The 285,883-nt window shown below is 44.2% G+C and overlaps 4 protein-coding genes across 8 annotated transcripts; 2 read left to right on the forward strand and 2 right to left on the reverse strand.

The window, feature by feature from the left end:
• Positions 1-529: 529 nt before the first annotated feature.
• On the forward strand, positions 530-58,874 carry mical3a (microtubule associated monooxygenase, calponin and LIM domain containing 3a). Of its 3 annotated transcripts, XM_068602782.1 has the most exons (46): positions 530-705; positions 15,542-15,928; positions 16,630-16,837; positions 16,983-17,099; positions 17,228-17,329; positions 18,084-18,239; positions 18,655-18,755; positions 20,009-20,266; positions 20,427-20,542; positions 20,939-21,065; positions 21,166-21,259; positions 21,983-22,130; positions 24,282-24,478; positions 24,642-24,760; positions 24,853-24,915; positions 25,070-25,243; positions 26,173-26,274; positions 28,528-28,638; positions 29,180-29,242; positions 29,438-29,545; positions 29,720-29,824; positions 29,982-30,095; positions 30,821-30,919; positions 32,093-32,200; positions 32,612-32,798; positions 33,295-33,389; positions 33,565-33,664; positions 36,262-36,457; positions 37,085-37,359; positions 37,681-37,773; positions 38,454-38,615; positions 39,142-39,204; positions 40,405-40,479; positions 40,613-40,726; positions 40,819-40,898; positions 40,982-43,079; positions 43,193-43,287; positions 44,944-44,994; positions 45,784-45,891; positions 48,084-48,177; positions 49,155-49,205; positions 50,234-50,284; positions 53,279-53,344; positions 55,749-55,848; positions 56,509-56,582; positions 56,708-58,874. In XM_068602782.1, the coding sequence occupies exons 2-46, from the start codon at positions 15,650-15,652 to the stop codon at positions 56,890-56,892; spliced, it is 7,482 nt and encodes a 2,493-aa protein (XP_068458883.1). In that variant the 5' UTR covers positions 530-705; positions 15,542-15,649; the 3' UTR covers positions 56,893-58,874. The 3 variants fall into 3 exon arrangements, with proteins under 3 accessions (XP_068458883.1, XP_068458881.1, XP_068458882.1); XM_068602780.1 differs by lacking the exons at positions 29,180-29,242; positions 29,438-29,545; positions 29,720-29,824; ... (3 more) ...; positions 39,142-39,204; positions 53,279-53,344; XM_068602781.1 differs by lacking the exons at positions 29,180-29,242; positions 29,438-29,545; positions 29,720-29,824; ... (4 more) ...; positions 44,944-44,994; positions 53,279-53,344.
• A 451-nt stretch (positions 58,875-59,325) lies between these two features.
• On the forward strand, positions 59,326-70,531 carry ttc38 (tetratricopeptide repeat domain 38). The gene is made up of 14 exons (XM_068602699.1): positions 59,326-59,429; positions 59,816-59,893; positions 60,042-60,123; positions 62,945-63,116; positions 64,467-64,640; positions 65,623-65,698; positions 66,021-66,140; positions 66,320-66,379; positions 66,608-66,646; positions 67,089-67,170; positions 67,656-67,821; positions 68,923-69,082; positions 69,582-69,655; positions 70,023-70,531. Exons 1-14 carry the CDS (start codon positions 59,400-59,402, stop codon positions 70,108-70,110), a joined length of 1,401 nt encoding a protein of 466 aa, XP_068458800.1. The 5' UTR covers positions 59,326-59,399; the 3' UTR covers positions 70,111-70,531.
• tspan33b (tetraspanin 33b) lies at positions 68,297-86,464 on the reverse strand. The gene is made up of 8 exons (XM_068602700.1): positions 86,357-86,464; positions 82,531-82,588; positions 81,856-81,983; positions 81,606-81,680; positions 76,776-76,871; positions 76,241-76,369; positions 72,046-72,207; positions 68,297-70,660 (listed from the first exon to the last, which is right to left on the reverse strand). Exons 1-8 carry the CDS (start codon positions 86,450-86,452, stop codon positions 70,592-70,594), a joined length of 813 nt encoding a protein of 270 aa, XP_068458801.1. The 5' UTR covers positions 86,453-86,464; the 3' UTR covers positions 68,297-70,591.
• Positions 86,465-92,944: 6,480 nt separating this feature from the next.
• Positions 92,945-238,492, reverse strand: tspan9a (tetraspanin 9a). 3 transcript variants are annotated; one of them, XM_068602805.1, is made up of 10 exons: positions 238,209-238,492; positions 221,425-221,486; positions 195,994-196,055; positions 153,539-153,618; positions 109,519-109,710; positions 106,622-106,696; positions 99,365-99,466; positions 98,899-99,030; positions 97,721-97,804; positions 92,945-94,362 (listed from the first exon to the last, which is right to left on the reverse strand). In XM_068602805.1, exons 4-10 carry the CDS (start codon positions 153,599-153,601, stop codon positions 94,291-94,293), a joined length of 720 nt encoding a protein of 239 aa, XP_068458906.1. In that variant the 5' UTR covers positions 153,602-153,618; positions 195,994-196,055; positions 221,425-221,486; positions 238,209-238,492; the 3' UTR covers positions 92,945-94,290. The 3 variants fall into 3 exon arrangements, with proteins under 3 accessions (XP_068458906.1, XP_068458905.1, XP_068458904.1); XM_068602804.1 differs by lacking the exons at positions 195,994-196,055; positions 221,425-221,486; positions 238,209-238,492 and adding an exon at positions 154,143-154,672 and having other exon boundaries at positions 153,539-154,018; XM_068602803.1 differs by lacking the exons at positions 195,994-196,055; positions 221,425-221,486; positions 238,209-238,492 and having other exon boundaries at positions 153,539-154,672.
• Between the last annotated feature and the right edge of the window lie 47,391 nt (positions 238,493-285,883).

A 285,883-nucleotide genomic window follows, 5' to 3' on the forward strand; every position in this document is an offset into this window, starting at 1 on the left:
GTTGACACTAACCTGTCTAAATGAGTCATGTCAAGTCGAGTCAGTCATAATTTAGGCTGCACTATCACATACAAGGCATCAGGGAACACCGGACAATAAAGGAGAATACAATACAAATCTATGCAATTCGGCTATCATGTAAAATGCCGCCCGCCTTTCTTTGTTGTATAAACCAGTTTTAATATTTCTGACACCATGTGAAGGCAGCCGTTCTGCTGCGTCACGTTGGAAGAGACCAATCGGATTAAACTGAGTTAAAACACGCGGGCTCATTCAAATGAGTAGTGGGGGTTTTAAACCTTGAATGATCACACAAATCCAGACATATTCTAACATAACAGTGAAAATTTAGTAAAGTACGAGGTGGTAAATGCATTATTCTGCTTTCGGATGATTTTCAAATACATAAATGAGATTGTGATGTTTCGATAAAGTGTTGTTATTTATAGACCTCCTGGCTCCCCCCCTACCTTGCCGCGGTTATGGTTTCGCCCGATCCCTCTCTGTCAGTTTCAAGTCGCGCCTTCTCCTCTGCTGTGTGGCTCCTTGCTCCGGCCTCAGCGAGCATTACCTACTTAAACAATAAACCGCTACTGTGGATTTTTTTTTTTTTTTTCCACGGGGGATATATCAGGATGCGACACACGGACATGGATTGATTCCCGCCATGTACGAGTGAAAAAAACAAACACACTGGATTGAGAGGTAAGAGGAGACCTCGTTCCTCCCGATCGCTTGACTAAGGCGTTTGGTAACGTTACCGGGGCTCCGCGGACTGCACCTCGGCGTGTTTGGGAATGTCACGGTCTGCTGGTTTCAGTGGAGCAACTCACGATTTTACCTACGCGGTCATGTAATGAATCTGACTGGGAGAAGAAAAAAAAAATCTGCACTGTACATGCACGATGCTGAAATGGTGCATCAGAGGACATCTGCCAACTAATTCAGTTGAGCTATCCGTCTGTCCCACAGTGGAAGAGACAGCCTGTGGAATGTGTTGCATGGTGGCAATATTTACCCCTCTGTCATATTGGAATATCCTCATCTCGGACACAATTGTGTGGTTTGTTGCCCCTCGGAGTGTGTCTTAATCTCGTGGACAAATAACAGACGGGTATTATTGAAGTTAAAATATTGATATGCTTATGAAGGGTACTTTGGGGAAAATGTATTTTTTTAAACGGCACAGTTATAATTACACTGAAGTACATGTGCTAATTAAAATGTCCTCGGCTTGACTCTCACGAGAGACTATACCTGTTGTTATGTTAGTGTTTTTCTCTTTTTGCAACCCCATATATGCCTTTTTAGAATCATATTTTACACACACACACATGTTGCATAATAGAAGAGAACAACACAAGTCGCTTCAAGGTTGTGTTAAAAGTACAATAGATGTCTGCATCTAATAGAGGCAATGCATCTAATAGAGGCAATGTAGCAAATTTTTCAGATGTGTAGCAGCTTATTTTCCTACTCTGATCAAAGTCTCACACTGAAAAGGAAGGAGGAACAAGGCCAGCTGTGATGATGTTGCCGTTCAAATGGAGGAGCGATGTGGTTTTGATGCACCTGATTTTTGACCGGAGGCCTTTTGTGTTCTACTCTAGACGTTTGGCATCATAATATACATTAAGTTAATATTTGATGCGTTTGTTTTTTTGTGGCCAGTCTGTTGTGTGACCGCTTACTGACACTGACAACAGCAATAGATGTGATTCCAGCTGACCCAGAATGGACCTCACGTTGACACTCATCCACAAGAGACGGCCTGTGGCTTAGCGGAGCGGTAAGGTCCCTGACCTGGCAGGACAGAGACCCTTATCTTGTCTCAGCCGAGTGACGGAGCATTTGTTGTATTGATTGATGATATTGACTGTCATCGTATTTCACCCACCCCCTCCTTTGGGCATCTTCTCTCTTAGGTCACAGGGTGTTGCAGTTCAGGCAGATGCTAATTGGGATGTGCGCCCCTGCTGTTAAGCCACATGTGTTTTCATAACTCACTGTTTACCTCTTAAGAGATCAGGATGTGGAGCGGAGAAGGAGGCGGATGTGTGCCTGGAGGAGGCTGTGGTCACTGTTGTCAACTCGGATGTGAGGACAGTTGTCTGTCAATCAAATGTGCAGTTCAGTAAACTTTGTTTAGACTTGCCTTTTTAAACTTTGAAATATTTGAAAATGCAGCAGTTCTTCATGCTGCAATTTAATGAAGAGTCAAGTCTCCTTCTGTATTAGTCTGAGTTCAGTGATGCCCAATCCATGCTATTTCTCCCTGTTCCTCTTTTTTTTTGGAGACAGAACACCATTAAAAAGCCATTTTCTTGTCACAAAGTGGTCTCTGCACTGAAACTGCTCCGCATGAAATAAACAAGGCCAGTTTGACTTAAGAGCGCAATTTATTTAGTTTGAGTACCTCCAAAGCCGTCCACCGGGTCTGCGGAAGGTGGACATGGAGAGGTACAAGTGAAGCTGAGTCACTCTGATCCCTGGCTGACTGTCTCTCAGAGGGAGACATAGTGAGTTCCTGTCCAGCGCTGACCCCCCATGACCCTGCAAAGTGCCACAGGTTTGGAAACTCACAGCGAGATGAAAGGACAGAAGGAAGGAAGGAAGTTCTCTGGAGGCAGCTCCTGCAGCGTCGAGAGCTGCTGGATGTACCCCGACTGTCAGGTCTGGCCTCGAGGTCTGTTGCTGTGGTTGACTCATCACAAGCCCGCTGATGTCAAGCCGACATGCATATTGTAGTCTGCAGCCAGCGAGGGCCTTAAAAGGAGCCCACTGGATGCTGACGGCGCGGTGTTAACCGTTTCAGGGTTGTGTTCCGCAGCGAGCGCTTGCCGTAAGGAAGCCAGCGTGATGGAGGACAAATTCCATGTTCCTCCCTCCAACTGTGTCATTTACTGAACAAGGTCACGCAACGATTAGCGTGTCGGTTTGGAGCGTTGAGTCAGACACGCGTCATAAAACCAAACAGCCTGCGAAAAGCCATTAAGATACTATTTAAGGTTAGTGGGTTACTGTTTTCAGGAGCAACTCTGAATCCATCCCATTTTCTGAACGCAGCTTATATTAAGGAATTGGTTTCGGTCACCTTTTCCCTTCCCTTTCTACACAACCTTTAAAAAAAAAATTAAAAAAAATCTTTTTAGCTTGGCTTTATGCAGATCACATTTGGAGGACTAACGGCAAAGCCACTGGCTGATGTTGTGCGTCTGACTTACATTTGCTTCTGGTGATTTCTCACAGCTCCGGATTAAGGGCTTCCTTTCTTCTCGTACCTTGCAGGTCAGGCATAGGCCAGCGAGACTGTACGTGCACTCTGCCAGTCTGCTGACCCTCAACCTAACATTCCCCTGTATGTGTGTGTGTGTGGGGCTGTGAGAAGGACTAACCATTTTCAAAATGCAGGTATGCGGAGGACTTACGTTAAAGTTATTGATTCAAGTTTAGCGATGTCAAACAGCTGTTCCTGTGCGGCTGTCAAACTGTGTTGCGGGAAGACACAGCTCATGAGTTGTGACTCATGAGTTGCGTCCTGTACGTGCTGTGCTATCTGTCATGTCTCGCATCATTCCAACTTAATGCTCTGGTGGACAAACACTTATCCAGATTATTGCAGGTTAATGGTCTTGTTCAATGGAACTGGTCTTGACTCATGCATTCCAGTGGTGACACACTTCTTCTAGCAGGGTGCCACCTTCTGAAAGCTGCTGCTTGCAGTGAAGAAGTATCACTTAGCTCTGCAGGTGTTTTAGAGCTCATTGTTTGCTAAACTCTACACTACCTGCCCTGCTACCTGGAAGGTGTTTTAACAGCTAAATAACATACCCGTGAGCGTTTTTCTCTGGTCCTCATTCTAACGTTTATCACACCAAACTCGTGTGCAACTGAACCGGTTGTGACTTTGTTACTTAAACACGAAACCTTTTACTTGATGGATCCACTTGAAAGTAATATCTCAAAATATCTTCGCCTTGCCAAACGGGGCCATTGACAAAGACCGTGTGTGTCTCAAATATAACCTTTGGTCACGTGACTTTGTCATATTTGTATTAGCCATGTTTGTGTGTGCTGACTGCTGACAATCACGCCTGGTGTGGCCTGAATAGCTTTTGTTGTGATCATATGTTTCTTGGATATAAGTCAACATATGATGTTGACGAGGACCAAAACAACAGATTAGTTGACTAACAGCCCCAATGAATACACTGCGTCTCTGTACTCCAGTAGGCAACAGAGAGAGATAAACCCCACAGGTGATACCGAGCATCAGCTGGTGTAGCCTGATAGATTCACTCTCACTAGTCGAGTCTTCTGACACAAAGTTATTTTCTGAAACCTTCGTAGCAGCTTGTCCTTTTTCATCGGGCCTCAAGGAAGCATGTAACAGTTGCTCAGCCTATAGCTGCAAACCTTCGTCTCATGTCGGGCCCTTTCACTCCAGTAAACTGTCCATCCCTCTCGAGACCACATCATATTTCACATTCACTCTGTGTGTGTGTGTGTGTGTGTGTGGGTGTGGGTGGAGGAGTCCCGGGGCCTTGTTATCTGCCTATCTGGACAAGAGATGGATTCTTCTCTGGCAGGCCTGATGGGGAGAAACAAGCCCACTAAAGGCTCTTACCCAGAAGAAAGCAAGTCTTTTCTTTCCTCGGAGTGGGGCTGGGTCTCTGTGTGCGGATGCCAGCGTCGACCACGGCTACTCTTTTACCCCCGGGACTGAAAACAACCGGTGAATCGGAGTCTTGCCCCTGTAATATTAGTATGGCTGGTAACTGGAGGGCTTGTGTTTGTGCCCCCATGAGGCCATACCTGCTTAATTATACAGATAGATGCTTGTCTTACACCCGCTTCGGCCAGCAGCTGTCTGCACTACAAACACAACGGGAGTTTTGGCAATGTAGTTAAAGGAACAGTTCAATATTTTTTTTTAAAGGGACAGTTCAATATTTTGGGAAATGCGCTGACCCAAAGCTCAGGTATCAGTATCGGTATCGGGCCAGCTTGTCTGGCTCTGTCCAAACTTAAAAAGATACACCTCCAGAGTTAATTTATTCACACTGTGTGAATGGTGTTGGTTTAACCTGAAACCAGAAATGGTTTCATGACAAACTACATTTCATCTGCCCGGTGCGCGTGCCATGTCTCCCTCAGGTGAGGAGGTTGCCAGACATGTTGCGTGCTTTGGCCTCTTTACAGGCGCAGTTGTGCCAAACCCAACGGCTGCATGTCTTCATAATGCACGGTGCCCCTGAAATCACATGTAGGCGTTATGTTTGCATTTGTGTTAAACTATTCCGTTAAATTACGGTTACTTAAACTATTGGTTGGTCTGTGCTTGTGCTTGAACTATTTTCCAGTTGTTGTTACAGTATCCATAGAGTGGTTTTTGAATAGGAAATCAAAAACCTACAAAGTGATACACGTGATGTTGTTATGGCCAATAGATTGCTAAATGGAGGCGAGGTAGGCGTGCACTTAAGAACATCGTTGCAGATTCAAGGTAATAAAATAAAACATTCAGTGTTACATTTTTTTTTTAAAAAGGAGAAAGAAATGTCATCAATTACCCTCCACTTTGTATAGGATTTCCTGGAGGCATTTATTCAAGCTTAAGGCTTCTCACAGTGGAATGAATTCTCTGTGGCTCCATGGTGTCTCTCCACCTCATTTCTAGTTCATCCACCCCCTCCCCTCACTCTGTTTATTTATTGAAAAGCAATTCATAGCCGAGCGCTCGTCATCCGGTGTTTTTAAATGTAATCTGCGCTGCAGCCGATTTGCTTCTTGTAATATGCGAGTCAGGGATTAAAGTGTAAAGGAATCTGTTTCCGTGCTCTCTTCTGTAAAGCTATCGGCATCATGCTCCACGGCGCTGTGTGGGTGTTCAGTTACCTTCCGACTGGATCAGCCTGCCGGTCTGCGCAGTCCGCACAGGAAGGCCGACTTCCCTGTGGGTGCTGGGTGTGCTGAACTATTTAGTGGCACTGGCATGGTGGGTGGCGGAGGTGTGTGTGTGGGGGGGGGGGGGGGGGGTGGATTGTGCGTTTGATGTGCATACGTGTGCAGTCTGCACTCTGGGACACAATTCCAGCTTTTCCTGGTGGGTCTGACTTATCGATGGGGAAATAAACGTCTATAAAAGACACACTGTGCAACTAAACGGTGGCGCTAAGAGTCGGACGCAGCAGTAATGTAGCCGTGTGCACTCGCTCGCTGAGCCTCATACCAACGAGGATAGCTGATATTTGTGTACCTGCGCTCCACAGTCCTCAGTTTACGGTCAACCTATTGGGTATCCTGCTCTTCACTGGAGTTGATTCAGTGAGAATACAACCTCCTTCTTGACTGCAACTGGAGCCCTCTGGGTTGCCCGCTCCCTGCGGCTGCTTTGCTGCACTCCGACAGGCTGTCGCAAGTCCAAAGCTGAGCATGTTTGAGTCCTTTTTTAGAAAGCCCAGGGCCTCTGCAGGTCTAAATCGTGGCGGCGTTGGCGGCAATGGGGGTGAGACGTTGTTGATTCAGAGAGCGCTGCCGGTAGCTCATGCCGCCAATTCCCGCATGTGTATCGATCGCCTCACATCCTGCGGCTTGTTTGCCATCTGAACTGCTCGCAGCTGCCACTCCCACGCGCTGAGATTAGAGAAATTTAAGTGTGGATGTGATGGGATTATGGCCTGTGCTGGCTGTGTGTGTGTCGCGGTGTCGCTGTCCCCGTCAAGGCGGCGCGTGGCAGCCAGCGGTTTCTCTGGATCTTGCCAGATGACATTGCTCATGAAGTTATTTCCAAACGAGCCATCTTTCCAGTTGTGTCTGGAAAGATGGAGCCTCAGGTCGTTGAACACTGGAGGCCCCGCCCACATGGTCGACTGCTGCTGGGTCGGCGCTGTCTGGTATGTTCCAGTGTACAATCTGCCTCGCATGCAGTGACGGGAGATCATTAGGAGTCTCAATTGCATTGTTTTGCTTTTGTGGTTCTTTATTTTTTAAAGCACCTTTCATCTGACTTTCATCTGACTGCCTGTATTAGTTCATAAACCAGTCATGGTGCAGTATTATAGGAAATAGAGGGTGCAGTACATTGTGAAATATGGAGAATTTCTGTGCGTCTGAGTCGGCGAATCGCGATCAAACGCGAGGCCAGTGAAGATTCACATCTTTATAATGTGTTTTTCTTCAGTAAACTATGTTATTTCTTCTCTTCCACTGCTTATTTGGATTAACGTTTGACATCCAAATACCACAGCTTTTTCCTGCTCTTCCTATGTTGTCAACCAGTCACACCTTAAGTGTTTTGTAAATCCCACAGCTGTAAATATCCATTTCTAAAATAGAAAATGAGACGTATGCTCACTTAACCCCTGTCGCTTCTCTTATGTTATTTCTTTGACAATTTTTCTCTTTCTGACATCTCCTCCATATCACAACTAGTTCAGCCTCTCAGTTCAGTCAACCCTGGCAAATAACCACAGTGTCAGTGGCCGGGTTCATTTCTCAATCTTCCTCTGCCTGTTGTTACGTCCAGCAGCCGTCCTCACAGACTGGGCTGAGCCTCTTGGAGGTTTAACTATTAGCTTTGTAATTAATACGAGGAAGAAAGGAGCGCTACGGAGTGTTACTGTAGTTTCCCATGGTCTGCCAGTATGAGAAACATACCGTTGGTTCAGCCTTTTGTGTTTTACATGTGTGATCTAGTTATGAGGCCTTCCACGGTTAGTTTTCTACATGTCGGCCCGGCTGTTTATACTCCTGTCCATCACCCTTCACCTCTGAACACACAGAGAGACAAAAGAATGACATGTTTTGGTTCGCCAGGAAAAAAAAGAAGTCGGTCTCTGATTGACGTGAGGGGTATTGTTAAATGTCCCGCAGGCCTAGTTTTTATCCAACCTTTGATTATTTTGCTCTTCGTCTTTTGATTCTCCTCTTCTTCTCTCCTGCGTGCCTCCATTCCACAGCGGTCATGACTAAGCCTTGGAGACTAGTCTGTGTTGACCGTGTTTGCCTCCATGTTTCAGGTTACACTCGCTGGTTCACAGGGAAAGATGGATCTGAGTCGGAGTAGAGGAAAACATGCTCTCGTGAAAGATCATTACCTCGCGCAAAATAACTGAATGCTCAATAATCCGACATTTCAAACTCAATTCTCAACGATCTCCCGTAACTATTCTGGGACGGCGGACTCTCCGTTCCTTCCCGCTGCCCCTGAACGCAACAGATGTAAAACACGTGTGTCTTGTTTACGTTTCTAAACTAAATACTAGTGTTCACGAACAGATAAGAAAGACTTTTGTCTTTCTTATCTGTTTGTGAATAAGCGCCGCTTGTTACGTCACATGACTCAGAACATGCTGACAGCTGTGTTTCTCCTGAAGGTGCTGGCACACGCCCAATTTCATTTGCTTTCTGGTTGGTTCTCTTTGCGGCGCTTGAAAAGGCGACCCTCCAGTTGACTCTTCTTTTACTGATATTGAATTAACAAAAGGTAATGGATGTAAATGCATGTGTGTTTTTGTATTATTGTCCGGAATCACTACAAATACGCAGTGTTTTTAAAATAGCAGGTAGTCGCAGTGAGAAAACAACAGAATCAAGAAGAATCAACAATTGTTTTATAATTGCACTGCAGCTTCTCTGAATTGTGACGTAATCGTGAGCAGCCGAGGGATTCCCACCCCGAGATGCGGGTACTTGAGTAACACATCCTGGACATGGCTCCATCCCTCTCCATACACACTCTGAAGGGAAATATGCAAATCAAGAACAGATAACCAAATGTTTAAATCCACAAGGATTTAAAAAAAAAAAAAGTTTTTACAAGCAGTGCTATTGATGGCTGTGCTTTCCAGTGTTTCTTCTTCTTGTGGTGCTGTGTGTCTACGACTGCATAGCTGTGGTGTTCGCTCCACTCTTCCTCTGCAAGGCGGGATGAGGGCCATTCGATTTGGGATCGGAGAGGCTCCCCAAATCAAGTAGCTCCGGCAAGTTCTGGCAGGCATCCCTAATCGATGTTTGACACCCGAAAGCAAGCAATCTGGGCACAGGCTCAGACTCTGAAGCTGTTACCAATATGAATATCATAGGAAAGACCCTTTGTCGCCAGTAAATATTCCCCTGAGTCGTCTCAGACGGCGATTGGGTGTTAATCTTTTTTATTGGCTGTGCTATTTTGAGCTTTGAGACCAATCGATTAGAAATACTCTGTCATGGTTGGATTGGGTCTGATATCGGCTACAGAAACGCGGGGCTCAGATTCAGTTAAGCTTTTGCTCTGAACCTTTTTTTTTTTGCGCAGAGTTGAGGGTTGCTGTGGCAGCACAACTGGGCGGACTGGGAACCTGCAGCAACCTCTGGGTCTCCCGTGTTATTGACGGGTCCCGACAACGGCGTCATGTTCATCGCCTTTATAAACTTTACGCCTTTTCACAGTGTGTTTTCACACAAAGGGAACTAAACCCGCTCGTGTCACACCTGAAAGGTGTATTGCTTTTGAGGGTGTGGTACTTTTCTTGGTAGATGAAGAGTGCATCAAATATGCGCCGCATTTGTTGATTGCCCCAACTGCATGAAGAGGATGCTTTCGACAGGAAGCGCACACAATCAGTCTGTCGGGAAAGAGGGAAGATGAACACGTAGCGGGCATGAGGCTGCATGCACACGTCGTCCTCTCAAAGCCCACAACCAGCCCTGATGAGTTTGACTGAGTGTTAAAGTGTCAGCGTGTGTAGAGATTTAAGGAACGACAACACGGAGTTTATACGTTTATCGACTCAGTGACTGATCGTTTGCTGGAGTCGGTGAAAAATATGCTTCGGTCGCGGAAGCGAGGAAGGAAATGGAGCCAGACGTTTACACACGGCCTCCTCCAGAAGAAAGTGGTGTTTCACTCAACACATGTTTGTGTTTTAAAAAAAAATTTGACTTGTTTTAGATGTGAGCAGGCACAGTGTCGGTCCTCCTGGAGGCTGATCCTGTACATGAACAGCAGAACACAGTGAAGTGGTTTGCAGAGGGGCGTAATGAATACATCTGGACAGTAACGCAGCTAGTCATTCACCTTGTTGACTTAAGCTTCATGTGTGTAATCTGTCGGTTGACACGCAGGGATAATGTTTGGAGTGACGATCCATCATTACTGTTATTTCAGGTAATTATATTTCCGCCAGTTTGGATCTTCCGGTTGAGACAAACGCGCTTTCTCCACGTCTGTTTATAGACTTGAATATGGATAATACCTCTCTGACTTTTTGACCCGGGGGCGCTTCTCCTGTTTACAGCGACGGACACGCAGACGCGGTAACGGTGAGCATCCCTGACAAAGATTTGCTCCTTTTTGAAATATGAATAAAAGGATACGCTTGATGCTTTTAAGTGTGTGGGAAAACATCCCAATTCTATCAATGGACTTGTTTTTGTGCATCTCACACACACGCACTCTCAACACTTTGATGAGGAAATTGTAGTCGGAGGCTGACTGTGACTGTCACTAAAGTACCAAATCAATGTGGGACTATGGGATTACTGCATATGGTTCCGTCTTTAAATAGTATTTGGGTTACCCACATGTTCATAACACACCGTTTGCTCTACTGGAGTTTCAATATTTCAGAATATACATCGTATGAGTACAAAAGGATGTAAAGCATGATGCCAGACAGCTGGCGAAAAAAATAAATGTTGGGACAAAGAAGCAGGTGTAGTGAGAACGCTGAAAGAGGGATTATAGAATAAATAGATGAAGATGATGAGACTTGGTTTGTTGTTACCACTCAATGACTGAACACCTCGTACATCAGTGTGCATGTTTATCTAGCTGATGAGTGTATTTCCTGAAATGGAGAGCTTTTCTTTAAAAATGACCCCGGCATTTATCATTTTTATTTGTTCTTTACTTCCATAAAGAAGGTTGCGAACTTGTTGGTCTCTCAGCCTGCAGGCAGCCCGCGAATAGACCACACCTGCTGCTGCATTTCTCTGTCATTAACATTATAGTCAAAGCATAAGGTATCCGATGGCGTCCCCAGTGACTTATCACAATGAGTACAAAAGGGATGTGAAGGTGATGATTAACTGTGAGGAATAAAGACTCTTGAGGTGAACAGGAAGCCATAAACAGAGACATCAAACACTCCGTTATTACAGGGCCTGAGACGTGGGGAATAAGGTGACGTCTGCGACAAGTTTGACAGAGAAATGTTCAGCGTGTACGTCGTCCATTATCGTGGAGACTGCTCAGGGAGGAAGATCTCTCTCTCTCTTTCTCTCTCTCTCCTGCTCTCTGCTGTATCTGCTGATGGAGGAGGAGGAGGAGGCGTGTCGGGATATCACGTTCATCTCCACGGTGTCCAATCTCCGTCTCCGTCAGTGAGCTGGAGACAGACGGAGGACAAAACACTATTTCAGGACGCGCGCTGACACAAATACGAGCTTACAGTCATCCCGGTTATTTGGTGCCGCTGCGGCGGTTAAGCAATTCAGTTAACTTGTTTCTCTCGAAGCTTCTGTGTTGCATTTTAATTCATTTTTTTTACTGACCATGTCTGCAGAAAGAGAGCGCCACACCAAACACGTCTGATTGTCTTTGGTCTTGTGTTTGTGTTGATAGAGAAAGTTGCATGTGTTTGAACAACATATCATTGTCAATTCTCTCAGTCCGTGCCTTAAAGCCTGGATTAAAAATACAAAATCACATACAGGCAAAATTAACCAAAAATGAATAATGTGGCATCCCGGATTATTTCCTCCCCCAAATAGTGACCAAACTTGCAAAAAAACAACAAAGCAAAACTGCAACTGTACATTTGGAATAATATTAATTAACTTTTTTTTTTTTAAATCCAGGCTTTAAAATAAATTCTTATTTCTTGTCTCTTTGGCAGCCACATCACTCACTCTGTGTAAAAGCAGTGCTGTCAAACGTGTAGCCTAGTGGCCTAATCTCGGCTCTATTTTTAGATTAGAGGATGACGTAATATTCCCAGTAAAAAGCAAATGCTTGGTCTGTGTGTGTGTGCACATTTCTGTGGTGGTGGGGGGAGGAATGCTGTGTGTAAAGCTTTGCATGCATGAGTGTAAATTCTTGTGTGAATCCCGCGACTGCGAGAAATCCTGCAGCTCATCCTGATGTCAGGAGATTTTGAGTGCGTGCTGAGCCAAAGCTGCTTTGATTTTTCTTTTTTTATCATCCACTTAAAATGGTTTTGTTGGAATTTTAGTATTGTAGAAACCCATATTTTTTTTATCTATCTATCTATCTATCTATCTATCTATCTATCTATCTATCTATCTATCTATCTATCTATCTATCTATCTATCTATCTATCTATCTATCTATCTATCTATCTATCTATCTATCTCTCTATATATATCTATATCTATCTATCTCTCTATATATATCTATATCTATCTATCTCTCTATATCTATCTATATCTATCTATATCTATCTATATCTATCTATATATATCTATATCTATCTATATCTATATATCTCTATTTATATATATCTCTATCTATCTCCCCCGTCCACTTACTTGACCCTGTTAATGTCATGTTGCTGCCGGCCAGTAGCATCACCGGACAACGTGCTAATCCGTCATCGCTCTCCGCCTACCGGAGACACATGGTGCAACATTTACTGTTGAGTGAGCATGTGGGTCTCTGCAGGAGGCTGCTATCATTCAAATTATAGGCCAGGTTTATTGTTGACATTAACCTGGGTCAGGGTGCAGCATGTTACAGCAGACCTGCCTGAGCGACGCCATCAAAGAGCTGCTCAATGTTTACTGTGAGCTTTCTCAGGTGTGCGTCATAAAGGCATTATACAGGCTCCTCTCATCTCCCCTGCTCGGCTTTTGACGCATTGGGTCTTTAACGGTGTAATGAGAAAGTCCACAGAGGGAATCACTTAGGCCCCGTGCTGTGGATAGAAGCATAGCGAGAGACTGACTCGCAAAAAAAGATGTAATTCCCCCGTGAAGTGAATTATTGCCCCTCTGAGTCCTCCCAGGTTGCTGTTTTGTTTGATCCGTCTTCTTTTTTCGTCGAGGGCTCCACCAGGTTTTCCGAGTTTGAGACGACCTGCTTCTTCTCTGCCCCATAAAACGGCCCCGATGCCGACGATGAACTGCGATCTGCTTGCTTGCCTTCTGTCAGCAAGTTCAAAACCACCAGCCGGGGGTCAGAGAGCTGAGTGTAAGAATTCCGAGCAGGCGTTTCAGACTTGTTTCGTCAGGCTTTTTATGGTTGATGAGATTACAATTTACACGGCTACGGAGTAGGGAAATACAGTGGCCTGTTGCGCAGACAATGACCTTGAAACTGTCTTCTTTTGTTCGTACGCAGCGTTTTATGACAGACGGCCCCCCCCCCAGCGCTCGCAGCACTGTAAAGAAACCACAAGCCTGACTGAATCCCTGCAGCACCTCGAGTCCTTGTGGAGATAAACAGAGGCAGGCTGGAGGTGTCTGACGACTGTTTAAGGGACGTTTATGTATTTGCTGCATATTTGCACACAGTCATTACTATTGACTTGCGACTCTAGGGCCATATTGAGTCATTTGTAATGAACACTGGCTGTTTCGATTGATCCCTGTTATGTTTAGTGGTCACAGTGGATGCCCTCTGATCTTGACCGTCAAACAGAGGGGACCAGTGTTAAGAAGTATTTTGCGTATAAGCTACTAAAATGATACTCTGCACACACGCGCAACCACAGGCCCCGGTCTGCTGCAGGTGCAGACGGACCGTCCAGCATAGGAAATGATGTTGCAGGAGGTTGTCTAGAGGCTTGTGTGTGTGTGAGGCCCCTTTCCATTTGTGCTGGCACTGCAGCCCCCGGCCCCCGAACCGGGCCGACCGAGGCAGAGCCGACCCGAGGGCCCACTGTTTCCACCGCGGTGAGGAGTTGGCAGTGTGTGAAAGGGAGGCCAGCTGACCTCTGTGCCGGCCTCCCTGTCCTCATGTGTTGCCACTGGGACTGGGACTACTTTGGGCTTCATGAAGCGGCTCAACATCCTGGACAGTGGCGTAATGAAAAAAGCTCAAGGTTTTCCAGAGAAAGTGGCGCACGGTGTCAAAGTCAAAGTCAAAGTCAGCGTCATTGTCAATTCCTCAGCATGTGCCAAACGTACAGAGGAGTTTAAAACTCGTTTTCTCTCCTGTCCAGCATATGAAGTGCATACAGCTTAATACATTCATACAATTATGAATACAATCTGTGTTCCTCTGGATTTGAGTAACTTGAGTCCTGTCCTGAATGTTTCACCTCGCCTTTGACGATGTCTGACATTCATCTTTACTGGAAATTAAAATGCTAACTTTTTTGGGGAGGAAAAAGTTTCCTTCCATGCAAATAGTGAGATGAGAAGATTAATCATCACTCTACTGTAAATGTGACGCGAGAGCTAGCACTTAGCTTACCTTAGTACTGTAAAGAACGGAAGATTCTCCAAAGTTTAACAAACTTCTGCTCACTAGCGCCTCACAAATTAACACGTTATATCTTGTTTGAGTAATCTGGACAAGCACTGAGATAATATCACGTTTATTAGTGAGCTCAAGTGGTGCAGGGAGGCGGAGTACTTGTTTTTATTCTTTCAGGTGAGCTAACGGTCTGAATATTATGATGTGAGAACGTGAACCAAAAACCTTTTAGGATATGTTGAAGGGAAAGCTCAAACAAGTAAAGCCAGTTTCAGTCGTGTTGCCCTCGGGAGACCAGAACCACTACTGGGCTTGAAATGTTCTCATCAAATCGATCAAGCTCATTAACGCGGTTGTCCTCGACAGGGTTTTGCAGCATCCCTGTCATCCTCTTCTCATCATTATTGTTTTTTCTTTCATACTCGCCACTGATGTCGAGTAACGCTGACCCTTTTTTTTTTCAAAGGCCGCTCATGCCGCTAAGCAGTCGGCGCTTCAGGCTGAACCGCAGACTCCAAACAACATGAATGATCTTGCCCCGCCCCCCCTCTCCCCGCGGGTTGGAAATGCACACACAAAACAATACAACACATAACATTTTACTGCTTGCAAGTCATACGCAGTTAAACAAACGGCAAACGTTCCCACAGGAAGCTGAACGGATTCTTGAAACCTTGTTCTATTGCCAAATGTTTTTTCTTCGAATGTCTAGGCTTTTCTTTGTTTCATACTGTTTTGGGATGAACCGGCTATTTCCTTTGTCTGGAGCCTGTCTGGAGTGATTTGTGCCACCCCGAGTGTTTCCTGTTTGGCTTTCTGTGAGTTCGGTGCCCTTCCCCGTGTCCGGCAGCCTCATTCCTCGACAGATAAAAGGTTGTCTGAGGTTGTGTCGCGGCCGAAGAATGACAGCGAGACCATCAGCGATCTGGTCTTCATCCTCAATTGCTGCTTTCACAGCTTGTCCGACCAGCCGTCATACAGACGGTTGTCTGGTCGGATAATTTCAGGGCGCGTTTCATTAAGCGGGGGCCAAAAGTGCTCGTCAATCTCGATATTGTAAGTCCCCTTTTCTGCTTCATCTTCTGTGATTCGCTGAGTTTTAATCCTCTCCCTCAGAATGAAGATGCCTGAGGCTGGGAGTTAGAGCCCTCCACCAGAGAGAGCTTTTCCAGGGCCGAGGGCTGGACCCAGAAGGACCCTCACGGCCCCGTGTGAGTCTGGAATATGGGGGATGGAGGCGTCGGTGCAGCTGGAGGAGATGGGGTGAACAAGGCCCATGTCCTGTTCGACAAGTTCGTCCAGGGGACCACGTGTAAGGGCACGCTCAAGGCCTTCCAGGAGCTGTGCGACCACCTGGAGGTCAAGCCCTGCGAGTACAGGGTCTTCTACCACAAGCTCAAGTCCAAACTCAACTACTGGAAGGCCAAGGCGCTCTGGGCAAAGTTGGACAAGCGGGCCTGCCAGAAGGAGTACAAGAAGGGCCGAGTCTGTGCCAACTCAAAGGTACGCTTTGATCTTTCCCCGCTGGGTGGTTCATTCAGGGGCGACGCGGCTTAACTTCATTGAGAGCTAAAATGTGATCCTCGATGTTCAGGAATCTTGTAATTTGATGCTGATATTAATGTGTGTGTGTGTGTGTGTGTGTGTGTGTGTGTGTGCGTGTGCGCGCGCGCTTTATGTGGCCATTTATAAGGACACTGCAGGGACTCTTTTTTTAATTTCTGTTGAAAAGACGGTTCACTTCAGTTCAGTCTGGGGAATTTGATTCGTCGCCAGCTCTGGTTTCCAGTGTATACAACCCCAAAATAGTGGTCGGGGCTGATAAACCGGTTGTTATTTTGGTTGAAAAGACTAGTGCAGCTTTGAACTGTTCCTTGCAGATAGATTCTTGTCTTCTCTTAATTTATCTTAACGGTCAACTGCCTTTTTTATAGCCTTTTGTTCTCATCATGTTGCATCCTATTATCGAGTGGCTTACAACGCGTGTGCTCAAACTTTAAAAAAAAGAGAAAGGGTTCGAAGTGCAACACTCCCAAATACAGTGAAAGACTAAAAGCTAGTTAGTTATATATCTTTTTTTTTTGAAGAAGAAGAAGTGAGATCGCAGTGCTCGCCTTGTGTGGCCTGTGGCGAAAGCTGTGCAGTGACTTTTTCATGAGTATGGTCCAAATCTCTCTGATGCATCCGCCCCTCTCTGTATTCAGTGTCTGATCATCGGTGCGGGGCCATGCGGCCTACGGACAGCTATCGAGCTGGGCTTCCTCGGGGCCAAGGTGGTGCTGCTGGAGAAGAGGGACGCCTTCTCGCGGAACAATGTGCTGCACCTCTGGCCCTTCACCATCCAGGACCTCAGGGGCCTCGGCGCCAAGAAGTTTTACGGAAAGTTCTGCGCTGGTGCCATCGACCATATCAGTGAGTGCACCACGCGTGTTTTGCTCTTTTCTTTCGACATAATTTGCTCGTCGGACAAGATGTGATGAGGTTTTGGACGAGAAGACGCATTCGTGGGTTCTGCAGTTCATTCACGTTTCCTTTCCTCCTCCGCGCCGTGTTGCAGGTATTCGTCAGCTTCAGTTGATTCTCCTCAAAGTGGCTCTCCTGCTGGGCATTGAGATCCATGTCAACGTAGAGTTCAAGGGTCTTATTGAGCCTCCAGAAGATCAAGAGACTGAAAGTGAGTGAGTCAAAAAGACAAGTGGAGGGAAACGAGTGGAAACGGCACATGGGTTTTCGCCTCGGAGGCTCCGCGCTGGCCGCGGCGATGCATTTCTGTCAGGTTACACATGCTGTGTGTTTTCTCAGGGATAGGCTGGAGGGCTGAGGTCCACCCCAGGACACACCCTGTCAACGAGCTGGAGTTTGATGTCATCATCGGGGCAGATGGAAAGAGAAACACGTTACCAGGCAAGTCCTCGTGTGCTGACGGGGAGGAAGGCCCGAGCCAGGCTGTTTGTTTTCCTAAACCAAACAAGACGAAGCGCAAGCGGCATTATTTGTTTGTTTTTTCCGAAACCTACTCGGAGGGTCACTCCGAATGATTATGATGTCACTTGTGTCCAGCTGTGGTCGGGTGGCTGACCTCACTCCATTCCTCATGTATGAATGAACATTTGTACACATCTGTGTGTGTGTGTGTGTGTGTGTGTGTGTGTGTGTCTGTGTGTTTGTTTGTTTTCGCCTGGCTGCTCCGTCCAAAGAGTATTTCTGACGGCTTTCCCAGCAGAGCAGAATAGGAATTGTTGAATTGGCTGTCTGTTTCCTCTGAGTGTTGAGGCCTTACACACAGAGATAGACACACATGTGGCAAAGAGAGAGAGACACACACACACACACACACGCGCACACACACAGCCCTGTGGAGTAGAGTACCATGACCCCTCTCTGTACTACTGACTGCTGCATCAGTGAAGTGAAGCAGCACGCTCCCTCTGGGATCACCGTGCACTGCGCTCGCACAGGACATAAAACCACACAAAAAACTGTTGACGTTGTCATGATGCAGCACATCTGATTGCATTCACAGTGTTCATTTGAGTACGTCGTACGTCGGGGGTCTCAAAAAGCGAACGGGAGCACTCGGGTGTGGACCCGGAGTTCAGGTCCCGCGAATCCTGACGTTACCGACTGCTTCATCATCCTCTTTGTAACCTCCTCCCAGGGTTTCGGCGGAAGGAGTTCAGGGGAAAACTGGCCATCGCCATCACCGCTAACTTCATCAACAGGAACACGTCGGCGGAGGCCAAGGTGGAGGAGATCAGCGGGGTGGCCTTCATCTTCAACCAGAAGTTTTTTCAAGACCTCAGAGAGGCGACAGGTCTGTCACAGCTCTGTTCTACGGCATCGATTCAGGGACTTTGTGTTTGTTTTCTTCGGGTAACTACAAGACAAAACCCCCTCAGGATACAGCAGAACAGTCATTTGTTTCAATTTTCAGATCGCAAACTCTGGAATCCCTTTTTTTCTTTCGGAGAATGAAAGTAAACGGGTGAAATAATCTGTCCTTGGATCCCAGTTCTGTATTTGTCAGCTCCTCCAATTAAAATAACGTTAGCTCTGATGCCAAGCCTGCCACAGTTTACCGCTGACACGACAATGTCCCGGGGGCCTTGGTTATGTGCTCCGAGTCGGGTAATTGCTGCTCTAATGACGACATGACAGCCAGCGACGGCATTAAGGAAAACGATTGTTTGTGATGTAACACTGCGTCTTTCTCCATGGGTCTTTTCTAGGTGTTGACCTGGAAAACATCGTCTACTACAAGGATGACACGCACTACTTTGTGATGACTGCCAAAAAACAGAGCCTGCTGGAGAAAGGAGTCATTCTGCATGTGAGTGATCAAAGTCCAGGTCTCGGCACGACGCGATCCGCATGCCCTGGAGACCATTGTTGAATCTCATTCCGTGTCTCTGTACTCGACATGAAGCCCGAATGCCCGCACAGGCTGACAAAATCAGAAGTCTGTCCCTGTGTTTTCTCGTTTTGTCTCCCAAGCTTTCATTCTCCCAGCCTTTTATTTTCCTTCTGTCTTTGCCTGGTATCAGCCTAATGGTCTAATCGAGCCAACAGTGTTCGGGCACAAACTGCCAACTCAAGCACACTGAGTGTGTGTGTGTGTGTGTGTGTGTGTGTGTGTGTGTGTGTGTGTGTGTCCTCACTGTAAGCAGTAGTTTCCTTTCCCTGTCCACATTCCACAGGAAACAGGAAAGACCTTTTTTTTTTGTACGTCTTAATGTACAAACATAACTGAAGGTGTGCTCTGTCTGCGTGGCGGCTTTTTTTTTGGGATTCTAAATTGCCCACAAAGTCTCTTAGATTAGCGTTTTTGCTGCCACAGTCATCGTTTCTTCTCCGGATAATTTTGAGACGTGCGTGCAAGTCGGTGTGTGTGTGTGTGTGTGTTTTCATGCTGAGGTGATGACATTAATGAGGTTTTGGTACACACAAGTCTGAGCCCGCAGGGGGATTTAGAGTATGGAGGCACGTGTTAATGAAATGTCATAATTGACTGCTGTAGTAACTTCTGGAAGTTCCCTTTTTGATAGAAAGTCCTAGACGGATCCTTTTTATAGCTATGAAGTTGACTCTGTCCTGCCCCTTGGAAAAGGATAGCGGAAGGGCGGAAGAGATGGCAGAGGGCCGGCAGATCCACACAGTTCAAGGCAGCGAGTCAGAAAACAACTCTTATTCATATCTTCCACTACCCTGCCCTTCCCCTCACCCCTCACCACCGCCGCCGCCACCACCGCCGGCCCGGCATTGGACAACCGGGGAGCTTGAAGGTGGAAGAATGTGCCTCTGACGCCCTCTGTGAAAACATGTCACTTTGAAAGAATGCGGTGATTTGATGCTACATGTTGGAGAGACTCGTGAACTGCTCGGGTTTTATTCCTCTGCAAGTGCTTCGTAGCACAGAGGAGTCTTCAACGCGTTCCTTTTTTGTTTACGGTGTAAACTGTAAACTTTTTGTCCCGTGTAATGACACTTTGCCGGCATTAGCTTGAAGCCGGCTGTGCAAGTTGTAACTCTGTCATTCCACTTCTCCACTTCTTCTAATGGACGCCCGTCTCGTCTCCGCTGCAGGACTATGCCGACACGGAGCTGCTGCTGTCCAGGTCCAACGTGGACCAGGCCGCCCTGCTGTCTTACGCCTCCGAGGCCGCGGATTTCTCCACCAACCACCAGCTGCCCACACTGGACTTCGCCATCAACCACTACGGCCAGCCCGACGTAGCCATGTTCGACTTCACCTGCATGTACGCCTCGGAGAACGCCGCCATGGTACGCCAACGCAACGGCCACCAGCTGATGGTGGCGCTCGTGGGGGACAGCCTGTTGGAGGTGAGAGAGAGAGAAAGAAAGAGAGAGAGAGACTGTGTTACTGTGCTCCACTTGAGGAGCTCAAATGCTTCACCCCCCGTTTTTTTGTTTTCATAAATCCTTGATTCTTCTGTGGCCATATTTGGATGTTGAATGTGGCGTTTGCTGCTGTTGTCTCCAGCCCTTCTGGCCCATGGGCACTGGCATCGCCCGCGGTTTCCTGGCAGCCATGGACTCGGGCTGGATGGTGAGGAGCTGGGCTCAGGGCAAAACCGCTCTTGAGGTTCTAGCTGAGAGGTGAGGGTGTGGAAACACTGAAACACAGGGACTGACCCCTCTCTCGTCCACACACACACACACACACACACACACACACACACACTACATGCATACATGTGCTCTCTGTTCAAACACACCCTTTTATCTTTAAGTGCTTCACTAGGAAATGTGCCTGTATGTGATTTCAAGCACCAGTCCCACTCTGGCTCGTGCTAATGGGATAAGAGGTTCACATGAGGACTGAATGGAATGTGACTCCCCAGTTCTGCAATAACGCTCTCTGCTCTTTGGTAGCAATGCTAATGAGTTTTCATAATTTATTCCCAGAGTATCTCCTTATGTTTTCCTCCCATCAATAAGACTCTGCTTATATAGCACATGGGAATATATTCAAAGTTTTCCTCTGTGCTTTAGGGAGAGTATATACCGCCTACTGCCCCAAACCACGACAGAAAACATCAGTAAGAACTTCAGTCATTACAGCGTGGACCCCACCACGCGCTACCCCAACATCAGCCTTAACTTCCTCAAGCCTAGCCAGGTGAGTGTGACGGGCCGACGGATCACCGCCGCCATCTGTTACATGCAGGAAGCACACGTGTTGTTCGAGTAATACAGCAATGACTGTGCGTGTGTTGCAGGTGAGGCACCTCTGCGACACAGGCGAGGCCAGAGAAATGCGCATTGAAATCGAGAATGTGATCAACTCGTCGACACCGAAGTTGGCCAGGAATGGTTTGTGTCTTTTTTTTTTTTTATTCCTCAAAAGGAGACTCTACAATGTTTAGGCCGTGGGAAAACACATTATTTGATCAGTGTGGGATTTTGCTGCAATCACTGTTGCTGAAATGTAATATTTAACTATTTCCACTCTAGACAATTGCCTGCTTGACAAGCAGTTGCGAGGTAACGCAAAGTCCAAATGCATGGTGTTGCTTTTCAGGGATTCCTAATAGTTTTAACAGTTGGAAAGTCTATCTGCTATACATGAGTAATGTACAATGAATAGTGGAATGATGGAACTTTGCGGATGGACTGATTGCAGCCTCTTAATTTATTGTACTAACTCGGTCATTGATACCTTCCCTCTAGCTCCCTGGTTTCATTCAGCGGTTTTATTTAATGTCCGTTCCAGCTGTTTTTAAGGTTTCCTGTGGGTTCCGCATCCTCTCCTAACCTCTCATTTGCATCCTTTCCTTCCTTTTTAAAACTCTCACACAGTTCATAATGCTTCCTCATTGGCTGGTTAAAACTAGTACTAACATGGATGATGATGCCATGGATGACAAAACTTAATGACACTATGCTCAGCCTTCCCTGACCAAGGCCATGAGATTGCCCAGCAAGAGTGTCGTGCTGCCCAGAAACTGTTTATATTTCTTGCTCTGTTTATTCCAGATTGAGTTCAACCTGCCGCTTCGCCATCAAGCCTTTCATGTTGTCTCTCTGCCCCACCAGAATCCATAGCTCGATCCAGTAAGCTGCTGAACTGGTGCCAGAGACAAACGGAGGGTTACAGGAATGTTAATGTGACCGACCTTACGATGTCTTGGAAGAGCGGTCTGGCCCTGTGCGCCCTCATTGACCGATACCGACCGGACCTCATGTGAGTATCGAAAAGAAATGCATGCTAGGGACGGGCTTGTACTGGCTCAAATAGCTGCGTCAGGTAGCAGTGACGCTGGGGCCAATATATTCAGCTCAATACTATGTTTGTACACTATGTGCATTATATATTGGAATTAAAATTCCTGGTTTCAGTTTTTGACCGATTTTGTTGCAGCAATAATGCGTTTAACACTTGAATTGTAGTTAATGTTAATTTCTAAATTACAATAGATTATTTTACTAATAAATAGTGATAGTAATTCACCACATTTACATCTGAATATTTGTTATATTTTACAAAGTGATACAACAAGGTTGAGGTCAAGCCTGATGTTGCACAGGTTAGATCTCTGCATCCTGATGCAGAACGCGCATCGCCAGGAGCCCACGTTAATTCAGACGGCAGATTTCGTTTCGCAGGAAAACATTTGCAAACTCTGCCCAGCGTGTCCCTTCACGGACAGAGAGAGAAAGGGTTAAAACTCTCTTGTCGTGCCTGTAACGACGGACCTGCTGTGTTTTATGTAAATTTTGTTGGTTTTCAAATAATGTTTATTGTCTAGTTGGGACCTTTTTGTATTGAGTCATACATCAATGTAAATGAGTCGACGGCTACCAGGCGTAATGACCCTTAAGGGAGCCCTCCTCATGTCCAGGTTTACACACACACACACACACACACACACACACACACACACACACACACACACACAGTCACACACACACAGTCACACAGTCTCCAGCCGCATTGCCTAATGTAGTTTGTTACCCTCTGGAGGCAAAGTGGCGATTAGCATCATAAGCTATAAGTATCTGTGTCCTGCCTGACCTTTACCAAGTAGCGCAGCGGTTGTGCTCTGCTGCGCTTGATAGGCCAGTTTATGGGAGGAGGGGAGAGCGATGATGAGCGGCGCTGCCTTTGGGGATGCTCCGTTCACATGCACTCGTGTACAAGAAGGGCAGTGATCGTGTGGAGAGTTCTCTCTGTGTGCCTTATGTGATGTTCTAATGCTAATGCCTTTCCAATGGGCTGCATGGGCGGTCGAGATGTATTGACGGCCCCTCCTTAGTGGTGTCGTTTAGCTGCAGTACGATGACATTCACGGTAATGCTTTCCACAACATGCATAGTACAGAAATGCTTCTTCATTAGTGTTAAATGCTCAATGTCAGCTCACATCCGCTCTATCTGGAGCTGCTGTTCAGTTGTGGTTGGAAAATATCGACTAGCTCCCGCTTTTTAGCTGCCTCGTCACAAAATGAGACGGATATTTGATCGTCCTTCATTGATTCGATGTGCGAGATGATCACGAATGATCAGCTGATCAGAAGTAGTTTTTTCGTTTCAAATCACACATTGCATCAGAGATCATATTTAGACTGTATTAAATAACTTAAAAAGCCTCAGTAATCAATACCTTTTAGATTAACAATCAATTGACGATGTGATGGGGTCGCTCATAGTGGACTCCACCCTCTCTCTCTCATAGCGTTGTTTCCAGCCACAACCGTTTTTTTTTTTTTTTTAGAGAAACAACTCTAAACCCCCATAAGCTAGCAGACGGATAATAATTTGGCAGTAAGCTGGTGAACATAGTGTAGCGTTTAGCAGCTAAAGATCCAGATGTTTCTCCGTATGAGGTGTTGGAGAGCACAACAGAGCAAGTGATTATTGGACTTACACTCCAGGAACATGACTTCAAATGAATACTGAATGATTGTGTAGCTCTGTACTTGTTGGATTTGTAAATAAGCAGCTATTTGCCATATCAATTTGGTGACACCATGTCAACATTGTGTTTACAGCTTGTTTCTGTTGCCCCCAAGTGGCGAAAGAAAATCCCACTTTAGTGCACCTAAAGTACACCTGAATGTCTGATGTAATGCTCTTATGGGGGTTAATTAAATCTAATTGCCTCCCAATGATGATACACAATGGGGGTCCTGTTTCAATATTCAAATCAATGGAGAATACTAATTCAAAGCCAAATGTTTTTCATTCACAGGAGCAGCAGAGGTTTAGGGTTATTGAGACGAGTGCTTGTGTGCTTATGATTATCTTTGTCTGTCGGTCCATTATCTTGGCCCTGCACTGCACCCATACGGCCCTGTGTCATGCTCTGTGTCATTCCCTCTTCCTTCTCCCTCAGTGACTTTACTTCCCTGGATGAGCGAGACCAGGAGAAGAACAACCAGTTGGGCTTCGACGTGGCAGAGAGGGAGTTTGGCATCTCACCCTGCATGACGGGCAAGGAGATGTCTTCTGTGATCGAGCCAGACAAACTCTCCATGGTCATGTACCTCAGCCAGTTCTACGAGATGTTTAAGGACACAGTGCCACCCGGAGGTGAGAGTGAGTGATGCAGCCGCTGCTTCTGTAATCTGGTGTTGGGAGGTTGTCTGTACACAGTGCTACAGATGCTCTGAGAACACAACTACCCTTCATACCGAGAGGATTTAAACAGCTGTTGTTAATTTTCTAACGTTGTTCTATTATTATTTCTGTACAGATAAACACAATTTGAGTCCTGAGGAGAAGGCAGCGCTGATATCCAGCACCAAGTCCCCCATCTCCTTCCTCAGCAAGCTTGGTCAGAGCATAGCAATATCCAGGAAACGAAATCCAAAGGTCGGTGTTTTGTCCGTTGCTTTTAAATGTGGCTCTTGATAACCTCATTGTTGTAGTAGGAGTGGAAATAACTCATGACTTGTCATCAACAGGACAAAAAGGAGAAGGATGTGGACGGTTTGGGGAAGAGGAGGAAAACCAGCCAGTCTGAAGATGTGAGTAGTTCTGACAGCGAAGCGTCTCAGATGTTGAGTTTGGGATTATTGTTTTGAGGAGCCTATCCTACCGGAACAGACTAATTAATCCCTCCAGACTGACGGCAACCGGCAAACAGCTTTTTTAAAAAACAGTTTTTCCACTTTCCCGCAGGAGGAGGTATCCAGAACCGGTCGTGACGACCGGCCGTCGGCCCCAGCTGTCCTGACGGAGAGAAAAATGGACTCCTGCGCTGTGGGGAACCACAACAAAGTCAAAGTCATGGCCACCCAGCTGATCGCCAAGTTTGAGGAGAACGCTCCACAGGCTACGGGACTCAAACGGCAGGTATGAAGGGAGTCACGCGGTTCATTTTGGTGCAATTGGGATGGAAAAACAGGCTTTCCACTCGGGCAAGTTCTGGACTTCGTTGGAGTTACGATCTTTTTTTTTTTTTACAAACTCATTGTGGTTTGTTTTCCCCTTCATTGAATGTTTGACGAACATGTAGATTTGGATGCTGCGTGACAGGGCCTCTGGTCTGTCTGGACGAGCTGTAGGCCACTGTATTAATGAGCCGAGGCCCAGAATGCTAATACTGCTCAGGCTGGGTATTGTTCCCGCGTCATGTAGGCGGCCTCGTGGTGCCGGCCGGGTTCGGAGGCCTTGGAGGTGAATCGGTTCGCAGAGCTTTGGTTCGCTTGCCACGGAGTGTGGGAGGGAGCAGTGGGCCGATGGGAACACTAAACAGTACTGTTAAGGGGGAAAGACAACTCCCAACTGTTGCTGTTGGAGAAAATGTCTCGTTATTATGCGTCTCGGAATAGCTGCTTCTGATTTAAAGTCAATGAAAATAGTTGATTATATAATCGTGTTGAGACAGAACATAACTTGATGGGAAGTCAAAGGATTTCTAAAGGCTGAATACAGAACAATTGTTTGGCTAAAGGTACTTCATGCACCTATTTGTGTTTTTCCAGCTGGTGTCTGCATGATATTTCCTTTTAGATATCTGAAAGTGCTATTATAAATTCTACACAACTCTTAGCACAGTCTTCTTATGCCTATGACTCTGTCATTTCCTCATTGGTTTTGAACAAATGATTTTCCAAGCCTCATTGACTCCATCCTTCCATGATTCACTTCCTTCTTTCTGTTTTTCTCTCTCCTCGTTTCCACCTCTCATCATGAACTATGTCATGTTGCCTCCTTGCACGGTTATCCGGGCCCTCTCACTGGCCTCGCTCGCTGTCAATCACCTTTGTCTGACTACAAAGGGGGAATCTCTGCCCAATCTGGATCGCCTCTTCCCCCTTACCTCGCCCCAAACCCCTGTGAATGAGCCAGTGCGCCTGGCACCTGTCCCGGCATGGAGAAAGGTAAAGAGTGGGACCGCCCCGCCTCGTCCCCATAGACACTTACGGCTAGGCTGACCTTCTAACCATAAGTCCCTGTGGTGTGTCGTAGTGGGGAAAGCTGCTTTGTGCTGACCTGTACCAGTCTGAGCCTCACCCTCCCTGTAGACCATTTGCAGACCTGTTGTGTGAGATTCGGAGGAATTAACTCAGCGGCTTATTGTGTGGTTAACAAAACTGTGTGATTGCGTTAAACTTCTCATTCAAATCGCCGTGTGTGTGCTTGTGTGTGTTTGTGTGAGACACATAAGAGTGTGACACCTCCTTGGTCTCTCCTCTGCTTCTCCTGTCCTGGTTCAGAGACGCACACAGCAGCAGGAGCAGCTGAGCATTCGCTACAAAGAAATGATCAAGGGTCAGACACTGCCCAACAGAGGGGAGCAGGTATGGTTAGCTACGCTGGCCCGGTAGTCCTCCAACAACTTTCACGCCCCATTAAGTCCAGATAGTCATGTCTCTCCCCCCCCACCATACACACATACACACACACACACACACACACACACACACACTTATAGGTGGAAATGGATAGCCTCCACAAGCCAGACAACATCTCCACTGAGGGCTAAAAAAGCCCCGAGCAGATACAGATGGTCATACAACCGTATAAAGCATGTGTTTCCAATCTGAAATGAGAGTCTATTATTACTGTATTGAAACCACATTTTCAGACAAAAATATAACTGTAAAAATCATATAATGCGTGCTCGTAAAATGCTTACAGGGCGGGAATTGTTAGTTAGTTGTGATGGATAACACACAAAATATCTTAGAATGATATTGTATACATAAACATATGAAAGAGTTTTGGGGTTTAGGTATCCTTGAGCAGGACCAAAACTGTTAAAAAGGTTTTCTTTCTTAAAACAACATTGACAGAGCCAATTGATGTTATTTATTTGTAGACTGCATCGTTTCCATCCATGTTTGCACCCCTGGAGTTGTCTTCATTCCCACATGTTGCTGGTGCATTGACACTTTGCTTGGCACATTAAGGCCGCCTGTCAATCAGTGGAAAGGTAGGGACAAATAAGTAAACGTGAAGACTAACAGAACGAGTGGTCTCCTTATACGATGGGTATCATCCCCCTTTTTTTTGTTGCCCCGTTGGACACTTTTCTTTGACCTGAGAGCTCCAGTTTAAGGTTCATCACTATGCTTCTGCGTACTGAGGAAGTAGATACAATTAAACTTCCTATTTTGTTAGCTACCAACCCGACTCCTAGGTGTGTTTTAAAATATTCTGGCCTGATTATACTGACCCGGCGCTGCGTCCTCTCCTCCAGCCTCAGGAAAGACCAGCTGGCCTGCCGGGTTGTCGTCCTGCTTTACTGTTCTCTCATCCGAATACTCAGACTCAGCGCAGTGACGTGCCAGCAGCGGTTTCCCCTGCTGATGCTGAGAAAGTTGTCTTTTCTTTTTTTTTTGTCTCGTCACTAGATTAAGCATTCCCCTCACAGAGACGGATTTAAACTCCAAACTTCCCTCTTTTTAAAAGGATTTAATTCACGGCTGTTTTTAAATGTCCTCTCACTGCACAGCCAGTCTCAGCCAGCTGCAAAGGTAATTAACTTAAAGTATATCGTAAAGACTGGAAATAATCGTGATAATCCTAAACACTTAGTCTACAGAAACTATTTAGGATTTAGTTTTTTTTAAGCCACTCATATTCAATATTCATTTTTTTGTCTTCTTTAAATAAGTTTGTCAAGCCCTTGTTTTTAGAGTTTTCCTTCACCCTTTTTCAGTGATTAGATTTATGTTTTGGTACCAATATAAGAGACCTTGATATATTCCAAGTTTAATTACAGAGCTAGTGTATTATTTCCCCTTTTGACTATGGGCTGTATTCATACAGGGCAGGGCATTATTTTTTTTTTCGCTATATACACGTTGTGGGTGATCTGTTTTAGCGGTTGTGTGAATGGAAACGTGTGTACCGATGTGTCCGGCTAACGGTGCATGTAGTGTGAACCTAAGCAAGTGAAGTGGTGCCACACACTAATTCTATTAACCACATGGATAACAAACTGTGTGCTGATGCAAATTTCTGAAGCCATAATTTGACCTTTTTGTTTTTGCAAGGTTCTCAAAGCATCGCTATTCATTATCGGACTTCGAATGATGTGCTGCATATTTACTCTTGGCCGTGTCACTTTCATCATCATTCTATTCATTTTCTGCTGAACCTGCTGTCCCTGTCCCTCATCTCTCAAGGCCAGAGGTGGTGCCGACCAGCTGTCCAGCTCGGGCTCTCGGAGCTGCCCAAAGAAAACCATTCTGCTCCCTTCTTCCTCCTCCACTTCCTCGCTCTCTCTTCACTCAGAGGTGACACATGGTCTGCTGCATCTGTCCGTCTCTCTCTCTCTCTGTGTGTGTGTGTGTGTGTGTGTGTCAATCCCTTAACCCCCACCAACCTTTTTTTCCTTCTCTGAAAGCATCCTCTAATTGTGTCTGCTGTACCTCAGATTTGGCCTCTGCAGTATGCGGGTGTAAATAAAACACAACAAAAGCGCTGCATTTCTCCAAACGACTGCCTTGAGTGGTTATGGTCTTGTTTACTTCCCCTGACTCTCTCTGTGTGTGTGTGAGTGTGTGTGTGTGTGTGTGTGTGTGTGTGTGCGTGTGTGTGAGTGACATTATCAAGAGGAGCCGTTTTGTTTTCATGTGGAAGGGTATGCCGTTTGGGTGTGACAGCTTGTGAATAAATGTAAGACTTCGGGGAGCAATTTTAACTTATCGCCGGGCACTGTCAAGAGCCTGTGCATAACAAGCTGTTCTCCAACACAACAACCCCTTTTTGTGACTGTGTTTATGCTCGATGCGAACCCAAAGTGTTAATACAGCGCGTGTCATTTCTGCCTTCAAGCATTTGCGTAAAAGTCCGGAAGAAGAGGAGCTTGAATACTACGAGATGCCTCTAAAATACGGGGTAGAGTACTTGAGTGATTGCATGGATGCGCATTCAGCTTGTCACTGCTGTTGTTTGTGGTTGGATTTTCTTCATGAGAGATGGTTTAGTAGCTGTGAACAGACTGCTTTATGGAAGAAACCAGGCTTTTAACAGCACGAGCCCTTTAGCGACACCCGAATCATCGTCAAGTCTCAATAGAGCTTCCCTTGGCAGGAGCAGAAGCTGCCCCACCTGACAACACCCATTCACATACCTGGCATACAAGAGAGGGCTGACCGCCTGATCTCCAGGTTTAAAGGCAAACCCGAGAAGCCACCAAAGGTGAACGCCGTGCATGGACATTTCGGAGAACGTGGTTTCCAATATTCAGATTTCTTTTTATTGCTCACATTTCTTGGCCTGCACTGTATGTAAAGGGCATGCATGAAGGGTTCGCATGCACATCCTCCTGAGTCTTAATTCCCTTTTCGAACCATTCCCTTTTCCCCGCTGAAGCCGAAGAAAAAGCCGTCCCGTTTCTTTTTAGAGCAGTGGCACTTGTCACGGGACCCGACTGCGAGTCCTGGTTCCCCGCTGTCCTCTCCTGACTCTTCTAGAAAGGTTAGGATTTGGTGTCACTAAGTCACCCCTTTGTGGCTGTTTTTACTTTTGAGAACAACACCTGACTTTGAGGCTCTTGTTAAAGCTTGTTCAGTCCGTGTTTATCCTGAGTGTGACTTTTGGGCCTTTTGTGACTGAATCATTTATTTCTCTGCAGGAGCCAGCAAGGCCCCTCCTTTCCGATGATGAAATGCCTTTATATGTGCTTAGTATTCAGGAGAGGGCCGAGCTACTTGCCTCTCAGTTTGAGGGCAAGCCAGCCGGACCGCAGGTGACATTTCCCCATTAACACAGACATCTGATTTGATAATCTAATAATTATGCATCTTGATAAAGGAGCACACTAATTTTGCGAGACTTGTCCTGTTGGTCAACTTTACCTTTTCAAGACTAGACAAAGGGCAGCATGTAAATAACAATTCATATTAGCAGTAAAGTGCATGGAAAAAATATTTATGATGGATAAGATTTGTCACAAAACAATTAATGTTCCTCTGTTTTATGTAGTTACTGTATATAAACTAACAACTGTAGGGTTAATATGACATTTCATATGTAAATTGTATAAAAGGACAGTTTGTAAGACATACCAGAAAAACTAAGAAATAGAAATAGCCTAGCTGCCTTTTCTTACTCAGCAATTTATGCTAGCGCATTAGCATAGAACACGAGAGGGAATGACTCAACAGCTAACGGCAAAAATACATAAACTTTCATCTTTAAATTATGTTCAAGTGATTTTATTTGCCATTGGCAAAGATGCCCTAAAGTAATAGAACAACATTTCTTTAAAAGGCTGAACTCAGCAGCGTATGCTAGCGTGTTAGCGTGGAACCCCCGAGGGGATGGAGCTGACCAAAAGGCCGCTCTCCAAACACAATTTGGTTTGATAGTTTAATTTCAGAAAATGGTGTGAAACCGTTCGTATTGGGTTTCCTAATTGTTAAATTTCCATTTTGAAAACGACTCTCTTCTCTCTCTCCCTTTTTTGTGGAGCCCAAGAAAAAAAACTCCCGTTTTTTTACGGAACAATGGCACCTGGCCCGAGCCCGGTCTCCCCCTGGTTCTCCCCGCTCCACCCCCGACTTGAGACAGGTAGTGGTTTCCCCGGCCGGCAGGAATGCAGTGTGGTGACGCTAACTCACTGCACGCCGTCTTTCATCAAACTGCCTCGTCTCCATTAATTATTTGTGTTGCTTAATGTGACTTAAGCTCCCTTGAGACTTGAAAAGCCCGTCTGCTTGTTGTGAAATATTAGGAAACTCATTTGCAACCTGTTAATTGTTTTCTGTTGTCATGTCTTAGCATGTGGGTGAGTAATCAGTCCTTGTGACTATGACTATCTGGACAGATGTCAAAATATTCTCAGCTGGCACACCGCTTCAACTTAATTAGACTTCCCGCAGTTGTTTTGCCAAGGGAGTCTCTTGTAGTTGTTTTGGATTTGCAAGAGCAGCTTGGCTGCAAAAAAAAAAAAAAAAATCTCATCTAGTATAATTCCCATGTTGACAAACACAGTTCCAATTGTGGCAGGGTAACAACTTTGCAATGCAGTGGGACTGCAACGTGTGCTCCAATCCCATCCACAGAAATAGTTTGCATGGCTTAGGATTGCCTCGTACAAACTAAACCTCATTTCAATTCTTCCCCTATCGGGGATGAAGCATAGCTTCTTTTTTTTTTTTTTGGAGCTTTCATAGGTCGCATCTTAATCCTGGTATATATATTAATGCAGGATATAAACTATTGACACGTAATAACGAACCAGTTGAATAGTCCTCGCCAACATTTCAATTTTTTCATATTTATTGTTCGATTAATAATGCAACGGTGCTGTGTGTGCGTGTGATGAACGGATGGCAGCTTCACAGGGTCTTCATATATACATATTGATTTACTGAAGCACGCCTGCACTTAGTAGTGCCGTCGTCGTTTGAAATGCGGTAACGATCTCGCTCTTTTTCTGATGTCCCAAATCCAATGATGCTGTGTGATGGCACGTATACGCAGTGAGTCTTAGCTACAGGAGCTACGTTTGGTTTTGTGGTGAGGCGGGGCTGCTGCCGGCACATCGAAATGCTTGATCAATCAAGCATGAAAACGTTGCTTTGTCTTGTCTAAATGTCCTGTCACACACCATTGTTGTGTTTTAATGCTCTCCTCTTCTCACCGCCACCATCCCTCACGTTTATCTTCATCTTTCATCCACCATGTTCTAACGTCTGTCCACCTGTATTTCTTTTTTCCTCCCCTTAATGCTGTTAATAGCGCTATGTCAGGATGTACAAAGGCGCTGTTGGCTCATTGGCTGAGCAGATAGCCAATCAGCTTCAATCTCAGGAATATCCTAAGCCTTTACCTGAAAAGAAGGACTTGGTAAGCATGTTGGCCCAGTGGTAGGAGGCATGTGGCTTGTATAGATCGCGAGTGTCGAGCAGCGTGTTGTTTCAGACACTGACATGTCGTGAAGACGCTGAAGTGTTAGTTTTCCGTCACAGTTTAACATTAATCCACCTCCCTCTAGCTGGTGTGTGTGTGTGTGTTTTCTCCACAATTTACTACTGTTTGGGATACTGTTGTGGTTGTAGAGTTTCATAGTGATAAGAGATCCCGATTCCTTGTGACAAATAACCTGTGTTGTGCTCTTGTCCTTGGGTTATAAGTAGCTCAACACCCGGCGTATATCCGGCAGTGACCGGGCGGGTGATGTCCACAAAATCGTTGACGTTTTTTCCGCCTCCCCTCTCTTCTCACTCGTAACCTCATCACTGTGTTATCCTTCCGCAGGGCTCACTGAGAAAAGAGTTCCCCGCCAACATCGGGGGCAGCGACGTGTGCTTCTTCTGCCGCAAGCGTGTGTACGTGATGGAGAGGCTGAGCGCAGAGGGGAAGTTCTTCCATCGCAGCTGCTTCAAGTGTGAATACTGTAACACCACGCTGCGCCTGTCCTCCTACGCCTTCGATGTGGAGGACGGTAAGACTGCGGTTAAGATAACTTTTCTCCTTATCTTTGCCATTTTGTTCCTAATATTCATCGAAAAAAAACAACATTTGTTGTACAAACACGTCTGCCGGCAGAATAATAGATAGCTTCATAACATCTCAACTTGAAAGATGTGAGCTGACGTTGCATTCCACTACATTGACTCCAGTCTCACAGTTCTGGAGTCCTTTTTTCCCCTCTCGGGGAGGTGCTCACGGACAGGCAGCAGATTGTTTATTGAGAAAGAGAAGCTGTTTTTCCGAGTCAGCCGTGGGACTTAAACCCACTGACGCTCTGAGCTGACACAGAAGGGAAGATCTTTTTATTCAAAAATGACAAACGCGCTGTGTCGTTCTGCAGAAGAGATGAACCCTGTAGACTCTGTTCGGTGAAATGTGCAAAATGTGCAAAATGTGCATTGTACACGTTTATATTTGTATTGAATTTATTTGCTCATATGCTCTGTGTCTTCCTTTTTATCCTGCAGGGAAATTCTACTGCAAGCCCCACTTCTGCTACCGCCTGTCTGGCTATGCTCAGAGAAAGAGGCCCGCTCCCTCTCCGACTCCAATCACCGCTAAGGTACCCGTTTCCGTTTTTACCCGCCGGACTCCTGGTGGAAATCAGGATTCACTGGCGCAATGATGAAGAAATAAATTGTTTTGTTTGTCTCCCGAACGCTCTGGCGAAGTATAGGCTCACAGCAGCTAACGCGCCGGAGGCAGATTGAGAGACTGACGTCGTCTGTCTTTTGCAGGAGAACCAGGCGCCCCAAACCCCCACGGCGACCGTGGATGCCCCCGGGAGGGCGATGGCGACGGCGGCGGCAGCGCCCTCGGCCGAGCTCCAGCCTTCAGGTACCCCACTTTCCTCTCTTGCTGTGGCGGCTGCGCCCTACCGTCTGGTCAAGGGCGCGGGAGTCCGGCTGCGTGCCCTCCGCCGCACGCTCTCCTGGACCTGCCACCAGGTGGCGCACAACCCGCTAGACTCTCCCTTTCTGTGTACCTACTGCATCTACCTCTTCTGCTGTTTCACCATCAATGCCCTGCTCAACCTCCTCTAGCATGACTCTCTTGCCCCTCCTTTTCTTCCCTTCCTTCCATCCGTTGCCAACTAATGCCAGTGGGGTTGTATAGATTTAGCTCACTGTATTGACTCACTCAGCCTGCGGCCTGTTCATGTAAATTTTGTGATTCCTCGATTTGATTTCTCATTTGAAGATGCGTCATTCTTTCCGTCTCAGACATTTTCTGACTTGTGATTGGTCGAAGCAGTTAAGCACTTAAGCAGTCAAGCAGCCCAATGGCAGCGTATAATTTTTAGAATTGAATGGTGCATCTTAAATACATTTTCATTTTTCTTGGCTTGGTAATTAAAAAAAAAAAAAAAAAAGAGTTGGACAAAGTTCCGTCGGGTCGGCTTTCCAAGCAGCAATATTAGCGATTTGTTACTCTCTCTCTCTGCTGATTTTATGATCAGATGTGGCAGTAACGTGCCAGCTGTTTTACTCAAAACATCCGTTCACACTCACACATTGCAATACATTCCTGTAATCCAAGGTAATTACATCGACATGTTTTTTGCCTGCTGGTGTTTTAATGAAGAGCCAAGCTCGATTCTGTTGTGATTGTAACCTCTAGTGGCCTGTGACTGCTTCCTTTTAGCTCTACCTTCCTCCCGTGTGATCTGTTTCTTTTAGAGCCTGCTTTGTGATGTCTTTCTTTCTCTGTTTTGCACCTACAATATCCCTTTTTTTTTTTACTAAAACTCACCGTACTGTGATGAAGTGCCTGTATCAGTGCTTTAGTGAGCTTTACCTTTCCCCCTCCTATCAGAGCAGCTTAAAACTGAGAGCTTCTCCTAGTGCTTGAATTGGTGCCTGTGATTGGTTCTCTTGTGATTTCCACTCCTTCCTGGCTGCCCTGTCCTCCTGCATCCCTCGGCCTCTCACCCTCAACCTAAGACCTTCTTGAGTTTGCTTAATATAGTGCCTCTTAGCTACGTTAACTGGATTGCATATTATTGTTAAGTATAACCAAGAAAACTAGAAAGAGCTGAACAGAACAGGTTGGTACCAGAAGAATACTCGTATGCATTAAAATATGTGATGTGTAGGCCTGCTGCGTTGTGTGGCAAGTGTAGTATTATAAATATAAATTGTGTACTAATACTATATAAAGATGCAACATTCATTTTGAATGGTAACACGATTGAAGAATTACTTTCATTATTAACGATAGGCGTCATGGAATAACAGTGTTACGATAAGAAAGATGAGACTCATCATAAATCATGCCATAAGTTTATCCTCTAGACTACGTAGTAATATGCATTTAGCAACAATTATTTTCCAGTATTCCCAATATTCTACTAATTCCCTTAATAGGGTTAATGATATTTATTATTTTTTTATTTTTAAGCCAGATATTGAATATGTTGGAAAATATCTATATGTATAATATTAAATATATGAAAACAAAAGGTGCATAAAGCATTGGTAAGTCAGGTTTGGTTTTAGTGGTTTTAGTGGAAAGGTTACCCATAACAGTGAGATTAATAGAGAAGTTCTCTTCACAGCTGTTTTCCAGAATGCTGTCGGATTTGGAAGTAAAATAAATAAATAAATAAAATTGCAGCTGTTTGACCACATTCTGTGTGTTTACAGAATGACATGTGCTCCAGAGACAAATATCACACACATGTATTATCACACCTATCCTTTTTCAAGTGGGATTAACATGGGGTCAGAGCCCTTAATCTCTTTTGAAGTGGAGGGACCAAACGGTTAGTATAATGTGGAGGATACTTATTATGATCCATTTCATTCATAATAAGTGATATCCAAGTAAATTCAAAAGACAAATTTAGGCAAATGCAGTTTTAAGGTTTGCTTCTCAGGATGGGAAAAAGGCAAGGCATCGACAACTGTAGTATGAGAGAATAATTTTAGAATGTCAAACTTATGTGTGTTTGTTGATAATATTTGCTGTAGGAATATAATCTAATGCAATAAATTCAGTTCTAGATCTTCATTTGGTGTGTCCTTGTCAGTTTGTTCTTAAATACCAAGTTGCATTGGTTTAGTGGGAGTAAAGGGGGAAAAGTCATGTGTGTGAATATGCACTAGTTGCATTGTTGGCGGTGTGATGGATTTGATGCTACGAGGCCGTTATGTTCACATAGTCACAGCAGGTTTTTTTGTTTTTTTTTCACAAAAAGTATCCCAGTGGATCTGCGTGTGTCCAGTTCTTGTGCACTGACGGATACTTAGCTCCAACGTGGCCTTTTCAGTCAGCCCTGCTCGGCTGCTCGTCCCTCTACCGTTGCACCTGTATGATTCTCAGTTGCCTCTTTTGTGCTCTCTTCCCTCCGCCCCGCCTGGTGCCCCCCCCCCCGCCCTCCCCACACACGATGTCACCGTTTCACCTCCACCCTACGCTCGATCCGTCGACAGTACCGGTGGCCAACGGACTGCAGGAGCCCAGCCTCGCGAAACGTCTGCGGGGAACTCCAGAGCGCATCGAGCTGGAGAACTACCGCCTGTCCCTGCAGAGGGAGGAGGAGCTAGAGGAGGTGCCCGAGGAGACGCTGGCCGAACACAACCTCAGCAGTGTGCTGGACAAGGCCGCCGACGCCGACCAGGGCTCCAGGTGAGAGCACGAAAACCACAGAGTTGTGCACTTTTCTTACTTTTTATTTTGTTGAGATTTTCTAATTTGCACACATTTGTATAGTGATTTGTTGCAGCTGATCCTTTGATGGGTAGTTTTTCTATTCAAAGTCATTATTCCTGCATTTCCTTAAGTGAGCTGTCCAGTTGAGGGACACACTCACATTCAGTGACATAAATAACAAACCATTTTCACTATGAATTAATCTACTGATCATGTTATTAATCAATGTATTAATTATTATGTCTGTCGCATGTAAGTAATGAAGTATTAAGTGCCGAAATGAAAGAAATGAAAGTCACGTTGGGCTGTTTGTGATTTCTTTTAACTGACATTTTACAGGTTAAGAGTTTAATCAATCAATACAAATAAAAATCAATACTGAAATAATTCTTAGTTATGTCCCCGTAGTACTTTTTGGCTTAAGCGCCCAAAGAGTTGGCAGGTGAACTTTGCACAAATACAAATTGCTAAAGTCAGCCTGAAAGCAAAATACTATAAACAAGGAGCTGAAGTCCGTTCCTTCACTGACCCTGCAGTTCGTCTGTTCTTTCCCGCCCACTTGTTCTCACACTTTACCGGGATTCCTCCTCTGTTTTCTAACAGTAGCTCGGAGTCCGACATGGAGGAGGAGGACGAGCAGGAGGATCAGGATCTGGAGGAGGGCGAGCGGCAGCCGCTCAGCCCTTCCGACCTCGGCGGCGTTCCCTGGAGGGAGGCGGTGGAGATCCACGCCAAACTGAGAGGCGACGAGGACGAGGGGGGCGCGCCGGCCGACGCGGTCAGCAGAGACGGGGAGGTAGACGAAGACGATGAAGAGTATGAGGATGAAGATGAGGACGAAGAGGAGGAGGAGGATGATGATGATGAGTCGAGCGATGGTAAATTAGTTTTTTCACTCTTGGCGTGTGATTACAAGATGTGTTTTTTTTTTTTCTGTGAAGATTGTAAATGTAGTTTGTTGTCTTTGGTGTCTGTTAACACCTTGTCTGCACTTCAAAATCCCAAATCTGTTTCATGTGAAGTGTCAATGTCTCAAACATTCTTCTCCTCATCCGCTCTGATTTCCTCCTTTTCCGTCCCCTCCTCTTCATGACCCCCCCCCCATCCCTTTTGTCTACTGTGTTTGTGTGCGTGCATGAATGTGTGTATCTGTGTTTTGTTGTTGTTGTTGTTGGGCCTCTGTCTCCCCCTGCTGGCAGAGGGGGACTACTGCCCGTGGGATAAAGAGCTCCAGTCAGGCCTTTGGCTGGAGAAGCACCTCACAGATGAAGACGATGTTGGTACATTTAAAGGTAGCAGCAAAACGGCCTGTGGATGCGTTTGCGGTGTCTCTGAGCGTGAAATATAATCCTGGCTGGTTTGGGTTTCCTTTTTCAAGGATTTCTTCAATAAGTGTGTGGCTTTTACTTTTTGGTTGTCTTTGTTTTTCGCTTTGTTGTTCGCCGTTGTGTTTTAGCGGATATTTTGTGTCGACGGTGCGTTTTTCTTTCAAAGACTTGCTGTGAGCCATTTTAACCGGCCATTAACCTGTTTTACTACCCCAGTTTTTGTGTATGGCTTAAATACACTAATCTGGGAGAGTCCTGTGTTCCCCCTGAAGGCGCTGCAGCTATGTTTTGCCATTGAGTTGCAGAATTGTCGTTTACAACACGTGGATATTATTTTTTTTCCTTTTTAACCTTAAATCTACATTCATGTTTTTTATTTATTTGTTTGCAGTCTCGTGCATGCAGCCTCCCTCTACTTGGCCACCGATGATTTACTTTAGTGCCACTGAATTCTAACTGTCTCACTTCCTTTTCTCTTTCCTTTTTTTGTCATCTCTCTGTCATCTACTACTGCCTTTTTCGGCACTACCACCTCTATCTCTCTTTATCTGCCTTTCACTTCTTGGATCTCACACACACACACACACACACACACACACACACACACACACACACTCCACCGTATGCCGTCACCCTCCTTTTAGCCAGGAACCTACAGATCCAACAAGTCCTGCAGCCTGTGGATCCACAGGCCCTTCCAGGTTTGGTGAGAGCACGCCCGGACTCTGAGGGAGACCAGGAGGGCCAGCTGCTCTCAGCCTCCCAACTGTCCCAACCCTCTGAGCTCACGCAGCCCTCCTCCACAGGTAACCCGCCCAGAGGAGCCGGACGCCCGGCCATGTTTGGCCGGGCGTCAAACATGGTTCTTCGCCCGGCCTGCACTTCTTTGGCCGGGCGAAGAAGTGCAGGGCTCTAGGCCTCGCAGGGTTGCGGTTCAGGGCGTGTCATCTCACCGGTGTGGCTGCTGCTGTTCTGTTTCGTCCGTCCGTGTCTGCGACAGGAGGAGCCGCCTCCCCCGACTAACTTACCTGTTGTTCATAATCACCTCTGATTTTGTACATTTTTGTCACCTTTTTTTTTGTGTGTTTTTTTCTTTGGACTGTCTTATTTTGTGTTCAATCTTTTCATTTGTCGCTGGGAGTCACTGCGGTGAGCGTGATGTTTTAACCAGATCCCAGTGCTCCCCGTAACCCCCTTGTCAGTTCCCCTTTGATTTTGTTCCGCTTTGTTCTTTTGTGTTCTGCTATGTTCTTTCCCATGTGTCTAATTACTTTACTGTTATTTCCCTGCCATCTATCCCTCGTTGTTTCGTATCCTCTGGTTTGAACGTAGCCCCCGCCCACACATCCGTCCGACACGAGGCAGTGAGAGTCTGGTTGGAGTCCATGTCTGGAGGTAGCACAGATCTTATGAGGGATCACGGCATCCCGTCTTAGACTCGCTCTCTATCTGTCCGGCCTTTTTCCTGGAGCATGCAGAGAACACGCTCCGATGCCAGCAAACTCACAAAAGCTTGCATGCTGCAAGGCTGCCGCTCTCAAGAGTTCTGCACTCTGTGGGTCTCATTTCACTTCCCCCCACCCTCCCGTCCTGTAGCCATCCAACTTCCAACAATATGTATTTTCTCTTTACTCGCATGGCATTACTGTAATGAAATGTACTCCAGAGACAGATAAGCCATCAAGGCTTGAAAACACTTAACACCACAGTGTTTCTCACGCTGATGGGTAATGTGTGAAGTATTTCATGCCATTACTGTTCTCTATATTTTTTTGACTAACCCGTAAATGGCACTTGTACTCGCACAAAGTTTTGATATCGAGGCTTTTGAGGTATTATATCATTTTTTTGAATAGCTTTTCTGAATTTAATGAGAGTCCTCCACACATTTTTGGATTCATAGGCAGCGCTTGTGTTCCAGGTTAAAAGCTTAGTGACGATCTCATTGTGTTAAACACGAGATGTTCGTCCAGGATTTTGTCTACTGGGAGAGTTAATGTTGTAATATTATTCTAAAACTGAATAGATTGGTTTCACCTTTTGTTGGAAACACAGTCTCTCCCATCACATTTTGTTTAAATGAGGGATTATTGCTCTTCACTTAGCCAATGTCATTAACCTTTTGCTTTTGCTTGGTTTAAATGTCATCCATTTGCACATTTTGAGGATGGATCGCTGCATGCATCTCGTACTAATGCTGCTCCGAGCCAAAACCATTTATTTATTGACTGATTTATAGCATTTCATTTGTACGCAAAACTAATGTATGATTCTCTCGCCGGAGATCTTTCCTTCAAGCTGCCTTCAGAAAAAAAAACACAACAGCTTTTGGTTTCGAGGCCTTTTCATCTTTTTTTTTTTCTTTCAGTCTTTAATTCTTTCCTGTAACTCGGCTCCACTCTTGGAAACTGGTTTTGACAGATTTCTTTTTCCAAGCAATCTTTGAACTCTGGTGCTCTTCTTTTAAAGATTTTTGCCTAAAGGAAGAATTTTTTTCGAAAAGACGGTTAGGAAGCGGGAAAAGGTTCCTGCTGTGTTGTTGTCTGAAGAGAGTGTGCCACCTAGCTAAGTCTTTCCATTTCATTGTCACGTCAGAGCCCTGTGAGGGTGGAGATTTGGAAGCAGAAGCTGACGGTCCAGATATTGAGCCCGGCACGGAGATGGATCAGGGTGAGCGGTCACAATCCTCCGTTCAATCGCGTCCTTTTTGGTTCACAGAGAACTCTGCTCGATTATGATAAATGTCAAATACGAACAATATAAAGCTGTGTAACAATTGTATATGTCATCGTGTGAATTCTAGATGAAATCCCTTCGGATGCAGAAGCCGAGGCTCGTTTGCACCAGTCGGAGCCGGCTGAAGTGTGTCCCGAGGAGCACAGGGAACCAGAAAGTCTGAAAACGGCCTCCAGTATCGGTACACGTCCCTAATAATTCATCCAACTTCGTCACTCAGAAATAAGTTGTACATGAATGTAAAGAAGGCATTTTCGTGATTGTTCCGTTCAGAGCCGTCCGGTGTCGGCCCCGTGCAGAAAGACGATGTTGTTCTTTCCCCACTCAACGTATCTCCAGAGCCCCAACCACAGGTGAGATAGATCCACACCTCAAGTTGAAGGGATGTGACGTCAGTTTGGACTGAATCCTGAATCTCCTTCGTTTCTTTTTCCAGATAACGCCGCTGAAGTCTCCTGGCACGCGCTTCTTCCCAGAACCGTTCATACCCGAGGAAAGGAAGACTGAGGGGTCAACTCCTTCTCCTTCTTCAGCCGCCAGGAGTCCACTGTTCCCTCCACCTGCTCCAGTCCACGATCCGTCCTCTGTCCCTTCTCCTACACTTACTGCTGCTGCTGCTGCTGATGCTGCCGCCTCCCCCGTCACTGTCCCTGCCTCATCTCCCCTAAGTTCCCTCTCCAAATCACCCGTCAGCTCTCCAGCCATCGAGTCACCTGTCATATCACCTGTCGGATCACCCGTCAGATCCTCAGTCAAGTCATCTGCTGGCTCCCCAATCTGCTCTCAGCCCACCCCCCTACCAGAGACTTGCACACCTAAATCTCCTGTCTACCCGCACCGCTCTATTTGCCCTCTCACGGGCAACCCCCTCTCGCCCATCTGTGCGCAGCCGTTGCCGTGCCAGGAGCCCTCGTCGCCCCTCACCTCGGACTCTCCCGTCAGAAATCAGCCGATCCCCGGCGTCACTTCGACGCCCGTGCCCAAAGCGGACACGGGCACGCCCGAACCCTCCACGTCCATCGACTCCTCGACGGAGGAGACTCCGTCGAAAAAGACGGATATCATTGAGGAGTTTTGGTTGAAGAGTGCCGAGATCAGGAAGAGCCTCGGCCTGACTCCTTTGGACCGCAGCAGTAAAATCTTGGAGAAGAGTGTTGTCACTGCTCCGTCGCAGGACTCCACCCCCGTCAAGCCTCAGTCTCCAGACGTGCCGGAGGAACTGAAGCCCGCCTTTACCGGCCGAGCTGTCATTCGCAGACTCAACATCACTCTTGAAGGTCAGGTCATCACCCCGGTGGCTCCCGCGGAGACCAAGAGCAACGGCTCCGATCGGAGGGACCTCAGCAGCAGCTCTGGTTTGGGGCTCAATGGGAGCGCCGCCACGAGCCAGACTGCAAACAGCGACGGCTACAACACGTCCGACTCCATCATGCTCACGCCGCCCTCCAGCCCGCCGCCGCCTGTGCCTGCCAATCAGTCCCCAGCCGTGTTCAGGCAGCAGAGACATCAGGTGTCCTGGAGCAACGGAACAGATCGGCCTCCACCCGGCCGTGCCAAAGAGCCAACAAAAGCCAAGAGTCCCGTTCCCGCACCGAGGACCCAACTGAGCCCCGTGTCCGCACCCAAACCCGCGCCCAGGAAGGTCTCCCCTCCTCAGGCGGATCCGGAACCAGCTCCAGCGGTCGTCATGAGGGAGAAGAAGAAGCCCCGGCCGCAGGAGGCCAGGAAGTCGTTCGTGGAGACGGTGGAGGAGATTCCGTTCGCTGACGACGTGGAGGAGTCCTGCGACGAGCGGACGCCAGAAAGGAGCATGAACAGGTACTACACTCCGCCCGCCAGCAAGCCCAGCAGGGAGAGGCCTCCCCTGCATCTGGCTCTAGCGATGGAAAACGGCAAACCCAATATCCCTGGCCACCAAGCCCTCAAGAACCAGAGGGCAACTCAATTCTCCCCGGAGGCCAAGGAGATCGCAGAAGAGAGAATGAAGGCCAGAGAGAAGTCCGTTAAGAGCCCGGCTTTGAAAGACGCCATGGCCAAGCATATCAATAAAATGAAAGAGTCCGACATCGACAAGGGTGCCTTACCTAAAGTGGCCTGGAGTGTAACGCAAGATGTGGCTGCGAAAATGAAAAAGTCAGCCGGATCCCCAAAGACATCAGCCGTGAAAGCGCTGGAGTCGAAGAAGGCCGAGACTTTACCCGAGCGCTTCTTCAGCAGCAACAAGAGCCTGGACAGCTCCGTGGCTTCGTCAGACGGCTCCTCGGCGGGTAAGAGCAAGAAACGGAGTTCCCTCTTCTCGCCGCGCAAGAATAAGAAGGAGAAAAAAGCCAAGAACGACAGCAGCCGGCTCTCCGGCACGGACGAGACGCCGCCCAAACACAAGTCCCTGTGGAAGGCGGTCTTCTCGGGGTACAAGAAGGACAAAAAGAAGAAGGAAGATAAGTCTTGTCCGAGCACGCCGTCCTCCAGCTCCACCACTCAGGACTCTGGGAAGAAGAAAGGTTCGCCGCTCGGGAGATCATCAGATAAGAAAGGTGATCCAGAGCACTTTTTGAATGTGATACTTCTTTGTAGTTTTTCTCGAAAGAAAAGGAAATAAGATAAAAACTTCTTCTTTTTTTGTGTGTGGTGTTGTTGCTTGTTGCAGAATTGAAGTCGCGCAGGAACTTGAGCTTCTCTGAGGACTCGGACCTGTCCTGTGATGACGTTCTGGAGAGGTCCTCCCAGAAGTCAAAGGCAGATGTGAGTAATAACAGACGCGGTGAAACATGTCGCGGCGTCAGCGCCGGGCATCGGGACGCGCACAGCCTCGCCAAGCCAGCCTCAGTTCATTTTCGCGAGGACATTTCAGTCTGTAAAACATCTGCTGACAATCAGCGGAGACCAGCTGCTCAGAGCCAGTCAGCAGACTCCAGGCAGCGGCCTGAGTGAGGACGTGATTCACCACCGCCTCTCGACAATTCTGAGCAATTTGCTGAACGCTCTGGTTGTCGTTGTTGTAGATATCCGGACCTTAGTGACTGAAATGACAATGTGTGGCTTAGCGAGGATAGACGGCACATCTATTGCATCCTTTCCTGTTTGACTTTCTTTGAAAAGCGTTTTCTCTTTCAATGATCTCTTCCCCCTGCCAGCAGCTCTTGGACATCTTTGACCTGGTATCAGACATACAGAAGGAAGCGATTAAGGAGGAGAAACTGGAGAAGGAGAGAAGGAGGGAGTTAAAGGAGAGAAAGAGGGTGACTGAGAGTCATAATAAAAGAGAGCGGGAAAAAGAGGTTGATCGTGAAAAGGAGAAAGGCAATGAGGAGGTATTGTGCACAAAGCGGTTAAATGATTTAGAATTTCAGCTCAACATAATTTTGTGAGGAGGCAAATATGTATAGTTTGTTTTTAAATGTTAAGTACACAAAGCTTGCATCTGGCTTCAAAACAGACCTCAAATGAGTCTGCAGTACTTTACACATACCTTTTATTTGTTAAGTAGTGTTTAAACTCTTGCCCCCAGGTAATCTCAGAACAAAAGATGATATAAAACACAGCAGCTCAACAGGAAATGTTCACATCATCATTATAGCAAAATTACGAAACAAGGGAATTATTCAAAAGACTGGATTCATTCGATATGCAGATGGCATATTAGGACTATGCACAAAAAATCATTGCAGAATATCCACAATTATATCCTACGAGTTCTTTTATTTCAATCCATTTGCATGTATTATGTTCGACTGAAATTCAAAATGATTGTTTCCACTGCTGCTCTGTGTGTGTGTGTGTGTGTGTGTGTGTGTGTGTGAGTGTGTGCGTGCGTGTCTGGTGGTTTAGACGAGTATAGTCGAGTTAAGGGCCCGAGGCATGAATTCATCAACCATTCTAAACGCATAAAAAAAATTTAAAAAATCACATTTTTACTTTTCTTCATTTGTACTATCCATATGAAGAATTGACATTTAGTTATTTGTCAATAACGTTGATCAGAATTTGGACCTTTACACAGCTCCACTAACAGGGTGTCAATGCTGCATCATGCCTGCCAGGCCGGGTGTAATTCAGTCAGCGCCCACAGGAATCCAGTAGGCGAGTCTCTCGTGACTGTTGTGGTGTTCGTGGTTCATAGATCAGTGAGCGTATTAGATGTACTGTTGAGATATTATTGTCGACGGAAAACAACAGACCTGTCTTCCTGCTTTATGGTAAAAAATCGTTGGTGTTGGAATCTGAAAAATCAGTTTTCTTACAAAATGTTTTGTTTGTCATTAACATTGCCTGTTTTGATTGTACCAGCTAAATAATTCAATGTGTTTTGTTTGTTTTTAATTTGACCAATTTAACATAATCATTAACCCATTTTTAATCCTCATCGTTTCCTCCCTTTTTTGTTTTGTCTTCCCCAAGTCTGTTTATGTCCCTCACGCACTGGCGTTCAAGAGATCGTACGCCACAAAGGTAGTATTACATATGTTGCCGTTGATAACCCCGCCCTCCCCCGGCGCATGTGTCGGTTTCCTGTCGTAACGCCTCATGTGCATCTGGCCTATAACTAACCGTCCTCTCTGTATGCATGTGGCAGTCGGACCACTCGCTCACCGCTGGACATCCACTCTGTTAAAACACCGCTTTCCCAAAAAGCGCTCCCTTTTTTTTTCCTCCTGGTCGCAGTGGTACCTCTTTAATCTCTTGATATCAGGGGCTGTTCCTCTCCGACTGGTGTGATATTAACCTGCCTATCTGTCACTGCGCCGTCTGTTTTTACTCCAGTCTGGATGCAGGAATAACTTTTGACGGTTCCCTCCGATGCTGTCCTCTCTTTTCTCTCTATTCATGCCGTCTTTTTATGGCCTCACAAGTCAGCTACTGGCTTGTTCACGCACTGTATCGCCTATTATTCCAGAAGATTTCATAACGTGAACGATTAGAAGTGTGAAAGCTGCAGTGAAGCTGATGTAAATGTGCCACACTCGATTGTTATATGTTTCCATACCTTTTTTAAAATATGCAATTAGTAGGACTAGAAAAGCCTGTAGAGAATGTGTAGTGTGTAGATAGACACTGTGGAGCGAAGTATTAAAACGTTATTGTGCTAGTCCTCAAGATGTAATCAGAGTTTCCCCCTCCTCTCTTGTTCAGTGTTTCCTGAAGGGCCAGGGCCCCATGCGGCCAACTCCACATATCAGCAGCTTGTGAGCGAGACCTCTCTGACTCCATGTTTTTTGTTTTGCTTCATTGTTCCACCAGAAAACCTACACAGAGGAAGAGCTCAATGCCAAGCTGACACGGAAGGTCCAGAAAGCTGCTCGACGGCAAGCCAAGCAGGAGGAACTCAAGAGGCTGCACCGAGCCCAGGTAACCCCCCCCCCCCCCCCCCCCACACACACACACACTTTTGGGGACTTTTCCTCCGTCACCGCTGTGAGGTCGACCTCCGTCAGGGAAATGTCTCGGCACGTTATCGAAGGGATTGACGTCCGCGCTCTCCTCTGGATGAATACCACATTTGGTGATCCTCTAACTCAGTTGTTCTCAACCTTTTTTTCAGTGATGTAGCCCCATGTGAAATATGTTTTCAGCCAAGTGGCCCCTAACCAGCACAAAGCATTTTTGGTTGAGAAAAAGATGTAATACACAGCGCTGTGCCATCAGTGTCTGATTCAATACAGAATATATTCAATTCAGTTCATGATTTAACTGTGCTTTTGTTATTCGGTGCCGGCTAAAAAGACAAAGTGAAGATGGCCAACAGTAAACCTGAACGTTCACGTTGTCACTGCGAGGTGTGAGCGTGCTGACGGGAGCTCAGCGTCTCGCTGGCTGCGGGTCCTCTGATGCCATGTTGAAAGTAGGCTTGATGCAGTCTCCTGGGTCGGTTTACCCGTGGCGTTTGTGTGCCGACTAGCCCCCGTCCAACTGTTTCACCAAACCATTATTTATGTAATTTGTGTCAAACGATTTAAAACTGGGTTAAGTTAATGGACGTAGTTTTAGTGGCGTGCTGGGAATAGGCTGTAAAACGTTGTTGTTTTTTTCATGTGCCATATGGTCACACTTATGTGACTCAACCAGGGTTGGAAATTAACATTTTTTTTGTCCAACTGGCTCTGTGTCTGGTGGCTTTCCAAATCCAGCAGCCACTCAATAGATTACAAATGTTTCTTTGGCTGGTGGGTGATGCAGCCACTTGCGTGTTGTACCAGCATCTGGTTGGTGGCGGGTGCTCACTACCAACGCTGTCTTGGATTGTGGCCAAATTCATACTTTGGTGCGAAGGTTTCTCTACCATTGATGTTCAAACTCTGCAGTCAGGCTTCCAGTCCACTGACGCAGCACTAAGCTACAGCTGAAGTCTCTGCTCCCGGAGCTGTGGGTAGCTGGCCTAAATCCTGCTTCCTTTTAGTGGCTATTTGCAGAACGCCAAGCACGCGACCTGTTTAGCTCCCCTTGCAGCGTGGCACTGATAAAGTTCAGCACTGCCGGAGGAAGTTGGAGTCTGGGTGCGGAGAAATAACCTTTTCTATTAAGTTTCTCATTTTGTACATCTCTCATTCTGCACCCCCGTGTGTCACTTTTACCCGTCGAACCATTCAATCATTTATCAAGCCATGCTTGGTTGTAACGATGAATTATATTCAGTTTGGACATCTCCCGTTCTCCTCCGTACATCACTGTGCCCACATCGATCCACTCAATCATTTATCAAGTCAAATATGTTCACCTTAAATATCATTCACCAAGTCCCATGGACACGCAATGTAATTCTCTTTGTCACCGAAAGGGGCGTGGAGCTGGTTTTGAACTAGTTTGAACAATTTTTACACTCAAAGACATCATCTGTTGCCCACAGAGTTGTTCGTGTCAGATAACAGCCAAAAGCATTGAGTTCATGCAATAATTCACCATTTTAGTTCCTGAAGTATAATGGAAAAATTAAACATGAAAGATTCTCGATACAATGGCTGAGCTTCTACGTACGAAACGTAAATATGTCCTTAAGATTGAGACTGGTTCACCTTTTTCTCACAGCATTAGTAGCTTAGAAGTAGGTTTAAAACCTTTTTATAGGGCACGCCTTGAAATACTTTGTGAGGAAAATGACCATATGTGGCTACTTACACGTAAAGGGCTCCGTAGAAGTGGTGGTAGTGGACACGAGATCATCTGCATGCCCCTCCCGGACGTCCTAAGAGGCTGCATCCCCTCCATTTACTGCCAATTACGTGGTGTGGGCCAAATAAGTACGAACTATGAAATGTCAATCAATTCCTGGTCAAATCTGTGAAATATGTGCAACAGGCTGATGTGCTCGTAGACTCTAATTAGCCGTGCTTCTCGGTTTGTTTATTTTTAATGAGGGTAAAGCGCTGCATTAGTAAACTGTTAAAAGGTAGCCTCTGCAGCCGCCTCCCCGAGAAACTCGTGGCACACGTAACTAGTGGCAGACGTGTGGGTCAGATAACGCTGCCGTGCGAGCCAGATAACGCTGATTGTTTGCAATGTGCTGTGTGTCCACGCGTCTCATTCACGCTCTCTCGTTCGTTCAGATCATCCAGAGGCAGCTGGAGCAGGTGGAGGAGAAGCAGAGGCAGCTGGAGGAGAGGGGCGTCGCTGTGGAGAAGGCCTTGAGAGGAGAAGCAGGTAACTAACAAAGCATCACGGCCTACACCTGCTCTGCATGGGAGCGGCCTCCCCATAACTTCTGTAACGATTTGATGACCATGAAAAATGTTTTTTTATTGAAAATTACCTTTCCTTTTTAAACCTTCGTTAATTATTTTGAAGTCAATCCCATGCTGCGTGCTGTGCCAGCAGTGCTACTGCAGCTGGACACGTCACCTCCGTTTAGTGAGCCGAAGGGTGTCGTTTCATAACGCAAAGACCAATTTTCATATTAGGATTTTACAAGTGATTTACTGTATGTGTGGCAATTAAATCTTGTTTTTGTGTCAGCGCTGGCTCCGTGAGACCGTGTTTAACTTGGCACGATACGAGTTCAGCCTTTTCTAGAGCTCCAAAGGGAATAATAATAATATCGATGATGTAACCGAGAAACTGCATTAACTCAGAAAAGCTGTCCCTCCGCGATCATTTGATATCACAAGTCTGCGTTTACAATTTCTTCGGCCGCACTGAAGCAGATATTGCAGCACGTAGATTTGTGCGGAGCAGAAAGACATTTGTTTCTACAAAGTAATAAGCCTAAATTAGTCCGGACAAGGAACTATTGCAGACAATATATATCTGAGGTGAAGGATGCATTATGCATCAGAGGCTGCACAGTTCATGATTTGGTACAGTTTTCTAAGAGTACTGAATAGTGCTCAGGAGCAATAACATAATTTACTTTGTCAGTTTTGTATGCGAGAAAAGCACTAAGGTTTTCCTTTATAGCACCGACAGTGTATTCCATCCTAATTTACTTCATGATGATGTTATAAAAGCTTCCATCATGCAAATGCAGCGTGCAACATGAGCATTTCTTTAAATTCGGCCAATTTCCCCCCCCAAACCAATGGAAAAGTAAAGAGTTACAGCTCTTTACTTTTCCATCAGCTGTGTCTCAAGCCAATTGTTTGAGTCTGTTTTAACTTGTGTACTACTCTACTCTCTTAAAGGATTGTATAAAGGTACTTATACGTTACCCAAACAGCACAAAAGAAGATCAGGTATTAGATTTACTGTAGTTTCCTTCTTTTTTTTTTGAATTTATTTTTTCTTAATGACATGTGACACTGTTATGTAGGCTCCATCTGTGGTGACACACTGCAACATGTCTCCATCTCTGAACATGTTGGTCTTTGTCCGTTCATTACTTGTCCGCCATCGTCAGTCCGAGCTGCATGCGACCAGCAGAATGTGTGTCCCGGCATAGACTTGTGTTTGCTCATCCTGGATGTGTTTTTGTCTCGTTCGCCGCCTCTCAATGAGGAGAGTTTCTGTACTCTGGTCAAGACTCAGATCACGTTACATTTGATAAACAGAAATCAAAATATGAATTGGTTTTCAGGCTGACAACTTCTTGAGTACAATATTTTCTGCAAACCTTTGCTGTGGCTGATTGACTTGATACAGATGTTTTGTTAAGATCATATCTCTGACATGTTTTTTGTTTTACTTTGGTGAGTCACAGCGATCCAGAGTTGTTTGTGACTCTGTCTGTTGCACTCAAAGATCTCACTTAACAATCAGCTGCTCTTTCAGTCTGAAACCATTAGGTATTAAATCATTGAGTGATCGCAATTTAACATTTGTGCACACGGATTGGATCGCACATAACTGGAGAAACGGAAGCTTCTCTCGCTGTTTGCACTAACTGCAACTTTGTCAAATTTAAAATGCACACGATACCAAAATGATAATTTCCTCAACTCATTACAAGAGGCTTTGTGTGATGTTCAGCAGACTGAGCCAGTAAACAGCAACGCAGCACATCCATGTTGCAGCCTCTTATTATTTTTAAAAAAAAGAAAAGAAAAAGCCACATTTCATTATTGCTCAGCCTGTGGTGAGTACCGACGGACTCTCTTTGTTCTGAGTGTTGCTGTGTGTGTGCGCGCGTGTGCGTGAGTGTAAAAACTATTTGCAAGAACATGCATGACTTGCTGTTGACGGAGAATTTTGTGCGTGTGATTGTGTGCCCAGTTTGGGGCTGTGTAAAATAACTCCTATCTCTAATATATCCCTGTCATTGTAGACTATTGGGGAGATTCTAATTACAGTGAAATCCTGGACTTGCATCTGGGCGGTATGTATTTCAAATCTGTCGCTTTAAACTAACCTAATGGCTAACCTATCTGTCCTCTTACCCCTGTCCTCCTACTACTTGAGCTTCGTACCCCTCATATTTACCCTGATTGGCTGACTGGCAGGCTTTCAGCCTCATTGCAATACTCTGCGCCTATAACCCCCCCCCCCTCTCCTTCCTCCACACGCACTGACTTTACATCAAACAAAAGATCAAACACTTGGCCTCGTGCTGTCCTCCTAAAATATTCTTTGATCTCTATACACTCATAAATGATGAATAGGTAACTTGTATTTGTGACTCCTTAGCACGCAGACGTTCTAATGCAAGCCGCAGTGGAGACTCCGACATACTGCAGAGTCAGAAATCTACGCGGCAGCACGGACTGCTGTTGCATTCAAAGTCCAGCGGAGAAAAAGAAATAGGGCACGGGCGGATTTGCCTGCGAGATGTCATACCACATGCAGGCCATGCTCTTTAGAGATGACTACCTTTGCATATTCATTACATAGTGTGCCAGATTTCTTGTTCCATAGTTTGTTAACCACATTCATGCCGGACGTGTGCAATACAGTGTAAAAGTGCTGGGTCTTGATTTAACGCTTAAAGAGGCTGATATTCTATATTTTCTTATTGTCAGTAAATAAAAAGAAAAACAAGAATATAGTTGGTTTTTTCCCCCCCCCGAGCCGGTATATTGTGTGCAAATTCAAGCCGATACAGTTTCGGCTTCCGTGTCACAGAGCTCTATTGCCGCCCGAAAACCAAACGAATCAATGAGCCGCGCTGTTGCACAAGGTGATCATGTGCACTCGGCAATCAGTCGTTTATTTTGAGTCAATCGCGCACTCGCTTTGGTGCCGCCATATTCTAGACGAGAGCGTCAAACGTGTGTCATTCCGCAGCTGAGATTATTCCCCAACAGTTGCTCTGTTTACTCACGTTAAGAAGAACTGATTTCATTTGTTGGACCAAAAATATCAGCGATGAAGAAAAACACACGAGACAAAAGACACACACACACACACAGACTGTGAAATTAGTATTTTATAACCTGTCCCATACTAATCTGCTGGCATGGCTCTTATCTTCCCCTCAGAGATCAGTGCTGCTGAACTTCTGTCCTGTAGTGTCAGCAAATTTCTCCCTGACTTTCTCATACCTGCTCAGTTGTGTAACTCCCAGTGTGCGTGTGTGTGGTGCGTGCTAATAGGTCATATTCCAACCCTTGACCCTTAGTTTCTCTGGGCCAATAACGCCGTGTCTGGGAGAGATGTTTCGTGGTATCTGTCGTTTGTTTTTGCAGACTGTGGCCTTGTTTGAATATGAGTACAATGCATTTGTTTTCCTCCCCGTGTGACCAGCAAAGTCAGCAGGCTTTGTTTGTTGAGCAGTTATTCCGTTTCTGTGGAAGTGTCCCAGCAGGAGTGAGGAAAAAAAAAAGAAAGAAAGGTGCATTTCCACATATTTCAGCAAGGCCTGTGCTTCTCTGTTGGGTTTTGTGTTGCTGGCTGTTGTCACTAAACTGGACAGGAGATGGTGTGGAGCTCTGACACAAAGATGAGCAAATGTACACAAGAAGGAGTTTGACCAGGGTTCTAACGGGCTCGACGTTTCTGAGCTCAAATCCAAATATTTTGGCCGGTTGATCGAACGTAGTGACGACGAACAATTTACTATGTCTCTCACTTTGAGTCTTTGCAGCTGAAAACGGTGTGTTTGTGGTGCGCTGAGTGCGTTACCGAGGGAGGATACGTCTTTTGGGCTCTTTTCACTACTTAGTAGTACATCCTGGACTTCTTTCCTCGCCTCCTCTCCTCTCGCATCTCAAGTGGGAGGGACTGAGATGCAAGGGAAGGAGGCAAAGACGAGACAGAAGAAGAGACAAGAGGGTAGGAGTCGAGGCAACACGCGCTAAAACAAAATGAGACGTCCGTTCTTCCAAGCCGTCATTTTGAAGCAACGTCGATCGTTCACGTCGCGTGGCACGGCTGCTCATCGCTTTTAAGCGCCTCTTTTAGGCGTCAGAGGTGTCCTCGGAGGAACCACCTGTGCATCCTTGCTCCCCTCTACTAAAGACGCATTTTAGGATTCGAGACATCCTTCAAAATGATGCGCTGAGATTGCTTTCCGGGTCGCAGGCAAGAGCATGGAGGACAGAGGAAGCGAGGAGGCACGAAATAGAGAAATGAGAAGAGCAGTTCCACTTGCCTTGTTTCATCACGGGTTGGGGAATTGTAGACTTTTTGACTGCATAATGAATTTTGCTGTTTGGTGGTTGTATTTTAGCCTTGAAGGTGGCACCAAAACTAAAGCCAGGATCAAGATGCTTTTACTCTGAATCTGATATAACCTTTTGTTCCTTTACTTTAATGATTATACAATTACATATTTACTGAGAGCCACGTCAAAAAGCAATTCTCCGTGAGTGAGATGTGTATCTCCATCAGCAATGGCTTCAATGAATGGGATTGAATCATCTTGTGTATAAACACTGGCCACATGCCAAGGCTATTCCCCTTTCCTAATCGACACAGGGTGCTGTTGCAGATCACCTGAGGCACCAGAAAGCTTAAACGGGGAGATTCTTTATTTTTCTCTGTGCACCAAGTCTTCTGTCTCTTCTGTTTCCGTTTCCTATTATTACCCCTTTTTTTCATCCTCACACCACACAGATGATCTCTCCCACCTCCTCTCTGGAGGTGATTTGTCTTCTCTCCGGCACAGTGCGCCTACCCTCTTTTGATTTTCTCCTCAATTTTCTTTCTCCCTTATCACATCCCTCCTGCCTCCCCCTCCACCTACGCTCTGTGTACTCTTTTTCTCTCTCTGTAATATCTCTGCTCTCCCCCTTCCTGCATTCTCTCTCTCTCTCTCTCTCTCTCTCTCTCTCTCTCTCTCTCTCTCTCTCTCTCTCTCTCTCTCTCTCTCTCTCTCTCTCATCCATGCATCCATCTGCATCACTCCCTCGTGCCCCCCCCTGTGTTGTTGAAGTTGAGCCCTTTGTGGGGGTCCCACGCCGACGACCTCTCTCCTTCTGCCCCTGCTGTTCCCCAGAAGGTAACGTGACCCCGCCGCCTCCGCTGACGGTTGTGGCGGGTTACCATGGCGACCGAAAGGATCTCCAGAACTGGGCTGCCCTGTTGAGCCCGTCCCCCCCCCCCCCCCCCCCACCGTCATCCTCCCCGTCTCCCCGTCCCGACTTGACCTCGTTTGCATGTGTGTGTGTGTGATCAGGCTCAGTAGATTTCCCCAGAACCTTTCCAAAACTCAGTGAAGTATTGAGGCATTCATGATGAGGAAATTGATTTCAAACGTTGGAGGGGGGGGGGGGGGGGGGGAAATGTCATCACAATTTTGCTCACTGCGTCAGGATGTTTGCTGTCGACGTTTCTGGGCAGTTGGTTATTTTACACTTGTCACATTCCCCGAACTAAATATGAAGCAGGATGGAAACGATATCATTACAGTAGCAGCATCTCGAGTCCTGCAGCGTCGACGCTGGAGGCCTGAGCAGGTCACGTTCAGCGTCGGCTAATCTGAAATCTAAAATCCCCCCAAAAGTGTAATTAGGCAGTTATCATTGACACACAATGAAAGATCATCATCAACAGCAAAATGCCGTTTCAGTTCATTACTACTCGGTGAAGTTTCCACGTGTCAAAGATAAAGATGCACACATTATTGAGGGATTTGAGTGTTTGAAAGCCAAAGTGTCATTATTGTAACCGAGACGTCCCCGCAGGAGCGGGATGTGGAGCGGCCATTTGTATTCGAGCAACTCATTACAAGCCCTCCAGTTTCATACTGTTGTACGTTGTTGTTGTAAAACATTTAACCGTACACGCATCATGTCTCCGAATAATAGGAACAAAGATAATTTTCATGGAGGGGGAAATCGCGCTACTGCAGTGTCTAATCAACAGCAAACCAATCGTGATGCTGTATCCTCCTTTGTAGTATCCGTCCTTGCCGTTGTATAAAAGCTGTATCGTGTCATCTACTCGTAAAATGATAACATGATCAAAGGCCTGGCGGTGACACGGCGAGCTCGCGGGCGAGTTTGTGGTGCAAGGAGTGCGAAACCTGCCTGGTGTGATGATGTGTTATTAATATTAACGTCTGACACAAATCAAGTCCTTAAAAAAATGATGTCTCATCCTGTTTGTTCCAGCATCTAACACCCCGTGGCTACAACTTTGCCCGAGCTTCTAATCGTGTTTGTGTGCGATGTGGTGTTTTGTTCCTCTTTCATTGTCGTCTCCGCCTCGTACCGGACGGCCCCCCCTCCCCCTCTTTGTATTCGGAGCCTGGGGCTGAAGGGTGGTGATGGAGGAAGACGTTGAGGGAGCTCAACAGACAAAGAATAACATCCATTTGTAAAATAGGTTTGGGGAAACCCACATCATGCTGTATTCCTCTCCAGCGGGAGCCGCTCCTCTCCCGGTCTCTCCGCCCTCAAGACCACAGCCACGCGATTTACGCGTGTGCGTCGTTTTTCCTCTTCCTTTCTTTAAAGCCTCCTCTTCCCCAGCTAAGTGTGTCGCGCTGCGTCGAGGATTGCTTTCGGTGTTTCATTGAAACCGCTTGGTCCCCTCTGCCGCAGCCAGATAACCCCCCCTCTCCCTCATTCCCCCCCCCAAAAAAAGGATGCATCTCCCCAGCAGCGGGTCTCTCTGAGCACGCCACACAGGCCGGACCTCTCGGCGTACAGCTGTACAGTGCACAGCCGCTCTGCTCTCTGACTGATTGTGCCAATTCTGCAAACTGCGCCGTGCACGATGTCATAAGCACACGCATCACCCTGAGGCCCACTTGATGGAGTGTGAACTTCACTGTTTGGTCTCACTGATAAGTCATCCCATGAACACTTGATGTCCTATTTGTAATGTGTTGAGACGGCAGAATAATTCATGCCCTTTCCCCACACTCAAAGGATTTACATTTTGGCTGGTGGGTCAATATGTGGGCAGGGGAGGATGTATTGCTCTGAGGTCCCTGGGTTTACTTCTCTGTAATGTCCTAGCTTTGGTTGGTGTGTTTGCATTTTCTCCTACTACACACCCACACACTCAAAAACTCTTGTGAGGTCGTCGCTACGTCTGACACAAAGTCCAAACCGGGTGACAGAAAACTCTCAATCTTGCAAATACAGGTGTTGTCTATTTGTGCGTTGTGTGTGTGTGTGTGTGTGTGTGTGAGTTGCGTGTCTGTATGTATATTTACCAGAGTAGTAACCTGTCGCTCCACGCCATCTTCCGTGCGCCGTCCCTGCGTGTGGTGCGAGTGACCGCGCCGCTGTCGAGTCCATCCTCCCACCTCACCATCCCTCAGCGAGGACATCCTGGCTTGGCTGTCATTGCATCGCCTGCGTCGGTCCTTGTTTGTGTGACATTCGTGTCGTCTCCAAGCCATCTGGCGTTCTTACTCCCACTCTGTGCTTTCCCCCCCCCTCCCCCTCCAGGCATGGGCAAGAAGGACGATCCCAAGCTAATGCAAGAGTGGTTCAAGCTGGTGCAGGAGAAAAACGCCCTGGTCCGCTACGAGTCAGAACTCATGATATTGTGAGTACATTTCTCGACTGTCGGGATGGATGAACTAATGGATGCGCCGACTGGTCAAAGGGGCTGTTCAATGCAGGTCCGATGCTTAGCTGCATGTTCTTGGTTGCTGTTCCAGATAGTTTTTTTATGAGGATATTGCTAGAGTCTCACTGAGCTGTGAACACACTATTCATGTTAAGGGATCGCCAAAGTCATGAGCATTGATTCCCGCAAAGCATTGAACTAACCGATCAACGATAGAGGCATCTTTAAAAATGCAGTGCAAGGGATCAATTGCATGATGATGTTAACAATGGTAATTATAACCTCGAGCGAGACCATACAGAAGGAAATACTGACTGCCTAACTTTTGCAATTGTTACATCATGAATTTAAAAAAAAGTTGTAGCTCCGTGGAAGTCGTCATCATTTTTAAAAATAACTCGAAAAACAACTGCGTTGCTCTGACAAGTGATTAAATCAGCCAGCGGTATATCGTGAGCGGTTCCTAAAAGCTTTTAGATTATCTATTCATCTTTTTTAAAACAACGGGACAAGAAAGACCCCGCCAAGATAAACGAACGTGAAACCAGAAAGCATGAATGTCGAAAGCGATGATTCATCGGCGAAGTGTTTTACTCACTTTTAAAAAAAAAAAAAAAAATCTTTTCTGTCCCCAAGTGCCAGAGAGTTGGAGCTGGAGGACCGACAGAGCCGACTGCAGCAGGAGCTCAGGGAGCGGATGGCCGTGGAAGGTGAATGCGGCCGTGCTAGTTAGCTCGCGGGCCCCAGCCGCTTCACCTCGGACATATCACAACCTGTGCGATCGGCTCCCTCTCTTTTAACCCCTTGTCCTCCCTTCTCCCCCCCCCCCCATCAGACAACCTGAAGACGGAGAAGGAGCTCGGTCAAGAGAAGCAGATCCTGAATGAGATGCTGGAGGTGGTGGAGCAGCGCGATGCCCTGGTGGCCCTCCTGGATGAGCAGAGGCTTCGGGAGAAGGAGGAGGATAAGGATCTGGAGGGCGTGATGCTCTCCAAAGGCTTCAACCTCAACTGGGTTTGAGAGGAAGGAAAATCATCTGCTCATCAAGTCCCCGGGGGGAAGTTGACTTGATCTGCCTCACATGGTGATCAGACTGGTCTGCTGAACACCTGCAGCAGTGAATGTGTCAAAGATTCCCCCAAAACACACACACACACACACACACACACACACACACAAACACAGTAGGACTGTCTCTGGCAGTGAGGCAGTCCACAAGGTTTACATAAAGCAGTCTCAGTTAATCACTTTGCAGTTTTGCTTTCGCTCCCTGGAGAGGCGAGTACATTCACAGCTTTATCATCCCGGCCTTGAAGTGGATCCTCTCAAACGGAGTGGGGGAGCTTTTGGGAGAGTGTTGAAAGACTTGTTCCATCTTGTTATCTAAAGGGAAGAATGCAGTTTGGTCCTGCTGATGTAAAGGAATTGTAAAGAATTGTGTTGTGTTTTTTTGTGTGTGCATATTTGTGTAGAACAAGTCACATTGTTTGGCGGATGAGGGTCCTCTCTCTTTTCCAAAAAGGACTGCTACAGAGGTGTGTTTTAAACGCTGGAGTGATGTCTCCCGTCTCAATCTCAGATTGCCCCTTCAGTCCGACTGTGGGACGGTCATCCTCTGCTGAAGCTGCCTTTCTATCCAGTGACAGACTGACTCCTGCATCCTTCTAAAGGCTCCACAGAAGGCTCGTCTTTCCACGGATTGTTCACACTAAAAATCCATTAATTATGCCCATGTTTTTTTTTTTGTCATGTATTTATTACCTTTTTGTTCGCTTTTAACAGATCAACATTTTTTGTTTTGTTCTGCATTCACAGGAGAGTGCCCAGAATCTCATTATCCTGCACTTGTGCATGATTTAGATGCACCCATAAGCCATTGCATGTCAGGAATGAAGGCTGCAGGCACATCCAATACCTTTAGCCTTGTCTTTTATAGCCGGGACATAGACTCCAGACGTATGCTATATATATGAACACTGAAGCATTTCACATGACTCGATAATGACGGGCCTCTCCTTGACATGCTGTTCTCTGTACATCACGCTGACGGTTAATGTTCACCAATATTTGTCCACGGTCGAGATTGGATGTTTATGATTCTGACAATGGTGAACGGTAGCGGCGTGAATCAACCGTTTATTGGATTTCTCTTTGAAGGACCCGCGCGCGCTGGAGTTCTGCTACGTTTCCTACCGTGTGAGTCGACATCGGGATATCATTAATGGAGCTGATTTCACTGTAAATGGGAGATCAGCATCACTCGCGTTTTCTTAGTTTGTGCCACAGGACTGTCTCTGTTGGTAGATTTGCTGCAAAATCTGAGTACGCCACGAGGACTTGCACACCACACACCACTCATTATTATATGGCAGTGTTAACACGTTACCCTTGAACAAGATGCCTTTTTGATTTTCATGCTCTATAGTAAAGTTATATTTTATTTTTCTGAGTTGACTTGTTTTTTGAGGTAGTCACCTGTGCGTATCCCACTGGAACTCAAGTTTTTTTTTTTTTTTTCTTTTTTTACTTGTCTTTTATTTTTCAAATACTTTTATACAGCAAGTCCCCAAACAAACAAATAGATGCTTTTAAATGGGTCCGCTGAAGGAATGCAACGTGCTTTCTGAGCAACTGGCATCAAACAGGAACATTATGGTTCATCTGGTGGTTCGTCAAATCTAATAGCCTTTTTGACAACCGTTAAAATCCAGGTAGTCACAGTTTTACAGCACAGAAACACCAGAGGCTATATTTATGACTTATGTGAATAAAAACAAAGTGATATCATTCATTTTAAGGGTTGTTGCTTTAGATGACGTGTGACAGGTTTGACATGATTGTATTGATATTTATTAACATGTGTGCAACATGTATTATATGTAAAGAAAATGAATCCTAATTTTTAAACTGTTCTGTTGACTCATGACTTGTAATGTAAGTGCTTCATGTAGCTAAATGCATAGGGGTGTTGGATGTATGCTGAAAACGGCAATAAAACAATGCAGTTGTTCTTTTAAATGTTTTGGTCTACTCAAGTCTTACTTTCTGAAGTGTTATGGTCAGACTCAAATCTGTTTATTTCTTCAGCGAAAACGACACATAGCCAGTGAGTCAGTGTTTGAGACAATGTTTGTACATTTAGCAGTTGCCACTGTAGAAATTAGAAATTAGAAATAATACACGGCCAGACACACACTATAAAACACACTCATACAAGACAAAATTACAATTTAAAATGCATATATGCCTATAAATAGACAGCTGTACCATGTCTCCACAGCTGGGACTGGTAGTGTGCAGTACCAATCTTTATGTTTGATCAAACCAAGATGATTTCATTAACTCGACCGATAAATGTATAAATACGATTTCTTAAAACAGTTTCCTGCAGCCGCAAACATCCATGCCCTTATTTTGAAAAGGGGCGTCAAAATTGTCTTCCGGTCATATTGCTTATAATAACGTGAGGATCGAAGCTCCTTTAAGTATTCCTCGAAAGTCTGGACTGATTACATCCCAACTCCAAAATGATGGCATCAAGTTTCAGGGATTGCAAGGTCAGTAGCCGCTTTTTGGAGGAATTACGTCATCGCAAAAAGAGATAGCTGCGACATTCGCCAGCAAAGTAAACTCAAGCAAAACAACTTTGTGTGATACGTCGACGCAAACTCCGTTAGGTCGGTGAAGATGAATTGAAATGCATTGCGGTTCAGCCTGTTTTTGACGGCTGAATCATTCAAAAGCTGACCAGCTGTGCACATATTTCTCAGGCGGACTTTAAAGAGGAAGAGAAGAAGAAGAAAAAAAGTGCTCAGTAGCGATAATGGCCTGTACTGTGTGTGTGTGTGTGTGTGTGTGTGTGTGTGTGCATGAATACAAAACGTGCAGTGCTGGGTGTGTATACGGTATTTACAACAGCATTATTACGTTGTCCCCCTCACAGGCATGGAGTGCAGAGGGTCTTCCGTTGTCCACCAGCAGTAATGAGGCTTGCAAACTTTATGACGCCATCCTCACTCAGGTATCAAACATGCAGCGCACACACACACACACACACACACACACACACACACACACACACACACACACACACTTACGCACTGTTGTCTGCTGCGTGAGTGAAGCCTACATTCACAATGTACTGCATGTCAATTTTCTTTGGCTCCTAGTATGTGAAATGGCGGAATGATGAGACCATGGGAGGATTTGAAGGATGCATGTCTGCTATCCAGGCAGCGGACCCTAACTTTGGTAAAAGGATATGTTCTTGAACGTTATTTGCTCATTTCATTTAAGCTTTGGCATAAGATGGTGTTGTGGTTAAAACGATAGTCCCTTGCAGGCAAAAGTGTCCCGACCCCTCTTACTGTCCTGTGACTTAAATCTGACTGGAGGTCCCACAAAATACTCGATCAGATTGGCCCTTAGTGATTCCACCACGCACAGACCGAGACCAGAGACTGGACGAAGGCTTTCTTTACTCCACCTCAACTTTATTCATAACACCGGCGAGCTAGAAGACCTCTCAAGCCGCCAGAGCCAACGAACTAGTAAACCTCAAAAGGTTTAGTGATAAGCATATTTTTCGTGCACAGACTAAAGGTTCCTTCCTCCCTACATCTGGTCAGTTTCCTGTTGCACAACTTTATTTCCATCAACGAAGTGTTTTTTCTTGAATCTGGGCTGTGTTATGTAATATTTGGGAACATAACAATGTGATCCGGCCAAATCATGTCCTAACATCTCTTTCTTTGGCCTTCGTTACTTGGTTACGCCACAATAAGGCCATTCCTGTTCCTCGCTCAAGCGTTCCCATTCTCACCCTCTCTGGCTGCGTGTGTGTTCTCTCCCCTCAAGGTCCTAGTGTTTTGTATTCCTCCCAACGCAGTTAGTACTGACCGGATGTTTGGGTAAGAAAATACCCACCTATCCTGAAAATGCCGTTCCTTAATGGCCTGTTACAGCCTGGTTAGTTATATCTGAGTTAAACATTATATTCACTTAACCCAACCCTTTGTTTATACGGTGTACACCTTACCAGCCCTTAGTTTATACGGTTTATACCTTACCAACCCTTAGTTTATACGGTTTATACCTTACCAACCCTTAGTTTATGCCTTACCAACCCTTAGTTTATACGGTTTATACCTTACCAACCCTTAGTTTATGCCTTACCAACCCTTAGTTTATACGGTGTATACCTTACCAACCCTTAATTTATACGGTGTACACCTTACCAGCCCTTAGTTTATACGGTTTATACCTTACCAGCCCTTAGTTTATACGGTTTATACCTTACCAGCCCTTAGTTTATACGGTTTATACCTTACCAACCCTTAGTTTATACCTTACCAACCCTTAGTCTATGCCTTACCAACCCTTAGTTTATACCTTACCAACCCTTAGTCTATGCCTTACCAACCCTTAGTTTATACGGTGTATACCTTACCAACCCTTAATTTATACGGTGTACACCTTACCAACCCTTAGTTTATACGGTTTATACCTTACCAGCCCTTAGTTTATACGGTTTATACCTTACCAACCCTTAGTTTATACCTTACCAACCCTTAGTCTATGCCTTACCAACCCTTAGTTTATACGGTGTATACCTTACCAACCCTTAATTTATACGGTGTACACCTTACCAACCCTTAGTTTATACGGTTTATATCTTACCAACCCTTAGTTTATGCCTTACCAACCCTTAGTTTATGCCTTACCAATCCTTAGTTTATACGGTTTATACCTTACCAACCCTTAGTTTATGCCTTACCAACCCTTAGTTTATACGGTTTATACCTTACCAACCCTTAGTTTATGCCTTACCAACCCTTAGTTTATACAGTGTATACCTTACCAACCCTTAGTTTATACCTTCCCAACCCTTAGTTTATACGGTTTATACCTTACCAACCCTTAGTTTATACCTTCCCAACCCTTAGTTTATACGGTTTATACCTTCCCAACCCTTAGTTTATATGGTGTATACCTTATTCTTGCCACCATTTCCAGCTGCAGTACTGTGTGTACTGACTGTGACTTGAGATACTTTAAATAGACATTGACAAGGCCAGATCCTTAAAGTCCTAGCTCGAGTTCGAGGGAGCACCAATAAAGGTCTTCAAACATTGGACACAGCTTCCTGAGTAATAAATAGAACTGACTACAACCTGTAAACGGCAAATATTAGTTCAACTGAACAAGCACTTTTTCAAATAGACCTTTTAGATGTGTTATAAAGCACAAGTGCAACTAGTAACAATACAAACAACCCGCAATCAATGTCCAGTTGGACCAGTTCCATGACCCGTGAGTTTGCATGCCAGCTCTGTGGATTGACTCAGACAATGGAACGGAGGATAATCTATGTTATTAGTCAAGACCTTTGCCTTTCCTGCCATGACCAGTCAAAATGTCTGCTCCGCCTCTGTGATACGATGACGTCGTGGATATTTCGCAACGACTTCCACTGCTGTCATTTATTTAGCAGAAGTATTAAACCGTTGACCTTGAGAATTAGAGGTGTGACTCGTAATCGACTTTGCGGACGCTGCTGTTTATCTCCACGAGGTCAAGCTCTCGAGTGTTTTAAATTGTTGTTCATGCAATCTAATCAAGCTGTTGTTGTGCAGCTTCCAATATTAATGTTACCGTGAACTTTCATTCTGCTAGAAATGCAAACAAAACACGGAGTCAGACCTTTGAAATGTTGGCTATTTCATGGTTGCATAATGAAAACAAATTGATGTCATAAGGTTTAAGTTGAATAACAGTATTACCACGAATCAGAGTTAATACAACAGTTCTCTTTGGACTGAAAACAAAGCATTTCTCAAACAATATTTATAACTATTCATAACTTTCTAAGCACACACACACCTTTGCTGTCGTTGTTGTAGGATTGTCAAAATGACGGACAGGTAGCCTCATGTGATTCATGATTGGAGCATCCAGTTTGATCTTAAGTCTCGTCAAACATGAACACAATGTGCATGTTTCTCATGCGAACTGTTAATTTGCAGTATGAAAGTCCGGAAGGAAGGACCAATGGTATGTGTTTTCCCTGTAGTCATGGGCCATGTGATCAGTACGGGTCTGGAGCTGCTGTCTACAGGGAGCTCCCCGCGTCTGAACGAGGGCCTGGCGGGCGCCGTGAGGCGCATGGTGGAGCTGGCCAACAGCCAGGTGCTCGCTCCCCGAGAGAGGCTGCACGTCGCGGCGATGGAGCACTATTCACACGGGTAAGGTCCAGAGCCGGGCTTCCGCAGGAAGCGCCGTGCGAACCGAGGGTCACGCCGGGGCCGGCGGGCACGAAAGAGGATCTCAAGACCGTGACTGCTCTTTGAAGTTGTGATGGAGATCCCAACACGCATTATTGTTGTCTTTTAATGAAATGTTCAGCATTGTACCCACTCCATTGAAGTGCAGTAGTTGCAGTAGTATCGCCCTGTGATTGGTGAGTGGTATATCAATTAATTAAAACTACACATTCATCACTAATCATGAATTTAACAGCACATCTTCTTAAAATGTTTATCTTAAAATATCAGATTTTTCAAGACACGCCCATATTTGATGGGTAACCAAGCAATTTTATGTAATATCCGACAGTCAGCCCCTCAAATGGACCCACAATGCTGCTGGAACAAGTCAGGAACAAACCATTGATTGTTCGGGCTTATTCCTAAGAAAAATTTAACTAAATATACTCCAAACAAAATACTAATTGTATGTTCTTAAACTATACATCAAATAATATCCAGCCTGTACACAACAATCTGCTCCTGCCAACTGGCTGGGTGCTCCCTCTACGTGGGAGGTGCCCGACGGTTCTGCTGTCCTCGTCTATATATATATATATATATATATATATATATATATATATATATATATATATATATATATTTTTTCTCCATCTCTTGTGCAGTTCAGCTGGCTGTATGCACTTACTGAAAGTTGCTTTTTTCTAAAAACATAAATTGGAGTATATTTACATAGATATTCTACATCTCGCTTCTTTTTTATGGATTATCTTTCAAATGCCAGTATAATGATCTCGCAAAAGATACATTTTCACTGATTTGCCAGTGAAAATATCTTTTGAAGTGAGGGCTACAGGGCAGTCGGTCAACATCGGGTTCAAATTTAGAAAAAAATCTGTTTTGTTTATCATCCTGCCAGAGGGATTTTCCTGTGAAAGAATGAAGTCTTTTGAGACTACAAGAGTGTTTTTAAGTTCCTCTGTTTCTGTCCCCGTGTGATACCGTCACATGCTTCAGATACACAGCATTCATCTGTTTTATTGTGTGCCAAAGCATCTTATGTAAACTTTAGTCACACAGTGCAGCAAGTAATATTCAGATTCCATCTGCAGTGTCTTATTTCCCCACGGTATAAAGTATTATGAACTGTAATATTTAGAATTACATTTTTTATGTCTCAAAATTGTCTTTGAGGATACTTATGTTTCGCAAGGGCCTCTAATTCCCTCCGTTCAGCACAAAGTGCATTGACATCTGAGTGATTCTCATGGTACACCTCTTCCATTGTCCTCTGTCAATATCTCTAACAGTGACTCGCTTTTCTTGCAGACGTTTTACGAAGGCCTGCGAGGTATGGGAAGACATTCTGGTGGAGCACCCCACTGACCTGCTGGCTCTCAAGTTTTCTCATGATGGTTACTTCTACATTGGAGCCCAAGCCCACATTCGGGATTCTGTGGCCAGGGTGCTGCCCCACTGGAAAGCAGACATGCCTTTGTTCAGGTACAGAAGACAAACACCACATCACTTTATATGACTTCATAATCATGCAAAAACTCAATGTATTGGCCGGGTTTTATATGTAATGAGAGAGAAAGTGTGTGTGTGTGTGTGTGTGTATATATACATATACATATGTATGTATGTCCATTTAGGAGTGAATGGGCCTCCATAGACCTTAATGCATTATGAAAAATCACTAGTAGCACATACGATAATCATAATATATGTAGTGTGTAATACTGAACAATTTAAAAAAAATAATGGAGTTTATGCTATATAAAATAGCTGTTATATGCATGAATACAACAACTGTCAGAGGATTTGAAAGCACCTAACTACAAATTAGTCGCAGGTAAGAAAGACATCAAAAAAAGGGAGAAAACAAATGCATGCAAGAAAGTATGACGTGTTTGTGTGGATCATCACAGATTAAAGTGTCAGGTAGGCACGTGCAGACACAAATCGTTTAGATCCTAATGTACCAGTTTATTGCAGGGTGTGGCTGGTCAGCGAGTGGTTGTAAGCCAAGTGTTTTTTACTGATAAGCCAGCAAGTGTTTGAAGAAGAGGCTGCTGAGGCCTCAGAGGGTAATCTCTCGCACCGCGGGAAGCCTCGCTCTTCGCCCTGCAATCACCCATGTCCTTTATGGGTAAAACCTCCGAGCAAGTAAACGTTTGTTTTCTTCCACATCTTTCATTTGACGACACAAAGTCAAAGCACGTGCTGTATCTAGATGAGTCAGACCGAACAAGAGCCAATTCATATTTAAACATTTAAGGGTAACATTTGTGTCCCACAGCAATTATATCTTCAAGCGACGTCTTGTTTTACCGAGACAAATCCTTAATATACTGGGACAACATTCCCACAGCGACAATAAATGCCCATTTTGCGACATCGCAGTCGGCTATGAAGGCAGTCATCAGCATAATTAAACGTCAATCATGTTGACTTTTAAATTAAAAAGTGTTTGTTCCCTCAGCTATCTGAAAGGAATGTATTCCTTCGGTCTCATGGAGACCCGCGCCTACGACCAGGCTGAGAAAGTAGCCATGGAGGTGAGATTTTATTTTCCATTATGGTGCATTGTAAACATGCATAAGGGTCCAGGCTGTTTGTGCCGGCACTGCTCGTGTCACTTCAGCTCGGAAAGTAATTTTCTGCCGAACGCGAATAATAAGAAATGTGTAATGCATACAAAGTAGTCCTGGCATGACAGTCACTCTGGGAAAAAAAACAGATTAAAGAACATCGTAGTTGAAATGTACGATGGTAATTTAGACTTGAGCTTGCCATCATTTTTGATTTTGCTCTGGTTGTAAGAAATGCGGCATCATTTTTTTCTGCGTCTGCGTTGCTTCTCCTCTCTCTTTGGTGCAGGCCCTCGCTCTGGCGCCGGATGATACTTGGTCTGTTCACGCGATCGCCCATGTTTATGAGATGAAAGGAGAGGTGGACAAAGGCTTGAAATTCTTGGAAACCAGAGAGAAAGACTGGCAGGTAGACCGTGCGCTATTCCTTTTCCCAAGTGTGTGTTTTATTTATTTTTAAAGCAATAATTTCAGCTACCATGTACAAGCTGTGTACAAGCTGTGTACAGCTTGTACAACGAAATTCAATTACAAACTGAAATAGCCCACGGATGATTTTTTTTTTAAAGTTGTGTTGTTTATTGCCAGGTGTGTGACGTGCTGGCCAGCCATAACTATTGGCATTGGGCGCTCTACTTCATCGAGAAGGTAAATATTGTAATGAGCTTTCTCATCCGAGCGAATAGCTGGCAGTAAGCGTGTTCGCGGAGCTCGTATTTATGATATCCTTTCCCCTGGGTAATTTGAAGTCTGAAGTTGATTATACTGCAAGATTACTTTGTGTTTGCATCTGTGCCACACAATCTATCAACCCCACTTATCGCTCAAGTCTGGGGTTATTCACATTCACCTTCCTCACCTCTTCCTCCTCCACAGGGGCAATACGAAGCCGCTCTGCAAATATTCGATTCTCAGGTTGGTTTGCGTTTAACTTCAAACGGTTTAAAGCTTCAACGGTATATCGGCTCGAGTGCAGCCACACTGAGTCCTTTCAAGAGCCTTGCATGTACCAATGCACTCGGGAAATCCGACTAAAAGCAATGTGTTGTGCTTGTTGTGAGTCAAGGAGGCAAGTGTGCGCAAATGGAAGTTAAATCCATGTGATGACACATTGCACTGTCAAGTGCCAAAGCTAATTATTTGTTATTCCCTCTAAAAATAAAAAAAAGTATGAAAGCAACAGAAATGCTGACATAAAGTTAGATGAATGTTTAAAGTGCTCACATAAGGGGAATACCACGAGGCGTAAAAGTGTCTCTTTTAAAAATGCATTACTCTGGAAAATGTCCTTGTGTGGATGCAATTACACGTTACGTGTGTGTCCAAGGTGAATAAGTACGTGTTTGTCCTGCATTAGGTGTTCAGCCGTTGCAAAAAGACAGGATCTATGCTGGAAGCTGTGGATGCCAGTTCAATGCTCTGCAGACTGGAAATGGAGGGTAAGGTGACGTGGTGATTCACAATGTAACCGCTGTCTGCATTCAGCAAATTGGAAAGGTAGTTTCAATCTTACCGTTCACCGAAAGGAAACACGATATTTTGGACAAAGTGTCGGTAAAATTCTGGAAACGGTGTCACTTCTCCTGCTGATTGGCCTCATGAAGCTGTTGCAACATTTGCTAATGTGTTGCTTACTGGCTGAAGGACAACTGCAAGTCTAATTTGGGCTAAATTAAGACGTTACGGTCTTCAGCGATACTGCTAATGAGGTGAGATAATCTCAGTTATCATACCTCATTAATCTGAAACTAAAGGCGGCTGTGTTGGGAACGGCTGCAATTAGCAAATCGTCTCAGTCCATTCCAACTAAAACGGAGCCCGAATGACCCGGGGACATTTCAAAATGTGTCTCATGATAATGTGGCCTTTACGTAGCCTTCACGCAATATCCGTGCGTGTCTGTCTGTGTCGGCGCGTGTGTCAGGTGTGTGCGTGGGGGACCGCTGGCGAGAGCTCCTCCAGGTGACAAAGCCTCACAGCGACGATCACGTGACCATGTTTAACGACCTCCACTTCCTCATGACGTCGCTGGGAGCCAAGGACAGCGGGACGTCTCGGCGCTTGCTGGAGGGCCTCCAGGAATTGGCTAAGTAAGTTCCGCACCATTTCTTCTGTTCACTGCACACCTCGACACTCATCGTGCCTTACATAAGAGCCACACAGGCCTTACGTAAAACGGAGACAGAAAACAAGGCTGAGCGGAGGCTGAGCGGAGGCTGGCGAGGTGGAGAGCGCACGCGGTCGGGATACAGAGCTGCAGTCCGTCTCAGGGAGTCTTCCCTCGGTAGCAGATGCACCAGCAGCTGCTGCCTCTGTGGAATTGTGGTTACAATGTGTTCTGGCATCCCGAACACGGACGTCCTGTGCTCTCCATTTTGTCCGGCGTGCAGCCCGCAGAAAACGCAGCCACTTAAAACCAGTTCTTTAAATTAACCTCATTTTCAGCGTTATGTAATATCATGCAAGTCACAATAGATGGGGAGTGATGCACCTTTGGGGGGGGGGGGGGAGCAGCTCTTTAAAGTACATTTCTCAAGTAAGAAGCAGAAACGTCCTCTTCAAGACAGCTTTACTTTGAATGATCAGACAAGACATGAGGATGTTTGAGCTTTGCATTCATTTAATTCCATCACTGGCATGTTTACCGTGCCTTATTACCTTGGTTTGGAAGGAATGCAGGCACAGGTTAACATAATCCATATTTTTGCCATTTTGTAATTTCACATACTTCCTCTTACGAACAGAGGCGCTGACTTTCAGCATTAGCTAATCCAGTATCCAGCATTGGCTTAAACAGCATGGACTCTTTGGCCTCACTGTGAAGGGACGTCTTAAGACGAGTCATGCTTTAATACCTCCTGTCAGTCTGTACAAGAAATAAACCAGCCTGGAGTTTTTTCCCATAGATTTTGTGGATGTTAATGGGTTGTTTTTTTTTAAAGTAGAAGATTACACGAGTTGGTAAGAAACATTTACGGCTTTCATTTCATTAAACCCGAAGAGCTTCCTCATATAAAAATGCGAGGCGCCTCGTATGTATGAAATTACTTGTTTGGAAAGCAGTCCGTGAAAGTCTTTGAGGGGCTCCTGTTGGTTGACGATCTCTTAAAGTAAAAAAAGTTACACTTTATTTATTGTTTTCAAAACCACCCAACTGTACCAAGAAATGTCTTGTCGTCTTTTCCCCACAGAGAGCCAGGGGACAATCAACAGCATCAGCGTGCGGGGACTGTCGGTGTGTCAATGTGTCAGGCCATGATGGAGTACGACCAGGGCCACTACGACCGAAGCGTGGAGTTACTGTACCCTATACGCTACCGCGTGTTAGATATCGGTGGCAGTGATGCGCAGGTGAGGTCACCGGGCTCTCTGTGGTAAACTCCAAGCAAGCAAGCAAGAAAATAAAATGGACTCCAAACCAAACTGCGGGTCTCCGATGCACAGTTGAAACGCGTGAGGCCTCGAGGCTTCACTTTCTTTCCCCTTCGATGACATTGATCATACTGCATTGATATTTCTTGAAAAACAGAAACCCCTGTTGTTGTTGTTGTTGTTGTTGTTGAAATAGGCCAGAGGTGAAGAACACTCTGCATAAGAGCCCGAGCCTTTCGGTGCATGAACATGCTCCAGAGTGTGAGAATGTGGAGCACAGTGCACCGGCACATGAATAATGAATCTGTGATGGACGCTGATGGACTTTATGCATTTTATGTTCAATGTGTTCAGAGAACTATTCCCCAGGGTGCAACAGTGTACATACAATACAGTACAACAAAAAGGGGAGAAAGACTATAGACAGTGTTGGAGCGGGGTTATGTTTACTAATGGTTTTGTCCACTGTTGTTCTCAGAGAGATGTCTTCAATCAACTGCTTATTCATGCGACCATAAAATCGGAGAATAAGCACCATCAGAAACTGGGAAGGTAATGCACAACAGGGATTCCCGGCCAAACAGAACGCCCCAATCATCTCCCTTTTTTTAGTCGCCATCCATGTGTGTATGTGAAAGTCTGCTCAGGAAAAAAAAAGAAGAAGAAGAAAGCCCCTTGCACTATTTAAAGCGCTGGATTTCATCATGATAAGTATAGTTTCTGTTGGGGCCGTAGCGATCCACTCCAGTTTCCCTCAGTTGCCAGAACACAAGCTGTATGCTCCCATTACGCAACCCACATCCCCTTGTCTGTACATCATGTTCGGCTTTTATTATTGATCAGCTCGGCCTCTCGGCTTGTCTCTGTAAATCTGTGTTTAAAACTTTATCCTGTTCTGTGTTGTGCCGGATTCCTGCAGATGTCTTCTGATGGAGCGCGATGCCATGCGGCCGAACTCCCTCCTGACGGATCGCCTGATGAAGAGAGCGCTGGCTCTTCACAGCTAGACGGAGAGCTACACGTCAACGTCAACTTCGACGTCAGCGCCATAATCTGATGCGCTGGTGTTGGGGCTTTTCGGAGACCCCTTTACTAACCCACACTCTTTTCAATGTGCAGCTAGGTGCTCTTTTAGATGCAGACCTTTTATGTAATTTTAAGTGAACACATTTGTACCTCTAATCAAAATGGAGCAGTGCAACTGTAACATTTCAATGTAAATGCATTAGGAATAAAATCAATACAATAGCCACGCTCAAAATCAATAAATATACACTTTGAATTTAGCATGTGATGCCTTTGGGCAACAAATTAAAGTGCACTACGCTTTTATACCTAGAGGCAACAGCATGTTAAAATAAGAAATGTATTGGATGTCGCAGTGATACAGTAGCAATAAAAAAAGATGTCCTTGCACATGTCAGATGAGCCGAGCTGAGTACTGCAAGTTCTTTTCTTCCTGCCTCTTCCCCCCGCGGCGGCCCGCTCTCACAACACTGAGGTAATCTCATCTTGGATCTGAGAGATCAGGATCTGGGACAGCACGATGCCTGCGATCTAGAGGACAGTAGCAGCCACTTTAGATTGCACAACAGTTTCTCCGTGACTGTAGCCCTACAGTGTGCGCCGCGCGGCTCAAGGTCCTTCCTGCTCATTTGATACAAGGATGATACAGTGGCAAAAGGACATAGGACTGTTTGGATTGTGACATTTGAGTTTACTGTATAGTCATATTAAGTCATTACATACTGTTTCCACACATATCTCTTCTGATAGAGCTGATCACAAAGTGTTTTCCTCAAGCGAGAGCACACATTCAGGGGCAAACACATCTTTAAACGGGGCTCAATAATTAACGGTTTGATTTAAATGCAGTACTTTATGTTGACAAGTTCAGTAATAGTGTCGAGTTGAAATGTGCGAGACCATAAAGGGAACTTCATATTCAGATTTCCTGCACATCAAGGCAAAACTGGAATACTGGTGCAATTGTTTTGACAGGACTCATGGGTAATTCACATGCTTCCCTCTTAGCAGAATCTTTGGGGACCCAATCAGCCAGATATGAGAGCAAGACAGATCAGGCAAAAGATCCGGTAGCAAAGCCGCACACTGTGGTGGAATGCAGCGTGAGAGCAGCTGGATCCTTTTGATAGGTAAGCGCGCTAATTACTTAGAGGCAGCATTTGATAAGTGCTTATCTGATTTCATGGCCAATCAAACATGTTTGACTTGACTTATAAGCCGCGCTTCATGTTGTGTTCCAGGTGTGTTTTGCAGTGGTGCTCAGTGAGTAGGAGGCGCTAAATTGTATGTTATCGCGCGCAGACTTCTACCTCGGTCGCGCATTAACCTGAGGTTTCGGTCTAGAACAGTGCAATAAATGAATAATGTGCAGTTAAAAATTCATTGTCCCAGTGTGCCTAGTTATTGCTGTCTAGGTATAACCCTCCATTTCAAATCAGTTCTAGCTCAGTGGCCCCACATTAACCCTACACCCTGTTGGTTTCTTTTAGAATGAAAATTTCATTAGATTGTCTTTTTTTCTTCCCCCTCCTAACCGAGGACAGGCCTATTCAATGTGAGACTGTTTGTACTTGTGTGTGTGTGCATGTGTGTGTGTGTGTGTTCCTTAAATAAAGGTGCGGGGTCCTGATTGATGAAGTGTTGTCCCGACTACTTTTTTTAGCCCCGTCCAAATACACCGTGCAAGTCTGCCTTTGAGGGAGCAAAGCCCGTCAATATGTCGATTGCTCCACGCTCAACCCAGTGAGCCTCCAGTTGATGCCCATATTGACTTGTGTTTGTGTGTGTGTGCGTGTGTGAGCTTATTTAAGACGAGACTAGAATCATTTCTCAGCCGGAATTGTCAGAAATGGTAAATGGCTGTTGTCAATTAGGGTGCAGCCTGTATTAAGCAAAGTCACGTGTGGGGTTGTTACCTGAGGCAAGGCCAGGCCCAAGGCGAGCGCCCCCAACAGCAACAGATGAGACTCGATCCACAGCACTGCTTTGTCCACGCAGCCGACAGGGTAGATTGACTTGTTGGCCTCCAGGTGGCTCAAGGTTTGCACCCCAAAACCGCACATGGTGTTGATCACCGTCTGTGTGCCAGACGGACAAAGGCAAAGACGAAGACAGAAAACGGCAGAGTTTGAGAGATCGTCGTGCGTCTTCACTATTTCGGTCTTGTCTATTAAACCCCCGAAAACACTGTAGTATTCAGAAGAGACTCTCACGGGCTGATGTTCCCATCTCTTATGTTGTTTTGAATTGACATTGTATTTTCACTACTGTGACAGCCGAGGGAGAGATCTGCAAATGCCTGTTGACTGTGGAGAATAAAGACGGGGAAAGAAAACAGCAAGATCTCGATACGAGCATATCCATTTGATGTGACAAGAAAGACTAATCAGTCCCTGAAGTAAACCATGCAGTTGCAGGCTATGAACGGCAGGCTGCAGCACTGCAACAGCTCCTCTAGTGTTTAATTAATAGATTTTTCACCCATGTGGAAAAAAAGGCCGCTGCGATATCTTTTTTCATGTTGTATGATTTAAATTATTAGTATGATTGATCTACATGGACTTTTTTTACTGTCTTCACATAAAATACAAGGAATTGCTATCGGTGGCTTGTAAGCTGTCCTGCTGTGTGTCTGCATTAGTAAGCATTTTAAATGTGTCTTTGTGCGGGTGCAAATGAGTGTATTCATGCATTCATGAGAACAGTATTTACATATATACTGCTTGTGCTCCAGCATGCATCCTTATCTGCACAAATTTCATTTGGTATGCCAGTGCAGGCGCTGTGAGTGTTGCTTCTGTGCAGAAAAAAAGTGTCATTAAGACTCGACACTTTTGAAACGGATAAATTGTAACTGCCAATGCTTCAAAGGTTGGTCATGACACTGCTGCATAGATTGCATATCAGAAAGCATATCAATGCTCTATGTTTTAAAGGTGAGCATTACAAGTTGGTTAGCTTTAGCTTACCTTGATTATTAACTTCATTCAGATCTTTTGTTGTTTTGCTGCAAATAACCTCTTGGAGCTGGCTGGCTCTTAAACAGACACTCAAAGTCAAACTTCATCCTTGAAAGCTGCAGATTCTTCACAAGGAACAAAGTGTTTGGTCATTATCAGACCAGTTATGACAACAACCTTTTTGGAATAGTCTTCGATGACATTTTGGCAAAATGCTATTTTGATTTTATTCAACAAACCACACCATTACTTTTTCAAAATACTATACTGTGCGTTGTTTAAAATGACAATTTTTGACTTTCTTTCAAAATACGACACTATCACTTTTCAATGACTTTTTCCATTAAACAAAGAAGCTGTGTGGCTCCAAGACCAGAGTTGTTGTCTGTACAACTTATAAGTTGCCTTTATCTCAACATGTAAGGCATTTTTTATGAATGTACTAGCCATGTATAAATAGGATGACCCCAGTATTAATCCTACATAATAACATCGCTGACCACTTCTCTCTTCAACAGGAGAAACAACTCTCATTGGGCACTACACCAGACTTATTTGAATTTTTTGAACAAATCTGAGCTGTGGACAGTTATTCGGAGGTCTGTCACCAGGATACTAGGCTTTGCTTGTTAAAATGAATCTGCTCACAAGCTATTACTTCCCCTTCCCTTTGTCACACATGTCACGTGAGCAAATCTACATTTGCATCTTAACATCTCACACAAAGAAGTGACATTAGGAAAGCAACCTTAAACTGTTACTTTTCTTGTCTGTAAGTAGCAAAGGTCCAATCTCACAAATTGTGGTGCAATTTCAAAAAATTATCAAGCAGCTTTTGCGGCCGCTAAGCCTGCATCAGATGAGACAAAAAGAAAACTTGTAATTCTCAAAGCACCACCAAAGTGTGAAATGCACCCCTCACTGCAATGCCAAGCTAAAAAATAAACAAAATTGCTAGTGTGATAATTGCACATATTCAAATTAGGTAACAGAGACAGGATATATTTCATGCAGCCTTACTTTGCAAATGAGCCTCACTGCAAAAACAGTCCAACTGTTGTAATCTCCTATAATATCATGAGCGCAACATCATTTGGTAAAAAACGGTGTACAATTCATTGTTCTTCCAGCAGCCACATCTGTACTTTGTGAGTTTGCCCGTTTGTCATTGTTGACTCCTGCTATCATGGGAGAATTGTAAGAAAGACTGTTGCACTGACAGAACTGCCAAATTTCCCACCAATTTTGCTGAAACTATCGCCACCAATAAGGCTGTTTTTAGCGATACACATTTCAGTCATGGTCACATCTAACAGAGGCTCAAATAGCCCTGGGCATTAAATCCAGATGTGTAACACCCTGTATTAAGTAAGGGCCAGATCTTGGCTGTCTGGAGGCTTCCCATCTAGCCCGACATGACAAGCTGAGATGGCAGCCAAGTACACCTTAACTGTAGAAGATGAAAGACCCTTCAGCCGTTGGCTACGCAGGAAGCACAGAATAACACTGATATGTGGGAACCACGGCTGGTGCAGCTGCCATGAAACTGTATTGTCTGGATTGTGTGTCTCTGCAACATCCCTCGAGTGGCTGTGGTGATTTTTAATCGCCTCACTCAAGTCAAACGCGGCTTCATGGACACCAGGTTTAGCTCGACATCGAGAATCAGTGTTTTGGGAGGGAGACAAAGTGTTCTATTCCCAGTTCACCGGAAACCCTAAACTATGAAGATGATTTATCTGTAAGGTCCTGGCCTCATTTGAGGCTCCAGGCTCAAATGTAAGTTTCTGGCCCTGATGGCCTCCTGTGGGACTGGGCAGGGAGCTGGAGTTATTACATATTTTGACTTGCGAGTGTGGACACGTCCCTGCTGCACACAGAACTTTGGGTTCATTCTGTTCGATGCTGAAGCATGATGCCCAACAGTGAATATTGTTTGAAAGGGGTGTGACACTGGTTTAGTGTCTTCGTCACGCGGCTTTTGCTGGGACAAAGCTGAGCTTGTCCAGTAGTCTTTTCTGTTTTAATTAATAGAGGTTGGAGGCCTCTGAAGCCTGTGAGGCTCTCCTCTGGTGTCGTGGAGCGGCACAGGGGCGCCTATGAGAAGATGGGTTTGAGTCGGTCAGAGCCTAACGGCCTAAGAGGCTAACGGCATCGAGAGCGGGACTTGTATGTTATCGAATCAGACATTTGCGTGAGGTTTAGTCACAAATGCCTGGATTGTGGAGCGGGTCCTCTGAGAGGAGCTACTCACTACTCTAGTCAGGTCGTGTAATTGTGATCATATTGGTGAATTAAGCTCCGCCCAGCTTGGAGGACGTGGGAGGTTTGGGATCCAGCAAAGGAATTCGCAGTTTCTCGACAAACGTTTCGAGAAGATTCACGAGTTCCTGATGGTGTGGAACAGAGGTGCGTCCGGTATGTCCTCCACGTTGTCTCCTTCCTCATCCAACACCCCAGTACGCCACATGGAAGTACTGCAGTTCCCTGTGGTGGGCATACGGCAACTCCTCGTGCTCTCCCTTGTCTGAAGGCTTACAGTGAAAGCCAATGTGGGTCTCGCTGGCGACAACACGACAGCTCTCTTCTCTCCCGTAATATTTCAACCGCTTGTAGGCTTCGCAGGTGTACAAGAAGGAGAATAGGTCCTCAGCGTGACTCTGCACCACACAATGGCCGGAAGGTGTCCCCTTTGGTCCACAGTCAAAACAACGCATGCATTTTACCATAGCTAGCAAGCAATTGTCAACAAAGCTAATGTCAGCTGGCTTGATGTTAGCAAAGAGCTGAGCTGAATAAGCAGGAGGTACTATTCATACTCATTCACAGCCGAGCATAGCCAAATTCAGACTGGGTTGGGTGTTAAGGGCTATCGCTTTATTTAGTGGATGCTGCTGAGACATAGCATAACGTTAGTAGGATGAACTCGAGTTCAAAATAGAGTAACACTAAGCACAGAGCACCTTGCTTTCCAACTCTGAAAACTCAGCTAGAAAGAAAATTTAACTGTCATAAAACCTGATCCTAGTCAATTTTACGGCAGTGTTCAAAGTTTAAATTATTTTCATGTCAGCCGTTTTCCATGAAGCTTGTGGTTAGTAATGAGTTTGTCCACACATTGTATGTTGTGAGGCTACAGAAAAGCACACACCTCTCCAGGAACAGGGGTGCAGCAGGAGTACGGCACGGCACAGCGCTCGGAGCTGGGGTTCTCATGTGTACAATTAAAGTACAGGTTCCAAGACCAGTCTGTGTAGTTGTTCCACCCACAACACTTGAACTGAGTGGAAAAGAGATACAAAGAGAGTGAGAGCAGAGTACAGCAGGTTTATATTTAGAAGCATGGTCTTGCTGTGAACTGAACATCCTGCCAGTCTGGGCTTCTCCCGTGAGAGAGCCCAGACTCAGAAGTGTGCCAGTGTGCAGATGGAAGAGGATTATCACATGAGAAGACCCGCAGAGTACAAGAACTGTATGTAACATGTTGCCTCTCATGTGGAAATCCCTCACCAAGGAAAACATGTCAAACATAAGTCATATAGCACTGTGGTCTCTTGTTGTGGTTTCATGGTTAGGTGCTCATATTCAATAAACCGCGCGCTGTGATACATTTGAAGGCTTTTGTGATGTGGATAGCCATACAAACACAAGCCTCTAAGCTCTGGAAGTGTAATTGACCGGAGCACCTCTTTCTGGATGTAATCCATCAGGTTCTGCAGATCCAGGTCGTCCCTGTAGTGCACAATGGCTTTCTTCACGAACTTCCCCAAAGCATCCCGAGTCTAAGAGAGGGGACATGTGGGAGTTTACTCACAGAATAATAGCTGTAAAGGTATAACATGGAGTCCTTTTGTCGGTTCCTGTTTGTAAACACAGCATGCAAACTTCACCCCTCTTCTCCAGCTTTACCAGCGAGAGGAGGAAAGAGGGGAGCGCGATGGTGGAGGAGCAAAGCTGGAGAATGAATGAAGAGAGGGGTGGCAGTGGTGAGAGCAAAGCCATGCATCAGAACAATACAACTTTACTTTCTGATTGTTTCATGGCAGTTACTTTCCAAAGCACAAATAAATGCATTCATACCGACTCCCAAACCAGCAGGAGGATGCCCTATTTTTAATGAATGCAGCCGAAGGCACACTTGTTCCTGCTGTGGCCTGTCTGCTCTGCGTCGTTGTCTTTGTCTCTGCTCTACAGCAGAGACAGGGAAAACAAAGAAGCACATAGAAACATGCAGTGACAGGTGTTTGACAAAGTGGAGGTGTTTGACCTGTTAATGAGAATGGGCTGCGCACCCTGCTTATTGGCTGGGGGTTACACACCCATGGGGGATCAAAACGGTCTTTGCTGTCACCCAGAAATGTCGCTAACAGCTAAATAAGAAGAAAAGACTAAACACAGGCAGAGGGGAGGGTCTCTAGATACAGACAGCATGTGGGCAATAAGCCTCTGCATTGGTTTTCAGGAAGTTGTAGCATTATATACCTTTAATGTCAACATTGCTGTCTTCTCAAGACATTCAAATTGCCAGTAGTGAACAACTGTCTCTATAAGCAGGCTACTAAAGTGCTCAGAGAGCGGTGGACTTCTCAGGCTGCTCCCTTAATTACTTGGCTTCATCTGTGGAGGATTGCAAAGAGCCTTTCCGTGTCAGGGCCTGCGAACAGATGCTGTGGAACTCCTCACACAACTCAAAAAGGATCAAATCTTGGATGATTTCAAATCTTAGTTAAAACCGTTTCTTAAGAGGGATCAGGCGTATAATCAAGGTTAATCTGGTGGCTTTTGATATGATTTACTATGACCTTTATTGTTAATAGCATATACAGTATGTATGTTGCATTGCACTGCAAATATCTTTTTTCATTAAAGGCCACACACACATTTTACAAATGAGCTCTTAGGCTACAAACCCTATGATAATAGACCTCTTCATTGAATGTTCTATGTATCTGCCTGTGTAAAAATAAACATAAATGATAGGTTTATACAATGTGCGTTGTAGGAGCATCCTGTGGGATGCATCTCAACAATACGGCAGCAGAGCAGAAACTGCGAGTGCACTCTAATGACAATAACACAATTGTTCATGCTTTTGAGATCAATGTATACGATACATACCAAATACAGAGTGCACACAAACACAAACACACACACACGCACACAGGTCACAAGTTCTAGGCTATAGTAGATAATGGGTTGAATTTGCCCATTTGTTAGGAAATTGTCATCAGCTCCACTTGCGCTGAATAAACAAAGCCCAGATGAAATATAAATGAAATCCATTGATTTGTTTGAATATTCTGTAATGAGGATTTTAAACTAGATGCGGTTGAATCAGACAATAAAATAGTGTGTAACTGTAATTGGTTAGCTTTCATTACCCATGAGATCATTTTCATTTTATTTAGTTTTTATATTCTCACGTATAAGTGTTAGAAAATGTGTTAAATACAAATCTCCATCCTTTAGAAATCACAAAACAAGGAGGACCATGGTTATACAGACTTGAGTACAGATGTAATATATGCTAATAGGAGCATTGTATGCTAATGAGCCAGTGCACTTTAAAATTTCATTCAGCCTGAAATTAACTTCTGAAAGCAGTTCGCTGAAGGCTCCCTGAATTGTTCTTGTTATCGCTGACGTTAGAACAGAGTGATAAACACTGTGAGCTGTATTAAAATAGCCCAAAATCTTTATCATGAGGGAGTTTTATTAAATTGTGTTAGTATTTTCTCGTCGTTTCCCCACCCTCACCCTGCACTCCACTCTTTCTTTCTGCCTCGCCACCTGGTGCAGACTGCTTGTGGGCCTCGGTTCCCATCGTCACACCTCCCCATGTCATTAGTGGCAAAAGTCTCCTTCAAGGGATCTGTTGAAATGGAACATTTGGTTCCACTTTGAAGTGCCGAAGCGTTTGAATCATTTAGCGAGGAAGGGTGCTGCGAGGGTTGTTAAACTGCCCTGTTTAGCAGCAGGCAGTCCGAGCACTGACAGGGAACACAAGGGAGAGCAGAGGTATCATCAGACACCAGGCACCTCGGCACACATTGATGTCAGAGAGCGTTGCCACCGCTGGCTCTTGTGTTTTTATTCTCAGTGGAGCTCTAATGGGATGTTCCCGTAAAGGAGATAAGTTGATGCTAGAGAGGAGATGCTTCCCCTCCCTGTAACCACAGAATCAATCGGTCATATGCTCCGATAGATAAATGCATAAACATCTGCATTCATGCAGTCATTGAGTGGATTAGCTGTTCTCATACAGACACATGCATTTTTATTCAATGATCCAAACAAGGGGTTACAGCAATGATTATTGTTTTCTTAATGGGCAAAAAAAATAAATCCTTCACGCACAATTATATTTAGTCTTTGGACTGTCTTGAAACAATTTTTTTCTTGTTAAATTATGCATACAGTCATCCCTCGCTATCGTTCACCTTTCGCGACCTCGCTGTTTCGTGGATTTCTTTTGGGATTTTCTTTTTTTTCTTCCAGCTGCAGTATGATTGCGCATTGTGTTCGGCGTCCTGATTGGCTAAGGGAGAACCGCGCTAAGGGAATAGCTGAGGGACTGTACTGTACACCCTTGTCAATCAATCTCCTCCGTGCAGTGTCTCCTGTACAGTACAGAATACGTTGGGCTAAAAAGACTGCGGAGCGGCGCCAGGACAAAGAGACACGGTCATTTGTTAAAAAATGTTTGGGCTTATTTTTTTTGAATCCGCGAAAGTGTTAACTATGAGAGTGTTGAGATAAGAGAGAAATGTGAGAAAATGTTAATGCCTGTCTGAGAAAAGTGTATAAAAGTGTGTGGTTAAAACATGTAGAATAATTGTTAAAAAATAAAGCTGCTTACTTCGCGGATTTGCTCTATCGCGGGTTATTTTTAGAACGTATCCCCCGCAATAAACGAGGGACTAGTTCCTCTTGAGGCTCGAAAACTCATTCAGATGAATACAATATCGCCCTGTATGTCCCAATTCCATAATACATACTAATTACATGCTGTATGCACTATGTACAAATGTCTACAGTGTACTGTTTATGTGTACACAAATTTAACACACAACCATTTTACAGGTTAGGATGCAGTACAAAGACGTACGGCAGTCAGAACATTGCACTGTGCATACCAATCTTAATCTGCTGTATGTATTCAGAGCATTAATCTAGCGGCTCACGCATATGTTTTACGTAAAGATATAGTAATGTCCGAGCAGAGAATGACGTCCCTCTTCTCCTTGCTTTGTTGACCGAGCTGGGCCACCCGCCTTTATGTTAGTGCATGTTAGTATGTTATAATATTTCATCTGGGCTTTGTCCTGCGCAGAATCAACGGCAATCAGCTGAATGTTCCTAGAATTGACCAAAAAAATCCAACTAGTCTGTGTGAACTCTTTAACACTCGATTGTTGGCTGAGGCAATTGAAATGGTCCCAATATCGGATCACTTTTCTAGTTTATACACGCAACATGCTCGAGAGGTGTTTGGAATATGTCTACAGTACATTTGTGAGATTGAGACACACTGAGCCAGGTATAAGTTTCGGTGTCGTACCTGAGATCAGTTCTACGGAAATTTTCTTCACAAGATTCTGAGGCACCGAAAACCTCCAGGTCTTTCATAGAACTATAGTTACATCCGTAACCCTCGTTTTTTTTATTATCTCCGAGTCTGAACACAGTGCAGAATGCCTGCCTCATGCCTCTCATTTCACCGTGTTAAAATAAAGGGATCAGGGGAGAGAGAGCGCAGTGACCACGTACCACAGAAAAGCACCCCAAAGCCTGGACATTACATTAACACGTTGATTCAAAAATGAACGCATCCAAAAAGTCTGTAATGGGATAATCCCGAATACCAGAGAAAAACTATGTGCATGCACAGCTACAGCAAGTGCAGAAGGTCAACATGTTAATGATGTTGACAACGGACAGGATACAGGAGGTAGTAATTGTCGGCTACCATTCACCTGTTACATGGTCTAATCGTCTGTTTATGCTCCATGCCTCATCTTGAGTACACTGTTCTGGGTACAAACTGAAGGTCAAATCTCTATAAGGCTAAATTAATAAACATGAATTATACTTAAAGTATTTAGCAGTTAAGTCGATTAACGACAGTGCTTCCTGAGAGAATCAGGATGCGTTCCTCTCCTTTCTGGCAGCTTTCAAAACAAACCTGAAAGGAACTCAGGACTTATAGACGGCGATATAAACAAGGGCGTCTGGTGCCTATGTGTTTTTCTGTCTCCATATGCTGTGCGGCTCTGACATTGACAAGACATTTCCTCCCGGTGGGCTCAGTGGACGTTGTTAAGTTTAATACATTGTCAATTACAAATGCACAGAATGCCCAAAAGCTACAGAATACACTAAATCACTGGCGCTCAGGGCTATTCATGGTTGATAGCGGTGTCACTGCGGAAGAGAACTGGAGACCAGATGTGACCCGAGAGTGAATGTATATGTTAGAATACTAATCTAGTGCACGAGAGTCGTCAGACGTGTACCTGATCAGAGTAGAAGAAGCCCAGAAATGCTATGGCAAGCTGAGTGAGGAAGACCAATGTCAGGCTGAAGGAGAACTGGAGTAAGAAAAGACACGTATACATATTAAAACACAGTTTGACTAAGACAGAATCACGACTGTCAGGTTTGTTGTTACACATGATATGTAAGACTTGGCTTTGGATTAATTGTGATTAGAGCTGCCATATCGGAAGCAAAGCACAGCGCCAGTATTAGCAATGTGTCTATTACTGTCTTGAGGAGGCGAATGTTCTCTCGGAGGGCTCCGATGCAACCACAGAAAGTGATGAAGAACATGACCACCCCCACCACAATTAGGATGACAGCCGGATCGATCAGGAATGTGTCCCGCACCGTGTCTGGCAGAAAGACAGGAAAAGCCATGATTTAATAGTCTATTCGACTCACTGTTTCCACCTTTACTTATTTTCCTCCGTGCTTTTATTTCCATTTTTCAAACCATTATTTATTCTAACTAATTAATTCCCCTCCTTCCCTCCTATTTTGTTTTCCTGTCCTCCCTTTCTACAACGGCTGCCTTCATTCCTTTAAAAATATTAATGCTCTGTTGTGGATTATGAAAACATAATCAGGCGGGCGAGCCCAGGTAAATCCTTTTCTGTTGTCCATCCACTGCATATTGCAAATGAAATGCGAAAATAATGACACAGGGTAAAATGAGGATAAAGCTCAAATTTGACGACCCGCTAAACGTATCAAGCGATTGCATTGTGTGCAGGTGGCGCAACAGGTGTGCAGCTAAAAGAGGCCACCGTCTCACCACCGGCACAGCTCAAGAGGCTGCAATACGTACAAAAAGTGTTAGCTGAAACATAGGAAAGTAAACAAGAGTTTGAGAAGTGACCCGATGCACCTGCACATGTAGGAAGTGTGTCATGTATGTACCTGTAGCCTTCTGGACTTGAGCATACACGCCGATGGCAACAATCAACAAGGAGAAAACCTGGGAACAAGAGATGAATGTAAATAAAAAAGAGTAAAATGCTGCATTCACCGAACAACCAAACCTGGTCATTGGCGAGTTCTGACTGGTTAGACATTCGCTTATTATTATAAAAGATAGATCCACTCTCGTCGCTATAAGCCTATTTGGCTCTGTTCAAAGGTATGTATGAAAAAAGACTTGCCATCTCCTCTAAAAGCTCAATTTCTGTAATTTATTTTTTTCTTTGTTAACTTAAGCTAAAAGCTTTCTGGCTTTAATTCAAATATAACAGTAGAATCCATCTTCTCTCTGAAAAGCACGAGGGTTTAACTCAATTCCCTGAAACTCACTATTCCCTAAAAGTTTACAACTTCCATCTTTTTCTTAATTATCCACTAAAACATCTAGAAAAAGTAATTGATGTTTAATTCTCCTGGGTGTGTCCTTTAATTGGACGTGTGAAAACTTAAAAATAGTGTTTCCATTGAGCGGGCTTTGTTTTGAACAGACTTTATTTGCACTTCCGACCAGGACAGGTGTGATGAGATGAGCGACGATAAGCCTTTCCTCAGATGCTGAGTGTGCAGAGCTGCAGTCGTGGCAACGGCATCACTTTATGTCTTTACAATAAACAGACAGATGGAAGTCAGTAGGAGCGAACAAACAAAAAAAACAAACATATGGAGCTTGGCTTTAATCATCTGAATTTGGATGCCGTCAATGTGGACCATTAAAGTGGAGAAGTCGTTTTTCTGAGCAACCCAGTTCACCTTCAGAATAATAAGACTCTGCTTGAACCTCCCTGTGGAGCAGAACTGACTTTGACTGGTTGGCATCCATCCCCGCTTTACTGAGCAGTAATTTGACTAATGTAGGAGGACAATAGATTATTTATTTTCCATTCTTCGGTGTCTAAGAATTAGGTTGGTTTGGCTGCATCCAACAGAGGCACATAGTCAGAGTGGAAAGAGGTGAAAGAGGGTGAGAACGCGAGAGATGGTGTGCGTGTGAAGAGATCAGGCCGTCTGAGACCTGCTCTGTGCTCCTATAAAAAGATAGAGGAAAACATTTTTCAACTGCTATAAATATTATTTATGTCATTTTTTAATAGGCTTACATATTATTTGTACAACGCGTTTCATGAAGATGGATTCTGTTTGTATTTACACTTGGGAGGAACCACCTTTACGTCCTATGTTTGTGTTGGGACGCATTTTGTTGTGACAAGCTCCTGACGACATGTGCAGCGGTAGAGGTTTTTGTACTCAGCTAAAATATCTAGATTAAAGTGACAGCGAAGTGTTGGTTTCTCGAAGATTATATTGTTTTCCAAGTGGATCCCTTTGCCTCTCGCGGTGTGCAGCCCGCGAGTTTGACTATCAGGAAATACGCGACTCCGTAGTTCTTCGGTTACTGGTGGATTCAAGACGGTGGTGTTGACTGAGGTGCACAGACCAATAAATCCACCAGTAACCGAAGAACTAAGGTGTTGTGTATTTCCTGGAGCGAGTGATACAATTCAATAGCCAAAAGATCCCACTGCATACAATATTGAAGACAAAGGCATCCTTTTAATGAGGTCTCACAGTGACAGCACACAAGCACGGACGGCCTCGTGTTTGTTTGTGTGTGTGTGTGTGTCCAGTAAGTCATATAGTTGCTCGAAGGAATGTTGTATGGTTGCTGCAGACGTGAACTCATACAGACGCTACACAATAGAGAAAGACAAAGACGAGGTGGAGTTAAAGTCCTGTTGATTGCATTGTAAACATTGGTTTCCTCCATTATGTTCCTCACCTTGAGCACCAGTGTGCAGGGCATTCATCTCTAACCTCCAGACTCACACAGTCGCCTGATTACTGATTGTGTATGTGTCAGCGTCTGTGTTGGTACACAGGCTCTGAAAAAAATGGATTTGTTTTGTTTCAGATGTGAACAACCTGAATTGGGTCTCTGGAGGTCGTTAGGACCAATTGGACATGGCATATTCATTTTTTTGGGCTATGAAATAGGTGCAATTTTTATTTGGCAGCCTTTCACGTCCAGCAATTTCTGTTTATGGGCTCTGGGGAAGTAAATTCTTACCTTGAAATGGTTTGTTTTATCTCCCTCACATTGTTTGAAACAATAATCTGACTTGACAAGACAGTGGCAGACAAAACACAAGACATCGATGATGCACATTTTCTTTGGAATTGCAGTGTTTTCAAGTCTTTTGAAGGCACAGTTTGTTTGTGTGTCTGCTTTTGAAAGTATATTTCTGTTTTGTCGGAGTGTTTGCACCTGCAGCTCCGTTTGTTAGTTTGCCACTGTGTGTATTTACGTGAATACGGGTGACAGCGTGCATTACACACACACACACACACACACACACACACACACACACACACACACACACAATGAATGTATTCCAGCTCTGTTTTCAGGCTTTTCAAAAGGATGAATCAGGCTTCTCCTGGCGGATTGTGCGCGCAGGTGAAAGCCAGCTGAACTGAGTCGTGAGGACGCGGGGACAAAGACCTGATGGATTAGGGCTGCAGTGTTCACTTCTGAGCCCGTGTCGGATAAACAAAGTCAACGCGGGCCGGGCTGCGCGGCTGCAGTTACTGCTGATTGCTTCTAAACACAGGAAGAGTGCGATACAGTGTTTGGCCCTCGCTGTGTTTGTTCAGGATTGGATGAACAGGGATGTAATGGAGGTGGTGGGACTCCACCGTGTTGCAGGTGTGATCCGTGCACTAGTAGCAGTAATGTGGTCGGGAAGCGACAAAGTCAGAGAGAGTCTGAACTAAAGTGTGCGTCTGTTTGTGTAACAAGGACTTCTGTTGAGAGACAAAGGGCCGCATGGAAGGTTTAATGACTGCAGTAAAAACGTCTACGTGTCATTTCTCTTTTCCTAACAATCCCAGTTGTCTCCTGGCCTCTCAGTCACACTAACGACCAGCAGTGGAGCTTGTATAAGGATACGTATTGAGATGCTGTGTACCACATGTAACCTGATTAGGTTGGTTTGGCTGCATCTGTATTAGTTTTATGCTTCAGCCATTGATTGACTATTGATTATCTAAATGCAATAGAACACATTTTACATTTTTACTTGTTATCTGTAACTGTTAGCATTAAAAAACACTTTTATCAATGGTTATACATTCATTTTAGCTAACTGTTTATAGCCTAACTACTTGCTTGCTCATTACTACTTTACTTAAAGCAATAAATAAAAATTGTTTAGTTACTCCAAATTCTCTCAAGGTACAAGGGCCTCTGGTTGGAAATTGCAAATTGAAACTGCATGTGAAAGACAATATATATATATATATATATATATATATATATATATATATATATATATATATATATATATATGTATATTATGATATAGACTACCAGCAGACGTACACAGCTGCCAGATATTTTGTAGTTCAGTGTGAGTCAACGCTCAAATGATTTGAATAAACCACGCAATATTTGCCACAGTGATGTATGAGCAATCTGAGTGTCAGTGTTAAAATAGATAGCAGCAGGGTGGCTGGGTGCTCCTGCTGTTTGCAGCTACGGGTACTATCTGAATTATATTTGGCCATTTATTATTTAAAGGCTCTTTTTCTTTTGCATGTTTTAATTTGGCCTCCTTTTCTCGCAGATCAGATTGTTTAGGAAAGCTTCAGCTCCCTGATAGCTGGGGATTTGTATGCTCACAAATATTAACAATGTATGGAGTCCCGGGACACCATAACAGCTGTGTTTTTGTTAGTACTAATCCTTCAACAGAGCGACGCGACTCACCCAAAACAAGAAGCTGAAGAAGAAGAGAAAATATCTGATCCAGGGGTTGACGAAGGAGAACGTCTCGGCTCGGTTCAGATTCTGTTTCCTGTCCATGGTATGTTGGTGTTTTTACAGTCCCGACAGTGCTGGAGTGGATTCAACTTCAAAACAGTCCTCAGGCTGAGCCCCACCCCGCAGATACTCAGCAACCATGTGAGGAGGGGGTTGTTTGCCCGCTGTCGGGGTGTCAGGCTGGCTAAAAAAAGGGGGCATGGGGCTGTGACGCTGCCCTGCCATGCTATAGGGCTCAGAACTGTTTATGTAGACAGGAAGATCAGATTACACAAAATATATCTCTGGCTGACTGCAGCCGAATCGCTGAGGAGCTTTGGAGTATTGCTGCCTGCTGCTACACTGTGGACCTTCTTTCACAGATTATGGTGCCAGTCTTGCTTTCTCTGTTACTTCAAAGTTGTGATATACTGTGTAAAAGGCCTACAAGCACATTGCCCACTTGTTTCAATAGTACTGCTGATTTTGTCTAAAAGGCCGGTGTTCTAGTTTGGGAATGACAGCCTCAAAGACATCTGCTCTTCTGCAAAGACGAGAGCAGAATCACAGTTGACATCGGCTGGACAATAACATCGCATGTAGTTTAATGACATCGGGCAGTTTGTTCTGACGTTTCCGCTGCGATGTGTGCTCGAGAGGGAGTCTATTGAATTTCAGCCAGACATCACTCAAATGAATCAAGGGGCAACGATGTCAGGACACCAGTCTGTAATGAGATTTTGATGTCCAAACAAAAATGATAATCGACCGGCAACATGGATCATCTGGCGGAATGACGAGAGATTATCTGAGGACAGAGAACAGAAATAATGTATGAAGGAGTCACTACTGGCCCTCTTCTAAGTACAGCTCAAAATTTCACAAAAGTCCAAGCTGTCCTTGGAAATAGGAATACTGTCTGTGAATACTTAACCACAAGGTTTTTCCCAATCATTCATTACATTAGATGTCTCCTGTGGAGTGATGGAAGGACACAATGTCCCTCAGGTAGCTCAGAGCTACATGAAGTCATAATGACATTGATCTTTCTCTTTCAGACAGGATAACACTCCCACAGATGCTTAATTGGGTAAAGATTAGGATAAGATGCCCTTAGCTATGTTATATTTTGCTTTACCTTTTGTATAGTTTAACAGAATTGATCAACCTCTACATTTAGAGGTTTCTTGTTGTGAATGATACCGCTGTCCTGTATGTACATAAAAAACATGAAGCTACAATCCTGGTTGAAGTTCAGCATAATGACGAGATCTTGAGGTGAACGCAAAGCCAGTAATACGTCATATTGTGGTTTTACAGAGGTAACATAACAGCACAGAAACTTTTTTTGTGCGAACTAACCAAACAAAATACAACCTGTAAATTAGAGATGTTCAGAGGAGCAAGAAGGCAGATCCCGAAAATATCTTTGGGCAGAACCAGGCTAGCAATTTCCAGATTTTATGCTACGCTAACCGCTCACTAACTTTAACTTCATATTTACTGTAGTGTAAACACATTAAAGTGGTATCAATCTTTACATTTACCTCTCAGCAAGAAAGCAACCAAGCATATTTTGTTTGTTTGTATCTTAAGCTAAGCTAACCCTACCGACCGATAGCCGTAGCTTCATGTTTACCCTGTAGACACGGGGGTGGAATCACTCTTTTACACATCTTTTTCCAAAATAATCTTCATTTTTCACATTTATACAAAGATTGTAAAATTGTAGTGCAGACATGACATTCAATGAGATCTTTTCAGCTAGCTAAAGTTTTAAAGAAGAGAACAAACCTTTTGAGGCTATAGCCTACAGCCGCATCAGTCATGCTGGTTTTGCACGTGGAGTCACGTCACAGTTAAAAGCCTTGCTGCCGTGCAGTTAAAAAAGATATTAAGTTTACTCTGGGAAACAAAGACTGATTTAGAGCAGATAGCAGCGGAAACAACCTGCAGAAATGAGGTCCACAGCAGCTTAACAAGCTCAATAATGCAGTGTGGGGACAAACTAAACAGTCTCATTAAAATGAAAGCTTTCCCAATTCAGGTTAATGTAATGAGCTCTGCTCAGGATGAGGTTGAAAAAAATAGTGAAATGTTGTAATAACAGTTAGCGAAAAAAAGTATCCATGGTTGATTCTGTTTACTTTATTTCAGTACATGTTACTCATACAAAATAATCTGTACAAAGGCTAAAATAGGTCATATTTTTTGCATAGAAGGAACAGTGATGTAAAACAGAAAGCCAGAATGGAATGGCACAATAAACTCCACTATCACACACGGGCCTCATAACAATTAGGTTAAAAAAAAAAGGGATAGAGCTCCGTACAAAAATATTCTGCTGCTCACTCCATGCTGTAGAAACGAGAGACAAATTGGCGAGATCTCCCACTTTCATCATCTCCCTTTTGTTCTCGACAAAAAAAACAACCCTCTGCTCGACTGGCTGACTACCATTAGCCCGTCTCAGCGTCTTTAGGACAACAGTCCCTCAGGTTTTGTCATTCTTTTAAAAAAGAGGCCATTTTAAGGCGGCGATGCCACTCAGTTTTTATTCAATACACCATGGGATCTGCTGTGACATCGCTTCACTTTGCTGTTCAAGCCAAGTCCCGTCTTCCAACCCCCACCAAAATGCAGCATCAAACACGGTTTAAATGCCGCTTGAATAATTGACAGTGACATAAAAAGGGAATACATCAGGAGCATCGAGTCATTAAACATGAAAGGCAATGAGCGTACAGTATCGTGCGTTTTTGTGACACTCTTTCCTTTATTTAAAAAATAGTTGATTTAGAGAATAAAGAGAAGGTACTGCAGCACCTAGTAGATATATTCAGAGTGCTTTCACATGTAGCAGAAAACTCCACAGGACAAGGCTGGCAGGTATCAGATAGTGCCCCCCAGCAGAACACAACATCAAACACACCATTTCCAGAGCATACATTTCCACTGCTCACATATTCAGCTGTAGCACAGGAGACGGATTAGGAGGAGATTACAGAAATAATATGTCGGAGGTGGCAAAAAAAAAAAAAAAAAAAAAATAGCTTCTAGGTCTCAACATTTTTCACAGCAGACAAAACCCAATTACTGCATGTGCATCCTTCCTTTACCAGCACTGTGGCTTACTGGGAGTGCTTCCATGGATAAGAGGGAATACTTTATACTCCTTCCAATAAAAAAAAGATCATACGGAGAAATGTGTCTTACTACAAGATGCAAATAAAATATGAAAACCATACTGACAAAAACACAACTTTACATCAAATTGACACTGCTCCTGCGCTTCACAGAGGCAGAAAAACTATCAAACATGAGAGAATGAATAACACATGGCTGGAAGGTCTGTCTGTAAATGAGCACAAAAGATCATGGGTTGTTAGGCAATTCACAATGGCATTTAAACTGTCAATGTGTTTACAAGAGGTAAAGTATAACAGTAAGTTACATCAGTTGTAAAATGAGCATATTTACATCTGGGGCTAACGTACAGGACTGATATACTGTAGTGACATGAGCTCTGTGTTGTACAGTGTCATCTAATAGAGCATGCTCTATGAATACATAATGGGTCTTACACTGGCAGTTTTAAAAAGACATACTGCAGATTATGACAGCACGTCCTAATTTAATTTGACTAGGTCTTAATACAGAGAAGCACGGAGACAAGCGTGCAGTATGTCTTTTGTGTGCTTCACCCGATGCTATATATGTCAAATGTTCCCTCTCTTTCAATTCTGACTTAACTGCTTTAACTGCTTGTGGCCGTGGCAAGACAGAAAGGCGTTTTTGCAATTTGTGGAGGAACATCACAGAGACTAATCCTCTAAGAAACAAATGCTTAATGGTTTCATGTTCTAACAATGAGAGTCTATGAGCCTCTGTCATGAATGGAAAAAAAAATAAAAGCCATTTAAAACAGCCTACAACAAGGAAAACAACAGTATATCGTATAAAAACAAACATTAAAACAGCGACAACCAATGTACAAAAATAACCTCATTAATCTGCTTCTGTTAAAACGGCGTTCATCCCGGCATTCTGCAAACACGAAGGAACACTTTCTCTGACAAAACGATGAAATCTAGGTGACAGTGGCAGAGTCGAAGGGGAGTTCACGTGGAGGAGAACAAGTCAGAATGTCAGCAGCGTCAGATCAGTCGGGGGCAAAGAGTTTGCAAACTTGCTCTTTACGTACGACTTCAGTTTTGGAGCTAGACACTGGATTCGCTTTATTCCACTCCATTCTCCCGTTATCGGTGGCGTCCGTGAGTTTAAACACTTCTCCTCCCGATGCAAGAGGAAGCACCATGAAGAAAATATAGATTTTTTTTTTCTTTTTTTCTGAACCTGTCTGCAATTAGCTTTTACTCCAATAACCACTCCTCCCGGGTCCAGGATATACCTCACATCTGGTTCCAGGCGGCTTAAGAGCACAGCTGTATTTCCACAGTGTCAGCGCTGCCACTACTGTATATGTTCCGCTGGGTGTCTGCAGAGCCAGGCAGTAAATAAGAGATGTGTGGAGAGTTTGTGGTGGCAGCCAAGCGGAAGAGATGTGACCACTCGTGCCTGCGCTGTACATCAGCAGCTGTCATGTTCCCCCCGTGGACACAACAAGAAGAGTTGGAGCATATGGGGGCAGGCAGTGAATCACAGCCAGCAGGGTCGCTGCACATTACAGCCCAAATCTGCTGCTTTCTGAAGCACAGACCTCTTCCTAAAACAGCGTCTCTCAGATTAAGTCATTATCAAACCAATAAAAAAAAAAAAGAATTACTTCAGGTGATACTCGGAGGCATACCGGTCGACAAACTGGAGGAATGTCTAATGAGTCTTGGTGGGTAATGCTGGGTCACTTGTTAGTCCTTGTAGCTGCCATGCAGTGTATGAGTTTCAAGACTTCCTCCAAAGCAACAAACCCTCCTGTCAACAATTACCGTAGATACGATGTAGAGCACAGACCCTTTGGGTGGCAATGATTGTGGTACTCAAGCAAACCTGTCCTCTCTTGGTAATTCTAGTATATCACGACTTGGGTCTTATTCTGGTAGTTTGGCCATCATTCCTGTCAGTAATGGTACTGTGTAAGTTCTTTGCAGAAATCTGAAAATGTGGACTTTGAAAAGAAGTTGGATGGGGTAAGAAACATATGGGCTGGCCGATATGTTTTGCAAAGGTCATTGATGGGTGTTTCTTTTTGGTTGTCGAAGGAACAAATGAGCCAATGAGAGCAATGGGGACGTCTTCCTGTCCCAGAAAACCGTCTGTGTCCGAAATCACTTCTCAAACTATACAGTGCATTTTTCTTTTTTAGTCCCATAATATCAGTATCCGCATCCCGAGTGTGGAATTCATGCCCCATTCAATGCCCTCCAATTTCCCACAATGGATGGATCTAATCAGCCCAAGGTAATTGAAAACATCTGTGTGGCTGTGCAGGGCTTTTGTATCGGCATATGTCGGCCGCGGCGAAAGACGGCAACAGCTCCTCGCAACCGCGTTTGTGTGAAAATTACATTGTCACATCAGATAGGCAAGTCATCCCTCCATCCCAAACGGAGAACGGCTAATATGAACACAATGTCACGATGACTACTGAAATGGTGAAGCACCATGGCTAAAGGCCGTTCTCACAGGAGACATTGTGACTTCATAGAAGCAAAAGCACACCATAACAACGGCTCTGTTGTATTGTGCTCCAGCGAGCCAGCATGAGCAGCACCAGGGACCGGAGGTCAAAGCCGCTAAATGGAATTCAGCCCTCATTAATTTAAATGTTTACGTCTGTGCTATTTCTTATTGTGACAAAGTCAAAATGTCTTCTGTGAAAAGGGCCTATATTTCATCTGATTATCAGCCTATAGGAACACGAGCAGTCAGATAAACAACGTACAGGTTCGGAAACAACACACTCCCAGATTAGCCAAATCTATTTGGCGGGAAAACAAAGGCGAACAGTGAAATTATTCTTCAAACTGTCCTGTCCTGTTGAACACGTTTCCAGACGGACTTTCCGGGTTTACCTTTCTGTTTTCGAAATAAGATGCTCATGTGGTTAAACCTGTTTGATCGTCTGACTGCTTGTTTCTTGGCTTGTCGTTGAAATGTTGAGTTTACTGTCACAGATGATGACCAATCAAGGAGACGGCCTGAACTGAAATAATTCTTGAACCATAAACTGGTCTTTTACACCATCAATTATTACATAGTCAAAGCAACTTTGAAGCCTAAAGACACTCTGGAGGGTATTTTATTGAGTATTTTCAGTCTTAAGAAGGTTAGCAGCTACTCTTTTGGCGAATCAACAGTAAGCATGTCCTATAGGGGTTGTTGCCATACCTATCTGTCTCAGCTTTGATCCTCCTACACTCCCTCCACCCCCGTCCACTGTGTCTGTGAGAACAGGAAGCTTACATAACATCTCTGAAGTTGCAAACCAGAGTAACTGTGTGTGATGAGCAGGAATGTCGGCTATTGTTGGTACATATGGAAGCTCATTGCTTTCTGACATGTGGTAAAATAAGTTGGGGTGAAAAAACAAAAAGAACAAAAATGGAGAGAGGAAAGAGTTGACAGCTAGAGAGAGGAAGAGTGAGGAGGGCAGAGCAAATTGGTGGGATCTCGAGAATATAGACGAGACGGTCTCTCGGCGCTTCTGTTAACACAATTGATGGTAGCCAACATGTCTGCTCTGCTTTTCCCCCTCGTGCCCTTGCTTTGCAACGCGTTTATTTGTCGTTTTCCCCCTCTGCAGCTTGGACAATGTGATAAAACACACCCACCACTCACCTACACACACACACCCACACCCCGACACACCCACACACACACACACACACACACACACACACACACACACAAACACACACACAGGTCTGAGTCTGTATTCTCGAAGGGGGAACTAAATCACAGACTTCTCTTCACTTGACAGTCCTGGTGGAGCCCTAATAAAGAGCAATTTTACCCCATTTGTATTGTCTCATAGGGAATGGGAATACTGCTGAGTACAAAGTGTGTGCGTGTGTGTGTGTGTCTGCTGTGTGTTCACTAGATTTTGTGCATTAAAATGTATTGTTCAGAGAATACTGCAGAATTCGGTGCAAAATGACGTTCCTCCATCACGCTCGCTTTACCAAAACATCTATCTAGCCAAAAGAAAAAGAAAAGAAAGAATCATGTATTACATTAAACAGCTTTCCCACATGTCTGTATCCCTCCACAGCAGCGTCACGTCAAATCCATCTGGGAGCTCATTGCACTGATCTGTTCAAACACTTACATTTCACAGGAGCGTCGACGACATACAAAAAAAAAAAAGGAAAAAGAAGAGGACATTTGACATTTCAACGACAAAGGTAAATCAGTAAAGTAGAAAACTGCCATGCCATGTTGAAATGTTTTTTTCATTTACAAGTGAAAAGGGGGGCTTGACTTTAATCAACACGAGGGAAAAGAAACTCCACAAATGTTGGAGGGTATTATCAGTTGTTGATGTTCTCTTTGCCTTGGAGAAGGGTGTTTAGGCATTAGTAAAGTCTTCATTGTCTCAAAGTCTGTTCTTCCTTCCAGCAAACTGTTAGTCCAAGCAAGGAGAAAAAAAAGATAATAAAATAGAAATGTTCTCAAGCGGAGTGACAACCAATGGGATTTTCTTCCTTGCCAAAAGTAGGTGTCCCTTCTCTTCCAGTTTTGTTACTCTTTGGCAAAATGAATGGTGCGAGCAGATTGGAGCGGGGACGCAGCTGGAATCTGTACAGAAGGTCTGGGAAAAGGGAGTGAGGGGGGGGGGGGGCAAAGAAGGTTGTAAAGTGAAGGATGGAAGCTGTTTAAATCAGAGTCTCATCCCATCAGGCAGTGGGGCTCCTCTTCATTGGGTGCCTCCACCCCCAAGGCTAAGCGTCGTACTTCTTCCCTGTCCTATGGATGTGGTGGAACAGCGTCATGGAGAACGCCATGCCCAGGAGCTGCGGAGAAGCGGAGAAGGAGATGGTGAATTTGTATGTTCAGTGTATATAAGTATATATGTGTGTGGATAAGTGTGTCTCTGTGTGGTCTTTTTGATGTTGATGCCCGAGGCTGCAATGAGTTTCGATGCACTGTAAATCCTGTGGTGAAGTATAAGCACATTTTCGTTCTTTCCCCTTTTTCTCTGACGGTCTTCAAATGAGAGCTCTGGAATCTTTGTGATGGAAAAAAAAATGTAAAGCGTGCTCCAGCATTAAGTCAATAAAGTAAATTGAGATGCCACTGAATCAAAGTAGCCAGCTATCTCTTTGAAGTTTCCATTACCCCTGATACTTCTACATCAAACACAGTCACAAGGCTGATCCTAAAACCATTATCTGGCAAAGTTAGGACGGCAGAGAGACTGCAAAGTGTTGTATGGTGCATAGTCTTTAGTCAAAAGGCATTGAGGACTTCCTGCAAACAGACTCCACCGGGGATTCCTACGGACCTGATTAGCCTGGGAAAGCTTCCGATTCTCTTCCTTGAGTTGAAGTCAAAGCCTAATTTGTGGGGCTGCTTCAGAGAAAATGCTACCTTAAGCCGCTGCCAATCAAAACATGAAGTGCCATCAGAGGTAAACATCCAGCTAAGAGGGAGTTCAACCCAATGAAAAACCAACCCCATTGTGTACATGTGCCGCGTCTGTGCAGCTCTGTCGTTCTCGGAGCGTCTTTTTCTGTCTGATTCATTCAGTCTGAGTGAGACAGCATGACAGTCGCTGCTACAGGCTCTTCAAAGCTCCATCATCCTTCCATGCTTAAGAATTTAAAAATATGGCTGAGATTTCTGAAACCGTTGGCTGAAGTCATACATATCGGCTTTTGTCAAAGTCTGTCATCTGCTGCTGGTCTAAATCATTCACCTCCCCGGGCCTCTGCAGACTTGTAGGGCATCAGCTTTTCATGACGCTCACCTCCATGATATAACTTTCCTTCGACTCTGCTAGTCTCAACTGACTAGCAGAGTCGTACCTCTCAACAGACACAGTGTCTCGGGAGTGTGTGTGTGTGTATGCAGGGGGAGAGAGATCCAGTCAGTCGAGTCAATGGCAGAGCTTCATATTTCTCACTGATGCTTCTTGTTACTGAGAAGGATCATTTGTTTATTGGCAGTGTGCTATATTTGATATTCATTTGATTTCGTTTTCTTTAACTTATTTGTTATGTTCAAAGTAAATAAATAGGTAAGAAAATAAACAAAAGGTTTCTCACTGTCTTTTCATGTTAAACATGAATCCCGTCAGTTTATAACAAAATAAATGTTAAACCTGTGCGAGATGTATTGTTCATTAAGGTTTGAATGGTGCGTTTGCCGCTGCAAGGAATTGTGGGGCGGCATTATCTTCTTTCCTTTTGTAAAGGAAGTTTGAGTGTTTGCAATGCGAAAGGAACTAAACAAAAGAAGCACTGGAGCACGTTCTGAGCATTTAGAGCATTTGAACAGCTATCATTGCAGCCACTCCGACACTTCAGGGTCATTTCACTCAGTTAGGAATCTTCCAAAGTCAAAGGGCTGTTTTGACCGCAGCCGGTGTGCACACGTGTGTGTTTGCAGAAAAATGAACAGACAAGGAAGAGACAGCGTCAAACAGAGAGACGAGGGTCGGTGGGTGTGTACGAATGCATGTAAGAGGAGCGTGATCTTGTCATGAACACATTGTGATCTGAAGTTGCTGGATATTTACAGTAATGCTGACTTTCTCCCAGTGAGTGCTGTGAACTTTAACAGGAGCTCAAGCACCATGTTCCCCCAAGGACATTTGAAATGCAGGGAAACGTCCCTCAACACAGGGATTTCATAGCGAGGCCACCTTGCTCTGGCCGAACAATGGTTCATGAATAAGCAAGAGGGCATGTTAAAAGCACCAGAATGGAAAAGTAAAGAGCAGAGTGCAGGGCATGAACAGAAATGTTAAGTGTATTTCCATCCACCTGTTTCATCATTTTTCACTTTGTGCAGAATAAAAACAGGAGTGGAAAATAAATAAAAAAAACAGTCAGGAATATTTAAGCAGACTTTACGCATTAACCCCGAGGACATGGTGCATGAGACTTACAGCAAGCGTCCATGAAGCACATGAAACATCATTCATTTGTGCGTCAGGAAAAATGTAGCTAAGAATGCTAGGTATTGTGCTGCAGAACCTCGTTCTTTTGAATGAAATATTACGTTTTTAGGGTTGGAGAATCCCTCTTATGGTGTGTTCAAACAGACTTTTAGATAAAGTGTGCATGAAAAGATTTGCCCAAGGCAGTTCAAACTAAAATAAAGACCTGTTTGCTATCCCTCGATCAGGGATCATCCTAGTTCACATTGCTCTTGAAAGGTTAGCAGTCTATCACAGTGATCATGCCACATATAGACAAACGGGCCCCAGTTGGCTTTTTCTGATCCAAAACAGGACCTAAATATGTTTTAACTTGAGCGAAAACATCCCGCTTATCCCTGAGCTTTATGACTCTATTTCATAAATGTACAGAGACTGCAGGAAGAAGGAGAAGAACGGGAAGAAGATTACAGAAAAAAAGAGAGTTTCCGATGAATGCTGAAATCGGTCTGAGCTGTCACACAAACACAGCACAGATTCTGCACACACACACACACACACACACACACACACATTCGGTGCATTGTTAGCTAGCTAAAGTTAACGTCCGTATAGTTGGTACTTAGCTGGCTGCCTGCAGTGAATAACAACAAACTGCAAAGAAAAACCTCCAGCAGTCAAATTTATGCAAAGGCGAGGTAAAAGTACACTTTGCTTTCTTCAGTCTGCAGACACTTTTAGGACACTACCTCCAAGTAAGTGGGAAATGCACTGCAGTGACACTCAGCGTATGAAGAGGAAGAGATGTGAAGCAGATTTTAGGACAAAAAGAGAAACGGTATGGTAGCAGGAATATCTATCACCCTTCCCTTCTGTGCCTTTAATCTGAGACTTTATACATACTCTCCCATATTCAGTATATCTGCTGATGGCTCCTTATACGTGACTACAGCCTGTTTGGCTCAAAGCCAGATGGCTTTGATTCTTCCAGACAGGATCGGGGGCAGAAGACAGTGACTTCAATATTTCAAGATGTGTGGGTGCCCAGAACGCCTACTGAGCACAGTCCTCATAACTTCCTGAAGAGAAGACGGTGACACAGAGGCCATGGGATGCACACATTTTTTAAAACACGTAGCCAGACAGGCAGACGCAAAGAAATGCAGCTAGACACAAAGCAAAGAAGGAAGAAACGCGGGGAAAAACAAATGGGAGAGAAGCACAGAGTAATGGAGAATGAAAAAGCAATTTATCAATAAGCCTCCTACCTGCACTACCAAGATGACCATGCCTATGGTTCCCAGCATGTGCTTGTTGTCATCCATCCATTCCTCCACTTTCTCGAAGCAGCCCTAAAATGGAGCACAAGCTTGTAAAGACACCACTAAAGAAATGTGCATTTTCAATGTGTTAGGAATCAATGTCACTTCACTTGCTGCCTGCTTGGTCACGTAGAAAAAGGCAACCATTCTGTTCACGCTTTTCCACTAAAATGCATTACTTACATCTGGGTATATACTCTTGGATGAATGAACGATCAGGTGAGGTGTTAAAACAAGTGAATTGCCCATGAGTGGTGACTTTTACACGCAGACTTATGGGCCATATACACTGTGAAATATAATACCACCCGGGTTCATTCGAGGGTCACTCACTGGCAGGGGAGGTGGGGTGAAGGACTTAACGGTGGTTTCAGCTGCAAAGTGGCGCCCCATCTTGAGTGTGGGTGCTGACGCGGCATGTAAAACTAACTATATAGTGTGTGGCCGTCTCCTCTGGGCAGGATTACACGCAAGCTTTTACTGCTGCACTTTCCCAATGGGCCAGCTCAATGTCTGCCTATTCTCGTTTTGGCAATTCGATAACAGTTTATTACAGCATTTAATCCCCTACTTTGGACTCGCTAACAAACCCCATGCCAGACCAAATATAGCAGATTAGACTTGTAATGAAGGGAGACCGGTGAATGTTGTGCTTCAAGCCATTGGGAAAAAAAAAGGCTGTTGTTCAATGCACAATGGAAACAACTCCAGTGTGATCAGCAATAAGACGAAAACTAAAACTACTGAACAGATGGACCGAGGATCTACGGTTGTTCTGTCCTTTGTGAATGCACGAACTTTAAAGTGTCTATATGTATATTTGCCCAGGAAACGTGTGTCTCTGTGTCGTTGTTCTGTGTCTCTTAGTGGTCGTTTAGTGTCTCTTCTCAGTCAGTTTGAGTCGCTTTATAGTTAATTGACTTTCCAATGAGACATGTTTACGGTCACCTCAAACAGAGCCTCTGACCCACTGAGCCTCAGCAGACTAGTTCAGTTACGCCTCCACAGTTACCACAGTGCAAGAATAACACAACAAATAAACATGAATATATATATATATATATATATATATATATATATATATATATATATATATATATTGGCTGCTGCCAATGTGAACTCACCCTGTTCCAGAACATGTTCGTGGAGTTTTGCCCACAGTTCTGGTAATGTTCCTGGCAGCAGCGGTCAGGTACTACTTTCTCCTTCAGGGCCTCGTGCCAGTCGGTGTATGCTATCACACCGCAGCACTTCCACTGTGAATGTCACACACACACACACACACACCCACACACATACCAGACAAAAAATTAGATGATGCTTCCCGTTAGTCCAAGGAGACCTCAAACTAACCAGTATTGTAATTAGTCCCCTTGCTTTAAAGCAAGTGGAGTGAAGTGTGCTCAGCTGCTGGTTTGGACTTTAAAGTTGCATTAATGTACTGACTGCCAAGCCAGGAAACACATTAGCTGGAATATTTTAGTAAAACTTTGCATTCGTGCATTCACGGGTCACTTCTAGCGTTGCGAGTGAACGTTCGTGCAAATGGGTCTAATACGTGCTGTAATGCATGCTGGGAGGTCAGCCTACCTCGGCCTGGATGATGTTCCAGGCGTTTCGGAGGCCTATGTTGTTTTCTGAGTTGTAGAGCGCCAGCCCGTCCTTCAGGTCCTGCTTGGCGTTCTCACTCACCTGAAGACAAACCAAGAGGACACCGGCCTTAACGAGAGGACTTGGTTTGAAGCCGTCGGTTAAAGAACTGTAATATTAATTATAGTCTTTATATTGTAACAGAAGTGTTTATATGGGTGCATTGATTGTCTACGTCTTTTTCACACAGATTCACATGATAATTCATGTGATAAGTGACAGTGATGTGCTTTTCTAGTGTTTTTTTTTTTTTTCACGGATTGTGTATGATTGATCGTAGAGTCCTTTTCCTTGTGAACTGACTAATCATGATGAAAAGGGTACACAGACAGCTGACTGTTACTCAAATTTAAAGACAGAAAATACTTGTTGCTGCCAACATAAAAAACGATAGCAGCTCAGTTACAGGTCGCTTTTTTTTCTTCTTGTCATCTAAAAATAACTCTGTTACAGTCACTTGGACTGTAGCATGACGACTGCAGACGTGACACATGTCATGTGTCGCTTCGCTCTACACACTCATGGCCTTCAGCGGAGCCAGCAAATCATTTTCCTCTTGACTGAACCCTAATAATATGCTCAGGGTTGTGTCATGTCTGATGGAGATTAATATCTCATTGGATACGTTAATGAGATACAAAACCAGAAGTTCAGTTCTCCTGCCGTTTGCGTTGCCCGTGGGGATTTGCTAACTGCCAGGACAGATTGAGAGGCGCTGCAGATATGGGGTGATTATTACTGGGGGGAAAAATGTCACGCACTGCCAGAACCATGCACACATCCATCTATACAAGTCATATAGCAACAAAAATGAATGCACTTGCTTTAAAGGTTGAAGCTTAAGGCTTCAGTCTGTGCCTAGGAAGACATATATAAAAACTTCAGACAGAAGAGAAGCAGCATCATGGCTGTCACTGCCTGACACAACAAGCTGCTTTCAGCGATCCTTCAGTTTCTTTCGGCAGATGTTCCAGGTAGACATTATTTGGAAGCTGCTCAGAAAATCCCTCAGTAAAAAAAAAAAAAAAAAAGCATCCTTGTCTAGCCAAAGATGAATGCAATTGTTTACTCCTAATGTTTCTGCTTCTTCAAAGACAATCCTTAAAGAATTCAATTATCTCAGATAAATAAAGGTCTGGTGCTTTCTCTCTTCAGAAACATGCAGTGGAAGAGTTCTCAAAGAAATACAATCTTAATGTGACTAATTACCTGCGTAGCTCGGCACAGACCTGTATTCGGTTCACTGCACTGAACATAAGAGATAGACAAAAACTCCCTTTGAGCACAGAAAATTAGATCAAGCTGTAAATTAAGTGCTTCAGCAGTTTATTGGTGAGAGAAACAACCTGAAAACATCGTGAGCTCACAAGAAAACATTCCTGGATTAAACATAAAAGGCAAAAAAGTTTTTTTTCGTGAGTGATTCAAGTTTCTGTGGCAATCCAATGCTTTAGTTATAGTTAATCATGCAACACCCATTTAACACATCCATTAAAACCTTTGAAATAAGATTTGTATCATTTCAAATCTTGTTCTTCTCTCTCGCTCAGTGACTTTGCTGATGCAGATGAGCGTATCTGTGAAGTGCACCTCGGGCTGCAGGCCCCTGCAAAGCTGTCCTTGTGCAGGGAAATGAGATGAAGAGCAGCATCATCAATCTCTGCCTCGCACTTTGTTTCCATCCTTTATCTTTTCCTCTCCATCTCGGCTATATGTGATGCTGCTCGCTCATTACTGACTCCTCGCGCTAACACAGTCACTAGAGAGCATGGGGGGGGGGCTGCTACTGTAAAAATCCTCTTCTGAGTTACCAATAAGTCTTTGCATATCTTCTGTTTCATGTGTGTAAGTCTTTGCTACAGCCTGAAATGAAACTTAATGATCCAGATTTACCACTAACGAGAGGCAGACAAATGACTGCAGAACAAACGGCAAACGGGATTTGATCATGCAACTCTCCCTGCTAAAGGAGCGGATACAAACACAGTCTTTGTCGTATTAACCTACTTCTTCTGATGAGGAAGCCTAACGCCATGACTCAAGCTCATGTTACTCGCACTGGGAATTGTTCACAGAGAACGAAAAGCGTAACACCATCTAACTCCAGGTAACTTTTCCCTGAGAGGCGCCACAGGGCATATTGACACAGCTCTTACTTCTAAATGCATAGTGTGAGCCCGCTCAGCATACGGGCCAGCGGGTTGAACACACGAGGGTCACAGAGAGGGAAAAGCAGAGGGAGACATGCAGATCTAAATGTTGACAGGGGAATTGAAGGAATAGGCTTTCCATCCAAATTGGTGTGTGTTTTCGGTTATTTGTGCACAAAAGCGGAGAACAGGGAGTGGGTGGTGGATCGTCTGATAAACACCTGTCTGCCTGCTCGCGATGCTGTAATGATACAATACAGCCAGTTACTGCACTCACCGAATGGTAAGTTATTCAAATTATTCTTTTTTTTTTTTTGTTTCTTCTATGATTTAAACAACAAAATATTTTTTCAATTTTACCAAAATCTCCCGTATTTTTTTTTCGGGGGCTTTATCCCACAGAGACATTAATAATTCCTGTGCAAGAACTCCTTGCTGACAGAATGTGGACCCAGATCTGGTGACAGGTAAACACCTCGGGGACCAGGTCCACTGGGACTTGTGACATGCAGACATGGAGCAGCACTGCTTTCTCATTACCAGAGTGCACCGCCATGACTGAGCCCACTGCGCCCTGTTTAGAAAATGTCAAAAATCAGATTTTTTTTTTTGGTTGGTCATTCAATGTTGTATAATTCGCATTGTAAAAAAACCCCCAAAAAACCCAGACATTTTCCAGGTCCGAAATCCGAGCAAATTCTGCAAAAACAAGTGTCGCGATATGTTTATTTACCCCGGTGAGATTCGCTTGTATTTCTTTCTCATTAGCTTTGCCTCTGAGGACGACTTTTAAGTTCCTCACAAAACACCGGAAAGTATTGCTTGTTTACAGTAGGTGGTGTAATGGGCATATAGAAGAACAATTAATGCATTGTGTGAGTTTAATTCACTTTTACCCAACCGCTATTTATCACTTTGAGGGATTACAATCTTCAAACAATGTTTAATTCCCAATGAATCACAGTCCCTACAACGGACTATGCAGGAGGTTCAGTAAACATATTACCACTCTGAGACAGAAGCTAACTAAATGAAAACACTAGCCGCCTGTGAAATGAGACAAACGGTACATTCAGTATGTACAAATATAGCCAGATTAAGTTTCAGTAGTCAGCCACCTTCTGTGCACACTGACAGAGGAACAGAGCTTGGAGATGTGCATGAGACAAGGCATGGGTCTCAAGGGCAAACATATTCCTACCAACTCCTCAGAAAAAATATCTGGCTCCTAAACTGCTAAATTCTTCACTGTAATCACCAGCTATCCACTAACTTTGTTTGTGTGCCGTTTGGTGCTGGGTAGGTCGAGTGAAGTAGGTTTTTAGAGCTTTTTGGCTTAAAGCAGCTGCTTGCTGTGGCCAGGAAACATGTGCTGAGTGTTGAGAGGGAACCAGAACAGAAACATTGAAGGCGATGGATCCCCTGTGGGTTTGTCACAAGGCAACCGCTTTCAAACACATACACATGATCCATTGTTAAGACGAAACGTATTGATGATAAAATAACCACTTTAAACACTCCTACTTGCACATTTGCCCTCGTAAAACCAGGGCATATTCTTAACACGATATGACACAACATCCTCACTATTTTCACTCGTGGGAAATCACACGGTAACATCTTTTGGTATGAAAAAGTTTCACTAATTTGTATCATTACATTTAGGTCAAGTTATTTTGGTTATGGTTGAGGTCAGGCTCGATGACCATCAGTTAAAAACCGTGAAGAACCGAACCGAAAGAAAATAGAAAAACTATAAGTTGTAATTTTTCATTAAAGCAGACTTCAGAATCATGTCAACGGTAAAACTGGAAATGGACACCAACCCTGGTGGCCTTCACTGTAAAAGAGAGCACTCCTGACAGGCCACATTTCCACTTGGCAGGCCAATTTCTATTCTATGTTCTACAGGAATCACCTCCTCTCCTCCCTTTCATCTCTTCTCCAGTCATTAATACATGACTCACTCTGGGAAGCTTTTAACAGCTGCACCTCGAAACAAATTGTCACTTATTTGACTTTTTCTTAGAGTCAAAGAGAGCAGGTCTTTTTTGTTCTGTGGGATCACAGAGACTCTGTTGGCTTATCTTCTGGCAGCTGCACAACAGTATCTACAGAGTGTTTGCTAAAAACTGAAACACAAAAGTGACAGTCACATCCCATCTTCCACCATTACACTCGGCTCCACAGTCATTCTTGGGTCACGTGTATATTGTCAGGTCACACTGGCAGTAATTGCCACGTCCATTGACTCTCGGGGACCCCAGGAACTGAAGCTAACAATATTTCACTGTTGCTCAAATGACTCAACTTTGGACAAGTGCGTTAGCTAACTGCCCGGAAAGTGTAATAAATGATGTGGAGAGAAGCAGCATCGCAGCCAGAGGTCCCCAACAGCACATCATTAAAAAGGACACTTAATTCCCTGAGTTGCTCTGCACGCCTGCGCCGGCTAGCCTGAGGTTGTGGCACTCAACAGAGCGAGGGGAAGACCCCCACTACGTCTCTGTAATTGGTCTGGAAAAAGATAAAGCATGGCCAGGGATTGAACATAATTCTGCCTGTAAACTAATGCAACACATGAGTAGATGTGTGTGCCAGTTTTCTGGGTTGTTAGTTAGATAAATCATGGACGTGGCATAATCTTCTCTGCTCTCTGAACTAGTCTTTCATGTGATTAGCCTTCCATCTTCGTCCGTGACAGCATTGACTTTCTCCTAACTCTCCTTGCAAGACTTTACTGGAACGATTCGCTTTTGTCCTCTTTTGATTCTCCCTTTCATACTAGATGTATGTACTTCTACCTCCTTCCTCTATTGCCTCCCTAACACATTCCTCTCCCTCACACCATGAGATACCTCACCTCACATTTTCTCTCACATATGTCCACCTGCTTTTTCTACAAACCCACTTCCCTCCCGTGCATGTTCCCTTCACTCCCATGAGCATGCTGCTTTACGCCTCTGCTTGCCAGGTTCAGCTTTCTCATTTTGAGCTAGTTAACCTAAACTGGAGTTCGGCTCGGCGTGTTGGGTCGACGGAGGCACAATGAGGTCACATCGTTAAAGACGGATGGTTGTAATCTGGTTTGTGGCCCAGCCAGCCATCTGCTGTAGTCAGCTGGTTGCTAACTGCAGGCCCAGTCTTTCTTATACTATGGCCTCTACATGGCATTTAATCAGAGAGCTTAACACCACTGGGCTGTCGAGGGAAAGAGAAGGTACCTACACATAAGCCGTAGCTGGAGGCAAGACTGCTGGATTCAGGAAGAGGGGAGCGACATTCTCCATTAAGAAGAGAGAGCAGAACCTTTTCAAATGGATTAAACTGGTGGAAATGAAGAAATAAGGGCGAGACTAAATGAAAACAGCGTTCCTTCAGCATAACCAGTCACTATATGATAATTTCTTCCCTACATATCGTTGACAGCTTGTCACCCGGAAAGATCACAGTTTGTAGAGGCGTCACTCATGACTTAAAGATGACCTATTTGAAAGACTAAAATATCTGTTTGCAGGCCTCTGACGGTACACATTCAAAAGCTGCCAACTACTGTATGTCTTCCAGACTTGTTAATAAATGCCTTGTGATTAGAAGATCAAATAGGAGAAGTGAATTAGTGATTCCTCTGATCACAGCCTGTAGGAGAGGACGAGGAGAGGCTCACACGGCATACCAGATCTCACTGGAGAGAGACTCGTCAAGAGAAGAGAAAAAACAGAGCAATGTCTGATGGCCTTGTGTGATGGAAAGTGATTACCCTTCATCCGATCTGGACATTCTGAACATATAACGCAGTGTTAGCGCCCCACAATTTCCTCAAATGTGTAGGATGTCTTGGAGGACGTCTGAAAATGCCAGCTCCGGTGACATATGATTTGCTGTAATGACCTTGCTTTCCACTGACATTTGAAGACCAATAACGGGAAATATATTGGGTAGTGATTAGCATTATCGTGGTTTTACATCCCATTAGGGTCTAATGCATGATAAACACAAAAAATACGTGTGCAATCCACTGGTACGAGTGTGAATCAGACAGTTCTCCCCGACTAATGCCCTATCCCGCACTAATGCAGACCCATTTAATTTCACATTTAAGAAATCCTCAGCCCTGCTTGGTTATCTTTTCCAGACTTCACAGGTGATGGGAAGGCACTGATGGGAAGTCAAGAGTCTCTCTATTTAAACTCCACCAGAGGGATCAGAGTTTGGATTTTTTTTTTTTCTCCAAAAGTTAAGCTGGTAATATTTTGGAGATAAGGCAACAGACATATTTACTCCCGACAGGGTGTGCCTCCGAGACCTGATCCAAATCTAAGAATGGATTTGCTGCAAAATGAATTCATTTATCTGTCTAAGAGACTAAGTTTGCGCAATAACCTCAGAACAAAGAAGGAGAATTAGCCGACGCCCCGGGGGGCAGTGCGACTTTGAATTTATAAATAGACGGATCTATCAATGACGCGTCCTTGAAAGCAGACAGAAGTCTTCATTGCTTCCCCTGCGCAGTTGTCATGTTCGGGATGAAACTTTTGCGGTGCCATTTGATTAACCAGAGTATAATCTGGTCTGTTCATGGATGTCGGTAATCTCCAGAGCTTTACAGAGCATCATCTGTTGCCACCACACAGGCATTCACCTGACTTGAGCCCATGTTGGGGTCATGGGAAATGTGCCGGAGCCAATTACAGCGAGCCAACTGGTGGAGATTGGGCTGCATTTTGTGGCCTAACCTTTGACTGCCGAGACATTCAACCTCCTGCCTGAGAAACCGGACTCAAGACACCCGGAAGCAACTGTCGATAGACACGTTTATACCACTCACACTTTTAATTGCTTCATGTGCTTGCAAATACTTCAGTGTGTGCGTGCAGAACTTTTAGGACGTCGACTCTCCAAGGCGCGGCTGTCAAACTGTGACGTACGCCTGACAGCCGTCGCACTGCGTGGACACATACACGGACACGTCGTGGTGAAGTGGAACAATAGCAGACATTGGATTTAACATCGAAAACACAACATGAAAAAAGTCATACAAACTTACCTTATCTGAGTACACAAAGAACAGGATGAGCAATATCAGCTCCGCCAGGAGAATTATCAGCAGGACAATGAAGAACTGTCAGAAAGAGGGAAGAGAGCCTTGTTTTAACGATTGCTTTGGCAGCATTACTAATCTGCCTTGTCATGCTTTTAAAAAACATGTTGAAAATACAGCCGAGGCCTCTATTGCAGTCATTTGTGTCTCTGTGTGCAACAGAAGGTGAAAAAAAACCAGCGATTCCATGACTGTAGATGACATACATGACAGTTTTACAACATACATGTTTTACTATGCACTGCATCTGTGATTTGCAGTGCTTTTGATTCATGCTTTCAAATGCAATGTGTGAGATTCCTTCTGCCTATGCACACAAACATGATCAGTCAATTCAGGTTAACTACCTTCTTTGATGTTTTGTGAAATAAGCTTATTTGCTTTCGCCGGAAGACATATCTATAAATACACACACGTATGAAACTACAGTTATTAAGCCTGTCTCTGTCTGAATGGAACAAAATCGGGCTCCCAGCACCTCTAAAGCGCCCTAATTAATATGTTTTATCTTCCTGAACTTGGACAAAGCACAAAGTGTAAAAAGGACACTTAGTTTTATTGGGAGTCATTTGCAGGACTGCAGTCCTGCTGGCAGCCGTACTAACCTCCACAACAGGATCTTTGCCCAGAAAGAAATAGCCCACAAACAAATACGATATAACTTGTAAATTAGTGAGCTTCAGAGGTGCTGCTATACATATTTAGTTATGTTTGGACAAAAACAGTTTCCAACCGTTTCCTGTTTGCGCTAAGCTAATTAACCGACTGCTGGCGCTATTTTCATATTTCGTATGAGTGGGATCGATCTTCTATGGACGAGTCTCGGCGAGAAAGCAAAAAGGCCTATTTTGCAACATGTTGAATTATTCCTTCAAGGTTACAGTCAGTGATCTCAGCTTGTGGGCAGAATACACAGCAGCACCGATATCTCAATAATACAACAAAACTCCCAAACATTCAAATAAGATAAGGAAAGACAGAAAACAAGGAAGTGGGAGAGACAGAGGGAGGAGAAAATGAGCGTCTGAGAGCTGGAGGGCTTGTGGACGTGTAAGAGGAGGGAAAGAAGGCATAATACCTCCCTAGATTAATTTCCAACACAGCCTTGCGTCTCATCTACCATTCTCCTCTCCCTACTTGACTCTCCTACAGCTCAATATTTACCGAGCTCTTCTGCACAGCATGGGAGGAGGCAGGCAGACCTAGTTCTAGAAAACCCCATTAATTCCATACTCATTTGGGAGGAAGAAGGTAGGCTATTATTTGTGTCAAGGCCCAAATGAAATAGTAACGACAGTTTTCTGTTGGTTAAGTATCTGGGTTGCCAGTTTAGCGTGTCACTTTTGTGCTTTCACAGTTGGGTTGTCACATTTCACTGGTGCTGAAAGTTAAAGGGACGGCTCCTGTACACCAAATTGGTGGTGCTCTGACAATGGTGTGTGAGGAAGTGTGCGTATTCATATGCACACACGGCTTTGTGGGTGAGAGGGCTTGAAAGAGTTTCTGCCAGATATATCAGTGTAATCGCTCTCCGCTTTATCTATTAATTTAAAAAAAAAAAGAAAATTGTCTCAGTAAATATTTTTTGGCAGCAAAAAAGAGAGAATAAGAATTTACGGCAAAGGATGTCTGGGCTTTGAATATTTCTAATCCAGGGAGAGTTGTCCGCAGAGAAACTTCAGAGATGTGTCAAGGTAGACGCTCGGCTCTGTTTTGCTGCGGGAGATCTAAACCCACTCTGATGTTTCCACGTCCTGATCCCCCCCATCCCCCCTCATCCCCCCTGGGTGCGCCGAGCCGGACAGACACGCGGAGAAAAAACAACAACAGCTCCGAGCAGACGCCGCTGCACTAAACAGCATTATCATGGCTAAATATGAGACGCTGCCACACACTGATTACCTAATAAAACCAAATCTCCATTTGCCAGTCGCTCTTTTTTTTCTTCTCATTTCTCATTTCTCGTCCGTCCCCCGCCCTCCTCCTACCTGCACCCGGCTCTCTTCCTCTCTCTGCTTCACAGTAGTTAGGCAGGTGAAGGAAGCCATGTGGAACACTGAGGATTTGGTGGGGCTTTTGACTGATGCAAGAGCTTCAGGGGATTGAGCTGTTTGTGATGTTAAGTACCCAAAGCCGAAAAACTCCACTTCCCATTTAAAGTTCCTACACATGAAAGTTTTCTTTTCTTTTTTTGCGGCGGATCCACACAAATCATTCCATTGCGTTAACTTTGGTAATTAACTTTTTTTCTTTTTTTTTTAAAGATAAAACACTGCCAAGGAGCCTTTGTCATGAATAATAGAACATTCTCAATTATTGAGCACAAAAATATCAAGTGCTTTTAGTGCGCTGTGTGCGTAGAGCAATTCAACCATGCTTGGGACACAGCAGGCCTCTTGACTGACAGCTCTTTTTCGGGGATGTGACCAAAGCCACGGAGACGTCATGAACGCGTTTCTGTTAATTTGCAGAAGGGGAGACTCTTACTCCGCTCTAATTATCCTTTGAGAGCCCCTGAGGTTTTACACAATGCAGAATGAACTCCTCCTGTCAGCCGGCTCACCTCTGCCGAGGTTCTGACTGGAAGACAAACACAGATACACTGCTGAGTTCCCGCCGGCCTGTGACCAGCACGTGTGGGTGTACAAACAGCCACATATGCGGGAGCTCGTCGCCACATGGCGTTTCTGTCAATATTTCCATGGCTAACATGTGGGGGGATGTGAGAATATTCAACGGGGGAGGGGAGGGGGAGAGTGAGAGCAGAGTAGCAGTGTGTGAATTAACCCTGAGACAGTCTCGCCCATGTGCGGCTTTGCGTAGAGGCACTGTGTTGGACTCACGCTCAGAAGCAGGCACTTGTTCTCCTTGATGGCACCCAGGCAACCCAGAAAGCCCGTTACCATGACGATGGCGCCGATGGCGATGACCATGTTGGCAGCCGACAGCGAGGGGAACGAGGGCGAGAAGGTGGCGAAGCTGCCCTGCGACACGGAGAGCCAGATGCCCACGCCGAGCAGCCCGCAGCCGCATAACTGCAAAGGAAAGAGATGAGGCCACAAGGTGAGCAAAGCATGGACGTTGGTTTCCAGGCTCAGTTACAGCATATATGTACAACAAAACGTTCGTGTTGAGCTCTGCCACTGCCAGGATTTGCTCATGACATAGTGATAGACCTTCTTAACAAGCTGTAGATGAAGTGCTCAACTGCCGACACAGTCATCCATCACCAAACACTGCTCAACCTACAAGAGGGTTTTACACCAATTAAAACTGTGATAGACCAATAACAGCTCCGCGAGAGATTAGAGAAAAAAAAATTGGACTCGGGACGCGCTGATTTTGCATGTTTGAGCTGATTACATTCAATCCAGAACAAACAGAGCCGTAATTACTGCCACCCTCCGAAACGAACACTTCCAAGCCTTCCGAAACCGCCCGCAGGAGACTTGAACTTCACCTAGAGCGAGCAGTTCACTAATCCCCCTCGGTCCCATGCTGATGTGTGTGAGGTCTGCAATGTGAGTCCATTAATGCAAAGAAGTGTTTATGGGAGGCTTTGATTGCCCAAGTGTCCCATCTGCTGATGTGTTAGTCCATCTATCAGAGATAAGATGGACACGCAGCACGCCCACCACTCTGTGAAATATAGGCGCAGAGGTAAGTGGTGACATTTTTGCCTGCACCTAATAGAATGAAATACCCAAGGCAATATCGCCTTGAAAAAAAAAGAAAGAAAAGAAAACCCAAATGAGGGGAAAATATGGAACGGCGTTGTGATAAATCATTGGACTACAGCCCTTTTCTACCCCTCTATCCACACCGCTCCCTTCCTCCACTCTCCTCTTTGCACCGCTGCTCCAGAACCCTTTAATGCCTGTCAGCGATATGTGCAACAAACCTCCTGTAAACACACAGACACACACACGCAGGCACGCACTCGCACACACACACACACAAATCTTTACTTTCTCTTTCAAAACAAATTAAGGAATCCGCCACACGCAGCGTTACACCTCTGGATCTGACAACGTTTGACTGATAAATGGCACAGCTGACAACACATCTAAAAATGTGCCGCAGCTCCTTCACAACAAACACAAGCCTCCTGCGTCTGTTGATTGGCCGCAGCCTAACAAAAGTGACTTTAAGCCCATTACCAGTCCAACAAACTCCGACATGGCTCTCAGAGAGGTGAGGTGATGATGTGTAAAGAGACACTTTGGGGTTTTCAAGGCAAGCCTCCTGAGCTGGTGAGAGACGTCTCGGGTCTAATGAGTCGTCTAGGATCTGTGGATAAATAAACGGAGTTCCGGCAGCCCCCTCTCCTGTGTCCGATGAGTACAGTGTCACTGTCTTCGAGCGGTGAGGTTTTTGAAAGAGCAGAGAGAAGGAATGGGGCATAAATGGCGCAGGATTCATAAAAGCTCTATTTGAGAGTTGGCTGCGCTGCCGAGGGTTGGGATTTTGCGAAAGTTGAAGCTCCAACAAATAAAGTCTGAGTGCGGCTGTCAAGGTTGAAGGCGAGGGAGGCTGGAAACACAGCCCGCCCGGCAGACTGCGAGGGAAGGACATTCGTTTAGTCACATATAGATGACAGTAAAGTCGCATTGGATTTCGCACCCAGAAGGAACGAGTGGTCTCAGAAGGTGCTGGTAAGACTTTCAATCATCTATCATCTAAATAATTCAGAGGTCACTGTATTTGCTGGGAGGCCCCCGCTGGCCATTTATGCTCCCTTGATTAAAAAAAGGCGGATTGAAGGCGTCAAATAAAAAAGGCTCGTAAAGGTCACGTCCCTATGCAGAGCGGCTAAAATACGATATCACTGCTGACACTCCACAGACGGATAGATTATGGAGAGCGGGAGGAAGGGTTCGAGGACGCAGGGGAGGAATTTGTAAGAGGACAGATAGATAGAGTGGACTTAAAGCTCGCGAGGGGAACACAAGGAGCTTTAAGAGTCCAAGTGGGGAGGGTTACGGTGCCTTTACTTAATTGTGTTTAATGCCCAGGGAAGGAAGCTGTGTCGCTCTCTTAAGCGACCGTGAAACCACCCAGCCCCGGCACAATCTGTCTGATCTGAGCCGACCAGGCGTAATCTCTGCCCTGCTTCCACTACTACTACGACAACAACAACATGCGGCCTTTGGACCTTTGTGTCGGTGCCACAGAAAATACCTCGAGTATAAGCTCTGATCGCTTTGGTTACCTGACCTTGGCGCGTGCCTCTGAGATTGACCCGGAGGCTCTCCGCTGAGCTCCTTATCTACTTTTAATTGTGGTGCGGCCATGTTTTGATATCCCATCTGCGGGAGAAGGATGAAGAAATCCCCAAATAGCGGGAGAGCTTGTAAACAGTCACGGAGAAAGTTTTCTTTAAAGGCATCCATTGTTATTAAATCAATCGGAGCAGAGGATGCTGCAGGGTTATGATTCATATTTGGTTTGACGGAATAAATTGCCCCATTACCATATTTTCTAGGGGAAACCAAAAAGAAAGGTTTTGGCAATGATGTTCTCTAACTCGCTCTTGGTCTGAATGACGTGATGCAAGTCAATACACCGGCTGATGCAATCTACATTTCTAAATTCAAGGCTACACGTTGTACAAGTGCCACTTACCGTGACACTGTTTAAACATCCATGTCCCCGTAGTTGGGGTCTCTCTCTATGCCACTGACTTGAGGCAGCATAATGCCACACGCCAAATTAAATCAAATATGTGCAGCTCGCACGGTTGCTCTGAGATATTACTTCGCCTTCACACTTCATGTGTACGACTTTGCAGAGGGCAGACCCATCATCAAAAAAGTGAGGGCGACACACGAGGGCTTGCCAGGTCTCCTAATATTTACGTTTTAACAAGCTTCAGTGAGGGACAGTGAGTATTTTAGCCCTCCAGATTTTCAAACATTTTATTTTATGGTTTAGTAACACTGTCAAAACAACCTTTGTGATTTGCCCCGTTGACGGCCCTTTGGATCACTGCACAGAGACTTTTGGAGACTGACAAAAACACATCTTCCAGCTATGATAACAACAAATTAATTGCAGTCTGGAACACAAAAACCGGCCGCTCTTAACACCAAAATGAATTTGGAAAGTGAACAGGAAAAGTTAACTTCTGACTGGAGGGAGGGATGCTGGGCTGGTGAAATATTGTACTTCAAACAGTGATAATTTATCTAAAAAAAAAATCAAAGACAGGGTGAGAGCAGACAGCAGGAATAAGTGACCTTTTCATACGTGTTGGGCAGTATTTTGAAAGCACCGCCATGACAGGACAGAATGGAGTCTGGTTTCTAAATGTCATTTGTGGAAGAAGTGACAAAAAGAGCCCGGCAGTGAGGCGACGAGTACAGCAACATTCACTTTCGGGAAGAGGAAATTGGAGGACATGAGGTGCGAATCTCTCAAACTGGCCCCGCTGTTTGTGGCCCTATAACAAGTTCAGGTGTCCAAGAGCTGTGATAATAGCATGTGAATCAACTGGAAGGCAACGCTTCAAACAGGAAAGAGAGGTGAAAGGGGTCAACCCATAAGATGTGTGGAAGAGGGTTAGACGGTATTAAAGCCAGAAAGATTGGATGCGCACGTGAGACGCGTGGAAGACAAAGAGAGATCGAAGAAGAAAATAGAGGCTGACCTTTCATCCGAGTGGCTGGCGCAGAGAATTATCAGTCGCTGCAGTAACTGGCTCAGTGACACTGAACACAGGACCCCACTTCAATCTGCCCCAGGGAAAGGGGGTGTGAGAGCGGGCTGTCCAGTGTGTGTGTGTGTGTGTGTGTGGAGGCTGGATGATATTGACCCGTTAACAGGCCGAACCCTCAGAGAGGGCACAATCCTGTCATGGAGAATGACAGCTTTGGTCAAATTACCACTGTATTCGGGGGCTAAACTCTCCTGTGAATGAGTTTGTAAAGTTTGATTGAGTGAGTGGTATGTGTGTGTGTGTGTGTGTGTGTTTGTGAGTGCATTGAGGGCGTGTGTGTGTGTGTTGGAGCCTCTTACTTCAGTTGCCCTAAACATAAGCAGAAGAAGGCGTCTTTTACACAGACATAATAAGCCTCCATAGACATGTCGTGCTAACTAAAAACTAACCTTTTGTTGAAGTAATTAGAAAGCACTTCAATCAATAGAGCACAATAAACCATCAAATTGGTGAAAATGCCAACCTTACTGCACTGCTTTAGGACTGAGCCACTTTATCTCTTTACGATCCTCTCTGCCCTTTACGGCAACTCAATCTTTCTTTTTATTGGGAAAAAAAAAATCTTTTCTCTCCCGCGGCACACAGCAGCTTCTGCTTTAGCATCGATTTTGCACTGAAATGAAAACCTCAGATAAAGAACGATTTTTTTTATTTCTCACCATATGATCTCGCAAGCCTCTGATTCATGTTGCCATACAACTACGAAGTAGCCTGCCAACTACAGTATGGGAGGGAATCTGGATCACGGAACAACAAACATAACAAAGCAAATGTAAGCATGAAATAGGAAAGGGAGAAAAGCCTGACAGTAAACACACACTATTTGTATTTTCTACCCAGAAAGTGGAAAAAGGTCTTCTTTGAGCCTGCTGGGAAAGAAACATGGTTCATTTTGAGAATAAACTCTCAGATGTATTTGTGTGTACCTGTCAGTAAAGGATTTCCTCCTAATAAATAAGTACGTTCACTGTATTTATCCTCCATAAAGGCCACGCGATGCACAAGAACAAGATTATCTTTCACATTAACAGTCTTGGTTTTTACTTTGACTCACCTTGTCTGTTTTGCCAAACCTTCAGAAACTTTCTGGGTTTTTAGTCCTTTCATTGTTATTGGCCAATATAGTTTGTTCAATGAGGAACAAGGTAATTTAATTCCCTTTTCTCATTAAAGCTCAGCGTCAATACAAAGCAGCTGTGTGTGTGACGATAGCGGCGCACTAACACCTCATTGGAAGTTGTTTGTTGAATTAAAGTACAAAATGTGTATTATAATAATAGACAACATATATTCATTTCAACAAGCCACTTAACAGCAACAGACAATTTTCTCGCATACATTCAAACAGTCCAAAACATAACTAAGTACAGCACTTTCCTTTGTTGTGCACTAACTGCACCAGGGGAAGCAAACAGAAGCTGCGTTTCCATCCTTTTGTAACAAACTGAGCATTTAAATAGACAACAGAGAAGTGAATGCTGCAGTTGTGGTTTAAGTTTGATTTTATTTTTTACTTTTTAACTTTGGAATAACTTTTTAAGCCTCGGTAAAACATGTGTTTCAGAGGAGTACTGCTAATTTTTGCTTGAGTGAATGCATTCGGATAAGACACTTGGGACGAGTGGAGCTGCTTCAAAAAATAAATAAGAGAGAACAATAAGAGAACAAATCCTGAACAGGTAGTAAATTCTTCATTTCTCAGTGAAGCATGGCTACTCACAGTCAAATGAAACCCAAACCCTCGTGTGTTTCACTACATCTCTTGATGACGGTATAGACAAACTAAGCTGCAGGCGATATACAGTTTTACAGTAAAACTCCCCATCCCTGTCTCGCTGCTCTTCCTGAAGGCACCTCAGTCATCCTCTGTTGAATAGCGTATAGCGGATGTCAGTTGTATAACAAGTAAATTATTCACACAGTCTCTGATGGTGGCTGTGAGAAACAGTGCTTTCAGGCCTAGAATAAACACTATGAATTCAAAAGGCTGAGACAGATGCGGGGCATGAGATTAAAAAGCAATATTCTGCCTGGTTAAAGTTTCATTCACAGACCGGAGTCCCGGTGGAGTCACACAATGCGAGAGATTACCTAGAAAATCACACCGACGGGTCGACTGATAAAACAGCTTTCCATAAACGCACACAATTTCATTTGGAGACAATTGAGCTGTTACGGGGTCAATTACATCCATGTGTCAACCAGACGGCAACCTCTGGGTCTGAAACATGAATTATTTCTATTGGCCAGCAGGGGGAGACTTCTCTGGGTGCAAAAATAACTCGAGATGTAGAATTTTATGAGAGAATGACCCTACTTTTCCCTTGATTCATTACCTCATCAACATTGTCCATGTGAGTTTATGGTCTCAGTCATTACGTTCAACGTCTTCTTCAATACAGCACCTTCAGAGCAGAAGACGATGACGCAACGGTCCGTCTTACAACTTCAACCCCTTCACAGTTTTCAGTTTTTTGAAAGTTTATTGGGACATTTCAGTTACCTAAAAAAATATCCGGGCTCCAGCCTCTCGTGTCCCTTCTGGTTGAAATAATTCAAATAAAAAGAAGGTGACGATGCCGAACGTGAGGCTATACGCTGTAGTGCACACCCCAATAGGTGATGCAATAGTGACCACGTCCACTTCTATACTCTCTGAAGTATGATTCAATTGACTTCCAGGACTGAACCGGCAATCTAAAAAAAAGACAGACGAAAAGACTGGACTCGCTGACATGTTTCCATATAGGGGAATTCCCACAATCCATCATGTGCCTCTCGTCCAGAACGAAGCCATTCTGTGGCGGGCGCCTTAGCCGGGCACTTTGAAGAGGGACCCGAGATTACCCTGCTGAGGGTCTGGTATTCAGCGGTGCACCCATCAAGGATGCAGGGTTTGACATGCCTCCTTCCATCTCCCTATCGCTTTCTCCCGAGAAGAGCTGAAAGGCCCATTCACCGCAAAGTGACTAAATCAATTGCGCCAAGAAGGATTAAAGATAGACGAGCCTTTTTCTGCCTGTCCAGAGCCATCCCTGCCATCTGCGCTGACACGTCCCCGCAGTTTCACACCCGACAACAGCCTCTATCTACCCTTAAAGGACAACCCATGAAAAGAAGGAAAGCCGGGACAATGGCAGGAGAAACGCTATTAGACATCCCTGACTAATTCTGCTGTTAAATCTGTCCAACAAGACTCTTCAATCAGCCTGAGAAACCCAGAGGCACTTCAATTATGCATCGAGGACAAGAAGGAGAGCACGAGGAAAGGGAAAGTCCTCCCACGATAGGAGCTAGAGAGCAAGGAAGCGCTGCTTGCCACCGTTGGCCAGAGGCAGTGAGAGGGTGGATGGAGATGCTGAGATATGTGCGGGGAAATGGGGCCTGAGAGTTAAGTCAGAGTACAAAGCCCAGGGCCAAGTACAGGTCAACACTACCACAGGAGAGCCCAGCTGCTTTACTTCATGCTGCGGATGCGGCGTGGATGCAGCGATGACGACTGTCCCGTCTCGCCGTTATAGCATCTCTTCCCAGGCAGCTCACAGCTGAAGCTTAGAAATCCAACGCATTCAGTCCTTTAAGGAGATAAAGGACCATAAAAATCCCAATGATGTTCTAATGAGGACAACGAGATATAAATACATAAACTGAGCTGATTACAGAGGGAGACGCTCCTGCACAAGGCGCTAATTAAATGTGAATATCGTCGCTTGCTGTTGACATCAAATGTGCTTATGAAGATATCTTACGAGGCATTTGCATACAATAAAAAGTCAATGCGTTAAGAAGAATAAATATCTATTCATGAGAAGGCAGTGTCCTTTTTCGAGTGCCTGTTTTCCTCAACATAAACTGCCTCGCCTGTAGAAGCACACAAACATTTGGTCCGTATAAATATCTCACTCTGGTCTGCCAGTGCAGCCATGCCGAAAATCCTCAGAGGCAGGCAGGCGGTTGGACGCTCTCCCATTGCGTTTCACTAGTTGAAGGGCTTAATGAGAATGCTGGCTCAGCAGAGGTAGTGCATGGCCAGACTTGTGAATTAGACAGGTTGGACACTCAACCTGTTCCCTGCATAGCACCTGGAGCAGAGGAACTGAGGGCTCGAGGAAAAAGTAACCATGTGCCTTAAGTAAAAGAGAAAGCCGGCGTGTTGCACTCAGCACACTCCTCTGCTGCTTTTCACCCCTCGAAGTTTTAAAATGAGCCGGAGAATCAATGTCACCATGGAGGGCAAAGACTTGTGTGGGGTAATCTGTTCCAGAGCTGTTCGTATGCTTATACACCCACATCGGGCCACTGGAGTTCCCATCTTACAGAATAAGAACCGCCACTGGCAATATCAACAATTATAGTGGAATATTGTTGTGCTCACAGGCATAGAGACTTTGTGGGATGAACTGAGGTGACCTTGCCCGGCTATATTTGAGTCTGCCGGAAGAGCAAAAACATGTCGTTGCAAATGTATTTCAAGTGTGCGAAATTGCCACGGCAAAGAATTTGGTAAAAAAAAAAAACAGCCCTGGGATCTCTCCCTGGAAATGAGGGAAGCAATTGGGCAACAGAGGAGCATTGTTACAGTTTTATCTGCAGGGTCAGTCGGTCTGACTTTGTGCAAAAACAGACAGGCTGCAGGGTTCTCCGTGAGCTGCGAGGGGAGAAAGGTGATAGTGAGCGTGTGTGTGTGTGTGTGTGTGTGTGTGTCTGTGATGTCCATGCAGATGTGTGTGTGTGTGTGTATTAGATAGTGTATTATCTCATATGCACTCGGAAAAAGCGCAGAGTGGATGTGTGGCCTTGCTGCAGGGATGGTCTTAGCACTGCACAGCCCACCAAGATCGGACCGGCTGCTGCTCGAACACGACGTCCATTAGTGACACTGGCACAAGCACATGGCCTAACGTTTCACTGCAACGTGATGAAGGCTTACCCACACTCTTAATGACCAGGAAGGATTTCATTTACCAACGGCTGTAGTGACAGTAAACAAACAAAAAAATGAGTGGGTGAAGTGAAGCCCAACTGCAGCGGTGCAAAAGCACGACATGTCTATTCTCTGTTTGGGCTTTCAGATGCTTTGCAGGAGGGGGGGGGGGGGTGGAACACGTCTTTAACAAATGCAGAAGAGTTAAGGATATGTTTATTCCTAGAGCAGCAGCACTGTGAATGAAAACACTCCTGTTATGCAATGCAAGGCATTATGTATCCCTGGAGGGACAGAGGGAAGATGAAGACACAAAATATGCACATGGTCTTAAGTGAAAAGCAAAGCATCAGGCGGATGTCTAGCGAGGAAATGAGGATATTCAGATTGAAAGACATATAATCAATAGTTGCTCTGCATGCCATGCTACAGGGCAGATGACTGTTTCCCTGCACTTACTGTATAAAGGGCTTTTTTAATACTCTTTCCTCTTCACACTGTAAATTATTCACCACACTTTTAAAGACAGAGCTAAGGGAACATACTGTGGTGGGAGAGGTTCGCTAATGTTATTACACCCTTTCCTATAAAGTGATTAAGTAGCCTGACAGTGGACAACTTAGACTTTTATTATTGCCCCTGTTCCCCGTCCCCTTAAATCATATTTGTCCCCTTGTTGCGTTCTTTCATGCTGCAGGGATCAGCTATTTCCCTACTCATTTCAACCCAAACATGCTGCAGTGCATCCTATTATTCATGCCATAATTCATGCTTTATTGCGAGAAAAAAGAAAAAAGGGCTCTGGGAATATTTGCAGGCCTGCTGGAATAATGGAATTCTGCGGATATACCACCTATCTCTCCTTCTAGCCCCTCTCTTTTAGTCATGAGTTTGCAGCGGCACAGATCCTGGAAGGTTGACCTTATTCCATGTGCCAAGCTGACTTCACTACGGCGATAATAAACTTAGAGTGTGAGAGAACACGGAACGAAAACAACACCTTACATTAACCAATACGGAGAGCCAATCTGTATTCATGGGAGGTGCGCTGTGTCCGGGGGCACCATCTGAATGCTGATGACGCTCCGTCTGCATCTGCTCCTCATCTGGAGGGGTCCGGAGTGATTCTATTTCACCTTTGGCATGACAGCCGCAGCGCCCGAGCCTTGTCTAAAGGCCAAAAAGCTCTGCTCATCCATCATTATGAAAAGCTGTTCTTGATTTAGACAAGACCGTGAGGTACAAAAAAGAAAGAATATTGACGCGAGGTAAAGGCTCGACAGCTGTAGCGTGGACCAAAAAAAAAATGACAGTCCTGAAACACTTCATTTTGTGAAAAAAAACAACCTCTTCAGCTTATCCTGAAAAAAAGTCAAACTTCTTACTTTTAATGTGCCTCGAATGACATTGTAGGGCCATATGGTGAAGCACTAATCAGTGTTCCCTGTGGTTGTTGCAGGGGCTCTCTCCCTTTATACCTCCTCTTCCTCAGAATCCTATTGCTTCTCTTTATTTATTGAAAAACAGCTCAAGTGGGATGACTGGGTGAGAATTAGGAGATATTGTGTGCGTCCGGGGCGAGGTGAGGATATGAAACTTTTCATGAAGGGGCTCCCTAAAGACATTACCTCCAGCCAGGACTTAAAGTGATAAAATATGTTTTTCCCCCCCCCCTCCACTCAATACCCACACAACACATACTCCCGCCACACACCAGAGGAGAAAGAGCTCGGAGCAGAACATGACAACCTCCCCCCCCCCCCCCCACCGCCTAACACCGCTGCGAGAAAACACTGTCCTCCCTTCGGTCCGGTGTAAAGGTCATATTTTAGTAGTTTGATGGCACATGCAGAAACGCTTCCTTGACTGGCTCTGCCCCTCTTCCGCTGCTCTCCGAAACGGCTCGTTGGAGGCGACTTTACAGTTGACATGCTAATTAGCGCAGGAGGGAAATGGACTGTGTAACTACTCTTTTCTGGTCAGCCAACCCCTGAATCCCCATCAGCCCTTCATCTCAATGCACTGGAGCGCACAAAGAGACACAGCACTAAATAATAGTGGGGCATCAATCCCTGTATTAATGTTGTGATATGGTAGTCGCTGTATTATTCACTGTAACCCACCTCAGGCTGGAAGAGAAGGATTCAAGGAGAGAGGGAGGATAACTACATTCAGGCTTTAATGTTGCATTAAGGACGCTGGAATACGACCCCATCTGTGACCTCCACTGGGAAGTCATCAACGCACATCAACTCCCACAACTACGCTTCCAAACCTGAGTAAATGCTGTACATAAAAGAGATGTCGTAAGCATCAATAAAATAACGGTTGAGTCGAGAATTCCTGTTTTCAGGAGACGGGGTAACTAGCGTGTGACACACTGAAAAGGAATATAGGGATCGATGCCTGCTCAGAAATAGCATTGGAATAAATCAATCCTCATTATATCGGCATGAAAGTCGGTCAGTAAAACTAATACTGTGTAGCCCAGTCTATGAACCTGCTCCGGGCTCGTCACGCTAACCCTTTCAGCACCGTATATGTTACTCCCCAATGAGCGTGTGAAAGATGAGGAGCCTGTTTCACGCTGCAGAAATCCGAGAATCGGCAGCCAGCTGGCGGAGAGTAAGGTGGGGTTTCAGTTGTTTCAGTTGGTGCTTCAATGTACAGCGTCCTTGAGGATGTCCAACTGCAGTAAAGACACACACTCCCCCACCCCCACTAGTGTGCATATTCTCATCAACCTTATCTTCTGTGGGGACGGCTCCAACATGCCCAGCAGGGACAGTTAATATGTGCATGAAAAGAACCAGAGTCATTTATTTTAATGACATCGTCTCTTGTCTTCTGTTCGAGTTTAAGGCCTTGATCACTCATTTTAACAGGTGTTCTATACATTTATGGCATTTCCTTGAATCCTTCGTACCTCAAAAGCAAAGAATATGTCCTCTGGTTTTATCGGCATCTCTGAACAACTATATTAAAATAGACATTTTCTATTTAACAAAGGCACAGTTCCCTTTGCTAATGCATGGCCATGCTTTGAATTAATTGTCTGAATGAGTTACCGAAGTACGCGCAGGGTTTCTTAAGTGTAGCCGATTGAGAGAGTTCAATGAATTACTGCGATCGGAGATGTGACCGAAATAAATGGGGACACTCGACCCTTTACCTCTTTCAAAAACACAACATGGTATTGTGTCATTTATTTCATTTCGTATATATATACATATATAACCTAAAAAAATCAAATAAATGACACAATACCATGCTTGAGCCTGATTGCATGTATGTGTATTTCACCTCCCAGCTGCCACTTGTGACCTCCAGTCATAACTTAAAGAATTCTCGCGCCTGCAGTGGAGGCCATCTGTCATTAGACACAAGTTCAAAGACAAAACTAAGAGGGGGATTAGTGTCCGCAGAATATTGTGTTTGATTTCTGTACGTGATCGCAACGCCGCCACACTTACTGTGAGCTTGGTCTCGTGCCAAAGCATGAGTCAAACCGGGAGCGTGTATCATTTTGTCAGCAGCCCTCGAATGTGAAACACGCTGATCGTTGGAGAGTTTAACCTAAACCTTTTTCTGTCGACAGGACTGCGCACAAACTTTGCCATCTTGCTTTAAAAGAACTCACATAATTACAGATAAAACCAAGGCTGCTAAAAAGGCTCCGAGCGGGGACACAAGAAAAGCCATTAGTGGGAGGAAGCTGTCTCCACATAAACTATGTAAAAGCTTCCAAAAAGTCCCCAAAATAACAAATTCACATTTCTATATTGCCAGCACAAACTGCCACGCAGGAGAAAGTTACTTTCATATACTCGTAGAAGGTTGATTTTTTTAATACAAGGAGGTTTTTTCTGAAATAAAATGTCTCAAGATTAAATGGGATAAGATAAAATATGATGATTTTGTTTACTCGGCCTCGAAATGTTGTGATGATGTATTTGGAGGCTGAGCGGCTCTCATGTGGGTAAACTCTCGCTGGCAAACATGACTATTACACAGGAGGACAAACCTCTACTGCATCCCAAAAACATGATTACAAAGTAACAGGATGAGAAACAAATCCTTTACAAACGCCTGTCGCTGCTGTATCTCCAGCAATCCGCTTCTTGTTCGCTGCCTTTGCATGAGAGAGAAACAGTTCAACGCCAATGGAAAAAGGAAGCGTATAGTGTGTATTGAAGTTCTATTAGTGGGTCTTTTCTCTGGATTAACGGCGTAATCTTTGCACGAACGGAACCAAATAAAGCTTCAAGTCTGGTGCCAATAACTACTATATTTCTCATGCTCTCTCTACCTCTATCCCTCTCTCTCTCTCACTGGTGCCAAGCCAGTACTGTCAGTATGCAGTGGTGGAGGGTTTCATGTTGGTGGCCGGCAGCAGAGGTCACATTTAACTCTTACCACACATGTAGCAAGGGAGCTAATCTCCCGATTAATTTACAGTTTATATTCCACCTTTTGTCTATGTGTGCGTCTAAATGTGAACAAATCCCCTGAGGCACTTCCTGCCTCCTAGAATAGAGGTGTACGCGATTATCAGAGCACGTTTCAGGCCTCTCTGGTTGCTTTTGTTAACGGTGTCCTCGTGGGAATATGGCGGCCGCCGGCTGATTTAGAGACCTGTCAAGCACGCCTGTGGTCCAGGTCAGTGTCAGGAGGCCAAGCTAGGTCAAGTCCTGCGGAAGGGAACTGACACAAGTAAGCAACAACCATCTATATCCTTTCCTGGCACGCCGAGTTCTTCTTTTGCAGTGACACAAAGTCATATAAATGCAAAGTGAAGCTGCAGGCTGTAGGTTTTATGTGGGTGTTGACAGCTGAAGGGTTCATCATTTGTTGAGAGTCTCCTCAGAATAGCTGGTATGAATAAATACCTGGAGTACAGCCTGCAAGTTTAGAGGAGTCAGGAAACCTATGTCTCCTCACAACCTGAACAAAAGTACAAGTTCTACGAGATGCTGACCTAAGTAGTTATACCCAGTCAGGCTAAGAGGTAACAGAGATTTGCTAAAGTATCACAGTGTTCACACGGGGCGTCTCAGGGACAGGTTGACCCGTGTCCACCTTGAATTTCAAAAGGGTTATTTTCAAAGATTTCCGAATGCTAAATCTTTCTCAGCCAAGGCTTTGTAGCAAGGACAAAATCCTCTGGAAAGAGTAAACAACAACAAGCACTGATCAAAGGAATATAAACTATGATATATAAACTACAAAGATATATTAATGGCCCCATATGTCCACTTCACAGACATTTCTGATATGAATAATGGCAACATCTATTAAATAAGGTTACAAGGGATGCATTTCAGTAGGATTGATTCATGGAAGTGTTTGTTGTATTTTTAGTTCAATGGCTTTGAGCTCTGCCATCTTCATTATTTGCTCTTTCTCAGGCCACACATTCTGACTTTGAAGGGTGGTTGGCTGTCCACAGGAAGTATATTTCTCTTTTTACATCTGAAAACACTACGCATTGATTATAACTTGAATTAAAAATACAAGTGAAATAATACACAACTGTCTGCAAACCTGATGCAAGTTTTACTGCATTTCACTCTGCGCTTCTTCATGAATTAACTTTTAAATGCACAAGTAGACATGCTAGCAACGCTAATGAATATTAGCCTAGCGGCGCCTTCGGCTGTCTCCATTTTTCATGTGAACATCATTATCTCAGTTTCCAGATTGTTAAGTAATAAATCAAAAATCTCAGCTGAACCATGAGGACCGTAACGCAGTGAGGTCAGCTGAAGTCCAACCAGCCGTCGAGATGATAGCTCTGGTTAAATATAGATAGCACTGGCAAGCTAACTTCTACAGGGGATCGTGCTCAGGCTCTGTCACAATGCCGGTTGAGATTTACTGCGAGATCTTTAATCTAAAATCAGCCCATGGCGTAATGGGCTGATTTCCATGACACAAACCAGAACCATATTTCCCCCGTGGTTTGAAGCGATGAAGTGAATCAATTATAAATAAATAGAGGATGATGAGACATTAATTGTTGGTGCACTAGAGGAGGCCGGTGGAGGGTTTAAGAGGCAGCAGGGGAAATGGTGACGGGGGGGTCAACCCTGTACCTCTGTGACTCAAAGGGAAAATGCCGATGGGATTTAGGGCACATGATCTGAATAGCCCAGTATTTTGGAAGATGTTAATGTGAGTAGGGCTATGTGGTGCATGTGAGCATAGAGTTATCTGTCCGAGCATCTTTTCAATGTCACGGGCAAAGCAAATATCGTCACCCTGTGCAGCAAAGTAAAGTGTCTTGGTGGGTTTTTACAGGGACTTATTCTTGCCACATCCTTTTTAATCAAGTTAAAGCTGATGAGGTCAAAATGTGTCTGCAGAACTGCAGCTTCTCATCGCGAGTAACAAAAAGTCGAACAAAAATAATCAAGTAAGCAAACCAACTTAATAATATCAGTTACACAGCAATACATGACTAAAATTTGCAAACAGCTAACATTAGCCACCATTACGTTAGCTAAGGTGTCATACCCAAACATATCATATACATATCTTTTTAATTTACAAATCAACTTTCTAGTAAAACCACTTCAATGGCCCTCATTTAAATAATGAGGTCCTTAAACGAACAAATGGCCGAATCCAGAGTTATTTTCCTCTGCAAAATGATCTCCCTTTCATGTGAGCAAGCCAAAACGAAAAGAAGGGGTTAAATGAAACGCTTGTGCGCTTGCTCTATTGGGCCCAGGTAATTTTCTATTTGACAGTGGAGCCATTTAGACTTCGCGCACCACTGAGCAACTTTCATGACGAGAGGACAGATGAGAGCAACGTGAGGGAAATAGAAGAAAGAACAGGAGATCATTTCAGTCACATTCACTTTTAGAGAAAGCTATATGTGACTTTCCAGTAGCGTATGTCGAAGAAGAACATATGAAGACAAGTGAAATGAAGTCATATATTTGAAAAAAAATTAGTGTGTATGTTTTGACACAAATATGTTCTCTTGACTTTCTTGCTGTGAAAACCATGTATTATTTAGCAACATAAAATGGGACAAAAGGTGCATATATATATATATATATATATATATATATATATATATATATATATATATATATATATATATCTACACACCTTTTTACATTTTTTAATGTAGATTGAATAAAGTGCTGGGTTTATTATTTCTTTTTACTGCACTTTAGTCTCAGCTCATTCTTTCTTGCCCCTTCGCTTTACAAGGGTATTCTTTGATTGATGGAATTTTTGATAATAAAAATAGAAAGACATTCATTAAGCTTGATCTTCACACTCTAGACACACACTCATCACTCTTGAGTGAGTGCGAAACAAAATTCCATTCATGCACGACTCATAAATGAAAAAGTGAAAGTAGACACAGCGGGAAACAGCGGCGCATAACCAATGAAGACTTTCGACAGGCTGTAATTTTTTTCTTTCTGTCACCCCAGTGAGGCAAAAATTATCTGGGGATAAAAAGACACCATCCATCTTGAACATTACATATTAAGTTCATTACACAGCACATGGTAGATAAGGTATGGACCACACACACACACACACACACACACACACACACACACGGACACATACACATGTGGACACACGCATAAACACATACACACACAGTAAGTGTGCAAAGTAAATACATTAATAAGTAACTATGTAATCAATCAATACATTAATGTGTGTGTTTGTGTGTGTGTGTGTGTGTTGTGTGTACTGTACACAAGGACTGGCAGAGCAACAGAGGAGGTGCAGCAGAGGTGTATCTCTCTAAATGTCAGAGCTGATTAATTAACTTAAGCTACATCTGTCGTGCATGCTGCTCATAGTTAGCGGACTTTAACGGCGATAATCCCCGTTAGCTGAGCCCAAGTAGGACGGATTGAGGGAATGAAGACCTACACGGCGGCCAGCCAAAAGATTAAATCTGACTTGGGAGTTAAGACTAAATGGACTGAATGATACGGAGTGCCACCGGATAAAAATCAAAGCGTTTACCTCCATTATGACTTTTATGAGCCCGATTGAGCACAACTTGAGAAAATGTCTTGTTCAGCTAAACTAAGGCAGTTTTATTCCTCTCATCAGGCCGGTCAGTGTGCAGGCGTCATGTCAGAGTCCGCGTGCTCTCTGGATACGTTCTTTGCTGTGACCGCTGGACTGGAGGGCGTATTACTGTCCACGAAGGGTTGAAACCCTTCCCCGAATATCTGCTTCATACACGTCAGTCGATGGGGAGGGCAAGAGGAATCCTTTCATGATGTTAAGGTTTCACACGCTTCCTTTCGGAATGAATGGAAAAGAGAAGGCGAGTGACATTTCGGCGAGGTGGTTTCTTCCCTTTTGGATGAAAGAGGGCGGCATTTTTCTCGCCATTGTCTGTTGGTTTCATGAGCACAGCATGTGTATTTACTGATGTCCAGACAGCTGACTTCCGATACAACTTGTATTAAAGATCCTTCTCCGATGATAGAAAGAAAGCCTTTCTTACGTTTACAAAATGACAGATAACGATATTGGCAGGCAGCCTGGTGCGATGAAAGGCCGTCAGGGTTATCTTTTCCAAACACCAAACCTGCACCGCTCTCTCCATAGAAACAGACGCCTTTCATAATTTGGAGGTAAAGAGCAACAACCTTCATAAGCCTGAGCGAATAACCAAACCAGATAACATGCTTTTCGAAAATCTAATAAATGCCACGATGACAATGCCCAATTTCCAAAATTTCAAGGAAAAGACGATTTTCTTTTGCCTTTATTTACTGTCATCAGTAAGAAACGCAATGAATTCTCACTCAATTCGAAAGAAATAATGTTCAATTAAGTGAAGTGTTTCCTGACTTTTACCCACAAAGCACTGCTTCCCTCCCTGGTAGAACCACCCCTCCAAAGGCAATTATCACTTGCAGTGCTCATTGTGATCCTCCTTTGAAGGTTAAGCTACATCCCCTGTGTCGCCATCACGAGAGAGCTGCTCTTATGAAGGAGTAGGTCCTGCAAATTATCTGATTGTCTCTGGGCCAATCCCATGTAATCTAGCATGAACTCGACACCTTTTTAACAGTACTGTGACCTATTCCCCGCTGAACCAGCGGGTGTTGGAGAGAATTAAAGAGATGGAGACAACAGGAGAATCGGTGAGAATGAATACAGTGCTGAAATAAAACTGTAAGAATACCACATGGTGATTAGTGAGGCATCCCGAGCTCTGTAAGTCCCCGAGGTCTTGAATGATGTGCGAGGATTCTCATTAAATCAGATCAATATGGGATTGGGTGTTTGTTTGTTCACCAAGAACACAACAAGAGAGAAAATGCAAAGCAAATACTGCCGTCGAAGGTTTTTTGCTGCCAGAAAATTCAATTGTTTCTACGGAGCGGGGTGTTTCTATTGCAACAGCAAAGGTCCTGTTGAAGTCATTTAAAGAATTAATTTTCTACCTGTTAAAACACGAGCAGCCACTTAAAGCTTCACTAATACAATTACTGTACTTACTACCACATTTAAAAGAAAACGATCCACATCTGCGCCATGACAGATGTCGCTGAATAATTCAAAGCGCACATGTCTGGCGCTGGCTTTTCAGTTACACTCATTTCCTTGAAAGTGAACAATGACTTAATATCAATTACTGCAGTGTTATACAAAGCATAATACACATGGCATATAATGTAATGCAGCACAGAGCATCAAATGTTTAAAGGGAATAAAGAGTAGATCTGTGTGCAGCACGCATACGGCTTTGCTCTTATTCCCGCCGTGCTGCTGAATGAGTGGATGCTGTGATTTTTTGCAAGCGCGAGCAGACTTTAACCTCCCGACGTGCGCTCTCTTCAGCTCCATTAAAACACTAACACCGAGTCGGACTGGCAAGGAAGTGTTAACCCTAAGGCCTGTTTGGGCATGAACTGTGACGAAGAGGTGGGGAATGAAGACTGAAGAGTGAGAGAACTCCAGATCGCATCCATTTCTCGAGACTTTAGATACAAGTAAAGAAAGGTCATTTGCAAATGTGCACTTTCCCAATGAAACTAGTTGCCTCTGTGAAAGAAAATCTACAAATAACACAAATCTCCATTACAAGAAGGAGGGGAAAGTTTTTGACGTGCCATTACTGTGCAATTTGAACATCGTTGCGGCATTTCGGTGTATTTGTGTGTGTGTCTGTGTGAGTGGATGATGAAGCTTAATGCAGCGGTTTGGGCCAATCTGACGTAAAAGTCAGTGTTTATGGATTCAACACAAATTCCTGCTCAGAGAAGATCATTTTGTGTGTCTTACAGCATGTCATCCAGGTTTTTGAGAGCACTCCAGGGCGAGGTCTCTGCCCTGAGCCGTCAGCTGGTGAGATCCTCTGGGACTCATCTTATTTGACATCGCCGGTCAATAACAGTCCGCTCTCTGAGAGCACCACTGGAGACTGCAAACAAAATCAAGCTTATGAAAAGACTTTTGAACTTTTGAAGCTGCTTTGCAGTCGACATTTCTTTGTGGCTGAAGGTTTGGCAGCTTTCTGTGCGCCCCGGATGACACGCTCAGGGAAGAAAAGAAAAGAAAAAGCCTACAAACGGCCCGCTAGCATGAAAATGAACAACTTAAATTTACGAGGTGGAGACTTTGATTAGGTGGTGGATGTTTTGGATTAAATCTGTTGTCATGGAACTCGAGTGAGCCGTGAAATTGGCTTTGAAAGCAGAATTAAAACCATTGTCTGATGTGGAGCCCTGTGTCGTTCATTGGACAGACGCTAACCATATGACAGCTGATCTGAATAAAGCAACAGACTCTCATTACCCTTTGGGGACGGGTTAATTGCTCTGGCCTTTGCTATAATGTCAAATGCTACTGTGAGCGAGGCTGTATTCTTTAGGCTGATAACTCTGGTCAGAAGTACGCCTTTGAGTTTGTTAAAATATGCACATGACCTTAAGGAAATGTAGCCGACAGTCAAAATGCTGATCCTGTGTTGCTGGAGGCGGGATCCCTGCTCTGCGGTCAGAGAGGAAGCCCCTTTGTGCCGCGGGTTAAATGGCCTCTTGCCTCGCGGTGAATCAGGAGGCGGTGGCGGCGGAGGGCAGGTTCTCACAACGTGAGGCTTGATCTATTAGAGGAAACCAGAGCCCTCGTGATTGACGAGCTGCTCGACTTCATCCATCAGGCCTGGCACACAGAGGCCTGACACTGCCATATCCCTCCCATGTGGCCCGGGCCGCTACAACCCTGAGCTATATTTGCGAGCTGACATTAATGCCTCGCTCTTCTCCGACTACCTAAGCCTCTCGCCCTCCCTCTCCCTCTCTCCATGAGGCTGCAAATCTATGGCCACCTTATCCTGCGCTGCTCCATTACAGCGGCTTCGACTGGGAAGTCGTCAGATATAAATTTCCCAAAATGAAACCTCGTGACTTTCAAAATTCTAGGAAGGAACAGCAATTGGACGCACAACAGTTCCTCACACTTCCAAAGCCCGGAAGTAGTTCAGCACATTTGCAAAGTCACACATACAGACGTCCATATCGACATAATCTTCAGTATTTTGTATCTAAACGTAATAAACGCTGCAACACAAAAATAAGGCAGCCACTGGGACATTTGGGGTTATTGATGAAAAACTGAAAATAAGTGTACAGATAAAATGTTCTCCCGAGAAAGAGATAGATGAATACAGTGGGGAGGGATGCCGGTGTTTTATAGGAGTCGTTATTCGTCTGACGACAGCTCTCTAGCCTGTTCACTCCCCCGTCCCGCCTGTGTCTTCATTAAAGTGTACTTGGCTGTTGATCCATGCAGTAATTCTAATTAAAACCCATAAGGAAGGCAGAGAGTAGCTCGGTACTTTCCGCACTCATTTCAATTTTGTTATTTTTTTTAAACTAGGGAGTCTAGAGAGCCGAAAGAGCCTCTTCACAGTCGGGAGTCATAAATTATAATAAGAATGAAAAGAAGAAAAAAAAACAACACACAATGCTGATCTAAATTCAGGTCAGGACAGAGAAAATAGCTGCAGTATGTGCAGCTCACCTTAAACCTGCCATTAAAACCAGTATTCAAAGGGCTAAGGCAGCTGTCAAACATCTCGAAGGAGAATCTCAGCTCAGTCAGGTTCTCTCAGAAATCACAGCTTTATAATACTGGACTACAATTAAAGGGACAGTGTGTCATATTTCGGGTGAGTTGTTGGCAGATGTTGAATATGATATTTATAACTGTGTAATCACCCGAAACTAAGAATCGTTATGTTTTCCTTTGCTTCGAATAAGGCATCAAGAATCTTCCATGGAGCGGGTTGTCTTCGAAAGAGTCCGCCATCTTGCACTGCCATGGTGTAAACTACTATCACCCTGTAGCTCCACCCAACTTTCCATTTACAAACATTTTGTGAAATCTCGGTGTATACATCAAAAAGAAAGTGAGAAAATGTCGTATTTAAAGTAACAATGAGAATTCCAAAGCATACAGTATACCTTGAATGACACTCACTTCACTCATATCACATGTTTTTTTTACACCGTGGTTCTCCGATACGCTTAAAAAGGTACGGAGCTGAGGGGCGTGTCGCTGGCCGTATCCTGCCGCTGTCCCTTGATATACCCGAACGTTTCTCAACGCACAGGCGCTTCCACTGAGAACAAACCCACACGGAGCGAGGTATGTTATAAACTGGAGTGAGTGAGGAGCTACTCGGTCTTAAGTGATGTTTTATGGATTGTCATTAAGAGTCAGACAGCTGTAAAATCCAGCTTAGGCATGCTTGCACTTCTCATATTTAGTGAAAGCTCCAGCTAAGTGCAACATGAGGGACATTCAGCCGAGCAACAGGGAAAAGGTCCACTCCGGGGACCCTTGCATAATTCTCTTGCATAATTTCCTTGATAAAATCCTCCGGCGTCATCTTAATGTGGTGTAATTAATGAGGACAACTTTGCCCTGGTTAATTGAAAATCTGCAAAGTCAGCCTCCCGATGGAAAGAGAGGGAGCGAGTCAGTGAGGAGGGGTTCACGGAGAGCGAGAGGAAGAGGTTTCAATGCACCGCTATCCTCGAACGAACTCAGCTAAAAAGCCCCTGTAGTACACACACGGAGGAGCTCCTTCTGTATTCGTCACCACCTGAACAATATATTCTCTTAAGGGTTTTTCCAAATCCAATTTGAGATGGCATCTCCTGCCTCGGGCTCAGTGTTCGGGTTGTAGCTCACACACTGCCTGCTTAGAGAAAAGGAGGAGCAATTATGACTTGCAGAGGGAGGATTAAGGGCCGAATAAAAATAAAGACTCTTAGTTTAGAGACACCGCATGGGATGAAATAAATGAAGCCTTGTGACTTCCGTCAGGAAAACTCCTCAGACGTCTGCGTCACGGTCTGCCCGCCAGTCTTTTCCAGCTCCTTCATATTACCGCGGCTTTTCTTTCTTTCCATTCATCCCGACGGAGCGTTGAGGCAGCAAATTGGTCGATGAGACGTGTGAGACAGGTGAAACAAATAGGCCGAGATAAATCAGTTTGGATACGTCAAAATTACTGCTCCTCCATTTCAATGTGTAAACACTTAGTGTGCTGCGCAATTTGGCGAACAATTTTGCCAACACGCTCGCAAACTGACAAAGCCTATTGTTTCCCTTCCATTCGTTCGACTTCACAAGGCTGTTAACCTTTGCTTATTTCGCATGTGTTCAAACTGAATACATTAAAAAAAAAAAAAAAAAAAAACTGTATTGTGATAAGAATGCTGAGAAAAGCACAAAGAGATCACATAATGGATTCATTCCAAAGACGCGCACATGCCCGGACAAGCAATCGCAACCTGAAAATGGAGAAAAATGCAATAAAAGCAGAAATCCAATTCAGGCTAACGGGAACATTGAAATTCATTGGAACTATAATGCTGTCCATTAGTCACATGCCCCGTCATTTCATCTGGACTTATATTCATTACCAGAGTGAAACTCCATTTGGCATTGTTGTGTACACTTAATTTTCCCCTTGATTGAGCCTGCCTATTAGTGCCTTCCCACCTCGGTGCGGCACACCAGGGACAGACAGAGAATGCTGAGGCGAACGCACCAAAAAAAAAAACTAGATCGCACAACGGAGCCAGCCGAGCCTCTCGGGTCCGGGCGCACACTTCAGCTCCCAGTTAATTACCAGCATGTTTGAAATGATTTTGGTTCGCATTTTTTCGGTCCCTTCGCGGGAAGGAAACTTTATGGTTATGAATAAAACATGCAGTGTACCGTAATCATGATTACACGAAGAATGGCTGAGGCCAAGTGGTTCTGCGGGGATGCGGCTCTTGTTTCATTTCTGCCTCTGTGTTGCGGACGCATGCACATCAGGATTCAGGAGGATAACTGCAGGTCGGGATCCAGAGGCTTGTCCGCCTGCATGCCAAACGGCGAGCTGATAGAATCACTCGCTGTTACCTAACACCGCCTCCAATCCCCCGGATGCGCCACATTCAGCTGGTCGATACTGGCCATTGTTGAACGATAAGGCACTGCTCGCAATAACCGCTTTCTCCCACATCTCCTCTCTCTGCTGGACTCCAACACAAAATGACATCTAAATTGGCATCTTTGGGCTGTTTTCTGATGCTCAATGTTCTCCCGCTCCCAGTATCTTTAGATCCCACGAGAGGAGAATCAGTGTAACAGAGCTGATCTGTGAGTCTGCGGGCTGGACTGAGGAGGGCGACGAGGCAGGCTGCCGGAGCAGATATACCGCTTAAAGATCATACAGGGATATTTAATATTGAGGGGTGAGAGCTCGACTCATCATTACTGTGCTGATTTGTCTTTGGTTATTGTGAGACTCCAGGTAACCAATATCAAAGCAGCTCCTCTGGGACACGGCAATGAGATGCTTGGACTGGCCATGAAGGAGGAAAACGTTCAAGTTTTAATTATCTGCATACCTGACCCAGCAACTCTGCCTGGCTCACTTCTCATACATTCTAAAAATACAAACACACACACACACACACACGCCAGAAGATAGAGTACATAGAAAATAATCTGTGTCAACATGTCAGGACTTTATTCCTCCCTGTGGCATCATGATCACAGCTGCACAGTGTAGATAATTGGGTTGTAATTAGATGAGAATACAGTACAGAAATACATGTAGTGTTGAAGTTGGTGTATCGCAGCTGGATATGGGCTGCGAGGAAAAGCACTTTACACTGTAGCTGTTCTGCATGACCGCCTATCGAGAATAGTCATGCTAAACACACCAGAAACATACACAGATGTATGCATACGTGCACACACAAACAGATCCTTCTGTTTGTGGGCAGCTCGAGGAAGTTGCTTTGACACATCACTGCATTTGGTTTCCACACTCGGCCCTGAGGGAAATGGCACATTGCCGAGCTCCTCTTCTCTGAAATATTAAGGCGAGGACGCATTGTCCGCTGCTAATTCAAGAAAGTGCTGAGAAGGGACAGAAAGGGAAGGTAAGAATTATGCTCGCGTATTCTTTGTGCACTGTCGTCCCTTTCATCTTTGCACAGAAATGATCACTGACATCATTACTGAGATGAGATCAAATAAACAAAACTGTCCTATCACAAATTATGATTATACAGCTTCAACAGGGAGAAAAAAAAAGAAGAAGAAGAGGGAGAGATGAACTGCCTGAGTAAACATGACTTCACACACATTTACATATTACGCAGACGCTGACAGTCATAATGTAAGTGTGAGCGAATGGCCAGAACTTGTAAACAAACCGTGGGCCAGATCTCAAGGTCTTTAATCTAATTTTACGTGATGCATTGAAGCCCTGTGGGCAAGTTAAGGCAGCTGGCTGATCGCTACAACGCTACACAATCTAACATGTCGACAATATAAACACTTCGAGCTGCCTCATCTTGAAATTAACAGGTCAGGATCAATAACCTCAGACCGCTCCGGTAAAAAGGAGGCCAGGAGATAAAATGAGTATCCGACTGGGGAACGAAAAACATCCATTTACCAGAACTTTTCTTGCAGCTCTCACCTGCACCGACCGCATACTCACTTCTCTGCTATCTGCCTGCATGAGTATCAATAATTAATGACCGTGGCTCTGCCCCTGCCTAGTTACATTCCACTGCAGGATAACTACCAGTATGCGGACTGCAGGAAACCCGTGACAGCCTGGAGTGCCCCATTTTTGTTTTTAGACTTTACGTCTATGGTAATATTTTATCATCCCGGTTCTCGCTGGAGTGATGAGGCCGCAAGAAACGCCTGGTAGCTGATATCTCCCTGTTTTTGTTTATTCACAAGAGGATGGGCATAGAAAAAAGGTAATTTACAGTCCGGAGCGTGATAAGGTAAAGCCCCTGCTCATCTCTGAGAGATAACCAGAGGCGGGATGTGAAGAGCATTTCTTCCCGTGCAGATATGTCGGCTGCCTAAAAAGCTTGGTGATCTGTAAAGCGCTCGAGAAGAATGATCAATACACTCCCATCTTACTATTTTCTCTCTGAAGCTCAAAGAAATCACTACCCGCTGCACCGACACAGAGGAGGTGTGAAGCTCGAGCGAACCACAGTGGGCGGCGAAGGTGGTCAATTCAATTATCCTTCTGTCGGAGCACATTTTCTATTCGAGACAGGCTGCAAATCCTTTGGAGAAAGAAATGCCTAAACACTTTGGATTGCTTAAAATATTTTCGGAGTCTCTATTACATATCATCACTTTTATCCGGAGCCGTTTTCATGTGAATTTTATGATAATTATAAGCATGTCAAAATCCAAAGTTCTGTGAAACGACGTCCGGCTAATTTCTTAGCTAACAGGACACTTTCATGGACATTTTGATGATCATCTTTTGAATATTTGCATCTACTTATTTCTCTCTGTGTCTGAGGCACTGCATGCCAAGGAAACAGACGGAGAATGACAGGGAAATGGTAAATGTTCGTACTTGAATAGCGCTTTTCTCGTCTTCAGACCACTCACAGCACACCCCTTCATACACCGATGACCTGCCTGACAGGAGTGAACTAACTAACATTCACACACCGTAGGCACAGCATCGGGGGACAAGTTGAGGTTAAGTGTCTTGCCCAAGGACACATCGATATGGACTAGTGGAGCCAGGGATCGAACCGTCGATGATGGACGACTCTGCTCTACCCCGGACGCTCAGTCGCCCCGCTCTGCTGTGTGATAACGGCTAAGCTTTATACTGTGAAGGAGGGCGGGGAAAGTATGTCGGCTAAAACAACACGATGTGCGTCCCAGAGAAAGAACTTTGGGTCCAGCGGCCTCGTGTCTCTGTCGGGAAATGTCCCGGGGAACTTGACATTCTAGATTAATGCAAGCTTTAGGGGTTGATAATCCAACATGGCAGATCCAATTCTAAAACAAAAACGTATGATTGTTTCAAGAGCCAAATATAGTCGAGTCAAAGTCACTGCTCAACGACAAAATAAGAGCTCACAAGCTCGTGGTGCCTCGCCTTCTGGCAATCCAGGAAATGGGGAAAATATTTTCTCATATTTTTAACGTGTGAATGTGTCCGGTATTATGTGATAGAAAAGCTGTAATTTACTTTCCAGGTACAACCAGTTTCTCTCAGACTTTCTCATTTTGGGGTTTTTACTGGAAGGATTTAGTCATTTCTGAGAATGCCCTTGTTCAAATATTTGAGTAATGGACATGGACATCAGTCCTGTTAGCTGGAGGAGTGTGTACATGACAGGAGATTTACTCACTGCAGGAGGATTAACAATTGAAGATCTCTTTCCTTGTTGGGAGTTACATGCGGAGATAGCTGTCTCCGACATGAAGCTAAAGCTAGCACACAGTCTGCAAACAGTTAGCCTGGCCTGCTGGTAATAAATAGATAACCTTTAGAAGTGCTGAAAGGAGGAGTTTGTTACATTTGGACAGCACCCAGCTAGCTCTTTCCTCCTGCTTTCAGTCTTTGTGCTAAGCTAAGAGAACAGGTTGTTGGCATTAGACACAAGAGTGGTATCAATCTTGTGTGTGAAGAAAGTGTCAAACTCTCCAATGTTGCCACTGGTGAACACTACACATCACTTAACCTCTAGGACTGAGCTGTACTATGATTTATCAAGACCGGCTTTAGTGAAGACACTATGTCTCTGCTAATGTGAATATATATATATATATATATATATATATATATATATATATATATATATATATATATATATATATATATGGACCTTGGACCTTGAATTTCCCTTTGGGGATCAATAAAGTATTTATCTATCTATCTATATATACACATATAAAAAAATAACAAGTTTCTATAAAACACAGTTTAGGCGACAGATATGTCTAACAGAAAATAGATGTTTAATGTGTTTATAAATGATTTCTAATAAATCTTTCTTTCCATTATCTTGTTGAGAAATGTTCTCATGGGAATCACACACGTCGCTGTTGAAAAAGAAGTTTCAATCGATATCAGAGGGGAGCACATGGTCGTAGTTGCTAAATATACTCTAGAACATCACCAAGACCACATTTGGCTTTTGGTATCTCAAATTAATATTTCTTTCCATTATGTGCAATCACTCATCGTGGATCTGAATAACAAACGAGGGCGGAAAAAGTCACAATGAGGTAACAATAATAATAATTTCAACAAATATGATTCGAATGTTCGTGGACTTTCAAGCAGATGCTAATCCAGTCCAGGTTCTCTGTACTCCATCACAGTGAGGTAAGCAGTGTTTATTAACCTACAGTGTGGCGCACGTCAGAGAGGAATTTAGCGTTAAACAAAGCAGAGGCATGACTGATGTATTTGACTGAGAAGGAGGCTGCTGTAAACACTATTTCCAAATTCCCAATGGCTGCTTAGATAAGTCTTTTATTCCCCTCCACTATATACTGTAAACACCTGTCTCGTCTCCAGCCTACGCCTCCCTTTCCAGGGTATCTCATATTCCATTCACACACAGAGTAAACCCAAGCTTTATGTTAGCGGCCTGGGTAAACAACATCTGACATGATGTGACCCGATCTGCAAACAAATGCAGAAGGATGACAAGGCACTGGGATTTATCGTTTTTAATTAAACAATGTTTGCCACATGCAAAGGAATATTTTTGATTAAATGTGCTGCGAAATTGAAAGCAGGGGGGGGGGGGGGAAATGCTCATCACAATATCCTAGAGCACAGGGTGATGTCATTACATGTCTGGTTTTGTTTGGAGGGACTGAAACAATGAATTCACTGTCAAATGAGTTACTGTTTAGCATGCTAACGTGCTCACAATGACGATGCTAAAATGTGGATGTTAAGCAGGTATAATGGTATTTGATCGCCATCTTAGTTTCGTGTGTTAGGATTCAACATTGGCGGAAAACACAAAGCACAGAGGCCGATGGGAATGTCATTTGTTTTTCGGGAATTTGGTCATAAATGACTAATTCAAGTTGGATCGTGACAGTGTTGTGGGATGAAAAATCACCAAATTAATTACAATTGAGCTAGAAGCAGACATGAACGTGAGTACTAAATTTCATAGCAATCAATTTAAAAGTTGTTGAGATACGCTGTATATTATGCTGCTGATTACTATGTGTAGCCACTCATGGTTTAATGCAATAATCCATCCAATCCAATACAGATTTTTTTATTTAGCTGGATTATTTATGCAACTCTAATTGACTGACTTTTGAGATGATTGATGAGGACGTTAAGAAAATACACAGTTGACACAAAATGAATGGATACAATTAGCATTTAGAGAGATGTTTTCAGTTTGATCATCTCTCCTAAATATGGCTGTTTGAATGTTGCATTCCTGCAGAATGAAATAAGTGAGAAAGAAAAAAGAGGCTATTTATGTCTTCACTAATCCTGTCAGCTAGTCAACACTTGAATGTGCGTTCTTTTGTGTGAATGCGTTTGTGAGTGTCCGCATCAGTCGGCGCTGAAATTTCCACACCTATTAAAAGTCACTCACGGAGAACTAGTTCTGAAAAAGGTGAAGTCTGATCTCTGAGCCGCAGAACACTGTTTAACGACAGACAACAAAGCAATCGCACTGCAAGCGAACACGCAACGGGGACGATGCGTAGTGCCGTGGAAGTGTTGATCCAGAGACTGGAGAGACCACAGGAGGAGGAAGAGGGACGTATGCAGCACGAACTACAGTAGGAATACACTAACAAGCACTTTGAGTTGCTCAGTCCTTGCTCTTGGAGCAGCGGGCCTACTGAGCAGAAAAAGTCAAGTTTAAAGTCCAAGAACAAAGCAGAGGTTCCCTGTTGGCAAAATAATGTCCTACTTGCTAATCACTGCGGTCGGAAAAACACAAAAGATCCAATCTGCAGCAGCAGTTAATTGAGGAAACAAATATCTTGGCTTAGGTCTAGACATAATGAAATGTTCCACCTAAAATTGTTCATTTGCCAGCCCTGACCTGTCTCACTCTTCATTTCCCGCGTAATGGAATAGCCTGCGGTGAGAAGATTGTACCACGATGTGGATAATATCAGAAGATGTGCCACTGCTGCTGCGTCTGGTCCTGCTGCAGCGCACGGCCACTGGAGCTGATAACCTGGGCTGCCTCACGCAGGGAAGCACGGAAAACATCTGTTTGCTCTTCATGCATTTCATACTCAAGCACCAAACCTGCACCCCGGTAGAATTTGCCAGATTGAGATGCTGCTTTGAGTGTTTTTTGGGGAAAATATCTTATAATGATGTGGATTCACTGGATAATCCAGACAAATCAGAAGTGCACATGCAATTCTTCATATCTGGATTTGTTGGCTGCAGCCGGCCAACTTGAAAGAAAGAATACCATAAAAAGATCTTTGAAAGTGGATGAAAAACACTAAACTCTCAGGAGGAACGTGGAGCGATTAAGCCAGACTGCTTCCCTTCGTGAATCAAAGCACATCACAGGCATCCACCAGCCACTGTTTCAACAGGTGTCTTGCTCCTCCCTCGTTGCTCCTCCTTTTCTTCTGCTCTGGCATGCAAAAAGCCCTCCTTGTTTCCCAAGCAATGTCTCTCCATTACACACACATTTAAACAAGTGCCGCGCGGCGCCTCTCTGAAGTAGGCCACCTCGGATGGATCCAAATACAATGAGCGTTTAGAGAGCCCTCCTGGCTGAGGGGCAGGAGCGACGGGCATCCTGCTTCATCTTACACACCTGCACTGCGATTGTCAAAGTGACGGGACATTTTCAAGAGGCGTGCGCCCGTCCACCTGTCGAATCCGCGGCAACATCAGAGGTGGCGGCTCTGATAATTAGCTCCGCGGCTCCCCGCCGTCTTGACGCGCTGACACGTCGGCTTTGTCCTCTAATTGTCTTCCATCCCTGGAGTTTGGGCCGGATAATGGTCGAGTGACATGTCCGCTGTACTCCACGAGTGCCACACAGGTGATGCTTCTAAAGAGCCCCGTCGCATTGTCACCGTGTCACCGCGGGAAGGCTGCCAGCGGTGCGCGGGGGCCTATCTTGTTTGGACAGGAACAAATGAGGCAGAAGCTGGAGCTGAAGCTGATCCACGCCGTGCTCACTTATCGCTGTGTCCAGAGGCCATTTCAAACTGACGTCGGCTGATTACAGCGGCAGCTTCTGCGGCGATATTTGTGCCACGTGTGTGCATGTTGAAATGTTTACATGTCCATGAAATAGAGGGGGGGGGGGGGAGAAACATCCCCTGAAAGCATCATGTAATGTGTGAATATAGCTTCTGGTTTCTCCCTATTTGTAAAATCAGAGACCATGAGGGGAGGATATTATTAGCAGAGCGTGCTGATGGGGGCCATTTGTTCCTCTTGAGCTGCTTGAGTTACCCGCTGTGTGCTCTGCACGACCGGTGAGATATTGGGTATCTGCAGTATAATGAGTTAGTGTTCATGACGCGGGAAAAGTTAGCCCAGTAGTGTGGTTGGAGATGCCACAATACAGATTGTTTTCGTGTAAAGTGAAACTGGAAGACCGACTGGACTACCGACAACGACACAGGGACAAGATGAGGGCAATCAAATGGATAAAGGTGACGAGGTTTCATATTGATCTCTAACAGGCTCATGTCGTCTGTAAAAGGTTGAACGGCACTCAAATCTCCTTTAACAGTTCCATTATCTCACTTAACCGTGACTCGTCTTAACTTATCTTACCTCAGAGAAGAAGAAAGAAGGCAGGGAATTATAACAATTAAAAAGACAGAGAAGAGCTATTCAATAGCGGAGACATTTTATTGCAAAATGGCGACTTGTCGCATTGTCACGTTGTAAAAGATGCAAAACCCACACACTTGGTGAGAAGCTGTGACCGATTTTTGTTCCTTGTGCCGATAAATAATAGGACACGTTACCAATGAGATCAAGACGAAGGTCTGAATTGTGTCAGAAAAAAGCTCTCCACTGTGATTTAAAGGAAACCTACTTTTTTACCGTCCTCCCGTCGCACAACCTCTCTCAAATAAGCTTTTGTTTGGCTTGCTGCACTGACAATCATGCGCTAAAAAGAACAACGGGAGATCCGAAAACCAGCTGAGATGTATTATCAGAATGACTATAATAAACGGTTAGATGCACAGTCAGCGAGGTGAGATTTGTCAGTGACTGACAGCGCTAACGCAAAGCCATTAACGGGAACTATCAATCATGTGGCAAGTGCAAACAGCAAATGCATGCATTTAAATGTACATGAATTCATGAGCCAGGGGTATAAATTCACACGAGCGCACTTCCCTGACCGTGGCTGCATCCTCGGTGTACTGGAAGTCAAATGGATTCATTGTGCAGACTTTTAAATGTTGACAGTGACCTGCGGGCATCTCTGTGCCTACAGTCTCCTGCGATGCCTCCACGCTCAGCAAAAGAACAGTGAATCTCTAGCGGCACAACAGCCTGCATCTGGGATGGACGCTGGCGTAATGAGGATCTGGATACCTGCAGCAGCACTCTCCATCTCCCTGTAACCAGCACTGATGCAGAGTGAAACCGTTTCAAAAGCATATTGATGTTTTGTTTTCTCCACCTCCCCTCTCTCTTGCCAGAGCACATCTTCTGCAAATAAATGTGTCTTTGAATGAAGTTATTCTTGTCTCACCAGGAAAATAGAAACTGCTGATCGAGAAGGAGTCGTATGGGCGATAAAGCTGACCGCCCACCACAGTTAATATGAAAAACAGCCAAATTTCTCAGCTCGAATGCGTTCGAAGGCAATATTGGATTAGCAGCTAAATCAGGCTAATAAAGCCACTCTGATGTGGGCCAGCATGAAATGTGATTGCTTTTGTGGAAGATTCTTCACGACAGTGACAGACACGGCCCTCTTGTGGCTCACACGCATTCAAGTTTTGCTTATGAGGGGATCTTAAAAAATGAAGAAGACGGGGGCGACTTCTCCGAGAAGTAGTCTATTTTGCCGATTTGTCCTCCGTGTTATAATTACTTGTTGTTTTCACCTGTCGCAGGTGTCTATAATGATTCATTAGAGAAGACTCGGGGACCCTGCCCGGCAATTTATTGATAAAGAGTGGCAAGACAACAGAGAAATCGCTTCATCTCTCCAACAGACTGCGAGAGAGAGAGAGAATTAAAGACAGAGTGAGAACATGCTGCAGCACAATATTTTTCCCCTCACATCTCTTTTGCAAGGTAAGCACTTCAATGAAAAATGAACTGCAGAAGGGATGGGAGGGGGGGGGGGGGCATGGAAGGAGTGGTGGAAGGGGGACGCTTTCTAACTGAAGCAAACATGAGATATGCTTTTATGTGCCAATTATTGGGCTCTCAATAATATCGACAGAGGCCAGCAAACATACATGTCAGTCTTCACATGTGAGATGAGCAGCTGCCATCGTTTTCATCATGTGTAGAGACTTCATTGATCATCTATCTGTCCTGGCAACTCAATTAGACTCCCGTTGCCAGCTCTGAAATCACGGTTGTTTGATTCTGCTGCTCACATGAAATGCAGGTTTGCTACATCACGCACGGCCATAATTTATAACACAGCTACACTACGCCTGTGGCGACTGCACGACACTCTGGAATATTTAAAGGCTGTACATGTATTTTCTCTGTATGGGTACACACACACACACACACACACACACACAGCTTGATGTATATTGAATGAACACATGAATGAATGTAGGTGTGTTAATTCCATTGTTATTGGCTAATTAGTGGCGTAAAGCCCAGCACAGCACTATTGGGGTTTAAAGCCCATGCGTTATAGATGAATAAAGCAGAAAATTAACTGTGTTCTCTAATCAGTCTGGGGAGTTCAGAGCTGTCGGAAGTGAAAAGGAACTTACTTATTTAGAGAGAGTTTAATTCGACTGTCTGACTGCTTCTCTCTGGGTACACCTGCATTCAATTATCATTTAATGCTTATTTATTCCCAGTTTTTTTGTTTTGTTTGTTTGTTTATAATAAATATTACTGCCGCTATATCATATGGCCACTGGGTATTTCCCTAATGGCAATTACTTAAAGGTGCCCACATGTCACAGTAGCAGCATTCACTGCCAACACTGCAGGAAGTACGATTCAGCAACCGAGCAGCTTTTGACAACGCTTTCGGAGCCAGATTTGGTAAAGGCTTTTTTTTTTTTTTCCTTCATCTGTTCCGTAAAGCTTCCTGCTGGAGTCAGTCTCAAGCTGGAATATTTAAAAACATAATTCACGGAAAACTTCAGCCTTCCTTATCCGTTGTGGAACTTTCAAAGCGAGCGACGGGAATAACTCAAAACAGGGGCGAAATGACATGCTGCACCATGCTGCGTCTATCCAGACCGGTTAGAGTAGACATTCCTCCCAAAAAAAAAAAAACCCACACACAATCTAACAGAGTTTGTTTCGCTGACACTCACGTCACCTTCAGTTTTAGGACACGGCGTAATGCACATAATGCACGTAAAAGAAATTCGAAGTGGGAAGAGACGGAGCGTAGCCAATGTGTTGCATTAGCCTGGAGAGATAGAAGTCGGTAATGGTGGACATAAAAGCCAAAGGGGAGCTTCTTAAATTCCCCAATGAATCAGGGTAGAAGATTGCATTGTTACAACATAAGGGCCTTGTTGTGAGAACAGAGGAAACGGCTCCTTATGTAGCTGTAGAGTACAACACGATGCGTTTGATCAGACCCAAACAGTGATGTTGCATCTGATCCGTACAGTTCAGTTCAACAGTGCTCATGAAAGATTTACCGTGGTGTTGCTTTTCAATCGAGTGGGAGCATTTACCTGATGCACACACATAATTAATAGTGAGCAGCAAATGATAGGCTAATTCAACCCATCACCTAGACTTAAGGACAAAGTCAGGAAAACACAACCGGGAATCCAAATATGCTTGTTGCACTGAATTAGATTCCTGTAGTTCACGTCCTGAAATAGACCAAATTCACTTACTGTCCGTGGGAGGAAAACAACAACCACATGATGTAGATGCCAGTGAGCGTGAGCGAGACAGAGAGAGAGACTGGGATCCGATAGTGACGTGGACTCACCTCTCGGGGAGCTGTCATCAAATATCAATGTGTTCACCTCTCTCGCTCTTGGGAGGAGGTCCTTTCCCGCCCTCCCCGCATTCACGCTTCGCTTCTTTCCACCCGGGGGAGAGGACAGCGTTTCGGTTCTGCCAGTCTGTCCTCTCAGAAGGGGAGAAAGAAATCTGGCCGACCCCATCTGCTCAAGAAAAGACTGGGCAACCAGCGCGAGCCAACAGAGAAAGCTGTCGTATTGAGAAATGAAATGATCCTGAAATAGTTGAAATGTGTGTGACATGGAAGAGGGCATTAATGGGCTGACCCATAACAAACCGCTCTGTCTTTTTTTGCTGAAATGATCACAGTGATGGGGATTTGTCTCCGAGCTCTGCGCTGATGAGAGTACACGCGGACAAAAACAGTCCGTGGTAATAATTACCCCGGCTCACTACGGATGAATGAGATCAGTCACTGATGGTGGCCATGACCCCATGGTCGACCTGTGAAATTAGGCTCCTTTCTCTAACCTCGTTCCGCCCACAACAAGCGCGCACTCCTTTGTGTGCCGCCGTCGTCCCAAATCACCCATTACTGAAGCATGGATGGCTTAATAAGAGACATCTGTGCAGAAATAATGACGACTGACGGGGACTGCAAACACCACATGGCCGGAGAGGGAGGTCTCTGCATCAATTTCTCACTGTACTTGATATTTCATTCCGACAGAAAATGGGGAAAGAAATTGTGTACATCTCGTAGAAAGTGATTTTCAATTATGTGTCGCTGTGTTGAATACAAGATGTGAGGTTAACTTCAATCCGAGCAAACCAAACAGGGGCTCACACAGTCATGCGTTTAGTATATATTTGTAATAAGTTAATGGTGGTTAATGAACGTGGGCTCGAGCCAAAGAGATGCATTTTGGTTTCTTTTATCGTTTATAATACTTGTGCTTTGTGACAGACGGAATTGATAATTCACACGTGTGTGTGTGAGATGACCTGATAATTCATCATTCTCGGTGAACGTTTCCAATTACGGACAACATGCAATGAAACTGTCACGTCCTCTCTGAAACACAAGATCTGAGACGTCCCTGTGCGTCGCAGGAGGAACTCTAAAGTGATTGAGCGAGCTCGGTTTTGCATGCCTCCTTTTCTCATATCAGACTCTGCAGGCTCGCGGGCAACCGGACTGCCTCAGATTTACAAATGCATCGTTTTAAACACCCAACCGGATATTTCTACTGAAACAGAACACAAACACGAAGCGAATGCTCTTTCATGTCTGGAAAATACGATTTGGAATTGCAAATTGGAAGAACATTAACAAGCAGAAGCATTTGCTTTAGTTGCGATAGTTTAAACTCTGATAAGGAAGAGGATGAATCTGCATGCAGGACGAACGGCAATAATCCTGATTAGCTTTCCACAGTTTGTCAGTTATCTTGCTACTGTAGCAAAGATCTTGACTAGTTACTGCATTTCCCTCTGCAGGGGGGGATATCAGAGCTGTGTTGTGAGCACACCTCATGCACATCAAATGAGAGTCAACCGCAAATTGGATCAGACATAAAGAGAGCACCGCAACAACCTGCTCTGATGAAGATCTGGGCTTCGCTCTGAAAACAAGATAGGCCTCCATTTGAAATCCTGACACGCGGACTACTACAATTGGCTGATGGTTTGAAATGTACAGCATATTGTACAGAGTATGTGCAATTGCCCCATTAAAAAATAGCTATAAAAACACGTCAGGCATTCACACGCGATGATCCGGTCGGCGTGTGTGCTGATGTGTTTCCATCGAGAAAGCAACAATATGTCGCTTTTTATGGCTGAGTTATAACGCAGCAGTAATCTGCGGCGGATCGGCTGAATAAATCAATATGTGCTTTAATGGTAAAGGCACGAATCTGTCTCTCATTTGTCGTGGCTAACAACGTCGACGCGAGTACGCCTCATTGCGTGCTGGAGCCCTGCTGGAGATGTGTGTCCTGGGCTGGTTTTCATTCGGGCAGTGAACGCCTGAGCCCCTGACCCAAATTCAGGACGACACTCGTAAAACACACAAATTCAGAGTCAATCTGCTTCTCATATTTTCAATGTATTGTGGTGCGGTTGCCCGGTGTGTCCTGAATCTCGAAATGTTTTTTTAAAAAAGGAGGCGAGGAGGTAGACATCAAGATATGTGGGTTGTTTAAGTGGGTTTACGGTGGAAAAAAAACAAAACACAATCAATTGAGCCAGTGGCCCGGGGGAAATAGGTCTTAAAGTCAGTCATTGACGCATCCTCGGCGAACAGCTGATAACCTCTGGCGATCTTAGGGAGCGAGGACACCGTTCTGTTGGACTTAACGGCAGCTTTCGAAGCCATCCAGTATTTCCAGGGAAACAGCCTTTCCTCATCAAAACATGTGCATTGCTAAAAGCACTATTTAAAACACAGTATCTATACACGTCCCGTATACTGTTAATTAAACATGAGCATTGTAATCTAAATGGGATTTCTTAACTCTCAGAAGACCAAGACAATGATATTCTCTCAGTCGGAGTTGGACGGAAATTGATTTCACTATAATAATATATAATTTGCCTTTAGGTGTCAAAAAAAAAAAAAAGCTAAGTAGTTGAACTCCAACCTTCTCAATGAATTCACTGCTGAGGTGCAGATTAGTGCAGATTGCCCTTCCTGGGGGTGAACAGAGGAGGAAGAGGTGAGGAAGACGTGGCAGTGGGACTTCACACCTGCAGCATTGAAACATTTGTCGTCTGCGATGTGTGAAAGCGCCAACATGTTTTGCTGCACTGATATTGAATCAAACGGTTTGGGAAAAAAAAGGAGGAAAAACAGCAGCATGAAGGGCGGCGTACATTCAGATATGTTTGTCACACAGACAGAGACTGCAACAGCACTTCAAAAGCTTCTGCAAACCCAATCACAGAGCGCAATGTGTCTGTTTTAGCGGCTCGCAGCTATACTGAATCCCTAAGTCCACGGGGCGTTACAATGTGTGACTACATGACGCGAGAAATGTTCAAAGGCAGATCAAAAGCTGCAACACTCGCACTCATTTGAATCAAACATGGATTTTGCCAGACTACTGTATTTTTGCACAATAGTTTACTTCATAATACCGATCACTTTGTGCCAAATTGAATCCCATTAGAAAATGTCAAACTGCCCTCAGCGCGAGGCCGCGCCGAGAAACTTGTCTTTGTGGATATTTGCCACGACATCCTCTGAGTGGATGCCTTGTTTAGACCATTGTCAAATATCTACAAAGCAAGGAAACTCTGTATGTGTGCACAGTAAGACCGTCTGTATCCTTCACATTACTCGTTTCAATCTACTTCACACTCAGCGGGTGTATTGCTGGGGTACAGGGGTGGGGACTCCAGACAGCTCATCCGTAAATGCTAACGCCATGACCGAGCTCTTCTTCCTTTCCCTGGAGTCAAAAAGTGCACTTTGGAGCTGCGGCATTTCCCTTGAGGTGATAATAAGTGGCTCAACAGATATGCGGTATAATTGCCCTTTCATACTTCAGCAAATTGCTTAATTTATCCCAATTTTAGTACTTACTGTTTGCCTATTATGAGGTATATTGTTGCTTTTTTACAAAATCACCAATGCTGAACACAGAAGAGCAATAAAGCACAGCGATCCGCTTTCAGCTGAGATGCTGCGGTTGTGCCTGGTTGCTATGATACATAATATATCTCCATTGTTGCCGTTGTTCAGCACTTGTAGCTTACATTGTGTTTAGACAGCTGGGTAAAAAGTACAAGCTTGCCACTCAAAGTTGATTTTGAAAATCTTGCCTTGTCCCGCTGCTGGTGGTTGTAGCGCAGTGTAAATATGAGAGAGCTCTTATTGTAAAGAACCAAAAAAAAAAAAAGGGGAAAAAAAAGATGAAGATAGCGGTTGCGGGTTGATTTGCGAATATTGCGGTTTTTGCAACAGCCCTGCTGCAGTAGCACGCAAGACATTACGGAAAAGAATGGATAAGACCTTGTTTAATCAATAATCCAAACTGCCTGACCTATGAGGATATTTGACCCCTTTTTAGTTCAGCAATATAAACACATTATTGACCCCCCTACACTGATGCTGCCGTCTCTACTGCCTGAGGTGCACGGTTTGCCACATAGTCGTTACAAAAGATCCTGCTTATGTATGCAGAACTAATGACACCCCCTGACCCCCTCCATTGTTCTCACATTCTTTCTCCTCTGGCCTATATTTAGAAGAAAAAAAAACAAGATATCAGTGTTTCTTGTGCGCGGGCAAAGAAAAGATCTAATTTATAGCGATTCTTGATTCTAATTAGATTTGGCCGCTTTGAAGGTGCATTTTCTCATCTGACCATAAGGTGACTTTCAGACGACGGGTAGATGAAGCAAACACCCAGGATTGCTGTAAATCCTATGTAGCATGCTGCTATTACATCTGTTCTCAGGTTGTTCACCTGTCAGTACAAGTCAGGGCCACATAGCTGACACAGTCGCAACTGGGCGAAAACTGCACCTCTGTTGCTCAACGCTAACTGAGAAGCAAACGTCAAATGTGATGTCAAAAAACACCAACGGGATTTCTTTGGCGAGTCATAACTGTAAAAACCTGCACTGTGTGCTTGTTCTGCGTTTGATGGTTTATTTAATCTCCGCTTTTGTGAGTTATTAACTCGTTGCCGTCTTCTGCTTCTCATGTGTGTCATGATCACCCTCTAACAAAACCAAGTCATCAAGTCTGAAGCCCACCTCGTTCAAGGAGTGATAGGGTGGGGGACTTGATTCCTTTGCGAAAGCACCACCTACCTACTGCACACCTCCAACTCTCATAGCTCTATTACCTCAAGTCCTGAGAGAGGGAAGCACAGGAGCTCCGCATCCCAGTTGATTTGCAACATGAGCTAATGAGCTCAGAGCCGCCGCACAACACGGCTGGGAAATCGAAGCAGCCGGAGAGACATGTAAATTAGAGTGATCTCACGAGACGAGCTGCTGGACAAAGGCAGGGCTACGGAGATCTTTACCAGCAGGTCAGCCAGTAGGGAATGCTAATAACACGACTTCAACTGGTCAAGATTTAGTTACAAATTGTGATGTTTTCGATGCAAATGCTGCAGAAAGAAAGGGCTCTCAGGGAAGGCAGTGCGGAAAATATATAGTCAATGTGAATATAGTATAAATGCTTGATACGAACGATTCTGAAGACATATAATCTGTGACTGCTTGTATTGACCATTGATTATATCCGCCGACTCCCTATCCTGTCATAGCCGGAGGCGTAAAATTCAGGTGGACAGACTGGCTGAGGTTGGCGCTTTATTCTGCCATTTCAAACTCAAATCGAATTCAACAGCCAGCCTTTCACGGTGGATTGACGATATGAAATGCATGTGACAGCACAGAAAATACAGCTTGTTTCATTATCCTGCGGAGCCCACTCAACCCTCATCTATTTTCCCCTGCCACAATCCTTGTTTCACCTGGCAGTGACTGATGGAGTTCAGCTGTGCCTCTTGTGAAAAAAGGAGAAGAAGAAGAAGAAGAAGAAATAAAAGAATACAAGTTTGTTACTATACACGCTTTCTTAAGGCATAAAAGATTACTTCCCTTTTTTATGTGTCGGTACGGAGAAATAAAAACAGGCAAATTGCTTCAGCACCTCGGATCGCAATTCCCGGGGGAGGCTGGGAGGACAGCTTTTGTGAAATGTTTTAAGGAATTTCATTCAATCAGACGCCGACGTTCCGACAAGCCACCCCGAGTCCGCCGATAGCTCTACTCTTTGTAGCGTCACAGCGCAGGTACATTTGAAACCTTAAATGTCAAACAGTGATTAAATCGATGTGGAAACTAATCTTCTGTTGCCGAGAACCAAATGGTTTATAAATCCTGCAGCAATCCCCTAAGTAAGCACAGGAATTCATGAATGCTAAACACATTTGGTTTTCTCTGCTTTAACAAAGGAGATGCTTTGATACTACCACCCCTCATGTACTTGGAGGAGAAGACTGCTGAGCTGACACTTTTCTTTTAAATATGGATATCAAATGAGGCTTTAGCCTTTGATATGGCACGATGATGGCAAACCTCGGATGGGCCATTTATCTACAGTGCAAAGGAGAATGAGCTTGTGTGTGATGTTGCTAGTGACTTGGCTGAATAAATCCATATGTAGAGTCTTTGGGCTCTTTTTTAAGGGGGTTAGGGGGTACTTTTTCAAAAGTGCTCAGTATCACAGGACAAGACAACTACGTGCAACAGTGAACAGTAAATTGAAACTTGAATGGAAGAGATTAACAGGGGAGGCTGCGTGCACAGAGGACATACTGCAGAGTAAGTGAGGGGCTGAAGAGCTTGCCCTCTGCAAGAACACCGACATGAATATGCTCACAAGGCTGTCACAATGGGTCTCAACATCAATCACCGTATCAGGCTGGTCGCTGCGTGTGTGTGTGTGTGTGTGTGTGTGTGTGTGTGTGTGCACCCTCCCGACTAAACAACACATTGTTACAGCCATTTGCTTTGATGATTGTTGGCTTCAGCGTGGAGCTGTCCGAAGGAGTCGTGCTCTCAATCCTAACAGCACCACCCAATACTGCTCTAATCTACCCGAGACTCCCCCTACAGCTCAGACTCCTCTAATCCCTTATAAGAAAGAGGAGCCAGATGGTCATGAACAACTGCTAGTAGGCCTGAGGATGAGCGCATCTATGGAGATGCCTGGAATGCCTGCTGCTGTTTACCTCGTGCTTCAAGTTACCACTGTAAGCCGAGTGGAGCGGATGGGGTTCGCGTGTGTACGGCAAGTGTGCTCGAGCAGTCAGAAAGGAGCCCCCCCCCCTCACGCTGTACCTGGTGTCAGGTTACAGTGGCGCGTCATTCCCCCTTCAGTCCTGAGATGAGATGTCAGAGCTTCAGACGCGAACCTCCCCACCAGCTGCAGTCACCTTGTGATTCCTGGAGTGTCAGAGGTAGAGCAGTGCGGTCCCAGGGGTGTCAAGATACAACATGCCTCTCGCCCTCCCTCCTTATATCTCAGACTGCACAGGGCACCCGGTCGCGACCCCCTCGCTGACGAGCGAACCCTTTATTCCCGGCTCTGCTAACCGAAGCTGCTGCACCAGGAGCCGGACAGCTAGTGAGCCGGCCGGCTGCCGATGAGCCCCGCGCTGTCGCATGCTGATGGACCACCAGCCACATGCTGCATCCTCACCCCCTCATCGCCGCTCTCTCTTCCCATGGGACACTGATTAAACTGTCATTAAAATGATCTACTGGTGGGAGGAAAACAAGAGTATCAATCTGCGGGAACAGACAGGGAAATGCATGGTGGGTGTTCATTAAGTGAACATTACCAGAGTAAAAATTCAATTATCTCACAGCAGGGGATGTGCTGCGCTGGGGTAAAGTCCATAGCCACTTTAGGTCCTTAGGCCCCCACACACCCACACACACACACCCACACACACACCCACACACAGGACTTCAGAGAGAATCGCTAAAGCGAGAGCTTCTGCACACTTTTAGGGTGTTTGTGAGGTATTTTCATGGAGGCCAACAAGCTAGGCTCCACATGAATCGGGAGCCACCAGCCTTGAAATCCAAAAGCCTCTTTTCCACCTCCCTATTAGCGGTGTGTAGCAGCCGGTTATTAGTGGTGGGGTCCTGCCACTGAAAAGGGTTAAGCACAAATTGAGCCTGGAAAGAATCTCGAAAGCAAATGCCTTCACACAAATCCCCTGTGGCCGCCCCTTAAGAAGATAGCGGATCACAATGACCTCATGACCTCTGCAAAAGGTTGACCCATAACAGCGCACTGAGGTTGCTTCTGAGCTCTTAAACGAGCCAAGCAGACCAGAACTGAAATACAGATAACTGATGGTCTCACTCTGTTAACGTAGCTGCAAACAGGGCCTTCATCTGTCATATTTCACCGGTAGTTCAAAGAAAGAACATTGATGAGCAGTTGTAATTTATCGGTTGAATGAATATATTAACCTGTGACACGACACGTTGCATTTTTAATTTGACAGAAAAGTAGTGGGACAGGTGTGTGTTGGAGGTCTGACTTGTGAGCGCATGTCCCTTGCAGCTTTTCATCTTCCAGGAAAGCCCATTTGTATGTTCTCGCCCTAAGAATAACCCAGTTCATCTGTTTATTTAATGAAGCTTCCGGTAACGGAAAACATTCAGTATGATTATTAACCACGGATCGATCATTTATGTGGCTGGCAATCGATTTAGGAAATCACTTATATGTTCCTTACCTATCTAAATATCAAGGCTGGAGCACTTACTTGTACTGGAGATGTACTGAATGAGTTCAATGGAGGTGGGCACTTCCATCAACGTAAGTCAATGTCCGCATTAACGAATCCAACATCAGCTAATCTTTCCTGACCCTTTCATTCCCTTAAACAAACATTGCATCAAGCTGAGGCCCGCTGAAGAGCCCCTGAGCCATTTGTCTCTGTGCCAATCGCGCTGGCATTTGTCTCTGTGGACTGCTTGATGACACGTGTATGACATGGAGATGTCGCCTGGGGCATCGGAGACGGCCGCGGCTTCAGGCCACCGAGCCGGGCCCCTGTCAGCGCGGTTCGTTTTAGTATGTGGAGGGGACAAAGGGATGGATCTCAGTTTGTGTGGTGCATGTGTACGTGTGTGTGTTTTCAATGCTGGCCTGATCACAGCTGGGCTCAAGCTAATGCCCACTCTGTTGCCTCCACTGTGCCCCAGTTAGCAGGGCTCACAACCCAGTGACATGGTGGGCTGGGGTTGGTAGAGTCCCCAGTGTTGGGGTGTTTTTACGCTTTGCTGCATCCACACAAAAGACTTGGCCTCGTAACCTATAAGCCCTCTAATCCATTCTGTAAACATTCGAGGGATGCCCACTTCTACTACGAATGCCCATGCATGGGTACACAACGGAGCCTGCCACACATTGGCCAGGTCTCTGTGGGTTCAATCGATTTATTTATCTATTTGGCACAGAGATCACAATCACATTATTCATTTTTTTCCCCCCTCTATTATTACTGAGGATTACAACAAATGTTCATTTTAAATTACACTGATGGAGCCAAATGTCCTGGTGCATCAACGTTATAATTGTCTTGATTATTAATGTCAGCTTCACCCCAGAGCAAAGGCATTTCATTAAAAGAGAGACTAATAAAAATGAAGCACAAATATCAGATCATCTCCAGAATCACCCAAAACCCAAGCTGACTATCTCCACTCATATCTCCCTGGTGCACGGTGTGCTGCTCGTCCATGCAACAGCACTGTGGAGGCATATACCTTTCCACTTGCATGCCTAAAGCTGCATTTCAACCCCCAAGTCCACTATGAATCATATAACCCTCTGAATGAGTGACCCTTATGAACCCACCATGACCCTCCCACTCCCCTACACACACACACACACACTCACGCACGTACAAAAGAAGACCTGCTGCAATGCCACTGACTCTGTCATATCCAGGAATAGCAACATGCACAGAGGGGAACAGGCATTGGCGGCCTGATGTAATAAAAAGACACGATTGCACTGACAACCACCATGTTTCCCAATTAACATTTTGAAAAAAAAAACTTATCACACACTCACATGAATAATGATTAGCGCTGGGTGACTGAAGCCAGATTTACTGCATCATCTCTTAAGCCGACACATTTCTATCATTAACATCAACTAGATTCAATTGGAGTGTGATGAGAAAATCATTGACAAAATGATGAGCCACTTACCCAGAAGATGAGATTGAAGATGAACATCATATACTTCAGGCAGCAGAGGCAGCCCCTTGCCATGTTGCACTTCTTGAATTCTAAAAGGAACACAAAGGATAGATCCAGGTAAAAGACCACGTATTTGCTGCCTTTGGGTGAGCTGTACTTGTTGTTGGTCTTGTCTGCTGCGCTGGCGTCAGCTGGCACTCCAGTCTGGCCCTGCTGTGCGTCTTTGCGTGGCCCCGTGGAGCCGTAGAATGCGCCGGCAGTGAAGCCGCGGCCGCCAAACGGGCGGCCAGACGTGGAGGCTTGGGCAAAATCGGAGTCGCGGCTATCTACTGAGGGGCTGCGGTGAATGGCTGACTCCTCACTGCTGGACTTCTCCATGCTCTAGGGCTGCAGCTGCTGATGAAGGGCTCCCTGACGCACAGTCTACCATAGTCTCAGGGATGACAGGACAGAACAAATCCCCCTCCAAAGTCTCCACCGCTTCACACTCTGAAGCAAGAAAAAAAAAAAAGATAAAAAGCCTCTCAGATGCACAACCACATCCACCTCAGAGCACACAGTTGGGTGAGAAAGTCTTCAATGGAGAAGTGAGTAGAACTGCATATTTCAGCACCTGTGCCGGGCTCAAGTGTCTCCTGCTGCTGCTGTCTTGCTGCGATAGTCATGAAGTGGCTGTGCAGGAGAGACCAGTGAGGAGCATTACCCTCGCCCCTTCTGACAGGACTGTCTTTCCTGGGAAGAAGTTACAGCACTCCCTCTGTCCCTTCTTGTAATATCACTCTCCTCCTGTGCTGCTGATTGCTGCCGGGCTGCTCCAGTGGGAAAGAGAGAGGTGAGTCTCAGCTGCTCCACTTCCACGTTATCTTGCTGACCTGGTAACTTTTCTCTCCCGGTCCTTCCTTCACTGCTCCTGCTCCCTTCTCTGTCCTCCTCTCCCTTCGGATGCGGTCTCTCTTCCTTCACTCTCTCTCTCTCTCTCTCTCCCTCTCTCTGTGTCTCTCTTTGAGTGTGCCTGTCTTCTCTAGTGTACCATTCAGTGCTCAGCGGCTCAGTCCTCCGCACTGCCTGCGCTCTGCTCTCCCGATGGCAGCGCTCGAGCTGATGTGCTATTATTGGCAGACGCGACTAACGGGCATTTCCCTATCTCCCAACAAGAGCACTGCCCTCCTCCCCCAACTCTCTCTCTCTCTCTCTCTCGCTCTCTCTCTCTCTCTCTCTCTCGCTCTCTCTCTCTCTCCCTCAGCCCCTCCCCGCTGAGCAGACAGCCAATGCAGCAGCTGCAGTCGGACCGGAGCTCCTCCTCTCCTCTCCCCTCGCTTTAATGAGCCCGTCACTGTGTTTGCTTTGACTATACATGTTCAGTAATTTCATGTTTGATGTCAGGGGAATTAAGAGGCCAGAGATGAGCTTCAGAATAGCTAAAAAAAAAAAAAAAAAATGAAAGTCAAGGTAATTGTGGATTAGTAGGGGTTATGTGTGTGTGTTTCCACTGTCAGTCTGTTGCAATTTAACACCCCGTTGTAATCTGTCATTTTATTGATTAATGTTGCCGTAAATAACCCACAGTTAACTCTGACAGATGGGGATTTATCACATTGAGATGCTGAACACTCTCGCGGGGCAGAGCCAGGGTGAAACACTGAACAAATTCACACGACAAGCTGACAAGATCTTACAGAGCTTTGGCTTTAAATGTACCTCGCTCCCCAAGTGTCTACATGTGCATATCATTAGAGAACAAAGGCCAACTGGCAAAGGAGCCTTGAGGGTCAAATTTCAATAAAACCGTATAATTATTGCTGCATTCAAGTTGTGTCTATCTGAGTGACCTCGCCGGAGCTTAGTTTTAACCTCAGGTGAGGAGACAATTGGAATAACAATATAAATGCCCTTATTGACTCAGAGAATCCACCTTTTCCTCCAGGTCTGTCCAGCTAAATCAGGTCTACCACTAGCCTGCACATTGCTCTGCTTTGGTAATAGTCTTCTGTCAGCTGAGCGCCCGTGATGGCTCAACCTCCAGACAGATGGAGAGAGAGTTTCAACTGAATGGTCTTAAAGGTAAATCCAGTAATACCCAATCGACATAGACAAGCTAATCCAACCCCCTTGTGTTTCACCATTGTAGAGTAAAAAACAGCCTTGAGGGAAGCGCATGTATTGTGGTTGTAACATATGGAGGATCAGCTTTCAGCGTTTTTACAGGGCACATTCAGTGCGATGGTTTAAAATGACAAAATATTAACATCTTTGCGTAATGAATGACACTTAAATGTGGATCATGCATTATCAATCTAAATTAAGAGTTGACTCATTGCTAATGTCTGTATGTAATACAATATAAGACTACGGGGTGGGTAGGGGAAAAGGATGGATGGGCCAAACAAACACATGACTTTCATCCCAGAGACTATTCGTGTCCTTACGCTAGTTGCCTAACAAAGATAACAAAACCACAAATATTTCTTTAGCCTACTCGGTAGCTTTGTTGCGTAACCAAAAGTAAACCTACGCTCACACAGTTTATTTTGAAACGAGACCGTAGGTGTGTAATTAGGGGATACTGAACATACATTTCATGTGAACACAGAAGTTTATTTTGAAATTAACGTAAGAAAATAAACGTGAAACGCTGCTCCTCCGAGTTACGCTGAACGTACTGGGGGGAATGAAGTAAATTCTCTCCCAAGATAACAAATAAGATGAAATCCATCTAGCAGCACCCGGTCCTGGTCAAGAAATGTTCCAGCACAAGACCACAACTTTGAGTTTTCAAGCTTTGGATTTTGTCGTGATTAAACAAATGAGATATAACAAGCAGATTGGTAGAATAGTTTTTCCTTTAGACAGAGCCAAGCTAGCTGTTTTATTATCTTCCCAGTCTTTGTGCTAAGCTAAGCTAACCAGCTGCTGGCTGTAGCCTTGTGTCTACCATGCTGATATGAAAAGGGCTTTTAAATAATTTACACATGAATGCCACAAATGTCCAACTTTTCATATTTATGTGAACCAATTGTGACAGAAAAAAAGAATCACTTCAATTAATACATTTTTTTGGGCATAAAGAAACACAAATAGTTTCATATGTATCCATCACAGAGGAGAAAATCACTTTTCCACATTTTCAGAAACCAACAAAAGATGTGCCTGATTTTTTTTAACCTGCTTTTTTTTTGTGGCTCTGAAGCTTTTATTCACTGAAAGATGAGAGAATGTGCAGAATGTCAGACATTGAAGACCAGCATTTCAACAGATCATTTGCTTTATCCTCAACAAAGCCTTGAGTTGCTTTAACCACACATTTGCAGTTCTGGAGCCAGATCTATTATCTGCAAAAAAAGGCAGCAACTCTAAATGATCAAGGCGAATCAGTACTGAAGGTACTGCCAGAGGTAGACGTCACACAAAGAGAATATAGTGGTTACAAGTTGCGAGGGACTCAAATCAGCTCTTTTGAATAAATATGAAAACCTGTAAGGACTTTCTGATTCGAGGCACTTTCCAATCGTTGAGTTTCAGGCCCTTAACTCCAAATTCAATACTATTTACGTCAGTGCTGCTCTCTCTGAGAGTTACACATATATCAGAGCTCAGTGGGGCTCTGTGCATGTTACTGATTCGACTCGGAGCCCGAAGGACACATCTGAGTCTGCTCCCTCCGCACACCGATCCATTCATCGACTGAGAGCAACGGGGCTCTGCGCTTCTGCAGTACGGAGAGGGGGTTAAAGCGAGGGAGACTCGGGAGGACTGGACGTCTGCGGGGGGACACGGAAGAGTTGAGAAACGGAGGGAAGAGGGAAAATATGCGGAGCGCAGCAGAGCAGGGAGCCTGGGCTGGGACGGAGAGTGTGAAGGGGATGCGATTGCATTCAAACTTTCTCTATGATGCTGAGTAAAGCTGGCAGCTCCTTCGACATGTGTCTGCACGGTGCAAAGACAGACGGGAGGGAAGAGATTAGAGCTCACAGGGAACCAACCGGGCTCCTCCAACACAATGGTCCACAAAAAGAAGCAAACACATTTCCGGGGCCACTGTGGACAGAGAATGACACGCGAGTGGTGTCAGGAGCGCATCTCAACAAATGTGCTCATTTAAGAACTGGTTAAGACGAGCGATAACATAAATATATGTAGAAATTACAGTATGGGTTCTCCAAGGACAGCATTGTATGTGGTTTACATTACAAAGATATTCCTGCCGACAAAACAGTAGGGGGTGAAGAGTGGTAAGTGGTAAGTGAAATGTGCCGTCTCATTAGATAATACAAGAGCTGTGTAAAGAAAGCCTTCATTACGACGGCTGCGTGTTACCTTGAATGTAAGGAAATGTCTCCCGAGTCAATTTACAATTTTTACGAAATTGTATCTCTGAAATAAAACCAATTCTCTTTCTTTTTGCTGCTGTCAAACAATAATTGAAACATACATGTTTCATCGGTTATTATAGTTTTTTAGTTGTAATGGTAGCAAGAGATGCAGGTAATCTAGTATTTATTTATATATATATTTATTATAATTAATTTATAGTAACTTCTGACGTTTTTGTAAAAACTTTGCTTATTTCCTATATGAACCATTGTCAGTGTAATACTAGTGGACTGCTGTGATTGTATAGTGGCATAATCGGCCTTTTAGCAATGCAAAGATGGACACTATTGGTAGTTACATCATTCAGTCCTGATAAAGTCACTATTACATCATCAGGTTTATTATTTTAGAAAGGTACCTTAAGGAAAAAAACAAACATTATACAGCTGTTTTCAGATTCATCAGTTCAGCAGCTCAGTACTCTAATACTAACAAGTATACCAATATTCATGTGTATAAATGGCCAGCGTGCTCCTTTAATGAACCACCCATATGAAAAACACATGAAAACGAACATGTCTGGCACCGGCACAACGTTTAGGTCTGCTTCTATCGACGGATTATAACAGTTTGCCACAGAGACCACAGCTGGAATCCTTCAAGTCCATCAAAGTCTAGTTCACGGAAATCTACTGCAGTTTAACAGCCAGCATATCAACAACTCACTCCTTGAAAGAAAACACTCTATTGTAAATCTCACAATCCAGTCACAACCTATACGCCATCAGTTACAGCCAGAGGACGACGGTTCAGTCCAACGGGAGAGGAGAGAAGATGGAAAATAATGAAAAATATGAAACCCACTCGTGTTATGAAGTTCTTTGTGTTATGAGCTGGAATCTACTTTTGATTGAATGCGTTCCTGGTGCACTTTATCTGCACAAAATGACAGAGCAGTTTGTTTGTGGGAAAGCTAGGCTTGCTTGAGAGATCGTCTTTTGATACCATAACATAATATATGAGACGGCCTGTTGAGACCGTGTGTGTGTGTGTGTGTGTGTCTTCTTGAACGTCTTTGGTGATTACTTCAGAAGTTTGTTTTTGTAGATTTCGTTCCTTGATGCTTGCTTTCCTCGGGTTCTATTCATACTGAAATTAATATTTTTTTCCTGTTTGTTTTTGTCTCTTTCACAACTTGGCAAGACTCGGGTGACTTATAATAATCTTTTGTCATTATTTTTTGACATTTTGAAGACTGCACGACTAATTATGCCATTATTTAAAGGATACTTGGTAGAGGCATCTATCAATCAGATGCAGCCCTACTCATCTATGAAAACTCATTTTCCCTAAAATGTCACAGGATAAAAGACCTCGGTTGCTTACAGTAAAGCTGAGATAATTATGCATACGAGAAGAGGGAGGTCTGAACCTGTGGAAATGTGTGAAGCTGGAAGGTGGAGGTAATTTCAACGAAACTACACACAATTTCTTTTCACATTCAGCCGATATGATGCAGGAGCCTGCAAGATATTTACCTCCCTGGTCCATGAGTTGTTTTCAGTACAAGAAAAATGCAATCATATTTTCTTTTTCAATAAATATATACAAGTTGTTTTCACTCAATCACTTTCCGAGATGCCTCTAAGACAAACGCACCGTTTATTCCTACTATTTTAAGACGAATTAATGAAGAGATTCACGTCTTTCGTGGGGTAAAACGCAGTTTCTCTTTCAAACGCCGGTCTCTGCTACCCTGCCGATGAATGCCTCTGATTTACTCACTGGAATTAAATCATAACAATCACAGCCGCAGTCACAAGGTCACCTCACACATGACAGCATGCCAAAAATAAAACACTGGCTCTGTTCAAATGTCAATCCGAGACACTGTAAGAAAAATTGGTGTTTTGTTCGAAAAGACAGCATATGTTTTGACTGCGGACGAGCATAACCGACGCTGTCTGCAGCGCAATCACTCAGAGCGCTCAAAAAGGAGCACTGCTGCTCATTACATGTGCAACATAATCTACAACATAATTACTATATGCTCATATTACACGAGGAATTAGGTGCCGCAAACCTCCAACCAGTCGATCTGAGACCACAGCCGACCTGCAGAGATACGGTGCAAGACGTGCAGCAGCACACGATAGTGTGACTGTGTGATCAAGGCCCCGGGCATAAGGAGAGGATTACAACTACAAAGGGTTTCCTCCCACACACAATGCCGCTGCCAGTGGTCCTTAGCTCCTCCGAACGTTTGGCCGCGTCTGTTGCCGTGGACGCAAACAGACGCGGCTCACATCTCGGCATGTCTTCTGGTCCCTGCACTTCAGCGAACAGCGAGAATCAACTCGTCCAGCAGGGAGATGCGAACATGTTCGCGATCACCTTCGGTCCAAGGATACGCAGCGACGTGCGAACGCACAATTCATCCCGACGTCTCCCTCGTCCGACTAATCAAATTAATATCAGACGTCAATCTGCTTTGATATTTATGGTTCTATCTTGGCCTTTTATGACTCTCTCTGAATATCACCCTCTGGGATGAGGCTGGCCAGACAGTGCCGCCGTTCTTCAGTCATTCTTGGGTGATTTGCAACCAAAAAGTCAATAAAGGTGTCTGGAAAGAGTGTTAATTAGGAATTTATGACATCACGCTCGCTCGAAGATCCAATTGTGATAGCATGTGAGGACTTCAGATAAGGGCACTGACGCTGGAAGGAATCAAGTTTCTTAAAGTCAAACACACATCTGGGAGTATCGGGCTGGTGTTGACTGACCATCGAGCTCAACCTTGTTCCGTCAGACGTATTTCACGCACTTATCGGAACAGTTTTATATTTGTTTATCCGGCCTCTCGTGGACAGTGACATCGGGAGAGGCCGAACCAACAGCTGAGAGCCGGAGACGCGTGTCAGTGGCCCTTGTCGGGATTTGAGTGAAAAAGCAGCAGTGATGACGAATCCACAAACCTACAGACAGACACAGGTGCACTCAAGGCGCCCACACACACACACACACACACACGCACATATAAAATTAAATACACGTAAAGCCCCAAAGCCCCAGCAGCCAGTCCTGCAGCCGAGCCTCAATCTAAACTTAATGCCTGCAGACCCGTCCATCAGCGCGGTGGGAGACACGGTTAGACAGGAGAGACAGGCAGGGTTTTACAAGGAAAGTGAGTATACTCTGACTACAGGAAACTACATTAGCATTTAGATCAGAAAGCGTCTCTCGTCATTGAAATGCAACGTCGTATCACAGTGCAGTAAAGTCCAGTTCAATAGGGCCCGTTGCAGAGAGGCAAATGCCTGTGATGTCTGCAGTACGACACATGAATCCCAGAATAGCTCGGCAGATAAATCTGGAGTGACACGGTGTTTTGATAATGTTGATCAAAGGAGTGGAATAACTAAGTCCACCGGTGTCCTCAGCTTTATGTAATATTTAAGAGAGCCATAACTCTGTGATGAAGATGGGACGTCAGCAATATGAATCTCCTCCAGTTCACTGAACGTGTGGAGCGAGCTCCTGAATTTAGCGCTCAGTTATTGATCTGCTGGCTCCAAGTTAATTAAACTTGACTAGGGGGGTCTTTGAAAAGTACGCAGAATTTCTCCACCGCTAGATTTGAGATGGTACATTTCAGATTTTTCAAATACTGTCGAGTGGCATCAGTCATTCCACTAGAAACGAAGGCTGATTCATTCACACTCAGACACACACACTCAGACACACACACACACACACTCAGACACACACACACACACACACACACACACACACTCACATACATATATACTATAAATAAACAGGCTCTAAAAGGAATATTTTTGACATTTAAACTAGCATTTGTCAATTATTATTTTGTTGAATTATTAGTATCATTATTCAATCACATTGTGATGGAATGAACAAACGCTGTTGTCAAAATAAGGAACTTAGAGGACGATTAATAAGAGGCCATTACTGGCCATTATTATGATCACTAACAATGAGAAAAGGCCTTTTATTTTCAGTTCAATGATTTTATATTTGATTTCAAATATATTTATTTAATCCTGACATATATTGTTTTCAGAAAACATTATTACTGACTAGTCATGTACACAACATTGTAAGATAATACAAAAAACTCCACTGTGAGGCAGGAAATACAAAAAAACTCCACTGTGAGACAGGAAAGCAGAATCATCTCATCAAAGGTGTAAACCACCACAACAGATTCTGCCTTCTGGCGAAAGAAACAACACATTCAAGGTGCAAGAGAGCTTGTGTATCGACGCTATGGTGAGATTACACATGGTTAGCGAGGCCATACACTGTTAGAAATATGACAACACAAGGGAAAAATGTGAAGAAACTCCTATAACTGGCACTTCCTGCTACTTTCCTTGCATGCACATACTCGCACTTTGTGTGCTGTGCAGTACGGGTCAAGTTTCTGACTCCGAGGGTCAAGGGAGAAAAGAGGAAGCGGGCTCTTATGTGCTTTAAGAGGTGAAAGAGAGACAGGATGAAGAGGATGTAGTTATCTCCAAGTCATATGGGAAAAAATGGCAACCGCAACGGAAGCGATGCCACTCAGAGATCGAGTTTCCATAACCTGCTGCTGCCGTTGGCGCAACATAAAAACTATTTCTGTCTGTGGAGGAACAAGAATATATGTTGGTCTAATCTTTCTTTGCAGTGAAACCCCAAAGCCCTGTGGGGGACTTGTGTTTGTGTGGCGCCTCATAAGCAATCCAACACGTTCTTAAATCTCCTCCAGTGCTTCGGGGGAGCAGGTTACAGGGCGCGCTGGAGAGCTTATAGACAAAAATGTCCCCTGGTTACTGAAGGAGAGATGAGATGTACATAAAAGAAGGGCCGGGAGGGAGATGAACATGCACCGTAGAAGAGAATCATGCATGCATCCTGTGGGTTTTTTTTTTTTTTTCTGAACTTATAAAGCCTCCTTTAAGTGGCAGCGTGACTCTGGCTGTGGAGGGGATCACTGTTTTGTTGGCTGTGCCAAATCAGTCACCAGCTCAAATGAGTGTATGATCTCTGTCAATCCATGCCGGGGGATTACAGAGTCACTCTCTGCAGCGTCTAAAGTCACCATCGTGGTTTCATCGCCGGTCCCCAACCCGCGGGAGGTTTGGGAAACAGCTGGCGCCGCGTACGGCACATGTCGGCATCATGTGAAGTCTGTCCAACGCGAGTGCTCCTGAGCGCCGTGCTTCTCCAAAGGAGCATTAAAAGGCGCTGCTGACACAGCGGCGAGGGGTCAGATGGGGTTCATCAATATTTTAGTGGGCCGTTGCTGAAATGCAAACAAAGGAGGGGCGGGCCGCTGCGCCGTGCCAGAGACCGAGACGGAGAGAGATGGACACGGGGGAGCGCGCGATGCAAGATGAGAGGGGAGAGACGGAGCGCCTCTCTGCGATGCGGGCTCCGTGTGCTCGAGCTCCTGGCTGAGGATTCAAAGTCAAGGATGGATTAAAGGCACAGCAGAATGCCAGAGGAGCTTTCCCATTGTGGGCACCACAAATGGGACTCATCTCCGTCTTCCATCCTGTTGTTCGGGGCGGTGATGATCGTAGGATCTGGAGCTGCCAACGGCACATACAATCTTCAATTAACATAACTTCATCATGAAATGATATTTGCCCGCCCACATGCGACATGAGAGCGAGAGACAGATAGGAGGTAGGCGGGGAGATGATTTTTATTTTGGAGAAGAAAAAATAAAATAATAATCCAACCACGCAACCTACAGAGAGCAGAAGAGGGCCCGCAAGACTTCAGCTCTGATCCCACCAGCTGGGTAGCACCTCCCCACAATATGGCGTGCCCGGAGAAGTCCATGTTTGTGTGGGTGAGTGAGTGAGTGAGTGTGTGTGTCGGTGTGTGTTTGCTTGAACTACAGACATGGGGCCCGGCCCTCAATATGGCTCCGGTCATTCATGAGCAGCCGCTCTGTCATTGCCATCCCGAGAGTCCTGGCAACGGGCCAGCAAAGAGTCACTTCCTCAGACTAGAGGAGAGGAGAGGAGAGGAGAAGTGAGGGATAGAGGCAGCAGACTGTGGCAAAATGCCCTGGATCCCTTCATTTTTACAGGAACTGCCCTGCCGTGGATTAATGCCCTCCTCTGAAGAAGCAGCTGCCATGTCATTGTGTTAGTGGGGCAATCTCTAGAGATGAGTCAACAACTGCTGATGAAGCAACAGATAAAGCTCACAGAGAAATCAGACTTGTAAGACATAACCATGTGTCCACACAAAAAATAATAACTATATATATATAGACACAGTATATACACACAAACACACTCACACACACACACACCTCTTGCTGCAGTCTAAGAGGCAGCTGGAAGCTACTTTCGAAGCACACACGAATATGATACAGCAAGCCGTGGAGAACAAACTGGAGCTGACGGATGTTTTATGTAAACAAGAAGCAGCCACGCACATAGCTTCTTCACCTCCATGGCGGGGGGATGGAAAACGGCAGATGTTTAAGAAACTGCATAAATGCTGTTGAACGATTCAAGAGGAGTCTCAATCGCAAATCCGCTAAATACTGCAACACGGGGTCTGATCATCTTCAAAATAAATAGTGTTACTTGCCAAGACCAATATCCAGCTTCTGAACGAGCACACGCTGAAACCTTTTTGTAATTAAGATAGTGGATGAAACAAAAATACCTAACATATCCACTCACTGGGGATACACAGATACACAACCATATAATTACCAAGATGGACACACACACGCACACACACACACGCGCGCGCACACAGCGTGGTAGACCACATTCCCTGTGAAATCCCATACGGGGTTTTAGGTTCATGAAGCAGAAAATGGGATTTGCAGCCCTGCAACAACCCCGCCTTCAATCACTAAATGATAGTAATCTATTACTTTGAGTATCTGCGACATACCAAAACATCTGTCACACACACACACACATAGAAAGCGAGTGTTTGCGTAGCTGCCAAGCGTTCTTAATTAAAGTCTGCAGACGAAGTCTCTCCAGAGTCCCAGCTGGAATTGGCTCTGGCTACTTTTCTGATTTCACCTACTTACACATTTCGTGCTGATGGCTCCCAATTCTGTGCGTTCCCTTTGAGGACAGATGATTATAAATTAACTCAATATTCTTTCACCCCATGTCATGCTTTTGGCAGCGCGATCCTGGAACAAAATTGCCTGTTGATGATTTAAAATGAAAATCATTTTTGTTTCACCACAAATCCTGAGACATAATGAAGAAGGCAAAAAGCAATTTATGCAGATCCTTAATGAGTTGTACATTATTCATTGTCTGCTTACACATATAAAAATGCGCTACGTAAATACGCAGCGTAAATGAATGTATTTCCTCTGAGGAAATGATTGAATATGAATTCTAACAAGATTAGCCATGACATGCTCCAAAAAACTTCACAGGCAGAGAGGCCAATGGGAAGGAAATATGAGCCACTCTGCCAACTCAGTCATCAATTTTACATCACTTTCAGGAGCACAGGGTCTCCCTCGAAATGATTTAAGGCAAGAAAATAGCTTTCCTCTGACCCATCACCCGTGGCAATGGAATATAATATCGGCTTCTCCTTCCGAGTGTTGAAAGTCTAATCTGCGCACATCAAACAGCAACGCTACTTCATGTAACATGAGGTTTAGCACAGAAAAAACACTTTGCTCAGGGCGACTGTTCATGCCATTGCAGGTGGGCACCTGGTTACGCAGTAATCTTATTTCTAAAGCGGGAGAAAAGCAGTTACATTTGATATACTTGAAAATGTGTGTTAAAGTACAGCGGCTTCTCTGCACATAATGACCCATCTCACAACACGACCGCTTCTTTGTGCTCCAGGATGTTCTCTTGCAGACTCGGCCAGGTAAAAAAATATATATTCTGCAGCTGCTGCAGAGGGACGACAGTGGAACTCACATCTCACATACAGTAAAGACTCTGTCACACACACACACACACACACGTGCACGCGTACACACACACACACACACACACACACACACACAGGAGATCTTTAACTCTCCACATAAGAAACCAGATATGGGGGTAAGGAAAAGTCTGCCTGCAGAGTTACATTTAATGCAGTATTTCTCCTCTCTACAGTGCACACACATGCACATGCACACACACACACACACACACACACACACACACACACACACGCACGCACACGCACACACACACACACACACGTTCAGTCCCCTGACGTCCCCCATTCACACACGCTGACCTTCAGCTGAGCGAGAAAACAGCCTCAGTAACTTCTTTACTCTGCTGATTTAATTCATATATAAATGTAAAAAAAAACTCGAGGCTGTCCTTCGAGGGACAAGACGCCGTGTTCACTCCATTCTAATAGAAAGCTTATCATCATGCATGCCTGTTAAGCCATTAATACTGCAGTTACAGCTCAATGGCAGACTCAGAAATTGGTCAGAATGAGAAGAGAAAAAAAAGATCAGTGAATCTTCCACAGGGCCAAACAGGGCCGAGTGTCAAGTATCAGATATTCATTGATTCAACAACTGTCAGTGTGTCGGGGGGCCAGGTCTCCATGTTACCATTTCTCTTGACACAACACACAATTGAGAGAGCGTGACCTTCGTATCAGCCCGTCAATGTGCACTTAATGTGTCACAGCGAGTCTGTGTGTGGCCTCGTTTTTGCATGTGGCTTTTTATCTGTCTGTCTGTCTGTGCGCCGGCGTAAAGTGGCTCGACAGTCACTGGTTGAGCCGCTCGGGAGTTTTATTTCCTGTTCAGAGTGAGCTCGGCTCCAGTCTGTCTCCGCCGTGGTATTCGTGCCACGGCACAGGTGGAGCCGGAGAGCAACTGCACAGAATGCAGAAAAAGTAGTATTAAAAGGGGGAGGGGGCCGTCCTTCATTTATTTTTGGGTCTTTTAACATAACACAAAGGAGACGGCGCCTCACATAATAACAAGTAAACCGTTGAAGAGGCCATCACATGAACACATTGTTAAGGCATTCAGAGCGCAGCGCGTGGAAGACATTTTTGTATCGTCCAGATTTTGCTGATAAAGCCGGCATAATAATTCGGTACTCCTGATAATAGCGCGGGCTGTCCACACACAGAAGAAGCAGCTCCAGCCTTCTGACTCATGCCAGTTTATGAAGAAGCAGCACAACCGATAAGCCTTGAGTTAAAGGTCTCGGTGACCTTTATCTAAACTACTTTTTTTTGGCACAAGGGGTCAGCGCATATGTGTCTTCCAGGGCCAACAATCCACTCTCACTGGCTCCGTGCTGCATCCACATTAATATTCATAATATCAGCTCACATTTCATACCGCAATTCATTACACTCGAGCATTTTGTTACTCAAGGTGACTGAAGGAAGGGAAACATATATTTGAGGATAATGTTTGAGCAAATATTCACAACACGGCTCTTTCAACCTTCTGCTACAATGTAGGGCTAAATGAAATTTAATCTGCCGTAATAGCTCATGCTGGTAAACATAATGCGTCATACTTTATGGATCCCTAACCACTAAACCAAGGAATTGAAAAATACAGGGAACGGCGTCACCGTAGAACTGGGAAGAGTGTTACTGCCGTGCATTTTAATTATGATTTGTCCATCATTAGTTGCCTTGTTAATAGATGCTATTTTTGCCTTCAATCACATTGTTTTCAGCTTTTTGTTGTTGTTGTTGTTGTCGTAATGGTTTCAGTTTTTTTCCCCCAAGAAACCATCAAAAAGGCAGCCTCTGTGAGCTGTGATTGTCTTCACAAATCAAAAATTCAGTCTGGGAGCTTTAATGGATACGTGATACATGCTTTAAACGAGCCTCCGGGCTGGCTTTCAAGAAGCTTCTAGGAATAGCAAAACTGATCCGGGATCACTGTTTGGGTCACCTGACCATGTTCGCTGCACTGTAAGATATTTAATGATTCCTTGTCTCCGGGACAGAGTGACATTGAGGGTTTGATCATCGCCATTGAAATGATCGACTGAGTTGGCAGGGTGTCAACATCCGTGACCGCCAGGAAGTCAGAGGTCTTCCCCATCTGGTTCACAACTGCCCGCAGCTCTACATGCCACTAACAGGCCTCTTGCCATCCTTCGCCCATAGAAAACCTTAAATATCACCGCCACATTTCTCCATACTGTTGCACTTTTTCAAGCACAAAGCAAATCGAATTAGCTTTAAGGTGCGATAACAAGGAATTTGAAACCGAGATTAGGGCTTTTCAATGTTCTCTATCTGTGGTGGGTTTGACACACCGATCAAAAGAGATAACACGGAGACGAAGCAGCAGAAAAACAGAGCCATGTGATTAGACAGGAATGGGCCACGCTATGCTTCAAGCATCCGCGATAATGAAATTATGCCAAGATGACAGCATCTCTGATAAGGAAACGTCTTTATGAAGTGCTCTTGGGTTTTCCCTTTTTTCATAGCCAAGTGCACTGTGGGAGTCCAGTATGTAATAAGATGCAGCATGGGTAATTATTCCTCCAAAATAACTAATACACATGTCTTTCCTCCGGCTCTCAGATTGTGTTCTCTACACTGTGCTTCCAGATTGACAAACATGGCTGCAGGGCACAGGGTTTTTTTTGCTTGGTAAAACAAATGTGGAAGACACTCAATGTGACACTCATTTGTGACGGCTCACACTGGCAAATATTGTGATTGCTCTGGCAAAGTATCCCGTTAGGAACAAATTACTCACTGGAAAAAAAAAAAAAAAGGTTGTAATTAACCAACAAATAGCGGCAGTGGATTTCACTTTTCTTTCACTCAGATGACAACATGTGCAACTAACACAATGAACACTTGAATACACACTCGCCACCCTGGACACAGACTCCATGCTCACACAGGCGCACAAGGTGAGAAGTCAGTGGTGAACGAGTCGATCTGCTGTTCTGGCGCTGGTTAACCACTGCACAGATGGAGCGCATTTGGTGAGCTAAGGAATGATTTAAACAGCTGCAACCAAAGTAAAGTAAAGGAGAGAGCCTTTTGATCTGGGGTAACACTTGGAGCTGTAAATACTTAACAGGCTGGGCAAAATCAGCACAAGCTGTTACTTAACTATTGGCTTAGGATGTGCGATGCTGCTCGTTCTCCAGTTGATAGGTTCTAATGAACAGACATAACTGGATAAACCTACAGTACATTTTTCACAGCACTGAGAAGTGAACTTGGCAACGACAGTCCTCCACATGACAGCATTGCTTAACTTGGAGTCGCTCACTCATGACTCGCTCGTATCTCTTTAGAAATGATGTCCTGTCAGAATTGGTGCATGAACTACAAATGAATGCTCAAATCCCTCTTTCTGTTGCATTTGGCAGGACTTTGACACCTGCAGTTTGTGTGTGAGGACACTGTGGCTGAAGGTAGGCGTTTGAAGCAGGATAATCCGAAAATGATCACAGCAAACGAAGAGGGATCACAGCGTCAAGTGTCATCTGTGTGGATTGAGCCCCCCCCCCCCCCGTCCACACGGGAGGATTAATGCACGGGTTTGAGCCGACTGCCCTCTGGACTATGAGTTTCTCCGATAAGAGAAATCTGAGCTTAGCACCCTGTGCATGCAGAGACAGATAGAGTTGTGATTACAGCGTGGATGAGAGCTCTCTGCCAGGACCTCCATTTAGCTGGCCTTCCCCCGTCCACACATCCATGTTTAATGCAGCCTTGAGCACAGGCTTAGGTCCAGGCTCCAGGGAGACCCATTACAAGGCTGGCACGCGGATCTCAGGCCCCGCCAAGACGCACGTATCGACTACTTTAGCGGGTCAAATGCAAGAAGACGGAATAATATACCGACACGCTCGTTTGCGGCTACTGCAATGCGGTGTTCTATACAGTTCATTGGTATGTACCCAATGTACCCAACTGGGAGATTGGTGAATTGTAGAGTCACAATCTAATCGTTTAGCTTGTGTCACGGCATGAAAGAGGGACAATAGAATATTTTAATTAAGACTTTCAATTTTTTCGAAAGACAGCAAATGGCGACAAAAAAGAAACGGGAAATGTCAGGTCCCACATTTTCAAATGTGCATGATGTCCTCTTAATATGGCTGAGGAGATACATAATGTTCTCCTCCAGTCACAGCCTACAAAGCAGAGAGGATTGTGCAGCATGTTAAGAGTGTATAGTGCCCTGAGGTGGCTTCATGTCTTTGACAATTTACCTCGTAAATACTCTTTGATGGTTGTACCCACCACTAGATAACATTAAGCAGTGGGTAGGCAGCAGCTGTTGCCTCACTCTAAAAGGAGATTTCTTCGCTTACCTACCAGAGGGGTGTCTGTGTGGTCACGGATTACTAATGGGATGAAGGAAGCCATCAGCAGGCATCCTGTTCGGCTCGTGACTTTCTTCCTCACCACATTCAAATTTTTCCTTGAAATTTCGTTTGGCTTTCTGCAACGAAATTCTCAGTCGCTCTGTACTTTGGCTTTCTGTCCATCGGCCCCTTTGGCTCGCTGGTCACTGTGCATGAGCAAATGCAATGAATGCAATACACCTGAACAGAACAAAGTTACACAAGGGCCTTCATGAAGTCAGAAGACTTCACAAGAACGCCACTGAAGTTGCCTTAATGTAGGCTTTATGGGAAAGTTTAACGGTGCTGAACACGACTCCCGTTCTTCCCTTCAAAAATCATCTACTGACTAGTGCAGAGAAGAGCATCTGTTAAGTGGCCTATATACTGCTAGCAGATTTTCCGAGTGGCCTAATAGTTCATATCCAGCTGCATCACTCTGTCACTTAGCCTCTCTATCTTCTTTCTTCCTTCCTCAGCCTCAGCTACCCTCTCAATAAAGCATTTTACTGCCGGTTAAAATAGACAACTCGGCTTTAATGTGTGCCTTCGATGGACAAAACCATTTTGTGACTTCCCTCTGTGTTGCCCATGGGTTTCTGAAGTGCTGACACTCCACTCACATGCTTTGCCATCTGACGGTGGCTTTGGTGAGATGCGGTTTAGACTAGCACGGGTCATTTGAGGTAGCTCTTCACTGGAGAACGAACAATATGAGCTCCGTGAATTCATGACGGCTTGGCCGTGAAATAGAATATAAGGAAGGAGAATTTGCAATGCCTTGATCATCACTTTTAAGAGAGACAGAGTAGATGTTGACGTCGTCTACGGCCATTTACAATCCACAACAACAACAACAGCAGCAGCAGCAGCAGCGCTGAAAGCTGTACCGGCTTTAAAACAGCAGACTACAAAGGACAAATCTTGTGCAACTAACCAGTACATTCACAGTTCATAATGAGCGGCAAGAAAATTAGGCTCACAGTAATGGGCCCTTACAAAAGAAGCAGACCGGCTAAAATGTACTACGCTGTAGTGCAGTGGGTGAAACTCCACGTTACCATTTTGGAAGATGAAATGAAAAAACTAATGAAAGGCTGACCTTCAAGAAGACGTCAACCTTGAGCTTTTCCTGTTTTGACACCAGCAAAAACTGCATCTGCCCTCTGCATAATTACTCTGTTTGTTTGTCGTTCTGTCCCCGTCCACTTAAGGCTGACCTCGTGCTCGCCACTCAGGAACGAGTCAAACCGGATGTGACCTTGTGATTGTAGTCAGCCCCTCTGCCACTGAAGTGTGTTGGATGAGGAACAGTGCTCCTGCTGATGAGTAACTAGTTTTCCTTTTTCTTCCTTTTTTTTTTTTTGGGGCCGATGAAGGTCTGTGCGGATGTGACCCTGCGTTGTGATACAGGTCACCAATCTAAGTGGATGGCTGTCGGACATGCTCACTGAGGCCAACACAGCAGCCGCCATCACAACCCTGATCTGTGCCCTCCTCTGCTAATTCCCTCTCTCTTCTCCTCCTTTGGGCTCTCTCACCTTTCTGTCCTCTCTTCCCTCAAGCATTTTTTTCCTTCTTTTTATACCAAATTTCGCCCCGAAACACATCACCTCAGAATGATCCTCCATCTCATCTCCTGTTCGAGTGCTTTCAACATCCCACTTCCTCCCTCTCTCCCCCTCCAGCCCGCTCTGTTGGTGTCCTCTCTGTTTGGCGATGAAGGATGTGGTTTTGCTGCCTGACAGCTTGTAAGAGGCTAATGGGAAAAGTGAGTTCACAACGCTGGGAGATGTAAGTCGCTCTGGCTTTCACTTAATGATTTATTATTCTGTGTTGCCATAACGCCCCTTGTTTTAATTATCCCTATGTGAATTGCTTGCTGAACAAACAGTATGCCACGCTACGTGTTTGTACAAGTGCATGTAGGAGAGGGAGAGAAACACGTGCCTGCTTGTGACTGCTTGTTTATACTGTATTTTTTTTTTCCTCCCCTCTTCTTGTTGAACCACTGTGTGTTCATGGATTTGCATGTGCATTCATGTGGATTTTCCTTTTTTTGTCTGTGTGCGCCTGGAAGGTCCCACACTGTCACATTTTGGAAGCCTCACTTTGCCTCCCTCCTGTGTACTCTGTAAATAAAAAACTCTTGCCTATCCCTGCACCACAGCTAGTCACGCATGCTTTTTGCCATCTATGAAGACGGTGAATAACAATTACAAGGACTCTGTAGCCAGAGGAAATGTCGAGGGAAGAAAACAAAAAAAAAACAACATTTGGCACATCATGGGACTCCGACACCTCCACAGGATTCCCTGGGAACAATGCAGCCCTAAGGGTTAGAGGGTAGGAGGAAGATGAGGGGGAAGCAGCCTCATCCCTGCTGAGATTTCCAGCCTTTGGCTTTAAGGTGTTGATGGCACCGCTTGCTCCGCATCAGAGCCAAATATTAGTTTTCGCAGGGCTCCAACACAGACAGTTGTCGCACTGCCGCTGCAGAGATCTTTGCTTGCTGCGATTCAATTAGTCAAATTTTCTTCCTGACGGTTCCGAGTCAAGCCTGTCAAGTGGAAAAAAATGGTGTAATTCTCCAGTTAGTTTTAAACTGGTGAATTATCAAGGATGAGTCATTTGTAAACGTTTCATCTTGACATCCTGGCACTTAAATACATTCACTCGGCTTCACTCATGTAACACCGTGTGCATTACTCACCTCTGCAACCGTGAAGCGGCCGAGGTTTAACTCAACACTGAAACATTTTCACATTCCATGGCTACTGTGAAGGTGTTTTTGTTTGTCAAAGAGATGAATGGAGTGGGAAAATACACAACTCCTGAGACGTGTACTAACCAAACCTCCATCAGCTGCCAACGTTTACAACACCACCTGTTCCGTGGCCTGCGCGGTCAGCACGTTAGCACCCTGCGTTAATGAAAAATGACTAGTCACGCTTCCCGCTATCTGTGTCACGTCACCTGAGAGGCTGATGTAGAAATCTTTTTTTAACGCCAAATTTACATTTTTTTTCTGGCATTTGCATATCTATATGCTTAACCGACAATGACCATATCACACGCATGCTCTGAATAGAAATGTGTTTCAATATCTGGGTTAAGAACTAAGCTCACTTGACAAGGGATCTACAGGGCTTGGTGAATTTGATACAGTGAAGGGGCTTATGGCTAAGTCTCCTTTTTCCCCCTCTATTGCACACACCATTTAATGTAGTCTTCTTCCACTTCCTCCCCATGGTCTTCATCACAAATGCAGTCCTATAATCTAATACAAAAAAAGCAAAGATACTTTTGGCATGCCTGTGTGTGTGTGTGTGTGTGTGTGTGTGTGTGTGTGTGTACTTATGACATCCACTGAAGTCTGGACTCTTTCATATGAAGCTGCAGTAAGCGTACACACAAACTCCAGTCTAACATCGGAGCTCCAAACACACCACCGCTAAACCACAGCATTACACAGAATCACATTATATAAGTAGCAAATAGATAAAGCCTCTCTAAGCAGTCTGCATGATCGCTGGCCTACTCTCTCTGTTGCTTGCTGTGTCTCCCTACAACTCTTTTTTTTGTTGAGTCGGATGGCAAATGTTGTTTCAAGACCAAATGTTTGTTCACCAAAGCCAGCTCAGATTGAGGAAAAAACAACACTTACTATATATATATATATATATATATATATATATATATATATATATATATATATATATATATATACACAAGTCTGGATGAAAGCCAAAGATATGACCCTTGCTTGTCATAAGATGCACTGTTTTGAGCAGCTCACGGGTGGGTTGTCAATAGAGGAGGACAAGTCAATGTGAAGGAGGTGGTGACAAATGAGTAGTCTTCCGGGCTGATGTGACACCAGGACGTAGAGTTGAAGAGACAGGAAATGCTGCAGCACATCTCCCCTGAAGCTCATCAGCTGGAAAGGTTACCTGGGTTCATGTTCATTTCCAGACTTGGAAGGCGACACGCACATCCATGTATGCCCATGCGCGTGCGGTCGTATTAGTCTCAGCTCGGCTGGGACTGGCGTTTTTCTCCACAGGGTGAAGGAGCGGGGACATCTATTCTCCCTGATGGCAAAATGGTTTTACATAACATAACAACTGATAGCTTGTGACATACGGGGCTGTGTAACTGCGACAGTTTTTTTTATCTACGACTTGCGAAGGCCTGGTGGCACTGGTGCTAAAATACCCTCCATGGTCATTTGGGGGCATGGGCAGCTCCACTTCATCGAGCTGGCACCATCATAGCGTAAGAGGTGGAGTAATGCAACTTGGGATGGAGCTTTTAGGTTCACCATTATTACACATTACGCCCCACTCTTCCCCCTCACACTGCTTTATGCTAGCAGGGGCAAGGCCGGGGCGGAAGGATGGATTCACTGCCCTTCTGTCCAAGTGCCAAATCTCATCTACAGGCCCATTACTCTGAATGATGTGAGCTGCAATGTTAAATAAGCCCAGCAATCAGCCAGTGTAACCCGGGCTAAAACGGAGCCCACATGTTCCGTAATTACTATCATATTAGGAGGTTGATTCAGCGATTTATGTAATGGCATTGCCTGCAACAGTAGAGAAGTATCAATCTGAGCTGAAGTAATAAAAGAAAAGAGAAGATAGAATTTCCCCCTCAAGGACAAGAGTCTTCAAGCTGAATCTTTAAGCTTTTAAACGGTGAGTTAACTACAAATGGCTGTGCACTTTACTTTGAAGTGACTTTAAGGGGAGACACTGTTCAAAGGGCATCATCGTCCTCATTTTATTCCTGGGTAAGTCCTTTCAGGGGGCAGTACAAATAGGCGCATGGGAAAACCTGACTTGGATGTTTTTTTTTATTTGTGTAAGGTGGCTGCAAAAGGAAAACATAAAATAATGTTTTAATCTTAAAGAAAAAGAGACCTGTGTGTCTCGCAGACAGAGTAATTAGGAGACATCTTGCCAATCTTTTCATTTGAAATGGGCAAATTCCCTCGTGGCTCCTGTTTAATCAATCACTGAGCCAATTTAAACGGGTTGATGAGATGCAGCCAACATCTGATGTACTGTTGACTTTACCCGTAAGTCTCTTCCACTTTGTTCCTATCCGTTATGTGTGTTTTTTTGTAGCATTACACTGAAGTTCTACACTGAAAAGGTGTGAAAACCTGATTTAATTATATACTATTTTGTGCCCTGTTCTCCACCAGTTACAGACTTGTACTCTTCTTACCAAGCAACGTGCAGAAATGTGAAAATATGTACAAGTCCTTAAAACATGACACACCTTGGGTACTCACTGTAATTACGTAGAGTAGTATCCACTCCAAGCTCTGCCAGAAAGTGCCACTTGAACATCAAGGCAGTAATGATGGATGTAGTTGGAGAGGTGTGCGGCTCACTCCTTTTTAAGTGTTACCATGGGGCTCGACCAGATATGTAGAGATAGCACATCTGGTAACCCAAACATTTAAACCAACAAGGGGTCAAGCGTTTACAAGTTAAACTTAATAGGCTGTCAAGATGCTGGCAAAATTAAAACAAGGCAAAGTTGAGTGCAGTCGGAGTTCGGGGGGGTTTTCAGACTGCCCTCAATTAACAATTTACAGCCAACTCACTTTGCCAACTAACTGGCAGGAACATCTTCTACCTCTCCTGCACGCCGACAGTGGACATAAATGAAGAATCCAGAGTTTGAGACCCATATTTAGCAATGGTTCACGGTAAGAATACATTAGCGGTTTATTTGGATGTGACCCTGCCTGCCTCCACACATACTGGGTCAGTCACGAGGTGTCACTGTTTGATTGTCCCGCTTTAACCATTTATTCAGAGTCATTCTGCTGATGACTAAACCCATTTGCACAACTTTGGCCAAAAGGTTTTTATCTCAAGAAATCATGTTTATTAACTCATTTGTCAATCTATTTTCAATGCCAAGATGCTATGGAACAGAGAAACCCTGACATGAGTTATCCTGCTTGAAAATACTAAGCACTCTTCGCCCCCATGAGAAAATGTGAGACACAAACACAATGTAATATGTTGAAATAAATAAATAAAACCATGCTAGCAGTGTGGCTCTAAGGATGTTGTTCTTCAGTTGGTTCACCACTTTAAGTCAAGACTGAAATATCTCAACAACTATTCCCATAAAATGTGGTGCAGATATCCACAGCGCCCGGAGGATGAACCCTACTTCCACTGCTTTGGAGATCCCGAGACATTACAAGTTTTCACTTTTCTGCAAATGGATCGTCACAAAATTCTGCACTGACATTTATGTTCTCAAGAGGACAAATACTTTGGTTATCCCCTAACTTTTATGCCAGCGATGAGGTTAACGTTCATGGTTGAGTTTCTCCGCAGCTGCCGGATGGATTACCATAAAATGTGGCACATATTAACATGTCCCCTCTTTTGTAATAACTTCCATCCATTGAGTTTTCATTTTGTGCTGTAAAGTCAGTTGTTATTCCATGGATGGTACACAAATCTCATATCCAGGCCCATGAAAATATCAAGGTGGACAGAAGAAAGACCACTTCTTATCTGTGCTAAGGGATGACATTCGTTTTCCATCTCGCCCCAAACCTACCAAAATTGTGGCGTTGAATATTTGGCCAAATTATCCTTGATCACATATTTCACATTTTCAAAACTTCAAAATGTTAAAATTCTTCACAAAGCATAGTGAGCAGTTTGGCAATCTTTATTAAATAGAAAGATTATCATATGTTTTAAGGTATGGGAACGTGCATTGTTTAAAAGTGTTTCGAGCTCTTTATGATACCCGACCCCTCTTCCCATTTGAAGCGGCTGTTTGCAACCGTTGAATGCCTCCTGCACTCGGTCCACATGGGGAAATCACTCAGAATAAACACTTGAGCTTATTTTGAAGCCATTGTTTTTCCTAGCAAGGTACTGCGTGGCAATAAAACCCAGTGGCAGTGGCACACGGTGGGTCTCCCTGCTTGACTGCTCAGTAGTCGGACCTCATCCAGGTTGAATACTCCCACCAGCAGTGCATAAACAGAGGCTGGGGAGCAGCTCTCTGGGCACTTTGGCACATCTACAATCCTAACAGTATGCCTCACTGCAAAGTCCTCTCGTTTGTCCTGCAGTTACTCAGTCAAATTGGCAGGCAGTTTCACCTTGTGCTCCAGCGGCAGGGGAAGAGAACAAGCTCTGCTTCATTGCCTCAAGAGTGCCACTAAAAGTGACACACTCTGATGTCCCTGCATTTAAATACCTCTCCAGTTGAGCTTTGGCAACATTAAAGCCTATAATTCCACCATTGTTATTAGAAAATGGTCTTGACCTGCTTCTTGAAATGTCAGCAGGGTGGAGGGCAATTTGCCCCCATTAGTCATGTATTTGATAACTGGACTGGCAGGAGGTGAAGCAGGGTTTATTGTACTTGGTGGACCACACATCTGAGCTCTGGATGTGGCAATGCAACTGATGAAACCCATTATGTGATTCAAGTAAAGCCTGCTGTTCAAACTTTAAAAAAAAATGCCTCATGTACATAATTGTTTCCAGACATTACATCTTACCTAAATGCCTCCCGAAATAGGTTATTACATTCTGTGATGCCGTGAATTCCTTTTTGAACAAGTTCTGTAAAGTGTGTGAGGTTTGAAGATGTTAAAGTAACATCAGGTTGTCATTATTTTGAGAAAAAAAAAGAAGAAAAAAAACGCTGTCAGATGAAGTTTGGTAATTAATGAACCGGATCTGTCGAGGTCAGATGGGACCGACGCCAGCTCCGGTCCGTCTGAGATTTGGGTTTCAGTCTTCACTGCGTCTGCACAGTCAACATATTTGGTAACGACAGGGCTCTCTTTCTCAGTCGAGGTCATTTGACTACATTCATTTTTTGTGCACGAGGAACAAAATACACAGACTTGCAGATTGCCAGTTGGACAGTAAATTGTTCCAAACATGCAGCCTCCATTTGGATTTGTCAACGTTTTGTCTTCATCGCTGTGGTCTCACATCAGTGCGTGCATAACGTCACACTCTGCCTGCTGTCAGTCACCTGACACCCACGGAGAGCGGGCCTCGCCCAGGACTTAATCCCTCGGAAACACATCACCTCACACTCTTATTGTCATGTCCTATTTTCAGACAATAACATTATTTATTTTAAATTTCAAAAAAGTGAAGGTGAAAACTTTTTGACTTACGAATGCCAAAAACACCAATTCTGTAGTTTCTGGGTAAACTGTTTCCTGTAATTATCAAACAGCGTAATGACAACTTCTTTTTGGTTCTGCTTGGATTATGTTTTGAGCTTTACTGGTGGAGAGGCATCCCGATGCTCAACAGTCAGACACGCAATGTTGTGTGTGACACTGTACATCACACTTGAAAAGCGGGAGGAAATTGCGACGTCTTCCATTGGATTTCTTTTAAACAAGACACAATTACTATGAGAATGCTCGACCTCCAGCTTTTGGTTTGACAGTGTTTGTATTCACATCAAATTGACAGAATAGGAAATGCGACCGTTATTGTTGTAAAGTGCACATGCGTGGAGTGAAAGCGTGACAGGTGGTGCAACAGGAACCTGTAAAGTCAAATTAAATCTTCATGCCAAATCCCCTCCAGTCAAGGCCTTATGTATTTAACCTCCAGGGAGACACATGGTGTTTTCCATGATGCTGCTCTTGAGTTGATTTCTAACTTCACTTCTTGCTGGCTTCAGGGACTCATGGTTCACACACCCTCGGCCTTCAGCAAGTGAAAGACATTACCAACTGATTTGAAGTCAGACGACTAATGCGGCCAGTTGAGAACACTTCACTGCTCGGCCATAAAACGCCTCCCCGGCCGCTTACTCTACATGTTTACAGTAGGTGTTTAGCTGCATTGTGGTAGAGTTAGGGGGCTATAAACAGTATAACAAGGGAATGATAACAACCTCAAACACTTACATAGCTTTAAACTTTCATTGTAAATCCAATGTGGTGGAGTAGAGCCAAAACACAGACAAACACAACGCTGTCGTAAGACTTTCTGACTGCACAGGATGTAAATGCAAAGAATGTGTCAAGGTGAGAAATTCAATGTGCGAGCCATTCTTCTAATGATCATTAGAGGTGTGTTTGTGTTGGAAAAGGTACCTCGCATGTTCTCTTCATGAAACAAACAAAAACACAGCAGCTCCCACAAGAGCAGAGGAGAGCGGGCGTAGTTCATATTACTTATTTATCGCTCTCTGCTCCTGCAGACGCACTCATGTGAGGTTTATGAACACATAAGAGGGCCACATGAATTACTATGCAAATTGAATGCAGTGTTTCCTCCCTTTTTATGTAGTTTATTTGGGTGTTTATGTAACTGTACCATATGATCTTTGAAAGCCAAGAGTCCACTCTCTCATGTGTATCAATTATGCTGGATAACAAACAGCCTAAAAAAAAACAACTGTTCACCCTTCCTGGAACTGCAGAAAATACAGAGGAAAGAGTAAATGCCATGTGAATGGGTTACTGTTGTGAAAGAAAAGATGAAAACGCCTAAAGTTTCCAAATATCCTAATGAATACAAAAATACACCTACACATGAAAACCACCAGAGGAGTCTGCACTGCATCACATGTCTGTGCGCCTGATGACAAAGACAGAGAGGCAAGTGATGAAAGCCACAAAAGGGCCGCTGATGCTTGTAAAATTAAGAGCGAGCAACATTACAAATGTATCTGTGAGGACATCTCATCAATTTGCTTCACCTCCATCTCCCAGGAGGAGGGAGGCGGCATGAGAAGAAGGGAAGCATGGACCGAGGGAAGTGAGGTCAGAGGTTCAAGAATACCCACGGGTTTGACATTAGAGAGATAAAGAGAGGCTGAAATGAGCTTCAGCTGCTGGTGCTTTTCAAAACTGTCAGACGTTTGAGTTTTTTCTTTTTCTTTTTTGGTGACAGTGTGAAGCTGTTTCTTTCATCTTTGCAGTACAATGTCCACCTATCAGGAGCCACCCTGCACCCACAGCACCATCCCAACTCCAGAGCGATGCAGAAAAGGATTCGCTGTTGTTGCCTATTCAGCGTAAAAGTTATTTCCATTTGCTGTATTCAAGGTCTGACTTTTAGAGGCTATATTCATGTCAGTCCTGAGTCGCCTTTTTAGAATAAAGCATTTTAGAAGATTGAGTTCTCTCCTTGGAGTTAGTTCTCTCAGAAATACTGTGGGCCAATTGTGGATTCCTTCCTAGCCATGACTGCAGCATTGGGTAAGCATGAATGAGAAAACATGTAAAAGGAAACACACACTGGCAGAAGTCATAGCGTGCAGAATACAAAGTGAACAGTGGCACAGGGAAAAGCAATTTTTTTCACATATTTGGCATGCACAATCGTTGGGGGGAGAAAGCAATAAATGTGTTTGAATAAAGAAGAGAGAATGAAAAAAAGTGGGCCTGCGAAAAACGCTGTTATCCCGTGAAAAAAATATCACGGGTTAACAATTTGACTTCCAATATTTGGTGGAGCTGGAGATCCCCCTTCTGAGAAAGGGGTAGCGGATGATACAGACTGATGTGATTCTGATGATCTGATTAGAGAAGAAAGGGTGCATTTAGCTAATGAAACCACTAACCTAGTAAAACATTAAACTAATGAAACAGCCCTGACCTGAATACGGAACGTCGGTTCTGCAGCAAAACAAAAGGACAACAGCTCTCCCAAAACGTTGCCGCGAACCCGGACGCCTGATTCCGAGTCAGCCTATAAGGGGAGCATCGTCTGATATAAACTACAGCGCAACGAGTGATTGGCTGGCTGCTGAGGACGCTGGCGGCAGGCCTGCTGAGAGCACAGAGGCCTGAGGGGAGCAGGTGTGTGTGTGGTGCTGGTAGGTGGTCAAGATGAAGAAAACACTGAGCAGAATCATGAGCGCTGCGGCTGAATAGCGGGGCTTTGGTGTCCGTGAGGTAGACAGGCCGGCAAGTACTGTAGCAGATACCATTAAAGCAGAGACATACACACATGGGCCTCATGAAGGACCAGTCGCGCAAACAGATTTGTTCTTAAGTGGCACCAGTGATTTAAGAGAACGTGTCACCGTATACTTAGGATTTCATGTGTGTGGTACGAATGAACTTCACCAGTTGGTGTAATGTAAGATGCTACTGGGTCACTGGCGGATACAAATCAGAATATCTCAGTGTCGGCTGCTTCGATTTTGACCATTGTTTTTTTTTGTTTTTTTCAAGAGACACTGGTGCCGGTTCGCTCTGTCAGTTGCTCGAGCTGTCGCTCTAGCTGTCAGTAGCTCTGTCACGTTGAGGACATACTTCCTGGAAAGCTAATGACGCTCCCGTCAGCCTCAGGTGTAATTTGTGTTCAGTAGCATTTAGCAAATGCAAGCATGCTAACACGCTAAGCTAAGATGGCAAACACGCTGTACGTATCTTCATAAAACTGCTTAGCGTTTGTTAGCATCATCATTGTGCACATGGAAGCATGCTCCTCTTACATTCAGGTCAAAGCTTTGCTGCAGATCTTCATGACACCGTCATCGTGGCTTGTCAAATTACCTTTTTGAGCAGATTTTGACAGGCTAACCTCGACAGTTCAGTAGATGCTATAAAAAAAATGCCTCAAACCAGCAACTTTCTCAAGGTCTGAATGAAAGTCATGTCAGGTGATCACACTCTGTTGTACCCAACAGTGTGACCTCAAGCAGGATTTTTTTTTTTTGCTGTGCTGTGCGATCCGAGGCTGCTGACTCACGCAAGCGTACGTGCGCGCATATTCATGTTTAAAATAAACAGCTGACAAATCTGAAACTGATTAGCCGAGCGCTTACTGTGTGCTGTATTATTCAACATGTTATTAATGATACATCATGCAGATGTTCACACTGTCTGTCCTCCGTATCTGCGGCAGTCAGTTCTTTCTCTCCACGGAGGGTTTGTTTTTATCTCCTTATATTCACACAGTAAGTCGCTTCTCTGTGGGCATAAGAGGACAACACAGGCGTTATTTTCATGAGCCCAGCGGCGAAGCCAGATTGCAGTCAAATGCACCCCGCCAAGTCTGTGGGAGCGTGCCAAACGTACTTTTGTAATTCTTGGGCCAGACTCCCTTGGCGCACCTGTGGCGCACTAAGGCCCCCAGGTGGGATCAGTAAAAGTGCAAAATTATGAGACCGTGCTGTGACAATCATGGCCAATCACATTCACTACTTTTACTCCCTTTAGTCAGCGGTTATCTCCGTCAGGACTGACTGTTTTACTCAGAAGAAACTTTTGAGACTTTGGTGTGATATAAGGCGATTTTTGTAAAGTTTAGTTTTGAACAATGTCTCACACACATTTACCAGCACAAGAATACAAAATGTGAAGCTGCAGATCTGCCGTGTGTAATTGTGGCTTTCCAGTGAAACAAGTCTCTGGTTAGAGACTGCTGATGGAAGGGATTTCTGCTGTCTTCATACGGCTTGAAGAGTCACCAAAGTAAAGGAAAGACCTTCAGTATATACGACTAACTCTCACGACAGTTGTATTCTGCCTAACGTGCATTATTACCATAACCAGTGCTTTAAAATGATCACGTTAATACCACATATTCCCACACTAATGACCCAGAGTGACTGAAACTGCACATCATTTCAGATGGGAATCCAGAACAACAATTCATTGAATAAAAGCATGATTATATTGTAATAGCTTAACCATGTCATGAGACATGCTACTTCCGTGCACTTTCAGAACTAATATTGCTGGGACGACTACAGAAAAGGAATCTGAGTAACAAATTGGCCGCAATTCAGCCCATTGCCCTTTCATGGTACAGTCATACACTAAGTTGTTGTCAATTAAATTTGCCCTCAATCTTTGTTGTGATTCTGGAAAGCACAAAGGGGACGAGAGGAAGCAGTGTAATCATTTCAAACGTGAAATAGCCTTGGAATTACTGTAAGCAATACAAACAAAGTATATCTGCAACCCCTGTTGACTTGTATCAATATTATCGCCTTTCAAAGTGCAGGAACCGGCCTTCAGTCTAATGGGGGTCTACCAAACAATCAGCAAGTATGCAGGCAATGGACCTGTGTTAATGAAAAGCTATTAGCAGCATTCTCAATTTAAACAGCACAGGGAGAATCAATGTAGAAGCTTGTAAGCCCCAACCTGCTGTGTGATCACAGGGCAATGAGAGCAATATTGGACCAGTGTCCAGGCAGCTTGTAGGGGGGGGGGGAGGGAGTGACTGAAGCACACACAAAAGTAGCTGGACCATGTTCATAGATTTTCATTGAATATGTTGAATAATTGTTTAATGAATGCAACATTGTGGTGCATGTTTCATACTCTCTCCCTAGTCACAACATAAGGCAAGGCTGCAGTGTGTAGATTTCAACATCACTTAATACTGCTAATACTGCAAAGGTGCTTAATTTGAAGCCAATTAAAAAGAAATGAGCCACAATTTAAATTGTAATCGTTTTATTCAGTGTGCACAATGCTGAGATGGTCTTTTAACTTTGGCTTGAACACCTTTTAATATCTTACAGCAGTATGACGGATGATGCTCCCTCAATTCACAATGAATAAAATACTCCATCCCTGCAGCACCATGTGGCCGTTACACGGCAACCACGCTGGTTTGGCTTAGCTGAAAATCCACTTACCAAGATGACACGAAGAAAAGTGAGTAATTAAGCCACGGCGCACCTCGGTCAATGTACTTGACTGCTGTCTTCGATACTGCTCGGTTCCACGCACACAGGTAATTCGGGGTAAAAGTCTATACATTTTTAAAAAAAAACACAATAAAAAATGTATTGTATACTACTTTTTCTGCAACAACAGCAAATAATATTGAAAATAGAATCATTTGATGTAACATTTTCCCCACCATAAGCTCTGTATTTAATCCATTGCCAAAGCAGGTGCACCCTAAACTCTGCAGTTTCTCTGCTGCTTGTCCCTCTGCGGGCCATTCAGTGAGCCGCCGACAGCCACAGGAGGGTTGTGGAAGTTATTCTGTAATCCCCAGAGAAAGAGCACACTCCATCAAGCATACAAATCACAGGGTGAGAATACTCTTTATGTTGAAAGGAACTCAGGGGCATAGCTTTCTAAACACAAAAGCCTCCATTCTCCTTGGGAGACGAAGGACTTAAAACATCTACGTCAAAACATCCGTTTCAGTCAAGATATCCCAGCGGTACGCGGGGGCGGAGGGAGACGTGAAGCAAAGTGCCGTGGACGGAGAGCCAGTGCATTTGAAAACCAGCTGGACACATCTGGGCCTCGCACCCACTGATCTCCAACTGCTAAGTCCATCTAAAAGTCCAAAACACTCACTCCTCACTCCAAAAAGCCCTCTGCTGAAACTATTCCCACCGCTGCATTCACAACGCGCTCTGCACGCGTCCGTGCACGAGCCGGATCGCACTTAAAACGTAGCACAAGTCGGTGCATGCACAAGTGCGGGCTCCGCTGGGTGTGTAAACGCGCGCGTGCGTACGAGGCCTTCGCTTGAACGCTGTGACAGAGGAGACAGGACTCTCATCGAGACGTCTGGCTGAAGCAGAGCAGAGACCACACCGAGCCTGGACCGAAGCCACTGAGCAGGTACAGGCCATAAATCCCCGGTCAGACGTAGACACAGACAGTCTCCGCCTGCTGTCACCCTAACTAGAACTCACCTCATAACTGCTAACAGCTTTACATACATGCACGCCACACACACACACACACACGCGCAGCACATTCACACACATACAGGAGGATGTGGTCAACAAGGATATAGCACCGTCCACTGGACCTGAATACATAAAAAAGGAAGTTTATGGGCCTAATGCAGACGTCAAGGGCATAGTAGTTTTGATTTACTGTGGCCCTTTGGCCCGATTGTGATGTATTGCTGAGGCGATGCATTTCACATTGTGATGAATACTGTTGGGTGCGGGACCAGATAAATTCTGAAGACACTTTTGGGGGTGCTGTATGCCAGGCGCTCAGGCGCGAAAGGTTGCCAAGGAGAAACCAAAACCATTATTTATAGAAATCCAGCAAGCCACAAGCCAACCAGTCACACGTCTTTTAGAAAAGGGCGAGTGGAGAGGAGGACTTTTTTTTATTGAGGTGTGATATAATGGAACAAATTCATAAGTCCACCTGAAAGTCAGAAATACATGATTTGAAAAAGCTTGTGGAGATGAACAAAAAAAAAAAAAAAAAAAAAAAAACGCACAAAAAAAAATGGATTTCTTGAGGGCAGCTGGAAATTCAATTCCAATGTATGTAGCAGCTCACGGCAATATGGAGCACACGCACTCCAAACAACAACAAAAAGAAAAAAGTATTGCCAATTGGTTGCTCCTATTACGCCTCCCTTTCACATCTCATCCCACTTGTATTCCCACACTCCCCTTTCTCTACGTGCTCCACCAACGTGTCGGTAATATGCATGATGCCCTGACCGGGAACAGGAGGCGATGGAAGAACCTTGATGTGCTGTGCAGCACAGAGACAGAGCAGTGGATGCACGCTATTAATCAAAAACAACTAAACAGCCTCGTTTTAGACGCATGCACGCGGAATGCTAACTCATGACCGACACTGACTGTGCAGCACAGGAACCTGTTCACATAATGTCATGAATCAAACATCACAGGGTAAAGTGAGGCCGCGGTGGACTGAAGGCGCCCACTTCTTCCGATGTATGCCCGGGAATGCGTCGCTGCTTTTGCGGCGAGGAGGCTTGTCGTCGGAACGAAGACGATAGCCGGGCTTCAGGTTTAACATCATAACGCGCTAATCCTCTTAAAGCCAGATGATCTGCAGACAAAGGGACACTTTCAGGGACAAGCAAAGTCGTCGTCCCCTTATCCCCATCACGTTAGCCCCACCCCCTCTGATTGGGACAGCTGCTCTCTCGACAACAGAAATTACAACAACCTACATGTGCTGTAAGCATGTGCACATACTCTAGCAGGTAATGTGTGCAGGAATCGGAGACCCCCAACCCCCGGCATAATCTCCTATTCATAGACAGACTGTGTAAATCCCTCGGGGTGCTGAAAGGGCCACCTATGGGTGGGGCTAGAGGCCGAGTCTTACTGGTGGGCCTACATCTGGCCTCAGATGGACACAGTCAGGGGAAGCTCTCCGTTCTCGTACGCAACTAGGTCACGTGACTGCACGCTTATCGAATGTTGAGCAGCTAATGATCGCGAAAGGGAAAGGTCTGTTCACGTTTTACAAGATAGAATGAACAAAAAGACAGTATGAAAACGTCTTTGTTTGTCGTGCAACGTTATTTTGTGCATATTGGATGAATGGGAAACTCACAATGTAGGCCCAATAACAATCTGCAGTGCCAATGCGGGAAGCACTGTGCCTTTGTGTGGCCATACATACGAGTCTAGAGGGAGGGGGTGGCGAAGGATGCAGGAGACCCTAACCTCTCCCTCTCCGTAAGCGTTCTGTTGCTTAACCCTCTCAGTGTGTTCACAAAGAACATCAATCACTTGAGCAAATTTGACCTGTGGACTATTTGTCCGGTCCATGTTGATATAGATGGAAACCATTGACTTTGTATGCAATCCAGCCAACTCCAAGTGTACTGTAACTAGACTGAACACTAGAGCTATCATGTGTTTTGCCATAACCCCAATCTTTCTCTGACCTTTACCATCCTGGAGTTACTATTCCCAAGCAATATAGAAAGCAGGGATCTCAAAACAATTCCAACAGTGAATGTAAGCACTTTTACTGACCGTAATCTGGGGTTTTGCAGAATCATCTGATATCGACCTTCTCGTCTGGCGACGGGTTTGACCAGTGCTGGAGCTTTAAATACTGGCGATTGCGGGCTGGGGCCCTCTTCCCCCTCAGCACATCACGTCGGTCAAAGCACGGAGAGTTTCCGCTTGAAATTTCTATTTTAAATTTAAAAAATACATAGTGATTTAACTAATACAGCAAATAAGGTCAGCCTCCTTTAGTCATAGACGTTGAGGTGAAAGGTTGCCACTGATCTTCTTTGATCCTCAGCATTAGTACCAATATTCAACAGCATCACTAAAAACAACCCATCTGTCCGTCTACATGATCTGTTCGCAGACCTCCAGAATTCAGGGTATGATCTGCCCCCCGCCATTTTAACTCACACATACACAAATCCAACCCAACGGCGGATTTAAGCTCCCACAGACCTATATCACTGCATAATCCTTTGTCTAGAAGAATTTAAAATCACGACTGTGTCAACATCCTCTCTGGGACGCCATTTGAAGAGAAGAATCCAAAAAAGATTACATCTGTTATCATTCAAAACAGAACATTGCATTTAGATATACTATGTTGATACAGGTAATCTGGAGGCAGCAATAAGATAACCAAATACATGAATATCTATTGTCAGAGGAGTAACATGGAGGTGAGTGCACAATCACAGAAGCGTCTGACGCAGGCGGGGCGCAATTTAATGAGTCAGATTGTAAAAGATGGACTTCAGAGGGAAGCATGAATTAGGCTGAACAGATGAAAGATGTTTGGAATTGTCAAATGTTCAGATAGACATCACACACAGGCACACACACACACACACAGACGCACACACGCCATTGGGGTTTGACAGAGGGCACCTCCACAGAATAAAATACCAGGTAATTCTCACATTAATCCTGACTCACCCTCCCAGCCCTGCACATTAAACACCACTCTGGTGCACACACAAGCTCACGGTCGCACACGGCGACTCACCTCTCCATGGCGACACACAGATTATTTAGACACCATGCAGAAACACAACAACCCCCTCCACCCCCCCGCCACAACTCCCCCAACCACCTCTTACACTCAACACACATACAGACCACATGTGGGGCTTGACGACCGCGCTGCACTTTGCACCATTACCACTTACACTTCACCATTGACAGTTTGAAACAACCTTACCTGGGAGCAGAGGGCACGATCGACGCACGAGGGTCGGACGAGGGGACAAAACACTCAGCTGGAGTTGAACACATTGCAGCCCAACACAGAAGGAGTGAGAGGTTTTTATTTCATCTGGAGGATCGGAGGATTTTTTATTTGAATTTGTATTTGATGATGCTGATGGTTGATATTAGACATAGTGTGTCTTATTAGATCGCACTTAGTCTATTAGCTCTGAAAAAAACTGCGTAGTCTGGGTCTTGCGATGTTATTTTCCACAAGAGAAGTTGAAGAAACAAGAAAATGTGTTATGAAAGATCCTCCCTGTCAATTCAAATCAACGTGTACCTTTTTTCAGCGAGTTCCTTCTATTGTCATGTTCTCAATACTAATGGACTGGTGTGCTTTGTTGTGCCTCAAGACATTACTGAAAGAATGGCGCTGCATTTGTAACGCCGGTCTCCACTTCACCTGCGTGCATTTCTTTCCAGCGACAAAACACAGCATTGCACCAAATGATGTGTTAAAACAAACATTTTCAAAGTCAAGTACACTGAGGGACGCCAGGGTTGTTTCAGTCTTTCATTTCCCAGCGCAGCACAGTAGCAGCAGCCTTTTGCAGGGTTCCACCGCGCGAGGTTCAGAAAGTCATGTTAGAAGTTACGTTGAGCTCTTCAATCAATATTGATGCATTTCTGACGACAACAAAGAAGATTATCTGCGCCATCTTCGTTGATCCCTCAGCGGTTACTGAAGATCTCATGAAAGGCGCTCGCTCATCTCGGCCTTGTTTGCGGTCGATACCTCCCGGCAAGAGACGCCTTTGATTTGGTAACCCTGTGTGTAAAATGTGTTTTCCAGCTCAGAGAGGGAAGTGACCTTTGGTTATCAGTGTTTGCTGCACAAAACCACACACTGTGTTATTAACAGAAAGCTACTTTTCCATTTTTTTTTTTTACTTCAGCTAATTAGATGATTAGTAAAAACAGTGGGGAACTTGAAGGATAAGCTGCCACCATTTAGCAAAATATAAATATGTAAAATACAACCTGCATGTGATTACAGGCATGCAGGATAATATGCATACAGTCATAATTACATGAAGTGTTACCATGCATGGGTACTTGAACAATAAAGGGTTAAGGGGTGGCATATGCAGTGGGATAAGTATATATGAGGGTGTATATGTGTGTATGTGCATATATTTATGCGTATATTTACGCATATATACCCATATTTATTTATTTATGTGTATGGTTATGTGCATGTGTATTTTTATATACATATAGTGTCTGTCTTTATATGCATATCTAAGGAAATCCATAAAAAAAAGTATTACAAAGAAAGTGTAATTAAGGGCTGACATATGATCGATTGATACAGTATCCAGCCAAATCTATTACGGATGTATCATTTACATTAGAAATGGAAAACAATGACTCATGAGAAACCCCTTCATACGCTAAACCTAGCTGAAGCTGAATTGAACTATATTGAGTTTCCATCTAAAGTCCTTTATTAAAAAGTCCCACCAGACAAATGATTGATCGCTCGACATAAGAACTAAGACATGGTACAGGCTGCTAGGCAACTAGAATCACTTGAAATGATCACAGTGGTAGAGATTGAGCGCCGAATAATTCAGAGATGTTGAAAAAAACTTTTGGGATGAGTTTAATCCACAAACAGGTGAGAGCATTTCTGAGCGTGGCATTCACGGTACGTCACGGCAACCAATCAAATGACACTAAATATTCTCAAGATTTGATGAAATAGTTTTTCATAAAGAGGGCTGGGCGATAATTCAACATGATCGTTGTCTTTCAGTGTAATCATACCGTAATTAAATCATATATTGAGATATTGTGACAATAACTGTGTCTAAGATCTTAATAAAAAATGTTATAAAAGAAAATAAAATTATACTTTTTATTTGTCAAGTGTAATTCACACAAGAGTATACAAACAATGTTGTAATTTCATACATAGACTGTTTATTTATTGAATTACCAGAAGTAAATTTATATTGTGATGTACATGGTTATCGAGACATGAAAGGACTTATTTTGGGGAGGAAGATTCAGGCCATCATCGGCCAGCCTCACATGAATGTATTTTTTTTTTTTTTACATAAAATTGAATTTGACTTTTAGCTGTTGTATAAGCAATTTTTCGTAACACTGGTTCAGGACAGCTTAATAAAGCGACATCCCATGTGACTTTAAATCAATAAACATCAGTCATTGTCCAGGTCGAGCACACGAGGCACGCGTGTCAGTGCAGAAACAGGTCATTCATCCATTAGCGAGGGGGGCGGAGGGTGGGGGGGTGAATGGTCACAGACAAACAAATACAAATGGGCCAACGTCCATCCATTATCGGCACTCTTAGTTTGCCAATCTCGGCGGCTCCCACACTCTGAGGTTGGCGTCATGAAACGTTTGAACTGAGGCCACACAGAGACCCATCAGCGTGCTAAATGTGTGGTGGGAACCGATTTAGAAGATTTAGGGTAATGGAATAATCACTGTGGAGAAGCACGGCGGAGCGAAGTCATGCAAGACTAGTTGTGGCGACCTTGGATTTCATCAATACAATCAGCTGTGTCTACCTCTTACAAAACAGCACGTCGGCTGGTTGGTATAAAATCTATCCATTGTAATCAGAACTGAGATTGGATTTGCTTTTAAGTTGTCTGAAAGGCAGAGGGCAGTGAATGAAGACAACACCAGTGAGGAGCGTGAAAAAACACAATTTCAGATCCAAGTAGCAGTGACTTAACATCACTGCTATATACCGGCATCGTAATCGGCTCACTTCTCATCCTTATCTTAGCAGAGAGATACTGTAACCTTTGAAGTCGATTTACAGACATTATGAGCAGAGCTGCGGTATGTTTCACACCCGATTAGGACTTATTATTATTGTCCCTCGAGCTGTGCGCATGTGCATATAGTACATAGCATAGGCGGCTGTAAGCGTGTGTGTAATTTAGTTGATGCGAGTTGAACCTTCGTGCCGTCTGAGTGACATGGAATTGTCTCACTGAGCGGCCGGGAGAGACACAGACCCAGAGAGGAGTGTGTGTGTGTGTGTGTGTGTGTGTGTGTGTGAGTCTATGTGTGTGTGTGGGGGGGTTAAAGCATATGGGTGGTCATGGAGGTGAAAAGGTCAGCGCGGTGTTGTCATCACCCACGGGTCCTAACAGACTGTTTTTCTCAATCAACAAAGACTGCGGAGGCGTGAATGGAGGGCAGCTTTCCACTCAGGAGGCAGAGCACAGCCGTGCACACACATGCACGCTCGCACACTATGTCGTTCTCAACTCTTATTTCATGCTTTCAGCGTCTTTCTGTCTTCCTTGCTTTCCACTTCTGTGACTCCCTCATCCCCTTCCTCTCTACCTCTCTGAGTGGGATTTTTGATCTAAGATCAGTGCGGCTGTAGTGCCCTTCTCAGTAGACTGACAGATGATACAGCCTGCCCTTTGGGCTCCAGTCGGAATGGCTACAGATCAATACCCAAGCTGGCTGCCTGTCAGCATTCACGCAAATATGCAAGCTTGCACACAGCACACGCACGCACACACGGCTTTCACGTGCAAAGCTCGCATCAAAGCTCAATTGAGCCGGATGGCATTTACCGGAACAGGACCTGGATGTGTGCAAAACACCAGGAGGGGACATTCCTCTCCGGGATAGTTCCCGCCGAGAGGAAGATGACGGAGCTGAGGAATTCTGCTCACAGATTCCTGGCTGGTTAAATTAAGAAGTTTGGATGGAAGAAGTGGCTGACTGGCAACAGGTTGAAAAAAAAATAATCAAGAGGTTGAAGTGTCTGGGAGGTGTGTGTTTGTGTGTGTGGCCCTTTAACCTTCGTGTGTGTGTGTGTGTGTGGTCATTTGTGAGTGACACCGTATTGTGCTCTGGTGCTAATTGTGCTTGTGGTGGTGTTGGCTCCGTTAGGTGAGAATGTGCAGTGCACGTTGAAGGTTTAAGGTGAGGATTCACTCACTAAAATATACTTCTGTTAAACATGTAAATCATACATTACCCTCATTTATCACAAATTAGCAAAAGTATAACTGTGTGAAAGACTGGGTTCAATTTATGTTTGATAAGATAATAAAACATAAGTCACATCTTGAAATCACACAGGATGTGTTCCTTGATGAGTAATAGTTCAACTTGAGCTTTTTGTAATTTACAGCTCTGATGAGCACAGGCACAATGAGGCAGAGTAATTACCCTCCTGGCTGTCTCTCTCCCTCCCAAACATCATTTTCGCCTGAGTTATTAGAAAACTGCAATGACATGGAAATGTTTTTTTGCTGTAAATATTTAGTGCAACCTGAAGCAGAAGTTGTTCATATTCATGTTTTCCATTCCCGTGGATTGAGAAGAGAAAACCATTATATTGCATTATGAGACACCCAATTCATACACAATTATTTGCAGGCACACATGCAAACAGCTGCAGATATATACATTACATACATAATGTTACATAATTTAATCCCACAATGCAATGCTGCGGAGGAACCAATTTCATGCCAAATGAAAGTTCTCGGAGACGCAAACTGATTTGCTCATCCATTCCAAATATGCAGCGTCTCTCTATGCTCAAACCCAACCAATGAGCATTGACCTATGCAAATACACTGTGTCCAAGAGGGAGCCTGCATTGCCATTGTTGCGTTGTGTGTTGCGTCACTGATCTTCACCACATAAATATAAATGAGGGATGCATAAATAATACAACCACAGCTTTGAGACTCAGAATTAGACTGACACCCCCCGCACTACAACTTGTCTTCCACCTCGCCGTCTTCAAGCAGGCGGCAATTTATTGTCTCTCCCTGCCACAGCAGAGTCAATCAATAGCCAATTAAAGACCGGCATATTGGGTCTCCGGTGGCCACCAGTGTGTGTGGCGCTGTTTGGCCGGGGAAATAAATATGTAAATGGTTCACCGGCGGAAAAGCGTCAATCAGTATCTTTCAGCTTGCACAACAGGAGGGATATCAAAATCACTCCTCGCCACCCCCCACACACACACATACACATAGCGACAGCTTCCTGTAGCGTGCTGCAAGGCCACTAGAGGTCATATAGGCCGTTACCCAAGGCTGACTGAATAATATGCCTTTTGAAGATCAGACACGCATATAAATCCTATATGCATTTATTAAAATGTAAAGCCACATATTCACCACTAAACAGTCCCGTTTGATTATCGATCGACAACCAGGTTAATGCAACGTGGATAAGCAGTTACAGGCGTTGCTGATTTTGTTGTCTATACTGTTGTGCACTTAAATTCTGCATTTCATCATTCTACGACTGCCGACAAGCAGAGGAAGCAGCAGTTGAGTAAGCGAGTCATGGCGAGCGGCGAGTCATAGTGAGCAGAGTCCAGCGGCGTTATCGGCCCTACGGAGTGGACAAATTCACGCTTCGCGGCTTTGAGGAGGGCGATGGACACAAAATGTATTTTGAAAAAATGTATTTAATGAAAAAATATGTATTACTGCTTATTTCCGTTCTGCACCAATGAGAGGAAACGAGCGAGAGAAGTGTGTTGACCACATTTATTGACCCTTAGTCTCGTAGACCTTGATTTGGAAGTGTTCATTTTAAAGTAAATGAGATGCGTGTGTGCGTGTGTGTGTGTGTGTGTGTGTGTGTGTGTGTGTGCGTGTGGGAGATAGAGCAAGACCTGCAGCCTTGTAAACAAGTCGGAAAATAAACGAAAACGTATTAGTGTGGATGTCGCCCGATTCTGCTGAGCAGAAACTCTCTGGAACCTCCACCGTGGGGAAAAGGGACCAGCATACATCTGTTTCCAGAGATGTAGATATAGATAAAATCTCAGACAATTCAAAGGAGATGTGAAAAAAAAAAAAAGCCACAGTAGCGCTGAAGACGTGAAAGCCAAAGCAGCAACATACGAGTGAAAATACACGCGTGTCCCCACAGACAATAATGCAAACATAGGATGTTCAGGCTATCATCTTTGATATACAAATAGAGACGGAAGAGCCCCTTCAATTAAATGGTAATTATCAAAAAATAAAAAAAAACGTGTTAATTCCTTTATTCACAATATAAATCTTAGAAAAAGGTCAGAATGATATGGAATTGGTGTGATCACATTCCTTTATTTCTCAGATGAGTGGAGTAATTTGATTAAAGATGTCTAATCGGCTATAAAGGAGTGTCTGTAATATGCTGCCAATGCTTAAATAAAGCAGGCAATCAACAACGAGATGGCACTAATAACGGCATATTGATCCTTTAAGGAGAAATTCACTTCATGAAAAGGGATTTACTGCCATCAAGGCAACTTAAAACCGTTACAGTGTTGGTGGAACTTAGATGTATTGACTATTGGGAGAAATAGAACTGTGAACATTTACTTAAATATGGTATGTGTCTTTACACTGATCTGCTACATGTATCTGGCAACTATAGTTACTAGTTTTGTGTTCAAATATTGCAAACACTTTGCTCTCTTAGGAGTCTTTTGGTTGGAAAGTCTATTTTCGATATTTTTACTTCAATACCAAATGCAGGTCATTTTTAACTTGTATTGTTATATTTTGCTGTGTTTTTAAAGCAGAGATTTCCAATTAGTGGTTCTTATAAACCAGCGTTGCCAGATGTACTATAGTTATTGTCTTTGTCCTATCATTTTGTTCTGATGGCGTACCATCAATAATGTCCATTAAAGGGCCATAAACGTAAAGTAATGAATAAATGTTTGACGCTTCTAGCTTCTGTCACTCGTAATGTTACGTATAACAAGGCCCTAAACATCTACACATATTCCATATACCTACTTTATGGTGTTAAATAATATCTGGTTGGCAATCACTTCAACGCATCACATTTGCAACACGACAGGTGGCGTCGACGCAGGAGCACTTGACTTTATCGGATAGAGCTGCAGTGCTTCTGAAAGGGGAGCGGTTTCAGGGTGCCGCGCCACACAGCACCCAGAGACGCACTATTCTGGAAATAAGCCATCTGTCACTCACACACAAACATACAGTGATCAAACGGCCTGATGACTGCACAGCCTTGAGGGATGCGAAGGTTTCGTGTACAGTGGGAGTGAGAGCGTGATGTGCGACACACACAAAAAAACCTTGACCCCCCCCCCTTCCACCCACCTCCCACCCCTCTCCCTCTCCAACCCAAAACCCCCTGTAGATAATCTCCTGCAGCGAAACTTTAAACCTCGCTGCGGGGGCCTCTTGTACACTCATCCCCTCGCACGAATAGCATTGCAGCCTCGGCTCGCTCTCACTGCCCATCTCTGCGGCTCTCTCGCTCCACATTCCTCTTTCTGCTCCTTCTCTCCCTCCGCCACCACAGGCGCCGTGGAGAGAGCCTGGCAGTTCAGCACCGCTTTGATCTCAAGGTGCAGGTTATCTGTTGCATGGCTAATTTTAGGGAGCCCCTTTAAGCTTCGCCTCTCTTTGAAGAGCAGGTACCACAGAGCAGGAGGCGCTGGGTGGCTATCAGTGGGGCCGCTACACTTTCAATGAGCGGGATTCACCCAACACGTCTATGAGGGTCTCCTGCACTCCAGACCAGGTTGTCCACCTGGCTACATCTGTATTTTACTCGACTCTGTTTACAGGAGACTCCCAGGTGCAACAGCGTGGGATTCAATTAAAGGAATGTTTGAATGTGTGCATATTATAAGTGCTTTTTCATCCGAGGGGGACTTGTTGAATAAACACAGCAATGCACATGTGTTTGGAGGGGGAGTAGCATGGAATCCTCGAAGGTAATTACAGTCTCACAGTTTCATTTTGCTGCGATGTTAACAGATTGCCATAGCATATGGAAGATGGGTGGGGAAGGTGAAAGCAGAAATCTTACCTTTGGAGGCCTAGGAGACTGTCAACACCTCACGCTGGGGTGGTGGGGCGGGTGTCAGAAGTCTGCAAAAAATAAACTGTGAATCAGTCTTTTCAACTCAAACTTTGTTTTTGAAATATCCATCTTGTGGTCATCTCTGTGTATTTATTCACAATGAAATCATGAAATCTGTCAACCGGTGAGCCTTGTCCCCCAAGCTGGTATCCCCAACCCCTACTACACCATGTGAATTATAAACTCGTGGAGAAGGAAATCTTACTCAAGCAATACAACAGGAATATAACAAGACATGTATTCAAACAGCACAGAGTTGTTATTCAAACTTGAAGACCGTCCACAGCGTGACCTCGGGCAGAGTGTGTGTACAGCAGGTTACACAGCAGTACATTGAGTTGTGTGCATGTGTTTCTACATAATGGCTGTTCTGAGCCTCACTTAAGACAATAAAGCCCTTAGACGAGGACCTTACATGCTCCCGCAGACAGCCGAGTCACAACGGGAGCACAAGGCAACGTGTTCGAGGTGAAAGGCCAAGTTTTGCGCCCAAGAAACAGTGCGCATATACAATTCTCTTTCTTTATCCTTCAATGCCGTCTTTGTCAAAGACACTATGAAGATCAAAGACAGACAGGAAGACCAAAAACAACAACACGTAGGGCACACACAGCTGCAGAGCCAAGGAAAGCTACACGGAATATCAAAGCACTGTTCTTGCTCTCCGGCATAAATGATGGTTCTCCAGGAGCACCTTCAGATGAGAGGACCAGGAGGCGCCTGCAGGCTGATTTAGCGCCTCAATCTCATACAACAGGGGTCATTTTTCTACCCACAGGATGACTTACGAGAGCACAGTCGCCGCTTTCAGTTCTATTTTATTGTGAGAGATGGTGGCTAAAGTTTCCCTCTTTTTGTAGTCGAAGCTGTTGCATAAGCTGACCGAAGGACAACGGCCAGAGTTACTTCTGTAGCCCATTTCAAGTCCTGTGCAAGGATATTCCTTTATTTCCCAGCACAATGAACTGAAGGTTTATCTATCTGAGACTCGAGAGGAGCTGAAAGGTTCATATGTACGTAGGAAGGAGGTTCGGGGACATTGCAAAGTCAACGTCCATTCAAGCACGACGTCGGAGGCTCCTGCGCTCGAGTGATAGGGATAAACGAGTACACACACTGTATCAGGTGTGAATCTTGCTATGCTCGTCAAAATTTACTTGATATACGATTTTTCTTGCGTGTCCCCTCTATTACGTTTTTTTCAGAACCTCTTTACATTACGAACACATTTATTTCATAAAAGGCAAGGCTAAATTAATTGGCTTCAGGGTATTACATTTTCATCAAAAGATACAATGTCAAAAGACTTAAGGTCAGACCGAGAGTGAAAAGCACGGTGTGGCTGGGTGGGCAGGCACAACAGGAGAGAGGAACAAAAAAAAAATGTAAGTAGTGAGAGAAGAATGAGCATACTGATTGTGTGCCAGCGTGACAGGAGGTGAGGACAGATAGATAATAAGGAAACATAGCGATAACAAGAGGGAGAGGGGAAAAAAAGGAAAACGAGTGATCAATAGAGCGGCAACGCGCCAACCGCCGCACAGAACAAAGCAAAGAGTGACACAGCAGGCAAAAACAAGACAGTTTGTTCCTCCCATTAGCGGGCACAATTAATTCGGGCTCCGTCGGCGCACTGTGTAACAAGACAAATATAATTACGTGACATCATTACTCCTCATCATTACGAGCTCGCCTCCTTACTGTTCCCCGGGGGACTGCGGACAGCCAACTGGACAGCCAACTCTAAACAGTGGCCGTGTCGGGGGGGGGGGAAACAAGATGGCTGTCAGTATTCATTTAGCACGACGCTGGAACAACATTTCCACAATAAGTCACGCTCTGGAGATGGATGTTGGTTTCTGGTCATCAAGCATCATACAGCGGAGTTAGTAATGTTCCTATGGCTATAAACAGACTGTAATTTGGCTGGAGATGTGATCACTCACTCCCTATGAGCTATATTTACCATCTGTGCCCCTTTACCCTGTCTGTGTGTGTATACAGCATGTGGAGCATGAGTATATGAGCGTATGTGTGTTAGGCTGTGTGCCGCCATGAGATCCGGCAGCAGCAATGATGATTGTTAGTCATCCTGTGAGACATGCGTGCCATTCAGTCTCACACGCTGGACGCAGTCTTTTCACAGCTTTGTGGTCATTTGCATGGTTGCATTCATGCTTAATTCATCAAGATCCAGCAATAAGAAGAAGAAGGATGACCTTGGCATTCCAACAGACACACATCCTTTTGTTCTCGCGGCTGAGACGAATCAGGAATTTAAAGAAATGAAGTTTTACACTCAGAGGAACACTTTAGGCTCTCAGTGTGTCATTTTTCCGACAGAGTGGATGTGCAATATGTGGCCTTGCCAAAACAAAGAACCTTGTTTTAATACGAAAGCGAGGTGGCGAGTTGCTGCTGCTGCTGCTGTGCTGTGTGGTACCGGGGTATCATTTGTCTCATGAGAGAGAGCAGAGCCCTGCAGCTGTGGCGTACGCAGAGCGCACACAGCTGTGAGTGAGGCGTTGTCGGCCACACATCGGCAAGTCAGCCGAGAACGTCTGGCTTTACTTTCACCGAGGAAGACAAGTGTCGAGGAAACGCAAGCCTGGAGGTCAAACTCATTGTGCTCAATGGCTCTGGATATTAACGTCCAAGATGGAATGTCTTGAAATGTCTCTATTAAAAGATTTTATCTGCGAGCTGACACTTGCGCTGCTACGTTGTAGACCTCCCTGATTAGATTCTTTTCAGTCATAATTGTGGCAGGGACGCCGGAAGTCCAGTCGAAAAGCATTTACTGAAATGCATTTTCAGCGGACTGTTTTTTATTCATAAACAGTGCCTCCATGTACCATGCCATCCTAGCGGCATAATTCCTAACACCCTGAGAGGATCATGAACGACGTGCTGCAGAAAGGATGCCATCCATTCCACGGTCAGTCTGCTTTTCTTGCACATACGCTTAAATTAGGACACTGTCTGATGCGCATGCACCGAGGTTTCCGTTTTGAGACGCACCGGACATTCACCATTGTAAATCGATCCGCGTCATTGTTTTAGACCAAAGGTGTCCAAACTTTTTTCACTGAGGGCCACAAACAGAAAAACATCTGAAACTCTGGGCCACTCACTAGAGGTGAGGTGTAACCCAAGCGCCCCGACCCCATCGTTTGTCCGTCCGCCATGAGAAAGGAGTTACGAGTAGATCCACCACCAAGTCTACTCCTTCAGCCATGAAGTATTAAAAGAAATACACCAAGCAGAACTCTAGAAATGTATTTGCTTCTCTACTGTAAATATGTTTAAATAACTTCCTCCTTCCTTCCTACTGAGTTCAGCCAGCTTGTTCTCTGGTGAATAGACGTAACGGTGCTCCACTGACCAATCACAGGGCATTTTAATGGTCACGCGGGCCCCGTGACCAATTCCACGACCAGGCCTTTGCGTAGGCCGTTTCATGTATTTTAACCAGACTAATCTTACATAGAGGAAGAACAAAATGCTGTTCAACAGATCCCAAGAAGCCATACGAGAGGCCTGAAGGAGCAGAGGAACAGACGAAGGCAGCTGTGCTGCATATTCCACCAGAAAGAGAGCCGAGAGCAGCTTGATGTCTTTCTCAATGGCAGAACCATCGTGGAAGCGCTGACTGAGTTCTGTCATGAGATGTGATGACAGATGCATATTTCCTCATTTTTGTAAAAAAAAAAAAAAAAAGGTAGGCCTCTGGAAAAAGTGCTTTGATTTCAGACAGCGTGGGGAATTGTGCAGCGTTGAAGTTGCGTAGTTATGTCTCCACGAGACGCAGCTTCGCACAGAACGCTTTCATGTGTGTGTGAAGTTGTGTTATCCTCTCTTTGCCTTGCAGGCTCTTGTTCAGTGTATTGAGATGATGATAAGATAAACTAGAGGTCAAGTCTGCCAACCACAAAGGGTCACTCGGCTCATGAAGAGGTCGGTCCTCTTTAAAAAAAACTAGTCAATTTCTGACCTCAGAGGATGCGACTGAGCAGCGACCTGAGAGTGAGAGAGTAGGTCTGTATTCAGCTTCAACATCAGACACCGGGCACATTACTCCTGTGACTTTAGTGAGGCTCTGTGTTCTGTAGTCTCGTCTGAGAAGGTTTCCTGTGTGGCGCTCGGGGCTGAGCGACCTCGTAGCTGCTCGTGTGGCATTTTCTCGTGTTTGGTTCAGACGGCAAAAAGACGATGGTTGAGCTAGCAGGCTAGCTGCAGTTGGTCTGACTTTCTCTCCATTCTGTTTTTTGAAACTCGCGGCTGGCAGTTGGCCCGCTGGCCGTAGTTTGGACACCGCTGTTTACACAGAGCATCATCCAGGAGAGCGCTTTGTGTCCCGTGTGAAACCAAGATCAACGCTGACTCGTTTGTTACATCAATTATGTACTTCACACTAACAGCAGTTACGTGACAAACGTACTTATTTTGACCCAAACTACAATCCTTTCCAAATAACCAAGCAGCTTTGTTGCGTTACTAAACCTACATTGGACATATTTTGAAAAGATACTATGCATCTAAGGCGTGGAAACTGACGTCCCGAGTCGAGAGCTGACACGAGAGGGATACAGAGATCCTCATGGTTTGAAATGTAGCACCACTAAAAAAAAAAGCTGCACTATTTGAGAAGTTGGGAATTAGAATGTGTTGTTCTAACTATTTCCTCACGGCCCGGTATGTACGTGTGTGTAGGTAGGTCGTGGTGTAAGACATCTATTATATACTTTAGCTGCTGACTGCTGTGTAAACACAACCCCAAGGATAATCCAGAGAACCCTCATGTGTAAAATTTACTCTGCATACCTCACCCCTCCTTCTACTTCTTTCCATCCCTCGCCCTCTCTTCTCTCTTATCCATGGGACGTTTGCTCCCAACAGCTGTCCCTCCATATCAGTCTGCTTAGCTCAATCTCTTTCCACCATCATTCCCTGCCCGTGTCCTGACAGGGCTTCTTAGGCCAAGACTTCCCAACTGTAAACGCTGTGCTGGCTTAATCCTGCTCTGCAGCGCCAAAGGGGAGAAAACTTTACTTTCCAAATCCACGACAGCTGCACTGGTAAGATCATGGACGCTCAATGCCCCGGCGCTTTGCATTGTCGCCGTGCCTCGGTCTCGCCTGGTTTCGCCTCGTCACGCCATCGCTCATAGTGGGATGGGGAGCGAGGGGCATGACGCCTCCGCCTAGGAATGGTGGAAAAGTGCCAAAACAGATCCCCTTCCATGGAGCCTCCAAGCGGCGTGGATTCTTGTAGGCAACACACACACACACACACACACACGCACACGCACACACACACAGTTCCCCTGTGAGAAAACGGAAAGCAGTGGGATCTTGTGCTGGGGCAGACAGCTTAACTTCGGCTACACTTTTCTTCACACACAACTTCTATCAGAATATCTATCTGTGTGCATGACTAAGACTCTGATACTTGTCAGAGGGAACTGCTGTGTAATTTAAGACAGTGGGCAACCTGGCCAAGCTCTGATTGCAGGCTGATGTGCGTGGAAGTCAAGTGGGGGGGGGGGGCACTGTAGGCTCTTGCAGTGAGGCAAACTGTGTGGCATTGCTGTATCACTTGCCTGGAGGCTCCGGCAGAAGCTGAATCATAAGAGACAGGACAGAATTCAATGGACAGCTTTCACCATGTCATTACCTCCTACATGGAGAGTGAATAAAGCTACAGCACAGAGCACATTTTCAAACCATTTGCATCAAATTTCCATTCACTATTTCCACATATGAAGGAAGCTTCAATGTTCATTATTTTACTTTGAGTCACAATTCCTGAATTGACTACTGCTATTGACTGTTAAGCTGACAATAACTGCTTCTACACTGTCATTCCTTGAGTATTGTCATGTTGTCTGCAAAGGGGGGACGCACACATATATATGCAGTTGCTGTTAGAAAGGGTTCAGGGGTCAGCTGTGGGCCAAGGTCCATGGTGTGCTGGTGAGGAAGAGTTATGACAGCCCTGCTCCACCTCATCAGCCTGACTGTCAACTCACACAGCATCATTTATCTGTGAAAGCCTCGCTGCTAAACACAAAACGCCACGGGTGGGCAAATCATCACTGCGGCGGCCCTACTTTAAAACTCACACTTAAAAGACGACCGTAAAATAGGCCACACATTTAATTTACAAGAAGTGTGTGCCACTGCCAAACATTCATAAGATAGTTGGTCGGAGTAATATTAATACGGTCGGCCTTTTGATGCTCGTGAGGTTCTGTGTGTGCGTTGCAGCCAAGAACTGGAAATGGATGAGCCCATCGGAGCCAGATTGAAATGAGCCAATTAAAAAATCCATGTCCAACAAAGCGTCCAAAATAAATGCAGAAGACACAAACAAGAACGGGGAATAAATCTTAATTGAACAGATATTTCTATGGTTAACTGGTCTGACAAATTGTTTGAAAAACGTGTTTCCAGCTTCTTTAGTAAGGAAACACTAGCTTTTAGTTTATAAGTGAATGCTTGCCCTTCAAAACTGTCCTTAAGTTTAGGTTTCCAGCCGGCCATACGTAGTGCCTGTGGAACAGATGGCTATCTCATTGGGAAACATGTGGCACAGAGCGAGTCACGTTGGAAGAGGGAGTTACTGTATGATGCGGCCTCAGGCGGGCTTGTTGTGTTTATTGACAATTAGCCTCTCAATGGGCAAAGAAAGGAAAACTAATCTACAAACATTAAAACGGGCCTGTACGGCCTGCAGCAAGGTTCTGCTTTGTCATCAAGGCGGCGAGAGCTGCTTAAGTGCTAAATGGTTTCTATTCTCCCCTTTTTTGACACTTAGGGTGTGCAATCCAATCCAATCGGCCTTCAACAATACAGCCTTCTGAAGCGCAGGGTTGTGTAATTGTGTCAAGACAATCTCAGAGATGATGCTGATCATGTGGTTTGCGGTTTTGTTTTGTGCGACATAGAAATAGAACTGGGAAATCAATGGTAGCAGGACGGGCAGAGCCCGTCATTTCTATACTATTTGCGCAGTTGCCATTGGGACCATTGTAGCAGCGTAACGACCAACATGTGTTGTCACGATAACAACTATCAATAATGGCCATTTTCTTTTGTACTTGTCATATGACCATGGAAAACAGTTCAACCTCTCCTGCTCTGTTTCTATGGTCTCCACCCTCAAATAAAGTCAAATATTAGGTTTCAGGTTCATCCCGAATATATCTCAGGGTCAGGGCCTGGCGCCGCAAACTCTAAAAATTGTGACAGGTCTGTTTACAATAAAGATAGATTGCAAGATAAATATTTGGTTTTTTTATGCAGTTTTCATCCTCTTTTTTTTTCTTCTTCTTAATTCTCTGTGGTCACAGTGTCGGAGAGGAGTTTGTGTGTGGGAGGTAAATAAACAGATGCACACTGAGGACGGATGCGGAATGCAAAGCGCTCCCAAAGAAAAACACAATAAAGCAGTAAAAAAAGATGGCAAGTTATGAGAAGTGAAATAGAACAAGTCCTAATGACTTGTTCTATTTCATTACTCATAACTTGCTATCTTTTTTTCCAATCTAAATGTATTATTTATCAATGAGATGATGTCCATACAAATCCCATTATCTGGAGCCATTTGCTTGGAACCATGCTGTATATGGCAGATACATAAGCCATATGCTCATTCTGCATGCATTATTTCGGTCTGGATCCGGAGCCAGACGCCGTTGTATCTGGACCCAGAATTAATAATAGCTTCATAAGAATTGATAGTTATCAAATTTTGACGAACCGGTGCAGCTTTTCTAGCCAATTACACGCATGCATTGTAAATCGCATCACTAGATTCTAATCAGCCAGCCAAATATGTGTAATTCGATAAGCTTCCTGTAGTGGGAGAACACCACGTGAGTCAGTAGAAGCTATTTCACGTGGCGTTCTCCAAAAAGAGAAATGTGGTCAGCGAGACCAGAGACTTTAACCAAAAACGGACAGACAGACAGTTAAAGGGGCGTTCTCCTCTTGGGCAGTTCAAAACCAACGTCTTTTGTTCAGAGATCGTGAGGATTATTGAAAGCGGCAATGTGAAACCGCACAAAGCACAACTTAAAGCACGACTCTTTGGAACAAACGTGTACCCACTCACATCCGAAATGAAGGCACAGAATATAAACCTAAGAGCCCAATATGATCAGAATCTTAACACATTACTTCGCAGTCCAAGAATGATGTGAACAGAGAGGACAATAGAGCTGAAACATGTGGTTTAATAACCACAGACGCAGTCCCTGCACACAGATGTATCTTAATAGAAGATGAGAAGAATATAATATCATGTTTTTTTTGGAGGTTGCCATCACTTCAAACCTGAATTAGAAGCTGCAGGGATATTCAGTTCAGTTCATTTTTTTTAGTTAATTACTTTCATCTAACATGTACATTTTTCAAAAGCTTTCTGTTTTGTAATTTATTTTTAAACACGTCCCTTATTTTACTTGATACAAAAGAAGAACATGTATGTATCCAAAGATGATGTATTATTTATAAATCATCCACTTGAATTTGCAAAGTCACAATAGATATTAAGATATTATTCAATCAAACGTTCCTTATTTGATTTGATAGTCAGTAGTGGACTGTGACGTAAATACTATATATTGGACTGAATCATAGCGCAAGTTCGACTTTATTGTGATGTTCCTGACCTTTGCGTGAGGAAATGTTATCAAAATGAATCTTGTTTAACTTTAATTGTAAACCCGTGATCTCGCTGGTCCACAAGAGGATGAATCCAACTGACATATATTATCAATTCAGACCCGTAGTGACAGGGCGTGGTGGGGTTAAGGCCGCAGCCGCTGACACCAATGACAAACTGTAACCATTCATCAATGTGAGCTTGGCTACAGCTGCAGAATCCAACCCCACTGTTTTTGCCGCAACCCCACTGGCAGGTTTTCAATGTCAAATGCCAGTTTATCCTACGCAATGTTAGCTTTGCACACATTTAATGCCAACTGTGAAGCACCAAACACCCAGTGCTACAGCCTCTGGTCCCGTTCTGCAGTTGCACTAATGGTTGTTAGTTCCATGTTCCCCTGCAGCGAGGACTTTTGTAATTTATATAAGAAACAAACCAAGCAGATTCCACTGCAGGTCTTATTGATCCTCATACCCAACTGAATATAGAAATTGAGGGCTGCAGATCTCCTGAATGCCAAACATAGCTTAAGGTACTCCACCTCCCCCGGAGGCCCTGCTTCAACAAATAATCTCTCTCTCTCCCAGTTTTCCACTCTGCACAAACCCCCCATCCTAGTATCCCCTGTGGCACAAACCAACCGTGACTTAAATTCACAAGAGAAGGTTTAGAGTCTCAAGGGAGTCATGAGAGCAGATTATCACCTCGGCTAGTAGATAAACAGTGGCCATCATGTACAATCAGTTTGGATTGTATCCAGGTCTGATGTCCCCAGAGTGTGTGTGTGTGTGTGTGTAAGAGTGAGTGCCTACGTGCCTAGGTTGCCCACGTCGATACACTTTTCCTGTGTTCACCGCGGAAGCCCCTGCCAAGTTTGCCCGCCAGCCTCTAGCTGCAGATTCTCTGTCCTCGTCCGAGAGGAATTTCCTTCCTGATCCAGCATGCAATCAGAGGCATCTGCAGTGTCCACTTTGCCAGGATTCCTCTGTGTCCCCCAAACCCACACAGACATACTCAAGCATCTGTTGGGACACAAGCATGCCAGGGAGAGTTGCAGCTGTGCACCCATCAAACGTGCACACACACACACACACACACACACACATTTTTGAAAAACACCCATTCGCCGGAGATCACTGCGCACGGGGGATCAGGAAGTGAGCAAGTGTGTCAATGCTACCGGGGCGAGCTGTCACCGCCCATGACCTAACAAAGTCCACCTCATCACTGACAAAGGCGCATCGTCACCAGTTGGCAAAGGTCAGTCCTCGGTGTTCGGCTCGGCTCACGACTTCAAACGCCGCCGGAGATTCCAAAAGAATCCCAGTCGTGTGAGGCGGGATTGATTTCATTTGCCTCAGATACGAAATTTCCCACTTTGAAGAAGCCTATTCACTTACGGACTTGTAAACGCGTCACTGTTTCCACTGGAAACCAAAAAGACAAGAAAACGCATCGGGTTCCTCTCCTGCTGATCACGCAAAGCCTAAACCCCGGTGCCCTACTTCACAAAACGAGGCGACCGAGTAAGTGGAAAATAGATGAACGGATCCTGGATGAACGACAGGAAGCACATCAGCCTGACACAAGATGTGGTATTAGTGGCTCATATGCTTTATGCTAATTTCGAGAGAGTCAGTCTGCTCTAAGTAATGCCATACTGGATTTATAGCTGATAAACCCCTCTATTATTCCATTTCTCTCCCAGAGTTTTAAATGGTAACAGACAAGCTGGTGGTACAGTCTTAGAGAATTAAAGTGTGGGCCAAAGGAGCAGGGAGGAAGGGAGTATGATAAGTGCAGACAGGGAACAGTGAGCAGCCGATGAAATATGTGCTTGGAAAACACAATTAGCAAAAATGGCTTTGGTGCCCTCCGTTCGGTCTGCAGTGCAGAGAACAAAACCCAGCGACTGACCGTCAAGCGCAGATACGGCCGGCGGAAGCACTGCAACCTCTTTTCATCTCACCGCTGTCCACATTTTGAGAAGGGATCGTGTTCACCAGGTAGCTATAAAAAGACCGTTCACACAATTATGCCGCAGCACTGCAGGACATCATGACAACGTGTTCATTGGAGGAGACAACTCACAATGATCACACGTCTTTATTCCGCCGGGTAGTTCTGTCATTGGACAGATGAAGTCCTGGTGGAGTCACAGCAATTCCATGTCTGCTGTTATTTATTTAGCCCCGGCCTGCTATGGCTGTTGTGGCCTCATTCACGCCCGATTTCACATACTTTAATGCTTAATAGCTTCTTGTGTAAGCACCACAAAACCAAAGTCAATGGCTTGAATGAACAAAAAGACGCTCGTGCTACAAATGTATAAGCATAAGTTACCTCGTTTATTCTTCGCCATTTCAACTGCACTGCAACTTTTTGAACTGTATTTAAAATCCTGTTTTCTCTGCATTATGTTTTGATGCTTTTAATGGTTTTATTCGAAGCACTTTGAATCAGCTTGTTGTTGAAATGTGCGATATAAATAAACTGGCCTTGCCATGAAATAGGACATAGAATAGTAATAAATGTAAGCACGCTTGTTTTGCAGTGAACATACATTCCACTGATGTGAGACTTCTTCAGCGCTGCTTCTTCTCCTCACCTCAGACAGAATATTGGAACCGTTCTGTAATTACAGTATTTACTTAGTATCTGAAAAATGTCTGACCTCTCTCTTCTTCTTACTGCAAAGTGGTTCAAATCATGTCCATTCGCAATCAGGCCTCTGGCATTTCACTGAAGAATTCTAACATGAACCCACACAGGCCAATTCTTGATTTGATATGCGCACAACCAACACCATCACCAAGTGTGCGCTGCAGTTGTGACAATGATCAGCAGATTTAATCTCAGAAGCTGCAGTCCTCATCGCTGCGATGCTCGACAAAACTGTTCCGCACGCTGAAGTTCTCCAGTTGCTTCATTTTAACACTAAGAGGCACTCTGGGAATTACCTCTGCTCCTCGGCTCCTGAGACTTCTCCAACATTAATCGCTTTCTTTGCGTTCTCCATCTGCAATTAGTAATACACCCTATTAGCAAGTTTCCATCTCCCAAAACACTCCCATATTTCACCTCTCCAACTTGCCCTCCAATGATTTTTGTTAGCTTCAGCAGATCGACTTTCTCTCCCCAGCTCCCTTGACTCTTACCACCACATTAAGCAATCCTGCCTTCAGGTCACTCTCTGCCCTCACCCTCAAATCAGCTGGACAACTTTAGCCTTGAAATGAGCGGCGGATTGCACGTTTACTCCATATTTCAAACTGGCTTTGGTGAGAGTAAAAACACATGTTTATTGGCACATGTTTAGGCTGGAAAAAAAAATCTTTTAAATCCCTTTAAATGGCTTCTGATGTCACAAAACAGACATATATGGAGCATATACAATTTTGAGAGCCGCATTTGTATGATACACACCTTAAGTTCGGGTTTGCGGAGCCACTTGTTTCTCATGTAAGCATTCGACAATGGAAGACGCCAGCGTCCACACGCCAGGGAGCTTTTCCGTAAAGCGGTAAACAACCTTCACGATCTCCCCACTGACAGCAGGTGTTGACAGGCAGAAGAGATAGACCCGGTCTACATGTTTTCCCGTCATGGGCATCCTTATGTGCATTTGTTTGTGTGGGCATGTGCAGCCGCAGAGCAGCACCAGCGTGTGGCCGTGCTGGCCCCCCCCCACCGTGTTCGGAAGTGTTCGCGAACGTCTTGGCAATGCTCTCACGGCCTCCTGCAGGTGTTTAGAGCATCCCCACACATCCCCGCGTGTCCTGCCCAGCTGAACCAGGGGCACGAGGCTCGCCCTCGCCTTTTCCTCTCCCCTTTCATTCCCCGGGACACGCTAGGCAGGAAAGAAGACGCTGCCAACCCCCAGGTGTCAGGCATCCGCTCGGCACTGTGTCAGCAGACACGGGGAGAATGTGGGAGGAAAGATGAAGTGCATGCAGACAACGGCGAAGGATTTAAGAGAGGGAGAGGGAGAGAGAAAAGTGTGAAAATTAGAGGCAGAAACAGCACCAGCCACAAGGAAGTCAGGTTTACAAGATTTAAGAAAAGAGTGTATGTAATGTAAATAAATGTATGTGACCTTTGACATTTGCACTATGCACCAAAGCCACCTCCAGAGGGTTATAAAAAAAAAGTCTGGTCAGACATCCGAAGTCTGCCCTCTCAAAATAAACAAACACAGTCACATCCACTGAGACATCCACAGGCACTACGTGGTGCCCTACAAATGGATGCTGGACTTCACATTCACCGAGCGACCGCAGGCTACACCAAGTAAGAGAATCTGGAGTCCGATTGCGTCGCACATGACGCACAGGAAAAACTCTTTCCGGCATGTATCAGAAGGGACAAATGTCTGGTGATGAATTGCAGACGCACGTCATTTGTTTAGTCTCCCACAAGACTCTCAGAAGACTCCAGCATCATTCACGCTTGCAGTTGATAAAGGCTGAAATGAGATATAGTTTGAGGAGGCGCATCTAGGCAGGGGGCATTAATAGTGAAGACCGCTGCTGCGTGGAGACATGGGCGGTCTGATGGCATACTTCAAAAAATATATATATATATATAAATTATACACTGTGATTCATTAAACAGGATAAAGTGGAAGGACATACAAGATGATAAGAGAAGAACTCACAGCAGTCAGCTCGCTAGATAACAACAAATTGGAGAGTCCGGCATGTACGAGCTCAGGTGATTGAGAGCGACATCATTTGAAGATGAGTGTTGAGCATGCAGCGGGAGAGCAAGAGATTCATCCGCTTCCGCCGCTGCCTTGTGACTGAGGGAAATCGAGTTCTCAGCCACGTCCACACATCATCACACAACCTCTCTCTCTCTCTCTCTCTCTCTCTCTCCATCTTTTTACTATCCATTCGTACCAGGAATAACAGGATAAGACAATTGCTCAGAGACGACACATTTCAAGCCCTCCGTCTTAACACCCCCCATCTCTGTGCTTTCTGTTTATCAGCGTATTGACAGACACGGCGAGGAACAGAGACGTCTCCTCGCCTCTTATGGCTAAATCATGTTGCGGATGGGACAGGTCGTCTCCAGCGGCTTTGATCACCACCCCCTCAGGGTTGACAAGAGTGACTGATGGGCCCGAGTCAGTCCTGCTGCCTATTCATCTCCCCGCAAGAGTTGAAGCAGAGAGGAAACAGGCCGAAAAACAGATCGGAGTTTTGCAGCGGTGCAACGATAAATCCACAGCAAGACTGTCGGCACTTTTAGCTTTCGCATGTGGGAGTCTAGAAAGGCGGAGGTTGCTTGAGGCAAAGGATTTTTAATGACACGCTTCATGGCTCGGATTTGAATGCGCCTCGCTAATTATGATATTGCCATGTTAGCCTTTCCAGAGCTATTCCATGTGATGAAAGAGAGAGAGAGAGAGAGAGAGAGAGAGAGAGAGAGAGAGAGAGAGAGAGAGAGAGACAGAGGAGAGCATGGGCATAGCATGTGTGGACATCATTCAAATCTGTCACGCGGGGTGGTGATGCATTGCATTAGACGCCTTGCCGTCTCCCTGGCACCTGGCCACTGTTTCTTTTGGTGCCCTGGTGACCAAAGAGTCGCTCGGAGCTCCACGGGGACTCTTCAGGGAGATCGAGATACTCTGTGCTGTGCAGTACTCTACCGTGCCTTATGTCTGCAGAGGTGCTGGCTATTCCTTCCCCAGATGTGCATGTTTCTGTGCACGTGTCAATTTTATTTCGGCCAATATCATGAATCACAAATTTGCCTCAAGAGGCTTCGTTATCGGGGGTGTGTGTGTGTGTGTGTGTGTGTGTGTGTGTGTGTGTGTGTGTGTGTGTGTGTATAAAAAGATTCATTCTTGAGGTAAGTGTCACCTTCATCATTCTGACTTTGCATTGTGCAAATCCTCCAGGGTGACAGTAATGGAAAGCCTTGGGCAAAGACACGGCTTGGAGCGATTGCGAAAGACGAAATAAGTTAATGCAAAGATGACTTACGGAGACAAGAAATCTGCCCAGAGTTCTAGTGTTTGGCCAAGAACAACCTATTAGAGGATCCAAAACTCGGAGCATAAATCACAGTATTATAAATAGCTATTAAAATGCCATACAATAGTGGCCCCAGATGGTAGGCAATTGTATTGAAGGGTACACAGTGCAGAACACGTGTGTGGCTTGATGCAGGACTGGTCTGTGTTTGTTGTGGGAGTCGCTAACGGAGTCATGGCATTCTGTGCGTGACAGAGGCGAAAGAAGTGGCGGGCGCATGATGACAGAAGGCACACATTGAATAAAGGCTGACTCAAAGTGTCAGGATCGGTCCGATCCCTCATCACTCATGGCCCACTTTCTCAACGCCGCTCTGCGCAAAATGCCAGGTCTCTCCTTCCACACCTGAGCGCTGAGCTTTAATGCATATTAATTCACTGTCTGGCAGTGACACCCTGGCAGAGATGGCGCACCAAACTGTGGTAAATAAGTGGGCGGCGTGCACGAAAGACTCATCCCTGTGTAAAACAGGCTTACACTTTAGCTGATAATAACAACAAATGTAATGTGCTGGCTGGGTTACTTTCAGTTGCTGCATTTCTGTGTTGATCAAATGGGCCAGTGATTTGGAAAAATACAGAAAAAAGCAAAAGCAAACAGCGGTTACGCCAAAGTGTATACACTGGAGAAGACTGATGGCCTCAGTATTTATCTATAATTGTGTGGCATCTTCAACTGATCTGTCAGTCTCGTATTTATTTGCCTGTTCATTGTACTGTTTATTGTAATCAAAGTTAGCGTGGCTTGGTTTGTCGGTTATATATAGATACAAATACATTTATATATACGTATATATATAACTCTGTAGTACTGGCCGACCATCGTTGACCGGTTGGGTTGAGTGGGAAGGCAATGCGGCGAGCTGGAGACGTCTAAAAAAAGAGCCTACCACACCTGTGGCTCCAGAGCCGAACGGGCCAGCCGAGTCTGGGTGAGTCGGTCTAGACAATGGGTTATAAACGGCATCGGCCTGTCTCATGTAGGGATGGAACAAAAGCAGAAACAGGGCAGCTGATGGTGAGCAGCTTCGACAGGTTCCAAGACGTGGACGTGTCACTACGATCCGCATGGAAGCAACTGGAGCGGCCGCCTCCAAGTGCTGAGATTCAATGCTGTAATTCTCACATGTTACAGAAGTCAACGGCGAAACGACTTCATTTCACCGCCTTCGAGGAGAAGGAGATCCCACCTTATCAATGTTACGACGACGTTCCCACATGTCCTCTCAACACATATACTGAGAGTTGATCAGTGCTGATACATTATGTTTTAAAAGCACATCGAATCAACAAAGAATATGCATAAAGTCTTAGCATTGAATAGTAGAGAAGGGTTGAGGAACATTCAGAAAAAGGCTGAAAGCTCCAATTGAACTTCTAATCATAAAAACTTTTAGTTTTGTTGGCTGAAGTATTAGAAATTCAATGAGAGTAAATGTGTTGCCAGTAATAAAAGTATGCTTACATTATACGGTGTAGTATCTGTGTAATTTGCATGTCTGCTCCTAGAAACATTTACATAAGGTTGAAAACTTCAGTTTCCGTTTGATGCTCCACACCAGCATGACTTATGAATATTCACTGCGAAGACGACGGGACTGTCCCTAAACGTGTCTATCCCGTATGTAATGTGTTCCTTTAACTCAATACGTTGTCCATTTTTGTCAAAATATGTGAAACACTAAAAAAATGCATGTGATTTATGACTCAAGTGACAAAAGAAGACAAAAAAAACAAGGACATATTTGAGGGAGTTACTTTGATCTAAGCTACAGAGTCCCCTGCGTCACTGCTGAGTGAACATATTAGTCGTCATAGAATTACAATTCATCAAATTGTTTTCCGATCAACCGTTTGCCAAAAAAAAAAAAGGGTTCCTGTGAAATGTGGGACTTATTAGAACACCCAGACACTTAAATGTGATGAAGCAAAAAAAATAAAATCAAATGCCTTGTGAGCGTTTAAGTGCATCATCTGTTCATCGTAAAACAGAATGACAGGACAGCAGAACATTCATGGCATGTATGACTGCTAAATGCAGATGGAAACCAGGTTTACTTTCTACTTGTTCTCTTAACCATTATTTCCTCTGAGAATCGTCAATTTCGAATAAAAACGAGATTGCCGACAGCCAGGCTTAGCTGTTCGGGGCTGTCAAGAAGATTTGAAATCGAGATTCAGGCCAAGGAGACAAATAGTCACCACTGCCAAAGACAAACAAGAACTGAGGAAAAGAAATAAAGCAAGCTGTTGAGACTCGCTCACACGACACATGCATCGCATTTCATCTAAACCTCCAGTCATTTTAGAGCCTGTATCCTCAGCTATTTCAACACATTTGGTTAACGTTGAATTATTTTTTTTATGGCCCGAGCACTCTCCACATTGAATGGCTAAATCATTTGAGCCATAGTTTCTGACAAACTGCACAGATGGGCAGTCTTTGTTATTCAGGACTGCAGCCCTCACTGAGATAACACAGCTATACCATGAACCTGCAATTATAAACAACAAGCATTACAGTCTGCTAGTGCCAATAGCTGGTGGGAAGAAAAAAACAAACAAGACATGTGGATGATGGACCACAAACAAAATTGAGTTTTGAGGTTTTTATTCCTGACGTAAATAGCAAGAAATGAGAAATGTTTCCATTGTTTAAATCCTGCTTGATGCGATAAGACCCATCAAGGATGTAATACCAAGGAGGCAGGATGTGGAGAGGCAGCCGGGTTCGGGTCGTGCAGAGGGAGAAATGTGTGATGCATTTAAGGACAAAACCACTGACATTGACAGACGCCATATCTTCTCGGCGTGTGGCGGGCGACACGTAGCTTCATTGTAGCCTAACTGGCTGAATGACAAACATGAAAGAGCAACATCTGTATATCAATCATACCAAACTATGCTATGATCTAGTCCATCATAGAACATCAGTTTGGGAGATGCGCTATTGCTTTTGAAATTCAATAGCCAAACAGATGCTCCCCTAACAGAGCCTGGAAATAAAGTGTGGCTGACTAATCTCCCACCCGACCCCCCCTCCCACTGCCATCGCATTGCAAAGTGATACTTCTCACCATCCGGCCATTAAGCCCGCAAAGGTATGGAAAGGAGGTGATTCATGTTGTGATTGCAGCGCCCACCCTTCCAGAAGGGTATGAGGACCGAAGAGGGGTGTTCAGAGAAGGCCGCAGAGCGACCAGCGTCCCCCACTAGTCCTGCGAAGCTGCCTGCCTGCCTGCCGCTGTGGCTAAATTTACTCTCTCCTCCCCAAGCATCCCAACACATCACGTTGGGATTCTATTACTCCCTCGCGCCCCGGTATACAGAGTCATGTGAAAGCCGGCCACAGGCCTGCGCGGCTGGCAGTGCCCTTCCTGCCCCTGCATTCAGCACTCAGTCCAGTTAATGCTATTAGTCTCCACCCAGCTGCCCAATCGCTCTCTCGCACTTCCTCCGGCTCTGTATCGCCCTCGTTCACTCTCGCCCCTTCTATGGCGCGACTCTCAACCTGATAGCAGGGGTCAGAGGCGGACGAGCCCGGGAGTGACACTGACGGCAGGTAACGGAGAGGGGTGAGTGAACCCCGGCCAAACGGAGATCAATAAGGAGACGGGGGCTGAAGGATGGCTCCTGTTATGGGCAGAGAGTTGCTGGAGGCCAGAAGGGAAGGTAAAGGGAGGGGGGGGGGGGAGAAATTGTCCACTATTGGCACATCAAGTCAGATCACATGTTTGATAACCCAGTATGTCTCCTCCATCGGTGGAATGCTGTCAGCAGTGTGAGACGAGGCTCAGCGATGGGTCATGCAAGAGGATAAAGTGCTCTGCCCCGTTGAGAGTCACTCGCCCGACAAACCATGCGGTGGAGTGACGTCGCGGGGGGGCTGATCCGGCACACGCAGATCGTCAGTTCTTACTTGGCCATGTCTGACAGTGTTCGTCGTTGAGCCTGAAATAGACTGACACGCGTCAATGAGGGCAACAGAGTCATTAGCAATTCCTTTTGAACGGCGAGCTCACTCTGATAGCAGCGAGAACAGATTTCTGGAGGCAGCTTCGGCATGCAAACTGCGCGGACAGGTTGAAATCGCGAGTCGAAGTGCGAGGCACTGGACAGAGGAAGAACCGGCGCAAGGGAAGGAGGACAAATAAGAACAGAGAAAGAGATTTTGTGCGAAGGAGGAAACAGCTGAAGCTTTGCACCACGCAGGCATTCTGCAGACAGAACCATAAAGCATGCTGCCGCACGCTCCCCTCCTACCCATCCGAGCGGTCCATGACATCTTCACTGCCTCAGAAGTGCACACTTCAGGGTCACACTGACCTCTAGTGGCGGCAGGAACACAGGGCTCATCACAGCCGGCCATGACAGCGACCATTTGTGCTTGGGGTAATTGATTAGAAAATTGATTTGAAGTTAGTGACAGTGGTCGAGTACCTCTTCGGTGACGCGGATAAATGGCCGCTGAGAACAGCCTATTTCAACACTGAAGTCTCCATCTCCTTGCTTTTCAAGTATCCACTAGTGAACAATCACTCTCTCTCTCACACACACACAGACACACACACACACACTCCCAGTATCTCTATTTTTCTCTATCTCCGTCCTCCAGCTCTCTATGTCTCTTTCCAAAGATACCTTTGGAACGTTTCGATTTGAACACTATTGATTTTGTGGGTTACACCGACCACAAAGCCCGGGCAGAACTGAAAACCACTCTATTCAGTGAGGGGGATCAAGGTGCGACCTTTCCTTGGAGTTGAGAAATGAAGTTAGGAGTTTGATGGCGAGTGCTTTACGTGGTATTTTTAAACAACAACGTAATAGCCTCGTGGGTTAAATTACGTCTTAAATCGAATTTCTTCTGAGAAACCGTGTAATAAGGGTTCTGTTATTTAACTCTTCACGCCGTTTTACTTTTCCAATTTTGCCGGCATGCTAGTGCGGTGCTACTGCTCACTTAATTTGGAGTAGATTGAAAAACTGCAAGCATAGGGGAGTCATGCAAAAGACACACGCTAAAACGCATTTGTAGTCTATTAGTTGATTAAAAAATAATCATGTTATAATGCTCAACACTCACTAGATGGCGCACACTGCAAGGAAACTTGTTCCTTCACCATAACGCTCATAATATGGAACATTAAAGTAATCAATGTGCATTACATGAACTAATTCATGTCTCAAACTGACATATCCTCAACAAAATATGGAGCTGAACAACACAATTAACACAATGCAGAGTGTGTGTGTGTGTGTGCGGCATGCCTCTCTCTACATGTGATTATCAAAAGGGTTCGCTCAGAACCAGCCCTTTTAAACTGTCATGACTGGTTCTGCTGCAGTGGATGTGTTCTGGTGAAGGAAAGGTTTTCGTGTGACTCTGATTGGCTCAGCGTGCAGCCCTATTACTATCAAAGCTGCCATAAAATGAGGGCATAATTATGTCAGAGAGCTGATCTGAGGCAAAGTTACAGTGATTTGTCAAATGATTCAGAGCAGTTCTTTCCTCCCTATGGGATACGTGACTAGCATGACTTGCTTCCTCGGCAGCAATATGTAACTAGACTATTTCCTCACTTGTCTGTCGCACACAGCAGCATAGGGGGGTCTCCTCTCTCTCTCTCTCTCTCTCTCTCTCTCTCTCTCTGTCTCTCTCTCTCTCTCTAAAAAGAAATCGTCACCAATCTTCTGCTGTTGTACTATATTATATGCATTTGACCGATATGTAATGGCATTCACGAATCACAAGTTGGGACACACACACACACACACCCACACACACACACACACACACACAGTGTGAGTGTTAGCCAGCTGAGCAATTAGGTCATGGTTAGCAAAGACTCACAATAGTACCAGTGACAGGCGGTGTGCAGGAGGCTCTGTGACTCAGTCAGCATGAATATGAATCCTCCCTCCCTCTAAAGCAGCGAGAGAGCGAGAGAGAGAGAGAGAGAGAGAGAGAGAGAGAGAGAGAGAGAGAGAGAGAGAGAGAGAGAGAGTGAGAGAGAGAGAGAGAAATGCTCATAGGCATTGTTATGAGCTCTCAGCTAGCCACTAAAACGTCACTCATCAGTGACTCTGTGGGCTTTATATGCTAAGCAGGTCCTCACAGGAGACCGAGCTGCAATGTTAAACAACCACAGCTGGCCAACAAGCGCTGAGAGAAAGTTTGGATGGGGTGCCGCTTTCAGCTGAATGAATTAGGCCCAGTCAGTACGATGTGGGCTCGCCGGTGCTGCAAGCAAGCAGAAACACATTTTTCTACAAGGTTTTGGCAAGGTTTTAGAGGATGTGAAATATTGCACGGCACTCGTCCGCAAGCGGCGATGTCGGCGGCCACGATGCGCTTTGAGTTTCGTCAGCCTTAATACAATCCATTAATTTTTTTTCACAGTCAATATCGTTCATTTTATTGCTCCAACTTTAGCGGTTAAATCCCCCCCTGAAGGGCTTTTGAAGCATGGGAAACCACAAACAGCTTCCAAATGGAGTCAAAGCAGCAGAGGGCACTTTGAGGGCAGAGGAAGATAATCAGTCATTTGATGAAACCAAAATTAACCGGAGCAGACGTGGGAGATTAATACCTGCTCATCTGTGTCCATTCTAAAAGCTCATTAGGCCAGCTGGAAGATATGGAATTACAAGATACTTAAGTTATATCATAATCATCTGGAGTAGCTGGCAGAGGGCTATGGTGAGTATTTGAAAGGAAGGAAGATGTGCAGATGGGACACTGAGAAGTAGGAAACTAACAGCGTAAAGACATCTTGCTTTGACCCAGATTGATGCTCTTGGTTTCCGAAAACCAACCAGAGTTTATACTAAAAGATTTTCATCACAGAATGTTTTTATGTGAACACACTTTGAAAAGAACACAAGCTAAATGGAACTTCTTTGTGTCGGAAATCCTTGACATTGCAAGAGAAACATGTTACATTTGTCAAATCGATGAAAATGGAAACGCAAAAGAAAATAAGACACACCTGTTCCTTGTACCAGCAATTCAAAAGGGACTTCAAAAAGATCAATCTCCAATATCACAATACCGACAGGCTTTGTCGGATAGAGATGTGTTATTTTTGTACGACAAAACAGAAAGCACCTTTCGATAAAAGGCAAGTCAACATTCAGTTCGTATCCCTTATAGTTTGATTGAAGTCCAGAATCCTATTTGAACCCACTTGACCCCGGCGTAGCGAGGGGGTGTTGTGTCGTGTTCTGCTGACAAAGCCATCAAACACGGTGGCTGGAGAGCAGCGCTGTGAAGCGCGGTGAAGCGACGCCTTGATGTTTTTACAGAAAGAACATAACCGGGGCTGTGAAATACAGCGCCCTTTTCCCTCTCCTTCAACCCCCGCTTCCTTCATCCTCCCGTTCTCCCCCTCCCACTTTCATGGGTTTACTGGGTACCGAGTGGTGTTGCCAGAAACGCCGCAATACTTTCACCCATTTCAGCTGACTGAGGGCCAAAAGAACTGATTGACAGCCAACAGTGCGAGCCAAAAAGCATCCGCGTCAACGTCGCGGACTGGAAAGACAACACGCGGCTCGAGTTAGAATACAACAAAAGACTTGGAAATCAGTTATGAACTTTGACGGCTCAGGACAGCTGCCTTTAGTTCTGTTGTGATGATCAAAGTTCTTCACGAGATTCAGCTGCTCCGTCTCACTATTAACTTGAAATGTTACAACACAGAACTGAACTGAAGCTGACAAAGTGCCGCTGAACCAGATGCAACAGAGGCCAAAGATCGATGAGGCGCTGATCAGTCTTCTTCACAAATGATTTAATCAGTCATAGCCAATTGATTTTCATTCAGAAAACATCCCATAAATTAGGTGGAACAACCACTAATGCAAACTGTCAGGGCTACAGGCTAAGCCTTCACACAATTCATTCCATTTTTCAAACCTCATTAAACCAACGCTGTCAGTTCCCAGCGATGGAAAAACATGTGTTCAAAGTCTCACTCGTGAACGGCACGAAATGAAACCTGAGCTGCGAGCAGAGCAGAACCACCAGGAGACTTTGACAGAAAGAAAACATACTATCACACCAGCTGGCAGTCGCCTAAGCACCTGCCTGCACCCCATTGAAGATGTACAATTCAGATTCCCACTAAAGTTATCGGAAGTAGGTTCAGTAAAGCACTGAATCGGCAAAAAAAAAGATAAAAAGGATTTCCCTTATTAGAGCCTGTTGAGAAAGTGAGGCAATTTAAAAACAGCGGCGAGAAGGAATTCAGCCTGAACGTAAAGACCAGACTACTAACTCTTGTCCTTGTTGGACCCCTCTCCAGGAGAAAAGGGTGAGCAGAAGTTGAAAAGCAAAGTCAATAAGCGTGACAAAAAAAGCTTCTACTGAAGCCGAACATCTCCCCTGCCGCAGGGATTTATAGACAGTGTGGGCTATTAATTCCCATTTTTTTCCCCCTCTAAAAAAAGCCCGTCCAGACTATCCTGTCTCCACGGACGACTTCCTTTGTTACTCAGCGCTAGCTGAGGGCCCAGATGTTCCTGCCATTGAATCGAAATAGAAAAGAGAAATTCTACAGTTGCAACTGTCTTGGAAGCTTTTCTTGACATCGTGAATAGTCTTTCATGCCTCGCAACAGCTTAAAAAAAGCAAACAAATGTGTCTGGACAGTAGCGGATGGCTTGTGTCATGCTGCAGAACCCTCAGTGCCTGCCAGAGGTCGCTGCCACACTGCACAACCCAACAAACATCTCTGACCAAGTGGAGCCACAGCCACGGAGCCCGATTATAATCTGAGCAGAGCATTTGAGGAACACAGAGTTTTTTGGAGCAAAAGACCCTCTGAGGCTTCACTGCCGCATTGTGCCGACACGGTACTTCCTCCTGAACAGCGTGACCCAGAATGAAAGGCAGCGGCAAAGTTTTTAACACGCCGTGCTGCCTGGCACCTGGCGGTGCCTGTTTCTACATGGACAGCCATGATCCAGAGGACATGTCAGCGTATTTTACTCAGCCTCAGGGTCGCAGGATGACAGAGGTCCGCCGCTGATGTCATTTCCCCTCTTGGGCATTCATATTTTAAGTGTGACTTTGTTCTGATTTACCAGAAGAAAAAAAAACCTGCTCGCTGTAACGCAGTGCAGTACACCTGTACTACAATACAGAATATCTCTGTGGAGTGGTTTGACATTGGACTGTATTATATTCAGGTTATTTGAATGTGAGGTGTTGCTCAGTGTTGCGTAGCCTAACTGATGTTTGCTATGGTCTACCGGGTAGTTTCCCTTGGTACACACATTATCAATGACCTCTTTGTTCCTTGCCGTGGAATCCAAAAAACACAACCATTGTAAGCGATAGATATCTCCCAAGACACGAGCCAGTCAATGGCTGCTGCTGACCTTCACCAGTTGTTGTTTTTTTTAAACCAGAGGCTGTGAAGATAACTTACAAAAGGACTGCTGCTGGAGGCTGGATATCTCCAGCCGTTTGCTATCTGTATTGCTGATGTGTGTCTCTGCAAGCGCTATATAGGCGGCTGTGGCTCAGAGGGAGAGCGGGTCGTCCACCAACCGGATGATTTGAAGTTCGGTGTCGATCCTTGTCCGCTTTTGTGTGCCAAAGTGTCCGAGGGCAAGAAACTGAACCCCAAATTACTTCCAGAGGCTGTGTCCTCAGTGTGTGAGGGATGAGATTAGAATCTGACGAGCAGGTGGCATCTTGTATGGCAGCCGCTGACATGTATTTGTGGACGTGTGTGTGAATGGGTGTTGACATGTAAGAATACAAGAAAGCTGTTGCGATTGGCCGGACAGCTTAATATGACACAACCGCACTATATATATATGTAAAAACAGATATTCAGACGCAGCAGTGTTGTAGTTGCTGCGTTAGCACACATGAGATATATGCAGAGTCAACTGCTGTGAACGGCATAATCATGTGTAGTTAGCAGGAAATTTAAATATTCATGACCAATCAAACGTAATGGAAAACTCATGACTTACACAAATATAACAGCAGCATATTTTTTTTATGAATTCATACTTAAAGAAGAAGAAGACAAATGATTGGTGGTACTCACTATTCTTGCTGACACTTAAGTGTCTGACCTTAGCGACCCCACATTGTAAGGGAATTCTGGCTGCTTTTCCATGTGTTTCTGCTGTCTTTTTCGTCCAAAATAATTTATGCCTACAACCAATTACTGGTCCAGACATCTCCAGAGGGCATGCAGGTTATGTCCTTAAGATTTAAGGCATAGGGCTTGTGTCTGAGCGTTTGTGTGTGCGCGTTTGTGTGTGTGTGTATGAATCATAAGGGGCTATTTCCTGTAGTCACCCACCCTTACATTTGGAGGTAGTTGGACAGGAAGCACACCCATACCAGAGCAGCAAGTCAGCCCTGAACAATCTGTGAGTTAGTCCCAGAAGCGAGTTTCCTGTCAGACCTATTGTCTTTTCTATTCCAACACCGTGGAGCAACCGACCCACTAAAGAGCACGGAGGACGTGTGACCCAGTCCATCGACTTAAACTTCATTCACGACTCTTGATTGTCAAGAAGCCGTGGTGAACAAAGCGGATGCAGTGATTGCAGTTCGGTAGGTTAAAGACAGATTCAGGCCACCCCGAGGCTGCAGCTAGGGGGTGGAACATGGTGTCATTTCTCACCGGCTCAGATGTGCTTGGAAGCCAGAGGCAGTGGGATCTCTCTCCGGTTCGCCTGCGCCAGCCTGTCAGCCAGAGGAAGCAAAACAGAGACTGAGACCTAGTAATGAGATTAAATCAACTGCTAATTGTCCAAGGGAAGAAAAAAAAAAGTCACAGAACAATAATGGCACGCAAGGCTGAAAAAGTGGGCTGTTTGTTGAAATGTAGATATTTGGAGAACGGTATTTGATGCCTTATATTGATTTAAGTGAGCTTATGAGCCAGAGTGGAATAGTGAGGGCTGTTTCACACAAAACAGCTGCAAGTGGTTGAAATGGATATTAAAAAAAAAACAGGTCCATTGAACACAACGCGAAAATAACAGCTAATGACATGAAAGACCAGAGGACTATTTCACAGCCTCCTTCCTCCCGAGGCGGGCCCATTACCACTGACCACAAATGTAGCGTCTGGACCAATTTTTGCCATTGGAGATGACAGTATGCATCGGACTGTCAGGAAAATTACAGAGCATGCCGCAGCCCTTGCCAAGCACGCCAATGATGCTATTCCTGAGCACTATGGCTATGACTGTCACAACATCAACACCAACTAACTGCCTTATAATCATAGTCACAGACAATTAATTCCGACATGCTGAAATTAGAAAATCACAGCGCGTTTCATGCATTATTTGACCGAGAATGAGCATATATGCCGTGTGTTGTGTTTGTGAATACGGCAGGTTGACCGTGCGTACCAGACCAGAATCTGTCCTACGATCCTACACTTAACCACAGGCCACTTTGTGTGCTGTGACGGGGTCCGCACCAGACATTCAGTCTGCTTTCACGTGGAACGCTCCAACAAACGAGCCCGAAACCAGAACGTGTGGCCTCTGACGGCGTGTCTCCAACCTGCAGGCTTTCCACTTGCAGCGCTCATTGAATTTCTAGCCAGGCTGGCACGAAGTCAGGTTAGGTGGCGGTGCTCCACTCGACATCACGCCGTCTCGTTCTGCTATGAGACAGGCTGACTGGAAATAATTGTGAAAGGACAAAATACGGAATAAAGAGGACGACGAGGGGAGAATAGGATAATAGAAAAAGTTAATTACCAGGGCAAAGGCAGGGAAAGAATGAAACAAAGGAGCAACTGTTAGCAGAGTCAACAAGTCATTCGCTTCAACGTTGTATTGTAGCTTCAGAAGTACATTCTTGTGGGGCCATGGGCTGACATTTTCCATCTACATTTTCAATCTCCCTTGTGTGATTGAAAAAAGAAAATGAATCGAAAACATTTTCTTTTCCTCAAAGAACAATGATGGAATTACGCCTGACTGCTTCTGCGTTCGGCGCCAGTACTTAGCAGACCTTTGAGAACAACATCCAATCTATAATATGTGAGCTTATTTATGAGGGGCTGCGGGGCGAAATTGATCTCAGATCTCAATGAACTGCGAAACTTCACTCTTCAATACACGCCGCCACACTGATATTTTGTCTTTCTTTTTTTTTAAAAGTCATTGAGGTTTGAAGTATCAAAAAGGAAAACAGCATGTTCACTTCATGCAAGTTTGGCATTTACAGTGAAATGTGTGATCAGAACGACCCTTGAGTTGGACGTGGGTGATTGTAAAGTTGGATTGATTTCATAATACTGGCAGCTCTCTGGAGGCCCTAGCTCTCAGTATAAATGGGTACAGTAGGCAGGACTGTGGGGTATCCTCTCGAGGTTTCAGCTGCTTGTGATGAAGGCAAGAGCGTGAGAAGCTCCTTCAATGTATTCTTGGTACTGCCACTCCCTTCTTGCCTCCCCTTTTCTCCCTGCTCAAGATCCCTGGAGCCCACCTCGTATTTAGCCATCAATCTTTTATTTTTCAATTTCTCTGTGACACTGAAGTCTGCCAGCAAGATTTCACAAATCTCAGGCTACACACAGAATATAGTATGAATCTGAATAGCAGATCACATTTCTATCCAATCGAAAGCTGCATGCAGAACAAGGAGCCAACACTTGAAAATTACCATGTTGATAATCTATTAATCATTATAGTAATTTCTAAAGCACTAGACATTTCATTGCATCGATGGGCTTGAGGTTTCTTGATGGGTGGTTTTTTTTTTGTTACAGACAAAAGAAATCAATTCAAAAAATAATCGGCAGATTTATCAATAGGGAAAATATCAATGTTGCAGCCCTAAAACATTAGACTCAGCTAAACTTTGTCTTGACCTTGAGTCGGATTCCTGGTTCGTTGCAGTCCTAACAAACACATTGATCAAACAAATAGGGAAGTAACAAACAGTAAAAATGGCATCCAGGGTGATATTTAACCACGATGTCCTTTCACCCATTTATCTGCGTAGAAGTGTATACAATTACAATTAACATTATGTAATCCGTCTTGTGGTCACAACAGATCAGGCGAGGTTCTGCCTGCCTTCTCCCCTGCTTTGCTCTGTAGCTACTGTGTTTATTCTTAACCCCATTTACCAAACTATCTGCATCCAAGCCTGCCTAAATCCCTGTGTGACCCCTGGCCTGCCTGCACGTCCGAGTTTGGCAAGGACTGATCTGTCAACCTGCGAAAGAACTGCAGTGCGGATAGACTGACCCAGACAGCGCTGTAGCCCCGGGTGTAGTCCACGTTCCAAACAGGAAGACTGAATCAGGCGAGATAAAACTCTATTTATATTCTCCCCGGCAGGCAGTCTGATCAGATCGTCATATACGATCCCACAAAGAGCTGCTGATCCCATGCATAACACAGCCATAAATGTAATACGTGAAAAAGTTCTGGCTGACGCGTTTCTCTTCCGAGAGTGCGTTCTCTTCAACAATATAAATCACAAAGTAGCATGCGTAGTTAGGAAACTATAGTATCCCGCGAACACTTCCGCTCACATTCCCGGGAGGTTATTTTCGTAACTTCCACAAATGTTTGCGGGACACTGGTGTCCTAACTATGAACACAACTCTGTGATTCATATTGTTGAAGAGAATGCTCAAGTTTTGGAAAATAACGTCCACATCCAAGTTCTGTGACACCTTGATAAGTAAGAAATTTGTCTGAGGCGAAACCCGGGTCAGAGCATTCCTCACCCTCACCCTGTGTAAGCACTTTGACTTCAGCATTCTCTTTTTAGCATTTGCCTTCGAAGCGAAGCGCTCAAAACATGCCAAATATTTTATTTTGAAAATGTAGACCGGACGTGCCAGTTTGTATCTGTTGGCTAGACGAGTGTCAGTGTGTGACAAAGAAAGCCGGTCGAACTATTTTAATCCATTGCAACATTTACGTCCATTGCCATTTGACATGTGCAATACTCGCACTTTGTTTCGTTCCGGCATTGTGCTGCCAGAGATGGGAGAGATGGGACTATTGCCAGGTACCGAGGACTTTTCCCTAGAAGGCAATAGTCAAAGCATTTGGCAGCTTTCAGCACTCGCATGACCGGCATACAGTACAATTCAAATCAATTACTGGGAACTTTCTACCCATGAGTAATTGATCTTGATGCAGAGAGCGCCGCCAGAGAAATACGATTAAGCTATAGAAAATGCACTTGCATCTCCGAACATATGGGCTTCTGGATCGAATATGCCGCAGTGGCTTTACTCAGCTTGTCCAATACACGCAGCACAAGCTGATCTCCGAAGCCTCGGCCCTGCAGCCATGGGTGCGTGGGGGGAGGGAGGAAACATCACACGGTGGGGTGACAGCAGGTCAAGCTGTTGAACAGGAAACACCTAATAGAAGCCAGAAGCCACTCATGACCTCCGTAAGAAACAACAGACCTGTGAGCCTCAAGGAGGACGGACATTACTGAGAACTGCTCGGTCTGAACTCCTCACTGTGGAAGCCCTCAGTCATACTGACGCGTCACTCAGCATCACGTTGGCCTGCTGTGACACGACAATATTTCTGTCAAGGCCTTCAGGATCCAAGACTTGTTCAACAAGGTTGTGCAGCCGTTTCTGATCGACACACTTCACACAGCTCCCTGGCTGGTCTAGACATCTGCATACGGTAGTAACATGCAATCAACTTCAAGTCCCAATCAAGTCGCACAGATTGCGCTGGAGACGTACAAATAGGGGCAAGAATGAGAAGTATATTTGGTACCTGTTGATAAATAACTTTTGATCCAGAATTAGTGTGCAAAAGTTGTTCAATTAGCATGCGATAAGGTGATAAATACACTGCCTGGCCGAAAAAAAAGTCGGCACCTGGATTTAACTACTGCTGCCTACTGTACAAGGCTGCGGGGGCGGGGCTATGATCTGGGGTTGCTGCAGTTGCTCAGGTCTAGGTTCAGCAACGACCAGGTTCAGCAACGACCAGGTTATTCCATCAATGGATTTGTTTCTTCCCTGATGGCACGGGCGTGTTCCAAGATGACAATGCCAAGATTCATCGGGCTCAAATTGTGAAAGAGTGGTTCAGGGAGCCATGAGACATCGTTTCCACACATGGAGTCCAGACCTTAACCCCATTGAGAATCTTTGGGATGTGTTGGAGAAGGCTTTGTGCAGCGGTCAGACTCTACCATCATCAATACAAGATCTTAGTGAGAAATTAATGCAACACTGGATGGAAATAAATCTTGTGACATTGCAGAAGCTTATGGAAACAATGCCACAGCGAATGCTGCCGTAACCAAAGCTAAACGAAATATTAGTGTGTGTGACCTTTTTTTGGTGATGACTTTTTTTTGGCCAGGCGGTGTAAAAAGGGTTCATAAACAAATTACCAGCTGTTAAACAAGACAATGAGATGCATTTCAAAAAGAAAACGACAGTACTGTAACTTTGTGAATGTCGTTTTGTATTTTGTAACTCCTTTCTGTCATGTGCACATCTTGGGCAGTGTGTTACGTCACGACTCAACAACTTCCAAATGGACCCATGAATCTATTTGAAGTGTTCAAAACTATATCATGAAAGATTAGTGTTGTGGATAATTGTTATTAACCGTTAAAACGTGCAATATAGGCACAAAATTACATTTTAAGGTTTATATTTTCTTGCAAAACATCCTCTTGTTGGAATCTGTTACAATTTATTGAAATGCCAAACACAAGCAGGGATCAGTTCGACACTATGTAGAGTGATCATATTTTATTAATGTATATGAGCTTTGAGAAAGTTACTCCTATCTTTCAGTATTATGGTCATCTGTATAATGCTCAATATCAACATTGGCATAAAATAACAGTTGCTTTATCAGATTAAACACAACAGAATTGTATTGTCAAAGAAAAAGTTGGCGTTACTATTATTTTTCAGCATGATTCATAACCAATCAGTCAAAGGAGTTCTAGGGTTAATTTCCAGTATTTACCATTAAAAAACTCATAAAATACCAGATGTAAAACAGAAGTGAGCCTTAATGAGAATAACATGTTTGGATAAAGTAATTTGGCAAATGAAAAAAACTCAAATCCAAACGTTCTTTTGGAACAGTTAATTAACTGAACCCACGTATCAAGAAAAACACAGGATATAGCTGAGAAAAAACAACAATGATTGAGGATTTTCTTGGACATGCAGGGCCTCTAAAAGTTTTATATGTTGGTTAATATGTGTAGCGTGCCATTTCTAATATAAAACCAGTAAACTATAAAAAATAGGACTGCTGGGACTCACATGGAACGGATGAGGCCTAAGAGTTTAATACATCTTGACTTGTTTGTATGATGACACAGACCTATAAATCACATAACTAACGCACTGGGCATACCAAGCAGCTATATGGCGTTGCATGCGTATAAAAAAAAGTGAGCCCAGGTAGTAATACCAGTAGATGGGAACATGTCGTCAGGAGGAGCCGAGTCCTCCTTAAGGGATTACCACGGCGCTCTGATTACCCTTGAGGGACGGGGAAAAGCTCCCGCTAACAAGCAGAACTCAGAATAACGCCTCAACCGCGTCCTTCAGTCAGGCCTACATTAGGACTGTGGCGCTAAAAGCAGCCCAACTCTGCCGCAAACCCAACCATCAGAACAAACCTCAGTCAGCAGCGGAAACTGGGCTTGACACAGGAACCATTGTACGAAACCCCAACAGTGCTGCATCTCAAAGGACACCGGGTATGATTGCTAATAAGAGTTATTATCACAGTTTGGTTGTGAGACAGCGGTTAATGAACGCATCTCTTTACATCCGTCCACTTATATGAGACATATTGCTATTCTCAAACCACACACGTGGATTTGCCAGCAGGAATACACATGTTATGTTTGTATTGATTGGGAAGGATCAATATGAAAAATGAGTTTTAAGAAAATGCACTCCTGTGTTTATAATCCCTTCTCAGGCTTCAAGGTCACGTTGGAAAATACCTCTGATTTACAGTTAGGCAGGCCGGCCTTCCACCGAGCCAATTTCATGCTTACAGAACCGTCAAGCCCCAAAAACTCAAACACAGACAGCAGCAGTCAGTGTGTCTGTCACGCCAGTTACAACTCAATCGTCCTGGGAAGAATCCCAACACGATGCGAGAAATATGTTAAAACTACAATCTGTGACTTCAATTTTTTTTTGTGGTCATATTTGCTCAAACTATCACTATCACTGGACAGTAGTACAAAAAAACAAGTTCCTATGTTTTCAGACTCATATTTAAGTTGACTGTTTTGTTGTAAAATGAAAAGTTTGCGGCCGTGATGTTGAAAAATAGCTGAAAACCGCTTATTTTCCAGTTAAACGGTACACTAAAATGTGTTTCTGAAACCATTCAAGGCGTCTAACAAGTTCACAAGCTTCACACGCAGTGATTAACATGACGTTAGAGACTGCAAATTTGCCGTTTGAGCAAATATGAAACAATGTTTTATTCATTTTAGTAACCAACTGCAGCTTTAAATTGCACAACACAGCATTACTCTGTTTGCTGCATTGAGACAATAACACCATCTCCTTCAACACGAGCTGCCAGTCAGAACTTTCCCACAGCTGAGAGCTTTGGTCAGTCGAGTCCGTATGGTCAGTCAGACGTCACTCCTGACTGACCAGGGTCTAACAGAAGCAACAATACTCCCGGAAAGACGTCTGTAAAATCTCTCCATCCAACTTTCACACAGCTCAGGCAGAAACTAGTGCCACCCTGCATGACCTCCTGTGACTATCTTTTATTTCCTTCTCCCCGAAAAGTATAATACGGATCTCAACATCTCACCGACGCCTCCTCCAAGTGTCATCACACCCACAATGAATACATTCACACAGTTCACTCGGTCCCATTTGTAGGCCCAATTTGAACCTGAAAACTGCTTTCGGAGCGAGCCGAGTATAAGCCCATTCAGCATGCAGGCTCTGGGACCGTCTGATTTGCATGTTAAACGGAATCACTCAAAATATGTGAATGCATGTGTCCAACCGGCTCAGAGAGCAGGGGAGGAAAGGTCCCCTGTTAACGCCCCCCAGTGGTGTTTGTGGAGACGGCGAAGAGGGAGGGAGGCAAGAGGTCCACGGGGTCAAGAGGATTGCGCCATTTCAGCAAATGCCAAGCAGTTCGTGGGCCAGGTCTGGAAGAACAACAACTTCCTGTGTGCTTCTCAGACCTGTCAGCAACACCAGCGCCCGACAGGCATTTGCAACTCTGGCTTTTCTTATCACGCAATGGAATTTTGCATGGATTTATACAGTACGTCTAAACCCAAATATTTAGTCTACCGCCACGAAAAAAAAAAAAGCAAAGCAGAACATTCTCACAATTTAAAATGCAAAGTGTGTTAATGTACCTTAAAAAACAGTTTAAACCTCTGAGACCAGCTGGATCACCGGCAAACCCGGTCGACATTACTGTCTTTAAGAGGCTGTGGAAATACTCACTGCAATACACTGGTTCAATGCCAGGAATCAGAAGGCGTCCGTACCTCTCAAAAAAAGCACTAATTCTGAGATTTGAGTACATCCTTTCAAATAAAATAAACTGAGATGTCCACTTCCTTTTTAGATGGGCATGAGACCCCTAAAAGCATTTTAGGTCTGACCTCATGTATGCGGTTAATTAATGAAAATAAAGATAGCTGCTCTCAAAAAAAAAGTGCTTCCTCGTACACATATTCGGCTAATATTGAAACTGCAATGAAAGGTGCAATGTTGCTGATATGATGTCAGTATGATTAGCAAAAAGATAATTCTCTATCTATTTCTGCAGTAAACAGTGTGTGTCACATAGAACAAATAGCCGAGACGAAGACAAGCCTGAAGCTGCTTTTCCAAGCCGTTTACATGGGCGTTAAAATTTAATAAATACAGATATCGCTAAGAACAGTTTTGTGTCAATTCAATTGAAACTAGTATTTAAAATATGTAATTATGTCCTTTGAGCTTAACTCAACGAGCCAAAATCTAAAGCAGTCCTTGGGGGGCTTTTGTGGGAAAATGCTTGAGTGAGCCATGTGGAGTTAATTAAGATGATGTAACATGTATTTTCACTTTTCAAGGTCACGATTCTCAAAAGTGGCATGAACTGCTATTTGCAGCCTAAAGTGTGCACAGTTTACGCATTACAATGAGCTTGTTTTATTGAGGAAGTTAAATTGTTTGTTCATTGATAACTACCGTCGCTAACTGAGCATGAGATGAAGAAGTCCTCAATGGCCTTGGCAAAAAGTAAAAAAGGCTCAGGCAGATTCTAAGAGGTTTCATTTCCACTCCCCTCAACACAACAACACACCAAGAGCTTATCTAGCGTGGGCATTAAGAGTGCAATTTGCCGTGCTATATCTGCTGTTTTGTCTGTGGCATCCCTACATGCTTGGCTGAAGAAACTCATTTTGTAACAACAATGTGGAGAAAGGGCCAGTTATTCAACACAATGCTCTGAACCGAAAAGCATCACTACCTTTTAAAATAGTACTCATTCTGAGATTTGAATGTATTCCGACAAATAAAAGAAACTGAGATATCCATTTCAACACTTTGGACACAAAAGAAATCAACAACACAGACTGTAAACAATTAAAAAGGCTACGATGTATACACACAAACACGTAGCTTCTCGAATAGTATTCATATTTAGTTCGGCATGAGCGCTCTAGAGACTTATGTCTGGGTGATACAAGTACATACGAAAGGTGCATACATGAAAACAAAGACTTTTTGCAAGCTGTGTATACACTCAGCTACATGGCAGCTGAATGTAGTCTGTTAAATCTTTAATTTACAAAAAGATGGAACGTTTTGTTGGACCTTTAAAATAATCTACTTGACATTTCATTACAATACAGCTCTGTCAGTGGGCTCAAACTGTTTCAAGGGCATGTAACGGCTCCATTAACCTACCAGAATATTTACAAATCGTTATTTTTAAATCAGGTTCTTTCACAAAAAGAAACTCTTAATTATTTAATAGTGAGGAAATCCCCAAACTGCCTGTCATTTGTTCTATTGGAAAGTTAGTGGACCATAGCAACAATACTCTTCTTATATAAACATGAAATGCTTTGCTTTTGTGTAAATAAAAACAAGACGGCAGGAAATTAGGAAACTAATGCGACTTTCTTGAAATAACAGGACATAGATGAATATAAACTGCTTCTAATCTTGGGGAAATGTAGCCTATTTGTCCCCTAATGTTTTCATTTTCCAGAAAACATCAAAACATGTCTAATGTAATAGGATGAAAGTATCACACCTGTCAAACATCCATACTATATGAAACCCTAATTTTTTGTGTGTTTTTTTTTCTTTACAGTTAAAGGTTGAACTGTCAACTGTTTTTAGGGGCGTCCAACTTGTCAAACTGTGTCTCAAGAGTGTCGAGGTCACGCGTGAGCTCATAAATAGCTTAGCATAAGGATCTGCTTTCAGCCCTTTATTGGGTAAATAAACACATGCCACTAATCACCCTCTCAGATTCTCACTCTGTTTATTGGCCTCAGGTTCTCTAATTCATGCTTACATTCTCTTTGCATGTCTTCATCAAAAGCCCACACACAGCGATCTGTTTTCAATCTGCTCTTTTTACACAAAAAATTCTTTGAAGAGACAAATATTTCCTACTACTCATCATCATTAGGGGTCATACAAGGACATCCATGCCCTACATCTATGGTAACATTAGGCGTCGGGGGGGGGGGGGGGGTGGCAACTGATGGGAATGTCAGTCGTTTTGCAGATACTTGACCATAAAGCAAAGATTTGGCCGTGGATGAGAAGTCAGGAGATCATCAGTCATTAGAATGTATCTTATAGGTTAAATGAATATCTGCCACATTTCATAGCAATCCATCCAATGATTGTCACGATGATTCAAGTGAATCTGCTGCCGGTGATGGGAGAAAAGTCAAGGGTTCACCAACGTAGGACTCATCCTCTGGGGGGGACGATGACTGTCTGTATTTAACTTCATGCCAATCCAGCGAGTAGTTAAGTGCACATCTGGACCAAAGTGGAGGGGCGACGTTGCCGTTACAAAAGTCACGTCGCTGGAATCGCTAAAAACAGACTAATAGTACGGGTTTAGAAGCCTGCGTAAGCTCGGACCTGAAGAGCCTCCATGAGTGGATGATTGCAGCACTCCAACAGCTTGTCAGAGAGGCAGTCAACCGGCAACAAGGTACAGCTGCATGTTGGATTCCAACACATGTTCAGCTTGCCATAGCATGACATGAATACAAATCGGAGTAAATTGAAGAGCAAATGACCCGCGAGACGGGAGCCAATGTTCCACCGATGGCACAGACCGGCCAGAGAAAATGGCGTGTGGCTCCAGACGCTCTAAAATGACATCCAATGTATTTTATGCGCATTGGAAGAATGATTAAAACTGAACATGTGGCAGCACAGACAGGGAATGCGTGTTGGCAGGTTGATATAGGGAATGACAACGGCACATGTTTCTGAATTCAGACCTGTCATGGTCCCTGCTGTGCTCCTGTCCGGCCTGCTTTCCCTCCTCTGTGTTTTCCTGTTGATCCCAGTTTGTCCTGTGTGGGTGTGTCTGGCTGGGCGTGGCCTTCCCTGCCCGCTGCCAATTTACCTACACACCTGCAACCCGTTTCCCTAATCAGCCTCACAGTATTTCACCCCGTATGCTCTCTCCACTCCTCGCCAGATCGTCAGTTCACGCACCCGGAACGACTGCCGCGGCCTCTTTGGCTTTCGTTATATTCTCGTGCGTAACTTGTGCTTTCCCGGCCTCTGAGCTCCCCGGTACTCTTTGGAAAAACTGCCCAGCCTTCCCCCAAACCAGCCCGCAGAGGACGCCAGCAAGATTTCCTACATTCTCTCTGGCTTAAATAGATATCATTGTGTATCACTCCTCTTTATGTTAGCTTTTGGGTCCAGCCTTGCACCACCATGACAAGACCAGGTATTTGATGGAAAAAAAATGGTGCGTATGCAATATTCATTGCTTATTTTGTCTTAATTAGCAGCCATAACTGAAATATTTTTTGGGGGGGAAATGATGGATCATTTCATTCAGTCATATTTACACTCTCAGTGAATTTATGAAGATTCTTAACGTCCAATCTCTCACCTTCCCCAGATGCATTGTATGTGAAAAGAAGAGGCGGGTGCAACAAGTGGGTGCAGCTCTTATTGCTGACTCCTCCCTGACTTGATTCATCACCGATGAAAGGAGCCGGGCTTCAAGACCGTATGTCACAGAGTGGCCACGAAGCATCTAAAGCAGAGCGGCTCATGTTTAAACGGTTCGACTGCCATGGTGAGGACTCAATCCAAGTGGCACCGGGCTCTGTCGTGACTCACAAAGGTGCTTTTTACAAGACCGTTGGCATGAGGCGGGAGGAGAGCTGGCTGTGCCTGGCCAATGAGGCTCCCTTGTGTGTCGTTAATCGCAGCAGGTTTCAAAGCTGCTGATGAATTGGTCTTTCGGGACCTTTTTTTTTTGTTATTATTGTACCAACAAGCATTTTAGGAGAGCAGACAAGACGGGCCAGGAGGGGCTGCCCCCCTTTATGTTGTGCCAACAATGCAGGCAGAATAGGAAATGTGACATTGATTTTTTTTGTTTTCTCTTTTCCCTCAGATGGTGAAACCTTTTGCAACTCTGAGTGCTTTACCAACGTGAAATCAAATGTGTTTGATGCCTTCTTATAACCGCTGGGATTTAGAAATGTTGGTGATTAAACCAGGAGACAAGGTGTGGGAGTCGTTTGGGCGTCGGGGATGACTGGTTTGATAAAATCTCGATGGGTGGCGGTGCAGGTAGGTCTCTCATCTGCGGACCTTAATTTGAAGGAGGGGTGGGACATTTAAGTTGTCATTTTGTCCTTTTCATTTGCAGTATGTAGTCACACACACGTGGACAGAAAATTACTTACAAACTGTGATTTTTTTTTTTTTTTTTTTTTTTTTTTTGTGCCACAAACGGCAGGATGTAAAACCGCCACATTGCTAATGATCAGAAGACACAAGCAGATTTCCATACTCTGCTTTATGGTCTATTTTACTCTAAATAAAACCATAATGTATTAAACAGCATGCTGGTTTGATGAACACAAACTAGCAATTGAGACCATAAACTCATGTTTACTGAGGAAATAAATCAAGTTAGAAAGTAGGGTCCTTTTCTTATCGACTTCCATACAAATTGACTTATTTTTGCATCTGAATGAGTCGGCCGCTGCGAGCCATTAGAAAGAACACAAGATTAATGCGCCTCTGCATTGGCTTCAGTTTTCAGACCAAACACACCGCCTCTTTACTGCCTTTTAATCTTGAGTGTACCTCGACCATTTCACACTTCTCACTCGCTAAACACACAGGATGCAACTTTTATACCAACCTTTACAGGTGCAAGCATCAAAGCATGCACATGGCATTTTACAAGTTTTATTAATCTAGTGCCGTTGGGAACAGAACCCCCCTACTTCGATCAGCAATATCTCTGGATAACTTTTATTTGCTAGAAAGGCAGATGGCTCAAACGATTCCAGCCCGAGACGCGCTGCAACATGTGAATCGGAGGGGAGTACTTTCCACTTCAAGCATTGCTCCTTTTAGACATTCTGAGGATTCCACAGATGTTACAGGATACTGAACTCACGGATTTTTGTATCTGCCTTAAACGTGTTAAAAGTTAACGGTTTGTGTGTGCATCTTTGATTCCTATGTGTCTGTTATGAGGGACAAATTCCAGAGAAACAGTTATAATAAATCTGTATGGTTACCAGCTGATAGTCTTTTCCCAGAACATGACGACACCTGCGTTGCATTAACTGTCATATTTTATACAGTGCAGTTTTACAGTTGAAAAGCTGAAAGCTGAGACATTACATGTACAGTATTACTTAGATTTGATATTCCATGATCAAAGTCCTGTTTCTAGTCACTGGAGCCATCTCTTACACATTGTGGTCTAAAATGGTCGAGAGCGGAATAATAAGGTCCTCCCATTCCTGGAACAGCTACAGTCATCGACATTGAGAGGGTTTTTAAACAGACTACGAGAGTTTAATACAGGATACAGACGCTGAAATGAAACCGAAATCCTGTACAAATCTGAAGCAACTCAACAAGTAAAATCAACACAGTCCCATCAAACATAAGTATGGCGTAAGTATGTGAGGCATTCTCTTCAAAAGGAAACTCTACGCCACAGCGCTCTGCTCAGCCGTGACAGTCACTGCGTGTGACTGGAAGTCATTCATGGGTATGGACGTGGGCCATGATGTCATGCAACAACACAAATGTGTCAATACTGAGAACCAGGTGCTCGCTTTCTCCTGCAAAATAATTTAAATAATACTAAAAAGTAAAGTGTCGGAGGAGAGCTGCGGTCGCTATATGAGCTGCACCGTTGCTCAACATTGGAATAAATAAAAGAGAAATGTGTGGGCCCGGTTTCAACATAACAGAAGGGCTTTTTTATTTGTGTATATATATATATATATATATATATATATATATATATATATATATATATATATATATATATATATATATATATATATATATATAATGTATACAAATATATATATATAATGTATACAAATATGTTACATATAAAGACCTTTTGGGAAAAAAACATACTCCCACCTGGCGCATATCTATACATACATACATACATACATACATACACACACATTACTCGAGTATATCATTTTACACAAATGTTTTAAAGATGTGACGCCATGGGTGGCCCCTGGTTTAGAGACCAGATTAAAAAAAATACAAAAAAATCCTCCACATCAGTTTGCCGACACAGACAAAGGCAATAGCCACACAGGAGAGGAAGCCCTGCTGGCTAAAGTCAACAAGTCTGACATTACAAATCCCGCTCTGCGCCAACACAAAACTGCACGATCGAGCGTAAAGAGCCGACGGCAGCAGTCGAGACCTCCCTTCCACATGTCCATTTACTGCAAAGATGACACGTATGGATGGCATCTATACTCAAACGTGCATACGTCAGGTTTATGGCAAAGTATGGCAGGGTCAAACTAAGCAGGAGGGCGTCCTAGCACAAAATAGACTTGACCGTAAACAACCGCTTGCCATTCACATAGCCAGGTCAAAATATAGGCACAGGCATGTGCTGCTCGCAATGTGCGTATATACGGCCGGGAGTTAGACATCCGATCTGCATCTCATGAATGCACAGCTTGAGTAAGGCGCGCATCAAAATGGGTAGACTCGCCCGCCAGGCTGAAAGAAGGACTGTGACACGGGCTGCTCTGGCACAAGATGCATGGTCAGAGTGAGTCATGGCACCCGGTGGGCAGCAGCACAGCACCAGCGACATCTCACACAGACAAAGACGGAGATGCACGGACCTGCTCTTCCTGTTGCTGATTGGCCCAGAGGGAAGAAGTGATTAAAGTGGCAGAAAGGAGGGAGGAGGTGGGGGGGGGGGGGGTGAGAGAGATAAATGTTGATATAGCAGCACAGCTCATCCATTGTGGGGGGCCGCGGTGGAATGAGATGGGCCCAGCACGGACGGTCCCGCCCCCCAGCCCCCCCCCCACCCTCGAACCACAGAATAGGAACTTTCACGAAGGCACAGCCCAGAGAGCCGGGCCCTGTGCGGCGGCAGAGAAAACTGAGGAAGTAAACACAGTCGGAGGCTCACATTGCTGCTTTTGTTCACCAGCGCAGAGAACCAGCCAGTGGGTTGCAGAGGGAAAACTCTCGACATAGGTTACGATTGTAGCTGGTTCAGGAAAACACAGCGAGAGAAGGTTTGCAACCTTTGATGCCAGGGACTGCGTGTTAGTTTCATTATGTAAACCGAGGCCTCGCCCACGAGTCCAACACAATAAGAAGCAGCTGACGGCTCAGAAGCACTCGCTCTTTCATCCTTTGACTGCTGTTGGTGGGCGTGGCGTGTAGACATGACTGGGGATTTTTTTTTTTCTCCAACAGCTAAATATGTAATCCCCTGTGAGCGCTTGTTTGTTGTGAAATCGGCCTCGGTAGATATTTGCGGTTCGAAGGCCGCCAATGAGGAGATTCACCGTTCAAAAACCTGGTGGAACTGGAGAGAAATTTCGTGGAAAACATACATATTTTGTTCTCAGCAGTGGGTCACGGAGGGGGGGGGGCACTGACCCCACGCCATGAGAGAAGCAGGAATGTGGGGTCAGACGGTGGAGGTCTCTCTCTCCTCCCATACACCAGTATAGACATGATCCACAGCACCACCACCGCAGCACGTGAGGTAAAAGGAGAGCTGCTGTTTTAATACGGCCCCGCTTGACTTCAGTGTTGGGTCTCGGCGGTGCATTGCTTTCTCCATCATGTATCTCTGTCCAGTCAGTGGGGGGATATCGAATCATATACACATCTGATGAATCAAAGACAAACGCTCTTTTTGTTATTGATTGATCAAATAAACCGAGAGCCACGATGGCGCGATGTTAACTTCTAATCACAGAGGCCGAGGCAGGACCGAAGCGGGAGGCTTCCTCCTGTCCTGAGTGGGCAGGTTTCATTTCCAATCCCAGACACTTCAGGCGAGATGCTCAGTCAGAACCAAACAAAAGCTCGGTGATTAGGCTCATCCCGGTGTCTGCGCTCAAACACACAATGCTGCGCGCCGCCGAATGGACGGGGCAATCAGAGAGGAGCTCCGGTGATGAGCACATTGTTGAAAGAGGCGCGCTGCTCGCGTGGACCCGATGCAGAGTCCCATTCAGCTGTTGCCTCTGGAGGGACTCACAACTTCGGCTTTGATTCTTGACATTCCTCCGGGCTCACGTGACGCATCTTGAAATGTTACTCATACCAACACGTTTCTGGGCTCTGAATATGCCATTATTTGTTTTGGTTTTAGGCCTACTAGGGCGCAGAGTAGATTGGATACACGTTTCGACTTTAAATAGAGAAACTGATGAGGACAAGAAGAAAGTTGGGTCACTCCTCACAGTCAAAGCTTTTTAACATGTGACTCATGAGTCTCTGCCCAAAATATGTAGCCTGTAGTCATAAAATAGCAGCAGCCTACAGGCAATATTATAGTCTTAACAGGGGTTCATAAAGGATTTTAAAACACTCAAGTCAGTTATATAGTCCCTCCATGACAACTTCTTGCGCAGTGACATTACAGGAATATTCCAGGCTTGTTAAACTCCAATTTGCCAACAACTACTATCATTATAAGGACATTAAATTGCGGTTGGTTCATTTTTTTTTTCAGACATAGATGTACCACGTTGTGACTGGGACAGTAGAAAAAAGAAGAAGGAAAAAAAGCTCATAAAAGTTCCACCGTACAGTGAACACAGGCGCCACCGTTCACTCAGATGTCATCGCGCTGCGCAGAATATGAGATGTGAATATGAGATGTGAAACAAAAGCCGCAAAAGGCGAGCGGCTCTTACCTGTCAAAGCTGCTCGGGAGTGACCGTTCAGTTGCCCTCAACCTGTCACACGACGCAGAACCAGAGGCAACAACACCGCCACAGGAGGAAATACACCGGCGCGCAACTTGAGCTTCCACAAAAAAAAAGTGCCCCAGTCGGTTCACTGCGTCGTTGCGCTGTTTGCGCCCTTTCCACACAAAAAAAAAGAGCACCGGACCTCTCTTGCAGGACAACTTTTTTTTCTTCCTGTGGCTTCGCTGTGCGTCTCTGTTTGATGAGGAGTTGGGAACAGAGTTTTCTGGTTGGTCATAAGGGAGGAAATGAAGTTTGAGGAAGGAGAAAGAGGCCGGCACTGACTCCTACAGGCGTGCCACAGCTCCGGAGCTCCACGTGAGAATGACAGCCTCGGGGGAGCTCATAACAACTTAAAACTCAGCGTGATTTATTGAGATTAGTCTCAGAGGTTGAGCTATATTGTATTCATTTGGCAGTTGTGAGAAAGAAAGTTTTGACAGCTGCCCGCAGAGACTGAGCTAGTGTAAATATTATGAGTAATGTGTCATTTACTTAACTCGATATTGTGAATTACAATTCATCAAGTTCATTTTTTAATAGCTTTCTTTTATGTAGCTACAAAGCTGTTGATGTTTGGCTGTGCGATTCATTAAAAAAAACAGAAACGATGAGCTTCGAATCTATCTTTTGAGCTGTTTTTCCCCTCCTTAAGTCTGATTTAATTACTCCATGAATCAAGCCAACAGCCCGTGTTCATATATATGTCCAAATCATAAAACGTGCATGATGTTTACCCGAGCAGCAGGCTTCCTTTCCCCCGTATGTGTAATTACCAGATTAAATGGAGTAAAGAGAGGAACTTTAAAGGCATTAAAGCCAACGCGTCAGCTCAAACTGTTCCTCTGGAAACAAACGCACAGAAACACACTCTGTTCCAGCTCATCTATTGTAGTAGAATACAAGGAAAAGCTAAACTAATGTTTCTCACAAGATGGTGTAAGTAGAGTAAGATTGCACATTACTTCAAATTTCAAACCATTGAAATCCAGTTTTCCTCCTCACACCCAACACTGCTGATGTACTTTCTGAGTGTTTGCATACATCTTTGAGCGGCTGGTGTGGCTGCCGTACTTCTTCCCCGAGTACTCATCATGATCAGAGCAGAAACAGCAGGAGAAAGTGGGCTTCCCAACGCAAGGAGAAATACTACAGAACTTGGACTCGTCACTTTCACCGAGGTTCATCTGAGACAAACTGAAAAAAATCAGTCACCTGCACATTTCGCTCCTCTGATGGATGGGATGAACCGAGCAGAAATAAGACTTTCTGTGTTCAAACTGCAGTAAGGACAGTGCACTAAAAAGCTCTTCTCTGTCCCGGCCTCTCCCCTCAGTGTCCAGGAGTAATGCCACAATGCTGAGTCAATAATTACTGATGTGATGTTTATTCTCAGCCACCCCAACCAGCCGCTGGCTCTACAGTAAACACTGCATCCGTTGTCAGTCTTCATAAAAGCATTGTTTTGCAGGTTCTTAAAGCCAGAGTGCTCTAAATACAGATATTTGTCATGTTTACGTCACATAATTCCATCTTCTCCCGCTTGCATTGCATGAGCTGACGTCTAATGAATTGGGACTCAGCTTCCCAACATTCCCAGCCAGGGTTTGGTCAGGGAGGACAACACCAGGGGGAAGCATCATGCATTCCTATACCGAGAGCCGAGCGGCTCGCGTGAGATTCACAAGGCTGAGGGGGAATAAAGAACCTTCCCAGACTGTACATATGACTCATTTGCATCACCGGAGGTGCCATAATGCCTCCCTCCTCCCTCTCAGCGGCAGCAACGTATGAGAGAGCAGTCCAAGTGGAGCATGCTGGGATAATGACTTATCAGTGAGCATAAGGGGGGGGGGGGGGGGGGGGGGGCACCTGGAGGAGAGCCAGACCTGATCCAACGACAATACTATGCGCGCCCATTATAATCAGCCCGACATTTCACTTTCACCAAGAACAAGGATGAACACACACAGCAAAGCATGCTGAATATATTCAATATGTATTCAAATATGAAGATATTATATATAAATATATTCAGAAATATCTCCTGCTCTGCTCCGATTTCTCTTCGGGCATCACTTGAGAGTTTGGTGAGTCATTCATCATATTGTGCATTTTCCCAAATATGAAGCCTATTGCAGTGCTATGGTGTGTGTCGGTGTGAAGTATTACACAGCGGTTCTAGGATGCTATTTCCATTATGGATTTTATTGCCATAGTTAGATGATGAGTGACAGATTTTATACTCAACAGCTGTCAGTTATGACACCGTGTTTCCCCAGAACGTCTGAAGACTGCGTGCAGTATTAGTTTGTGTGGCCTGCAGTTGAAGCAGAACAAAGGTCCTTGCTGTCATTCTCTGCGCTAATCGCTCAATCTACTTTTTAAAAAAGCCTCTTGGGTCAGTTGTAAAGGGCATCATCACAAAACTTCAAACAGAACTGAGCTCGTGATATGAGAGACAGGACAGCAATGCTACACACACATGAGCATCTTATAGCATATGATGCATTGCCTGAGATTAAACTACCCAACAGTATTTGAAGTAGTTGAAGTTTAGCTCAACCTTAAAAGTGTAGAGCAGTAAAATGTGATACATACATTAATGCAGCAGTAATATTATAACAATAATAGTAAAACACTGAAAATGAGTATTTTACTGAACAATGTGTAATACTTTGGAAATTTTGAGTTAATTTAGGTAAAAATACATATTTGTTTTTAATAAAGTAGGAATCTGAATCTAGGACTTTAACGCGTAGTGAAGTCTTCTCACATGGTGGTATTGCTATATTACTTAAGTTGAGGATCTGAATTTAAACTTTAACTACTGGTTAAACTTACATGGTGTGTTCCTCCTAGCTCTGAAATGTTCAGGCATAAAGCTTTTCAAATAGAGGATCAAACTGTTGTAAAATGCCCCCGTGTATTGCTTTACACAAATCCACTTTAATGGTCTATAATATATCAACTAAATTAATTACAAAGATATAGAAATTTCAACTATATTCTGAATCCATACGAATCCCTCCATGTTGTGTTTTACGGGTCAGATGTGTTTTGTGGTGGTTTCGTTTCCTCTTTTCTCTCTTTCTGGGAATCACTGATACATTTGTGACTTTCGGCCCATTTTTAATCTTCAGCTGACAAAGGCATCAGGGGACAATTGCACAAATACACTTTAATGGTCTTCATCAGACCCAATTAGGTGTAGCTCATTAATTTCAAGTCCAATCAGGGCGTGTTTGTTGTTGTAGCTGCCTGGGCCTCTGTGCGAACTGGTAGCCGGCACAGGTGGAAGATGTTCCTCCCAGCTCTGTCCGAGCACAGACAGCAGTGGCGACATTAAACAAGCTGAACCCAGAACCTTAAGTTCTCAGTCTGGCTTTACTCACATTTTACTGCTGGACTATTTGTTTTTCTCCTGTTGAAGGGACACCGAGCTGCTTTCTAATCTGTGTGAATTATAGCTGTGAAGGTTTTGTCGTGGATTTACAACGTGTGCGCACGAGCTACTCAAGACTACAGGCTGAAGAAGTGGACCCTTGATCATTTTTCAAAGGTAAAAAAATAAAAAAAAAAATCTTCATGATTGCAGTATTCTGAGCAGCCAAAGGCCTTTACACACCTGGGCGGTGATGAATTAACGACACACAAATGGGAAATACTCGGCTGCGAATAGTCCTCATCAGATTTAGTCATACCAGAAGCGGAGCAAATTTACAACAGATGCAACCCTTTTTTTAATCAAATAAATGGTTTGAATAGATTTGCAGATTCAGGGGAAAATACCAGGATCCTATTGACCCAGAGCAGCATCTGAGATATATTGAATAGCATGAGCTGCTGTAAGCTATATTAATGTGAATTGTTCCCTTTTGGGAACAGTTATGCAGTGTATATGTCTAGGACTTTTATTATGAAAGGTGAGGACAGAAAACGGTTAAACGTTTGGCATCTTGGTTCAGACTACAAAGCCTGCGTATTGTCTTACACTGTAGTGTACATTCGCAATGTGTCCGTTCTGCACAACGTGATTGGCTGATGCCTTTATTCTCTGTGCAGGAGCTCAGAAAAATCCTCCTCACGCCGGAGAAGAATGTTTTTGCTTTTTAGATGTGTACAATTTTGTGTGAAAGTGACAAAAAAAAAGAACTTAAAAAACCTATACTGTCATGCAAATTAATAGAACGACAACGCTCCGGTGTGTGAAGAAACCCTAAGAACAAGGTATAGTGAAGGACATGCAAAAGATACAGCAGAAACAGAGCTGTCGTCTTTTTTATTCCACATATTTTCCTTTCCAGTCTGTCATAAAAGTCTGTCATTTATGCAACTTTCCCCACGTACCCTGCGCAGTATTCCTCCTCGTGACCTAATGTCAGATCTGTAAAATTGGTGCACAATCCGTGAAGTATTAGCTGATTTCTCTTCACTTTGATATCACACCATTTCCGAATATCAGTTGTTTGACATGAAAGTGTGCGGCGGGGAAAAGATCAAAGTCGCGCTGGAACCTTGTTAATCATACGCTGAGCCTGACGCTACTGTTACCCCTCAGCTGTGCCCTTTAAACAGCACATCTGCATTTGCAGCTCAGTATCATGCGCCTCACACAGCAGAGCTTAACAAGAGAATCGCCGCCGCCCCTCTCCGGTCACCGCGGGGTGGCGTGCAAATCAATGGGTCAACAGTCAATTGGCTCCTCCAGCTCTGAAGATTCCTGCAGCGACCAATAGGAGACGTACACAGAATCACAGCTGGGCTCAGGGTCCACTTAGGTCTCCAACATTGATAACAACACAGAAACAAGCGATTCTCAACTATGCAGCTCTCGCGTAGAGAGATATAACGTGTCAATCCATGAAAATACTAAAGATGGGTTTTCTTTCTTGCCTTCATCCGTAGCCATATGTCAAAGCACTCCCCACGCTGGGAGTGTCCTCGGGACCAAAGGCCCAAGGCTTCCCCTCAGTAGTTAAACCTTCACAGTGACTGTTGATTGCAGGGTGGAAAAGGGCTTTGGTTTTATGACTGAAAATCTCAACAGGGACCTCACCATGGCAGCTCATATAATATCCTAAATAGCTTCGCTCGTATTAGATTACATGCTGCATTGTGCTGGTTTTAACATCCAGCAGTTAGTGAACAACGGGGCTCTATGTGTTTGCAGTTGACACTTCCCCTGTGGGAAGCTACTTTAAAAGCTATTACAGTAATACACATCATTCATCTCGGTCAGAAATGGACCCTGAGGTAAGTGAAAATTGAGGTCCTTCATGTGCCTTTGGGTTTTAAAACATGTAATTGACATCCACCAAACCAATGTTTTTAATACAGGCAGTAAAGCCAAGTGACAGATCAAGAATATTGCAGTAAATATCACAAGAACAAACAGTTTAAGGGAGAATGTCTTCAGGAGGGGTCGATGACACCAGTCACAATGAATGTCTACTTCTTTTTGGGCAGCAATGCAGACCAGCTGAGGGGTCAATGACTGGGATCCAGATGGGGCAAACTGATGATAAATTCTTCACCAGCCGCATGATTAAGCAAAAAGATTTGCTGCAGCTGCTCCTGGTCTCTCGCCGCCATCCCCCAATGGCATCCGCTGTTTGGTTTTCGTCATCGCACCGGCCGCCTGCTCCGAGCCTGCTTCAGGGTGCCAACTTAGCTGGACAGACTGAACATTAAAACAAATGTGATACTGGCGGCAGTCCAGAGATTGAGAGCCGTTTATTTTCAGTCCGCAGTTCATTTCCATATAGGACGAAGAGATGAGCACTATGAATTCATGTGCTTTCTAATTCTGCACGTCACCGTTAGTGTCCCATTTCAACGTCGTGTGCCAATGCAGGAAGTGGTTTGTCCTTCATGGAGCAAAGTAAAAATGTGTGAAGGCAGGGCTGATGGATCTACGGAAGCCCTGAAAAGTCCTGATTCCTTCTTTTTTTTAAATCCCACGTACCCCCTGGAGTGCCTCCACGTGCCCCCATTTGAGAACCACTGCTCTTGCAGACACAAGTCTCCAAAAGAAATGTGTGTTAGACTGGGTTACTTGCAAAAATGGAAAATAATATTCCCAAATAGGTTTCCATTAGTTCAGAATAACCTGAAAATAACAATTGTGGTGTTTTCCTTTGCTCAGCATGATTCATATCTGCATAGGGAGAGGGTCCTCTCACAGAGTCCATGTCCACAGCATTGTCTCTACAGTAGCCCAGAGCGGACAAACCAAACATGGCAGCAAGAGTGTTTTCTGCAACCTCTGCAATCTGCAACCTCACCACCAGAGGCCACTAAGTTCTACACACTGCTCCTTTAAAGCGGTCCAGGAACTCAGCAGACGAAAAACAATTTTCCTACTTTAGACAGCTCCTACTTTAAACCTTTTAAACTAAGAACCTGAAGTCGAAAGTACAGCAGTGACATCCAAATTGATTTCAGACGGAACGAAATGTTTATTTGTCGGTTGGTTTAGGGATAACAGGCTTTTCCCTCGAGAGACGGAGCCGTAAGCTACCGTCAAACCGCTGCAAGTGAGAAGCAAAGAGCCATATTTTGTTGAACAGTAATCCTCAGCAGGCTATCTTAGAGAGGTAAGACACTGCTCTGCTCACAGGAACAGAGTTGAGACCTCTGTGAATGCTTGTTTTGTAATATTCTGACCTTCTGAGGGGGTCGCAGAACAGTCGAGGCTTTTTGTTCTGCTTGTTACTGAGGTGATTCTGCAGCAGCGTCTGTTTGGTTATTGGCAAACCGAAACCCAGCAAAGTGTAACGGACCGACTGTGAATGAGATGAGACAGAATCTCAAAATATCTCTTTCTCAACAATAGCCCGGTGAATTAAGTGCAAGAATCTAATGTTGGTGTAAGCGCCAAAGACATTGAGCCAGTTTCCAGCACTCCAGCTCGGACCATCCAAAGCAATTTTGCTGGTATTAAGGTTTCACACTCCAATGTGACAAATGGCCGTTTTTTAAGGCTCGATGGAATCCCACGAGCTTCAAACGTTTGTTCGAGCTTTTTGAAACATGTCGTGTAATCAGCTGTGATCTTAGAGTACGATTTCTATGACAGCAAAGCCCATTTTATATATATATATATATATATATATATATGGTCATCGTATTTCCAGTGGTGCCGCCATTACCTGTGCGGGAAACCGCCTACTTACTTAGAAATGATCCAGGGTTGCAGTGTTGCAGTGTTGTGTCAGCACTACTGTTTACTGTGCACTCTCCTAACGTGTTTCTGATCTGCATTAAAGGCCCGATAAGTAGGACTTACCTTGTAAACAATGTGAAGAGTGCTCCAAAAGTGTCCTCTCAATCTTTCCACTCATCCCTAATGACCCGCTGGAAGTGTGTGGCGAGTTTTTTCAAACTGAACATTTACTACTGACGGCCAAACCGACCAAACAGAGGGAACTTGTCATTGTAAAGGAGTCACCGTAATGTATTTGGTGTTGACAACAATTGTTGATTCAAAATGTGTAAATACTTTAATAAAACAAGTTTGTTTTGCTGCCCTGTGAAAAATATCAGTTGCTCCTCTCTGGTCATTTTGACAAAGTATCTGCTAAAGGAGTGTTTACTGTCGTAATAAACTGACTTGTGTTGGAGATGTTGGGCGTGGTGGGCAGTATGTGGGAACTCCGGTTGAAAGCAAATAGATCCTATGAATCTATTCACAATAAGGTCAGGCGATTATCTTAAGATTATCTTAAGACTGATTACTGGAAAGAGCTTAAGTTTTGGCGCTTGGAGCATCACTAGTCAAGTGTCATTGCGTCTCATTATATTAGAAAGAAGGCCGACATCTTGACGGTTGATATTTCCAAAACTAAGCAACTCACCCAGAAACAATCTAGACTGATACTGGACTACAGTCAACAGGAAAAATATGTATTTTAGATTTTCCAGGTGAACTGTGGCTTTAAGGTTCATAACCTTTCGACTGAATTTCCACCTGTGCACGTTGAATAGTTTGATCCAAAGAAAAATCTTTGTGCAATTAGAGCAGAAGCTGTGCTTTCAGAGAAGAAGAATGACTGATCCAACATAAATCAACTGCGGACGCTGTCTCCACAACAGATGACTTGGCGAGTGCACGTGGCCTCCCTGAGGACGGGAACGACGCTGATCCGATAGATCACAGAGAATCTCCAAAAACATAATCACCCAAATGATTGCGATTTAGTTAGTTTTAACCATCTGCATTTCGTCAACTTCCAAAATAAGTGTGGTTTAGTCTCCTGATTCTTCAGGCTCCCGTCTATTGAATCTCCTTGATTTGAAGCCCGGCGGGATCTTTAATCCTCTTCTGCTGTAAAAACATGTCCGTGCGTTTTCTGAAGAACACACCAGGAATTCCACGTAAAATCGGATCTCTGTCACAGTGTAGTGAAATGAGGTAGGTGGGTGTCCGCGGAGACTTTTTATGGCGTGAAAGCTTGCACATTATAGTTACTATGGGAACTGGGTCTTTGTGGCTATTGCAGGGGAGCAGTAATTAGTTGTTAAGAAAGAGAAACTAGAGGGGGAAAGAACGAGCGGTGAACGCACACACAAGAAGGGAGCAGCACGGCGCATATGTGTTCATGTGTTGGAACAATTACGGGGCGGGGTCAGGTTGAAGGGTTAACCTACCGTTCCCACTGCGGGGCTAATGAGGAGTCACGGCGGATTTTTTTTGCAGTTTGCGCTCCACTGTTCATTTGCTGCGTTCCCATGACTCACCTGAGCATCTCAGCTCTGTGGTCTTTCTTAAATTGCCTGCAAACAGGCTGATCGAACCACAGGGAGACCTGAGAATGACAGGAGAGCTCATGCACATCGTGCATCTGAATTCAAGGCAACGTCTGTCTCTTGCCGAAACGAGGAGAACCCATTTTTCCTCTGGTGAAAACGCTTGTAAAAACATGTCCTGAAATGCAGCAAATTAAACAAGAGACCAAACCGAAACAGCACTTTAAAGATTCCCCAGACACTAGAGCTGAGATCATCATAATTATAATAACATATTCAAAATAACTTTCCACAAAACAACCTCTCTTCCCGCTGCAAATTGAGGGATAATGCTAAATAAATTCTCGAGGGCAGTAGCGGGTGTTCCTCGCGCCTGACGTCATCAAGGCGCTGCCCGGGCGTCTGTCTATGACGGGCGTCTGAGGGTGCACGATAAGGAGCATCTGAAAGCCGGCCATCTGGAACACAGGGGTGTACCTTGGCAGCCATGCTCCACTAATCGCCCTCTGTAAACATACAGTAGTGTATATGTAAGCCGTAATGAGTCTTTTGCTGCAGCCCGAGGATGGCAGTACATTCTCCTTGCCTTTTGGTGCAGATGGCATGGCTGGATAATAAGATGTCAGAGCTCGCCCAAGGGCCTCGGCTGTTTAGATTAAGGTTTCACATTGCATGTACTTGGAAGGCCACTGCCATTGCTCCTCTGTGGAAGGAAAGCGAGGGGTGTCCTCAGCGGTTTCGGGAAGATCTATGTAATATATGACTTGTCAAGATCAGTAGTTAGAAACTTTGTGATGAAAGACTCAGTTTCGCTGGCTACAACAAATCATCCTGCTCTGAACTTCTGTGATACGACAAGGTTGTCTTTTTGGACTGCAGAACCCCCAGTGAGTCAAGACAAGGCAGTAAATCATATTAGAGCACAGTCAGACTTCTAATAGCTTTTTAATGGTAGAAATACATTACACGGTGCCTGGCAATACAATACAACATGACCTAAAGATATATTGACGTTGTGTAGCACATTAGGAAAGTGAGACGCTAAACTCAAGATCTTGTTAGGTTTAATGAGAGAAACAACTGAGGCGGATAATTGTTGGATAGCATGGATGAACAGCGAACATATTATGAGATTACTCAAGATTTACCTGTTTAATCTGGCTTTTAATTGAGCTTCATCCATTTACCTGTCTATTTTTTTATTCTATGTATTGTGCTGTATTTACACTAACAATATGTACTATTTTCAGTCCCTGTTTTTTGTTTGTTCTTTTAGTACTGTTATTATTGAATGTGATAATTAATCAAAACTGAATGGTTTGTATGGTACTTTAAGTCAGAACTGAGGCCAGTGACATGCCATCCCTCTGCAGTCTCCGTCAGAGTACATTTAAGTAAAATAAGAGATGCTTCTATTTGAGGCTGGTTTCAAAGAGGGATGAACTTTTTTAAATAGTATTTGGGGTCTGAACAACTTATAATTTAGGAAAATGGGACAGTGACAACATGTTGTGGTTCATGCTAAATAGAGCTGCGGTTTCCTCCTGAACTAATATGGGGGAGAGGGTGGAGTTGTTTTAGTTATTTTGACGACACACTGGTCACATTTTCTGTTACTAATATGCAGTTTATCTTCCATTTCCTTCATTAAAACATGTCAATGAGTAAAAATATAGCTCCCTAAGCTAACATGCTTGCACTTGGCTAGCAAGGTCGTTAGCTTGTTAGCTTAGCTCAAACACTAAGAGGACAATATAGTCCAACAGTTTATTTAAAAGATGTATTGTCAACAAACAATGTCTCTTTTGTGCAGCAGTTAATAATACACAGAAGGAGATAGAGTGCAAGTGAATGGTGCAAAGCAGATGGCTGATAAGCTAAAATAGCATTCTTCATTTTGGTCTCTCTATTTAATGAGCTTGAACGCAGTTCAAATTAAGCCATCGTCATGGCGTACAATGTGGGTGCTCTGCAGTATGGCACTGCAGAGTTGACAGCACCACCTCTTCATTAGCATACCGTGCTCACTGCCAAGATAACAAAACTTTCGTTTTGTCTTCACCAACGACAATGTGAAAATGACCTTATTCCAAAAGGCTTATTCTCTTATGATTAGTACATTAAGTCGAAGGTACTGAAAGTCCTTTCTTCCCGCTGCGGTCAGGCTGCATAACAAGCTGAGCTCTCAGTTGGCCACAAACACGTTAATCACTTTGGCCACTTTAAGTACATTCACCTGGTGCAATATATAATACATTTAAGTACTTTATATACTTTTATTCCGTCTGTTTTAATATTGCTATTGTATTCTTCTTTACTGTTTTTTACTACTGTGTTTATTACTGTTTTACTGTTTATTTATATTACTTGATTATTCTTTTTACTTAACATGTGTCTCTTGTGTGCACTGCTGCTGTAATTCCGCAATTTCCCCTCTGCAGGACTTCTAAAGGTTTATCTTATCTCATTGCAAAAATCTGAACAATATTTTTTCCAACTAAATCCAGTAAAAAGTGCAGCATGTCAGAGCATTCGGAAATGGGACGACAGCAGGATGAAGACAGTCAGGGCAATGCACCATCTGCAGGTGGAGTCCAGGAGGGCTTCAATAATGGCCAATTCAATCATCTCCTCTCGCCCCCTCTGAAACCAGTCCACCTCCACATCATAACAGACTGACAGTTTTGTTATGGGCTGGCAGCAGTCCAGAGGCTGGTTTAACCTCACTCACATATATACAGAACCCCAAGTACAAAAATAGTGCGCTAAAAAAATTGGCAAGGCTCGACACAAACCTCGCTACAGTGGAGTGAGCACAAGTAATTACCGTCATGATCACATGCGGCAGTTATCACCCAAACTCTTTTTGCTCGCTGTCATCTGTAATGTCAACACTAAGTGATCGATTGATTCCACACGACATTGACAATTACTTTCTTTTGCCAAACTCGCATCAGCATATTTTCTGCTCCTGACGGGTTGAACCGTGTATAGACTTTGGAGCAGAGCTGGACGCTGCTGCAAGACACTGAAATCACATATAACTGCCAAATATGATAGCCTTGCATACATGAGACAAAAGATTGATAGGGTGTAGTTTGTGTGTCTATCTTAATAGCGTCATACAACATGTAAAAAAAAAATGCAATCTTTCTTCAAACACTGGCAAGAATCTGGTATCTGTTAATCTTTCTCTACTGCTAATGAGGGCAGGAAAGAGAAGTGAGCAACTCCATTGTGTCTTAGCAGGAGTGGAGTTTTTGCCTCAGGACAACAGATGTCAACTGGATTTAAACTAAAGACGCTTCTGGCACACAAGCCTGTGAGCAGATCTGGATTCTGATTCTCACAGATCCTTTATAAAAAATATGCATCTCATCACAGTAAGCCTCTAAAGTACCTGCCGTAATGACTTGTGGAAATCTGACTTTGCTCTTTAAGAGCAATGGATGGTCAATATTGCAAACATGCTTCTGTAATCATCTAAACTAAGTATGTGATCCAGGTCTTACAGATTCATTTTACAGATCTTAAACAAATCAATATAAGATTGACTCGCATATGTTACTATTAAACAACCTCCCAGTGTGTAAACAGGAGTGATTAGTGAAGAGGAGCAACATGACAGGCATGCAAGTCGCTATCCTTCACTGTCAAACTAAGGGCTCACTATGAGTGACACCTTCATCAATCACCGGTATGAGTAATCAATCTCATTCCTAAAACTGTAATGCGTTGAAAAGACTCAATACAAAAATGACATACAAATTCCCAGCGTCATATGAGCATGTAAATATGTAAACATTGTATTCACTCACATCAGGATGCGCATATAACCTCTGCGCTCCAATTATATACATGTGTCCTTTCTTCTTGTTGGAGCATGTTGCCGTTTACAGGGTTATATGCAGAGTACGGTGGTATTTTCAGATAGCAGAGGAAGGTGCCTGCCAGTCCAGTGCTAACACAGTGGGGGCAGACACATGTATGGCTGGCTGACACATCGAGTCCATGGAATGTTTTCTTGGCCTTAACATGTGTCTGCAGGGAATAACGTATAATGAGCTTTTGGTGTTTTCTGTTTACCTATTAACTTTTCTATTAATACGATTCTTTGTTTCTCTGCTGCAGGGCACACAAATACAACACCAGAGGTGATCCTCCATTTATTTATTTTTTCATTTTTCTCATTGCTACGGAAGATTACAATGCTCTGGTTGACAGAAGGGAGAATGCAAGCCGTATTACGAGTTTTTGTCAATGGAATGCTTACACCCGAGACATAAAGCACTTTAATAAATCCAATTAAATCCTATTTAATCTCCTAAATCGCCTCTTGGGAATAGTCACTATTATGGTCAAACATTACAGATTTACCGGCAATTGAATACAACAGAAAATTCCAATGATCCCCTCATGCTCCACTGGTAAACAGGAGCTGATCGTCTAGCTACGTTCTCAAATTTATGCACGGTTTTGTTCACGTGTATGTAAGATAGAGCCTGCTACATGAACTGCTTCTGTGGAGAGAATGTGGGAGACGAGAGGTGGCATTTTACTTATTAAAGTCTTTAAACTTCAATTAGGGTGTCTAATTATCTGATCCTCCTGGAGTAGGATTAATGAAGCTGCTCAGCTCCCATCTGCTGGTGACACTGATGGTGTGTGTGTGTGTGTGTGTGTGTGTACACAAAGTTGTGTGTATTTGTGCAATAAAGGTTGCTATTGGAAAAAACAGAGCCAAGCAGAGGAGAGGCAGAAGTAGAAAGCTTCCCCTCCCCCCACGCGCTCTCTCACATGTGGGAACCATCGACCCAAACATCCAAACATCCAAACATCCAAACCAGAATTACTTTGAGACATCTTAACATTGTCAGCAAAGCCGAGAGGCAAAGCTGCAAGACCTTGAACCAGATTGAGGACACGGGGTTGTCATCATTAAATCTGTAGCGCTTTTTTCGCTGTCATCGAGTATTTGTAACTCTCTGGGGAATACGATCTGATTGACAAGCCGTTTCATATCCACAGAGTCGCCTGTTAAAAGTTTAAATAGAGCGTTGAGCTGCGCTGAGCAGCAGAGTGGCCTTTAAATGGATCTATGTGAGCTGAAGTTTTTATAAAAACAGGGACGCCATCCGGAGCGCACACTATCTACATCAACCTGATTAATATTTGTGGATGGAGTCATAAGGGAATGATTCCCTTCCAACGAGTCTTTTATTCAAACATATTCGGCCAAAAAAACAAGTAGTCACCAATAGGCTTCAAAGAGGTAAATGTTGAAACAAAACGTTCAGTGCTTTAGTTGTTAAAAGAGTAGTTTGACATTTGGGGGAATATGGTAATTTCCTTTTTTTTTTTTTGCCTGGAGTTAAGATCAAAGATCCAAGTTTTGTGGATGTATTTGCCACATCCTTTTTTTAATATGTGAAGTAAAATGTGTGTGTCGTCTGCTGGATGTGCTAAAAGGGTTCGTGTGAAAGTTTAATGTCGCTTCTGATAGAGCAGTTCAAAGAGTGACCTTGTTCGAGTCACAGCTTTCCTTTGGGCTCTGTCCAAATGTAAAAAAGAAATGAAAAAGATTTGTTTCTCAATATCTGTAAGCTCACAAACTAACTAACTTTTGTTTAGTTTGAACCTTACCCTGACAGAAATGTTATCAGAGGAGTTGCATGCTGGAACTAGTTGTTGTTTTTTTTCCCAGCTTCTCTTCTGAAGCAAACAAGATCTAAGAGTTTATTAGTTAGCCTTAGAGTTGGATTTTTACACTTTCGACATGGGCCGGCTAGCTATTCCCCCATGTTTCCAGTCTTCATGCTAAGCAAAGCTAACCCCCTGCTGGTTCTCATCATCTAGCATACAGATACAAGAGTCATATTCATCTTCTAATCAGACTCAAAATCCTTTAAAGTGATCATGCAGCGTATATGAGCTGATCAACAAAATTCAGATGTAGTTTTGAGCAATTGAACACCCTCTTTGCTGACCTCGAGGTGACCTCCAGGACCCAGTGACATCACAGTTGGGTGTGGTTACAGGTGTAAAAGAGCACACTTCAGTGATGCATGACATGCTTTTCAGCCTGGTGTGTAAGTGAAGCGACTCTTTAAGCCAGGCATGAACTTGACTCAATAGTTTATCCATGGAAATTGGCTCGTAGGGACCTATCTACAATCCAAGACAATCCATCTCATATAAGTTGACCGCTTTATAGTTGGTGTATTTGGATTGAAGGAGCAACCAAGTAAAGATCTTATCCGGCAACAGTCCCACTGTTTTCATTTTGAAATGCTCTATCTGATCAGACCTGCAGAGGAAGAACTGGTGTCCTTTTCATCATGACGTCCTCCTCCTCTTGGTGACTGATTGGACCCACCTGTGTTGTGTAGAGAGCAGACATGCTCCTGCTCGACAAGAGACACGCCGCTGTGATGCATCTTGTTTGTCTCAAGTGGCAATTAACATCAAGAATGCTGTCAGCCGCTTCCTAACTTTGTTAGCAGTGTCTGTGATGTTTGAGGTGATGTGAATGATGCTGTAATCCTACGCCATAAAAAAAAAAAAACTACCTGCAACTCATCTTCAGAAGCAAACATTCATTTATCGTAGAGGGGGAACACACACAATGAGGGAGTGGTGTCTTCAAAGTGAACGGATTCATGTACAGAGGACGATCCATGAAGTACACCAGGCAAAGTGGTTTTGGAGTGTTTGTCCACGTTTCTTTAAATATGTGACGTGTAATGTGATAGATTTAACAGGGCAGAGCTTGTAGGTTGATTCAGTGAAGGAAACAGCAAGAGGGCTCTGACCTTGTCTTGTGAAACGCCCCCAGGCTTGCACAGGGTCAGTGGGTCAAATCATTGAAACAGGAATCAAAAGACCCGAGTCACCCCTGTGTTTGTTCATTGGCTTCTTAGGCAAAAGCTGTACTCCAATAAACAGGTAATAGACCACCACAGCAGCGTTACAACTTGTGTTGCGTTGAAAAATGCTTGAACAGAACCTACATCAATGGCACAGTTCTTAATATTAAACAATCAGTGACACCTTGTGTATCACCAAAGTAAAAACAATGAAAACAATAAACAATAAAAAATGCCATTTTAACAACACCAAAATAAAATGAATTCTCCATTATGATTCAGTAAATAGTGTCATCTTAATGGAAAGAAAAGAAATGCCACTTCTGAATGCGCTTTCCCAAATAAAATCTTATGGTTGACTCGGTTTTTTCCTGTCTGCCAAACAATACATTACAACATGTAGTACAGCGACGGGAGTGTAAAGCAATGAGAGACAGAGCATCTGACCACAGCCAGAGTTAACAGCACTGAGTTGGAGAGCATCTGCATGATTGGGCTGAGCAGTAAACAATCCAGCTAGAATGAGACTAGTTTATTGCTACTAGACTGAAGGCTGCCACTGCTCTCTTCTTAAGCACTTTAAACACTGACTGATGTCATTGTTTACATGCAAAAGACCCTTGGTAAAAGGAGCTCTGCTGACGTGATGATTGCAAAGAGGCACGGCGCATATCTGTGTCAGGGTGTGTGTTTGTGTGTGTGTGTGTGTGTGTGTGTCGTTTTTTGCTAACCGGCCTGCGGCCTCCACTAATGTGACGTGATGGACTGTACCTGCAAATGTCACAGCTCTGCAGTCAAACCAATTCCAGGTGGGTGAAGGTTTTGCTTTATTCGAATGTCCTTTTAAAGAGGATGAAATAAGAGGTGAGAGCGTCCATTATTGTTTTTTTTTCCCAGAAATGATTATAAATAGAGATTTGGGCGAAGGCTTGATAAGAACCGCCCACATATGACACACACTTATTGGGATTCTTGCTGAGAGTTTGACATTGCTTATGTCTTGTATGGTACACATGAAGCTACTACTAGCAGCCGGTTAGCTTAGCTTAGCTTAGCACAAATGGAGACTTCAGGAAAGCTCCCAGCCAAGAAACAGTTCTACACATAACCCCTGCAAAGCCAGGACATGTTGTTAATTAAATATAATCTGTTAATTATGTGTGTTTAGACAAAAAAAACAAACAGGCTGGTTATTTCCCTGTGTTTTCAGCATGGGTGTAAATGTTAAAGATCTTATCCCAACAAAAAACAAATGTGTAAGCTCCAAAAGCTATTCCTTGTAGAACGAAAATTCATGCAAAAAGGGATACATTCATTCATCTCAATCATCATATTTTCTGAAAGAACGGCAACAGATTAGGTCTTTAAATCGCTGTCTTTTCGCACACTGTCGCGAGCTGGAATAGAAAAAGAGCAGGTGAACTCAGTATAGCCTCACTAATGACTTCTGTGATCAAAGAAATAGCCACTCGCCTTTAAATATTTAACACATGGCATATAAAGGGTAAGAATGTTCCTTTATGAGGAAAGCCTATTCTCCCCGTCTGACCCAATGGGTTTAACTGTGTAAGTGTGTGAGCGGCAGTGAAAGCGGCTGCGTTGAGGACTGCCGCCCCTGTGTGGGCTGTAACTGCTGGGGGGCCAGCAGGTTGGATACCTGTGCTGACAGAACCGCGGCTTCTGGACCCAAAGCTGTTCCTCCCTTTGTCTGCTCTCTGGGTCCGTGTTTGTTTTACTCTCCCTTTGTCAGTCTGATATCCATACGTCATTCTCTGAACGGATTATCAACCACTCGCTCACACCCTGCAGTCTTCCGCTTTACTTTCGCTCTTTCTTCCTGTTTCTCTCTTTTTCTTTCTTGCAATATTTATGGCTCCCTGACAGAGTATCAGCCAGCGAGAGAAATCTGCTCTCTCTCAGTCATAATGCTGCGAGACAGCCCCAGTTTTCTAATTTCCTGACATGAATGCTGATGGCTGCTGTGTGCAGAAATACACCAAGCTGCAGGAAAACAACCTTCGAAACTGTGCATGCTTCTAGAAAGCACATCACTTTCTATTGTCATCAGGACCTGGAATTAAAAGGTTTTACTAGCGGGCATTATGACTTTGCATGGGAGGGAGACCAAGGATAAATCTTTTAAATTTCAAGCAGGCTGACTCATATCACATGGGTAATAACACGGGCTATGAAGTGAAATGGCTGCTTAGAGACTTGAGTGTGTCTGACATCTTGAGCATGGACCTTTCGCCCTGGTACACAGGCGAGACGCCTTTTCTGTAAGATCGCTGAAACACCAGCTGTAATGGAAGTCTTGTTTTTTTGCTGTTTATTATCTAACATCTCAATGTGACTCCAGCTAAAACAATATACTAGACGAGAGTGATTTAACGTACAACGAATCCTCTCAAAATTATGAATAAAATGACAAAATCAGCTCCCAAAGAAACAATCCAGAAGCTGTGGTAAAACATCTGTCTTCCCCCCCCCCCCCCCCCCCCACAATTCAGCATACACCACTGCTTCACATCAGTTTGATGAAATAGTGCCGGCCACAGTGAGATCAAGGCAACTCTCTGTGCAAAAATAGAGACCGTGAAGTGCAGAAGCAATCACAATTAGTTTAATGAGATATTACCTGACAACACATTAAAAGTACTACAAGGGAAAAGGTCCTTAAGGGCCTAATAAGGGCTCGAAGAACAAACTAGTGTTGGAACCTCGAGCGAAGCCTCTTTTCTAAAGGAAAACAAAACAACCGGTCAGGAGCGTCCTGAGGAGATGTGAGGAGCTTATGGCCGACTGGCCACAGCTGCAGTATGACCACGTAGGTGTTTGTGTGTATGAGTATAGTCCCCGCGTGTAAATACATGCACCGCACAGTTTTCACTCCACTAATATCATCGTCGTCTTGGTATTATTATCATCATCTCTGACAGGAGAGTCATGCGAATAATTGCGTGTGTGCGTGAGTTATTGTTTACTTCTGTGTTTGTCCACGGCTAACGTTACTGCGATGTAGCATAATACTGTGAGGGGCCAATTATGGCTGCATGCTCACGGACCTCTCGTGGGCTGCAGTGACTCACAATTTCTCAGCGCACTCTCGACTCTAAACCTGCCCCCGAGTGCATGGCAGACCCCCAGCAGCAGGGTTTTCCGAACAACTGAAGGAACTACAAGTACACAACTATTAAGTACATCGGCGAAACTCAGCCGCTGCTATGCGTGCAGACAGTGAGTTTACTTTTGTTTTTGTCCAGATTCTATGATATACATATACACGGATGCTTGTTTTGAAGTTTTACAGCTACAAGGGATTGGCCAGCTAACCCTTCGCTAAGTCCCGCCCCTCCTATGCAGACGGGATAGTCATGGTGGAGCTTTTGGCCAGCTCTGACCAGGGCTCGACAACCATCAGCAGCAACAATTGTCTTCCCAATTAGACTGGTTTTGTGGATTTTGAGCGAGTCATGGTTAACATTGTGCATGGGGCTCGTGTGATAGTGATACGTTGACACTTCTATGCTACGCTAGCTAATGTTACTGAAGGTACATTGAATGTGTACACCAGCTGCTCTTGCTTTTTAATGATTGTAACAGTGCCAAGACCCAACTTCACTGGAACTGTGTCGTAATTGCCATTGTCTTCTGTCTTGATCACATGTAGTAGTTCACTTTTATCCTGTGATCTGTATACTTCTGTTTCTATCGTCATCTTTTTCACCTGTTTTCGCTGCTGAATCAGTTTGACAGGCTGGATGTATTCTTCCGACGCATATTGTAGACCTTTCTGTCAGCTTCTCTCTGAAATGTATTGTTCTTTCTCCCCCCCCAAAAAAGATATTCAGGGAATGCAGTTAAGACAGTGTGGGCTCCATGGCAGCTCTGACACTTTGATTATGTGTTGTATCTAATCAGTCATACAGCAGAGGTCGTTGCAGAAACACCCGACAGAGATCTGCACTCTGCTGAGCGCTCCGTTCTGGTTGCATCTGTGCAACACATGCTATTATCGAGAAAACACTGCAGCCTTGTGATCAGACTAGACTTCAGCATTTTTGAAACACAATGCTAGTATGCTTATCATACACAGTGAGCCTTTTGGGTGCAGTTTTATTTTTATTCTTATTTTTCTGCATTCTCTGAAAAAGAAGAAGAAAAGTCACGCTAGCAGCTCGGGGATGCAACATTTTAGCACAGCTGTGCTTTCAGCATAGTGCTAACGTTATCTCGCTAACATGTGCACAATGACAATGCTAACATGCTGATGCTGGGTTCATCTTAGTTCTGCATGCTAACTTAGCGAATTAGCACTTTACACAAACTACAACTGAGGCTGGTGGGAATGCAATACTGTAGTTTTAACTAGTATTTAGTCACAGTACAAAGTATTGGACAAATGTACATGTTTACCTGATGATGGGGCTTTCACCGAAGTCATTAGAATGAAATCTCTGGCCACCGCGGATGTCTTTACCATAACTTCCATTGAATAGTTGAGATATTTCAGGCCGTACCATTTAGTGGAGCAGCAGGACTTTATTGTCGTCTCTAGGGCCAAGCATCTACATTTGAGCTAAAAATAACCAGAATGATTAAAAAAAACAAAGCAATGATAGTAATACGTTGTGACAAATTCCACATTCTAACTTTCTCTAACTTTGTGGGCGGTAGGGCAGATAATAAATAGTAGAAATCACCTGTGTGCATTATTAAAGAGTTTCCTAATAATTTCCAGAGAGCCTTAGGAGTTCTTCCATAAACTATGCAGTCACCCTTCATTAGCCTTCGAGTAAACTTGACTGAACAAACATACAAGCTGCGAACACAAATAGAACGGCACTCTGCAATCACACACACAAACACAAGGTTTGTTTGCCCTCGGGGCCGTCCAGATTGACTCTTTTTCTCAAGGCCTGATGAGGTGTAATGTAAATAAATTACAAAGCCATTAATGACATTAACATCATCTGATCTACAGTATTTTGATCTTACTGCAGTGAAAGATCAACATCGTGTATACATATCAGATGATAAGCAATGCATGTTGTTTCACAAGTACAATACACTCCATCCCAATATGTGATCGCCCAAAGGGTTGATGTAAGGTAATAAAGTGTTTGTGGTGAAACGATGAATCTGGAACTCATTAGAGAAAAGCAATCGTAAAACTTAAAGATACCTGTGAACGATGTGGAAACAGGTTCTTTCACAGCGAGTGCGCTCTCTTTAGCTTCATCCTCCTCCTCTGTAATAAAGATACGTCATTCCCTTTTTTAAAATTGCTCTCCCCCAGGCTAAATTGGAAAATCTGTGGAATACATTTAAGGATTATACAACTAGATAAAAGCACAGCTTTGAGCTACAGATATTTCTACAGCCTGTCACTGTGCGTATACATATTTCATTCAACTCATTAATTGAATTATTGCTTTAGAGACACATGAATGGAGTTTCATCATATGATTTATTCCACAAGTGACAGTTTTCTTCTTCTTGTCTCTCTGACAGATGAGGAAGTTCTAGACTTTAACGCTTTCTGGCTTCGGTGTCTCCCTGTTTTACACGTCTGAGTTTTAAGTAAACAGTTTTTAGTACCGGTATTAATTATGCAACTCATGTGTATAAATGTTGGGTCTCTGTCAAATTAAAACCAGTTTAATCTAACTGAATCGAAACAGGTTCTCTTGACCATATATACCACCAATATGTCATTTTAAGCTGCAGCAGATTCACTATAAAACAGAACAGGCTTTACTTCAGCCTTTGGTGCCCGAAAAGTGCCAAAGGGATATGAGGGAAGGGATGGAAACAAGGAGAGGCAAGTGAGGGGAGGGGGGAGGGCATCAATGGACCAGAGGAAAACAGAAAGGGGAGGGGAGGGAAGAGGCAGGTGGAGACGGTTATAGACCAGAGGATGCAGGGGGAGACAGTGGAGAACGAGAGGAGACCGGGAGAGGCAGGGAGAGGCTGGGGGAGATGCTTTGCATTGCAGACTCTTGTCTGCGTATGCCCTTGCAGTGACCCGCTGGAGCCCTGACTGCTATATTTATCAAGCAGCTGTATGATGTTTGAGTGCACAGCAAACCAATCAGTACTAGTCCAACAGTGCGACAAACCAGAACAGGAATGGGCAAGCTTTCTTGATATGAAATGCCATTTCTATATGTTCTTGTTTATCAGTTTTCCATATCGTGTCTCAACAGGTCTGTTATTTAATTCCATCCATATCGGCAACATGCACAGAAACATTTCAACTTTCTCTCCCATAATGACATTGTAATTGCATATGAATTCATAAACAAAGGGCTGTCCTCCTTATGAAAAACCCTAATACACTGAAGGGGTAAAAATATGACTCAAAGTACCCTGAATAACAGACCGCTGTACTACCACTGTCAAAGGCAATGGGGAAATGGATGGATGAGAGGCAAACATTTCCCAACAAATCTCTTGCACACAAAGACTGCCATCAAGCTTTTGACAAAGACACATTCTCCTTGTGTAGACTTGAAAACTTGCTGTTTGTAGCTTTTTCAGGTCAAAGAGACGTTGTGGTCAGCATGCATTGAATATATTACAATGTATTTCAATAATTACCTTTTTAACAACAGGAAAAAGAGCATTACAATGTTAGTTTTAGCCCCACTATGACTCTTGAAATGTCATCGTCAGTCAGCTGGTCCACCACTTTGGACCAGATATAAATATTTCATCAACCATTGGACATTCATGGTTATGAGAGGATGAGTTCTACAGATCCTGAATTTTCCTCCAGCAGCAGCATGAGGTTGACATCTGTCAAAAACTGTTAGATGGATCAAGATCAAATTTCCGACCCACTGTCATGTTCTAATTAAGGGGCCATTAAAGGGATTACAGTTAACTTTGATGACCCCTTAAAGTTTAATTTAGCCTCATCAACTGGTCATCATTTAATTTGTCCAATGCTTTATGGCTTCATAAAAATACCTGGAGAACAACAACATTCTTCTAATCCTCAGCTATACTTTGTGTTAGAGTTAATTATTAGTACTAGTGATAATTAGCAGATGTTACCAAGCTAACAAGCGAAACTAACATATTCACATTGGTAAATGTTGCAAATGTTATCATTTGTAAATGGCTAAATGCATGTAATGAAATATTTTTGATCAAGTTTAAAATGAATTTATACCTAGGAAGTCAGACTGAGACATTACGGTGGCACATTCGCCATTACCAGAATTATGCACTTATTCATGCAGTTCCATGTTATACAGAAAACACATCCATGGCCGATGAACGCTGATGAACAGTGCAGCCATTAAAACAGACTTTAAAGAAACCATCATACAATAGCATATTTAGATCTGGCCTTGCCCTAGATTTCATCTCTAATAAATGATTTAAATTCCTCCTGCAACAGTATAGTGGGGCAAATGAATGCAAGGTGCTGTGGATGGAGTTGCGTAACATTTTGTCAATGAAGTAGAGTCTAAAATGAAGAGCATTATCTGCAGAGTGAACCTGCCTGCCATCAGTTCAGTGATTCAAACTCAAGCTTCATTCAGGGCAGCTAAAACCAAATTGCACTGCTGGACCTCCTCATTCCAATACACTTTCATTTGGAGCTTGTACAACTTTTGGAAATATCTTCCTCTGGTCAGAAAAGCCATGAGAGTTTCCGCTTGTATAGATTCTGTGGATTTCACCACTGACCTGAATCTTGAATCAGCTGTGAAACGAAAGTTGCAAATGTGTGTTTCAAGAGCCATCTGGAACGCAAAGCGCACGGTCTCATTTTCCACTGTTTGTTGTTTATAAAATTTCCAACACCACTTTTGTTTCCACCGTACCACTTAGAAAACGCTTCAGACAACCTTTGAGCAAACCACAGAGAGGCAGCCAGCCAGCTCTCTGGAAATGAAAACAGCCTACAAAGCAGCAGCTCAGCATCATTTACACTGCTGCTCATTACAAATGCTTGAAATGTAGTACAAACTCAACAAAAAAAACACAATCGTGTCATGTATATACTATCAGTTAGGTGAAACTAGAAGTGTGCATAACAGTCTATGTGTATCAGGTGGAAACTCTGATCTGAAAAAAATTATATTTTTCTTTCAAAAAAATTACTCATGACTTGTTTGTCACTGAAAAACAAACAATGCAATGCCACTCTAAGTGACGCACGGCACCGCCATTAACAAAGTGAATGGGAGCAGAAATCCAGAGGGCTGGATTAGTATTTCACCCGGCATGCCAGACAGAGAAAAGACATACTAAATAAACAGCAAATGGTGAGAGAAACAGAGAGAGGAGAAGACAGGAGTGGCAATGAGAGTGGAAACAGAAAGGATAAAGGACAGATTTAATCACAATGTGTTTCCACTCGGCTACAAGGTGGTGCCAAAGGGAACGAGGGTGAGATGATGATCGGTGTTGCAGTGGCTGTGAAGGAAGCTGAGGAAAGAATGATATTCTACTCTGGAGGACGCAAGCCATGTTTCTGATTCAAAATGTCTTCTTTTGAAGTTGTTTTTTCTCCTGTTTTTGAGAAGAATTACATGTTTAATGGATTCTAAATGAATTCATGTCAAAGCAATCCTTTATGGTACTTAATGCTGAAGGCAGGGTTTCTACTAGGGCTTTACTCCATGTTGACCAAAACATCGTAAGGAAAGAAATCAGTGGGCAGGTCAGTGATCTCCAGCCAGTGATTGTAAATATGCTTTTTCATTCATTTGCATTCAGCCTGCGGTGACCCTCTATTCCATTGGCAGTTTGTGAAATGGCTTTGCACCAAGCCAAACCAAGAGTCCGCCGTCTTCCAGACCTCCATTCAACCCCGTCTTTCCAGTGCTATGTTTGTGTTTCCGCCAGTCATTCTCTCGGTCCAATTTAAACCCATTTGACCATGATGCCAGCTCCATCTGCACCAACATGAAGGGCTTACTGCTCGTCAGTGGCCACTTTCGCAGTCAACTTTGGACATTTAGAAGAGGGACAAACCAGGCCATGTAGTGACAAAAAAAAGTAGAGTTTTACTTTAATTTCCAACCTTAGAGCAAAGCCGAGGAACATCTGGTGAGATGCACAAGCAGTTTTTATTTAGAAATGGCCTGCAGGAGCCCCTGCTCACCCAAAAATAGTTTTATTAACAAGTTTCACCCGGCTAGTGACACACACTTACTTACAGGATTTTTCCATCCTTTCGTTCCTTTTTTAAAACTACTTTCCACCTTTGTCTTCACACAAACCTCCTTTATTATGTGGGTTCATTGTGGGCAAAATAAAGGAGAATCCATAGTTACAAAATAAAGATGGATATACAACATGTCTCCACCCATTGTAATGTGCTGTCACATGCTGTCATAACACCCACAAATGAAGACATTTCAGTGGAGGAGAAACACTAATCTAGACACGAACATTTAATCTTTCAAAAGCTCTCTGAAACCAGAAGTGTTTATAATAATTGATGAATGAAATATGGAGAGTAGCAGCAGGTGAAAGAAAGTGCTCACATTTGTTTAATATTAAGATGGCAACACTTGACAATGATTGTATGCCATCACTGTGTTAAGCTTTGAAAGAAATAACAAATATTTTGTTTCATTTGAATTAGAATTTTCAGAATTAAAATTGCTCGCATTTAAAATGCAGCAACAGTCTGATAAACACAATAACCAAGTGTAACCCCTCTAACATTGGCTGGTGGGCTACTCGTTGCTTTATTTAGAGAATGTGTGACGTTTATTGCTGATAAACAGGATTGGTGGAAGGTGTTACACCCGGACATGGGTAGTTTTGTGTTCAATGTCTGTGTCTGTTGTGTTGGCTGTCACTCACCTTGTCTCTTGTTTCAGACTCCTCCCCCCTCCAGCCCCATGTCTGATTGCAAGCCCCGCCCTCATTGTTTCCACCTGTGTCTCTTTCCGGTGTATTTAATCTGCGTCTACCTTCTGTCTTGCACCAGTGAGTCTTTTGATGTTCTGAATGTTTTACAGAGGAATCCTTCGCGACGTTTTTTTGTGTTTAGACTAAAGACTTTGTCTCTTGTGTCTGCTTTTGGGTCCAAGCTACTGTGGTCCTGGTTTTCCTAACAGGTTAGTGTTAACAGAAATCTAAATCGCGGAAATATTTCAAACATTTTTACACCAGTCGGTAATTTGTCAAATTCTAACTGGGCATTTATTTTGTTCACCCGTGACCCGCGACCATGAACGACTCTTTTGGTTTTGTATGTGTAAATACCATCCTAGTTATATTTGTATAGTACATCATAGCTCTGAGACGAAACCGACAGGAAGGCGTGTCTCAAAGAAAAATAATTTCAAATCGGTCAGCTCCATCAGCACGATGGGCAGCGCCATGGATTCATCCATACAGAGCCCAGTCAAGGCCATAAACTCAAACTTGTCACATAAAAGATCAATGGGTCAGGCCGACGAGACTGACATGCTCAATTAAACAACCCCCATGTTCCTGCACTTTCTCTGCTACAACGCAGAGGAGAAAGGCGTGTCAGGTTAACAAAGATCCTGCTTTTGGTCATTTCGCTAACAAGGAGGATGTCACCAAACACATGAATTATTGCAGCTTTAAATATGCAATATGAATTTGCATGCATCCCTATCTCTCATATAAGGCTTATACATACTAGTACTTTAGCATTTTCAAAGTAGTCTAACTTGTACTGTAAAATCAACCCTGCTGCATTCTGCGGCGATGGCGTTTGTGTTGCATTAGAAAATGGGGATGCTTATTGTGACACTTTACTGACAGGCTACTGAATTGTGACTGTGGGCAGCCGACCAGAGCTTTGTGTGCTCAACATCTAATGTAAACAGCTTGTTCCTGTTTCTCTCTCCTCTAGCCCACTGCTTTTCTGTTTACAGCTGCTGTGGTCAAACAATACAAACAATGGAAAGTCATTCAAACACTCATGGGGGTAAAAGCGGCACTAAATATTCTGCTCGAAACTCTCACTCTGTGATTAACCGAGTGGAATAATTGTGAGCTGGGGAGGGCACGGGCTTCAGTCAACAGATTGAAGATCTCACCTCTCACCATGATTCGGAAACAAGACTTTGTCTGAGCTGCATTGTAAAAGCACGTATGATGGATGTTGAGGAAGCATTAAAGTCCACTCAATACCAGTGTAAATTTCTTCCGACCTCTTCCTATTTCAATAAGAAGCCCTTTTAAAAGGATTGTTCCACCCATGTCAGTAGTCCTAGACTAGGAAGACTCCAATTTTAAGACCCACTGGAGCTGCAGGATGAAGAGCATGTTGCGTTATTTATTACTAATGTGTCTGCAGCGCTGGGTTGCCAGGAAATCTTAGGCCACACAGAACCAAAATGGCCGACCGGGGCCTCGTTGCACATTATGTTCTAACAGCAATCACAGAAAAGTATCAGGAAGACTTTTGTGGATGTGAACAACAAGCCTGCATGGTCCAACCTTTGTCTGTATCCTTGTTATCTACATATACATATATCTTGTCCTGTCCTCGCTAAAGCAAAGTAATGTCTGATCCCAGACGTTCCTCTAGGTTCAGTGAAGTGAAGCAGCTATATTTAGTCACCGAACAAAGATTTTGTGGTGTAGATGAGCATATACCAACCTCACAGTTTGCCCACTGATTGAAGAGACCAGTTTTTCTTTTGTGAAGAATGAATTTTGCAGCCAAACCACGCACAATATGGAAATGAGAACTGGCAGACCAAATGCACAAAACGCTTAACGAGACGTTCTCGAGATTGTCTTCCGTAATTACCTGTCATAAGAAGATAACAGACATACAAAACTTTTTTTTTGTTGGATTTATTTCCTAAACTTCAGACATTCATCCACAGCAGCACATGTCCGACACAATTATAATTCAGCGTTAACTAGAACAATAACAGTCTGGATGTCTGAATTGAATAATTGTGCAGCAGCAGAGATACAATTAGCCCAAGAAATTATCGCAAACAAACACGATATATTCTCTTGTCATGTGCACCCTTATCTGACTTTGCCTTCTGTTAGCTTTATCTCCCTCTTTCTTCATTATTCCATATCTTATCGCTAACCTTTCTGCATGGAGCTCATTCTTCCCTTCTTTCATGCTGCCCCTCACCTTTTCTATCCCTTTATCTTCCACTCAATCCCTCTCTCCCACCTGTCCCCCTCCTCAATCCCCCTTCAGCCCTCTCCTTCCTCTTGCTCCCTCTCAAACTAATGGAGCACATTACAGGCTTACTAAAAATAGCCCTGCTGCAAAGTCAATTCATTTTTTGTCTTTCTGTCTTCCTCTCTCTCTCTCTCTCTCCCTTTTATAATGTTTCTATTTTTTTCTCTTCTCCGCACCTCCCTCAGGAGGCAAAATGAGTAACAGGGAGAAGGCTTGTCAGCTCATTTATCAGCTGGCAGCTCTCTCTGCTATCGGGGCAGAGCGGCGGAGGCTGTGGGGTCGAGGCCCTGGGACCGGGCCCCTGGCTGTGGGCCTGTCATGGTTCTTGCTATATGGTCACAGACCTTGGGGGACAGTGTGGAATTGAATGAGTGGTCAGTGTTTACGGCGCTGCTGTAGGCACCGTGGACATCACCCACCGGTCAGGCCGAGGGTCTTAAATCAGCAGGCAAAGCCACGGCGGCCGACACTGTGCTAAGATCATGTTTCACGATGGGAGAATGGATGAGACGCAGTGGAGGAGGAAAGCCTCCGGCTGATGCATAAGTAAAGAAAGATAACTTCAAATCCATCCTATCCAATGAGACCCTGGAAAAGCAGGTAAAGTGTTGAAGGACAATTCTGGTTTAGAAAAATTGAAACGTCATTCCTACTATTGATTAATATTGTATGCACCAGATTACTGCATATAAGGTCAACATTGATTAAAAAAGGTATTATATGAATATGATGATGTATTTATACTGTGCACAAATATATCCTAAACTATTTTTTTAATGAACATTCAGTAATGAGGAATTGTTTTGAAATAATGTATTTACACATTTACTGGAAAATGTTCACTGTGGACTTATTTTGTTTTCCCTCCTCCTCTCCTAATAAATACCACATAATTAACATAATATAGTTATGTGTAAGCAAATTGAAGCGTTTGTTTTAAGTTCGGGAGAGATTGCCTTGGTTAAATATGGAAAAAGCTTTAGCTTTAAAATTATGCCTTAAGCATAACACGGGACGTGTTTATTTTTTCAATAGTGAACTGAAAGTACAATTTATTCCTACTTTTAAAAAGTGGTGTTTTTGTAACCTACACTTAACCACATGCCAGACAGGGGACTACATTCCCAATCTTCAGTGTCAAAGTCCTGCAGCACCTCAGTCACCTCTCTGCGGCTTCTGTGTGGCACGAGAACGCGTGACTTAAGTAGTAGCATAAGTATTTTTTGTCCTATTGCTGAGTCATGTCAAAATTAAACTACTGCATCAAATTGAGTGTGATGATAATACAAATATGAAAAATATGAAGGAAGATCTCCCGTGAAAACCCTGCCTTCTTTCCAATGCAAAATTCCATGACTGAAATAACAGACGCCTGGAGAAGCGACAGCAGCAGCAGAGGTTAATGAGCTCGGAGTGATCCCGACTCATTAAACTGCCATTTCAGTTTATCTAAGGACACTGCATTTAACTTACCCCCCCCCACACACACACACACACACACACACACACACACACACACAGTGTAAGCAGAAATGGATTTGCACATTCCACGAATACCAAAGGTTTCTGGTGGAGCAAAACTCCCGCACAGTCCAGCATGTTAACTTCTGTCTTGGGTCAATGGCACAAAGATGTCCTGTTTTACTGCATGAACAACTGGTGCCTTTGAAAACAGGGCCAACCAATACCTCAGCAGATCACAAACAAATAAATCCAATATGTTACGAGGACAGCATGTAGCTGCTCAGGGCAAAAGGGCTTGTTTAAATGGATCTGTGACTTATAAAAGGTACAATGACACACACTTACACACACACACCTACACACACAATTTCTATTTTTGCAACGCTATAAATTCAGATTAATTGGAAGAGTAAAGGAGAACTCCTACAAATAGCTTTGTGCAAAAGATAGAAATTGGATTCCTTCCTGCTCTACTCCTCCTTCGCTTGATGGCGAACATTAAAAAGCACTCCCTCATAAGATAAGAGCTGATCATTATTGTCAGCATGTGACAAATGTCCAATCATTGCGAAAAACGCAATTGAAGTTGTTGAAGTCGACTGACGCCTTACGTAATAAACTAGTCTTCTTCCTGTGTGCTCTGCGAAATTATTGGAAGTTAATTCTTTCTAGCAGTTAAACGGTTCATTTGTTCATCCTGTATCCAGACGGTGACGTCGAAGGTGTCCTCTTAAACGTCTTTCTAAATAAATTGACTGCATTACTGACTAAATCAACACGCGATAGAGCCACTCAGGAAAACAGACATGACTGTCGCAGCAAACGAGTGGCCGTCGCTCCTTCACTTCTGATGCAATTGTTCAACTTAGCAAGAGTAATGAGAACAGCAGCCATGAAAGCAATGGAAAATATGAGTGTGTGTGTGTGTGTCTGAGGCAATCCTCACCAGTATAGGACATGAGAGAGCATCTGCAGTGCCCAAACTGTTCCCCTCGGCAGACGGCGTCTGTGTCCAGTGAAATCATGCATCAACATGGAGATGACACAATGGGCATTACGTTCACCACCACAGGCCTTCTCCTGCCACCTGCCTCCTTCCAACCCGGTGGCACCTGGCAGATGTTGCAGTGGCCCGAGAGCTGCAGAGAGCAAGTATATGAGCAGATGCAACGAAAAGAAAGTTATTTATGGGCTCAACCGCAAGGCTTTTTAGGCATTTAAAGGGAAAAGTTCCACATAACGGGTGAGGCATATTCTCGCCCAGACTTGGGCGAGAAGATGATACCACTCTCTTGTGTCTATGCGATTTGTTTAATCGGAAAATAAAAAAAAAGCTGGCTGATTCCCCCTGCTTATTGCCTTTGTATGCTAAGCGTCTCTTAAATAACAAAGTCGTTTGGGAGACATACTCCTAAAAGGTGCGATTTCTTTGACGGTGGTGCTGCAAGGAGGCTGTGTAAAACTTTTTCCGTGGAGTTTCACTCAGCACCCTCAGAATTAGCAAACATTGTCACAGCTGTACTTCTAGCTTCATTTGCTAGGAAGCTCTCTGACACGTAATGAGAGTGGGCGACAGTTATCCGGGTCACAATTTAATTCATTTTGTCATGAAGAATTATTGCTCTTTAATGCTGGGAAATATCATCCGTACTGATTCTCTTTCATACTTTGACCTATGTATGACCATCAAACATGGACTACATGGCATTCAATGTGGTATCAATACACTCTTTAGGATACTGGGATACTACGGTGGACTATGCAGAAACCATGTTCTAAATAATAGACAGATATGAGAGCTGAAAGCTCAAATTCTTGACAAGAAAGCAAATATGCGTATTTGTAGTTTATCTACTTGGCGTGAGAATTTAAAGAGTATCTGCAGACTTCATGTGTTTTTTAAGTTGTAATCTAAATAATATGCAATGTGCTTTCCTACACTGGTACAAGAGTAGATGAACCATGAAGTTGTTTTTCTCACATAGCAGCTGGCTAGTTAGTTCGCGAATGGCAGCTTGCTAATCCCACCATTGTTTTAAGCTAACGTTACACCGTTTCCAGCAAGCGAGCAGAGCAGGGTCTCTGCTCTCGATCTCTTGGAGACGACAGCTGGAAGAAGAGCAGACCAGACGGCCGCTCCTGGAGGCAAAGGCGCTTGAGTTTGTGCTGGCTGAAGTGAAGTAGGCCAGTCTCCGAATTCCATCATATTCCGTGTCCCGTCACTATTACGCAAGCTACTGTAGCTGTCATTTGTTTGTCAACGCTGCGTCAAAACTTTCATCATACTGAATTGTGCGAGGTTTAACCTCTTTACCTCTTGCCCACTTTTCAGCATTTTACAAAATTTTGCATGAGTTGGAGTCTCAGACAATTAAAATTACACAAGAGTGATTCCAGTGACGATGTGATACATGTTCTATGCCACCTCCAGTTTTAAAACAAACATCTCACTAATGTATTAGATCTGCAGAGCAATAAACTCAAACAATGTTACCAATTTTTTAAATATTCAATACGCATTTTCCCTGATGCAAAGGTCCACTCCACACCTGGTGTGAGTTAGGATCTATTTCCTCCAACCACGGAATGAATTTGGATGCAGCTTCAAAGCTTTTCCCCCAGACTTTAATCACGTTACGAAGCAAGTGCAGGTAGCAGGGGGAAGTGGAAGCACTCAGTCTGAGCGCTTTGACCGAGAGATCCCGAGCTCACTCCGCATCGCCTCTTTTTTCCCCTCACAGTCAAGAGTTAAACCTGATTAGAGAAGATTGGTGGGATTGGTTAGAAGCTACTGATGGAGAGAGAGCCCTCGGATCTTTTCTCTTCCCCGTCAGCACCACTTTCTAATTAACTCGCGAGAGTCTGTCTGTGTGTGTGTGTTGGAGAGCACCAAGGTAGGCTTTGAGGCTGATTCGAGCCTGATTATTTAGTCTAAACTTTACTGACCTATGCGATACCCTTAACGGGGGAGGGTAATCTCACAAAGTGGGGTTTTATCTTTTATGTTTACATGCTAATGTCCAGCCTAAGTAAGGCGCATGCCTGTGTGTGTATCCAACTGTGTATGTTTTGGTTCTATCTTGTCTCTCTAACAATAATAATCCAGACAACCACAGGCTACTTCCTGACACCCATTTGGAGAACTCTGGGTGTGTTAAAACACTGCTTTAAAGCCTTAAAAAAACATCACGTATCAGGCAGTGCCTGGGGGAACTTAGGGACTAATGGGGGGAATTTAGGGACTAATGGGAGGAACAGGCCGATTTCTCACTTTCATGGTTCAACTTTCTCAACACCAGCTCAAATAAACAGGCAAAAATGAGATCTAATACCTGATATGCTGCTGTCACATAAAATGTTCGCAGATGAGATCATTACCCGGCCTTTTAAATAAAGGAAGAGAAAAGTATGATTGCTCTCGAAACAAAATAGATACAGTGACACACACACAAGACATGAATCATGCTTTCATCAGGACGAGCCATTTCACGGTTTTGCTTTGAATGCCTCGTTTATTTACAGTATAAATAGGAGAGTGTGCTTTTTGGTGGCAGGTTGCATTTGGAGAACAATGAATGTCTGAGGTTGAAGAGGTTTTAAGGACATCAAAAAGGTGGGTTCCTGGCAATTCTGTTTATTGCTTTGTTTTAAAAACAAAACCCATGGAAAAGATTTTGAATATGTAATTAAAGACCCCAACCAAAGATATCAGACTAACATGTTCCAGGAAAAGGAGAGTAGAACATATCAGCCTCGTTATTGAACGTCCATCAGATTATAAACGTTAGATCATAGCATTATTTTTGTTCAAATAGTAATGTTTTACTGTATTTACTAATATTAATGTTCATAGTAATTAATAGTGTGTTTTGGGTGCTTAGCTTGCTAGACTACACTTTATTCATAGCATAACATGCAAGAAAATTACGTCACAAGTACAGCAATGCGCTGCGTACCCTGGGACGTGAACACTTTATTATCATGCAGGGCTATGCATATAGATATTGCCCTTGGGCCCAATGTGTGCGGCAGTGCCCAGGCCTTTGTGAGGGAATAATCAGATTGCCACCTTGAAAATCGCCTGTGTTTAAAGAAGAACTCGTGTTAAATGAAATACAGCACCATGACATTTGATATATATACTCCCTCATTCTGTAAAGAAATATTCAGCAGCCATCTATAAAAAAAATAATTTCAAATCCATTCCTTAAACTTTTTCTCTTGTGTTCTTGGAGAAAAGAAACAGGCAGTTCATAGGGCTATTGTTGACGAAATAAAATATCAATAGATTTGTAAAACTGAGTTTCTCTACGTATGACTATTCGATTAAGATTGGACAGCCTTAAGTTTAGTTTTTTTGGTGACAGATTTAAGTGACGAGCAGTTATTACTCTTGTTTTCCATACTTAAAAAGCAAAAATACGATAAGTGTAGCCGCTAATTGAGTAGCCGGGGCTCAAACCCTCGATCTTCCTCCACCCCATTACAAACTGTCGGCAGTTTGTGAGTGAATATAGTCAATGTCTTTATCATTTCAACACGTCTGGTGACTCAACTGTCACCAGATGGAGAAATATCAACTTATTCTTAGCCGGGTTGAGGTCAGGTGTCCTTGGAGCTACCGCCATTGATTCACAGAGTGCACTCGTCTTTTATGAGATCGCTTATCTTGATTGCGCCCTTTGTCATTGAAGCTCACAACCCCAAGATCTCATTTAAGAGGCAACGAGTGGCATCTTGATGCATCAAGATGGACGATCAGCTCTCATGTAAAAGCTTTATATGGCTGAGAGGCCGCCGTCCACCAGGAAGAACAGAAAGAATACATAGTGGTTTATAATTTACATCTGGGCTTTTATCACTGCAATCTCAATCAATTGAACCGCAACAAAATGGCAGAAGCAAAGCCCCCGAGACTTGTCGGACAAACGCAGGACTTCAGCAGGCAGTCAGAACCTTAGACAGCCTCCGTCAGGGCCCTCTGAGGCCCCTGCGTCTGTACCGCTGATGCCTATGATCTGAATGTCTGATCCATAATAGGGTTTTCCGTCATAGGTAGTCATCAAAGTCAGGACGATAGCAGCCGGGCAGCTCTTATCTTGCTGTGTCTGCACAGATGGACCCAGAGAGACAGCTCCCATCTTCGCTTCCTCCACATGCAAACAGAGAGCCGTCCGAACACACATCGATGGTGCTGCCTCTGACCGGGATAAGACTCACAATCTTCACTGTCAAAACATGGATTTAAAAGTTCGGAGGGTTTCAGCCTGATTATGGAATGTTGCATTAACTCATGTCATGATTTATTTGAGTCATGTAATGGTTTTTCCTGGGAAAATGAAGTAGAACTGGTGATAGAGCTGTCAGTCTCCTTGCTAAGATGTGCAGTCTGATGATGAATCAACTTCTTTGCTTCTTCTGTGGTACAGTGGTTGACTGAAACTAATTACAGAGTCAAGTGTTATAATGGTAGTACTTGTACTAAAAGCTGTGATACTTAATATTTCTATGGTACATTTACGAAGTAAGTGCTGTACTTAGAGAGACACTTTGCCAATTTTCAACCACTTCAGCGTCATCGCAGTAGCTCCGGCGCAAAGGGGGAGGCCGGGCTTAGGTTTAAGTAACATTGTGCATTTAGTCCTTTTGTTTAAGTACATTATCTGAATGAGTCCTTTTTGGTGTTAAATATCAGGTGTGCGAACCTCACATGAAATAAATTCAATATTTAAGTATTAAGTTATTATTATATGAAGTATATTTAAGAATAAGCTACTTTATGCGTATATATTCATATTTTAGTGGGAAATATTATACCTTTCTTTTCACTTCATTTCATTTATTTGACATTTTGCAAATTAGAATTAAAATAACACTCAGTGGCCACTTTATAGGTACACCTGTACAATCTATTACAATTCAGTACAACGGCCCTGCCATAAATTACCCTTATAAAGATTATAATGTTCTTGCTGACATTGTCAGAAATGTGTAAATGTAATTTCATTTTAAATTGAGGTCATAGTTAAAAGCAGTGGTGAACCAGATGTCATTATATTGAGAGGTATTTCTATTTTTTTTTGTTCTTATCATTTACGTTTTTTAATTAGTCACAGCTACAATATTAAAGTGCTACACTTCAGCAATAATAATCCAATCATTCAATATATATTAATAGTATAGCCATGCTGCATAATTACTAATACTTCTATACTTGTATGTAAATAACATTTTGAATGAAATACTTTTACGTAAAACAGAGTAAGGAAGTACTAACACCAGTGTCTGATCGGAAACTAATATAGAAAAGGAATATTGTGCAGGAATTAAAATGGGAAATTATATTGATAAATAACAAAAAGTTATTATTGAATCAGTTGGTGTCAATTCTCCTTTCTTTCTCATTTCCTAGTGTTCCCCACACCACTGTTAACCTCCATGAGAGTGACCTATAGTCTCCACATTCTTCATTCGTACCCCGTCTCCACCCAGACCCTCTCCAGTTGGCTCCCTGCTCCAGAGACACCAGCGGTAATTAATCAAGCGGCAGAGGAATGCGGTTATTGCTGAGAGCAGGTTGGCTAACGGAGAAACAGTTTGTGTCTGCATTTTCAGGCCGTCTCAATCAATCTGTCATGTTCCGCAGATGTGTGACAGTAATGAATATGAATTGGTGCTCCAGAATGAATGAGTTTTCAGCCTTTATATTGGCAGAATGCCCTCAGGACGATGTCACCTGCAATGAGGCGTTTTATAGCCCTCCTCGCTCCTGCATACCAAGCAGGGCCAATCGGCTATTAGAGCATGATGGATGTTTGCATAGGTTGTTTGAGGTTTTACGCCATACTGATAATCACAGTTTAAAATAAAGGTGATTTACTTGGCTCTTTTCTACCAGCTGAGGCAACCAACGTTGAAACACAAAGGCTGACATGCCTTTGATGTAATGTGAAGCAGCCCCTCGTGCGGGATACAGCACACTGGCATCAAAGGAGCCAAAGAGGCGCGACGTTTAACACGGCCACGTTAGCAGCTACGTTGGATCGGATAGATATCGGAAATTGAAGTGCATCCATAAAGCATGCAGGGCATATTGAAATTTGATCGCCACCACCTTCAAAGGTGGTTTAAGACGGGCTCCGTCCCTCTCAGGCTCATTGCTAATCTTCATGCTCCAGGATGAATGAACAGTAAACAGTCTGTGGAAATAGCCACTCACTGATGTGTCTGATTTCCAGAAGACATCCCAAAGCTGTCTCCTCTGTCCTTTTGATAACAGCAGCGTACACTAAAAAAGACACAGAAATTAGCTGCTGTTCTCCTTCTGGACTGGAGGAGGATGGATTCTGACATGCACCCAACAAAGACCCACAATACGACTTCACATATAATGTCTGCAAATGCAAAATATATTAAATCTCGTCTGAATTTTACCCAGATACCAGCTATGATAAGTGTAAATAAGTCAACTGACTAACAGACGGCTGTAATAACTTCTGTTACTTTCTCAATGCTTAGGTATCTGCAGTAAATCTTGAAAGGTAGCAGGTCAGGCCTGAGGACACACCGCTGAGGTTTAAATCACTGCAGCCTAATACTAAAGGACTCCACCAGGAGTCATAACAAACATGGTGAGGGCCTGCAGCACCATCAAATCAAGCTCTGATGAACACATGAAATGTGTTTCATAACCCAGCTTTGAGGTTTTCAGTCATTTATGCACAGTTGCACACATAGTCCATATACACCCACGCACAAACACACACACACTCCCACACACACAATGGTACCAAATCCAACCTAAAAAGTCAACATGTCGATGTGTCCCAAATGATTTTTTTGACGCCCTCTGTACTCATCACGTTACTCCATTATTCATTGAGCTCGCTGCCCAAACAGTCATTAAGTACTTATGTTGACACACATTGTATGCATGGTGGTGTGGATGTTTTCAGGGTTGTATTTTGATGATTCATACTGTATTCCACACGCGTTCTGTCGGGCAGTGTGATCTATGCCTCCCTGCACTTTTGCTTGAGTAAACGAGCTTGAAAGGAACTCTTCGTAACGAGATGGAGATCAGTGCTGATAGATCTAACAAAACAAACTGCGGTGACCGAGCCTCACGCACACACACGGAGAGCTCTCATTGAAAACGAATGAACAATAAAGGCGTCATTATCAAGCCTCAAAATGAATAGCAGGTCAGCGTGGAGAGGCAGTTATTCTACCTGGATACTTTGGTATTGAGGCATTCTGTTTCTGCAGTGTTTCAGATATGAAGATTGATGAGCAATGGGCCGTTTTTGGAATCGCCGATCTCATACAATCAACCAGTAGTAAATAATCAAATTGTTATGTGCGTTGCAAAGTCTAGTTAAGAGGCAAAAGCTCCAAGTCCAAAGGTTAATTGGTGCTGTCCTCACCTGTTTAACATTCTCAGTGGATGGCCCATTTAAAAGTTGAACCAGCACCCTGCCATGGTTGTCCCATTGGGGAATGGATGTGTTTTCATGAATACAAGTTTGCTGTCTCCCTAAAAGATCCGTGTCGCATTAAAATGAGCCAGTGGACCTGTTGCTGGGTTCGACAGTGGCCCATTTCCATGCAGTTACCGCTCGGCCATTAAAAATGGCTTCTCTCTAGAGAGTGTCACACAACTTGCAGGAACTTGTGGGAGGGAGGAAAACGAGAGGAGAGAGCACAGGCTGAATGCAAGAAAGGTGCAACACGGCACGGACATTTAACCCTCGAAATCAACAATATACTGTACTTTTTCTGCTTTGTGCATTTTCTTCACCTCACAAGCACACGTTCTTAGGAAATGTGTGAAACAACCTGATTAACCTTTGTGCTTTCTAGATGTAAATAGTCTCGCAGTCATTAGTCACTTCTCAGTATTTTGTCTTTAGGCGTGGTTTTCAACTTTTTTTCCCTGCAAACCCCAATGGTTTTGTGTCAATTATCCTGATATGAACCAAGCATTACTCATACTTAAATGATCATGGACAGCTTTGGTGTTCAAAATTTCAGTCAGTAGCTAATAAAAATGGCATGAGACATCTGTATCTTCTTCCCACTGTCAGTCTCAGGATGCCATCCTTCCTCCCGGAGCTGTTGGATTCTAGACCAAACGATGTAGGCCATGCCCCTAATGCCTCCCTTCGGCTGTAACATCACTCACCTCATGTCTCAGCATGACCTCAATTTGTCACGATGCGGTTTTGTGAAAGACAGAAACAATGACTGCTGCAAGTTTTGCTTGGCGTTTCATCTTGAGCATCTAAAATCTTTCATTTTTCTTGCAGTTGATTGTATTTGAAAAATATCAAGTTCTTGCACATCTTCAGTGGTGGGGGTACGCTGGCTAAATCTCATATATTGCAACGTTAGGTGTATGTACTTCAAATACAAACACAGTTAGTTATCACTGACACGACAGGGAAAGGCTTGCAATTACAATTGAAGGAGAAAGTCATCAGACTGTGAGGGAAAGGAGTTAGCACACAAGCACAATACTCTGTCGAATACAATATCTCATCCCAGTTTGGTTTTGTTTGTTTCCTCGACTGCATTCAAAATCATACGCTATACTAGCAATACATACTAACTGAGCCAAAATGTAGCATCCAGTATAAGCAAAATCTGTGCCAAAAATACCCGGGTGACGTACGGATTTGGGAAAAATCTCCATTATGCATCGGACCAGTAAACCTCGCCCCACAATGTCAACTGTATCCCACAACGCAAAGCACAAATTGTTGTTTTTTATAAAATCCACAGATCCCGCTGTGAGTCTGATTTTAGCCTCTCTCAAGAGATTGGTCTCACAGCTAAGAGGCTTTAATTACTTTGTTGTTGGATGCTTTGTTTGAATATCACATCACATATGTCCATTAAGAGATTACTGGGAAACCTGTCGGTTATCTGCCCTTTTGGAGTTGAAAAGCTCCAGAAGCGCCTGTGGGCGTAGCTCGCTCGCCGGCGTGCCAGTCAAGCTCACAGACCGACGACAGAGAAGCAGGCCGTGGCGAGGGAAAGAGCGGCCTCTGACAGGAGAGAAATACAACATGCACATACTTAATACACGTGCGCTTTTGAGTTGAAAAAGCTATTTGAGTACTTTTTGTTGGAGCGTTGTATTAACACTGTCTCCTTGTTGATGTCACACTTCATCATGAGCTGTTCACGTAAACAGTTTAAGAGGTAGAGAGGTAAACCAGGCATTATCAAAAATGAAAAGCTCAATCAAAAATAAAGCTTTCGATGAGTGATAGGAGTTTGGATGTTCTTGTCCCGTGCTTGAAAAACTTGTTTTAAGGCTAACGCCTCATCTAACATACTGCAAAATAAACAGTTGCATACGGCATATCACTGATCAACGCAGTATCTACATTTTTTACCACGTACTGCTTTCGTCCGTAGTATGCGTTTCTGAATACAGCTCTATTCTTACCGGGACTTTGATCGAGGGTGGACAGAAGTTTGGTCTCTCTGTGTCACCGGTGCTAACGTTCAGCTAGCTTGATGGTCAGGAAATAGTACATCCAAAACATGTTGAGGCGTTGGAGTTGTTGAGCGGCTCCCTTGACGGAGCGGTTGCGAGTAATGACACTTACCTCTGGTGTGATTTGATGGTTTACTTTGGCTATTGAGTAGTTAGAAAAGTATTGCAATTGCTAGCCAGTCCCAGAGCAACAGCGCAGGAATTTAGATTCGAAATATACAAATTTATTCTTTCGATACAATTCTTTACTTTATTTTTAGCTCTACGACAAAGTCAAAGCATCAAAAGAGACACCGCTTTATAATGAAAACTAGCAGTGTTATAACATATTAATTTTCAAACCAACATCTGCCCTACTGTCGCTGCATTAACTATGTTAATATATTCACACCAGTCAGGTGAATTTGACAGCAGCAGGTTTGCTTTTAGAGCGACATAAAACGACAATGAAGGACATGCCAGGACGTTTCCACATATCGGTCCTGTCAAACAGTCGGCAACAAAGTGCATCAAAAAGAAAGTGGAACGACGAAAGCCGTTTGTGTGTATGCATGTGGAGAATGAGGAGTATTTGTGTATGCATGTGCAGTGGCGCGAGAAAAAGGATCCTACGTGCCCGAATTTCCTGTTGCTCCCATGTGAGTCTACTCAAACCACCACCTTGCCTCATCAAAGTCGAAACACACACGACAGTCAATTAATTCAGCCGGCTCCATTTGATCCATTTCCAATGCAGGGACATAACCCACAGAGCGCTGCGCCGAACCGCTGATAATGAGTTGGAAACACAGTGCTTTGTCTTTGAAACAACACTTCTAATGTGAGAAAAAGTATGAGAAAGTATGAGCAGTGTACTTTGCCAAGTTTTCTGTCACGGAAATGTAAAAATACACCAGCATGCAGCTGGTACTCACAATGTCTCATGCAGTGTTCAATGAATTCTGTATGGCAAGACTGATGTGGGTATCTCTCTCTTATACTTCCTGCGACATATATCTTGATAATAATATAATAAAGAACTATACACAGCATGACTGATTCCTGTTTCCAGTTGAAGTTTTCCGTCTCGCTGCACAAGCATAGACCATTCTTATAGGACAAGGCATGGCACATCAGCCACACAAACATCAGCATGACTCATAGCGTAAACACAGTTTATCATCAGAAGCCAATCACTGTCACCAATCCGTGACTGCAGGGTATCTGACAAACCAGCTAAAAACAACCTCACACAATCAGGCAATGTTCAACCACAACAGACAGAAGATGCTTAATAGGGTTCCCAGTCGGCCTTTGATCTGTCACTCATCTCATCATGTGCACTGTGTTGCAGTAAGCGGGGATGACGGCCACATCCCCAGCCTTGTTTCACAACATTGAGGTCTAATCAACAAGGAACAAAAAGGAGCCAAACAACACAGCCAACAAAACAGCAACAGCATTAAACTGTGGTGTGTAAGAGCATTTTGTATCTTGTAGGCTCAACGCTGACGAGACATTATTCCGTTTGTGTTCTAACACTGCCATAAGCAAACAGCGAACAGACGAGCGCTGCTCCGGCAGCAACAAATTAAAATAGAAATCTATCAGGTTTATTGTTGCTTCGTGTCTTATCGGTGTGTTTGAGGGTTTGCGAGGGGAAATAAAAGAGGCTGCTCTTGCAAACTGTGAGGAAAAGATTGATGAATTGTGGACAGAAAGCTATCAGCAACAGGGTCTATTAGTTTTTGGACCTCGTGGTGGAAAAAACACCCAGATGTGGAGCAGTAATGAGGCCCCAGACTTACGTGCCACACTAAGGCCCCTAATCCACCTGGGTACCTGCACACGGTGAGCCCACTGCCCCAAGGTCTGATTGGATACAAGGAAGCACAGTACGACTGTCAAGTGTGTCTCTGTGTGTGAGTCTTTCCTCAAAACCAGCACAAGGTACCAAATTAGCAGTTTTGTCCTTCTGGCAGTATCCCTGAATTTAGTTTAATCCGTAGAAAAACTGAATTGTGAAAAGAAAGCGTTGCATATTGACATGGAGGTTATGTGCTGCACTGTTTCTTGGCGTCAAGACTGTCATGTGCATGAAAAAAAAATATAGAAAATGTCTTCATTATTCAGATTTTCTGTTAGATGTTGTTACCTTTGTGCTGTCAGGCTGACTGCTCCCCCTCGTTTTTAGTTATGCTAAGCTAGGCATCTCTCAACTGTTGCTTCATATTTGCCACACAGACGTGAGAGTGGTGTCGATCTTCTCATCAAGCTCTTGCTAAGAAAGTGCATAAGCGTAATTCCTGAAATGTCAAACTTTTTCTTCAAGCCTTTGAAGGCTATTTAAGTGCTTAACATGGGAAACTGATACATTTCTATAACACATAGCATACAGTAATATGATAAAGGTATAGTGAAAGCTATTTGTATATAAATCACAATCAAATGAGCTGCATAAGCTTGGATGAAAGCCAAGGGGTGGCAAACATAATTGGATGACATATGAGGCCCTGCCATATATATTAATGACTGAGTAGCATGCTGTTGATGACTCGGGATATACTTAGAATAAACGTCTGCAACTTCAAAAGAGAGATGTTTTTCTGGGGCGGCTAAGATGTCTGTACGATACAGTGAAAATATACTGTAAATATCTTCAAGGGGAATGAACTGCTGTGCCCCGCTGTAGGTGGAGATGATTAGATCCACTCAATGCAACTGCTGAGGACTGGTTGTGACAGCCTAGTAGAAACACACATAACACATAAATGAGCAGCAGTCAGTCAACTTTACACGTGACTAATAAAAGGTGCAGTTTCTCTTCTGCTCTGTTGCTCTGTCGTTTGATATTTGTATTACTATTCCAGCTGAAGGCTGGCCATTTGAGACGACAACATAGATGTACAGGACACTCCAGTGTGTCATTGGCAGATCTACTGGCAGCAATACCACCTCAAACTCTAATCAACAAGTTTTTAATCTCATGAATTCTCCAAGTTGTCGTGAAGTCATATTTTCAGGAAGAAGTTAATCCTTAAAAGTAGCAGTGGTTTCAGTTTGATGATTTTCCTTATCATAGAGAATAAATAAGGTGACCGATATTAAATGAATATGTAGAAAGTATAGGGCACACTATCTCTTCCTCATTATATGGGAGTTAGTGAGGCTCTTCAATTTTGTATATATATATATATATATATATATATATATATATATATATATATATATATATATATATATATATATATATATATATATACAAATTAGATGCAGCATTCACACCTTATATGCAAAGTGGTAGACATGGAAAGGATTCCTGCTCTTGTTATTAAACAACTCAAGACATTTGTGTGATTACATTTGTGTTTTATTAACATAATTGACTCTTGGCTAAACAGCTGTGGATTGGTAACGGGGCTCAAGCCCCGTTCCCTCTAGTTAGCATCACATAGCCCGGTCATGTTCCTGTAAAACAGTTTTCATTTCCACTATCGATCATCGGACATTAACAACTATTTCTGCGTTATACTTGTTGTGGAAATACCACAAATGTTGGAACATCAAACGCCCCCTGTCTAGGTTCATACTACAATCCGTAGTCGCACAGCTCCGGCTCCAGGACGAGTGTCTCGATGACGCCGCGTACAGCGCTCATATCGGAGGACCAGCAGTGACTGTTTGGCTGGTGGTGCTGAGTGCTGTTCCCATGTAGCCACTCGCTAGTGTTTTATATATCACCTCGAAATGAATCACAGAGTAAAGGCAGACATCGTCCGACGGAGTCGCCATGTTCATGGCTTCCTCCCAAGTTTCCATCCACAGCAATCCACAGCTTTCCGCTTTCCTAGGAACTAGTGCAAACGCACTGAACTTCCAGCTTGACCTCCTGGAAGGCCTGAACAGGTGGAACCAGGATCGAGGGACTGCGGCACTGACCGGCATGCCGTCATCCTTCTTGACGTACGACGATGACGTGGCCCACTGTGTTAATATCGACACACCGAAGGTGTTTGGCAGGCCATTTGTTCCAACCTTCAAGCCACTTCGCCAATACACTGGTATGCCTCGTTAAAATACAGATATAAGAGGAGCATTTAGTTCTTCTATCGTGTCACAGAGAATATTATTTACGTGTGTTTGTGTGTCTTTCGGCTCTTTTTCATAGATGAGCTTATTGTCGTGGACCATTTATTGAGCCAGACTGGACTACCACTGCAAACATTCCCTGACTCCGAGGAGACGGAGAATATGTTGGACGATGTCAACGAGGTAGAGGAAGAAGAAGAAGACGAGGGCTTCCAGGATTACACAGTTTCAAGTCTCCTGGACAACCCAAGCCTCTCTGCCTCCTCCCAGTCTGCTGCCTCCTCCCTGGCTGCTGCTGCCTACTCCTCTCGGCCTGCGTCCACCTCCCTGGCTGCTGTCTCCTCCCTGGTTGCTGCCTCTTCCTCCCGGCATGCGGCCTCCTCCTCCCTGGTTCCTGCCCCCTCCTCTCGGCCTGCGTCCTCCACGGTTGTGCAGTGGCACAATCAGAGGGTAAAATCACAGGACGGTTCCATGATCATGCAGGGAACAGCCCTGCCGAGCCGCAAGCGCATGGGTACGGAACCTGTTGCGGGTCCCTGTGTGCCACTGGCAGAAACCCCCACAATGCCGGGCCCACCCTACATGAACGAGCTGCCCGGCCACACTTTTGGACAGGCCAAATTAAAGAGGAAGGCAGAGCGGCAGCTCTTTCCTGCTACACCCCTAACCCCTCCACCTACTGTTTTTCAGTACCTTCAACCGTTCTCTCCGTGTCTTGTGCGGCAGTTGTACCCTGCATCACCCTCCTGCTCTGCATCACCCTTGGGCCTGCAGAGAATCGCTCCGGCTCCTGCTCCTGCTCCTGCTCCTGCTCTTGCTCCTGATCCGGCTCCGGCTCCTGCTCGTGTCCCCAGGAAACTTACACGAAAAGTAGAACACAATACGTGTAAAAAGTGTGGACAGTTTCGAACAGCAGAGACTGGCCACAGCCAGTACAAGGGGACAATATACTGCCCCTCAGAAGAGACCTTTACCAAGGAGCAGTGGCTTGAGAGCAAGAGAGCCAAATAGTGTGTGTGTCTGTGTGTGTGTGTGTGTGTGTGTGTGTGTGTGTGTGTGTCCGCTATTTGTGTGTTCCACCTCTCTCCCCTATTTCGTATATAGTTTGAATGTGTGTGTTGTGATATATTTTTGTATTTTATGTGATTTTATATTATCGTGTATTTTTTTATATATTTTTTTAAATAGGAGTAGTGTTTTGAGAGACAATTTGAAATAAAAGTCTCTTTTAATAATACGTTGTGTGCAAACTCTTGTTTTCAAGTGACGTCCAATACTCGGAGTGGAGTGAAAGGTTCAATATTGTCAGAAGATTATGACACGTTTTCATTTTTCAAGTCAATAGAAGTTAAAACAGACACGGGCGAACAAGTTAAACAAGGTATGTTTTATTTAAAACATGTGTATCAACAGGTAGTTGCATTGGATAAGTCAATATCTTGAACAAAAAATCAAACAAACACGAGCAACACAAACACTTTTATTATAAACATCAAAAACATCAATCTTGCTGGGGTCGGCGTTTCCCCCATTCCCTCCTCCCCCTCTCTTTTTCTTATTTTTCTTCCTTTCTCTTCTCCCCCTTCTTCCACTTTCTCCCCCCCCCCCCTTTAAGATTGTTGGGATTGTCTGTCTACCTGGTTCCTGATTGTGGATTCCCTGCACCTGTGCTGCCTTAATTGTGTCCACCTGTTGCTCGTTACCTCCCTGTTTTGACTTCTATCTTCTTGTTGGTTCAAACTGTGGGACACTGTGTGTATCTTTGTGGTCTTGTCCCTGTTCCTGTTTTTTTTCCGTTCCGTAGGAATCTGGTTTGTTTTTGGGGAATTCGTTCCTCGTTTTTTGCTGGAATTAAATATTATTTATTCGATTGCCGACGTTTGGGTCCTTACTTCCTCCGTCCCGAGACAGATATGACCTTAACGCAGCACTATGTTTCACACATAACACCATGTTCCTGAGTCTTTTAATTAGGTAATAAGGCACATCTTGTGGCTCTGTTAAAATAGTATGTTTGAAAACCTGCAAAAGCTTCATTTTTCTTGCTGCTAATTTCTGTTGCGCTCATGCATTGTAAATACATAAATCCAATCCCAGCGTTTACAGAACATCTGCTCCTTTTTATCACTGCCATAATTCATCTCATATAAAAAGTCATTTTTGCTCTCTGTGAACTAAAGACAAACAAATGAAACAGTTAGTGCGCTCCCTTCACTCAGCTGCTGAAGACAAACCTGCAGTGAATTCTGGGTATACAGACACAGAAATAACAATAAGCCAAAAACCAAGAGCACAGGAGGTAGGGCGGGTGGGCAAATTAAATGAATACAATTTGAACTGAATAAATAAGTCAAGCAGCAAATACACGAGTGCTAATCTTTGTACAGCTGCCCAAGCTGAATAATAAACTGTTAAGTTCATAATTAAACCCCATCAGACAGTAACTCTCACTGTACATTGGACTTAAGCCATTAGCTGCTTCTGGGTAAGTCTGCAACTGCAATTCAGAAAGTTCATGTTGCACTGAAAGAGGCAGAATCTACTATTGAAGCTTCACAAGGCTTCAGTGTCTTCTCATGATAATGTCTGGCTATTTATGCACATAGAGTCCAAACATATCCCCTCACCACATCAGAGAGGAGGAAGAAAAGATTATTACTTTGGACAACGGACTATTAGCGTTCTTAGCATTGCTACGTTGTCAGAAAAAGAGAGTTAGGTGTTTTCGTCTGCAATAAGCCGATGATAAAAGACCCGAAGATACACATCAGCTGGAAGAAAAATGATGTAATTAATGTGCTTTCTTCCACTGCTCATTGTCAGAAAGTATATATCACACATAATAGCAGAGCAATTAGACTGCGATCAAAGAACATCTTATCTTTAATCTGTTCGACTGCATGATCAATTGTCTGTGTGGGGAAATATTGATCCTCGTGCTCTAGCAAGACCCTGACTTTGTGGGCTTTGTCAGGTGTTTTTAGCGTGGCTCAGAGGTCGGCTATGTCCTCTGTTCCTCCCTTTGTTCCAGAATAAAATACCCTAACAACTATGGGACGGACTGCCATGACATTTTGTGCAGACATGGATAGTTCCCTGAAGACTTCGATGAACCCAAAGTCAGCACTTTTCATAAATTGCCACTGTGAGGTTAACATGTGTGGTGAGTGAAATGAGTGAAATGCTGCAGGAACTACATTTTTTGTGGGTCAACCCACAGAATTTAGCATCACACTGCTCCTCTTGACAAAAGCCCAATGGGATTCCTCTCTGGATTTTGAACTTTTGCTGAAAGTCAGCTCTGTGGAAACACATGAGTATGATGCTTGTACGTTTTGTTCAGCAAGATGCTCTTCTCATATGAACAACACTTTTAGGATCTTTTGAAGCATGAGAGGCAACACTTTTTAAGACACTTAAAAGCGTCAAAATTCACAAAGTGGGGTGTTCACTGATGTTGTTTACATCGAAGAACAACATTTTAATATTTATTAAGCTTTACCACGGACCTTATTTCAGGCATCTAACTAAAAACACAAAAAAAACAAGCATTGCCTTTTAGACTTGGCAACTGAAAGATTCAAAAATAATGACTCATTTCCAGGTTTGAGGAGTCATTTCTGCAGCACTCTATTCTAATGTTTGACTTTGTCAGAAGAAACCTTTCACTTCATCATTGAAATGTCTCAACATTCACTTGATTGATTGCTATAAACCTTTACATTCACAGCCCTCATGGTGAATGCTAATGACATTGTTGGGGTTGTTATGGAAATATTTGTAAAACTTTGTACGG

Source organism: Clinocottus analis, unplaced genomic scaffold (genome assembly GCF_023055335.1).
Source record: "Clinocottus analis isolate CAN_PGR_092001 unplaced genomic scaffold, fCliAna1.0.p SCAF_6, whole genome shotgun sequence".
Classification (NCBI taxonomy): domain Eukaryota; kingdom Metazoa; phylum Chordata; class Actinopteri; order Perciformes; family Cottidae; genus Clinocottus; species Clinocottus analis.

Excerpts from the sequence above, each read along its gene's own strand:
- tspan33b (XM_068602700.1), bottom strand. The coding sequence starts at position 86,452 with ATGGACAGGAAACAGAATCTGAACCGAGCCGAGACGTTCTCCTTCGTC. Across the intron at positions 82,589-86,356 it reads TCTTCAGCTTCTTGTTTTGG|GTTTTCTCCTTGTTGATTGT; the intron begins GTGAGTCGCGTC and ends TCTTGTTCCCAG. Across the intron at positions 72,208-76,240 it reads GCACCCCTGTTCCTGGAGAG|ACGGTGATCAACACCATGTG; the intron begins GTGTGTGCTTTT and ends TCTGGCACACAG.
- tspan9a (XM_068602804.1), bottom strand. The coding sequence starts at position 153,907 with ATGGAGAAGTCCAGCAGTGAGGAGTCAGCCATTCACCGCAGCCCCTCA. Across the intron at positions 99,031-99,364 it reads GGAACATCATCCAGGCCGAG|TGGAAGTGCTGCGGTGTGAT; the intron begins GTAGGCTGACCT and ends TGACATTCACAG. Across the intron at positions 97,805-98,898 it reads CGAACATGTTCTGGAACAGG|GGCTGCTTCGAGAAAGTGGA; the intron begins GTGAGTTCACAT and ends GCTCCATTTTAG.
- ttc38 (XM_068602699.1), top strand. The coding sequence starts at position 59,400 with ATGATGGCATCAAGTTTCAGGGATTGCAAG. Across the intron at positions 66,380-66,607 it reads CGCTCTACTTCATCGAGAAG|GGGCAATACGAAGCCGCTCT; the intron begins GTAAATATTGTA and ends CCTCCTCCACAG. Across the intron at positions 67,171-67,655 it reads CTGCAGACTGGAAATGGAGG|GTGTGTGCGTGGGGGACCGC; the intron begins GTAAGGTGACGT and ends CGCGTGTGTCAG.
- mical3a (XM_068602782.1), top strand. The coding sequence starts at position 15,650 with ATGGGGGATGGAGGCGTCGGTGCAGCTGGAGGAGATGGGGTGAACAAG. Across the intron at positions 15,929-16,629 it reads GAGTCTGTGCCAACTCAAAG|TGTCTGATCATCGGTGCGGG; the intron begins GTACGCTTTGAT and ends CTCTGTATTCAG. Across the intron at positions 26,275-28,527 it reads CTGTCCCGGCATGGAGAAAG|GCCAGAGGTGGTGCCGACCA; the intron begins GTAAAGAGTGGG and ends TCATCTCTCAAG.